Genomic DNA, 209,597 nt, shown 5'->3' with positions numbered 1-209,597 from the left:
GCCAGGCATCCATCCACAAGTGCTTCATCCAACCGCTGAATAGTTGAATCAACCAGGCGGGATAGCAAAAGAGGGTCCTTGTGAATACCCTCACAAAAACAAAGAAAAGGGAGTAAATGGAAAGAACTCGAAAGAAATCATCATCGATAAAATCGGATTTCTATCCGACACCTGGAAGAATCTTAAAGAAGGATCTTGTAAACAAAATTTAAAAAAAGTATTGCTGCTTACCAAGTTTTTTGTAGAATAAATAAATGTATGAAGAACATCTCATAAATTTAAAGATAAATATACAAATCTAAAACAATCTAGAAATAAAAAGTAAAAAGTAAAAAAGAAAGTAGAGAATGATTCTTATGAATTAATGTTGGGTTAAATCTTTGATTTAAAAAGTATTAAAAAAGACCAAATTTAAGAACAACCAATCACAAATATTACAGAAATTTATCAAATTGGAATGATAAATTCACCGATTCGTAGCATTGCAAATTTGCAATGCTTGAATAGAAGTTCGATTATCCTCGATTCAACGGATGAGGGAACAATTAAGCCACAAATATTGCCGCCTTGGAAGGGCACGACCCCAGAATTAATATCACACACGTAGGAAGTGGAATTATAAAAACTGACCAAAACTGAAGAATTACTAAGGAAAAAAACCAGATAAACCTTCAAAAACGATTTCTTTACATTCAATACTGATTCAACTTCTCTCAAAACCGAAATTAAAGGACCTCGCCAAATTGAACATTCTCAGCGTCGCAAACCATGATGATAATCAAGCCGATCGTCATAATTTCCAGAGAAGTAACCAGACCTGGAAATGGAAGAGAAGTTAATTTTCTGTTCAATTTTATTTTTCGGAATTCATCACTTACAGCTGAATGTGTTAGTCTCACATGAAATTTTCTCTGGAGAGGAACTCATTTTTTTCATTGCTGAATCAAAACAACACAAATAAGATTTATCAGGAGAGGTCAAGAAATCACAATACACTGATAAATTGTAATCCAAAGGGACACAAACCCGCTATAACCAGAAGAATATTCGATTATGAGGAACTTAAGCAAAACTTTAAAGTCTTCTTTGTCTTTAGAAAAATTGAGGGAGGTACGAGCCAATTGAGCTGCGGATCGATTGCTCTTTCGGGCCCTTTCCCGGCAGCAAAATATATTCTTGAAACTCTTCATCCATTGCTACGGAATTCTCTATAGTCACCATAAGACCTCTGAACCCGGCAAGAGAGGCCCAGTTTGGTTGGAACCTGATCCTCGAAGCTAAGCTATTCTGGGGAAGACTAAGCATAAGGTCACCGGCTCCCATGTCTTTTTGGGCTACGCCAGCTGTCGTTAAGTCGTGATGGCCTCTTTGCAAGTCTAATCCTATAAGCTGATGAATAGCACTAAGAACCAATCCGTGACCGCAGGCGTCACCTGCCAGCGAATGGACTCGACGGCGCCCCTGACGAATGGCTTTGTACTATGCGAATAATGCAGTGAGCTTGTCGTCCCCTGACTCGAAGCGCCACCTTGGACGACCACGGGGCTTGATTATGACGAAGGACGCAATCTCGCAGCTTTTTTTCGAATCTTGCGTTCACGCAATATACTTACTCCCTGAAAGAAAAATAATTAAAATCATAAAGTAAAGTTTACACATTTCAATTAGTGGTAGCCTACATATTTAGTACACATGCTTCTATCAGAATTCAGAAAACATTTTTTAAACCCATATGCTACGTTGCTATTTGGAGTTCTTGACTAACGGCTAAAACTTCAACAGCTGCATCAAGACCACAAAGTACTTCAAAAACCTCTAAAACCCTTATATTTAACAGATGATGTCTTAACCTAATTACCTCTTGATCGGGATTCTCAAATTCCAAGGATACAAAATCCAAGGATTCTCATCTTCAAGGCTAAAACTAAGGAGTTTACACATTTTTTGTTTACCCAAGCCGTACTTTAGAAAAGGTGAAGAAACTCTCCATAGCAGTGTCGTAATCGTAGTATCCGCTTTCAACAACAACCGCACCAGCTAAAGCCCAAAAAAATTCCCTAGCTCTTTAGGCCGGGATTTCGATCCTAACGGACATTTGTTCATTACGAATTCCCGTTGGTTCAAAAACCTATTGCTTTAAAAAATATATAATTGGCAAATTATTAGTTTTAAGTAGGGTAATATTACAAGTAGCACTTATGTCCTCGATTAACTTGTGCCCGCATAGTTGTTGGCTTTGCACAAAGTTAGTGATGACTTGTTGTTTCCTGATGTTAAAGTTGTGTTTCAAAAACTCGTTTAGCCCGTGTCGACAACTCTGACTCCAAGGCAACATTACAGATATCTTTTGACCTTATTTCGGTCATTTCGCCGGGCGCGTTCTTTGTTGGGTCCCCAAATGAGTAATCCGAAACGACGGACCCTATTCCAAATAGAACAGTCATTTTTTATTACAGTTTTTTATAAGAGGCAGACTTACCTAATTTGACGTGGTATTCGGTAAATAAGGTATTCGAGCATTCGTAGCTGGAACACAAAGGATTATGAAATGTCCGAGATGCGTTGTTGCTTCCAAAAGAATCAATTTGTTGTTAAACTTGTACTTAATTATGCTCTCCAACTGATCAAGCCCTTCAAACAAACTTTGCCCAAATGACTTTAGATTGCGTAATAGAGAAGGTTATAGGTTGTAGAGATCAAATGGAGAGTATTCAATTGGGGTAATGTCTTGCTCGCTTTCGTATTCTGATGTGATTACGTTCGGCCTAAGCCTTTTTCTTTTTGACGGAAATGGAATAGAGGAAGTGACTGACATGTACCTCCCTTTTTCGAATTGACTCTTAGGGATTTCGCCATGTTATCCCCGAATCCGTTTTCCCCCGTGCATTTCTTATGGGAAAAAATGTTGTCTCGCAAAACTATGAGTTGTATATTAACAGTTTGCACTAGGATCTCGGGGATAATTTGAATCGAAAGGTAAGTGAAATAGCTTTATTAAGTACTAATTGCTGTGACGTATTTTTATGAAAATACGTCAAATTTGAATCTTATCCCTAATGTTTACGGTTTTAGAGACCGAATCCAGCACACAGAATCAGTCCGAAAGAAGAAAAGGGAGAAAAGGAAAGTATGAAAATAGGGGGGGGGGGGTACTTTTCTCTTCTCCCTTTTCTTTTCTGACCAATTCTCTGAAGATAACAAATTTTGTGAATTTCTTGAAAATTTTTAAATTTCGTGACCTTTCTTGATCAGCATGGCAGATCAAGAATTTGTTTGTGCATAACAAATTTGCTGGAGAAATCGATTCTGGGTGTTGCTCCCTCAACATCAAGAAATGAATCAATTCACAATGTGAGGCATCACACTTAAAAAAACATGGCAATTAAATGCCATCAATTAGTTTTTCCACGTATTTTGGGACGTATTTTTATGAGAATACGTCTAATTTAAATCTTATCCTTAATCTTTACGGTTATGAGACCGAATCCACATAGAATCGGCCCAAGGGAAGAAAAGGGAGAAAAGGAAAATATGAAAATAAGGGGGGTCCATACTGTCCTTTTCTCCCTTTTCTTTCCTCTGGTCGATTCTCTGAAGATAACTAACTCATGTTTTGAATTTCTTGAAAATTTTAATGTTTCGTCACCTTTCTTGATCAGGGTGGCAGATAAAGAATTTGTTTGTGCATACAAAATTTGCTGGAGGGATCGATTCTGTGTGTTGCTCCCTCAATATCAAGAAAGGAATTACTTACACAATCTGTGGCATCACACTAAAAACATGGCTAAATGTCATCAATTAGTTTTCCTACATTGAAATCTGGATTTCTAATTTGAAACGGTAGTTAAAAGAGTATATTCTAGGTGACAAAGGTTTGAAAGATTCTGACAAGTAGGTGATAGTTAGTACAATTTAGGTATTTAAGTTTACAATACTATTCTATTAGTCCTTTCATTTGTTATTTTGTTCAAATAAGTATGTGAAGATTTTCATTCCACCGTTAGATGCTGCTATTGCTTATAGGCAACATTTTCCATGTTGTAATAAAAAATGTTCTCGTGGCAGTCACAAAACGTATGTCTGATAGTTGTAGGCTATATATTTGGTTATCATTTATGTGTCTAGTGTACCTACATCTACATTCAATTGGTTTGCTTAATTCTATGACAGGACATTATGTCTAAATTCAAGTTTTTTAAGTTCAAAATGTTGTGGAATTTTTTAGATGAAATTAATCATTCGTGCAAGTCAGCCGCTGTCAACTGAATTCGCTGTTTATTTACCCAGTTGTATCAAATAATTTCCCTACTTCAGATTTGTAAAAATTTATTTTGTTAGGTATCAATTTAATAATTTGTTTTCAATATCAGATTGTGTTGTTTGCTAGAAGCAAATATTTTTATATATGCCTGCTGCAGGCCTCACTGCACAGTCCATCACCCACTAAAAATCATTTTAAATATCTACGAATTAGTCTATTTGGAATCACAACCATGTTGGTACTAGGTGAGCCACTAATTCTATAGATGTGCATTGATAATGTTTTATTGTTTTAACATTTATTTTAAAAGGTTGCCAGGCAGAAGGGATAATAATCGAGCTTACTTAAAGGGACAAGCTGTGCGTTGTATTATCGTTTGTAATTCGGATTCTCGTGTTTCCATAATCCAAAATAGTAAGAAAGAGGAAACAGGTTTTCTAATCAGTCTGGAGACATTCTTTTGTTTTCACTTCTTTTACATTAGATAAGGTCCACCAAATTCCAGTTCCAATTCCGAATTTTGTTTCTTGAACTTGGTATGTCCAGGCAGGCTTGGCAAAGGATACTCACCATGAAATAGTTCCACGGAATCAAGAGTCTGACTTGGTTCAGTGTTGGCTCATTGAGTGTTTCAAACGTACCCACTTTTGCGAAGAAAATGTTTTCGTCATTCAAGAAAAAAAAAGAAAAAAATATGGGGATTTGGTCATGGCTGAAAAAAATGTTGTTTAAAAAAATGCAACTCTTGCGATTCCTTCTTTTCTTGGTAAACAAACACAGCTGTCAAACAAAGAAGTTGAGGATTCGAGAGGACTTGCACATAAGAGTATATGTAGTGAGTTATAGGTGCAACCAAACAAAGATTCAGTATTTTTCAAGGTCCTATTCATCGTTCGACTCTTGCAATTTGTAAAGATGATACCTCCGCAATAATTGATAAGATTGTAATGGTATGTTGCGCGCTTTACAATCCATTCTCCTCAGTGGTTCCCTCAATTTAGTAATGTTACCCTAACGAATCAAACAAAAAATAAAAAGTGTTAATTTATACGAATTTATTATCTGTGCTGGTGTAACAATCTTTGTAATCTTGGTTTAATACGTTTCTTATCGTTTTTAACCACGGATTTTTTCATTCCATTTATCACATTTTATAGTTATAAAATATTTGAAACATTTGAAAGAATATTTCTCTGCACCAGATTGGTATCAGAAGTAAGGTATGTATCCTCTTTTTTGCTGCAGCGGTGCGATAAATCTTCCTGCAAGTATCACATTTCCAAAGCTTGGTAATCCTTTTCGGTGCATTCAGTTGCGATTTTATGGAGGATTCGTGAAATCTCTTCCTCTTGCAGTTTTCGTCCGCACAAAACACGGGTTTTTTAACTTTCAGGTAATTCTTTTGGCAGTAACACCTCAGGTATTGATTAACAATGCTGTTGGGAGGTACTTCCGTTCGCATGTTTGATTTTAAGTAGAAGTATCCCCCTAGAACTTCAGGCATGATGACTTCGAAAAATTTCTTTGCTTTAGGGATTGACGCCGACAGTAGATCAGCGTCATAGGGAACGGTTACATAAACTAGATCAACGCAGTATAAACCACAAAAGCAAAGCGATACCCAGCAATGAAAAGTTGGAGCTGAACTAAAGTAGTATGCATGATCGTTGTCCATTGAATACATTTTGCTCTCTTCGCTGTAAATCAAAGGAAAAGTTTTGGATGCTGTGCTTATCAATTCGTTCTGAAATTTGAACGGGCAATTTATTTCTATAACTCCGCTGCCATTACACGAAAAAAAAAATATAGAATCAGGTGATGCAGCAAGGAATGGGAATTCAGTTTAAATGAGTGCACCTGCTCTTGAGATAGTAAATCCTGGATGTTCATTGAGATAATTCAATTTTCCTTCAAATTCCTCCAAGGCTGACTCTTTTTTCAAGCCCCAGCTATAAAAACAAATTTACGATATTAAGTCAGGTCTATAACAAATGAGACTACAATTTACGACACTAACGGACTAACCTTTTCGCTTCAGTTGTAAATTAAAAAAATTCTAGGTATCACTTTTCTTTTATTAAAGCAATTGATAGTTTATCAATACTTGGGTTGAGCACACCTTCTTTTCAAAGCTGTTTTTTTATATGCTCTGTACCGAAACCAAAAAAAATGTTATCAATTTGATGAAGTGTTAATGAGGAAATTGCTTCAAATTTTGATCGAAACAATATTATATCCTCTTTAGATGGAACAATTATTTTTTGCTATTTCTCCAAGCATACCCTGTGCTGCTCCATTAACACATTAACAAAAATAGGTTATGCAATTGTTGAGATCAAACTCAAAAGTAGGGTAAGACAATGTCATCAATAACTTTTTTCCATCTTAGCCATGACCTTGTCACATTCTGGCATTAAAAGTAGATGCTGAGTTTGTAATTGGTATAGTTGAAATTGAAGTTGTAAGTTGAAGTTGATATTGTGTGATGTAGACAGTGAGAGTTCGGGTAAGGCTATCTCTATGGATTTCTATTATGGACTCATGTCATTTTTTATTGTTTGTGGAACACTCCTATTACCCAGACCTGCATTAGATATTTGTCTGACAGTATTATTTGTAGTTTTATTAGGTATTATTATTAGTTGGCTGACATTGGCTGTGATTGTCCATGCACAATATCCAAGACATTCTGGTCTTCTAGACCGGATATAGATAATGTCATTCCACCAGTTGAAAGAGGTGACCTATGGAACTATCTAGTCTATATGGAAAGAGTCTCTACACTGATAGCGAAATGAAGCGGCTGTATAGGAGGGTTAGGGTGTACCTATTTTTTAGTTGATATGTTTATTCGTTATTAACTGTATATTTTGTCTTATATTAGTGAATACTGTAGGCACGTTGGTGCTGTGTTATTTGCAGCTGAATTGATCAATGCACAAAAGAGAGAGTTATCTGTCACGGAAAAGCCAATGCAATGGATGAAGAAGACTTCTAGACCAGTCTTTATTAAAATTAAGAAAGTTAAGAAAGTAAGAGTAGATACATCACCAATCTCAACGGATGCATAAAAAGTGATGATGATGGAAGAATATATGGATTTTGGTATTCAATCTGCACTTCTTACAGTACTTCTGGACTACAGCAAAAACTTCATCCCTTTACGATTGAAAGTTACTCTACCAAATCCGCTGTCCAAAATTTTCACAAGTCACTTACGAGGAAAACCTCTTAGTGTGTATTTAGCTTACCAAATACAAAATGACGATTACACACTAAGTATCTTGTTTTGATGTTACCATTACTGATGTATAACCTAGCTAACCAGAGTTCTATTCTTTGTTTAATAATTATTGGATCCGATGGGTATCTGTTGTCTGGAGAAACAGGAACACCAAAGAACCGTACTACGCCAACTGACTTATCTCCTATTGCATTGTTTGAATGAATGAACACCCTTTGACAACCCTTTGACTACTTATAAAGATTTGAAATTTTTGGGGATGCCATGTACAAAACATTTTATTAATATGATGACTTTCACAACTTCTTTTTCTTTGGTCGAAGTTGTTATCCAGTTAAGAGAAAAAACACTTTGAAAAAATACTTCCATAAGAGCCTGTGTACTAAAAGAGTGTGGTTTTATCAGCTGTCGGATTCTTGTAGTCCGACAATCTTGCTATCCGCACGGTGCAAGAGGTCTATTATAGGCAACACTTTCCTTTTTGTTTACTCAAACTTAAACCTAAACAAACACGGGCGGGCGTAGCTTGATGCCGCTTTCTTTGCAGTTTGGATATTGAATCCCGCTTCTTTGAAGATCATGTTTCCAATTTTGAGACTTGCGGATGCTCTATTTCGAACGACGCCAAGGTCTCTAATAATTGAAATAAAATAAGATAATTTTTTATTTCAAAAATGGGGAATAAGTTTACTTAAATTTCGCGGATGGATAGAGCCCTACCACCTGTTGAATAACCGACTTGGGGTTTTGTTTAGCATTGACTGAAAAATAAAAACGAAATAGCGGTAGAAATATATTTTTTTTTAAAGAACACGTTTTTTGTTTACCCAATTCAAGCTTTAGAAAAAACTCTAAAAAAAACTCTCCATACAGTCTCGTAAGAACATCCGCTGTCAACAAAAACCGCACCAGCTAAAGACTCAAAAAATTCCCCCTAGCTTTTTAGGGATTTCGATCCGAACGGACATTTGTTCGTTACGAATCCCCGTTGGTTCAAAACAAATTTTCCGTAAAAAAAAAAGAATTAGCAAATTATAAGTATTAAGTAGGGTAAGCCAAGTAGCACTTACGTCGTCGATTAATTTGTGCCGGCAAAGTTGTTGATTCTGAACAAAGTTAGTGATGTCGTGTAGTTTGCTCGTATTAAAGTTGTGTTTTAAAAAATCGTTCAGACCGTGTCGCACAACAAGGACTCCTAAGGCATCATAAGGCTACAAAGAGCTTTTGAAATAATTTTGGTCATTTTTTTCGCCAGGAGTGTTTTTTTTTTTGGGTCCCCAAACGAGTAATCCGAAACGATTTACGAAACGACGGACGCTATTTCAAATAGAACAGTCAATTTTTATTACAGTTATTTTATAAGATCCAGACATCCCAATTTGACATCACCAAGGTATTCGAGCTTCTCATAGCTTGAGCATAAAGGATTATGAAATGTTCGATGTGTTGAAGCCTCTAAAAGAATCAATTGGTTGTTGTATTTGTGTTTGATGATGATCTCCAATTGATCGAGCCCTTTAAACAGACTTTGCTCAAATGGTGTCAGATTACGTAATATAGAAGCGTATATTCTGTAGAGATCGATTGGAGGGCATTCAATTAGGGAAAAGTCTTGCTCATTTTCGTTTTCTAATGTGATTATGTTCGGCTTAAGCCTTTTAATTAAGGGAGCGCTTGCATCAAATTCTCCTTCTAACATATTAACAATTTCTTTCTTTTTGACGCCAATTGACCCATCCTTTTTTACGCCCAAGGTTGAGGTCTTGAAATTGAAAACTACAAGTATTTTAAATAACTAACGCTTAAGAGTCGATTCAGCGAACTGTTGCTACTTTTCGAAACTAGAAATATTAGTTAGGAGTCTTTTAATAAAGATATTTTCCTTTGCGAGTTAATTTATCAAAGTAACGGTCTTAACATCGGACGAGTACGAGTAATTAGCTAACACTGCTTTTAGATTATGATCGAATACAGTGGCGGTCCAGTAATCGGGCCACCTGGTGCAGTGGCCTCATGAGCGGGTGGCTCTATAACCGAGCTAATGATAAAGTTCGCAGAAAAAATTATTTGCCGCTATGGTTCATAAAAGAGCCGCCGCATACAGGTGGCGTTTCGTCTCGTTTCACGTTTCGTAAAAACGCCATCTGTATGAGGTGGCATTTTTATGAACCAGAGCGGAAAACAAATTTTTTCTGCGACCTTTAACAAGGAATAACTAAAGAGCTATTAAATATTTTAAAAAACAACTTTTACAGTTAGAAAAATTGACATCTTAACAAATTTTGCACAAAAGATCAAAATTTTAGGACAATTACATGACTAGATATAATGAGTTTACGGAGGGACTATCCGCCATAAGGTCCCTTGTAAACACCTTTTGGTGATTTTATAAAATTTGAGGCATAGTCCCTCACAGTATATTTAATTACAAAAAAATCGTTAAAGCTAGAACATTCAAAATTGGAACCCTGATTAATAAAAAGACGGGGAACATTTATTAGCTGTCAAAAAAAAATTATATCTATTTCTTATAACAATTATAATACATTTTGAAATTTTTACATTTTGTTTTCTATTTTTTTTTACAGTAAAAATAATTATTTCTCAGAAGGGTTTTTACCAAAAATAAAAAATTATAGTAAAAACAAAGCTCATAAAAAAAATTTCGTGTTGCAATTTGTTCCCGGTAACCCCCTCCCCCCTTTTTCATATCTTGACTCCACTATTAGCCTTTGTGGCCTAATGGATAAGGCACCGGCCTCCTAGCATGCCTTATCCAGGTTCACCCCGGTGCTTGGTTGGTCTTGTCAGGACTTGTCTTGTCCAAGACCATCACATATATTAAAGACCTAAAGACCTTTCGTTCTTGTCTCACTCTGTACTCCCCTACTAATTTTAAACTTGCTGTTCTCCCAAAAAAAGAACAGATATCACTTTTGGCGTCACTTTATCAAATGTTGTGTCTTTTCATTCACCAATTAAATGTCACTAAACGCAGAGAGTAGAATTCGAACCTACGCTCCAAGATGGAAACTGATATCGAGTCAGTCGCCTTACCCACTCGGCCATATCTGTAATAACATTCTTTGAAAAACATTTGGAAACCATCAGTACCTTTTTAAAGTGAAAAACATTTAATGAAAGAATGACAGTGGCCCGTAAGAGGATCGAACTTATGACAGCCGCGTTATTAGCACGGCGCTCTATCCAACTTATCTAACAGGCCTCAGATTGTGAAACATTTATGAAAACCAACGAGTAACCTGAGCCCCGGTCAAATTCGGGGAACTTTGGCCTAGCGTAAAGTCGGACTCTTTAGCTATTCGGTTTTCTGTAGCTTAATCATCTGCCCATAACAGAATTTTTTCGTGGGAAATCTGCCCAGTTAGTACCTAACTTGAAGATTGCGTCATCACGGTGATGCTTTAGACATCTGGTGGTGATGCTGGTTGTTGCTTCATGGTTGCGTCATCAAAGATTGCGTCATCACGGCGACGCTATAGACATCTGGTGGTGATTGGTTTGGGCATGTTTGGGCATTGGGCATGTTTTGACATGAATAAGCTCCTCCCTCAAATGTCCGTGACATGAATAAGCTCCTCCCCCCCCAAATGTCCGTGACATGAATAAGCTCCTCCCCCAAAAATGTCCGTGACATGAATAAGCTCCTCCCCCAAAAGCTTGCTCTTTTATTATATATGGATGGATAAATGAGCTTTGTTAATAAACTAATTTCCTACATTATAAAGTTTGTTTTAACTTATAATATCCTGTGGTTTAATTACAATATCATATCTAGTATGTTTGATTGCATCACACCAATAAGTCATCTGAGCTGAGCAACAATTCGATTAAAAGAACTTGGCAACACTTATTCCGCCTTGTAAATGTTATGACGATAGTGTTTTAAACAAATGATATTGTAATTAAACCACAAGCACAAGGTATTATAAGTTAAAACAAACTTTATAATGTAGGAAATTAGTTTATTAACAAAGCTCATTTATTGGTTTTCATAAAAAAACTATAAATATTTACACAATAAATTAAAATAAATTTTTTTTTTCATCCTATCGTTTTTTATTAATTTTAATATCTTCCCCTCCGAATTTCTCGAGAGCTTTTGAGCTGCAGATTCTCCTCAAAAATAAAAATTACCTTTTTTATACATAAGAAAATCGAAATTAACACGTAGTTTCAAATTTGATGCGTTTTTTGACAGATTGTCAGATTGACTGTATAATACGTACCGTTTCCTTTCATGAGATTTTTTTTTCTTAAACAAAGAAAGCTTAAGAACAAATCAGACGAGGGATTCAGTTGGCGGCCGTATAATATAGTACAAAAGCACGAGAAATAGATTATATATATAAAAGGTTCAGTGTGTATGTGTGTGTGTGTCAGTTTCGTGAAGAAAACAACAACAACAAAAAAAGAAAATAGATGAAGACAAAAAAAAAGTGTTTTTCAAATGGGCACATATCATCAAATTATTGAAGGCAAAAGAGAGAATATTAAAGATGGCTAGACAGCCCGAGGGGACTGGAGATTTGAATGTGATGAGACAGGCGGAAGAACATGCAAGAACATTTGCAAGCTGTCCGAGCGGATTTGATGAACATCTTTTCATGGAAATTTTTTTAAAGGGGGAAAAAACACACACAACACAAATGAAAAGGTAGAAAAATAAAATAAAAAATAATAATTTTTTTTATTCGATTGAACTTTGTCAACGCCATTTTTGTTGGTTTTCTTTTCTAGCAGATAAAAATAATGTGGCCGAAGTTTTCCAACACGAAACATCGCTGCCCCATATTGTTGATGAGAAAATTGATGACAAGAGAGAAACAAGACGTTATTGAAGAATGAAGAGTGAAATTGCAAAAATTTGGATAATTCAAAAGAAAAAAAAAGCGTGAGTGTATGGGCCAATCGAATCGTCGGCACGAACCACAGAGGAATTCACAAAAATTTCAGTTGATTTTAATCGAAACAAAATAAAAAAATAAAACAAAAGAAGAAGAAAAAAAAATATCCAACAAATGAGGATGTTAAGAAGAGTTTATACAATCGAAAACTATTGACTTTGGAGGCATATCTCGTGAATAGGTTTGTCTTTAGGGGGATTTAATTAAATGACATTTCTTAATTTTTTTCGTCTGCTTCCATTCTACTTTTTTTTCCCTTCTTCCTCAAGACAAAATGCAAACGAGAGCTGCAATCGGTTCCTTTTTTTTCCTTCTTCTTCTAGCTTCGAGATATTTATATTAAATCTTTATTACTAAATTATTACCGTCGCATATGAAAAAAGTAAAAATTCTTTTTTTCTTTGTTTCTTTTGTAAAAACACAAACACACGAAAGGTGAACGAAAGAAAGCTGCCTTCAGTTTCTTGATGTAGCTGTGTTGAAAAAATCGGGGCGGAGCTTGCGACCTCGTGGTTTGCATTTGAAATCGAATGACTTAGATTGCGTAAAATTGAACCTGCAAGTTTTTTTGTAAAAATGGGGAGGAAAAAAAACGAGAAGAAAAATGCGGCTAATCATTTAAAAAATGAAGTCGAGATAACTACCGGGTTAAAGTAACAGAAAAAAGACAGAGAAGAAGGACTATATATCTTCATGCTACATGTGGGTGGGGGATTTGTTGTTGAGTTTTTGGGTTGTTTCTTCATTTTCTTTTCCCAGCGCGGCACAAAGTTCCAAAGATTCAAACGACGCCCTCCATGAAAGAGGTGTCGAGGTGCTGGATCAACGTCCGGATGAACGCCATCTCTTTGCGGGCGTTGTCAAAGATGACTTTAGGATCGGAGGCGTTGCAGCGGAGGCAGTTGGGTGCCATCACCATGGCCAAGTTGCTGGCGTCCATTTTGGTCACAGAAGACACTTCGGTCTGCGAAAAGATCTGCAGAGATAAAAAAAAGAAAATGAGCAACTGGAATAGAAGAAGAATAGAAAAAAAGAACACGGAAGAACCTGTAGGAAGCGGATGAGATACGATAGAACCAGTCGGTGAAATTCTGGCAGACGGTGAACTATGGCGACGGCTCGCTCGGGATCGGCACAGTATTGAACACAATCCTGATACAGTTCATCAGGGATGAGACTCTCGTAAAGTTCGCGGTACCAAAGTTTCAGCAAAGAGGCCGGGACGTGAGCGTCGCTAACGGGACACAATTCCCATTGGTCCATTCGATTCTTTAAGCTATTGACTTCGTCTACATCTGCAGGAACTCTGCGACGTGAAATAATAACACAAAAAAAAAGAGAAATAGAAATGAGGTTAAAGGCGGGAGGCAATTAGGGGCGGAGTTTGTTTGGCGCACCTAAAAATGCCTTCGGTTTGAGCGCCTTGGAGTCGAAGGATCTCTTCTGATAACGTTGTCTGGATCCAGGGCAGTTTGCGATGAGGGAAGCGATCGCGCTGGACCATCATTATCTCCTCCAGGGTGTTGCCAAACATGCTGGGCCGGAAAATTTGCAACTAAATTGCCGGAAGAGAAGGAAAAAAGTAAATAAACAGGTATTATTCAAATGACGCCCTAGATTATCAATGAAATGATTCAAAACACACCCTGGCTTGCTCGATTTCTTCTAAAGTGGGTTTGCGCTCGTGGCGTCGTCCGGCAGCACCGATCCGCATCAGCCGTCGACAACTAATCGTGGCGTAATGAGACACTTGCACCTAAAAGTTTAAAAAAGAAGAATGAAAATTTGGGCAACAGATGGCGTCCAAGTCTAACAATCGGCGTACGTGAATGGGCCATTTGGCGACTTCGGTGAAATTCAGACCGGGATCGCGATGACGGTTGATGTAGCCATCGAGATAAGGCTCCAGCTTGGGCGAAGGTGGGAAGAAATAGAGGCAGACGGCCATCAGCTCCCAACCGCGTCTGAGACTCTCCCTGGAAACGGGCCAGAATAAACACAAAGACATTCCAGATAAATGTTTAGAATAAAACGGCCATCTCAAAGACGTACTTGCGAGGATTCTCCGTCGTCTGACGACAGACATGCAAATAGAGCTCGTCACGGAGGGCCGGCTTGTTCCAGGCGTGATTGCACAGTTCCAGGGCCACAGAGTTGCACATCATGCCCGGCTTGCACTTGCGATCGCCCATGTAAATCTGCACTAATTTGAAGAGATCGCAGGCCTCCTTCTTCAGGGTCTTGTCTTCCAGCGGGAGCATCGGCTTGCGGATGGGATCCTTGGACCAGCTGAGCATGTCCCGGATCGACAAATTCTTGCGGAACAGGCCCTTCTTGTGGATGTTGAGGTGGCTCTGAGCGTACTTTTCAATGTCGCCCTCGGTCGGAGTGGTGGGACCCTTGCCGTTGGGCCCAAGCTGCAAGGAACATTTAGGATCGATCAAGTTAAAGCTCAGAGTGCAGACGGAAAGTATTCAAGTACTACTACCGTTGACGAAGATCGCTGCAACGGACTAGTCTTGCTGGAAGGTGCCGGAATGGCGGAATCCACTGACTGACGGAATCCTTCCATGGCGAACGGCTGCGGACATAGACAAAACAAAATAAAATAAAAACCAATTAATGGATCGAGTGGAAAATCGATGGAAACCTAACACTCACCCCGGCTCGGTCCATGACTGGCGAGTACAGCGAACTCGACGGATGGATCATCATGGATTCTTTGGGGCGAGGGCGGAGTGAGGACGTGGAACCCGAATGCATCAGGGCTGACGAGTTGGGAGAAACAACCGAGCCGGAAGCCATAGGACCGTCGGGGAGGCTGCGGTAAGTGCCGCCGGAAATGCCCGGATCGGCTTCCGTGTACTCCGGCTCGACAATCACATCCGCACTGACTGTGTAGCCGCTGGGATTGGGCCCCGACCCGGGGCCGAAGTGATGCAGCAAAGTCTTTGACTGCTGGCGGTGCGGCGGAGCCGGTGGCAAGAGGAACTGCGTGTAGTGATCGTCTTCTTCCAGGTATTGGCTTTCGTCCAGGTATTCCAGTGACGACGAATCCTCCACGTTCGACATGCCTGCAATAAGCAAAACGACATTTCATCTCATCATCTCAATTAATAAGAGTCGCAAATCAAATTGTTTACCTTCATCATCGGCAAAGTCATCGCTGTCGTCGTGTTCCGGCGGATGGAGATGAGTGGGAACCCGTAGGCGGTGACGAAGTGAGTCGTTCTCTTCCTCGTCGTCGGATCGAAAGTGATCGGCGCCGGTTCGCCCGCCGCCACCACCGCCGACTCCTCCGCCTCCGTCCTCGGCGATGGGCGACGAGTCTCCGAATCGGTAGCCGGACAATTTGGCCTGTTCCAGGATGTACTGCTGCAGTGGCAAGAGATGGGCCTGGGCTTTCGAGTCCAGGTAATAATTGTAATCTATGTTCGAGTAGAGCGGGACCGGGTCGTAAACGGGACCGCCGGACGCCTCCACGGCGCTGCCGTTGGCATCGGCCGCCATTGCGGACGCGCTCGACGGCTGGGAAGATGAGGAGAGATTGCCCATGGCCGAAGCTCCTAGCTGGGCCGAAGGAGACGAGGAAGAAGGAGATGATTTGGTGCCGGCGCTCGTCTTGGTCCGGCTGTCCTGAGAGGCCCGACTGCCCGTCGTTGCCAATCCGGAATCTCCGGCCGAGTGAGGTGACGAGTCGGTGGATCGGAGGACGCGGCCCAGCGAGTCCCGCTGCTCCTTGCTCTCCCGTTTTGGACTAGGACTGGAATCAGACCCAAAGCTGCCGCCTGGGCCTCCATATTGGCGCGGATGATCCCTTCCGCCGCTTCCGGTCGACGACGACGTCCGGAACGAAGCCGACGAGCCCAGTGGCCTCTGCTGCCTCGGCTGCTGCTGCTGCTGCTGCTGGGACGACGACGACGACAAGTGCTGCAATTTCGGCGAGTCCAGCTGCGAGTGGTGGTAGACCCGGGCCGGTTTGCCCGTGGACCCTCCGCTGCCGCCCGATTCAAACGACCGCTGCTTGCGATTGATCATGGGCGTGCACAGACTATCCACTCCTGGAGCGCTCTCGCTGTTGGCTCCCGACAGGAGCTGGTGCTCCCGCTGGGGCGACCACAAGTCGAACAGCGGACCCTGGCCGCGAGCCTTTGAAAAATCAAAATCAAAAAATGAAATAAAATCAAAAATCAGAAACAAGAGATAAAACACGGACGCTACAATCTGGAACGACGTTTATCCTCACGAATTCCGCATTCGCCCTTTGAGCCGGTTGTTGTTGTTTTTTTTTTACTGTTGAAGATGAGACGTGATTTGTTTTGTTCTTCCTCGTGACCGACAATCAAGCATCCATAAATAATGATCCGCCTCCCAGATATTTCACACACGCCCCGCCATCCATTCAAAATTTGGTTTGATTATTAGTCGGTGTGTCCAGGGCCCTCTTTTGTTTTCTTCTTCTTCTTCTTTTTATATTATATTTCGGGAATGCCAAACTGAGAAAATCTTGTTTGAAAACTTTTTAACGGCAATAGAATAATAATCAGAGCGGCGCCACTCTCATTTTGTCGTGTTAATATTTTACGACGGGACCCAGTTGTTTTCAAATTCTTTTCTCTCTCATCTAAACAACAAAAATGGGGAGAGATTGAAATTTGTGTTTTTCGGTTGTTGGAATGAGGAAAAAAATCGTTAAAAGAAAATGTAATCATCCTCAGACGTAGTAAAACGCGTAAAAATAGAGATTTCAAAACGTCATAGGCGTGACTATTAAGGGCAAATGTCAGAGCACGTCTGATTCCTTCCAAAATGGATTTTCATTTCAAAAATCCTCACGTCCGTTTTTTGTTCCCCCCGCTCTTTGAATCTCACCCAACTTTTTTTAGGGGGAAGGGAAATAACTTTCTGTTATACCCATCCTTTTATATTTCCCATTGAATAGGAAAAAAGAAAAAGAAAAAAATAGGATTTCACACCAAAACAACCGTTACGGGTTGTTGGCACCTCCGGCATTTGATATAACCAGCTAAGACGACCACGCCCCCATTTGACATTTCTTGATCCTGATCCACCTACTCCAGAGAACCGCGGGGTCGCGACAAGATGATGCACAAGACTTGTATGTATATTTCTTCTGTTGTTACGTGTAAAAGTTCTTTTAAAAAAAGTTTCTAGTTGGAGGGCCTCAACACTCGTTTGTCTTATTCCTTACCCATCATGACGTCCAATGATCATGACAGCATCTTGGGCGGGCCCGCCCTCTCGGAGGAATTTTAATGGATCACACCATCTAACCCCCCCCCCCCCCACAACCTCCCATCTTACGATATCCCACCCAAAGGGGAGAAAAAAAACCGACTTAAACTAACAAAAACTAAGACACACACAAAAAAAGTAGTTAGGTGCTAGTCCAAAGTTAAAGTTTTAGACTAGTTGTTGTTGCTGTTGCTGTTGTTGCTGTTTAGATTTCGCCCAATCTGGACCAATACTAAGCGAGAACAAGATATTGTCAGTTAACGAGCGGACGTTATCTCTCTCGCCAGTTAACGAGAAGCCATCAAAAGTCCCTCGGGCGGTTTTGTGCGTTGGCTCTGGACCCCCCTGGATCTCTCAGCGATGGTTGGTGGTCCGTCTCCGCACACACACACAGAGAGACCATCAACCCCCCCTCACCTCATCCCAAAAGGGCAAAAACAACAAGACAAGAAAAGAAATTGATTCGAATCTCTTCTTTTTTCGTTGTTGTTTTTGTTGTTGTTGTTGCATTACCGTTTGAGGTCGTCGTTGTTGCATGAAGCTCAAACTCCTGGAAAGAGATCCGTCGCGATAAAAGAGGTCGTTGGGTTTGTGGCTGCGGACGGGCGTCGGGGTGGTGCTGGTGCTGCTGCTGCCCATCAATAAGCCGGCCGAGCCCATCAATCCCGACACGGGACTCGTTTCAGAGTCCAGGCTGCGCTGGCGAGACAATTCCATTCCGCCGCCGCCGCTTCCGCTTCCTCCGCCACCAACTCCTCCGCCACCGCTGCTGCCGCCACTGCCCTTCTTCCGGCTGGAAAGCGGAGTGCTGGCCGTGCTGCCGATGCCAAACTCCAGGGGCGGCGGGTCCAGGGTCGGCCTCCGCCCACTCGACGGAGTCCCGCGGAGCGGCGAAGACAGCGACGATCCGCCCAGAGGACCCGATCCGGCACTGCTGCCCAGCTTGTCGGAGCGTTTGCTGAGCGAGAGAGTGCTGGAATCGCTGGATCGTCCGGAATCTTGAGACTTGCCGTGCCGGTTGTACCATCCGCCGTGACTGGTGCCTCGACGGACCTTCCTCTGCTGCTGCTGCTGCTGGGCCGAGAGCTGGGCCAGCGGCTCCAGGTGAGCCTCGTCCACATCCTCGTCGCTCTGCGGATGCTGACAGTGGCCGTGCTTGTTGATGCTGCCCGAAGTGCTTCCGCACTGGTGATTGTGGTGGTTGTGATGATGATGGTGATGGTGGTGACGCCGGTGAGGGCGTGGCGAGGCCACAGGTGACGTCGAGCACGTCTGAGTCCCCGTCCCGGTCATAGCGCTGACCGATCCTCCTCCGCCGGACGAAGGCCGAGAAGACTCGTGATGCTTTTCCACACTGCGTCTGGTCCCGCTTCCGCCAGTGCTTCCATTGCGATCGTTCCGGCTCTGAATTTTAAAAAAGAGAAAAACATTTGATGAATGTTCTTCGCAATCCTTCAAAAATGGAAGAAAATGTCAAGAAATACCAAAGCGGAACGTGACGGGGTCTGAGTGGAAACGGATTCCTTTTTGGCTGCCGGCCGGACATTCTCGGTTGATGGGCCGTTTTGAGACGGCGATAGAGATTCATCACCCCCTTTTGACGAGGCCGAATCTTGGCTGGGCGATTTGACTTGAGTATTCTGCTTCAGCGTCTGTATAAGAAAATGAAAATAAAGAAATGAAAATAAATCAAACAAAATCAGCCGGATCCACTCGACAGCAGACGCAAAGTTGCGTAACCAAGTTGACAACAACTTCCACTATTTTACATACGTATATCCCCCCACTCAAAAGTCTAAGAGAAGGGTTTTGTGCCTCCTCCTTGTTCCTTCCAGGACAATTTCAAGATGAACTAAACAGCTTTCTCTCTCTCTCTCTCCTATCCGAAAATAGATTTCTCTCTCTTGTCTTTTTTTCCCCGGATAGAATCAGGCCAACCATCGTCCAAACTGTTATGTGTGTACCTCCCACGCCTCTTCTCTCTTGGGATTCTTTTTGCGTCTCTCCTTCGCAACCCAAAAAACGGGGAGGAAAAATAAACGCAGAAGATCAAAAGTGCCCGGCTCTGTTCTCTCGCACACACAAAATGCGTTTGTTGTCAACATTCCAACATTGCCCGTTCGTCAAAAAAATAGAAATGAAGCCAAAACTTGGGGGGAAAACCATTTTTTCACGACTGTTGCTCAATATTTTTTGGGGGGGCTAGAAAGAAAAACGAAATAATTGTCTGAAAAAAAGGGCGTCAGCTGTGAGGGGGGCGTATCCGTTTGAAGCGCGTGACGTGGAGTTGCACGCAACGCTCGGCGACCTTCCTGTTTTCCATCCCGAGACCATGACACAGTGTGTGTGTGTCGGCTATTTAAACTTTGTCCCCTTTCGGAAGGAGATTGACGGGAACCCGTAACGTCTTCTAACACGCAAACGTCAAATTTTTGTGAAAACAGAAAAAGGAAAAACTAAAGAGCACGGAAATATACTAATTCCTTCCCATCCATCCAGCCAGTACAGTACACACAGAGAGAGAAAGAGAGAAAATGATGGAGGATGTCGGAATTCCGGAACTGATAAAGAATCTCTCTCCCTTCCACCCCACACACCCTTAACTGTTGTTTTGTTGTTCCAAGTAGGAAAACACGGACGCCGGTGTGTGTTGTACGCAGTTTATGGTTGAGCATTTTTCGGCGGGTATTGAGAGATTAGAAACGGGAGAAGAAGAAAACCAAAAAAAAACAACAAACGGAATCGCAGCGGAATTGATCCAGCCTGCTGCATTTTACTTGTCTTGTCAAGTGCAAAAAGAGATTGCAAATTATTCCTTGATATTTTAGTTTCGGACTTTTGTTGTTGTGTCATTCTCTGGTCATTCATTTCTCGGTCAATTTTATTGCGACGAACATCAGCACGGAAATGTCCTCCTATTGTGATTGATGCCTGCGAATTTATTTGTTTCAGTCGCTTTTCTTTCTAAACTCTAAAGTACCGGGTTGAAGTTCGGTTTCTTCTTTATACATTCTAGTCCTTTCCTTTCATACATCTAGTCTTGTATATTATTCTTTTGACTAGTTGCTGATTTGGATCCATCCTATGACGCGCGTGGTGCAAGTGTATTATTGCAATTATATTTCTGACAGGCTTTTTTTTGTTATTTCCTAAAATATATAATTTAGAAATTAAGTTGATGTAGTTGATTGCGTCAATAATTTCACAATTCCGCAATAGCACTGATGTTTCATCATGGGAGATTAGGGCGAAAACGAAATTTAAAAAACAGCAGATAATTCAATTTTTGGTTTTTAATGGAATAAAACCTGCTCTTCTGTAGTAGTTTTCTTTTCTTCAACTTCTGAGTTTCTTTCCAGGGAACTTATCGAGCCTTTTTGGCCTCGCTTGTCCAGAAACTTGAGAAAATTGTCCGTCCTCCCTACCGTGGGCGACCGTGGGTATCCAGTCATCAACCTCAGGGTATGAGGGTACATCCTTTCATCTTCTTCTTTTTTACTTTCATATTGTTATTCCTTTTCGACTAGGGTGAGATGTTATTCCGGACGTGGAACGATCTGTTCCGCGGCGGGAGGGCCAGCGAATTATCCCCTGCCCGTCAGCTGCGACACGACATTTACAGTTTCAACAACCGCAGCATCTTCGACGACATTCTCTGGCACGGCGACGGACCCAGCGGCCAACGCCAACTTGATTCGTACTGCGACGCCTGGACGTCCAGCGACGCCAAGACGCTCGGAGTGGCCGCCTGTCTCATCGCCTCCTCTCCGTTTCACCAACAGCAGCAGCAGACGGTCGGCCGTGGCGGTGGTGTAAGTTAGTTATGTAAGCTTTGACATTTTTCAGTCGTCAGACCAATATTGTAATTACGTAATAGGTAGATGGCGCCACAATCTGAGGAAAGCGTTGGTGATGTAATCATTGACACTGACATCCGCATTAAAATAAAAGTTTACTTATTTATTATTCAACTGTTTAAACTATTTTTTATTGAGTAATATTCGGAAAAATATTTTACATTTGATTAACATGATTACTAATTTGAAATCATTTAAATTTTACTTGTAAAACCGTTTAAACTAGGTAAAATGGAGATGCCACTGCTGCAAGTCAGACCAAAGGTTACTTATGGGGGACCGAAGATTTCTAAAGTAAATCGAATTTCACAGATCAAAACTTGAATTCAACCATGTCTTCCACCAACATGATTATTTCTCTCGTCTCTGTCTCTACTGTTGTCATCTTTGCGGGTCTTTTCGCCAGTTGGTGCGTTCGCACAATACGCACAATTCGCACATCCAAATCGGAGCTGAAACTGCAAGGATTACCAGTACAACCGACCCGCCAAGATGGCCAACCCGAGTCGATGAGATTCCAACGTCGAATCCAATCCACAATGGCGGCGTTCATAGAAAACGGAATGGACGATGAAGTGGCACCTCTTGTCGTCTCTCGTTTGGAATGGTGCAACCAAATCAACCGCTACCTGGACATGTTGAAGAATACGCCAGAGTCAATCGAGAGTGTGGCGAATGGCATCGAGGTCCTGATGAATTACCACCAACTTCATCGATCGGAAGCGGAACAAGACCTCGTCGATGCCATTTTCAGCAGAGCTTTGAAAAATGGAAACATTTCTCATCTTTACGCCAAACTGTTGAAGCGACTGAGGAGCGGCGACCGGAAAGGCTGGACACAAAACATCGTCCGTCTCTTGTTCCAACTCGCCGTCGAGGAATTCAACCGGCCACTTGACAGTGACGACGAAAATGGCAAGTCGAGAGTCGAAAAATTCAACAACGTCAAACTGATGGCCGCCATTTTCAAGAGAGAAATGCCCGGAGTGCCGGACGGTTGGATCACAGACTGTGCCGAGACTTTAATCTACCGTCTCGAGACCGGAGTCACTGAAGAATCGGTTAAGCAACTCTGCCTCTTCCTGACGACGCTGCTCATCGCTGAACCCGGAGAAAATTGTGATTCGATTACCCCGACCCGACAGAGACAATTGCTGACCTGCTTCGAGGCTCTGGAACGAGCGGCAACTCCACCCAAAGTCCCTCAACAACCAGACGTGAAAATACAGAAATCGGATGCAACGACACATACGTTGAAACCTGAGAGCGACGAGAGCAACACGGACACTTCTACGGACGAGTCGGACACGGAAGAATATGAGGCGGGCCCGGATTCAGAGACTAATGGCCTGGAACCTGCTGAAATCCGCACGAACTTGGCTTCTGCCTCTGACAACCGGATGAATTAGAAGAAACCGGATAATGCGTAAACCATAACTGAGAGCAAAGTTCTGATCGTACAATTAATTTCTTTTTGTCTTCAATGTAATACGTTTGAAGCTATCGATGAAATACAAAAAGTCTTTTAAAAATTTGTTTTTTCTTCTTTTTTTTAAACATTTCACCCTAAATACTGAAGGTGCATTACATAATTGTCAGTAACAACACATTTTTACAGTAATAACACATGTCTTTTCCCTTCACGAAACAACAAACATTTGTTGACATTTAGCTAGACCAATATGCACGACTCAAGACCCATCCACAAATGCCATTGACTCTTCTATTTTCGGTTGGGAGTTTGGCTCTCTTCATGTAACAAACGCCATTGGTCCATGTAAAATGGTTGCAATTGGGGTTAGCAATGCAGACGCCTCCGCACTGGTCTGCGGAGCTTGGCTTTTGGGCGATGTCGTTATTTATCCAGTCACAGTTCCACATCCAAATAGTTTGCCCGTTGTCACCATAATTGTACTGACGGACTTGATTTTCATCGGCTGATGACACCCAAGCGACGCCTGCGACCAGCATCCAAAAGAACCAGCGGATTTGAAATGATTTAGGTGCCATGGTTATACTTTCCAGCGAATTTTTCCTTTTCTGTTTAATACCTAATGTAAAATAAAATAGAATTTATAGGGTGTACTGAAAGATGGAGCCAAGAAAATTGTTGTGCATTACTGAGTGAAGTTTGAACTTGTCAGTTGTCACCGAGGAGATGGTAGGAACTGTGCTCTTTTCTAAAAAAATCTGTCTTTTTATATACTAGGGAAAAAGACACCTTAAACTGCAGTAATTGGATTTATCTGTTCAAAAGTGAACACAGACGATGATAGAGAAAGTGGATTGCTAGGGAGGGAGGGAGTGTCATCTGGGATTTTGGAAAAGTCACTGACCGTAAAAACCGTAAAAACGAAAAATAAATTTGCTCTAGTTGACTTTAAAGGTCAGTTTATTTAAAATAGTGCGATGCCGAACGTGTTAAGATAACCTTATCTAAGTATGTTCGTATTTAAAAATTTTTTTTTTTTTTCGACCATTGCTCTTCTCCTCCTCTTTTAGCGCTTATTGATTACTTTATCTTCTAATGTTCGTTCTTTTTCTTTGAGTTCATTTGGATTTGTTAGTTCATTTGACGAATACTAATGACTTTAAATTAGCTAATTTTAATTTGAAGAAAGTAGACTGAATAAAAAATTGAAACTTATTTCGGCGATTGACAACACTGCCTCAGCTGACAGCTGTTACTCTGTTAGTCATGATGAATGAAGTTAATCGAATCACAAACAAAAGAAATTCCAAAATTTCATTTCCAGAAGTTCAAAAATAAAATTTTGTATCAGAAAAATAGCGGAAGAATAAATTTAAAGTAACGTTGAAGCTTATCTTGTTTAACGTGTGGAAGCTTTTTTGGGCTCACAAATCGGAAACCGTCGCCCATGCTTATTATCGTCTGAACGACCATAAGGTAAGTTTACAACAAATTATGCCTTAAGTTAGCACAGTCAGTATTTGGCTAAAAGTAAACCGAATTAACCGGGCCATCAAAATTGAATAGTTAATATGTTTTGTGTAGTTGTGTACTGTAGGCGCTGAAGGGATCCCAAACTTGGAGTTGTGCATGTGGTTTTTTAAGAGACATATTTGCAGAGAGTGCATTTGAATTCCTTGGTATGCATATTTTGGTGATAAAGTAGAGTAGATGGGTATTTAAAGTTTAGATCACACATATCGCTTTGATATTTTAAAACCTGTTTAAAGAGGTGCTTCAAAATGCAAATCAGTTAACTGTTTTCAAAGCAGTTAATAATTTGTTTATTATATTTTGTGACGCTTGCAAGATGACCTCATCAATTAAGATCATGTTCTAACTCTGAGACAAAAAGTATGTAGGCAGGGAGTTTTTCCAGTTTGAAATTGTTTGTGAAAACATAGGAAAGTGAACTTGATTAACTTTGACTAAATCGCTGTTTGGAATTCAGCTATGCAACATTTGAAACTTAGTGTAAGTCTGATCCCTCTAGTTTATATCAATGCTCTTATAACAATTAAATGTGTCACTGAAATTGATATTGACTAAGATTCCAAGTACATATATCTAATTACTTGTTTTACATCCTAGCTCAGCCAACAGATTTAGGTTTTGGTGATATCAAATGGAAAGAATGCCAAAAGTCGGGTACAAGTGGCGTTTAGTCCAAGAAAAAGGCTCTTTCGCCTGCTCACTATGTCCCTACAGCAACGATTTACGGTGCAGGTTAAAAGAACACTATACGAAAGCCCACGATAAGACTATCGGAGATAATGAGTGTTGCGGTATCAGTTTTACCAGCAAAGAGGACCTTAAAAACCACATATCTACAAGTCATCTTCATAAGTAAGTCAAAATTATTTGAATTAAAATTGAATGTGAACTGATTTAGACAAATTATTAACTGTCGTAAATTTCAGATACAAATGTCCTGACTGTGATAAAAATTTTACTTCCCAAATTGTACTAAAAAATCATCAGAACTTTGTCCACGGTGATTCCAAGGAATTCAAGTGTATCCTCTGCAAATACGAAACCAACTACAAAAATGGTCTGACAAACCACATGAAACACAAACACGGGAAAAGTTCCAAGTATATGCAGTATGGCAGCGTTTTTGTCAAAAACAAGTCCCTGAAACAAAACGCCGCAACGCGGCATCACCAAAGGTAATAAACAGACTATTAGTTGCTTTGAAAAAAGTTCACCGATTTGCATTTTTAAGCACCACTTCAAACAGGTATCAATGCGATATGTGTGATCTAAACTTTAAATATCCGTCTATGCTCCTTCGTCACCGAAATATGCATACCAAGGAATTCAAATGCACTCTCTGCAAATATTCTGCAGCACGAATGGCTATTTTAATGAAACACATGAAAATGCATGAATCAGATGACGAACAGTCGTCGTCTTCGACGGTGATTGACAAGTAAGTCGTACTTAAAAAAATCTGCCAAAATTAATTCATCTCAAGATGATGCTCATTCGTCAATTGTGTAGTTCTACTCCTAGCAGCGAAAACCGTGAACAGACGGATGTCGAGGAGGAACCGATAGGGTTCAGTAGAAATGATGAAAATGAAATTAAAGGTGATCTTCATTTTATCAATTTTATTTAATATTTTGGTCAGTCAGTTTGTCTACATGTATTTCACATTCCATAGAGCAAGACCCACCTGATCTTCAAATAGAAGACGTGGCAAGACCGGAACCCCATTCATCATTACATTACAGATCAAGTCAGGAGAACATCACTGATTTAGAAAATGTTGTAGACATGGAAGTGAGAAGCGATGACAGTAGTTCCTCTTCATCTGTCGTGGGAGTTGAGCCTCCAGATTTACACCCACTATCGTCAAGCCAATCGCGGCCAGTTGGGGCGACTCCATCTCATCGGCTAAACTCAATCCAGGAAGAGGCTCGCCAACTAAGGGCGCAAATTTCCCCATCAGCGACCCTTTCTGGGATTCTTTCTCTACTGGAGCGTTTACTAGAACTTTCCGCTTCCACCACGATTGAAATTCGTGATTCTGTGAAGTTTGAAAAGCGTTCTCAAGCCATCGAATGCTTCGAATACTTGTGGAGCGCTTCTAAAATGGCAGTTTGCGTCTGGGAAGACATTGAAGGATCGATGGAAAGCAACCCTTCCCTCAAAGCTATCCAGTATGCATACGAATTACTTCCTACATTTATTAAGTGGCACAAGATAAAACATCTCGAAATGGTGGGACACGTAATTTTGCTCAGTATCAACACTGTTAAGAACTCTCAACATCAGGCATCGTTGATCCGTGAGTTTTTCAATTATAATTTTTATTAGTTTTCTTTAGTTCGAAGCATAGTTTTTATATTTTGCCCTTGTAAGCTCATTGTGTTTATTTATCTGTTGTTTGGCCAACATATCGACGTGGTAGGACAACAAGGAGCGGAACGCAAGCGGTTTTAAGGACGATTGGGGTGCGTACCGCCTCATGTATCGATACGGAATTGGGCAAGTCTTATTTGATGATACTATTATCTTAATCGTAATCGGGTTTCATATGTTTAAACATCACCATTGATCATTTTCAGGAAAATGCAAAGTCTTTATAGCCCTGCCGATGAATCGTATCTCAAGTATTGCGGGAAGGTCTTCGGTCTTTTTGGGTTAAAGGCTCATATATCTCAGTATCACAAGGCTGGCGGCAAAATCTAATGGAACCAACCATTTGACCCTTCTAATTCCGTTTAGTATATTAGTGTTCTCTTGTATTTGTTGCTACCTGGGTACTAAAATTTTATCGCTTGACTTAGTATAGTCGAGGAGAATTCTTCATTTTCAGTGTTTGGTTTACGTTTCTTTTCTCGGCTGTTTATAAGTTTTGCCAAGAAGTATTACTAATAAAGTTCCAGTTACCATTATATCTGCCATTGTCGATTTACTCGGAACTTCGCAGAAAGTGTAGCAGATTGCTCATGCAGTTTGCACATGTATTGGCATTAATATTTTATCGTATTTCGTAACGTTTTTACTGTTTTAGGATAATCGCCTTTCTCTAGGACACAATCAACCGCGAAAATTGATGACAACATTTCGGTGAAACAACTTTTTAAAGTTCCTTTTTTATAATTGTAATTAGCACATGTGATCAAAACTAACTTACGTTTTTTAATCTATTCTCCAGAATTATCTTAACATTCCCTTAAATTTTGTTGGCCTCGATTACAATTGAAAAAGGTCGATATTTGTGGTCACCACGATTTTATTCCCAGTTAAATTAAAATTGAAAAGTGAACATTAAGGAGGTTAGTAGTTGTTGATAGTATAAATTAAATTAACTCAGATTACACCTTAATCGATTTACTGTTTTGGATTTGTCTCGCAGATTACTCCGGCAGTCTTGCTGCAGCGATAGTTGTCCCAGTGCCATTGATAGTAGTCGCCGTAAGAGAAACGTAGACTAACGCAACTTGCGGCCTCGTTGTTGGAAGGCTCACCCATTTTCCAGTTTGTGTACGTCATTGGCTTGTAGGGCCTGAAAAGAGCCCATTCCCATCTCCGGTCTTTTCTAGAAAATTTACCCGAAGTCCAGTAGTCCGAGTAATATAGTCCTAAAAAGTATTCATTCGATTATCGTGCACATATCTAAAAGAGTAGTATGATGTTGCCATTTGATTGATCAGTAATTTCTTACCTGGATTATATTTGCCATATACAAAAATCGAATAATCCTCTTCATAATCTTCAATCCTGAGCAGAGTCATCTCACCCTGTCTGCAAAATTCTTTTGCTCCAGCCCACTTGAAATAAGAAAGAATGTGAAGGAAATCAAAGAGAAAAGGAAAATAGCGGCAACACTTACGTCTAAATTCGCCTTCACAAAGCAGTAGCATTTTCCACCACCCTTGTAAAAACATCTGACGAAATGCGGACTTGCAAGGAAATAAGGACATTCTTCTGTTAAATAAAATCAAAATCAACTGATCCAGGTAAAATTTATGCAAAAGCAAATTTCCGCTCAACTGATAATATCTCAAACTATATTTGAATCTACTTGATACTATTATATTTACTTGGCCTAATCGTTGTTATTATTTTGGTTGTAGTTTTCGGCTTTCCTGTAGTAGTTGGTGGTGGCGGTATGTTGCTGTTCGCTGTTGTTATGGCTGGCATAAAAACTCCTGCTGTCATCAGGAAAAGGAACCAACGACCTCTGGAAGTTTTAATCATCGCCTCCAACGTCGCCTGTCGTCAATGAGGAGAAGAAGATTGGAGTCGTTTCTAACAGAGCTGTCCAGTCAAGACTGCTCGTCTTTTAATCAAGTAAGCGCTCTTTTTATACCAAGGATTACAGTTGCAAGATTGTCCACTTGTTGCGAAACGTTTTGTGCAAGTGGAAATCCAAAATGCTTTCAAGTGATTACGGAATAGTTTATCTGGGTCTCCTTCTGGGGTAAAAAGTCAATCGAATTCAATTTACCGACTTCGATCAATGTACGCAACATCACCCTGTAGTTGTTGCATTTGTTTTAGCGAGACCGTTAGATGCAATTTCTTCATTGGCTGTTGGGTCATTGATCTTGCTGTATCGTCTGTTATCGTCATTTTTCGGTTTGTGTGTTACATGAAGAATTCCGTATTTCGCATATCGTTTCTTTATTCTACTCTTCGTCTACTTTATATCTTTAAAAAAAAATCGCCCCCCGTACTCATCACTCCCATTTCGACTCATCCCATCTTCTCTTTTCACCACGTCTTCTCATCTCGTCTTCTCATCTCATCAAATATTAATGGGTTGTCAGGGAAGGTGCTCCGATCATGCATAAATAGAGAAACAAAGACAGTCAGTTCCTTTTTTCTCCCATAAGTAGTGATATGTTTAATTCTTAATAATGTAATGTACATAAATATTTCCTTGAGCGCAAAGTAAATATTTTCGAATGAAACAATTCCGAACATAAAAGCCGTAACCACCCACACTGTTCAGCCACTTTTAAAGAATTGATACTTGGAACTTGTTTTACCCGTTTTACCGGCTTTTCAATAAGAAGTAATGGCAGTTGTTACCCGATTACAACTTTTTTTTTCATTAATTCGAATTTGGATTACAAAATTCTTGTTGTCATTCTGCTTTCATGGTGTTGCCGATTACGGCGACAAATCAATTATTACCGAAATGTGACGTCTTGTTTAAATTAAGTCGTTTATTTCCGAAATGTTTAATGACTGTTGAACGAGCATGTTAGAGTTCTTAAACCATGAGGTAGGCTACAGGAGAAATTCCAGCTGTTTGTGACTTTGTGTGCATCAGTAGCTGTCTGCGCTAACCTGGCAGTTTTTCACCAGTTAAAAATGATTTTGTGCTAAATTGTTTCATTGTAATTTTCTTTAGATATTCTTAGTATTATTTTGCTGTTTGGCACATAGTTCAAAGAATTCAAGAAAAAAAAATTAGTTGACCACTGAACTGTTCGATTCCCATTGTTTGAAACATATTATAGGCCTACATCCCTGCAGAGATCCCCCTGAGTTTGAACGGACTAAATACGTATTACCATCGAAAGGCAGTTTCTGTCACAGTCTAAAAAACAACGCTTGAGTTCAGTATCGCCATACTCTCATCCTTATATAATGTTGGTACTATTGCATATTTGCCTTAAGTCAGGTAAATCAGGTTAGTTAATTTCATACCCCCTCCTTTTTCTAATCCTCTTCTGTTCCACCCTACGATGTTCGTGTGGGGAATTTGCGCAGGGTCGATTTGTTCTTTTGTGTTATTGAAGTTCGACATCATTAATAACTTGACATCATCATCAATAACCTTTTTTAGTTTGTTAAGAACGAAGCAAAAAATAAAAAAGCGCCACCCGGTGGCCATGCCCTATTTAGTCCGTAAATTGGGGCTGGAAGTTGCTTCCTAGATCCTATTTAAATTATTAGTCCTTAAAACCTTCGAGTTACATACACGCATTTAGCTGCTTCGCTAGTGCGCTATCTTATAACTTTTGCATTTCGTTTAACAACATGCGTAATGGCTTATACGTAATCGGGGCGTTGTCGGAGAATATGGTTAGAGTGGGAAATTTTTGATTTATGAAGGATGCTTAACTTACCGTTACTATACCTACCTATACCCGCTACCTTGTCTTAATTCACAGATTATTCGATCTCCGAATCACATCACAGTGGCGCCGTAGCGGGTGTGTGAGAAACTAACAATGCTCACCAGGAGGTTCGAACACTGGCATTCAAGGTGCACTATATTTATTAGTGATGCTGGTCAACGCCTTATCCGATACACCCACTCTTCCACAATATTAATAATTTCAAAAATGTAATATTTTTAATTTCATTGGACGATCGCCAAAAACGAAATCTGGTTAATCGATGATTTAAAAATACTGGTAAAATTTTAACACACTATATCTCAATCGGTTTGGTTTCGTAGTCTTCGAAGTTCGAATAGGTCTAACAAGTGTGTATGAGTAAGAAACTATTTAACGTATTGAGTTTACTGGTTTTACGAGAATTAAATTTATCGACTAGCATAAGTCTATGCTATACAAATTGTCAATTGCGACGAGCATCAGCAGCAGCATCAGCATCAGCACGGAAATGTCCTCCAATTTTGATTGATGCCTGCGAATTTTAATATTTGTTTCAATCGCTTTTCTTTCTAAAATACCGGGCCAGTGTGTTGTAATTCCACAATTCCGCAATAGCACTGATGTTTCATCATGGGAGATTAGGGCGAAAACGAAATTTAAAAAACCAGCAGATAATTCAATTTTTGGTTTTTAATGGAATAAAACCTGCTCTTCTGTAGTAGTTTTCTTTTCTTCAACTTCTGAGTTTCTTTCCAGGGAACTTATCGAGCCTTTTTGGCCTCGCTTGTCCAGAAACTTGAGAAAATTGTCCGTCCTCCCTACCGTGGGCGACCGTGGGTATCCAGTCATCAACCTCAGGGTATGAGGGTACATCCTTTCATCTTCTTCTTTTTTACTTTCATATTGTTATTCCTTTTCGACTAGGGTGAGATGTTATTCCGGACGTGGAACGATCTGTTCCGCGGCGGGAGGGCCAGCGAATTATCCCCTGCCCGTCAGCTGCGACACGACATTTACAGTTTCAACAACCGCAGCATCTTCGACGACATTCTCTGGCACGGCGACGGACCCAGCTGCCAACGCCAACTTGACTCGTACTGCGACGCCTGGACGTCCAGCGACGCCAAGACGCTCGGAGTGGCCGCCTGTCTCATCGCCTCCTCTCCGTTCCACCAACAGCAGCAGCAGACGGTCGGCCGTGGCGGTGGTGTAAGTTAGTTATGTAAGCTTTGACATTTTTCAGTCGTCAGACCAATATTGAAATTACGTAATAGGTAGATGGCGCCAGAATCTAAGAAAAGTGTTATGTAATCATTGACACTGACATACGCATTAAAGCAAAGTTTACTTATTCAATATTGAACTGTTTAAACTATTTTTTATTGAGTAATATTCGGAAAAATATTTTACATTTGATTAACATGATTACTAATTTGAAATCATTTAAATTTTACTTGTAGGGCCGTTTAAACTAGGAAAAATGAGGATGCCACTGCTGCTAGTCAGACCAAAGGTTACTTATAGGGGACCGAAGATTTCTAAAGTAAATCGAATTTCACAGATCAAAACTTGAATTCAACCATGTCTTCCACCAACATGATTATTTCTCTCGTCTCTGTCTCTACTGTTGTCATCCTTGCGGGTCTCTTCGCCAGTTGGTGCGTTCGCACAATACGCACATTGATAAAATCTCCATCCAAATCGGAGCTGAAACTGCAAGGATTACCAGTACAACAGACCCTCAAAGATGGCCAACCCGAGTCGATGAGATTCCAACGACGAATCCAATCCACAATGGCGGCGTTCATAGAAAACGGAATGGACGATGAAGTGGCACCTCTTGTCGTCTCTCGTTTGGAATGGTGCAACCAAATCAACCGCTACCTGGACATGTTGAAGAATACGCCAGAGTCAATCGAGAGTGTGGCGAATGGCATCGAGGTCCTGATGAATTACCACCAACTTCATCGATCGGAAGCGGAACAAGACCTCGTCGATGCCATTTTCAGCAGAGCTTTGAAAAATGGAAACATTTCTCATCTTTACGCCAAACTGTTGAAGCGACTGAGGAGCGGCGACCGGAAAGGCTGGACACAAAACATCGTCCGTCTCTTGTTCCAACTCGCCGTCGAGGAATTCAACCGGCCACTTGACAGTGACGACGAAAATGGCAAGTCGAGAGTCGAAAAATTCAACAACGTCAAACTGATGGCCGCCATTTTCAAGAGAGAAATGCCCGGAGTGCCGGACGGTTGGATCACAGACTGTGCCGAGACTTTAATCTACCGTCTCGAGACCGGAGTCACTGAAGAATCGGTTAAGCAACTCTGCCTCTTCCTGACGACGCTGCTCATCGCTGAACCCGGAGAAAATTGTGATTCGATTACCCCGACCCGACAGAGACAATTGCTGACCTGCTTCGAGGCTCTGGAACGAGCGGCAACTCCACCCAAAGTCCCTCAACAACCGGATGTGAAAATACAGAAATCGGATGCAACGACACAGACGTTGAAACCTGAGAGCAACACGGACACTTCTACGGACGAGTCGGACACGGAAGAATATGAGCCGGGCCCGGATTCGGAGACTAATGGCCTTCTGGAACCTGCTGAAATCAACACGAACTCGGCTTCTGCCTCGACAACCGGATGAATTAGAAGAAACCGGATAATGCGTAAACCATAACTGAGAGCAAAGTTCTGATCGTACAATTAATTTCTTTTTGTCTTCAATGTAATACGTTTGAAGCTATCCATTAATTACAAAAAGTCTTTTAAAAATTTGTTTTTTCTTCTTTTTTTTAACATTTCACCGTAAATAATAAAGGTGCATAACATAATTATTTGTCAGTAACAACACATTTTTACAGTAACAGCCCATGTATTTTTCCTTCACGAAACAACAAACATTTGTTGACATTTAGCTAGACCAATATGCACGACTCAAGACCCATCCACAAATACCATTGACTCTTCTATTTTCGGTTGGGAGTTTGGCTCTCTTCATGTAACAAACGCCATTGGTCCATGTAAAATGGTTGCAATTGGGGTTAGCAATGCAGACGCCTCCGCACTGGTCTGCGGAGCTTGGCTTTTGGGCGATGTCGTTATTAATCCAGTCACAGTTCCACATCCAAATAGTTTGCCCGTTGTCACCATAATTGTACTGACGGACTTGATTTTCTTCGGCTGATGACACCCAAGCGACGCCTGCGACCAGCATCCAAAAGAACCAGCGGATTTGAAATGATTTAGGTGCCATGGTAATACTTTCTCGAACTTTTCTCTTTTCTGTTTAATACCTATTGTAAAATAAAATAGAATTTAGGGTGTACTGAAAAATGGAGCCAAGAAAATTGTTATGCATTACTGAGTGAAGTTTGAACTTGTCAGTTGTCACCGAGGAGATGGTAGGAACTGTGCTCTTTTCTAAAAAAATCTGTCTTTTTATATACTAGGGAAAAAGACAACTTAAACTGCAGTAATTGGATATATCTGTTCAAAAGTGAACACAGACGATGATAGAGAAAGTGGATTGCTAGGGAGGGAGGGAGTGTCATCTGGGATTTTGGAAAAGTCACTGACCGTAAAAACCGTAAAAACGAAAAATAAATGTACTCTATAGTTGACTTAAAAGGTCAGTTTATTTAAAATAGTGCGATGCCGAACGTGTTAAGATAACCTTATCTAAGTATGTTCGTATTTTAAAAAAAAATTTTTTTTTCGACCATTGCTCTTCTCCTCCTCTTTTAGCGCTTATTGATTACTTTATCTTCTAATGTTCGTTCTTTTTCTTTGAGTTCATTTGGATTTGTTAGTTCATTTGACGAATACTAATGACTTTAAATTAGCTAATTTTAATTTGAAGAAAGTAGACTGAATAAAAAATTGAAACTTATTTCGGCGATTGACAACACTGCCTCAGCTGACAGCTGTTACTCTGTTAGTCATGATGAATGAAGTTAATCGAATCACAAACAAAAGAAATTCCAAAATTTCATTTCCAGAAGTTCAAAAATAAAATTTTGTATCAGAAAAATAGCGGAAGAATAAATTTAAAGTAACGTTGAAGCTTATCTTGTTTAACGTGTGGAAGCTTTTTTGGGCTCACAAATCGGAAACCGTCGCCCATGCTTATTATCGTCTGAACGACCATAAGGTAAGTTTACAACAAATTATGCCTTAAGTTAGCACAGTCAGTATTTGGCTAAAAGTAAACCGAATTAACCGGGCCATCAAAATTGAATAGTTAATATGTTTTGTGTAGTTGTGTACTGTAGGCGCTGAAGGGATCCCAAACTTGGAGTTGTGCATGTGGTTTTTTAAGAGACATATTTGCAGAGAGTGCATTTGAATTCCTTGGTATGCATATTTTGGTGATAAAGTAGAGTAGATGGGTATTTAAAGTTTAGATCACACATATCGCTTTGATATTTTAAAACCTGTTTAAAGAGGTGCTTCAAAATGCAAATCAGTTAACTGTTTTCAATGCAGTTAATAATTTGTTTATTACCTTTTGTAATGCTTGCTAGATGACCCCATCAATTAAGATCATGTTCTAACTCTGAGACAAAAAGTATGTAGGCAGGGAGTTTTTCCAGTTTGAAATTGTTTGTGAAAACATAGGAAAGTGAACTTGATTAACTTTGACTAAATCGCTGTTTGGAATTCAGCTATGCAACATTTGAAACTTAGTGTAAGTCTGATCCCTCTAGTTTATATCAATGCTCTTATAACAATTAAATGTGTCACTGAAATTGATATTGACTAAGATTCCAAGTACATATATCTAATTACTTGTTTTACATCCTAGCTCAGCCAACAGATTTAGGTTTTGGTGATATCAAATGGAAAGAATGCCAAAAGTCGGGTACAAGTGGCGTTTAGTCCAAGAAAAAGGCTCTTTCGCCTGCTCACTATGTCCCTACAGCAACGATTTACGGTGCAGGTTAAAAGAACACTATACGAAAGCCCACGATAAGACTATCGGAGATAATGAGTGTTGCGGTATCAGTTTTACCAGCAAAGAGGACCTTAAAAACCACATATCTACAAGTCATCTTCATAAGTAAGTCAAAATTATTTGAACTAAAATTGAATGTGAACTGATTTTGACAAATTATTAACTGTCGTAATTTCAGATACAAATGTCCTGACTGTGATAAAAATTTTACTTCCCAAATTGTACTAAAAAATCATCAGAACTTTGTCCACGGTGATTCCAAGGAATTCAAGTGTATCCTCTGCAAATACGAAACCAAATACAAAAATGGTCTGACAAACCACATGAAACACAAACACGGGAAAAGTTCCAAGTATATGCAGTATGGCAGCGTTTTTGTCAAAAACAAGTCCCTGAAACAGAACACCGCAACGAGGCTTCACCAAAGGTAATAAACAGACTATTAGCTGCTTTAAAACAGTTTACTGATTTGCATTTTGAAGCACCACTTCAAACAGGTATCAATGCGATATGTGTGATCTAAACTTTAAATATCCGTCTATGCTCCTTCGTCACCGAAATATGCATACCAAGGAATTCAAATGCACTCTCTGCAAATATTCTGCAGCACGAATGGCTATTTTAATGAAACACATGAAAATGCATGAATCAGATGACGAACAGTCGTCGTCTTCGACGGTGATTGACAAGTAAGTCGTACTTTTAAAAAAATCTGCCAAAATTAATTCATCTCAAGATGATGCTCATTCGTCAATTGTATAGTTCTACTCCTAGCAGCGAAAACCGTGAACAGACGGATGTCGAGGAGGAACCGATAGGGTTCAGTAGAAATGATGAAAATGAAATTAAAGGTGATCTTCATTTTATCAATTTTATTTAATATTTTGGTCAGTCAGTTTGTCTACATGTATTTCACATTCCATAGAGCAAGACCCACCTGATCTTCAAATAGAAGACGTGGCAAGACCGGAACCCCATTCATCATTACATTACAGATCAAGTCAGGAGAACATCACTGATTTAGAAAATGTTGTAGACATGGAAGTGAGAAGCGATGACAGTAGTTCCCCTTCATCTGTCGTGGGAGTTGAGCCTCCAGATTTACACCCACTATCGTCAAGCCAATCGCGGCCAGTTTGGGCGACTCCATCTCATCGGCTAAACTCAATCCAGGAAGAGGCTCGCCAACTAAGGGCGCAAATTTCCCCATCAGCGACCCTTTCTGGGATTCTTTCTCTACTGGAGCGTTTACTAGAACTTTCCGCTTCCACCACGATTGAAATTCGTGATTCTGTGAAGTTTGAAAAGCGTTCTCAAGCCATCGAATGCTTCGAATACTTGTGGAGCGCTTCTAAAATGGCAGTTTGCGTCTGGGAAGACATTGAAGGATCGATGGAAAGCAACCCTTCCCTCAAAGCTGTCCAGTATGCATACGAATTACTTCCTACATTTATTAAGTGGCACAAGATAAAACATCTCGAAATGGTGGGACACATAATTTTGCTCAGTATCAACACTGTTAAGAACTCTCAACATCAGGCATCGTTGATCCGTGAGTTTTTCAATTATAATTTTTATTAGTTTTCTTTAGTTCGAAGCATAGTTTTTATATTTTGCCCTTGTAAGCTCATTGTGTTTATTTATCTGTTGTTTGGCCAACATATCGACGTGGTAGGACAACAAGGAGCGGAACGCAAGCGGTTTTAAGGACGATTGGGGTGCGTACCGCCTCATGTATCGATACGGAATTGGGCAAGTCATATTTGATGATACTATTATCTTAATCGTAATCGGGTTTCATATGTTTAATATCACCATTGATCATTTTCAGGAAAATGCAAAGTCTTTATAGCCCTGCCGGTGTATCGTATCTCAAGTATTGCGGGAAGGTCTTCGGTCTTTTTGGGTTAAAGGCTCATATATCTCAGTATCACAAGGCTGGCGGCAAAATCTAATGGAACCAACCATTTGACCATTCTAATTCCGTTTAGTATATTAGTGTTCTCTTGTATTTGTTGCTACCTGGGTACTAAAATTTTATCGCTTGACTTAGTATAGTCGAGGAGAATACTTCATTTTCAGTGTTTGGTTTACGTTTCTTTTCTCGGCTGTTTATAAGTTTTGCCAAGAAGTATTACTAATAAAGTTCCAGTTACCATTATATCTGCCATTGTCGATTTACTCGGAACTTCGCAGAAAGTGTAGCAGATTGCTCATGCAGTTTGCACATGTATCGGCATTAATATTTTATCGTATTTCGTAACGTTTTTACTGTTTTAGGATAATCGCCTTTCTCTAGGACACAATCAACCGCGAAAATTGATGACAACATTTCGGTGAAACAACTTTTTAAAGTTCCTTTTTTATAATTGTAATTAGCACATGTGATCAAAACTAACTTACGTTTTTTAATCTATTCTCCAGAATTATCTTAACATTCCCTTAAATTTTGTTGGCCTCGATTACAATTGAAAAAGGTCGATATTTGTGGTCACCACGATTTTATTCCCAGTTAAATTAAAATTGAAAAGTGAACATTAAGGAGGTTAGTAGTTGTTGATAGTATAAATTAAATTAACTCAGATTACACCTTAATCGATTTACTGTTTTGGATTTGTCTCGCAGATTACTCCGGCAGTCTTGCTGCAGCGATAGTTGTCCCAGTGCCATTGATAGTAGTCGCCGTAAGAGAAACGTAGACTAACGCAACTTGCGGCCTCGTTGTTGGAAGGCTCACCCATTTTCCAGTTTGTGTACGTCATTGGCTTGTAGGGCCTGAAAAGAGCCCATTCCCATCTCCGGTCTTTTCTAGAAAATTTACCCGAAGTCCAGTAGTCCGAGTAATATAGTCCTAAAAAGTATTCATTCGATTATCGTGCACATATCTAAAAGAGTAGTATGATGTTGCCATTTGATTGATCAGTAATTTCTTACCTGGATTATATTTGCCATATACAAAAATCGAATAATCCTCTTCATAATCTTCAATCCTGAGCAGAGTCATCTCACCCTGTCTGCAAAATTCTTTTGCTCCAGCCCACTTGAAATAAGAAAGAATGTGAAGGAAATCAAAGAGAAAAGGAAAATAGCGGCAACACTTACGTCTAAATTCGCCTTCACAAAGCAGTAGCATTTTCCACCACCCTTGTAAAAACATCTGACGAAATGCGGACTTGCAAGGAAATAAGGACATTCTTCTGTTAAATAAAATCAAAATCAACTGATCCAGGTAAAATTTATGCAAAAGCAAATTTCCGCTCAACTGATAATATCTCAAACTATATTTGAATCTACTTGATACTATTATATTTACTTGGCCTAATCGTTGTTATTATTTTGGTTGTAGTTTTCGGCTTTCCTGTAGTAGTTGGTGGTGGCGGTATGTTGCTGTTCGCTGTTGTTATGGCTGGCATAAAAACTCCTGCTGTCATCAGGAAAAGGAACCAACGACCTCTGGAAGTTTTAATCATCGCCTCCAACGTCGCCTGTCGTCAATGAGGAGAAGAAGATTGGAGTCGTTTCTAACAGAGCTGTCCAGTCAAGACTGCTCGTCTTTTAATCAAGTAAGCGCTCTTTTTATACCAAGGATTACAGTTGCAAGATTGTCCACTTGTTGCGAAACGTTTTGTGCAAGTGGAAATCCAAAATGCTTTCAAGTGATTACGCAATAGTTTATCTGGGTCTCCTTCTGGGGTAAAAAGTCAATCGAATTCAATTTACCGACTTCGATCAATGTACGCAACATCACCCTGTAGTTGTTGCATTTGTTTTAGCGAGACCGTTAGATGCAATTTCTTCATTGGCTGTTGGGTCATTGATCTTGTTGTATCGTCTGTTATCGTCATTTTTCGGTTTGCGTGTTACATGAAGAATTCCGTATTTCGCATATCGTTTCTTTATTCTACTCTTCGTCTACTTTATATCTTTAAAAAGAAATCGCCCCCCCCCCCCCCGTCTTCTCGTCTCGTCTTCTCATCTCATCAAATATTAATGGGTTGTCAGGGAAGGTGCTCCGATCATGCATAAATAGAGAAACAAAGACAGTCAATTCCCTTTTTCTCCCATAAGTAGTAATATGTTTAATTCTTAATAATGTAGCCTAATGTACAAAAATATTTCCTTGAGCACAAGTTAAATATTTTCGAATGAAACAATTCCGAACATAAAAGCCGTAACCACCCACACTGTTCAGCAACTTTTAAAGAATTGATACTTGGAACTTGTTGTACCGGGTACCGGCTTTTTAATAAGAAGTAATAGCAGTTGTTAATTCGAATTTGGATTACAAAATTCTTGTTGTCATTCTGCTTTCATGGTGTTGCCGATTACGGCGACAAATCAATTATTACCGAAATGTGACGTCTTGTTTAAATTAAGTCGTTTATTTCCGAAATGTTGAATGACTGTTGAACGAGCATGTTAGAGGTCTTAAACCATGAAGTAGGCTACAGGAGAAATTCCAGCTGTTTGTGACTTTGTGTGCATCAGTAGCTGTCTGCGCTAACCTGGCAGTTTTTCACCAGTTAAAAATGATTTTGTGCTAAATTGTTTCATTGTAATTTTCTTTAGATATTCTTAGTATTATTTTGCTGTTTGGCACATAGTTCAAAGAATTCAAGAAAAAAATTTAGTTGACCAATGACCACTGAACTGTTCGATTCCCATTGTTTGAAACATATTATACATCCCTGCAGAGATCCCCCTGAGTTTGAACGGACTAAATACGTATTACCATCGAAAGGCAGTTTCTGTCACAGTCTAAAAAACAACGCTTGAGTTCAGTATCGCCATACTCTGATCCTTAAATAAAGTTGATAGCTACTATTGCATGTATCCTATACTATAATACAAGTCGTCGCTTGGGCGGGGCTAAAATAGTATGTGCTCACGCGCTGATTGGCTCCCAGAGTTTCTACCTGTTTTGGGTTCTTTACCCTCAAGGGAAAATCCTCGAGTTGCAAGTTGCAAGCTCAATGAAATATGAAATTACCGTTTCTCACAAGAGAAATTGTTGCGATCAGAATTTATTTCAAAGTTTTTTTTGGAACATAGAATTAAAAGGGAGAGTAGGTGAATTTCAAGGAGAAAGAAATTCGCTTAAATATAATAAAGCGGGTCTTCATTGTCGGGGTCTAACCAACAGTACGGCTGCTATATCTACAATTTCTCGAAAAATTTTGTTCCTATAATTAATAATAAAAAACCCTTGAATTAACGGATAATAAAAATTAAAGACAGAAGAAAACAAAAATTTGATTCACGGTCTAACATAATGAAATTGACTCAATTGCTACTAGGAAAAACGTTAGTGACCGGTAACAAATCAAAAGGCAGCAATTTCAGTCTTAAAATTAATAATAAAACCCCGAAAAATAACTTTAAGAAAAAAAATACAGAAGAAAACGAATTTGATGGTCAAACACAATGCAATTGAATCAATTGCAACTCGGAAAAACGTGAGTGACGGGTAACTAATCAAAAGACAATAATATCCCTCTTAAATTAAACTGTTTGATTACGCACGAAAACAGACAAAAATTTCGGGGAAAAGACGAATAGCTTTAACACTAATATTAAGCGAGGAGCAGACAGAATATCAGGCGGAATATCAGGCGACGAATCGACGGGCAGGCAACGAATATTGGGTAATAAATAAACTACGGACAAGAAATGAACAGGCTAATCAAGATATCACGCAATTCAAATAAATTGAAAATAAAAAAGTCTTTACAACTTAAAACGAAAAAACGAAAAAAAGTGATATAAAAAAACGAAAATAGTCTAGCAAGAAGAAAATTAACTGGCAACAAGCGACAATGAGTTTGACTGGCAAGATGTCAACAGAGGGAAAAATTTAAATCACTCTGAATCAAAATAAAACATCAATCAAATCAATTGCAAATAAAAAATCTCCGCCACTTAAAATGAATAAATGAAAAAAAGTGACCAATAAACGAAAAAGGTCTGGCAAGAAGAAAATTAACAAGGCAACAAATGAGATTGACGGGCAAGATGTCAACGGGGGAGCAAAATATAAAAAAAATGGCGAAGCAAGCACGGAAATTTGTAAATTTTTTAAATTTACCACAACTGTGAAGTGAAAACGACATTTGTAAAAAATGAACTTCATGGTTAAAATCAAGAGGAATATGTTCATGAAATAATAAATACGGAATCGGCCAACTAACTTATAATTAACCAAACGGCAATGTGTGAATTTCACTCATGTTGATTTCAGCTGGCAAAGTATATAAAGGGTCACGGTTATATTATTAATAACACTTTTTTTCTAATATAATTGTCTCTCTTGGGCGGAGAAATAGGGCCGCTTTGAATGTTTTAAAAAAATAGTCCTTTTTCGTAGGGTTCTATATGCCTATCCCCCGTTTATAGCAAAAAGAAATATAACTGGCAAAAGGAGAATGACAAGGAGACGATAAGATTCACTGGCGAGATGTAAATTGGGTGGGAAGTAATTCAATCAAAATGAAAATAATTCAGCAACTCCAAAATTGCAACATCGACCACTCTGTAAAAAAAATAACTGCCACTAACTATGCCGATACAAGCGGAACGGATGTAGCGAGGATACCTCCTGAGCGTGACTCGAGCCCGCTGGGGTGCCCCTCTGGAACCCCCAGCCCCGCGGCCGCGAGAGGAGTGCTGGAGATCCTCGCGGCTAAAGAGTGGAGCCCGCGCAAAAAGTTACAACATCGACCACTCCATAAATAAAATCAAATAACTGCCACTAACTTTGGTGTTTACCACCGTGAAAATCGGTAAAAGGTGAGGTTAGGATAAGTTATGGGTTTATTTTCGAAGTAAAGTCGAACGAAGGGAAAAGTAGAAGTCCAAATCGCTTACGAAAAACACGAATCCACCTTGCCTTGGAAAATCATTAACGTACCAAATTCTTATGTTTCCGTTACGTTAGCTTACAACTGGCACAAGATTACTAGTACCTTAGTAACTCAAGTTAGTTTATTTCATACCTCCCCCCTTTTTCTAATCATTTTCTGTTCTAATTCTTTTGTGTTATTGAGCTTACATTCGCTTACATTCGACATCATCAATAACCTTTTTTAGTTTGTTAAGAACGAAAAAAAAGGGGCCACCCGGTGGCCATGCCCTATTTAGTCCGTAAACTGGGGCGGGAAGTTGCTTCCTAGATCCTATTTAAATTATTAGTCCTTAAAACCTTCGAGTTACATACACGCATTTAGCTGCTTCGCTAGTGCGCTATCTTATAACATGTGCATTTCGTTTAGCAACATGCGAAATGGCTTATACGTAATCGGGGCGTTGTCGGAGAATATGGTTAGAGTGGGAAATTTTTGATTTATGAAGGATGCTTAACTTACCGTTACCTACCTATACCCGTTACTTTGTCTTAATTCACAGATTATTCGATCTCCGAATCACGTCATAGTGGCGCCGTAGCGGGTGTGTGAGAAACTAACAATGCTCACCAGTGGGTTCGAACACTGGTATCAAGGCGCATCATATTTATTCGTGATGCGACGCCTTATCCAATACACCCGCTCCTCCACCATAATAATAAATTTAAAAGGGTAATATTTTTTTATTTCATTAGACGATCGCCAAACATGGAATCTGCTGTATCGATGATTACAAACGATACTGGTAAAATTTTAACACAATGAATTTCAATCGGTTTTGTTTCATAATAGGTCCAACAGGTGTGTATGAATAAGAAACTATCTAACGTATTGACTTTACTTACGAGAATTCAATTTACTTTTTCAAAAATAAATTGTGATGAAAGCATAGATGCCATGAAATCAAAAGCAATGAGTTGAAGGAACTTTTTTATTCTTACCTTACATATCATTATCTTCTAATTATTTTATTTTGGTAGAATTTTAACAAAAAACTTTGCAATGTATTGATATCGTTTGATTGCGACTTAATCGACTTAATTGTTCACGTTAAGACGTATGTAATCGACTAATCGTTGACGTAAGCTTATGCCCGAGTTGTTCGGCCCCGCTGTTGGTGGCGCTCGTGTCGTACCCATTTTATGGCACACCCCACAGGGCCATACCGATTTCCTGCCTGCTGCATTAGGCAGTACTTGTCTTGTCCAAATGTCAAGTGCAAATTATTCCTTGATATTTTAGTTTCGATCTTTTGTTGTTGAGTCAATCTCTTCTCTGGTCAATTCATTTCTCGGTCAATTTTATTGCGACGGACATCAGCACGGAAATGTCCTCCAATCGTGATTGATGCCTGCGAATTTATTTGTTTCAGTCGCTTTTCTTTCTAAAGTGCCGGGCCATCAGTGTGTTGAAATTCGGTTTCTTCTTTATACATTCAACTTTCGACAGTTATTAAAGTAATTTTTTTAAAGAAAAATTGGGCTTCTTTGTGGTAGCGTCTTTGTGCGTCTATGTTGATTTTTATTTCAAAACAGTTCCAAGTCAACTTGAATTCCATCCTCGTCAAATTGCAGCAACTCACCCAAGTAAATCAATTTTAATAGACCAACAGAAACTAGTTATGTCTTTCGAGAATGTCCAACAGTAAAAAGTGAAATGTCCGGAATATCATAGAAGAACACCTTTCAAGTTTACCCGATCCAATCGAATCGCGACCACAAATTTGCTTGTCTGCATTTTATGCAACACTATTAGGACGATACCTAAATTGCAAATTACGTACCGTATTTATTTGAGCTTCATTTTTACCCTTCAAAGTGTTTGAAAACAATCATCTGTTGCCGTCTAATACCTGTTTGATTATTTATTGAAAATGAACCATGCTTAGGCTTACTTAAATTATTGCGGAACTTATTGGAAAAGGCTTAGCTTTGATATTCGTCTCCATAGTACATTTCCATAGCCAGCTCATCAGAAGACGTGCGCCGTACACCAAATCGTTTGGCAGGAATGTGATTGGGCTGCACACTTGTAGTTGGGCTGATATCCATTTTTTTCCCTTCTGTTTTTGTCAATTGCTTTCCATTTGACCCTTTGTTATTGGACTTTCCTCCTCATCTAAAGTGAACATGCAAATCCATCTCAAGTCACCTCAATCGGTGCCATTACAGAATTAGATCTTTGAATTGCGTTTAACTTTATTTTGCTGATATCAAAAGTATTGCCGATTACATTTGATTACTATTTATGTAATCAAATGTATTATTGCGATAATATTTCTACCAGGCCACTGGTAACTGGTATATAGCTTATTTCTTTGTAATACCTTTTTTTGTTATTTCCTGAAATGTAAAATTTAGAAATTAGGTTGATGAAGTTGATTGCGTCAATAATTTCCCAATTCCGCAATAGCACTTAAGCATTTGCTGCGTACCCGCACCGTCAGTCGAGATGTTTCATCACGGGGAATCTGGGGTAAAACAGCAGATAATTCAATTTTTGGTGTTTTTAATGGAATAAAACCTGCTCTTGTGTATTGTCATGGGATTTCCCTAGCCGCAACCGTCCCCGTTCTTGCGCTTTTCCACGGCACACAAGGTCAGAAAAAGAAAAATGTTGCGACCAAAAGAAACGACATTGTAGGAAAGTAATTTACTTGAATCGTTATTTACTGGTTTATTTGGGTTTTAATAGATTGTATTGTATTTCTATATACGTGCTTATATTATACATAGGCATTATATACAGTAATTTCTTTAGCATTAGACATTTAGACAGATAAATTTCTTTTCTTAAAATCAACGATCCGCAAAATTCATTTTAGACGAGATTTGTTACCATAACTGTTTTTAATGCAATGCCAAAAGCACAAGAAAGGTTTAGAATAGATTCAAATTTGGGATATGAAAAGCGAGGGATGGCAACCAGGGAAACCCCCCGAGAAGAATTTTCCCGTCGTGTTATGCGTTGTGTTAAATGGGATGGTTAAACAACGCGTTTTTTGGGGATTTCGGGGTTGGAATCTAAATTTTTGAAGGGGGTAAGGTAAGATAAAAAGGGAAAAGCCAGCCCAACCCCATCGGGCACCGCCCATTGATGACCAACCGATTTAACGCAGTTATAAACGGTTATAAAATGGAGTGCTGATGCATCGCGATTAGAGATATATTAAACATATAAAAATTGAACTTAAATGAGAAAAAATCCAGTTGATTATTAATTGGCCAACGAGCGTTCAAAAAAATCTATCCATGCAAATGAAATAATAATTGAACAAACAATTATTTAATTTTCAGACTGAACGGAGAATTGAACCGTAGACTGCGACAATGATTAGCGAATATGCTAACCAGTAACCCAAATAATTATCCTTAATCTTACTGTATGTAAGATTTTGATTAAGAAAAGTAGAAATTGCCAGAAAGCGGAAACTACTAAAAAATAAACAAGAGCTTTGACCTGACACTTAAAATGCCGTCTGCATGTTTATGAACCCGTAATCCCTTTATCCTTTAATTACGTGTCTTTGGAGAGCAAATTAACTGCTGTCAAGACTGTAATAATTGTTTTTATCGGAACTTGCAGATCGAGCGCTAGATGGCGAGGTGGCTTTGCTCCCTCTAGTGTGCGTTTTGAACTTTTGATATCCACAAACTGTTTTCCGCCAGTGGTCCGCCATTGTTGTTTTGGTTTCCAATGCTTGAATTTTGTTATGTGAAACTGTCACTCAGGTATTTATTTTTTATTCTATTTAATAGGTTAATTATGTTATTATTATATTGTTATCATTCCAGACGAAAGTCCGGGCTGGACTTTCGCTACTATTTATGCTACAGCTAGAGAAAAAAGTGTTAGCTCTTTCCCATTTCCTTTACCTGAATCATCAACATCACCTAAGATTCAGATCAAACCCAGACCAAGACAAGGTGGCAACAATTCTCTCTCCTCCTTTCCCCAAAAGGCAGCTGTCACAATCACAAAATTCAATGAATCTGATTAATTTGATGTCAACAATTAGGGCCTGGCCCAGGCCCTAAGCTCTCGAAGACTCTTTCCTTTTTCAAGAATTAGATTTGCAGATAACATGGTAAGAAAATATACATTTCATAATAACTGAACCATCATTATTATTACATTTTCTATTTACATAATCTATTTAACCCCGTTATCATTTTCACATGTGATATTAGCAGTTGAACAGCCTTTGCGACTGTAGTACTTGTACTTGGTGCTGGAAACCATCGTAACGACTCTACTCCAAGATTTGCACCAGAAATTTCAAGCGGCTCAACTTGATTTGGAGGAAATCAATAATAATGAAGCTTTACTCGAATTTCCGGTGACTGTCGTCCCAACACTTCCAGCTCTTATTCAACTCATTGAGCCTTACTACCAGCTGTGTGCACGTTGCCCACAATTTCCACGAAAGTCACGACGTTTGGTTTCTTGGTAAGTAAAGTCAAACTTTGAAATCGTGTTGGCTGATGATTGATTCCAATTCATGTTTTCAGGTCCTTTTCGCAAACTGGATTCCCAAATGATTGCCGATGAAATCACTGCAATGTACAGGCAAATGCAACAGTTGGCCATTGTGTTTGCTGATGTGAGTGCAGCCAAACGAGTAACCGAAACCGTCCGTTAACGCATTGAAAAATTTATGGGCTACTTGCCGTTGTTGGACTCCGTTTGTAATCCTGGACTTCGAGATAGACACTGGATTCTGGTAAGATTATAATATTTGATCATACTTTCAAATTATTGAACGAAGTGTTTCTTGTCTAACACACAGATTAGTAAAAATTTCGAATCGCCCCTGTGTCCGGAACCCGACACTTCACTGTCTGAACTGGTTGGAGCGGGTCTTATGCAGTACATTAGTCGGATCGAAGAGGTCAGCGTAACGGCGACTAAAGAGTTTGCCTTGGAGGAGACTTCTTACTCAGAATTTCTTTCGGGTATCTGTGTCAGTGATGTTGTGTGTGCTGTTTCTCTGAAAATGAATAAAATGATGTTTCTCACTTCAATGCATGTGTCTAAAACTTTACTTTAAAAAAATTTGTAGAGAAGAGATGAGAAAATAGATGAGTAAAAGTTGTTTATATAAGGTAAACTTTGATGCGTGAATAAATTCAAGTCAAATGTAAAATAAATATATAAAAAAACGCATTTTGAAACGAATTTTAGTTGCATTTCCAAAAACGCATCCAGTGATAAAGAAAAAAACGGAAACAAGGCGTTCTAGAATGCAATAATAATGCATTCCATAGTAAGCGTTTTAACCAAGCGGTTCTATTTAAAGCGTATTTCCACCGCGTTTCACTACGGGAAAAATCTCCTCGGGCCGTTACCGTTATTTCTATTTTAATTTTTCTTTGGAACTTGTTTTAAAAATGTTTTTTTTTTTTTTCAGAAAAGAAAGAAGTTTCGCGATCGTTGGAGAGCGACAGGAGGAGGTGTCGAGAACAGCAGCACACGATCGAGTCGTCCACAGTTAGAGATAACAATGAAAGACACGCATGAGCCAATTTAACTGGAAAATTCAAGAAAGGCCCATAAATAGTAATGTTGTTGGGACTGGCTTGAAATTGCGAACTCTTCTTCTGAAGGTGCAACAACCGCCGCCATGGCCAACGCCCTTATAGCCTACAATCCGCGCGCGATTCCTTTTCCAAAATTACTAGCGAAATGTTTTGATATTAATTTCAAGGCCAATGTCCGTAACCGGGGAACTGTTGGAAAACCCAGCCACCACCAATCTTCCTCGATCTTCCTACATGTTGAAAAATCAATTTAATATCGTCCATCGGTCATACACCAAAGTCAGAAAGAAAAAAGATATGCGAGCGAGATGAGAAACCAGTTGCTGGCTCATGTGAATGTACTTGTAGGGATGGGACTTTGGGTGTGGCCCATATCTAGGGAAGGATTGTCATGCGGATTCGGACAGCGATTTTCGGAGGTATAAATTGACCCAGCCGAAACATGAAAAAGACACACTTGATCGCCAAGTATCAGCCCAGCAGCAACTCTCCTCATCCTCAACATGTACAAGTCAATGGTAAATATTCCAATTTAATATTCTCTTCTTACCAAAGATTAAAAAATGTGCAATCGCATTTTATTATTCCAGCCCCTTTGTTGGGTTTTGGCGACTTTGGCCGCTTGTGTCTTCGCATGGAGGCCCAGGATCTGGAAGCTGCTGAGCAATTCTACCACATCCATGGTGTCTATTACCCAGCCTGGTCCGTCGCTGTTCCAGCTGCCGTTCCACCTGCTTATGCTGTGGGTGGTCAATTGGCCTCTTTTTCGCCCGATCCCGATCCCGAGGCCACCACCAATAAAGCCGCTGCTCCCGATTCGTCTGGTAGCGACAAGAAAGACCAGCCTCAGCACGACACCACCAGCAAGAAGGACGTCCGTTTGCCGCGGACCGTCCTGCCTATTCACTATGATGTCCGACTCTTCCCCGTCTTGGAGAAAGGCAACTTTTCCATTCTGGGTCAAGTGTCTATCGACCTGCAATGCCAAATGGAAACGGACTGCATAGTCCTCCACAGTGCTGACATTGTCGTCGATCCGCAATCCGTCAAGGTATTTACGGCCCAGTATATATCCAGCAGGGGATGAAGGTTAATTGGAGCATTTTGTTTTCTTTCCCAGGTGATTGAACAGGGAAAACCAGCTGGAAAAACCCTGACGGTTGCTAGCGACGGGATCCATTATGAAACGGATATGGAGTTTCTCATCATTCGTCTCAAAGATAAGGACAAGCTGACCAAAGGCGCCAACTACACGTTGTCGATGAATTTCGTTGGCAACCTGACCGATCAGCTGCGGGGCTTGTACCGTTCCACTTATAAGGAGGATGGAGTTGAAAAGTAAAAACACGCAAACTATAAGTTACCTGATTAATTGTCTGCAGCCTCTCTCACCCGATCCAATCAAATTCCCACTTGATCAAATTTCCTTGATGAGCGAATTTCCTCGAAAGCGTCGATATAAATTACTCTTCGACATCAGGTCCATGGCCGTGTCTCAAATGGAGCCGACGGATGCCCGCAGAGCTTTCCCGTGCTTCGACGAACCCAACATGAAGGCAACTTTCACCGTCACTTTGGGTCGTCATCGCGATATGACTGCTCTTTCCAACATGCCGCTGATCAAGACAACACAAATGCAAGTCGCGCATCATCTCATAAAATATCTAGACATTATTATCTTATTATTTAACAATTTCATGTTCAATTGGCATCCGTATTGGTGATTGCATCTCAGTTTAACGGCAGTTTCACATGCATTCACGCCTTAAAATGATTCTTAATATCCTTTTTTAATATTTGGCTTGACAGGGAAGGCATGGAAGAATTTTATTGGGACCATTTCGCTCCTTCGGTCCCCATGTCGACTTACCTGGTCGCCTTCATTGTGGCCAATTTTACGCAAGTCGAGGCCGACGTCGGCAACGCAACGTGGAAGTTCAACATTTACGCACGCCCTTCGGCTCGCAACCAAACCCAGTGAGTTTTCTTTCCTCCTTATGTTCACTAATCAAATTTTCGCTCCTGAATTTGAAATAATAATCTCATTTGTGTGATTTCTCAAAGATACGCGAGCGAAATTGGGCCGAAAATTCAAACTTTCTTTGAAGACTATTTCCAGATTCCGTTTCCGTTGCCCAAGCAGGATATGATTGCCATTCCCGACTTTGCTTCAGGTCTTTTTCATTTCATTCAATTTTGTTTTGACTCTGCTTTGGGTTTTATTAACTGAGATTCGCTTGCATTTTTCCGAGTTCAGGTGCCATGGAAAATTGGGGATTGATTACTTACAGGTTTTTAAATTAAGACAATTCTTTGGCATTTTGAAAACATAATAATGTTCATTTCTTTTTTTGGGTTATTCAGAGAAACTGCGCTGCTGTACGATGAAAAGAAATCGTCGGTTACCAACAAAGAAAGAGTGTGCGAGGTAATCGCCCACGAATTGGCTCATCAGTGGTTCGGAAATCTCGTCACAATGGACTGGTAAGGATTGGATATTTGCCATTTTTATTATTACTTTTTTACTTTAATACATTCACCACTGTGTTTTCTTTTTTTACTTAATCATTTAAAAGGTGGACGGACTTGTGGTTGAACGAGGGTTTTGCAAGCTACGCAGGTTTTATTTTAATTTGCTATTCATTTGCTAAATATCTTGGTTCAATAAGTATTGAATGTTTTAATTTATTGATGCAGAGTACCTCGGCGCCCAACATGTCGAACCAGGGCTGAAATGGCTGCAGCAGTTCGTGACTAGCGAACTGCAGAACGTGATGAGCTTGGACGCCCTTGAATCAAGTCACCCCATCAGCGTCGTCGTTCACCATCCGAATGAAATCCACGAAATTTTCGACCGCATTTCTTATGGAAAAGGTGCCACCATCATCCGGATGTTGGCCGCTTTCCTCGGTGAAAAAACCTTCAGACAAGGACTTTCAAACTATTTAAAATCACGGTAAGTGGCCTAATGGCGTAATAATACTCTGCTCGCTGTTTAAGACCTTCTTGAGCTGATTCCGTTTGTCGCCAACAGCCAATACGGTAACGCCGTTCAAGATGATCTTTGGGACGCGCTAACTAAACAAGCGAAAGTCGACAAGGTCCCACTGCCCACCGACGTGAAACAAATCATGGACACCTGGACTTTAAAGATGGGTAATTTGGCGTACTGAAGCTCTCGAATGTGCCTCAATCTAATTTTCTTATTTAAATGGTGTTGTTGCAGGTTTCCCGGTCGTCACGGTGACTCGAGAATACGAAAACAATTCCGTTTTCCTTAGCCAGGTAACACAAATGGAATATCAGATTTCGACAGACAATAAAATGTGTATCCAATGGAGAATATAGGAACGCTTCTTGATGCAACGCTCCAACGCCAGCAGCCAGGACAAAACGGTTTACCTTTGGTGGGTACCACTGACCTACACAACAGACTTCCAGACGTTAGGATCCACCTGGTTAGCTGACGGACAGACTAGCAAGAAACACGAACTGAGCATTCCAGCCGATAAAAATCAATGGGTCATTTTCAACGTTGACCAGACGGGTAAGTTTCTGTGTTTAACATGATTCGGCCAGTTTCACTATTAACGCGCATTATAATTTCAGGTTATTATCGCATCAACTATGATTCGAAAAATTGGCAGATGATTGGCCAGCAGCTGATGACCAACCACTTGGCCATTTCCGCCATCAACCGAGCTCAAATTATGGACGATTCACTTAATTTGGCCGAAGCCGGCCTGCTGGATTACGAAACTGCGCTGAACTTGACGCGTTACCTGGAACACGAAGCTGATTACGTTCCGTGGGATGCCGCCCTAGCGGGCATGAATTACATTTCCTCAATGATGTCTCGCACTTCCGGATACGGGTTGCTGAAGAAACATTTCCGCACAATCATCATGCCGCTGTACAACCTGGTGGGGTTCGACCAAAAGGTCGGCGAGGATCTTCTGTTGACCAAATTGCGTACCAAGGCCGTTTCGTGGGCTTGTTCCATAGGCAACAAGGACTGCATCAGTCGCGCTGTCAATTCCTACGCTCAGTGGATGGCCGATCCTGAGAATCAGTGTTGGAAGCGGTACTTTGAAAAAGTACCGCGGTGGCGGTACTGCGGTAATTTTTTTTTAAAAATGCGGTAGCGGTAATGGTAGCGGTAAAAGTACCGCGGTATTACCGCGGTAGCGGTACAATTTGCGTTACATGAAAAAAAAAAAAATGCCTGAATCCTTTTATTATTACGTTCTACTCTACAATTTGCTAATTACTTTAAGAAACAACATTTTCTCAAAGTTGGCATCATTTTTACTTATCAATCAGTTATTTCTTATTTGTAAAATCAATCTTACCTACTCATTTTCCAAGTGAAGTCAGACACGACACGACAAAGCTAATTTGAAAATTCACAATCAGTCTAACTGACAGCCTGTGAGTGACTGGAGTGACGAAGAAAATTAGATCTTCTGTAAAAAACACCACCTAAAGCTTCGAATCTTGGCCGCTAGATAGCGATTTTTAAGAAAAAACTACCGCTACCGCAAACTGAAAGTTTCTGCCGCGTTACTGCGGTGCGGTACTAAAAAAAAAGTAAGACCGCGGTAGAAGCCGGCGGTAGTACCGCAGTACCGCAGTAATACCGCGGTATTAAGTCACCGCGGTAGTTCCAACACTGCTGAGAATATTGAGTAAATCAGATTTTTTTAGTAATCTAGTCTTAATTTACTTACAGCTTTTTGTTTCCTTTTTTTGAAGTATTATTTCACCTAACCTGAAAGGCACTGTGACGTGCACAGCCATAGCGGAAGGCGACGAAGTTGAATGGGAATTCGCTTTGAACCGCTACATGGCCAGCAACGTGGCCAGCGAACGAGACGTTCTTCTTACTTCCATGTCGTGTTCAGAAAAGCCCTGGATTTTAGCCAAGTAAAATCAGCTTTAAAATAGAATTTTTAATTTGATTTGATTTTTCAATTCTTCGATGACAAATTCTTGTTTTGGTATAGGATGTTGGAGATGAGTCTCAACCCGACCTCAGGAATCCGAAAACAAGACGCTGGTCGCGTAATCAGCCAAGTTTCTTCCAATTCACTGGGTCGCTACATGACTTTCAACTTCATTCGTGAAAAGTGGACGGACTTGCGTAAAGTGTAAGTGCTTGATTACTACTGCCTGTATCCTTCATCCTAAATAATTTGTTTGATTGATACCCTCTCTGATGTAGGGTTCCGACCAATTTCTTTTCTTACATTATCAAAGCAGTGGCGAAGTCGTTCAACACCGAACTTGAACTGAAAGAAGTAAATCAAGTTGCAAAAATGACTGACTGATCAATGCTAAATTTCCTGTTTCATGTACGCAATAGTTTATTCAGTTCCGGGAGGACAGGAGTGAAGAGCTTAGTGGTGCGGAACGAGCTACTCAACAGGCGATCGACCGGGCCAAGAACAATCTCAACTGGATGAGACAAAATTACCAGAAGGTGGTGGACTGGCTTCAACGCGTCTACTAGAGTCGGCAACAGCACACAAATCCTGATATTTATCTGCAGTAGAAATCTCCTCACTCTTTGCTTTTCTTCTTTTGGTTCCCCGCTACATTTCACACCCCAACTAATGATGACAAACCACATTACTGGATGATTTTCAGAGATGATTCCTTTTGGAAACTCTTAAGGAAATCAGGAATTCCCTTTGGTTAATTACACTTCGTCAATTAAACATCAATGAGCTCTACATAAATTTTTGATTATTGATTGATAAAAAAAGGTCACGATCAAAGCCGGGGAGAAATTGAAATTAGGCTCGAGTGCCAAAATATGTATGAATCGATGAACGGCAGTTCTAAACAGTTTTCGTGTTATCAAAGAAGAAAAGAATTAACTTAAGATAGGATTAATTTTGGGTTAATATTTGGAGGATGTGGCAACTACAGGACATTCCAGCCAACAACATAAAATAATAACTAAACATTTCCTTAGTTAATGCGGATGACACCCCTGTTATGGTAAAGGTTTAGGCGAGGGCTTAGGTTATTCTATCTCGACTACCGCGGTAGGCAAACGGCATAATTAGTAATTATTTAAGGTTTTGAAAAAAAAAAATCCGTACCTTGGCTTAGAGGAGCGTGTGTGCGGTTACCTAATACAACTCGGATGCTCAATCAAGCGCGGGAAATTTTAAAAATAAAAAGGTTTTTAAAATGGAGGATAATTGCAATTTGCTTTTATTTCACATCATAATTCTTCGTTGTAGACATGAAAGCAAGATGCTGTGTGTAATTTCACGAACCGATGTTGTTGGAAGAACGAGAAATAGTGGCGAATAACGACGACAATTAATCGACGAGTTCCGAAGCTATTCGTGAGTGGCTTTTAAACCGTACGCTTATAACGGATCAATTGGGCCGTGATCTCGGCCATTTGGCGGAGTTTTTGTAGCGTGGCGATTCTCTGCTGATATCCAGGACGATTTTCTTGTTTCTCGGTGGCTATCATCAAGTCGATATAGTCGGGCGCGGAGAAAGGGTGAGGCCGGAGAGCGATTTCGTCCAGCCGCTGAATGCACGGATAAGTGGATTGCATCAACTCCATCAGCTGTGACTCGTATTTGTCGATTTCTTTCTGGATGTTTTTCAGCAGCTGTTCATTTGTTATCGCCTCATTCTTGGCCCCTTGATACTGTTGCCGGATGGCGTCAGATGAGCGCTTGACTTTCTCCTTCACCATTTCGTACCTGTACTTTTGATTGAAGTGTTCATTCCAAGGGCACTTGCAGATTCTGCAGCTACCGTTCGGATCCATGACGGAGCAACGATGTTTATCTTCGTCATGAGCCTGTTCACAAGGGAAATGACAAGTTGTGCGACAATTTTGGCAGTTGGTGGTGAACTGACCAGTTCCGCTGATGTCCGTCGATTTGGGAACAAGCGTTTCAAATTCAAAAGCTTTGTTGGCATCCATCTGATCTTGATTATCTGTCAAGATCTTCTTGATTTGCTCGAACTCGTCGATACGGGCCAGTTTAATTTGTGTACGAAGTTGAAGACCTTCGACAAGAGCTTCAAGCCGCTTTCGTTCCTCGAGAACTTCCCGGGTCAGCGTCAAAGATTTGGCTTCCATGCGACTCAAATCGTCAAAGAAATTGTCAAAACCATCGACTGCCATGTCAAAGTAGGTCTGGTTGAATTCGTTCGTCTGGCGGTCGCCCTTGTTGGAAGTAAAGAAAATGGAATTATTAAATTTGTGGTGAAGAGGAAGACCGGTGGATGGATCCATGGGCGACGGGATGCCAGCCTCTTTGACTGCACCAAGGACCGGCGGTAAAGCGCCGTCAGCAAATGTCACCATCAGCCGAATATTGTCCTTAATATCTTGTCCGAAAATAGACAAGATGGAGTCGAAAATGTACTGCTGAGTGGCCGTCAATCTGGAGAGAGACGACTGGACGACGAAACAGACGGCCTCCAGTTGCTGAATTCCGTGACGGCATTGGAAATAATCCTGAATTTGCTGCATAATCTTCTTGTCTTTCTCCAGCCCACGAGTGTCACCAAATCCTGGAGTATCGACCACTGTTAGAGAATAATTCAGCCGAGAGCCTTTCATCTCGTACAAGTCGTAGGTGGTCACCAAGTCCGTTTGGCTGTGAGCTTGTGACTTGTCGGCCGGCTCGTCGATTAGTTTGAAGCGAAAGTCGTCATCCCACTCGACACCCAGCATGTAATTCACCATAGCGTCGATCAGAGTACTTTTGCCGGAACCGGTGGCGCCCAGCACCAAGATAGTCCGTTGACGACGCTTGCCGGCCAACGCCAAGTAACTTGGTTCACCAAAAACGTAGTGTCCGACTCCTTGTGTTTGGACTCCGCGTTGTCTCTTTAACGGCAACTGGTAAAGATCGACGCCTTTGGTAACCGAACATTTTTTGCTGACATGACGGACGATATGTGCCGCCCGTTCGGCATCTCGCAGCGTTTTCGCTTCTAGAATCTGTGATGCTGGACTGTAGAAAGTGGATCCCGTAGCATCAGTGCAGATAGCCCGAACTTGGACGTAGTAATCTGTGTCGGGGACGAGTGGTTCGAGTGTAATCGTCTTTTCCGTAGTGGATCTTTGTATGAATGTGGACTGGTGGCGGCTGCCACCCATCCAGCAGTCAATATAGTAAGAAGTAATGGTTACTTCGGCTTCTTGATTTTCTCTGTAGTGTCGATTTTCATCGTTGTCGTAATTGTCGTAGTACTCGTCATCGTATTTATCGCCGTCATCGTAGTTATTATCGTCGTCGTAATTGTCGTAGTAGTCCTCATCGTCATCGTAGTTTTCATGGTCATCGCACAGGTCGTAATAATCGTAGTAGTCCTCATCGTAGTTATCGCCGTCACCATAGTTATTATCGTCGTCGTAATTGGCGTAGTAGTAGTACTCGTCATCGTAGTTTTCATGGTCATCGCGCGGGTCGTAATAATCGTAGTAGTCGTCATCGTACTCATCTTCATCCTTTGCATAATTATCCTCGTCTTCTTCCGCAACGGTCTCTACTCGGCCTGAATTAAATGGATGAGACCAGGAAATGGTGATGCTCGTGTTCGTCACGTACCGACATAAAAGTCCGGATGGTGGCGGACAAACCGGGTCGATTGTCACCTCACAACTGACCGGACTGAACGGACTCCTCCCTCCTGGTGTCACTGTGGCAACGCGGAACACATAAGTCTCCTTCGATTGCAGATGACTGATCGTAATTTCCTTGGAATGATGTTGAATGGAATCCCACCTTTCTCCGGATCTATCAATAATACTCCGATACTGCAAAAGGAAGTTGCTGGGCTCCTCGATTTCTTCCTCAGTTGTCCAGCTCAGCGTGATCACGCCACGATAGTTCTTTTCGACTGTGACTGGACTAGGAACTTTGGGGATGGTAAAGTTCAAAGGTAGAGCGTCTCCCGTTCTACAGTCGTATAATCGCGTCAACGGTGATATTTCCCCTACACCAGCACCAATCTGTTCGTCGTAAAATATGATGTATCGTACGTTGGAGTTGTCACTGTTGTTATTAGTCACCCAGGTTGAAAACTCTTGAGCAGCAACGAGTATTCGACGACAGTTGCTGGTTGAAATGGAATCCCGCTGCTTAATTGCTAGTTGTTCTTTAATACTGTCACTTTTCCAGCCTGTCCAATTCGAACTAGGAGTTTGGTTGAACACTTCAACATAACGCTTCATTTCGTCAACCAGAGAGTCCGACAGCATTCCATCTAAATTTGGCAAGTGAATAACCACAGCGTAAGACGACGCTTTGCTGGTTCCATTTGTCACCTCTTTTTTGAAATTTTCTACTGCAGACACAAGCCGGACATCGGGTAATTGATCCAACATTTTAAAAGTCTTGATTTGCTGTTTCTGACGATCGAGCCAACAGTTCAGCTCGTTGGGAAGGAACGGCGATTGGGTTTCCATGGCTTTTATCATCTTAGCCATTATCTCTTCTCCTTCCATGATCTCTCCCCGTCGGACGTCAATGGTCCACTCAGCCAGCGCCTTGCCTAAAACCCCTACATATTTTGTTATTAATTCCCCAAATTCCTTGATTCTCTTATAGGTTGTTAGCGGAATACAGTGGCAACCACACAAATCGCCAATCAAATCGTCGGTGTCGCAACGAATTCGTTGCAAATGGTTCCATATAATTTGACAGCGAAGCACTATTTTCAACGACACATCTCGAAGATTTCGCGGGATCTTAGTTTTACCTTCTATATTAGGCATCAATTCTTGGAGTGGGTACAATAATACTTTCAGCGGAATTGCCATGTTGGCTGGATGGTTCAGTATCGCCCTGCAGGCTTCGTACTGTTCTGCGACGGGCTTAGAAGTCCAGCTATTATTCCCGTCCCTTTTAACTTGATTGAAATCGCTGTAGAGAATGCACTGCAAGTCTAGCGGGACGAAACATTGTCCGCCGTCCTCTTCGTCACATTCTTGATCCTGATCCGGTTCTAAATTGTTTCTATCGTCCATGAGCCGATCTGCGAATATGCGGGCGTAGTTCCGCATTCTTTCAATGGCTTTGTCATCGTCATCATTTGTCGTGTTTGACTTTTGCTGTTGATGGGGAAAAATGCAAAAGGCTTCCAGGCCATAAGTGACGGCCACGACGACGTGAGTGGCTCCGCTCTTTATTAATTTTTCTGGACGGCAAATGATTTCCAGTTGTGAAATTGAATCGAGCGCCGAGACTTTCTTGCTGGAGCAACAACAATGTACCGCCACTTCGTTTTGACGAACAAACGTTTCCGCCTTCCAGTCCGCCCAGTCGGCCGCGTACTGCCAAGCTCTTCCGGATGGTGGACGCAACATGCCGGTCATCAGACTCATCGCCGTGTGATTATCCATTCCTAAATAAGATAGCCAAGGCCCATCACATTCTGTTACATCGTCTTTATTATCACTGGTTTCCTCAGTCGCCATCGAATGAACCTTGACAGTTCCTTTTTTTTTCGTTTTTACGACGACCAAACTGACCACATCGTCTGGATCCCACAAGCGCATATCTGAATAACATTTCAAAGTACATTAATTACAAATTCTATGTGTTTATACAGTTATTGTAGCTTACTTGGCACGATTGTATCTTCGGCGTAATTGTAAAGTGTTCCGATGGTGAATTGGCGGCCTAAAGTCATCATCTTGACACAATCTGGATCGGGTATTTCGAACGGTGTAGTTATACTTGCATATTTAACGTCCGAGCCGACGAGTGTTATTAAAATCTGCAAACTAAACCACAAATTTTTTGAGTGTGTTGTTAAAACAAACAAATGCAATCGCTACGACTCCAAAATGCCCAATTTTCCTTGGATCTGATCGTGACGAATTCCGTGTCCGATTGCGTAGTGTTGACTGACTGACTTCATTTCACAATCGATGTCCTTGTCCTACGGTGGCGCCACCTATTTAGTCCAGACTATTTCAACATATGCCACGTGATCGGTTCATAAAAACATAAAAATAGCGTTATCTTTATCTAGAAAAAAAACCTGAATGCTTTTGCCGACTAGTGAATAGAATGCACACACTATTTAAATTTGAGTTACAAAGTCTATGTAGATGGGCAGGGTTTTGTACACCTGAAAAACAAACTCTGCTGTTATCTTTTAATGGCCTGACCTTCTGTCCGCAATGATACCAACGTGAAGGGATGTTATCGGGGGTTGGCAACTCACAACTTGGGTGTACGAAGATTCGGGATTTTAGAGAAATTCCGAAAGATTCTATGAGAGGAGAGATAGGGAGATTCTGGCCAGGGCGGACCAGGGTGTACGAAGATTCTGGGGAGTTGCCAACCCCCGGATGTTATATTATCACTTGCATGCGGAGCATCTACTTATAAAACTATCGGGCAGACCGTGCACCTGCGAGTTTCCCTTGCCATATAATTATCCGTGGCAGCACAATCAACTTTGCCGTTTAAAAACTTTGCCAGCTTAAATTGTGGATTGAACTGATTGATTAGTAACGTTTTTGATCAGTGCCCTTGTTCAGTTTCTTCTGGATTCCGCCTGTATGAATTCCTAGCGTCAAAATATAATTCAAGACAACTTATGTTTTTACTCAATTGACTTAACGAATTAAACAATTCCTAAAGGCATAAGTTAAAAAAAAAGATGAGTTCTAGTGCCTAGTCATGTGCAGTTCCATTTTGGATAGTTAGCCCTTTATCTGCCGTAGGGACTTTTTCTCTTTTTCTTTCTATTCTTCTCTTCCTTTACCTACGAAAGAAAAAGAGAAAAAGGCGCAAAATACTGGGGGTACGGTAGGCATCGTAGTATCCCTTCCGTCAAATTAAACTTAAAACATAGAGAGCCATTTGCCTGTTCAAGAAACTTTCACGGATGACTGTATGTAAAGGTTTTGAGGTGATAAAAAAACTGTTACTCAGTATTTTTGTTGAAGAAATTGTTTGAGAAAGTCGTATTTAAGGAGGTATAAAAGAAGTGTATTCCTGGAGTCCATAATTTTGGACATTCCTTTCATTGGAAACAGGCTGGATTACGTAAGGCAAGATGAATTTTTGTTTCGGCTGAGAATATCCTAATATATACATATAATATAACTTACACAGTTATATTACACCGCATTTCACCATTTCTTCCCAAACGGACTCAACTCTCAACAGTAAAGTGGAAACAAGAAAGTCCATAGATAAACGGACATACAATATTTACGCTTATGAACAAACCCGAAACTTATTACTTGTCTCTTCCCCATAAAATTTTCACATTTTTATAGAGCTCAATGTAAAACATGTCATCATATATTTAAATTTTCATCGAAAAGTTAAATGAATAGCTGGCATCTGTTGTCCAGGTAAATGATTAGGTATATTTCATAGTCTTATGCGACTTATTTGATCTCCAATTCAAAATGACAATTTTTGAAAATCAATTTTTTAAATCAAAATGAAATGTTGAGAAAAGGAAACTTATCCTTTGGCTGATCCCTATATCTTTTGACCATTGTAAAGGAAAAGGAAATGTCACTACGAAAGTTGAGTTTATAAGTTACCCAGTATTTATTATTCTTTCTTTTATGGTTGTCATTGGGGTTATGGTAGTCTAAACAAAGAGCTATTTTAACGAATAAAATTTATACAGAAAAGCAGATTGAAGTAATCAGAGTTATACAATATAAATTACTGAAATAAAAACAACGAAATATTCACAGGTGTCCTTAGAAATAAATTTTTTATTGAAAAATTGGAGCTTCAGCCTATACCGCTAGTGTTTACACAAACGTAAACAACCAGCAAAAATGGTGGACCCCAAAACAATTGACACGCGAAACCGTGAAGTGAATTGTCTCTATAGCGACGAACACAAGGGAAGAGAACGACAGAGAAAACGACAGAAGTTGTACTTTTAAATAAAAGGCAACGTCGCATAAACAAAGCTCAAGGCAAATTTAAACGCTCTTCAATTTGATTAAGCATTGTTATAACTTGGCAACTTTGCCGCTTTCCTCTTAGAGAATGAATATTGCAGTTGGTCTTGAATCTTTGGTCCAGCAAGCACGCATTTTATGTCGTTCCTAATAGAGTCCAATCTAACTTCATTCCAAGCATTTTTCAAGCGATGAAATATTTACAGAATTGACCAGTATTTTATGGGATTCCGAACAATTTTATGGAAAGGCTAAACAAATAATTAGATTGAGTTTGGATTTATCCAAAATGAAAATGCCATGAATGAGGGAATTCCTCAATCTGTGAATTTCTATAAAGTCATTGCTCACACTTATCCAGAATTCATAAATTCTCTTCCTGCGATAAACAAATATTTTAGTTTATTAAATCTATGCTTAAACATTTTTAATGTTTCTATAATCAGATAAACATGGACAAATACAGGTTTTTTTATTTGGAACATCATATCAATGGTATTTAGTCTCCTTTCTGGAATTCTTTCAATACCGAAAACAATCTAGATTAATAGGATGCGAATGAGTACGCAGTAGTCGGGATTTGGCTCAATGCTGTCCGTAGGTAAAGAGCGATATCACTACTACTGCCACAGCACTAAAAGTAGATTGATTAAACGAAAAACTTGAGAAAACTACTTTGAATTTGATGTTGAGATGAAAAATGAAAAAGTAGAGCAATTCATACACATACTAAGCATAAGCTTTAAAAATAATGCAAATATTTGGCCTACCTTGCATGGTTTTCGAACACGACCAAAGGTTCCACCAAGGCACCGGTTCAGTGACCATTCATCATCTTCCTAAACAATGTAAAATGAGCCTGTCAAATAAAGCATTTTTTTAAGTGACTGGAAAAGTTGTAAAAAAAAACAAAAAAAAAAAAACAATTATCTTTCCAAATTCCTCTATTTTAAAAGCCAAATACTTTTCCACTTATTTCCCCACCGCATGGCCAACGCGCGGTGCTGATTCGTCTGTCAATGGGAAATGTCACCTTCAGGGGATCATGTACGTTTCACTGATCACAGTAGTTATTGTTAACACGTTGAAACAGTTTTCTTCATCGGCTGATAAGAGGCGAAAATAAGTTTCACCGTGTCATAGTCTTAAATAATAGATGAATATTGACAACAAACATTAAGAGCAGAGCATAATTCTCCACAACTCGTCACTCGTGAATCAGCAATAAAACAAGTGCCGATGTAAACAAGGCCTTGTGGACTGGGCTGGGAAGTGGATAAGTGCCAGCTCCCCCTAGGGCTGAAAACAACAAACAGTTTGTTTTATTTTGGTGGGCTTCATAGAGGATTGCAATTGTCTGGCAAATCTGTTTTCCTTTTTCAACTCTACCCTTCAGGCTTCCGCCAAAATAAAACGCCCATCGTGAAATATTTACTCTCAATTGAATAAAAAGAAAAACAAATTTCGATAAAGGATTTCGAGCAATGAAACTGACCCAGTGGCATTAATTTTTGAGTTTTCCTTCCTTTGCAGCTTCCGCATGTTCCTGAGAGCGAAGCGAATTTTCTAACGGCGTTCTCGACTATATGCGGAGTACGTCCGTCTGCGGGCCACGCTTTCTTCCCTGTAAGTTAATTTAAAAAAATGCCGTTTGTTAGTTGATGAATAGACCTACTTGACGGTGGAACACTAAGATAAAGTTTAAAAAAATTATGTTAAACAAAACTGCAGAATATACACATGGAGGTGGAGGAATGACACATCTTCTCATCCTAGTTCAATGGAAATGGAATGAAGACGTTTATATGTTTGAATTATTTTGTCTACATCTCCAATATCCGGAAAAGGTCAACACACGAAAAATCCTGTTAGACAAGAAAAAATATTTATGCAGAGAAGGAAAGCCTCTGTGGTTGTGTCTCTAGTCTCTGGGCTGTGCATAGCCCCTTGAAAATTCAAACGATTTCTTTTGTTTCCTTTGTCATACTGGTTGTTATTTGTTACTTTCCGTAATTTAATAAATGCGAGGTTAAAAATAAATGAGCTTCATTTAACGGTGGATGGAAAAACCGACGCTTTCTACTGTGGAGCCCTTGTGTGTAGCAACCTATGTTTTAGAACCACTTATGAAATTAACGTTAAGCAGGCTGTCAATAGAAAAGGGAAATGTATAATTATTTAGCTTTATTGTTAGTATTTTCACAGTAAATTCGCTGTCCACGAAAAAACGGAACATTACGGAAATTTCACAAATGCGATTCAGAAAGCAGTGACGTGCTGTACTTCCGGATCCGGAAGATCTGAGGAAGTACCTGATACTTCATCGAGCAGCGAATTTACCTCCCTCTTAAAAACATTAAGAATAAATAGCGACTATAATTTAATCACGAAATAATTTGAAATGGCAAAATCTATAAACAAATACAGTATGGAAATACAACACGCAATTAACCTCCGCAAAAATAATTTTTTTAAATCTGCGCACCGAATACTGCTTGATATTGCTCGTTGTCAGAAAATTAATCGATTATTCACGCTTATTAATTGCTTTGAATAAAAATCTGAAAGTTTTACGCGGCGGACGGGAAGTGAAAACCAGTCAGCAAGATGATTTGCAATGTTAGCAATCGCACTGTTGACTACAATCGCACGGGAATTACATTTTGAGATTGATTTATTACTAATTAAGTTACGACAACAATGTTAAAACAATGAACTATATTATTCTTTAAATAAATGTTGAAGATCTGGCCGCCAGAGTGGCTGGCCTATAAAGAGAGCTGCAGCAGACAATACAAATCAGTTACACAGACACACTTGTCTTCTTAACATGGTGTCAGAAGTGCTTCGTCTGCAAAGTGTGAACCGAGAGTAGCGTGGTTGCTCCATTTTGTCAGGACAGTAACTCTTGTTCATCTGCCTTTATCTTTTGCATCCTGTGGTGTGTGAGAGTGAAGTTACTTTATTTGTGCTTAGACTGACAATGGCGTCGTCATTAAAAGCACCTGAGCCTTTTTCGTTCAGTGCCACTGACTTGGCTGCCCAGTGGAGCGTGTGGGTACGGCAATTTAAGTGGTATGTTGTAGCAACGAACTCGCCTGCTAATCCACCTGATGAAGAAACGTTGGTGGGTGTCCTAATTACTTTACTTGGCAGCGAGGGTCTGAAGATTTACGACACCTTTGCCTTCACACCAGAAACTGATTCTAGAAAAATCGCTCCTGTGCTGGCCAAATTCACAGATCATTTTGAACCATGTCGCAGTGAGGTGTTTGAGAGGTTTAAATTTTTGAGACGCCATCAACTTGCTAGTGAAACGTTTGACACGTGGCTAACTGAATTACGAGGACTGGTTAGGACGTGTGGGTACGGCGATGGTACTGATTCAGTATTACGTGACCAGATTGTGTTGGGGATTGCTGATCCGTTGATTTGTGAAAAATTGCTTTTTGAAAAAGACTTGCTGATCGTCAAAGCGTGTGAAATCGTTCGAGCGTGTGAGTCAGCAAAGTTGCAACAAACACAGATCAACACTCCGGCAGTAGAGTCTGCCCATGCTGTCCAATCTCGACAATCCGGCCGGAAGCCAGATCGAAGACCGGGTTCACAATCATCAGCAGGAGGTACATCCGAACAACGCGTTCCAGCAAATCAAAGACAGTCGGCAGCTAATTATTCGTCAGAAAGTCAGTTTATTTCGTGCAGTGATTGTGGAAGGCGACATAAAAAAGGTCAATGCCGTGTGGACAGCGTTGAGTGTTTTCGTTGCGGTGCAATGGGCCATTACGCAAACCGTTGTCCTTCCAGAAACGCACGTCAGGTGGCACCTCAGAACAACGCGTCTTCACAGCCACCTCCCCCAGGCAGAGTACACACACTTGAAGAACAACAGCAGTGGATTGGTAATGTTGATCAAGGCGGTGCAGCCATGGTATATCCGCCATATCCGCCATATCCGCCATCCCATCCTCCCCTGTTTGGAGAAGATTACTTTGTGAATCATATGCTCAAGTCAAGTTCTAAAGGGAGCGAGTGGTATCAAAAATTGTCGCTGGATGGCGTGGAAGTCAACTTTAAACTAGATTCTGGAGCGACGTGCAACATTCTGCCCTACGAGTTCTACAGTCGTCTACCTAAACAGTGCCAACGTCTACGCCCTGGTCCAACTGTCCGCAGCTACGGAGCAAAAGGTGGATTTCTCAAAGTACTGGGTCTGCACACGGCAAAGGTAGAACATCGAAGCACTGTTTTCGTCACCGACTTTGTTGTTGTCGAAGAGCCGGGCCAGCCAGCAATCTTGGGCTTACGAACGTGTGAAGAACTCAAGCTCATTCAACGGATTGATTCACTGCATTCTGCGGTCTCCACACAACAGCCACCTATAGTGCACGAGTTCTTAGATGTCTTCACTGGCCTAGGTAAATTACCTGTTGAATATGACACTAAGTTATTGTCAGGAGCTAACAAAGTTGACCCAGTTGTCTGTGCAGCAGGGCGGCTTCCGTTTAAATTGGAAGAACGAGTCTACAAGAAGCTGGAAGAAATGGTAACTGAAGGAATAATAACGCCTGTTCAAGAACCCACAGAATGGGTAAGCAGAATGATGGTGGTTGGAAAACAGGATGGAGATGTCCGGATCTGTTTGGACCCGTCGGAGCTTAACAAAGCAATACAACGACAGCATTTTTCGGTCCCCAATGTTGAACAGCTGTTCAGCAAACTAAGTAAAGCTCGCTATTTTTGCAGCCTGGATGCTGCTTCCGGGTTCTACCAAATTCCCTTGACTAATGAAGCGTCTTATCTTTGCACCATGGCAACACCAAAAGGTCGTTACAGGTACCTCAGGCTGCCGTTTGGGCTAAAATCGGCCCCTGAAGTTTATCTACAAACTATGTCCGACTTCTTTGGAGACTTGAATGGCGTGTTTATATACTTTGACGACTTCCTGGTGACGGGGGAGACCAAAGAAGAACTTCAAGTGAATCTACGAGCGGTTCTGGTACGTTGTCGCCTACACAACTTAAAGCTACAACTAAAGAAGTGTCGTTTCTTTCTGCAGGAGTTGCCATGGCTGGGCCATATTATTGGCCAAGGAACGCTGAAACCAGATCCGTGCAAAATAGACGCCATAGTGGACATGCCCGATCCTTCCGGGCCGGCAGATCTCATCAGGCTGTTGGGCATGGTGACTTATCTTGATAAGTTTTGCAAGGACCTGGCCGGCTTAACCAGACCGTTATGAGACCTTCTAAAGGCGGATGCAGCGTGGGTTTGGGAAGAACCACAAAAGAAGTCCCTAGCTGATTTAAAAGTAGCTCTTTCATCGCTTCCTGTTCTACGGTTGTTTAACCATTCGCTGCCCGTTGTTGTGTCAGTCGACGCGTCACCCATCGGTATTGGAGCTGTGCTTCTACAAAGCGGTCAACCGATAGCATACTCGTCCACGTCCCTCACCGTCACTCAAAAGCGGTATTTTCAAATCGAGAAAGAGCTGCTAGCCGTCCAGTTCGGCTTAATGAGATTTCGGCAGTACGTGTATGGCCAGTCGGTGATTGTTGAAACTGACCACAAGCCGTTAGTGGGTCTGTTAGACAAACCAATAGCGTCCTGCTCTCCGAGGATTCAAAGAATGCGGCTCCAACTACAGCGTTTCGATTTTAAGCTTGTGTACAAGCCAGGAAAAGACTTATTTATAGCAGATACGCTGAGCCGGGCTCCGTCACCTCATCTTTTTCAAGACGACACTACGCAGGGCTGTGAAGAGCAAGTGCATGCAGTACTGGATTGTGTCATTCCTCATTCTACAACTCGAGAAAAATTTGCAGCAGCAACAGCGGCTGACCCCACACTGATGTTAGTCAAAGAAGTTCTTGTTCGTGGTTGGCCGGAGCACAAAACACAGTGTCCAGTAGCAGCAAAGCCGTTTTGGACGGTTAGACACAACCTGGCTGAAGTAGACGGCCTGTTACTCAACGGGGAGAGACTAGTAATTCCACTGTCCCTACGGCAGGAAATACTAAAAGGAATCCACGACGGACATTTTGGGGAAGTCAAATGCGTTTTACGAGCCAGGTCTGCTGTGTATTGGCCTGGATGTGACGAGCAGATAAGAAACATGGTGGCAAGCTGCTCAACGTGCCAAGAACACCGTCATAAAAATCCAGCTCAACCACTGCATCCAGTAAAATTGCCGACTCATGCTTTTCAGCTAGTGTCAGCCGATTTATTTTTCTTCAATGGAGTCAACTACATTTTAGTTGTAGACGCCTACAGCAAGTGGCCGGCTGCTGTTCCCCTTCGCTCTCTGTCTTGCGCCGCCAGCATTGCAGAAATGGAAAGAATCTTCAGTGACTTCGGATATCCAGAGGAGGTGATGACAGACAACGGATCACAGTTTAATTGTGCCGAGTTCCGAGCCTACTGTGTCACTCATAACATCCGGTCCGTCTCGTCCAGCCCGTGTTATCCACAATCAAATGGCCTGGTGGAACGCCACATACAAACAGTCAAGCGGACCATTCTTAAAATGTTCAGTGACGGTCGGTCACTATGGGAGTCGTTGGCGGCTATCCGGTCAACACCCGTGTCGTCTGACCTTCCGTCTCGGGCAGTTCTTCTCCAGGGTCGGAATCTGCGCGGTGTTCTTCCGTTTCTGCCTAATCGACTCGTTCCTCAATTTGTACCAGCAGCCCTTGTCCACGAACAACTCCAGAAGCGCCAGGCAAAGGCGGCATTTCATCATGGCAGCCGACCGGACATTCGCGGATCAGCCCTGTTGGTGGGACAGAGGGTTCGAGCACTGGTGTATGGTACCTGGCTACCAGGGTCGATACTGTCAGTATGCAAGGAGCCGGACTCGTACGTGGTCGCCCTGTCTGATGGTCGGGTGTTTCGCAGAACTCGTCGAGACATCAATATTGACAATTCCACAACCGCCGGGTTTGGAATTCGTCTGCCTAGCAACTTCCGTGACACTCTGATCACTGCTCGCCCGCGTGGTGTAGCACCACAAGTTGCAGCTGTTCCGGCCACCCCAAGTTTTGCATCGCGAGGAGGAATGATGGAAGCGCTGCCGTCTACTCATGCTCCCGAGGAGTCTACGCCGTCACGTCGTTCCGTTGAGTCTCCAGCCGTGACCGTGAGCGGTCCAGCTCCTCCGGTAGCCAGCTCAACTAATCAGCCAACTCCTGTCGTGGCTATCACTCCTGTTCGTGGTTTCACTCGTTCTGGCCGTCCCTATCTCAAACCTTAAACTCCTAACGTTAATTTTTAATTTGTTCGTGTTGTCTTGCTGCATACCCGTCAATCTTCTTCTTTTTCCCTATGCCTGTCATTTGCCTATGCCCGTCGTTTTTCCTATGTCCGTCAATGTTTTTTGTCCATGGGCAGAGGGGAGATGTTGAAGATCTGGCCGCCAGAGTGGCTGGCCTATAAAGAGAGCTGCAGCAGACAATACAAATCAGTTACACAGACACACTTGTCTTCTTAACAATAAAAAGTCAAAATATTCTGGTTCTCGTCCAATTGAAAGGTGCGAGTGTCTTCGTTCATGGACTGATAGTGACGCTATTAGTTAGTTGCAGAGAAACACTTTCTTTTTTCATTTTATTTCAATCCAATTCGGATAATGAGTGCTCACAAGACTATAACCTAGCTGAAATTTCAAAACCTTGTTACAGGAGTTAGCGTCTGAAATGGGTTGGCTAATTCCGAGCACCATCACATTGTAAAGAACTGGACTCAAAAATCCAGAAAATAAATACATCTTCGCTTACTAATCACCGATAGCTAAGTAAAATTAAAATATTCTACGAACTATGTGTAAGAAAAGAGACTCCGTCGAAAACAACTTGAGTTTTCGGCACACTATCAATGCAGTAATAAAGTTCACTGTCAACCTTCGATATAAAACTCGTTGATGACTAGAGTTACTTTTGCCAGAGGCGGGACTGGAAGAAATAACTGAGATTGTCGTCCGCTTTTAGAATCGAATCAAGATCATCAAAATAAAAGATAGTCCTGATCGGTATAAATAGTGTCAGCTAAACAAGCAACCGGCAATCAGCCGGTGGTTGATATTCAATAAAGCACGCCCAAACAACCGTCTAGGATGTCAATTCTTGCCTTCTTCTTGTCAAAGCTCGCCCACCACACCCCACACCACGGGTGTTTGTTACTTGAAAGAAAAAAGTGATTCGACCAAAATTCACGAGATGCAGCAATGGTAAATAGCTAACAAATCGGAAAAAATTGAAACCACTTAGAGCATCCCAGGTTCAAGAACAAAAGTAATGTAAGCATAACTAAAAAAAAAAATAACAAATAATTCTATAATTACTAACCACGACCACCACCCGACCAGCTCTTAACAAGCTTTTTGCTGAACTCTAAAAAAATACTGTTTCTAAAAGATAATACGACCAAATAGATAGTGTTTATAAAGTATATGGAATTCTATTGAGATTACTTACTTAAGAGTAATCCATATATAATAAAAGAACAAGCTTTTGGGGGAGGGGCTTATTCATGTGTCAACAATGTGTCAACACAGGCTCCTCCCCCAAAATGGAACATGCCCAAACATGCCCAACACCAGATGTCGTCGCCGTGATGACGCAATCTTTGATGACGCAACAACCAGCATCACCACCAGATGTCTATAGCATCGCCGTGATGACGACATATTCAAGTACTGGGCAGATTTCCCACGATAAATTCTATTACGGGCAGATGATTAAGCTACATAAAAGCGAATAGCAAAAGGGTCTGACTTTACGCTAGACCAAAGTTCCCCGGATTTGAACGGGGCTCAGGTTACTCGTACTACAATAAAAAACAGGCATCTGCAGCTGGTTACGATGCGAAACAATAGAGGAACTGAGAAGGCGGTTCACGGAAGTCATTAGCTCAGTCAATTGCTTCTTCTTGTATTGTTTATCAACAACTCTGCACATTGACTGGATGAATAATGAACCTATGCCAAAAATAAAACCCTAACACAGATTGCAACAATAAACTTAAATTAAAGAAATCGCGGTTTACTGTTCTGCTAAGCTCTTACCAGAGTCCCCATTCCTAATTGCCTGAAGTTCCTTGGGTTGACACGCCCATGCCAGGAAAAATGCTGATGTGGTGGGAAAGGCGCTGCGTACAACCACGTCCTGATTCACCCCGCTTCTACTTGATGGTTCGGAAGCGATAAACGGTGGAGTGGCTGAGCCACAGTATACATAACTGTTTAAAACAGTGAATAAAACGTTCAATATAATTTTCAAATGTCCAATGTTTAAAAAATTACTCTCATTAAGACGCTCTCTTCAACAGACGTCGAGGAAAACAATTTTTGGTTTCCATCACAGCCCAGGGAATTTTTTGCCAGAAAATTCTGAACAAATATCGTTTATGTCTTTTTCGCCGCTATCGGCAGTTAAAAATCTAAAGCGTGTTTAAAGCGTCTATGTGACATTATAGCAATGACCAAGTGATCAAATAGATTCCAGTCAATTTCCCGGAGACTGTCGATCTTTTTGATCTCTTGGTCATAGGCGAGATCTCTTTTTAATACAACTGTGACGCCTAAACTTATGAATGTGAAATCCAGTGCATTGACATCTTTTTCAGATCCTGTTCGAGTTTTGTCTAACTAAAATGTCCTGCAATTAGTTTTACATGTTACACAAAGTAGTATACCTTTCAATTTTGCACGCAGTTTCCGATTTTCCTCTTGAACCATGGCGATGTTTTGCTCTTGTCCTGACCGGGGGATTGGCCCTTGAATTGGTGGAAGCAATTGCCGATTTCCTTTTGAAGAATTGCGATGTTTGCTCTTGTTCTGGGGGTTTAGACTTTGAATTAGTGAAAGCAGTTGCTGATTTTCATTTAAGAGGATGGAGATATTATTTTGCTCTGGTTTTTGCTGGGTCTGCACACATCAATCTTTAAACTTTATTTTTATTGAATTTCAACGAGTTTGTTAAACTAAATAAAAATATTTATTATATTAAAATTGATCCTGCAACAATCCTTGGCTTTTCGAAAACGGAACTGTAATTTTTGGTAAGGGCTTTATTTGCGTAACGTAAATTTCTTTGCAAAATTGTTTCATCAATTGACCCCATCGGTTTAAATGGCATTAAAAAAAGATCTAAAATCACTTCTAGCAGACTTCAAACCAAAAAAGCTATTGCAAGCATATGGTTTTGTTCCAAGATAAGCATGGAGATCACTTCTGCTGATGGAATATTAACAGAATCGAAGCAGAAAATGATGAAATTAAATTTTATATCCGGTTCTTTAAGCTGTTTTGCAGATTCCTCCGTTAATACGGGTCTCTTTATATTTGAAATTCTGTTTTTTAAACCTTCTTACTATCTTTAAGAACAAAAGCAACGTAAACAGTTTTGGAGGTAAAAATTTTTATTTTTAAGATTATGGCGTGTACTACAACCAAGTTACTTTTCAAATTAAGAAACCGTCACAACTTCCCAACACCGCAATGCCGACATAAGTAAAATCTCAATTACCAAAACCACGATTTCGACACAAGTTCAAATTCCGACGTGCCAACTTCCGCCATTCAGCAGTATAAAAACTCCCGTTTTTTCCTCCAGCAGGGCTGGCTCGTTCGAGCAAGACCACACTGGCAATCCCTCTTAAGTATTCAGTAGTAACTTGTGTCTTGATACTTCTTCTCTACTATCCCGTCGTTACTGAAATACATTATAGTCATCCTCAATCCAAATTCGTGCACCAATTTCATACGAGTAAAGTAAGGCACAGAACAAACCTTACAATATTTTAAAATATATTTCTATTTCACTTTCAGAAGAACGGGAAAAATTCACTTGAGTCGTATACCAGGTATATACTAAACGGCCTAAGCTCCTACTAGTTAGTGTCTGCAAGCGGTCAGTTGAAATAAGCATCTATTTTTTAATACGATCAACTCATTATCAAAATTTTCGAATTGTTACTCTTCTTAAATCAAGCTAAAAACAACTTGTTTCTTTTTTTGCTTCTTTTCTTCCCTGGTTTCAAATTGTTTTTCCTACCCCGAAATGAGCAAGACGCGTAATTATAAAAAATACTTTAAATACTTTTACTGTTAAAAAATAAACGAAATACCAATTCTTTAGTAGTAATTATGGCTTCAAAATGCATAGTTAACAGCTGTGACTCGTGAGTCCCAAAAAGGTTATCACAAACAGGCCTATTTTACAGAATGCCTTCGGATAAGAAATAATGCAATTGTGAGTGTCTATTATCGAAAGTTATTCCGGATTATGACCACTTATAGAAAACATTTTCAATTAAATAATGCGGTAGTAGGTGGAAAGCATTTTGGTGCTGAAAGTTTCCGTATAGCCATTCTGTGTATGAAAACCTCAAACTACTATCAATATCAATTGTCTTCGCTAATCAGAAATAGTAATCCTTCCTTCGCCTAAAACACTCCCTAGCTATCTCGGCTCGCCGAAAAGGGATGGTATTACAAATATCGTCAAGGAAGCAATGGGAGCAAAAATTGAAGAGCTGGGAGGAGGACTTAGGTTCCGTGAGTCTTATTTGAAGTTGAAATGAAACCAAATGAGACTTACGTTAGACATGCGACAAGCTGGGGGCGATTGGTTATCAATGGCCAATTATTATCTGCATATCTGTTTCTTCGTATTCGAGGTTTTTTACTGGAAAAAATTACGGAACGACTGCTTGTTATTCTGATTACAACATAAACAATTGAATTGTACATTTGCAGCCAGGGGAAAAAAATTAAATAGATTACATTTTTCAAATCGATAAAATGTGCACAGATATACATAAATGTACCCTTTTTAAGGGTGTGCGACGTTCAGGCCCAGTCATTCAGGCCCACGTCTTTCAGGCCCACTTTTTCTTTGGGGGGGGGGGCCTGAACGTCTCAAAAATTGGGCATGGAATCCGGACTAGAAAGTCATTCAGGCCAAATATTTTCTTTTTTTATATTGGGCCGTTGTAAAAACGTTGTAAAATGTCTGAAAAAAATATTTTCCTAAATGGAGTTACTCGGTAGCCCTTGTTACAGAGATTTATGCAAACAACATTAAATTGGCTGCCTTCATTTATAAAATTGATTCATCAGTAAGAAACATTAATAGTTTTAGATGAGATCAAGTAAAGGAATATTAGTCAAGGAATGCTTATCAAGGCAAAAAATTTAAAAATTGTATTATTAATATTGTAAATTTCAAACTTGGTTGGAAAGTCCATTGAATTATATTGTCAACATAAATTGTATCCTGGCATTGTATAACCAGGTTGTTTTGATTGCTTTCCTATTTGTACTCTTCTTTCTCTTCTTTCTTATGCATTCAGACCAGTAATCACAGCAGAGAACGGGGATTTTCTAAAAGTGGGATGGATGATGGTACGGAACCACTACCGTCGGGCAGTAATGACGTAACGCGAGTCGTAAACTGCAGAATGATAAAGAATTTGGGCTAGTGAATATCAATTAAACATAAGATGTTTTATATTGTTTTAACTTTTGCTTAATAAAGAACATACCGAGGTCTATGTAGATCGTTCGCCGTTAGCTGGCAGTGAAATTTCGATTATTTTCCAATCGCGATAATATCCGGGTTGTTTCAATAACCAGAGTTTACACTGATTTATATTTTTCAGAGAAGGAATTCAAGCTTTATTAATTGTTCAATAATCCTAAAATTATAATGTAATTGTCAGCTAAATGGTTAACAGGGGTCTTATATTTTATACTTTATTTCGTGTTCCTTTTAGAATTTTAATTTACAAGAGATTTCAAGTTTGAGGTATTTCTTCTTGTATTCCTATTAATGGCGCTTGGAACTGCTGCTAACAACAACAAAAATTCATTTGCCACTTGAGTATCAATTGCGGCTATGACACCTTCCAGTATCTCTTTCCTTGGGGTATAGAAATGAGTACAAAATAATTCAATTAAAATTGTCTTTGATTAGATCCTAACAGGACCCTATTAGTCCCACTTGATCCTGGAGCTCTTCCGATGCACATTGAACTTCCGGCAGACGTACTCGTCATCATTTCTCCACCCCGTCTAGGGTACCCGTTTGCCCCATGGATCCATCCTCAGTTTTCAGTAACTGATTGACAAAAGCCTTCAGTCTAGAACTGTTCATTAACCGTACAAAGTCGTCAGGCGAGTTCTACTCTTCATGCCCAAGTGTCGATCCATTACCTCCGCGTCTGCAGAGCGAACCCAACTGCTCCAGACGGTGACCGTCAATAAAAAAAAGCAACAATCGATCCCAGACAGCAGTACAGTAAGTCCAGGGATTTGATTTGATTCAAAACACTGGGCTCCGTGGTTTTAGTTTTGGGCGGCAAAATGGATCACTTGGTGGTTCTATGATGAATCAGAGCCAATTTGGGATTGGATATGCCGCTCATGAATATGCAACCGAACCTGCATCAGATCCCATTTCTGAGTACCATTTTCTTACTTTTTTTCAGGCAATGTTAGATCGCAAGGACCTCATAACCACTAAACACAGCTATCGACCAGTGTGCCTGAATCGATAACGAGTCCAAGGCCTGGTATGATTCTTAACGAACGGCACTGCAGGCGTAGCCATGCCTTCACCTCGGTCCGCTGCAGGTCTTAATTTCTTTGCTGATGGCCAGCTGATGGCTCTCCCCAATCCCAACAACGGTGGCAGAGACCGGTTGATGAACCACCGAATACCAGTACGCCACCAGCTGAACCATGACTGCATGTCTCTCCCAGAATAGTAACCTCATGTATGCAAGGCAACCTCAACCTGGTAATTAATCTAATAGAATCATTTTATGGTGTGCAGTTTTTTCAATAACATTTCGTGTTGTAAATGGCGTGTCTTCTTGGCCGTCAGCGGCAATCATTCAACCAGAAGTAGCACGGTGATAAGTAACCGAACAAGCAGCGGCAGCAGCAGAAAGAACCTTATTTTCTGTCCGTTTTCCGAATATGATTGGCGGGGGGGGATAGCGGAGTTATTATTTCAATCAATATAATAATTGTTTTAGGAATAATAGTTAACGAACTCTAAATTGTACGTGGCTTAACAAACGTAATCGTTGTCAAGCCAACTTGTCGCGTCATCACGCCCATTGAATTGACAGTTGCCACATCGAGATCCACATCCACATCCAATCGAATTTTCAACATTGAAAATGGCGGATTAAACCTCTGATGCATCCACTGGAAACTCTTTGGATGCCATTGAAAACAATAATGTCTTATCCCACTACTCTTTAAACATATGCTTTTCCACAAAAAATTATAAGAATAATTCTGAAATGGAATTGGGCACTCAAATCTTGGCTGATGATGCTAAAGGAATGAGTAATAAAGCAAAAATTATTTGTTTGGTCAAATCTATGCCAACAAGCCCAAAAAATTCAGTTGCTACCAGGGGGTAAAACATCAAAAATCGTCATTAAGGTGATCTAAAGGGTGTCGAAGAAGTGACTGAGCGTAACACTCAGAAAACAAAACAAGTAATCAAACCCAAAATAAAGGCAGTTGATCGAATAACAAAAATTAATTGTGGTGGGCACATGTAAAAAATCAGCATACGTTTACTTCTAATTTATGTTGATGTATGTCTACGTAATCCAGTTGAAAATACTCCAAGTCCAGTAATGTCATTAACTGACTATTATGTGATACTGTGTCTTAGAGAAAACTGAGTCTCAAGTCTCTAGTCCACAAGGATTCATGGAATCTGATTTAGATATTGGAGAAAATTTTATCTTGTGCAAAATGAAACCCCTACTTCACAAATATGCAACAAAAGACTGGCTGTTGGCCTTGATACATAGGGGAAGTGGAAGATCCCAAATTTCACTAGGATGTGTTAGAAAAACACGCGAAGAACTTACGTAATTACATTTTCCAGCAGGAAAGCAAAGTTGGTTTCCAGGTAAATTTCCATTTGGAAATTTCATTATTCAGAATTTCATTAATTTATCTCTTTTTTCGAGAATATCTGTCAAAAGATATCTGCTTATTTGGGAAGTAAACGTCGTGAAAACCGATTTTACAAAAGTGCTACAGAGGGTCGTCCCTCGCAACACCAAGATATTAAGGTTAATGCCGATGGCCATGGAAGAAGAACGACAGTAGCTGATGAACAATGTAATAATATACTGCCATAGGTAGTGCATGTTACTCACTTTTTTCTGGATTTTTTAGTGGATTAAGTTTCTTACGAAGAAAATGTGAACAAAATGATGGAGTTTATCACTTTTTTAAATCGGGAAATCGGAAACTTTTGGTGGCCGTCGTAAACAATTCGCAGAATGTGTTCTTTTTACAGTTGTCCAGGACATTGTTAAAAGTGTGTGTCCCCTGCTTCGGTTTCAGCCATTTGTAAGTAGGCAAACAAATTGGCACTTGATTTATTTTGATTGATTCATTCTCAACATCTGGAAGTATTTTCTTCTTCCACGGAGGTCCGGTATCGTGGTCAAGTAAGAAGCAAACCTGCACGGCTTTGTCCACGACCGAAGCTGAATACATTGCTGCATGCGAGGCTACGAAGACTGCTGTATGGCTTAGCTGCCTCCTCCAAGATTTCTCTGGAACGGAACAACGAAAGGTCCCAATGTTCTGTGATAACGAAAGCGCCGTTCGGCTGGCGTACAATGCTGAATTTCACCAGAGAACAAAGCACGTGCTGGTTCGATACCACTATATTCGACAACAAGTTGCAGAAGGAAAAATTGAAGTCAAGTACATTTCTACTAATGATCAACTGGCAGATATCTTTACTAAAGCACTTCCAAGTCCAAAATTTATAACTATGCGAAAAAGAATTGGTGTTGGAAAAAGATCTGACTAAAAATCTTATGTCCATGTTTATGTTTTGTGTAATGTTATGTTTGTTAATTTTTTTTGATGAATGAGGGTTATTGGTTTGAGGGAGAGTGTTGAGTTTTATTTTCTATAAATCAAACCAAATAAACATTCGCGCCGACGGAGATGCTGTTTAGCATCTCATGTCAAATAAACATGCGCGCTGACGGAGATACTGTTTAGTATCTCATGTCAGTCTTCGTTGACTTTCATTCGTCTGCTGTTCGGGTTCTCTGTGTTCAACTGTCATCTGGTAAAGAGGTAAAGTCTATTGCTAGTAAAATAATTGTAAGAAATTATCTTGTGTGAATTATTGCACTGTATTGCTTGCTATATGTCCCAGCAGTGAAAACCTCCCAGGTTACAATACAGTATTGGATTAATGAGACTAACTCTTTCTGTGTACTTGTTTATTTAATCTCAACAGGTTATGGGCCCAGGATATTCACGTGTTATTTAAGAATATTCATTCATCATGGCCGAAAGTCCCGATAGACGACGTGACTATGTCAAATTCAATGTAATCAACTTTCCCCAATGGAAATTTGCTGTCATGCTTAAGCTGAAGAAGAAAAAGCTTGACGGAATAGTGCTTGGGACTGAAACAAGACCAGTTGAGGTAACAAAATTCATTCCAATAATTAGACAACTTGAAACTTTAGATTGTTCCTGTATTGACTAAGTTGTCTCACACACATGTGTCACACTCGTAGAAATTCTGTATAGCCTGAATGTGTCATCGAACAATGATTCATATTTGTAACAAAGTATTAGTCAAATATTTCAACGAGTGAGACACAAGTGATTGATTCAAAATGAACTGAAAAATGTGAAATTGACTGTTGAGTGCAACAGGTAACTCATTGTTGGCTGTGTCATGAGTGACAGTGACTGTTCGGTAACAGGTAACTTATGCGACATATTGACTGTGATTTGAGTATCACAGGTAACATATTGAATATGTCTGTTGATTGAATATTGAGAATACCGCAAGTAACTTACCGATTGCGATGATTGAGTAGCACAGGTAACTTAATAGCTGACTGTGAAAACGAGTGAATTATTTCAATCTATTCCTGATGATAGAATTTGAAACAGTACTGTGTTGTGGATATCATTTTGACATATATTCAGAGAGTTCTATTTTTGAATCACAACAACAGGTGCCTGAAGAGAGAGATGGAGTAAATGTGGTGACTAATCAGAATGCAATTGACTCATGGAACGAAAGAGACGTGGATGCCTGTTCCATCATATTTTACAACATTGAGCCAACGTATCAAACCTCCATCGAAGGATCTGCTACTGCTCATGAAATGTGGAATAGGTTGATACTGCAATATGCCCAAGTAGCTGTGGCCAACTCTGCCCATCTTCTTGGAAAGTTCCATCAATATCGAATGGATCCTGGTAAATAATTATTGAAGGAACTCGTTTAGACACGAAATGTGAATGATTGAATAATGTTTGAAATTTTCTTTATTCACCAGATCATTCAGTCATGGCTCACATAAACAGACTCAGATTGATGGCTGACGAACTAAAGAGTGTCAATTCCCCAATATCTGAAGAAACTCTAATTGTGAGAATTCTTCAAACACTACCACCCAGTTATCGATCCTTTTTGTCGGCCTGGGATAGTGTTCCACGAGCTGATCAAACTATCGCTAACCTAACGGGGAGACTCGTAACGGAAGAACTCAGAGCCAAAACCCATGGTGTAGCAGATCCTGCTGATGTTGCCTTCTTTGCCTCACATCCATCAAGAATCCAGCAACAACAAATGATACAACAACATCACTCAGAAGCTAATCCTGCTCGGAGCCGAGGTTGTATTCTTTTATCAACAGTACAGTTCGCTAAGTAAGTGGAACTAAAATCATATTTCTGCAACTTATAGGCTCAAAAGGTGACTACTACAACCGGGGAAATAAGCATAATTTCCGTGGCGAACAGTCAGGCTATCGCAACGATCACAATCAACGTAGCTACAGCCATCGCGGTGGACAACGTGGAAGAGGTGGAAGAGGCTGTTGGAGTTGCGGAATGACAAACCACAAATCCTACAACTGCAGAAACAAGAAAGATGAAGAAAGAAAAGATGCAAGAAATGATCAGTTTGACAAAAACCGCGACTACGACTCCAAAAACAACTCCTTTGCCGCTCTCTCTTCTCTCTGTTTTGTTGCACGAAAACCCATCGACTGGTATGCCGACTCTGGCGCGACGCATCATATGACTGATCAACGTTCCTTTTTCAGCTCATTTAAGGAAATCGACTGTGAAACTTGGAAGGTGAACGGCATCGGTGGTGCTCAGCTAAACGCGTTGGGAATCGGCACTATCCCAGTTCATTCCTATGTCCACGGAGAAAGAAAAAATGGCGAATTTCATGATGTCCTTTTTGTTCCTGGACTGGGAACGAATCTTTTCTCGATTGGAATTGCAACCGACTCCGGTATTGACGCGCACTTCATCAAGGACACTGTTGCATTTGTGAAGAATGGCACAGAGATAATGTCTGGCCAGAGAGTCGGCAAGTCACTGTATCATCTTAAAGTAATAGCCAAGAATTCCGACCAAGACAGCACTTATGCAGCCGCTGCCAGCACTACTCGTCCCATTCCAATCTGGCATCAACGTCTAGCCCATCTCAACTGCAAGACTATTTTGAAAATGGCAAGAAGTAATGCTGTCGTTGGACTCGATATCGACTTAAGCAATCTTGACTACCAACTATGTGAAGGATGTATATTCGGAAAGATGAGCAGGTCTCCTTTTCCTACCAGCTCCACTCAAGCAGAACATGTAGGTCACATCATCCACTCGGACATCGGAATCGTTCCTGTTCCGACTCCTAATGGCGAACGCTACTATTCAATTTTTAAAGACGACTATAGCAACTGGACATCGATGGCGCTTATGAAAAAGAAATCCGATGCAGCTGACTTTTTCATTAGATTTGTTGCGTTTGTAAAAACTGCAACGGGAAAAACGGTGAAAATTTTAAGGACGGACGGCGGTAAAGAGTATGACAATGGTTACCTTAACAACTTCCTGGCCACCTCCGGAATCGTTCACCAAACAAGCAACTCCTACACTCCTCAACAGAATGGTGTCTCTGAAAGAATGAACCGGACAGCAATGGAGTCAACCCGAAGCAGCTTACACATGAGAAGCAACAGACTTACAAATCTGTTTAAGAAAGCCGACAACTCAATTCTGGAGCTGTGGGGATAATTTTTGAAAAGCGCTATTTACGTACTGAACCGCACTCTGTCTAGTTCTGCCACGTCTAATTCATCCACCAAGACACCTCATGAATTGTTCTACAAGAAGAAACCAAACATCGAGAATCTTCGCGTAATTGGCTGCAGGGCCTATGTCCATGTTCCCGATTGTAAAAGAAAGAAGCTGGACTCGAAGGCAACTCCATGTTGGCTGGTAGGGTATGGTGAAGAAACGAAGGGATGGAGACTATGGGACCCCGTCTCTAGAAAAATTATCCTAAGCCGGGACGTGACATTTGATGAGAATCTGCTGATTAGTGACTTCAAAGACGACTCCAATCACAACGCATCGAACCAGTCCTACAGTACTATATTTGATCCATTCTTGCTGGCAACTGGAATACTTGGCCTGGTATATCATGTTTTTATTTCTTAGATCGTGCATGTGATAAACAGTATTCGTATTTTTTCCCAATGTGTCAAATTAGGACCCTGATACACCACTTGAGGATGAAACGACGGGTCCCGATATGATTAATCTGGTTGAAGAGCAGCATGACGTCGACATTCAACACGAGGAAGATCAGCCAATGAACGTCTTGGAACCAGCAGATGAACCACCTAACCTTGATATGGAAATCGGTGATGATCATCAAGTGGTAGAGGTTGAAAACCTTCCACTCCCTCAAAATGCTCAACGTGGACTCGAGGATAATGCTCTACTTCCTGAAGTTATTGAACCTCTTGACCAACATGATACTGAACAGGAAAATGCTTTGCGAAGATCAGACCGCACTCCAAAGTACAGTGCGAGATATCAAGAGTTCCGACGATCACTCGGGTTGACAACACTAATCGGTAAATTGAACGTCAAACTAAATATCTGTAGGAAAGTGAACTAATCTGTAATTTATGACATTTTACCTAGATCATTTCAAAATTAAGCATGCCACTGCTTTGTTCACCGAGTCTTTTGAACCACAGAGCTACAAGGAAGCTCTTGAATCTGAACATGTAGACAAATGGATGGCGGCATTTAAAGAAGAATATGATTCGTTGATTGCAAACAAGACTTGGGAAATTGTTCCTCTTCCTCCCGGCAGTACCGCAATCAATTGCAAGTGGATTGGGAAAGTTAAACCAGCTTACGACAGAATTCCTGAACGCTACAAAGGAAGACTTGTGGCTATTGGTTCGAGACAAAAATATGGCGTTGACTACGATGACGTTTTTGCTCCGGTTCCACATCAAGAAGCCGTCAAAGCCGCATTTGCTGAAATAGCATCCCTTGATCTTGAAATCATACAGTTTGACATCAAGACTGCCTTTTTGTATGCAAAACTCGACAAGACTATCTACATGAAACAACCCGAAGGATTTGTTGTTCCGGGAAAAGAGGATCACGTATGTTTACTCGTCAAATCTCTCTACGGACTCAAACAAGCTCCCCGATTGTGGCACCACAGACTCGACGAAGTTTTGATCAAATTTGGACTTAAAAACTGTGCGGCTGATCGATGCATCTATATTCGACGCACCCCAGATGAAACGACTATCGTAATAGCTCACGTGGACGACGGCATTGCAGCAAGCAGCAAGAGGAGCGTCCTCGTTGACATCGGGACACATCTTGGCGCTGAATTTATAATGCACACTGTTCCACCCACTCGCTACATTGGCCTTAATATTTCGCGTGATCGACCAAATAAGAGAATCTTTGTATCCCAGTCTCACATGATTGAAAAACTGTCTAGCCGATTCGGAATGTCTAATCTAGCTCCAAAATCCATTCCGGCAGATCCATCAATCCGTCTTATTGCGAACAAGTCTCCGAAGAGCGAGGGAGAGAAGACCACTTCACCTTACCCGTACAGAGAAGCGGTTGGCGCTCTTCTATACCTTGCTCTAATGACCCGTCCGGACATTTCCTACGCAGTAGGCCAAGTATCCAAATATTGTCAAAACCCCAACGAATCTCATTGGAATGCCGTTACTCAAATATTTGCTTATTTAAACGGAACTATGGATTTTGGCATCTGGCTTGGTGGAGAGCGGACGGGACTAATTGGTTACACCGATGCTGATTACGCCGGCGACAAAAATGATTATCGATCAACATCTGGAAGTATTTTCTTCTTCCACGGAGGTCCGGTATCGTGGTCAAGTAAGAAGCAAACCTGCACGGCTTTGTCCACGACCGAAGCTGAATACATTGCTGCATGCGAGGCTACGAAGACTGCTGTATGGCTTAGCTGCCTCCTCCAAGATTTCTCTGGAACGGAACAACGAAAGGTCCCAATGTTCTGTGATAACGAAAGCGCCGTTCGGCTGGCGTACAATGCTGAATTTCACCAGAGAACAAAGCACGTGCTGGTTCGATACCACTATATTCGACAACAAGTTGCAGAAGGAAAAATTGAAGTCAAGTACATTTCTACTAATGATCAACTGGCAGATATCTTTACTAAAGCACTTCCAAGTCCAAAATTTATAACTATGCGAAAAAGAATTGGTGTTGGAAAAAGATCTGACTAAAAATCTTATGTCCATGTTTATGTTTTGTGTAATGTTATGTTTGTTAATTTCTTTTGATGAATGAGGGTTATTGGTTTGAGGGAGAGTGTTGAGTTTTATTTTCTATAAATCAAACCAAATAAACATTCGCGCCGACGGAGATGCTGTTTAGCATCTCATGTCAAATAAACATGCGCGCTGACGGAGATACTGTTTAGTATCTCATGTCAGTCTTCGTTGACTTTCATTCGTCTGCTGTTCGGGTTCTCTGTGTTCAACTGTCATCTGGTAAAGAGGTAAAGTCTATTGCTAGTAAAATAATTGTAAGAAATTATCTTGTGTGAATTATTGCACTGTATTGCTTGCTATATGTCCCAGCAGTGAAAACCTCCCAGGTTACAATACAGTATTGGATTAATGAGACTAACTCTTTCTGTGTACTTGTTTATTTAATCTCAACAGATAACGGGAAGAAATCTTTAGCTAAAATTGTCTAGAGTTGTTGTCTTTACTAATCATACAGGGTATAAGAAAAAAGAATGCAAATCTTTATTTCCTTGATTGCAGAGTAGTAAGTTGTGGTGTTATCGTTTTCTATAGTGGTTCAAGATTGCCATCTTGGACAGGCGTTTTCCACCTATAGTGCAACCACAACTACAAAGTATTGGCATTTTTGGGTTCTTTCATAAAGAATATTTATAATTTTCAAATCTTTGACTGGGAATATGAAAATGATATAATTTTCATGTCATGTAAATAAGATATTTTCTATACTATACCTACCGAAAGTCTTTGGAAGCGCGAGAGAACCCTATGCAATAACAATGTTTTTGCAGTCCTCTCCGTGCTATATTTTTCAACAAACGATTGGATATCCATTTTGGTCATCCATCTTACGTAAAATCTCCCTCTTGATGTTACTAGTTTCTACGTTAACATGTCACGTCTGTGGGATATTCATTGTGGACGTAATCTGAGGGGTCGAATGCTGCTGAACCTCTGACTTGACTAAGTGTGAAACTTGACTTTCGGTGACTTGAGTCAAGTGCAAGTGAATTCAAGTTTTCTTTCGGAAACCCAAATTTTTCAGCTCAAGTTTAAGTCTCGTTTTGAACCAAAAAATGTAAGATACTTGACTCGACTTTCAATAAGTTTTTTAGCCGACTTGATTTAGGTAAATACTTTATCTAAGTTGTAGGCTCTTAACCGATGCGAAAACGACACCTGCTACTTTCGACACTGGCTACCCCGACACTGGCTACCCCACACTGGGTACCCATACGGCCGACACTGGCTACCCCGACACTGGCTACCCGAGACTGGCTATTTGCTACCCCTGGAACACGGTACTTACAGAATACTCCCCTGGCCTTGTGTGTTGTGCCTGGCTGATTATTGACTGTAACAAACAGTCTAAGACTTTTGGCATATGTCTGCCTTTTGTGATATATGCATCTTTCATACAATAGCCTATGCTTTAAATCTCTTATATAGAATAAATTTTTTGATAGTAGCGTAGAATTTAGTTTAAGAGGGATGCCCACGGTATTAAAAACCAGTGTTCTCGTCGGATTCGAACCTTGACCATTTCAAACTATAAACAAACTTTAATTCAGTTATACAAGGTGCTATCCATTACACCTCAGATATTGTATTGATAGCTGTTTTTATTGTTGCACAACAGTAATTGTAACTGCACAACCAAAGGTAGATGGCGCTGGTGACTGTCCCGCATTCGGATCTTTGTCCCATATTTTTATCGGTGTCCTGACTTAGGAAGGTGTTCGGCCTATACCATAGCATGAGAAACGGCAATAGCCAAAAAAGTTTCCCGAATTAGGAACAATGCCCTACATGTTACATGAAACCTAAAAATACTTTGATAGGTGAAAGGGAAACGATAAAACAAGTTACCAATGTGAGAAGATTATGCAACAGATTGATGTGATCTTTATTGCCAATTTTCGTGGTTTGCCCCTTTTTTTGGGACCTGGTTCTGCTAAATCTTTATTGCAGATAAAGCAAACCCAATATGCTAGGCAGAGGAGAAAGCTGTTGTAAGTTGTCACCTCCTAAAGCAACATGACCAGTCATTTTTTATTTAAGCAAATAAATATGTTTTGTTCACAAACCTGTAAATTGTAAATTTTCCTGTGGGAGATCTTGAAAAGAAACTTGTGTAGGATTGGGTAATATTTCACCATGTCCATCACTTGGGACCTCTGAGGGCTCTGCAAAATTGCAAATCTCGTCTGTTGATTCATAAACATCATTCTTATCTGAAGAATTGATTTTTATCCTTTGCGTGAAGCTTTCACTTTCGGAGTAGATCCAACTATTCAATATTTCATAAGATAAAGTATTATATTTAACTGGTAAATTGGATAAATGAAATAAAATAAGATGAAATAAATAAGAGATGGTGATGAATATTTTTTTCTGGATCAAACCGACATTGACAGCATTTTTGTAGCGAAGGATATGCAGTTGGTCCCTATGCTCAATTATGTCCTGATTCATGAACAGCTATCTGTATAATCCGCGTTGTATAATTGCTGGTGAAACCGGCAAGTCTTTCCATTAAATAAAAAAAAAAAAAATTGCTTTTACTTTTGAAGTTTCATGAAATTCCCTTTTCTTAACACAGGCTTTTATCAAATGGAACACGAAATTTCTTTTATTATGTTCGTAACACACCAAGAAATTTTTTTTGTAGAAAGTCGTACACAAGAAGGTACTGCGTGTTTTCCATTGCCACCACATCGCACTTGTTCGCACTGGGCCAAACGAGGTACAATGAATTTCACCAAGTCATCAACGATTTTGCTTGTGGTCCATGATTGAGGAAATATTCTTCTGAAGAAAAAGAATAAAGTTCACTTTCTAGATTTCAGCCTTCACCAGGATATTTCAAACCACCTCTGTCTGAAGAAAAAGGTCACTTTGCAAAGATCAAGGTTAAATTCATATTGATAACGAATAATTACCAAGATTCTTATAATATTGCAGACTATGCAGAAATGGTGATGTTGACAATTTAAAACTTAAATAGTACATAACCAGTAATGTGAATTGGGATTGCTGGATAGGAAAACCTTAGTAAAAGGGAATATGGTCTAATTTTACAAAATAGTTTGTTAGATTTAACGAAATTCAGATATTTACAAACCTGTGGAAGAATTTAAGCTTCCCAATAAATATAAATTAACTGCATTCTTTTTATTCAAGATTTCTCTATCCCTTAATTTCGTGCATTTAGGTTTTCTTTGTTCATTATTAGGGCATTTCCTTTCTTTAGAACAGTCTCGGTTGCAAAGGCCTATTACAACTAATGGTCAATCGAGTTATATTAATTCTTTCAATCGCACTCATGCAGTGACCGGATAGCGGGATGACCATTGCTACCACAGTAATTCCGTACGGAAACATAAAAACATTCGAAGTTATCCGTGGAGAAACGTCTTGTGAGAACGAACTGAAGTCCACCATGTAGAAGAAACTTTATACCGTTTGCTGCAGAGCGGGAAGTCTTTGCTTCTAGTGTTTCTTTAGTAAAACATTCCATAGCATTTTTCTTTTGTTTATTCCACTTATGCCGGATATCCGGTATTTTCTAAAATGGTTGCTTGGGCTTCCCTCTGCCAAAAATGCTGACTGAGGTTGCAGATGTCGTGGTAGTTGTATCATTTTCAAAATAATTCAAGGAAATTTACGAGTGGTTCTACTTACTCAAAAACTCAATTCCTTGAAAACATGCATACTTCGCAATGCTGGAACAATCTCCGGTCTGAAAATATCCCTCGCATATGCAACTTTCATACTATCAAAATTTGTCGGATCAACATGTCTTCTGGTGAAGTCTACATAAAGAAATCCATCATTCATTGTGTTCGCAAACAGTACCTATATCAAGAAAAATAAATTAACTCCCCATTCCATTTCAGGAGGCGGTATATCATCTGGTTTCTGAAATTTTTAAGAATGCGTCTGTGATCAAATGATACACACTAAAATCTAGTGGGATCCACCGGATTGGTGACTTTATAGTCTCGTCAATCTGTTGCTCTTCTCAAAAGCTTAAACAGTTTTACATTGACTTTTGCGTTATCTCCAACAATTCTGTAAACTTTAAATCCATTTTCTTTCAAGTTTTATAACGTGAATTGACAGGAAAAACTTATGATGTCTTCCGGTTAGTCTCGCCACTTGTCAACAGCCAACCAGAGCGGAAAATATCTTCGTTCAACCGGTTACGAAGAAGTTCAGAAGACTGTTCGCTAGAACGGGTGGTCCACCAGGATTCACTGCAAAGTCGTCGTGGGTGAATGCTGCATTTTTCTTAATGTTTCCTCCATCTTCATCTCTTTCGTGACCTACGATCTTCGTGACCCAGTTTCTTCCGGTTCCTCGTCGTTATCATCTATTTCTTCTTCGCATTCTTTGTTGGTTGAGGTGTTTGTAATCTTCATTCATAGAGACGTCACCAAAGTCGACTTCACCCACAAACTGCTGTCTTGATTGTATCCAGAGAAAAATTGATTTAAAGGCCATTAAATCAACCTCAAAGATAATTCTTTTTTCTTGATCTGTTAGTTCATCCGCAATCAATTTTAGTCATGCCAAGTTGACGTTTGTTATTCTGACTGCGCTCTTGGTTGTTCCGGTCTAGCTTATAATTGTGTTTTTGCAGGGAAAGGAAAGTAGGTTATGCCCTCTGATAAACCTGAGTTGGACTTCTTCCTTGGTCCAGTTGACAGCGTTACGTAAAGTAAATGTCATATTTGAGGGTAACCTATTCGCTTGGTTTTTTTGTTACATTTAATTTTTTTAAATGTAATGTTGTGTTACACAACCAGTGCACCGTCGTTTCTTACATTGAAGTGACATCTAGATAACCTGTCTACTATAGGGTGCGTTTTTCATGAAAGAAATTCCCTAACTTATTTCAGACAAGATGAAACACTGACCACTTAATTTTCTCCAAACTAAAAAACATTTTCAGATAACCAACTTTATCAGAGTCCCCATTTTTTCAGGGTCCAAAACTGTCCTAGAGTTTTTAACAAGTTTTTTTTTTCGTATATAAATAACACGTAAGAAAATCTAGATTTTACATCGTTCTATGTTTATCTAATTGACATAACAACGAATATATTGTAGAAAATATTTCTTACGTAAAAAATGCACTGAAATCTAATTAAAACAGTACCAGCAACTGTAATGTACTATTTCCATTCATAGTACAAAGCGTTTACATCTATAATATGTTAACGAAAAACGCAATGTTTATCGAAGTAACACGAAAAACAGTCAGTGAGATATAAAGGTGCCGACAGGGGAATATATTCATTGACAATATCTTGATGGTTTCGGGGTTTTATTGAAATTTAGAAGCTAAATAAATAATAAATTGCTTTAATTTAATTTAGGAGTCTCAAATTGTCTATTTGGCTCAATAAAAATGTTTTTTTTTTCATGTCCTTCAGAATTTTTTTCGTTTTCTGCTTAAAAACTTCTATTAATGATTATAAAGCTGATTTCGTACGCTTTTCAGAATTATAGACATTGATCGTTTTTAATCCAACAACATGTTTCAATTTGTTATTCAACTCTTTTTAAAAACTCTGCACTCTATGATGAAGTTTTTTCACAACCGTTAGGTTATGGAGTAATGGATCCTTGGGAAGCTTTTTTTTTGGAAAACTTCAATGTATTTTTCTTCGATTGAGGATCGGGGATTTCTTCAGATTGATTGGAAATTTCAACTTTCTTATATCTTTCAATTTGCAACAAATAACAAAAATTCAGTAAGTCATCGTTCGAAAAACCAGCAACTCTGTTTGAAATTTTATAGTTCAAATATCGCATTAGGTATCATATCCAAATCATCTAATTAACGTGAAACACCTTAATGGTGAAATTTAGTATAATCGAGAAAGCACCGAGAACATTGAAAACTGATTAGTTTATTAAGAACTGTAACTGATTGTTCAAAAGAAACAACTTTTTCTTCGAATAACGCATGTAGCAGCAATAGTACTGAAGTTCGCCGTGGGTTGAACAGTGGAATCGGTCCAATCAGAAATCTGTTCAGTTGCAGCATGAAAATGGAATTGCTTAGTTGTAATAGTTGATTGGATATTCACTGTTGAAACTGGTCGCATCTGATAATCAATGTAGATAGATCTTTTGGCTGAAAGAAAAAACAAAAGAGTTAATACTGTGATGCTTTCTTAGGTTCATGTTGTTAAGATTCAATTCAATAGACAAAGCTTAACAGCCACAAAATACCTGAGATGACTGCATTTTTTGAGGACCAGAGAACAAGAACAAGTATACAAGATGAGATAAGACAGAGAGACAGGATAGACGACGTTGAAATGTTATAGAACGACAAAGAGACGATCTTGGTGAGTAGACGAAAGAGAGGTTGGTTTGCATGAATGACGCTAGATGTCATGAAACTTTACACATGTTTCTTGTAGTAACTGCATATGGTGGACAGACGCTGTAATGTCCCCAGCATATTAAAAATAAAGTATATGTAACACTCAAACAATCTTATCTGGTCAGTTAAGTTCTGGCACGAAATATCTGTAAGATTGTTGTGTTATTTTAGTGTAGGGATGAGCTATTGCTTCAAAACGACTATCACTATTTATATTTTGCAATACAGAAAATGCAGTAGTTATAATATGAATGACATGTAATAAAAGTTAAAGGCTTACAGAGCATTTTCGTTGCAGCAAATTTCCACGAAAGGTAAGAGGCTGCTTCTGTTGAGATATTGTTGTCGAGAACCAATTTTTAGTTTATTTTTAGATGTTTTTTTAATATTCATACCACTGGATTCATACCACTGGTGTATTTCTATTGTAAATAAAAAAAAAACTGGTTTCACGCTAAGAAACGAACGCAACGTTCCTTTTAGCCGATTTCTAATTTAGTTAAACTAATCTGTACATACACCATGGAACGTCCGAAATTTGAGAACATAGGAATTTGAACGTTTGGATACGCTACCAATGAAGAATGAGTCCTCACAAGATGCCAAGGTTATGAATTATGTTTAACACTAAATTTATTGGGTATATAAGGCCCAACAGTTAAAGTAGTCCATATACCTGCATAAATATCGGTTGGGACAGCTGAAAGACGAGTTCCAAAACAACGTTAGTTCCATTTGTTTGGCTGGCATTCATTGAATGGAATTCAATTCATCCTTCCATTGTATAACAGTTTTAACCTGCTGGATCAAACGAGAAATCTTGACCAAAAAAAAGAAAGCATTCGAAAGCTGGCTGAAATTAAGGGTCGCCATAAAGAAATGAAACCGAAAATGACAGCAGACGTTGCGACAGCAATGAGGAATTCCATCATCATCTCATCGAACATCCGATCCCTTCAGCAGATACATTACATTTTTTTTAGTAAGGCCAACACTAATAAAATGTTGCAGAAACATTGTGGGGCTTCCATAGGGTAGAGGTTATCACATCGGCTTCACACGCTGAAGGTCCTCAGTTCGATCCTGAGTGGAAGCATCCCTATAACGTTAGGAAAAAGTAATCGTAAGAGAAAATGGAATGGAAATAATAACTTGTAATGTATCTTATCTAGACGACAACTAGACTAGAACAAGAAGACATCTGGAAACTACACACAGACAACCAACCAATCATAGCAAAAGTTATCTCACGGTTCCTGGAAAGGAAAAAATGTCGTCATTAAGACTTGGTTCATTACATTGGAATAGAGCGCAATGTCAAGCCTAGCTAGCTCAGTCGGTAGAGCATGAGACTCTTAATCTCAGGGTCGGGGGTTCGAGCCCCCCGTTGGGTGTCATATATTTGCAAATAATTGCAGATGAAAGTTAGAAGTTGGGAGACGATCGTTAGAATTTTGTAATCATTTCAGAATAATTCTATAGTGGATTGTAGTTTCCATAGTGTAGTGGTTATCACGTCGGCCTAACACGCTGAAGGTCCTCAGTTCGATCCTGGGTGGAAACAGGACAATGTATTTTTTAGAAAGACTATCAAAGAAGCACATTTTGGTTTTTTAAAAAAGCCAAGTATCATGTTTCTTGTGAAAATTAAATCTACATTATGACAATGTGAAGATATTCGCAATGCTGTATCCGGAGGAAGTCAACAGAAAGGGGGAAATCAATGATGACTGTGGTTGTTGAAAAAGGTGCTATAACCCCGAAGAGACTTCTTCTGTAGCCAAACGTCAATGACTGTTGTTTTAGGGAAATGAGAAATGACTTGCGCTGGATGGGGAAGAATTCCATAAACACCGGAGGGGAATCTATATAGATTACACCTGAACCTGGAACAGTAGCTCCGGACAGAGGAAGAACATCATGAGCGTGCACCCTACACTGCAAATATTCAGTAGATTTAACAGTCATCAGTTAAAGAAGCCATATCGCGAGTGTGCGCTCTTCATTGGACGCTTTAGTTGGTTAAAGGAGTCATGAGACGAAGAAATTTATGCGCCTCTCGCACGCCAAAGTTATTTTGGCCGTGCTTGACTGAAATTAAAATTACAGATTGCTGAGGACGTCTCAAACCACTCAATTAAAAAGAAATAAAAAATTCCTTTTTTTACTGTACTTTTTTTGCTTTTTTGTTTTTTGTCCCGTCAGGAAAGTCCCGACCGGCACTTCAGTCACCGAAAAACGGCCAAATTTCCTAGCGACTGCCGTCCGCCGGGACAAAAAAATGTCCCGACAGTTACACACAGCAGCCACTTAGAAAAAATTTGTCCCGTCAGACGGCTCGCACTAAAAGTCTTAGGGGTTTCAGCGAGTAGAACGCGAAAGATGAAAACAGAAATGATCCGACACTTCGGAAATTCTTCGTCTTTTCTCTTTCTCATTTTTCTCGGCCAAAAACGGAATCAAAATGAATCAATTTGAAACGGCGGAAGGAATGGAGCTTGTCCACGAAGGAATAAACTATTGAACCGGACACTTCTGGTTCATTTTCGCTTATTCCAAACAGCTACATCCAACATCCGCTTCGAATCCATTTCTTTCGACCGTTCCTATTTCAGTTGATATCAATCCAGGCTTTCGCCCGTGCCGGTGACCGCTCTTTCAGATCCCCAAACTCATTAAAAAAACAAATTGATACAACATAAAATAGTTTATTTAAGCCATTCGTCTTCATCTAAAAGGACACCATCATTTACATGATTATCAAGCACGTCAAAATCAGAATCATCAGAGGAATCAGATGAAGGATAAATCCCCAAAGGATCCGTTTCGACGGTTTGGACTGTGATCTCTTCTTCAGGATCGACAGCAAGTACCGTTTCAGCAGCAGCCTTTGTTGGATCGAGTATCCGATCATCGTGAAATTCCAAAAAGCAGTTTCTTTTCTTGGACAGACAAAGAAAAATTTTGTACATACTGCACTGAGAGAATGGTCGAGATTCCTTCGTTTGACCATTGGGTCTTCTCTCGGCCGTGGCTTGGCACCATTCGCATCATCCTCTATTATCAACGAAAATAGGATGATGGATTCCGACCTGACTGTAGCGTATTTAATCTGGCACGCTCAGTCTATCTTTCCTTCTTTTGGCATCGGGCTCTGCCGAAAGTGGAATCTCTTTCATTAATCTTGCTTCTGGAGCAACTCCTTTGCGGCCTATCTCATCATTCAGCCCGTAAAGTAAAAGAGAAGTAGTCACGCTTCGCTTGAATTCCAAAAGACTGAGATATCTTTTGTCCTTCAGGAAGGTTTTTCCTTTCTTGTTTTTCATCGTCTGGAAAGAAATTGAACAGAAAATTATTGAAGCTTGGCACTCTGTCAATAAAATTTCTGAACTTACCACCAAATCGCAGTAAGTAATCCAGCTATTCACCATACATGTTTCCATGAGGGAGTAAAAGAGACGGTGCCACCATTTTTTTGATTTGCGGTCTCTCTCGTAGTAGGAACGCAGCTGGTTCGCCGTGTCTACACCGCCCATGTTATCGACGTAATCGCCAATAGCCTTTGGACAAGATTTTGTTCTGAACGAACCATCGCGCTGCTTCCTTTGCACCTTGACAGCCTCTGAGCCGTGGAAGTTGGAAGCGACCCGAAACGGCTTAGTGTCCTTCCAGATGAAAACACCCTTTCTTCCCGTTCCTGGTTCACCGCCAAACTTGGCCACAAATTCGTCCTGCGGAAGCTTCGATTCGTTGACCGTAAAAATGGGTTGCCCCACTCTGGTTTTAAGAATCGTTCCAACCGCATTGATCCCCCTTTTGTCGAGTTCGTCCAGGAGGGCGATGCTCGTGAAGAAGCGATCAAAGGCTACTACATGTCCGTTCTTGCCAAGGGCTTGCAAAGATCAAGAATTACTCCTTCCACCATCGTAAAATTGGAATCCTTGAGCGTTTCACCAATTCGAGCTCCATGATAGATCTCAAAATTATAGGTGTAGCCTCTACTACAGCATCGACTCCAGATTTTGAAGCTGCTTTTGATGGGTTTGCCCTTCATCGTTTGCCGAAACATGGATCGACCTTTAAATTTCACCATGGATTCGTCTATACTTTGCCACCTGGGAGGCCGGCGACACTCATTAAATTGCTTATTGAGTACGTCCACCAACGATCGGATCTTATAAATAGGATCCTTTCGCACCTTCAACTGTTTATCCTTGTCTTATTCACCATGATCAGCGCAAGCCAAGTGTTTTGAAATGAATTAAAAACGCTCACGTGTCATTGCTTGATGAACGATTCCAAGGCCGTAACCAGTATCCGGCTGCCTTTCCCAATACATCGACAGCTCCGGCAAACGATGATAACCCATCAAGAACTGTATTCCGAGGAACGCAACAAGTTCATATCTGTCGACTAAACCTCCATGAAGCATTTCGCTAGACTGCCTCCCTTCTGGTCTGCCTCCAAATCTCCTAGATGGTGGATTGCCCTTTTCAACGTAATTCCAGGAGTCTCGGATCCGTTTATTTGTCTTTTCTAGCAAAAGATCAAAAGTTTGGAATCCGCCAAGCATAGACCAAAAGATGTGGAGAGGAGTATCACCCGGATGGAACTTAGAAAATACGGGGCCCACAGGTTCCTCTGGAGTAAACGCGTTGGAATACTGCCGGAACTGTGTCTCCTGATTCTCATCATCATTCTCTTTGTAATCTTCTTCCACATCAGTCCAATAGCTTACTCCCTTCCAATGCTTGTTAATGGCTTTATGGTGTGCGATTAATTTAGCATCTGCCTTTTGTTGCATTCTAAGCTTCACCGCATCTGAATTGACCTTTTTAGGGGCCATGGATGGATGTCCTTTAGAACTGCGAGGGCCACGATGTCTCAATTTCGCATTGGTCAGTCCGATTTTTTTTCGAGCGAAGTAACAAGTCACTTCGTCGTCGGTAACTTGACCGTCAGAAGAGCACCCTACCTTGGCGGTTGACCGGGTCATTCTTCTCCTCTTTTCAGGTGGCGAGGAACCACCTTCAAGATCAGCATCTTGTGCTTTATTTTTTGTTGCCTTCGACGAACCATCCGGATTAAAAAGCCAGGCGTTCCAACCTGACGGACACTTTCCGCAAATTGACCGCTGACTTAGCTTTAACCGGAGGTTCTTCGTTGGTAGTCTCTTTTTCTTTTTCGGCAATTGGTTCCTCCTCATCAGCCGGCCCCTGATCAAGACCGGCTCCCTTTCAGGCGCCAGCTCCTGACCAGGCTCCTCAACCGGCTCCTCGGAGGCAACCGATTTCTCTAGATTATTTTGAGCCTCATCTCCGGTATCAGTATCGATGGACGGCTCTTTATTCCCGGCTTCTCGTTCCTTTGCCTCTTTTAATTGCTGCCTTTTTAATACAGCGGCGGCGGCGGCTTTCTTGGCTGAATTTTTCACGGCTCTCAACTTTGTATATCTTGGGTCTCTCTTTTTATTTTTCGCCATTTTTAATCAATCTGAAAATACAGAATCGAAAAAAAGGCACGATTAGTCTTTGTGAATTCGCCAAAAGGATAACGAATTGCCTTACGTCCTAAGCCTTATATGACGGTCTTATTTTATCATGCAGGGGGAAAGCATGCACATGCAGGAGTTACCGGGGCTGATTCTTTTCCAGCGCCTTTCACCGCCTTTCGGAGTTTCCTCACGAGACAGCAGTAATCAACGCACGAATAAGAAAGTACAAGAGGCTTTGTGTAAAATTTAATTACACGGGCACTAATAGCGCCTCGAAGACTTCAAAATCAATTCAAAAGAACCGTTGGACGGAAAGGAGCTCAGCTACGATGGAAATGAAACTACAACTAACGCCGAACTGGACAACTTCCCATTCTGCGTCTTCGTTCCATTTCCCAAAGCTCGATACCAAAGTTTTTGCGTCGAAGCTACTAAAGACAGTTTGCGCTATCTCTTCGCCTCTTTCGCCTTCCCTTCGATATCTATCCAACCACCGGTTTCAAATTCACTTGAACCCTTTTTTTTTTGTATTTGAGGCATCGCGGACACTTAAGTCGCGCGGCACCCAGATAGGTATAAAAATAAATAAGGAGCGTCGGGCGGAAAGGAGCTCAGCTACGGTGGAAATGAAAATACAACTAACGCCGAACCGGACAACTTCCCATTCTGCGTCTTCGTTCCATTTTCCAAAGCTCCTCGTCGATACCAAAGTTTTTGCGTCGAAGCTACTAAAGACAGTTTGCGCTATCTCTTCGCCTCTTTTGCCTTCCCTTCGATATCTATCCAACCACCGGCTTCAAATTCACTTGAACCCTTTTTTTTTATTTGTATTTGAGGCATCGCGGACAATTAAGTCGCGCGGCACCCAGATCGCTAATTCCCAGGGGAATTAGGGGCTTGCAGCCACCTGGAGGGACATATCTGGCGGAGACTTAAAAGTCCCGACGGTTCGCGATGAAAGGTTCTCGTGTAGACTTCGATCGGAGCCGTCTGACGTGCCAGAAATGTCCCTACACCAAAACCTCGTAAAACACGAGAATGGCTCGTACGAATCGTTTGAAACTCTTACCCTCGATCTACCGATGAACGATTGACATATGTTGAAAAGGCGATTCAATTTTGTAGGTAGATCATTGAGAAAACAGCTTAAGCGTGAGGCACTTTGTCTGGTTTTAATTTCTCGTGTCTGCCTACTGATAAGCCGTCAATTTTTTTTGTCCCGATGGTAGATAAAGGGTTAACGACGCACTCGTCCAGTTCAACAGGCAAACCAAACATTACATTTTTTTAGTGTGGCCAACGCTAATAAAATGTTGCAGAAACATTGTCGGGCTTCCATAGTGTAGAGGTTATCACGTCGGCTTCACACGCTGAAGGTCCTCAGTTCGATCCTGAGTGGAAGCATCAGTATAACGTTAGGAAAAAATAATCGTAGGAGAAAAGGAAATGAAATGGAATTAATAACTTGTAATGTATCTTATCTTAATGACAACTAGACTAGAACAAGTAGACATCTGGAAACTACACACAGACAACCAACCAATCATAGTAAAAGTTATCTCACGGTTCCTGGAAAGGAAAAAATGTCGTCAATAAGACTTGGTTCATTACATTGGAATAGAGCGCAATGGTAAGCCTGGCTAGCTCAGTTGGTAGAGCATGAGACTCTTAATCTCAGGGTCGTAATTAAATTCGTTTTCCAGAAAACCAGATAAATAAAAAGCTCGAATGGCATTTCATATTCAACCTGAATGATATTTTTTATTTGCCCCCCGTTGGGCGTCATTTATTTGCAAATAATTGCAGATGAAAGTTAGAAGTTGGGAGACGATCGTTAGAATTTTGTAATCATTCCAGAATAATTCTATAGCGGATTGTAGTTTCCATAGTGAGTGGTTATCACGTCGGCCTAACACGCTGAAGGTCCTCAGTTCGATCCTGGGTGGAAACAGGACAATGTATTTTTAGAAAGACTATCAAAAAAGCACATTTTGGTTTTTTGAAAAAGCCAAGCATTCATGTTTCTTGTGAAAATGAAATCTACATTATGACAATGTGAAGATATTCGCAATGCTGTATCCGGAGGAAGTCAACAGAAAGCGGGAAATCAATGATGACTGTGGTTGTTGAAAAAGGTGCTATAACCCCGAAGAGACGTCTTCTGTAGCCAAACGTCAATGACTGTTGTTTTAGGGAAATGAGAAATGACTTGCTCTGGATGGGGAAGAATTCCATAAACACCGGAGGGGAATCTATATAGATTACACCTGAACCTGGAACAGTAGCTCCGAACAGAGGAAGAACATCATGAGCGTGCACCCTACGCTGCAAATGTTCAGTAGATTTAACAGTCATCAGTAAAAGAAGCCATATCGCGAGTGTGCGCTCTTCATTGGACGCTTTAGTTGGTTAAAGGAGTCATGAGGCGAAGAAATTGAATTAAAACAACAGTATTCATTCACCATGCGCCCCTGAGTGGGATCGAACCACCAGCCTTCCGGTTTTTTTTTTTTTTTTATTTAAACGATTTATTGTCACAATTAAAATTTAAATTGCTTTACAGATACTTGGGGCATTTACGTGATTTGTGACATAAGTGACTTGCTGTGGCCAAGGAGAAACATAACAAAGAAAAACAAAAAGAACCAATTTCGAGACGGAATTGAAAGAGGACAAATGATTTTGGTGAAAAATATAAAATTTAACAATACGACATCTGGGGGGGATCCAAGAAATTATAATTGTAATGAGAGAACAATGTTGTATAAAGATAAGACGAAATTTGTGGAGAATTTTGAGAAAGAATATTTAAGGATTAGGAGGTGACATCTGGGGAGAATTTTTTGAAAGAAGGAGGCTTGACCAGAGAGACTGTATTTCGTTCATGGCTGGGGTGAGGTTTTGGCTGCGAGCGGTCCAGACGGTGATGATGTAGGATTGGATGAGGGCCAGTATTTTCTCTTTATTGGGGCCATTTCCAATGTCTCCATTTATTGTTGATTTGAGTGGTTTTTGACATCCAAGTTTCGTTAGTTGAATTCGAAGCCATAAACTGATGTGGACTTTCTCAGAACAGAGTAACATAAGATGGTCGTCAGTTTCTTGGCCACCATTGCATAGAGGACATTGGTCATTTCTAGAAAGTCTGAGGCTTGTGAGGCGCATTTTGGTAGGGAGCTGATTATGGTTGAAATCCCAGACCAGTTCAGCGTTTCTTCCTTTCATTTTGGCCACCCAACGCCAGATGGAAGCCCAGTCGAGGTCTGGTTTCGCAACTTCGGTTCTCCCTGGTTGCCCAAGGTTAGCGATCAGGTGATTGTAGGTGGCGCGGTGATTGGATACGGTTGACGATGTGAAGATGCCAGCTTTAAGTAGATCGGTGATGGTTGAAAGTGCGGTGGTGAAGTATGGATGTGATGAATGGGTTGCATTAAATCTGGGCTGGATGATTTGTTGAAGGAGATTCTTGAGGTGTGGACCCAACCAATAAACGGATGCAGCTCTCTCAATAGCCTCGGGATGGATTAAGGATTTAAAGATTTGACGGGTGAAAAGGGATTGGAAGAATTGAAAAAGTAAGGTGACTCCAAGTCCACCTTTGAGTCGGGGGCGGATCAAAACATTTATGGGTGGGTGCTCTCTTCGTTGTGCCCAAAGAAATTTGTTGCATTTCTGTTGGAGGAGAAGGGCTTGGGTTTTGTTGCAAGGGAGTACATGAGCTATATGGACAAGTTGGGATAAGACATGTTGTTTGATGAATAGGACGCGACCATAAAAAGTGAAATGACGGTGTGTGTTTGTGATAAGAATATTTTGTATGATGTTGAAATGTCTTTGCCAATTGTCTCTTACTGTTGTTTTTATTTCAGAAGAAAAAGTAATTCCGAGAATTTTCAAGTTGTCTACTTGAGTTATCCAATCATGTTGCCAAGTACGTTTAGGATGAATTTGATTAAAATTGCTTCTACGTGGGATCGAACTCCTAACCTCAGGAATCCCAGCCGACGCCGCTACCGTCTGCGCTACTACGGCTAGTGGACATTGATTTAAGGTCCAATTGCCTAGACCAAGTAATTTTGTCTTCCCCTTGTTAATACGTGCATTTGTCCAGGCACAAAATTCTAGAATAATCTCGCATGCACGACGTACATCTTTCATTGATGAGACAAAAACTACTAGATCATCTACATATGCACGAACTTTGATGCGTTTTCCGTAGTGTTCAATTCCGTCAATACCCCTAGACAAGCAAACTAAAAGCGGTTCAATATAGAGGGCAAACAGATGGACTGACAGAGGGCACCCCTGTCGCACGGATTGTGCATTGTCCACAGTACCGACTATGTCATTACCGTTCAATGGGCATAGTTCAGTTATACTGTACAGCGTTTTCAACCAATCAACAAAGAGGGGGGGATAGCCCATGGCTGTCATTACTTCCCACAGAACGTCTCGATTGACAAGGTCATATGCTTTCTCTAAATCGTACGCGAGAATGGCGGCCGGTTTGAGAGAAGATACCTCTTTTGATTTACGACCTGTATTATCAATGACATCTCGGATTAAACACAAGCTGTCAAAGATATAGCGGCCGGGTACACCACCTTTTTGATGTGAGTCTAGAGAGTTTTGAAGAGATTTTCTCAGACGAAAAGCCAATACTGACGCGATTAACTTATAATCGGTTTTTAACAAAGAGATTGGTCGGTAATCGGTGATTTTACTCGGTGATGGGATTTTTGGGACTAATCTTATAGCTGCCCTTCCCTGCGACGGCTGGAGTTTTCTTTTTTCGAGGACGCAATTCATCATTTCCAGAAAATGAACACCAATAACATCCCAAAATTTTATATAAAACTCAAAAGGAATGCCATCTGTACCCGGGGCCTTGTTCTTTTTAGTTGCCTTAAGGGCGATGTTAATTTCATCTACTGTGAACGGATCTACAAGAAAGTTGCCACTCTCCGGGATCGAACCTAGTACTCCTCGATTCAACGCTTGACCGTTTAACGATTGAGCTACCACTGATACACCCGAATCGTTTTTGGTGGGTTTTGTACGGGTAAGTGCACCTCTAATCCCTTCTAGAAATTTTCCAGCTAATTGGGTATTGGGGGAGGGCTGGTTCTGAAAAATTCTACTAAAGTGTTCAATTATTTCTTGATTAATCTGCTCAGGTTGGGTAATTTTACAGTTATCATTAGTTTTGAGCTGAGTGATCAGAGACTTCTGGAAATTGCTCGTTGACTTGTTCATATGAAAGGTAGATGGCTCTTCTTCGGCTATACTTTGAACGCGTGAACGTATTGCAAATCCCCTCAATGCTTCTCGTTCCCAGGCTAGAAACTCACGTTTCAACTCCGTGTAACGCGCATGATTGAAATTTACATTGTTCACGGTTTCTTTTAGTTGATGTTGGAGTAATTTCCTTTTGACTCTCTGATCACAGATTCTCTTTTTACAATAGTTAATTGATAATCGCCTGAGGCTAGGTTTGAAAATAATCTCCCACCAATGGTCTACGTTTTCAATGCGGGATGGGTGTTGGGACATTTCTTCAATAAAGACATGCACCAAGTTTATATATTCTTCTTCCTCAAGAATTGATGAGTTAAGTTTCCATAAATTCCTTGACTTATTTCTCACTACACTAGGAGGGGTGGTGCTGTTTATATACCCTACGATTGGTCTGTGATCCCCGAGTGGTAGGTCGTGCAAATGGATATCAGAAAATTTTACGTGATGGTGGCAATAAATTCGGTCCAATCTAGCCTGGCTAGCCGCACAATTGTACGTCCAACAAGGTTCATTTTTCCGAATTTCTCTCCAGACATCTGTTAATGAAAGGGCTTTTACTAAATCTCGGAGGGGTTCTAGTAATGCTAGTCTAATTTTAGGTGGTGTTGTCTTGCTACTTTTACGGTCATCGATCTCGTCAACGGCATTAAAATCTCCCAATATAATTGCTGGTGCCTTATACTGGGCAACATAAGCCGGAATAGTTTGCCGGAGGAAAGAATCTCTATAACTTTTATTTTGGTCACCAGATGGGGCGTAAATACACACGAAAGCAAGACAATTTACTTCCATGGCTATCAGCCTCCCCTCCGGTTCAAACAAAATGTTTTTGGCGCTCAGCCCGTGTCGTACTAGGATGGCTGTCCCATGTTGTCTAGGACCGAGATTTGTGTGCATCTGGTAATGTTTAGTAAATACGGTGCTAGAGTGAAATACTACTTCTTGCAAACATATAATATCAAGTTTATTATGTAAAAAGAAATTGAGTATTATTTGAAGTTTGTCAGGTGACGATATTCGGTTGATATTATATGTCGCGATGTTAGTCATGATTAATATTTAAATTTGGGTTTAGAGGGTTGGGTCTTGTTATCGTGGGCTTTTTTCCTTCTAACGGCCTCCATTGCTTTGAGAGTTTTATCTTCTATGGGGGTTGATGGAGTGCCGAGGGGGACGCCCAAGGACTCCTGAGTCTCACTCACATGACTAGCCTCCTGGCTATCAAGTGGGCGTTGTCCTGGCTGAATACTCCTACCAGAAAAAGAAATGTCTTCATCAGGATTTGAAATCGAAACCACCTCGGTTGCATCCATCTCTTCAACCTCCTCGTTATCCATCTGATCTATCGTGGATGGAATAGATGGTACTCCAGGTGCATTTGGAGCGGGTGGAACATCGTTCCCCCCAGAAAGGGCGGGAAAAGAATTAATGTCCACACCCGGTATCGAAACTGGAACCTCTCGAGTCGGAGACCCGAGTTCAACCAACTGAGCTACACCAGATACAATTTCCTCAGCTACCTCGCCCGAGCCAGAGGAAGAGGCAGTACGACTCCTCTTTTTTTATTGTTTTTGGTGGTCACGGAATTCTCTCGTATGTTTAATTTTCTTTTTCTTAACCGATTTGGACGCAACAGACGAACCTACACAGTTAGTGTCTTCAGCGTCAGAATCGGTGTCAGAAGAAGATTCAGTTCCATCGGGTTTCGAAATTGGATCTTCTGGAGCTCCATCAAGAACGACCACAGTCGACGTCGTTGGCCTCTGGGCTAACTCAGGGAATAAATCAGCGTCAACAGTTGGAGCAATTGGCATTTGCCCGCCACCAATCGGTTCTGTCTCCTGGGGCTTCCTAGCAGTTGTCCTAACTGGCCCACGATTTGTTAGTACACTACTATAGCTACGTGTTCCAATGGGGCCTTTTGAAATGGTGCTGGGGTTGGTTAAACTACGGGGTTGCTTGGGGCAATTAGCTAAGACATGGGTGGGAGAATCACACATGCGGCATGTGTGCATTTGCCCTGCATAAGACACCATTATTGGTTCCTTGTAGCTTCCAAAGGTGATATAAGACGGAATGCTCTTGTGGATTTCCATATCCACATTGACAATTCCAGTCTTTATCCCGTTCCACCTTGGAAGCGATCTATCCTGATACGTGTCCCAAAAAATCCGAGAAATCACTCCATACTCACGCAATCTCTTGTTTAGCAGGCTTAGGTCATCATCGAATTTGAAATGTTGAATTCTAACGCGTACAAGGTTAACTGACCTATCTCTCACTCTAATTTTGACCTCCTTGCCACTAATGACTACTGATTCTTTAGCACTAAATTTATTCAAAAATTCAATATGGTCATTGACGGTCTTGAACCCAATTCGGAAAACGCAAATAGCTCGTCCTGGTAGGCGAGAAACTGCATCAAAGATGCTATCAGATTCATTACTATCGTGCTCGAAACACTCGTAGAACTCATGCCTGGTCACTTCAGTATTACCAAAAGAGATTTCGGCAGTACGTGGCCAGACGTCTGGGGATTCCGATCCCATTTTACCCACAATAACAGGGGCAAAAGGACGGGGAGAAAAATGCAAAAGAGAGGGAACAAAACCAAAATGGCGCTCAACAAACAACAAGGGAAACAGGACACACAAGCAACAATACAACAAAAGAGAAACAAAAAAGAACAAATAGTTTTTTGACTCACAGCAAGATGTCACACTTGGGAGCTCAGTTAGACACGTCTAGTCACAGCCGAACGCGCTAGCCAATTGCGCCACAGAGGCATGGTGATTGGTTAACGACACACTCGTCAAGTTCAACAGGCAAACCAAACATTACATTTTTTTAGTGTGGCCAACTCTGATAAAATGTTGCAGAAACATTGTGGGGCTTCCATAGTGTAGAGGTTATCACGTCGGCCTAACACGCTGAAGGTCCTCAGTTCGATCCTGGGTGGAAACAGGACAATGTATTTTTAGAAAGACTATCAAAAAAGCACATTTTGGTTTTTTGAAAAAGCCAAGCATTCATGTTTCTTGTGAAAATGAAATCTACATTATGACAATGTGAAGATATTCGCAATGCTGTATCCGGAGGAAGTCAACAGAAAGCGGGAAATCAATGATGACTGTGGTTGTTGAAAAAGGTGCTATAACCCCGAAGAGACGTCTTCTGTAGCCAAACGTCAATGACTGTTGTTTTAGGGAAATGAGAAATGACTTGCTCTGGATGGGGAAGAATTCCATAAACACCGGAGGGGAATCTATATAGATTACACCTGAACCTGGAACAGTAGCTCCGAACAGAGGAAGAACATCATGAGCGTGCACCCTACGCTGCAAATGTTCAGTAGATTTAACAGTCATCAGTAAAAGAAGCCATATCGCGAGTGTGCGCTCTTCATTGGACGCTTTAGTTGGTTAAAGGAGTCATGAGGCGAAGAAATTGAATTAAAAGAACAGTATTCATTCACCATGCGCCCCTGGGTGGGATCGAACCACCAGCTTTCCGGTTAACAGCCGAACGCGCTAGCCAATTGCGCCACAGAGGCATGGTGATTGGTTAACGACACACTCGTCAAGTTCAACAGGCAAACCAAACATTACATTTTTTTAGTGTGGCCAACGCTAATAAAATGTTGCAGAATCATTGTGGGCTTCCATAGTGTAGAGGTTATCACGTCGGCTTCACATGCTGAAGATCCTCAGTTCGATCCTGAGTGGAAGCATCAGTATAACGTTAGGAAAAAATAATCGTAGGAGAAAAGGAAATGAAATGGAATTAATAACTTGTAATGTATCTTATCTTAATGACAACTAGACTAGAACTAGTAGACATCTGGAAACTACACACAGACAACCAACCAATCATAGTAAAAGTTATCTCACGGTTCCTGGAAAGGAAAAAATTGTCGTCAATAAGACTTGGTTCATTACATTGGAATAGAGCGCAATGGTAAGCCTGGCTAGCTCAGTCGGTAGAGCATGAGACTCTTAATCTCAGGGTCGGGGGTTCCAGCCTCCGATGGGCGTCATTTATTTGCAAATAATTGCAGATGAAAGTTAGAAGTTGGGAGACGATCGTTAGAATTTTGTAATCATTCCAGAATAATTCTATAGCGGATTGTAGTTTCCATAGTGTAGTGGTTATCACGTCGGCCTAACACGCTGAAGGTCCTCAGTTCGATCCTGGGTGGAAACAGGACAATGTATTTTTAGAAAGACTATCAAAAAAGCACATTTTGGTTTTTTGAAAAAGCCAAGCATTCATGTTTCTTGTGAAAATGAAATCTACATTATGACAATGTGAAGATATTCGCAATGCTGTATCCGGAGGAAGTCAACAGAAAGCGGGAAATCAATGATGACTGTGGTTGTTGAAAAAGGTGCTATAACCCCGAAGAGACGTCTTCTGTAGCCAAACGTCAATGACTGTTGTTTTAGGGAAATGAGAAATGACTTGCTCTGGATGGGGAAGAATTCCATAAACACCGGAGGGGAATCTATATAGATTACACCTGAACCTGGAACAGTAGCTCCGAACAGAGGAAGAACATCATGAGCGTGCACCCTACGCTGCAAATGTTCAGTAGATTTAACAGTCATCAGTAAAAGAAGCCATATCGCGAGTGTGCGCTCTTCATTGGACGCTTTAGTTGGTTAAAGGAGTCATGAGGCGAAGAAATTGAATTAAAAGAACAGTATTGATTCACCATGCGCCCCTGGGTGGGATCGAACCACCAGCTTTCCGGTTAACAGCCGAACGCGCTAGCCAATTGCGCCACAGAGGCATGGTGATTGGTTAACGACACACTCGTCAAGTTCAACAGGCAAACCAAACATTACATTTTTTTAGTGTGGCCAACGCTAATAAAATGTTGCAGAATCATTGTGGGCTTCCATAGTGTAGAGGTTATCACGTCGGCTTCACATGCTGAAGATCCTCAGTTCGATCCTGAGTGGAAGCATCAGTATAACGTTAGGAAAAAATAATCGTAGGAGAAAAGGAAATGAAATGGAATTAATAACTTGTAATGTATCTTATCTTAATGACAACTAGACTAGAACTAGTAGACATCTGGAAACTACACACAGACAACCAACCAATCATAGTAAAAGTTATCTCACGGTTCCTGGAAAGGAAAAAATTGTCGTCAATAAGACTTGGTTCATTACATTGGAATAGAGCGCAATGGTAAGCCTGGCTAGCTCAGTCGGTAGAGCATGAGACTCTTAATCTCAGGGTCGGGGGTTCCAGCCTCCGATGGGCGTCATTTATTTGCAAATAATTGCAGATGAAAGTTAGAAGTTGGGAGACGATCGTTAGAATTTTGTAATCATTCCAGAATAATTCTATAGCGGATTGTAGTTTCCATAGTGTAGTGGTTATCACGTCGGCCTAACACGCTGAAGGTCCTCAGTTCGATCCTGGGTGGAAACAGGACAATGTATTTTTAGAAAGACTATCAAAAAAGCACATTTTGGTTTTTTGAAAAAGCCAAGCATTCATGTTTCTTGTGAAAATGAAATCTACATTATGACAATGTGAAGATATTCGCAATGCTGTATCCGGAGGAAGTCAACAGAAAGCGGGAAATCAATGATGACTGTGGTTGTTGAAAAAGGTGCTATAACCCCGAAGAGACGTCTTCTGTAGCCAAACGTCAATGACTGTTGTTTTAGGGAAATGAGAAATGACTTGCTCTGGATGGGGAAGAATTCCATAAACACCGGAGGGGAATCTATATAGATTACACCTGAACCTGGAACAGTAGCTCCGAACAGAGAAAGAACATCATGAGCGTGCACCCTACGCTGCAAATGTTCAGTAGATTTAACAGTCATCAGTAAAAGAAGCCATATCGCGAGTGTGCGCTCTTCATTGGACGCTTTAGTTGGTTAAAGGAGTCATGAGGCGAAGAAATTGAATTAAAAGAACAGTATTCATTCACCATGCGCCCCTGGGTGGGATCGAACCACCAGCTTTCCGGTTAACAGCCGAACGCGCTAGCCAATTGCGCCACAGAGGCATGGTGATTGGTTAACGACACACTCGTCAAGTTCAACAGGCAAACCAAACATTACATTTTTTTAGTGTGGCCAACGCTGATAAAATGTTGCAGAAACATTGTGGGGCTTCCATAGTGTAGAGGTTATCACGTCGGCTTCACACGCTGAAGGTCCTCAGTTCGATCCTGAGTGGAAGCATCAGTATAACGTTAGGAAAAAATAATCGTAGGAGAAAAGGAAATGAAATGGAATTAATAACTTGTAATGTATCTTATCTTAATGACAACTAGACTAGAACAAGTAGACATCTGGAAACTACACACAGACAACCAACCAATCATAGTAAAAGTTATCTCACGGTTCCTGGAAAGGAAAAAATGTCGTCAATAAGACTTGGTTCATTACATTGGAATAGAGCGCAATGGTAAGCCTGGCTAGCTCAGTCGGTAGAGCATGAGACTCTTAATCTCAGGGTCGGGGGTTCGAGCCCCCCGTTGGGCGTCATTTATTTGCAAATAATTGCAGATGAAAGTTAGAAGTTGGGAGACGATCGTTAGAATTTTGTAATCATTCCAGAATAATTCTATAGCGGATTGTAGTTTCCATAGTGTAGTGGTTATCACGTCGGCCTAACACGCTGAAGGTCCTCAGTTCGATCCTGGGTGGAAACAGGACAATGTATTTTTAGAAAGACTATCAAAAAAGCACATTTTGGTTTTTTGAAAAAGCCAAGCATTCATGTTTCTTGTGAAAATGAAATCTACATTATGACAATGTGAAGATATTCGCAATGCTGTATCCGGAGGAAGTCAACAGAAAGCGGGAAATCAATGATGACTGTGGTTGTTGAAAAAGGTGCTATAACCCCGAAGAGACGTCTTCTGTAGCCAAACGTCAATGACTGTTGTTTTAGGGAAATGAGAAATGACTTGCTCTGGATGGGGAAGAATTCCATAAACACCGGAGGGGAATCTATATGGATTACACCTGAACCTGGAACAGTAGCTCCGAACAGAGGAAGAACATCATGAGCGTGCACCCTACGCTGCAAATGTTCAGTAGATTTAACAGTCATCAGTAAAAGAAGCCATATCGCGAGTGTGCGCTCTTCATTGGACGCTTTAGTTGGTTAAAGGAGTCATGAGGCGATGAAATTGAATTAAAAGAACAGTATTCATTCACCATGCGTCCCTGGGTGGGATCGAACCACCAGCCTTCCGGAAAACAGCCGAACGCGCTAGCCAATTGCGCCACAGAGGCATGGTGATTGGTTAACGACACACTCGTCAAGTTCAACAGGCAAACCAAACATTACATTTTTTTAGTGTGGCCAACGCTAATAAAATGTTGCAGAAACATTGTGGGGCTTCCATAGTGTAGAGGTTATCACGTCGGCTTCACACGCTGAAGGTCCTCAGTTCGATTCTGAGTGGAAGCATCAGTATAACGTTAGGAAAAAATAATCGTAGGAGAAAAGGAAATGAAATGGAATTAATAACTTGTAATGTATCTTATCTTAATGACAACTAGACTAGAACAAGTAGACATCTGGAAACTACACACAGACAACCAACCAATCATAGTAAAAGTTATCTCACGGTTCCTGGAAAGGAAAAAATGTCGTCAATAAGACTTGGTTCATTACATTGGAATAGAGCGCAATGGTAAGCCTGGCTAGCTCAGTCGGTAGAGCATGAGACTCTTAATCTCAGGGTCGGGGGTTCGAGCCCCCCGATGGGCGTCATTTATTTGCAAATAATTGCAGATGAAAGTTAGAAGTTGGGAGACGATCGTTAGAATTTTGTAATCATTCCAGAATAATTCTATAGCGGATTGTAGTTTCCATAGTGTAGTGGTTATCACGTCGGCCTAACACGCTGAAGGTCCTCAGTTCGATCCTGGGTGGAAACAGGACAATGTATTTTTAGAAAGACTATCAAAAAAGCACATTTTGGTTTTTTGAAAAAGCCAAGCATTCATGTTTCTTGTGAAAATGAAATCTACATTATGACAATGTGAAGATATTCGCAATGCTGTATCCGGAGGAAGTCAACAGAAAGCGGGAAATCAATGATGACTGTGGTTGTTGAAAAAGGTGCTATAACCCCGAAGAGACGTCTTCTGTAGCCAAACGTCAATGACTGTTGTTTTAGGGAAATGAGAAATGACTTGCTCTGGATGGGGAAGAATTCCATAAACACCGGAGGGGAATCTATATAGATTACACCTGAACCTGGAACAGTAGCTCCGAACAGAGGAAGAACATCATGAGCGTGCACCCTACGCTGCAAATGTTCAGTAGATTTAACAGTCATCAGTAAAAGAAGCCATATCGCGAGTGTGCGCTCTTCATTGGACGCTTTAGTTGGTTAAAGGAGTCATGAGGCTAAGAAATTGAATTAAAACAACAGGCACCATGCGCCACTGGGTGGGATCGAACCACCAGCCTTCCGTTTTTTTTTTTTTTAATATTTAAACGATTTATTGTCACAATTAAAATTTAAATTGCTTTACAGATACTTGGGGCATTTACGTGATTTGTGACATAAGTGACTTGCTGTGGCCAAGGAGAAACATAACAAAGAAAAACAAAAAGAACCAATTTCGAGACGGAATTGAAAGAGGACAAATGATTTTGGTGAAAAATATAAAATTTAACAATACGACATTTGGGGGGGGGATCCAAGAAATTATAATTGTAATGAGAGAAAAATGTTGTATAAAGATAAGACGAAATTTGTGGAGAATTTTGAGAAAGAATATTTAAGGATTAGGAGGTGACATCTGGGGAGAATTTTTTGAAAGAAGGAGGCTTGACCAGAGAGACTGTATTTCGTTTATGGCTGGGGTGAGGTTTTGGCTGCGGGCGGTCCAGACGGTGATGATGTAGGATTGGATGAGTGCCAGTATTTTCTCTTTATTGGGGCCATTTCCAATGTCTCCATTTATTGTTGATTTGAGTGGTTTTTGACATCCAAGTTTCGTTAGTTGAATTCGGAGCCATAAACTGATGTGAACTTTCTCAGAACATAGTAACATAAGATGGTCGTCAGTTTCTTGGCCGCCATTGCATAGAGGACATTGGTCATTTCTAGAAAGTCTGAGGCTTGTGAGGCGCATTTTGGTAGGGAGCTGATTATGGTTGAAATCCCAGACCAGTTCAGCGTTTCTTCCTTTCATTTTGGCCACCCAACGCCAGATGGAAGCCCAGTCGAGGTCTGGTTTCGCAACTTCGGTTCTCCCTGGTTGCCCAAGGTTAGCGATCAGGTGATTGTAGGTGGCTCGGTGATTGGATACGGTTGACGATGTGAAGATGCCAGCTCTAAGTAGATCGGTGATGGTTGAAAGTGCGGTGGTGAAGTATGGATGTGATGAATGGGTTGCATTAAATCTGGGCTGGATGATTTGTTGAAGGAGATTCTTGAGGTGTGGACCCAACCAATAAACGGCTGCAGCTCTCTCAATAGCCTCGGGATGGATTAAAGATTTAAAGATTTGACGGGTGAAAAGGGATTGGAAGAATTGAAAAAGTAAGGTGACTCCAAGTCCACCTTGGAGTCGGGGGCGGATCAAAACATTTAGGGGTGGGTGCTCTCTTCGTTGTGCCCAAAGAAATTTGTTGCATTTTTGTTGGAGGAGAAGGGCTTGGGTTTTGTTGCAAGGGAGTACATGAGCTATATGAACAAGTTGTGATAAGACATGTTGTTTGATGAATAGGACGCGACCATAAAAAGTGAAATGACGGTGTGTGTTTGTGATAAGAATATTTTGTATGATGTTGAACTGTCTTTGCCAATTGTCTCTTACTGTTGTTTTTATTTCAGAAGAAAAAAGTAATTCCAAGAATTTTCAAATTGTCTACTTGAGTTATCCAATCATATGGCCAAGTACGTTTAGGATGAGTTTGATTGAAATTGCTTCTACGTGGGATCGAACTCCTAACCTCAGGAATCCCAGCCGACGCCGCTACCGTCTGCGCTTCTATGGCCTGTGGACATTGATTTAAGGTCCAAGTGCCTAGACCAAGTAATTTTGTCTTCCCCTTGTTGATACGTGCATTTGTCCAGGCACAAAATTCTAGAATAATCTCGCATGCACGACGTACATCTTTCATTGATGAGACAAAAACTACTAGATCATCTACATATGCACGAACTTTGATGCGTTTTCCGTAGTGTTCAATTCCGTCAATACCCCTAGACAAGCAAACTAAAAGCGGTTCAATATAGAGGGCAAACAGATGGACTGACAGAGGGCACCCCTGTCGCACGGATTGTGCATTGTCCACAGTGCCGACTATGTCATTACCGTTCAATGGGCATAGTTCAGTTATACTGTATAGCGTTTTCAACCAATCAACAAACAGGGGGGGATAGCCCATGGCTGTCATCACTTCCCACAGAACGTCTCGATTGACAAGGTCATATGCTTTCTCTAAATCGTACGCGATAATGGCGGCCGGTTTGAGAGAAGATACCTCTTTTGATTTACGACCTGTATTATCAATGACATCTCGGATTAAACACAAGCTGTCAAAGATATAGCGGCCGGGTACACCACCTTTTTGATGTGAGTCTAGAGAGTTTTGAAGAGATTTTCTCAGACGAAAAGCCAATACTGACGCGATTAACTTGTAATCGGTATTTAACAAAGAGATTGGTCGGTAATCGGTGATTTTACTCGGTGTTGGGATTTTTGGGACTAATCTTATAGCTGCCCTTCCCTGCGACGGCTGGAGTTTTCTTTTGTCGAGGACGCAATTCATCATTTCCAGAAAATGAACACCAATTACATCCCAAAATTTTATATAAAACTCAAAAGGAATGCCATCTGTACCCGGGGCCTTGTTCTTTTTAGTTGCCTTAAGGGCGTTGTTAATTTCATCTACTGTGAACGGATCTACAAGATAGTTGTCACTCTTCGGGATCGAACCTAGTACTCCTCGATTCAACGCTTGAGCGTTTAACGACTGAGCTACCACTGATACACCCGAATCGTTTTTAGTGGGTTTTGTACGGGTAAGTGCACCTCTAATCCCTTCTAGAAATTTTCCAGCTAATTGGGTATTGGGGGAGGGCTGGTTCTGAAAAATTCTACTAAAGTGTTCAATTATTTCTTGGTTAATCTGCTCAGGTTGGGTAATTTTACAGTTATCATTAGTTTTGAGCTGAGTGATCAGAGACTTCTGGAAATTGCTCGTTGACTCGTTCATATGAAAGGTAGATGGCTCTTCTTCGGCTATACTTTGAACGCGTGAACGTATTGCAAATCCCCTCAATGCTTCTCGCTCCCAGGCTAGAAACTCACGTTTCAACTCCATGTAACGTGCATGATTGAAATTTACATTGTTCACGGTTTCTTTTAGTTGATGTTGGAGCAATTTCCTTTTGACTCTCTGATCACAGATTCTCTTTTTACAATAGTTCATTGATAATCGCCTGAGGCTAGGTTTGAAAATAATCTCCCACCAATGATCTACGTTTTCAATACGGGATGGGAGTTGGGACATTTCTTCAATAAAGACATGCACCAAGTTTATATATTCTTCTTCCTCAAGAATTGATGTGTTAATTTTCCATAAATTACTTGACTTGTTCCTCACTACACTAGGAGGGGTGGTGCTGTTTATATACCCTACGATTGGTCTGTGATCCCCGAGTGGTAAGTCGTGCAAATGGATATCAGAAAATTTTACGTGATGGTGGCAATAAATTCGGTCCAATCTAGCCTGGCTAGCCGCACAATTGTACGTCCAACAAGGTTCATTTTTCCGAATTTCTCTCCAGACATCTGTTAATGAAAGGGCTTTTACTAAATCTCGGAGGGGTTCTAGTAATGCTAGTCTAATTTTAGGTGGTGTTGTCTTGCTACTTTTACGGCCATCGATCTCGTCAACGGCATTAAAATCTCCCAATATAATTGCTGGTGCCTTATACTGGGCAACATAAGCCGGAATAGTTTGCCGGAGGAAAGAATCTCTATAACTTTTATTTTGGTCACCAGATGGGGCGTAAATACACACGAAAGCAAGACCCTTTACTTCCATGGCTATCAGCCTCCCCTCCGGTTCAAACAAAATGTTTTTGGCGCTCAGCCCGTGTCGTACTAGGATGGCTGTCCCATGTTGTCTAGGACCGAGATTTGTGTGCATCTGGTAATGTTTAGTAAATACGGTGCTAGAGTGAAATACTACTTCTTGCAAACATATAATATCAAGTTTATGATGTAAAAAGAAATTGAGTATTATTTGAAGTTTGTCAGGTGACGATATTCGGTTGATATTATATGTCGCGATGTTAGTCATGATTAATATTTAAATTTGGGTTTAGAGGGTTGGGTCTTGTTATCGTGGGCTTTTTTCCTTCTAACGGCCTCCATTGCTTTGAGAGTTTTATCTTCTATGGGGGTTGATGGAGTGCCGAGGGGGACGCCCAAGGACTCCTGAGTCTCACTCACATGACTAGCCTCCTGGCTATCAAGTGGGCGTTGTCCTGGCTGAATACTCCCACCAGAAAAAGAAATGTCTTCATCAGGATTTGAAATCGAAACCACCTCGGTTGCATCCCTCTCTTCAACCTCCTCGTTAGCCATCTGACCTATCGTGGATGGAATAGATGGTACTCCAGGTGCGTTTGGAGCGGGTGGAACATCGTTCCCCCCAGAAAGGGCGGGAAAATAATTACTGTCCACACCCGGTATCGAAACTGGAACCTCTCGAGTCGGAGACCCGAGTTCAACCAACTGAGCTACACCAGATTCAATTTCCTCAGCTACCTCGCCCGATCCAGAGGAAGAGGCAGTACGACTCCTCTTTTTTGATTGTTTTTGTTGGTCACGGAATTCTCTCGTATGTTTAATTTTCTTTTTCTTTACCGATTTGGACGCAACAGACGAACCTACACAGTTAGTGTCTTCAGCGTCAGAATCGGTGTCAGAAGAAGATTCAGTTCCATCGGGTTTTGAAATTGGATCTTCTGGAGCTCCATCAAGAACGACCACAGTCGACGTCGTTGGCCTCTGGGCTAACTCAGGGAATGAATCAGCGTCAACAGTTAGAGCAATTGGCATTTGCCCGCCAACAATCGGTTCTGTCTCCTGGGGCTTCCTAGCAGTTGTCCTAACTGGCCCACGATTTGTTAGTACACTACTATAGCTACGTGTTCCAATGGGGCCTTTTGAAATGGTGCTGGGAGTGGTTAAACTACGGGGTTGCTTGGGGCAATTAGCTAAAACATGGGTGGGAGAATCACACATGCGGCATGTATTAGAGACCGTCGTCTGGTCGCGCCGTACTGGCTGCACCTGTTTAGGCATTGTGTCGAATTACAAGTGTTTTTTTCGGAGTATTTTGTGTTTATTTGGTTCTGTCTTTGTCTTGGCTTGGGTCTAAATGTGGTGTGACAACATTGATGGATTTCTGTTCTGACTGGTTGCGTATTTGCCGACTTTTTCTACAATCTTTGTGTCGTGTGTATTTGCAATCTGTCACACGACGTGCAGCCATTGATGCCCGCGGCGCTATTGCGTAGCGAGCTTGTTGATCTGTGCTCATCCCCCCTTTCCAGCCTGCGGCTGCCCGCGGATGCCTATTATGTCATCAGTAGTCTCGGCATTGCCTCTAGGCGAACTCACAGAGGCTGTAGGAGTGGAAAGTCTGCACGGAGAGCGAGAGCAGCCAAGAGATTTCTTCCCGTTGGGTTAATCAATGCAAACTCGGCTAATAACAAAGTGCCTCTCATCGCTCACTTCATCCAATCTAATAATCTCGATATCCTTGTCATCACGGAAACGAAGTTTTCGGTGGCGGACGGTCCTGACGATGCTCGTGCTTTATGCCCAGAGGGTTTCTCAATAGTTCAAGTGTCTCGTGATAGTGTTAATCGTGGCGGTGGCGTTGCGGTGCTCTATCGTGATTCTATTGTGGCTACCGACAAACACCAATGCGTACCACAAAGTCACCCTACTACGTTTGAGTATATGTCGCTGGCACTGACAGTCAACTCTGTTGTTGTTCGTCTAGTGGTTGTTTATCGCCCACCAAAGTCGAGTTTGCCATGTTTCATACAAGAATTTGCCGAGTACCTTGAACTTTTGTCTGCGTCGACGGGGAAACTACTGATAATGGGCAATTTTAACATTCATGTCGATCGGCCTGATTCGCCGGCGGTAGCTAAGTTTTTATCAACGCTGGTGAGTTTTGGTCTGACTCAGCATATTGTTGATGCCACACACATTGATGGTCATACTTTGGATCTAGTGATCACTCGGTCGTCCGATGATTTTATCTATGATTCTTTTGTGTCTGACTTAATCAGTGATCATTTCGCCGTCATTTCTGTGGTGAGAGCTCATAAACCGCTCTTATTGAAGAAAAAAATCTCGTATCGGTGTTTTTCTGTGGTTGACGCTGATGAACTGGCGAGTGATATTTCTCGGTCTCCTCTTGTTTGCAATCCTGCATCGACAATCGACGGGCTTCTTCTGCAGTATAATGCTGCAGTGACTGCTGGTCTCGATAGGCTTGCCCCTATGAAGACTAAGATGTGCATTGTACGACCATCCAGTCCGTGGTTTAGTGGTGAAATCTCTGCCGCAAGGCGTCGGTGTCGGAAGCTGGAACGGGTTTGGCGAAGACGGCGATTGACGATCGATAAAGACATCCTCCTCCACCATATTCGTCAATTGAGAAAATTGATGAACGACACGAAGGCCTCGTTCTTCAAATCGAAGATTGATGAAATGGGTAACGACAGGCGTGGCTTATTCCAGCTGCTGGACCGGTGTCTATCGAGAGACAAAGTGTCGAAGCTTCCCGTGCATGCTGATCCGGCCACCCTGGCTGACCGGTTTGGACGATACTTCGATGAGAAAATTGTCAACATTCGTGCAAACTTGGATGCCAAGAATGCCCCTTCAGCCGACTCGTCTTCATCCGCCCCGAATTCTTTCTTATCCGTGTTTGAGCTGGTTTTACCCGCCGAGATTTGTGAAATTGTTGACAAATGTCCGGCCAAGTCTTCCTTTGTCGATCCCGTTCCCACCAATATTCTGAAGAAGATTATTCATGTTCTTGCTAAACCTTTTGCTAGCCTTATCAATCTCTCATTGTCTAGTGGTGTCTTCCCTGACTCTATGAAACTTGCCTCGATTACTCCACTGCTGAAGAAAGCTTCTTTGAACCCGGAGGAGCTTTCTAACTTTCGTCCTGTTTCTGGTCTCTCATTTTTGTCTAAACTTCTTGAGCGAGTTGTGCTCAGAAGGTTAACATCTCATATGTTATCGCTCGACTTGATGGTGCCAGTTCAATCGGCATATCGGGCTAACCACTCAACTGAGACAGCTCTACTGCGAGTTATGAACGATCTTCTGCTGGCGGTCGACGAAGGGGATGGTGCAGCATTGGTGCTTTTGGATTTAAGTGCGGCGTTCGACACCATCGATCATTCTGTGCTACTGAGCTGCTTAGAGTGCCGTTTTGGGCTCAATGGTGTGGTTCTTGACTGGTTTCGCTCTTACCTCTCTAATCGGAAGCAGTCAGTCCGCATCAGTGGGAAGTCTTCAACACCATCGCCTTTACTATTCGGCGTCCCACAAGGATCAGTTCTTGGCCCAGTTTTATTCACTATGTATCTCAGCCCACTTGATGACATTGTCTCCCTGTTTGAGGTGCTGCGCCATTACTTTGCGGATGACACCCAACTTTACAAAAGATTTCGGATCTTGGCCGACGGTTCTGCTCAGCGTGCCGCTTTTTCCTGCCTGTCTGACTGTGTTAAGTCCACAAATTCATGGATGGTTAAGAACAAACTCCAGCTGAACGCCGGTAAGACGGACGTACTGATTGCTTCCTCTGCCCGCTCCAGAAAATTCAAACCGGTATCGTCGCCCCTGGACATCTGTGATGAGCCGATCACTCCCTCTCCGTTTGTGAAAAACTTGGGCGTGATTGTCGACTCCCATTTAAACATGGAGAGCCAGGTAAACACTGCTTGCCGAAATGCGTACTATTATCTTCGTCGCATTTCGCGCATTCGAAAATTTCTGGATGCAGCCGCCTGTAACCAGCTTGTTTGTGCCCTCGTCATCCCGCATCTTGACTACGGAAACTCCCTCTTCTATGGCCTTCCGGATTACCTTCTTGACAAACTACAACTAGTGCAGAATGCTGCTGTCCGTCTGGTAACTCAGACTAAGAAGCGTGAGCACATTACGTGCAAGCGGAAAAGTCTTCATTGGCTCCCTATTCGTCAGCGTGTGATGTACAAAATTGCTGTCTTGGCCTATCAATGTGTTAATGGTATTGCCCCATCGTATCTATGTAAACTTGTATCCCCAAGGTCTGTTAATCGTCACCTCAGGAATTATAGTGAGATCTCACGTGATTTGGGGGTTCCGGTGAAGCTACCGGGGGCGTACGGGTCTCGTAGTTTCACTTATGCAGCGCCCCAGATTTGGAACAGCCTCCCCATCGACCTAAAAATGTCTCCCTCCATTGAGAACTTCCGAGCCGGCCTGAAGACCCATCTATTTAAACTCGCTTACCCCGACTGATGATTGTAATCCCTGCCCTTGATCAGCGCTTTTGAGCATAATTGATTGGAAAAAGCGCTTTATAAATACAAACTATTATTATTATAATTATTATTATTATGTCTGCATTTGCCCTGCATAAGACACCATTATTGGTTCCTTGTAGCTTCCAAAGGTGATATAAGACGGGATGCTCTTGTGGATTTCCATATCCACATTGACAACTCCAGTCTTTATCCCGTTCCACCTTGGAAGCGACCTATCCTGGTACGTGTCCCAAAAAATCCGAGAAATCACTCCATACTCACGCAATCTCTTGTTGAGCAGGCTAAGGTCATCATCGAATTTGAAATGTTGAATTCTAACGCGTACAAGGTTAACTGACCTATCTCTAACTCTAATTCGGACCTCTTTGCCACTAATAACAACAGACTCTTTAGCACTAAATTTATCCAAGAATTCAATGTGGTCTTTGACGGTCTTGAACCCAATTCGGAAAACACAAAAAGCTCGTCCTGGTAGGCGACAAACTGCATCAAAGATGCAATCAGATTCGTTACTACCCTGCCCGAAACATTCGTAGAATTCATGCCTGGTCACTTCAGTATTACCAAAAGAGATTTCGGCAGTACGTGGCCAGACGTCTGGGGATTCCGTTCCCATTTTACCCACAATAAAGGGGCAAGGAGACGGAAAAAGAAACAATACAAAAAAAATGGAACAAAAAGCAAAATGGCGCTTAACAAACAATAAGAGAAACACGAAAGACAAGCAACAATACAATAAAGAGAACAAAAACAAGAACAAATAGTTTTTTTACTCACAGCAAGATGTCACACTTGGGAGATCAGTTAGACACGTCTAGTCACAGCCGAACGCGCTAGCCAATTGCGCCACAGAGGCATGGTGATTGGTTAACGACACACTCGTCAAGTTCAACAGGCAAACCAAACATTACATTTTTTTAGTGTGGCCAACGCTAATAAAATGTTGCAGAAACATTGTGGGGCTTCCATAGTTAGAGGTTATCACGTCGGCTTCACACGCTGAAGGTCCTCAGTTCGATCCTGAGTGGAAGCATCAGTATAACGTTGGGAAAAAATAATCGTAGGAGAAAAGGAAATGAAATGGAATTAATAACTTGTAATGTATCTTATCTTAATGACAACTAGACTAGAACTAGTAGACATCTGGAAACTACACACAGACAACCAACCAATCATAGTAAAAGTTATCTCACGGTTCCTGGAAAGGAAAAAATTGTCGTCAATAAGACTTGGTTCATTACATTGGAATAGAGCGCAATGGTAAGCCTGGCTAGCTCAGTCGGTAGAGCATGAGACTCTTAATCTCAGGGTCGGGGGTTCCAGCCTCCGATGGGCGTCATTTATTTGCAAATAATTGCAGATGAAAGTTAGAAGTTGGGAGACGATCGTTAGAATTTTGTAATCATTCCAGAATAATTCTATAGCGGATTGTAGTTTCCATAGTGTAGTGGTTATCACGTCGGCCTAACACGCTGAAGGTCCTCAGTTCGATCCTGGGTGGAAACAGGACAATGTATTTTTAGAAAGACTATCAAAAAACCACATTTTGGTTTTTTGAAAAAGCCAAGCATTCATGTTTCTTGTGAAAATGAAATCTACATTATGACAATGTGAAGATATTCGCAATGCTGTATCCGGAGGAAGTCAACAGAAAGCGGGAAATCAATGATGACTGTGGTTGTTGAAAAAGGTGCTATAACCCCGAAGAGACGTCTTCTGTAGCCAAACGTCAATGACTGTTGTTTTAGGGAAATGAGAAATGACTTGCTCTGGATGGGGAAGAATTCCATAAACACCGGAGGGGAATCTATATAGATTACACCTGAACCTGGAACAGTAGCTCCGAACAGAGGAAGAACATCATGAGCGTGCACCCTACGCTGCAAATGTTCAGTAGATTTAACAGTCATCAGTAAAAGAAGCCATATCGCGAGTGTGCGCTCTTCATTGGACGCTTTAGTTGGTTAAAGGAGTCATGAGGCGAAGAAATTGAATTAAAAGAACAGTATTCATTCACCATGCGCCCCTGGGTGGGATCGAACCACCAGCTTTCCGGTTAACAGCCGAACGCGCTAGCCAATTGCGCCACAGAGGCATGGTGATTGGTTAACGACACACTCGTCAAGTTCAACAGGCAAACCAAACATTACATTTTTTTAGTGTGGCCAACTCTGATAAAATGTTGCAGAAACATAGTGGGGCTTCCATAGTGTAGAGGTTATCACGTCGGCTTCACACGCTGAAGGTCCTCAGTTCGATCCTGAGTGGAAGCATCAGTATAACGTTAGGAAAAAATAATCGTAGGAGAAAAGGAAATGAAATGGAATTAATAACTTGTAATGTATCTTATCTTAATGACAAATAGACTAGAACAAGTAGACATCTGGAAACTACACACAGACAACCAACCAATCATAGTAAAAGTTATCTCACGGTTCCTGGAAAGGAAAAAATGTCGTCGATAAGACTTGGTTCATTACATTGGAATAGAGCGCAATGGTAAGCCTGGCTAGCTCAGTCGGTAGAGCATGAGACTCTTAATCTCAGGGTCGGGGGTTCGAGCCCCCCGTTGGGTGTCATTTATTTGCAAATAATTGCAGATGAAAGTTAGAAGTTGGGAGACGATCGTTAGAATTTTGTAATCATTCCAGAATAATTCTATTGCGGATTGTAGTTTCCATAGTGTAGTGGTTATCACGTCGGCCTAACACGCTGAAGGTCCTCAGTTCGATCCTGGGTGGAAACAGGACAATGTATTTTTAGAAAGACTATCAAAAAAGCACATTTTGGTTTTTTGAAAAAGCCAAGCATTCATGTTTCTTGTGAAAATGAAATCTACATTATGACAATGTGAAGATATTCGCAATGCTGTATCCGGAGGAAGTCAACAGAAAGCGGGAAATCAATGATGACTGTGGTTGTTGAAAAAGGTGCTATAACCCCGAAGAGACGTCTTCTGTAGCCAAACGTCAATGACTGTTGTTTTAGGGAAATGAGAAATGACTTGCTCTGGATGGGGAAGAATTCCATAAACACCGGAGGGGAATCTATATAGATTACACCTGAACCTGGAACAGTAGCTCCGAACAGAGGAAGAACATCATGAGCGTGCACCCTACGCTGCAAATGTTCAGTAGATTTAACAGTCATCAGTAAAAGAAGCCATATCGCGAGTGTGCGCTCTTCATTGGACGCTTTAGTTGGTTAAAGGAGTCATGAGGCGAAGAAATTGAATTACAACAACAGTATTCATTCACCATGCGCCCCTGGGTGGGATCGAACCACCAGCTTTCCGGTTAACAGCCGAACGCGCTAGCCAATTGCGCCACAGAGGCATGGTGATTGGTTAACGACACACTCGTCAAGTTCAACAGGCAAACCAAACATTACATTTTTTTAGTGTGGCCAACGCTGATAAAATGTTGCAGAAACATTGTGGGGCTTCCATAGTGTAGAGGTTATCACGTCGGCTTCACACGCTGAAGGTCCTCAGTTCGATCCTGAGTGGAAGCATCAGTATAACGTTAGGAAAAAATAATCGTAGGAGAAAAGGAAATGAAATGGAATTAATAACTTGTAATGTATCTTATCTTAATGACAAATAGACTAGAACAAGTAGACATCTGGAAACTACACACAGACAACCAACCAATCATAGTAAAAGTTATCTCACGGTTCCTGGAAAGGAAAAAATGTCGTCAATAAGACTTGGTTCATTACATTGGAATAGAGCGCAATGGTAAGCCTGGCTAGCTCAGTCGGTAGAGCATGAGACTCTTAATCTCAGGGTCGGGGGTTCGAGCCCCTCGTTGGGCGTCATTTATTTGCAAATAATTGCAGATGAAAGTTAGAAGTTGGGAGACGATCGTTAGAATTTTGTAATCATTCCAGAATAATTCTATAGCGGATTGTAGTTTCCATAGTGTAGTGGTTATCACGTCGGCCTAACACGCTGAAGGTCCTCAGTTCGATCCTGGGTGGAAACAGGACAATGTATTTTTAGAAAGACTATCAAAAAAGCACATTTTGGTTTTTTGAAAAAGCCAAGCATTCATGTTTCTTGTGAAAATGAAATCTACATTATGACAATGTGAAGATATTCGCAATGCTGTATCCGGAGGAAGTCAACAGAAAGCGGGAAATCAATGATGACTGTGGTTGTTGAAAAAGGTGCTATAACCCCGAAGAGACGTCTTCTGTAGCCAAACGTCAATGACTGTTGTTTTAGGGAAATGAGAAATGACTTGCTCTGGATGGGGAAGAATTCCATAAACACCGGAGGGGAATCTATATGGATTACACCTGAACCTGGAACAGTAGCTCCGAACAGAGGAAGAACATCATGAGCGTGCACCCTACGCTGCAAATGTTCAGTAGATTTAACAGTCATCAGTAAAAGAAGCCATATCGCGAGTGTGAGCTCTTCATTGGACGCTTTAGTTGGTTAAAGGAGTCATGAGGCGAAGAAATTGAATTAAAACAACAGTATTCATTCACCATGCGCCCCTGGGTGGGATCGAACCACCAGCCTTCCGGTTAACAGCCGAACGCGCTAGCCAATTGCGCCACAGAGGCATGGTGATTGGTTAACGACACACTCGTCAAGTTCAACAGGCAAACCAAACATTACATTTTTTTAGTGTGGCCAACGCTAATAAAATGTTGCAGAATCATTGTGGGCTTCCATAGTGTAGAGGTTATCACGTCGGCTTCACATGCTGAAGATCCTCAGTTCGATCCTGATTGGAAGCATCAGTATAACGTTAGGAAAAAATAATCGTAGGAGAAAAGGAAATGAAATGGAATTAATAACTTGTAATGTATCTTATCTTAATGACAACTAGACTAGAACTAGTAGACATCTGGAAACTACACACAGACAACCAACCAATCATAGTAAAAGTTATCTCACGGTTCCTGGAAAGGAAAAAATTGTCGTCAATAAGACTTGGTTCATTACATTGGAATAGAGCGCAATGGTAAGCCTGGCTAGCTCAGTCGGTAGAGCATGAGACTCTTAATCTCAGGGTCGGGGGTTCCAGCCTCCGATGGGCGTCATTTATTTGCAAATAATTGCAGATGAAAGTTAGAAGTTGGGAGACGATCGTTAGAATTTTGTAATCATTCCAGAATAATTCTATAGCGGATTGTAGTTTCCATAGTGTAGTGGTTATCACGTCGGCCTAACACGCTGAAGGTCCTCAGTTCGATCCTGGGTGGAAACAGGACAATGTATTTTTAGAAAGACTATCAAAAAAGCACATTTTGGTTTTTTGAAAAAGCCAAGCATTCATGTTTCTTGTGAAAATGAAATCTACATTATGACAATGTGAAGATATTCGCAATGCTGTATCCGGAGGAAGTCAACAGAAAGCGGGAAATCAATGATGACTGTGGTTGTTGAAAAAGGTGCTATAACCCCGAAGAGACGTCTTCTGTAGCCAAACGTCAATGACTGTTGTTTTAGGGAAATGAGAAATGACTTGCTCTGGATGGGGAAGAATTCCATAAACACCGGAGGGGAATCTATATGGATTACACCTGAACCTGGAACAGTAGCTCCGAACAGAGGAAGAACATCATGAGCGTGCACCCTACGCTGCAAATGTTCAGTAGATTTAACAGTCATCAGTAAAAGAAGCCATATCGCGAGTGTGCGCTCTTCATTGGACGCTTTAGTTGGTTAAAGGAGTCATGAGGCGAAGAAATTGAATTAAAAAAACAGTGTTCATTCACCATGCGCCCCTGGGTGGGATCGAACCACCAGCCTTCCGGTTAACAGCCGAACGCGCTAGCCAATTGCGCCACAGAGGCATGGTGATTGGTTAACGACACACTCGTCAACTTCAACAGGCAAACCAAACATTACATTTTTTTAGTGTGGCCAACGCTAATAAAATGTTGCAGAAACATTGTGGGGCTTCCATAGTGTAGAGGTTATCACGTCGGCTTCACACGCTGAAGGTCCTCAGTTCGATCCTGAGTGGAAGCATCAGTATATCGTTAGGAAAAAATAATCGTAGGAGAAAAGGAAATGAAATGGAATTAATAACTTGTAATGTATCTTATCTTAATGACAACTAGACTAGAACAAGTAGACATCTGGAAACTACACACAGACAACCAACCAATCATAGTAAAAGTTATCTCACGGTTCCTGGAAAGGAAAAAATGTCGTCAATAAGACTTGGTTCATTACATTGGAATAGAGCGCAATGGTAAGCCTGGCTAGCTCAGTCGGTAGAGCATGAGACTCTTAATCTCAGGGTCGGGGGTTCGAGCCCCCCGATGGGCGTCATTTATTTGCAAATAATTGCAGATGAAAGTTAGAAGTTGGGAGACGATCGTTAGAATTTTGTAATCATTCCAGAATAATTCTATAGCGGATTGTAGTTTCCATAGTGTAGTGGTTATCACGTCGGCCTAACACGCTGAAGGTCCTCAGTTCGATCCTGGGTGGAAACAGGACAATGTATTTTTAGAAAGACTATCAAAAAAGCACATTTTGGTTTTTTGAAAAAGCCAAGCATTCATGTTTCTTGTGAAAGTGAAATCTACATTATGACAATGTGAAGATATTCGCAATGCTGTATCCGGAGGAAGTCAACAGAAAGCGGGAAATCAATGATGACTGTGGTTGTTGAAAAAGGTGCTATAACCCCGAAGAGACGTCTTCTGTAGCCAAACGTCAATGACTGTTGTTTTAGGGAAATGAGAAATGACTTGCTCTGGATGGGGAAGAATTCCATAAACACCGGAGGGGAATCTATATAGATTACACCTGAACCTGGAACAGTAGCTCCGAACAGAGGAAGAACATCATGAGCGTGCACCCTACGCTGCAAATGTTCAGTAGATTTAACAGTCATCAGTAAAAGAAGCCATATCGCGAGTGTGCGCTCTTCATTGGACGCTTTAGTTGGTTAAAGGAGTCATGAGGCTAAGAAATTGAATTAAAACAACAGGCACCATGCGCCACTGGGTGGGATCGAACCACCAGCCTTCCGGTTTTTTTTTTTAAATATTTAAACGATTTATTGTCACAATTAAAATTTCAATTGCTTTACAGATACTTGGGGCATTTACGTGATTTGTGACATAAGTGACTTGCTGTGGCCAAGGAGAAACATAACAAAGAAAAACAAAAAGAACCAATTTCGAGACGGAATTGAAAGAGGACAAATGATTTTGGTGAAAAATATAAAATTTAACAATACGACATCTGGGGGGGGGATCCAAGAAATTATAATTGTAATGAGAGAAAAATGTTGTATAAAGATAAGACGAAATTTGTGGAGAATTTTGAGAAAGAATATTTAAGGATTAGGAGGTGACATCTGGGGAGAATTTTTTGAAAGAAGGAGGCTTGACCAGAGAGACTGTATTTCGTTTATGGCTGGGGTGAGGTTTTGGCTGCGGGCGGTCCAGACGGTGATGATGTAGGATTGGATGAGTGCCAGTATTTTCTCTTTATTGGGGCCATTTCCAATGTCTCCATTTATTGTTGATTTGAGTGGTTTTTGACATCCAAGTTTCGTTAGTTGAATTCGGAGCCATAAACTGATGTGAACTTTCTCAGAACATAGTAACATAAGATGGTCGTCAGTTTCTTGGCCGCCATTGCATAGAGGACATTGGTCATTTCTAGAAAGTCTGAGGCTTGTGAGGCGCATTTTGGTAGGGAGCTGATTATGGTTGAAATCCCAGACCAGTTCAGCGTTTCTTCCTTTCATTTTGGCCACCCAACGCCAGATGGAAGCCCAGTCGAGGTCTGGTTTCGCAACTTCGGTTCTCCCTGGTTGCCCAAGGTTAGCGATCAGGTGATTGTAGGTGGCTCGGTGATTGGATACGGTTGACGATGTGAAGATGCCAGCTCTAAGTAGATCGGTGATGGTTGAAAGTGCGGTGGTGAAGTATGGATGTGATGAATGGGTTGCATTAAATCTGGGCTGGATGATTTGTTGAAGGAGATTCTTGAGGTGTGGACCCAACCAATAAACGGCTGCAGCTCTCTCAATAGCCTCGGGATGGATTAAAGATTTAAAGATTTGACGGGTGAAAAGGGATTGGAAGAATTGAAAAAGTAAGGTGACTCCAAGTCCACCTTGGAGTCGGGGGCGGATCAAAACATTTAGGGGTGGGTGCTCTCTTCGTTGTGCCCAAAGAAATTTGTTGCATTTTTGTTGGAGGAGAAGGGCTTGGGTTTTGTTGCAAGGGAGTACATGAGCTATATGAACAAGTTGTGATAAGACATGTTGTTTGATGAATAGGACGCGACCATAAAAAGTGAAATGACGGTGTGTGTTTGTGATAAGAATATTTTGTATGATGTTGAACTGTCTTTGCCAATTGTCTCTTACTGTTGTTTTTATTTCAGAAGAAAAAGTAATTCCAAGAATTTTCAAATTGTCTACTTGAGTTATCCAATCATATGGCCAAGTACGTTTAGGATGAGTTTGATTGAAATTGCTTCTACGTGGGATCGAACTCCTAACCTCAGGAATCCCAGCCGACGCCGCTACCGTCTGCGCTTCTATGGCCTGTGGACATTGATTTAAGGTCCAAGTGCCTAGACCAAGTAATTTTGTCTTCCCCTTGTTGATACGTGCATTTGTCCAGGCACAAAATTCTAGAATAATCTCGCATGCACGACGTACATCTTTCATTGATGAGACAAAAACTACTAGATCATCTACATATGCACGAACTTTGATGCGTTTTCCGTAGTGTTCAATTCCGTCAATACCCCTAGACAAGCAAACTAAAAGCGGTTCAATATAGAGGGCAAACAGATGGACTGACAGAGGGCACCCCTGTCGCACGGATTGTGCATTGTCCACAGTGCCGACTATGTCATTACCGTTCAATGGGCATAGTTCAGTTATACTGTATAGCGTTTTCAACCAATCAACAAACAGGGGGGGATAGCCCATGGCTGTCATCACTTCCCACAGAACGTCTCGATTGACAAGGTCATATGCTTTCTCTAAATCGTACGCGATAATGGCGGCCGGTTTGAGAGAAGATACCTCTTTTGATTTACGACCTGTATTATCAATGACATCTCGGATTAAACACAAGCTGTCAAAGATATAGCGGCCGGGTACACCACCTTTTTGATGTGAGTCTAGAGAGTTTTGAAGAGATTTTCTCAGACGAAAAGCCAATACTGACGCGATTAACTTGTAATCGGTATTTAACAAAGAGATTGGTCGGTAATCGGTGATTTTACTCGGTGTTGGGATTTTTGGGACTAATCTTATAGCTGCCCTTCCCTGCGACGGCTGGAGTTTTCTTTTGTCGAGGACGCAATTCATCATTTCCAGAAAATGAACACCAATTACATCCCAAAATTTTATATAAAACTCAAAAGGAATGCCATCTGTACCCGGGGCCTTGTTCTTTTTAGTTGCCTTAAGGGCGTTGTTAATTTCATCTACTGTGAACGGATCTACAAGATAGTTGTCACTCTTCGGGATCGAACCTAGTACTCCTCGATTCAACGCTTGAGCGTTTAACGACTGAGCTACCACTGATACACCCGAATCGTTTTTAGTGGGTTTTGTACGGGTAAGTGCACCTCTAATCCCTTCTAGAAATTTTCCAGCTAATTGGGTATTGGGGGAGGGCTGGTTCTGAAAAATTCTACTAAAGTGTTCAATTATTTCTTGGTTAATCTGCTCAGGTTGGGTAATTTTACAGTTATCATTAGTTTTGAGCTGAGTGATCAGAGACTTCTGGAAATTGCTCGTTGACTCGTTCATATGAAAGGTAGATGGCTCTTCTTCGGCTATACTTTGAACGCGTGAACGTATTGCAAATCCCCTCAATGCTTCTCGCTCCCAGGCTAGAAACTCACGTTTCAACTCCATGTAACGTGCATGATTGAAATTTACATTGTTCACGGTTTCTTTTAGTTGATGTTGGAGCAATTTCCTTTTGACTCTCTGATCACAGATTCTCTTTTTACAATAGTTCATTGATAATCGCCTGAGGCTAGGTTTGAAAATAATCTCCCACCAATGATCTACGTTTTCAATACGGGATGGGAGTTGGGACATTTCTTCAATAAAGACATGCACCAAGTTTATATATTCTTCTTCCTCAAGAATTGATGTGTTAATTTTCCATAAATTACTTGACTTGTTCCTCACTACACTAGGAGGGGTGGTGCTGTTTATATACCCTACGATTGGTCTGTGATCCCCGAGTGGTAAGTCGTGCAAATGGATATCAGAAAATTTTACGTGATGGTGGCAATAAATTCGGTCCAATCTAGCCTGGCTAGCCGCACAATTGTACGTTCAACAAGGTTCATTTTTCCGAATTTCTCTCCAGACATCTGTTAATGAAAGGGCTTTTACTAAATCTCGGAGGGGTTCTAGTAATGCTAGTCTAATTTTAGGTGGTGTTGTCTTGCTACTTTTACGGTCATCGATCTCGTCAACGGCATTAAAATCTCCCAATATAATTGCTGGTGCCTTATACTGGGCAACATAAGCCGGAATAGTTTGCCGGAGGAAAGAATCTCTATAACTTTTATTTTGGTCACCAGATGGGGCGTAAATACACACGAAAGCAAGACCCTTTACTTCCATGGCTATCAGCCTCCCCTCCGGTTCAAACAAAATGTTTTTGGCGCTCAGCCCGTGTCGTACTAGGATGGCTGTCCCATGTTGTCTAGGACCGAGATTTGTGTGCATCTGGTAATGTTTAGTAAATACGGTGCTAGAGTGAAATACTACTTCTTGCAAACATATAATATCAAGTTTATGATGTAAAAAGAAATTGAGTATTATTTGAAGTTTGTCAGGTGACGATATTCGGTTGATATTATATGTCGCGATGTTAGTCATGATTAATATTTAAATTTGGGTTTAGAGGGTTGGGTCTTGTTATCGTGGGCTTTTTTCCTTCTAACGGCCTCCATTGCTTTGAGAGTTTTATCTTCTATGGGGGTTGATGGAGTGCCGAGGGGGACGCCCGAGTCTCACTCACATGACTAGCCTCCTGGCTATCAAGTGGGCGTTGTCCTGGCTGAATACTCCCACCAGAAAAAGAAATGTCTTCATCAGGATTTGAAATCGAAACCACCTCGGTTGCATCCCTCTCTTCAACCTCCTCGTTAGCCATCTGACCTATCGTGGATGGAATAGATGGTACTCCAGGTGCGTTTGGAGCGGGTGGAACATCGTTCCCCCCAGAAAGGGCGGGAAAATAATTACTGTCCACACCCGGTATCGAAACTGGAACCTCTCGAGTCGGAGACCCGAGTTCAACCAACTGAGCTACACCAGATACAATTTCCTCAGCTACCTCGCCCGAGCCAGAGGAAGAGGCAGTACGACTCCTCTTTTTTGATTGTTTTTGTTGGTCACGGAATTCTCTCGTATGTTTAATTTTCTTTTTCTTTACCGATTTGGACGCAACAGACGAACCTACACAGTTAGTGTCTTCAGCGTCAGAATCGGTGTCAGAAGAAGATTCAGTTCCATCGGGTTTTGAAATTGGATCTTCTGGAGCTCCATCAAGAACGACCACAGTCGACGTCGTTGGCCTCTGGGCTAACTCAGGGAATGAATCAGCGTCAACAGTTAGAGCAATTGGCATTTGCCCGCCAACAATCGGTTCTGTCTCCTGGGGCTTCCTAGCAGTTGTCCTAACTGGCCCACGATTTGTTAGTACACTACTATAGCTACGTGTTCCAATGGGGCCTTTTGAAATGGTGCTGGGAGTGGTTAAACTACGGGGTTGCTTGGGGCAATTAGCTAAAACATGGGTGGGAGAATCACACATGCGGCATGTATTAGAGACCGTCGTCTGGTCGCGCCGTACTGGCTGCACCTGTTTAGGCATTGTGTCGAATTACAAGTGTTTTTTTCGGAGTATTTTGTGTTTATTTGGTTCTGTCTTTGTCTTGGCTTGGGTCTAAATGTGGTGTGACAACATTGATGGATTTCTGTTCTGACTGGTTGCGTATTTGCCGACTTTTTCTACAATCTTTGTGTCGTGTGTATTTGCAATCTGTCACACGACGTGCAGCCATTGATGCCCGCGGCGCTATTGCGTAGCGAGCTTGTTGATCTGTGCTCATCCCCCCTTTCCAGCCTGCGGCTGCCCGCGGATGCCTATTATGTCATCAGTAGTCTCGGCATTGCCTCTAGGCGAACTCACAGAGGCTGTAGGAGTGGAAAGTCTGCACGGAGAGCGAGAGCAGCCAAGAGATTTCTTCCCGTTGGGTTAATCAATGCAAACTCGGCTAATAACAAAGTGCCTCTCATCGCTCACTTCATCCAATCTAATAATCTCGATATCCTTGTCATCACGGAAACGAAGTTTTCGGTGGCGGACGGTCCTGACGATGCTCGTGCTTTATGCCCAGAGGGTTTCTCAATAGTTCAAGTGTCTCGTGATAGTGTTAATCGTGGCGGTGGCGTTGCGGTGCTCTATCGTGATTCTATTGTGGCTACCGACAAACACCAATGCGTACCACAAAGTCACCCTACTACGTTTGAGTATATGTCGCTGGCACTGACAGTCAACTCTGTTGTTGTTCGTCTAGTGGTTGTTTATCGCCCACCAAAGTCGAGTTTGCCATGTTTCATACAAGAATTTGCCGAGTACCTTGAACTTTTGTCTGCTTCGACGGGGAAACTACTGATAATGGGCGATTTTAACATTCATGTCGATCGGCCTGATTCGCCGGCGGTAGCTAAGTTTTTATCAACGCTGGTGAGTTTTGGTCTGACTCAGCATATTGTTGATGCCACACACATTGATGGTCATACTTTGGATCTAGTGATCACTCGGTCGTCCGATGATTTTATCTATGATTCTTTTGTGTCTGACTTAATCAGTGATCATTTCGCCGTCATTTCTGTGGTGAGAGCTCATAAACCGCTCTTATTGAAGAAAAAAATCTCGTATCGGTGTTTTTCTGTGGTTGACGCTGATGAACTGGCGAGTGATATTTCTCGGTCTCCTCTTGTTTGCAATCCTGCATCGACAATCGACGGGCTTCTTCTGCAGTATAATGCTGCAGTGACTGCTGGTCTCGATAGGCTTGCCCCTATGAAGACTAAGATGTGCATTGTACGACCATCCAGTCCGTGGTTTAGTGGTGAAATCTCTGCCGCAAGGCGTCGGTGTCGGAAGCTGGAACGGGTTTGGCGAAGACGGCGATTGACGATCGATAAAGACATCCTCCTCCACCATATTCGTCAATTGAGAAAATTGATGAACGACACGAAGGCCTCGTTCTTCAAATCGAAGATTGATGAAATGGGTAACGACAGGCGTGGCTTATTCCAGCTGCTGGACCGGTGTCTATCGAGAGACAAAGTGTCGAAGCTTCCCATGCATGCTGATCCGGCCACCCTGGCTGACCGGTTTGGACGATACTTCGATGAGAAAATTGTCAACATTCGTGCAAACTTGGATGCCAAGAATGCCCCTTCAGCCGACTCGTCTTCATCCGCCCCGAATTCTTTCTTATCCGTGTTTGAGCTGGTTTTACCCGCCGAGATTTGTGAAATTGTTGACAAATGTCCGGCCAAGTCTTCCTTTGTCGATCCCGTTCCCACCAATATTCTGAAGAAGATTATTCATGTTCTTGCTAAACCTTTTGCTAGCCTTATCAATCTCTCATTGTCTAGTGGTGTCTTCCCTGACTCTATGAAACTTGCCTCGATTACTCCACTGCTGAAGAAAGCTTCTTTGAACCCGGAGGAGCTTTCTAACTTTCGTCCTGTTTCTGGTCTCTCATTTTTGTCTAAACTTCTTGAGCGAGTTGTGCTCAGAAGGTTAACATCTCATATGTTATCGCTCGACTTGATGGTGCCAGTTCAATCGGCATATCGGGCTAACCACTCAACTGAGACAGCTCTACTGCGAGTTATGAACGATCTTCTGCTGGCGGTCGACGAAGGGGATGGTGCAGCATTGGTGCTTTTGGATTTAAGTGCGGCGTTCGACACCATCGATCATTCTGTGCTACTGAGCTGCTTAGAGTGCCGTTTTGGGCTCAATGGTGTGGTTCTTGACTGGTTTCGCTCTTACCTCTCTAATCGGAAGCAGTCAGTCCGCATCAGTGGGAAGTCTTCAACACCATCGCCTTTACTATTCGGCGTCCCACAAGGATCAGTTCTTGGCCCAGTTTTATTCACTATGTATCTCAGCCCACTTGATGACATTGTCTCCCTGTTTGAGGTGCTGCGCCATTACTTTGCGGATGACACCCAACTTTACAAAAGATTTCGGATCTTGGCCGACGGTTCTGCTCAGCGTGCCGCTTTTTCCTGCCTGTCTGACTGTGTTAAGTCCACAAATTCATGGATGGTTAAGAACAAACTCCAGCTGAACGCCGGTAAGACGGACGTACTGATTGCTTCCTCTGCCCGCTCCAGAAAATTCAAACCGGTATCGTCGCCCCTGGACATCTGTGATGAGCCGATCACTCCCTCTCCGTTTGTGAAAAACTTGGGCGTGATTGTCGACTCCCATTTAAACATGGAGAGCCAGGTAAACACTGCTTGCCGAAATGCGTACTATTATCTTCGTCGCATTTCGCGCATTCGAAAATTTCTGGATGCAGCCGCCTGTAACCAGCTTGTTTGTGCCCTCGTCATCCCGCATCTTGACTACGGAAACTCCCTCTTCTATGGCCTTCCGGATTACCTTCTTGACAAACTACAACTAGTGCAGAATGCTGCTGTCCGTCTGGTAACTCAGACTAAGAAGCGTGAGCACATTACGTGCAAGCGGAAAAGTCTTCATTGGCTCCCTATTCGTCAGCGTGTGATGTACAAAATTGCTGTCTTGGCCTATCAATGTGTTAATGGTATTGCCCCATCGTATCTATGTAAACTTGTATCCCCAAGGTCTGTTAATCGTCACCTCAGGAATTATAGTGAGATCTCACGTGATTTGGGGGTTCCGGTGAAGCTACCGGGGGCGTACGGGTCTCGTAGTTTCACTTATGCAGCGCCCCAGATTTGGAACAGCCTCCCCATCGACCTAAAAATGTCTCCCTCCATTGAGAACTTCCGAGCCGGCCTGAAGACCCATCTATTTAAACTCGCTTACCCCGACTGATGATTGTAATCCCTGCCCTTGATCAGCGCTTTTGAGCATAATTGATTGGAAAAAGCGCTTTATAAATACAAACTATTATTATTATTATTATTATTATTATGTCTGCATTTGCCCTGCATAAGACACCATTATTGGTTCCTTGTAGCTTCCAAAGGTGATATAAGACGGGATGCTCTTGTGGATTTCCATATCCACATTGACAACTCCAGTCTTTATCCCGTTCCACCTTGGAAGCGACCTATCCTGGTACGTGTCCCAAAAAATCCGAGAAATCACTCCATACTCACGCAATCTCTTGTTGAGCAGGCTAAGGTCATCATCGAATTTGAAATGTTGAATTCTAACGCGTACAAGGTTAACTGACCTATCTCTAACTCTAATTCGGACCTCTTTGCCACTAATAACAACAGACTCTTTAGCACTAAATTTATCCAAGAATTCAATGTGGTCTTTGACGGTCTTGAACCCAATTCGGAAAACACAAAAAGCTCGTCCTGGTAGGCGACAAACTGCATCAAAGATGCAATCAGATTCGTTACTACCCTGCCCGAAACATTCGTAGAATTCATGCCTGGTCACTTCAGTATTACCAAAAGAGATTTCGGCAGTACGTGGCCAGACGTCTGGGGATTCCGTTCCCATTTTACCCACAATAAAGGGGCAAGGAGACGGAAAAAGAAACAATACAAAAAAAATGGAACAAAAAGCAAAATGGCGCTTAACAAACAATAAGAGAAACACGAAAGACAAGCAACAATACAATAAAGAGAACAAAAACAAGAACAAATAGTTTTTTTACTCACAGCAAGATGTCACACTTGGGAGATCAGTTAGACACGTCTAGTCACAGCCGAACGCGCTAGCCAATTGCGCCACAGAGGCATGGTGATTGGTTAACGACACACTCGTCAAGTTCAACAGGCAAACCAAACATTACATTTTTTTAGTGTGGCCAACGCTAATAAAATGTTGCAGAAACATTGTGGGGCTTCCATAGTGTAGAGGTTATCACGTCGGCTTCACACGCTGAAGGTCCTCAGTTCGATCCTGAGTGGAAGCATTAGTATAACGTTAGGAAAAAATAATCGTAGGAGAAAAGGAAATGAAATGGAATTAAAAACTTGTGATGTATCTTATCTTAATGACAACTAGACTAGAACAAGTAGACATCTGGAAACTACACACAGACAACCAACCAATCATAGTAAAAGTTATCTCACGGTTCCTGGAAAGGAAAAAATTGTTGTCAATAAGACTTGGTTCATTACATTGGAATAGAGCGCAATGGTAAGCCTGGCTAGCTCAGTCGGTAGAGCATGAGACTCTTAATCTCAGGGTCGGGGGTTCGAGCCCCCCGTTGGGCGTCATCTATTTGCAAATAATTGCAGATGAAAGTTAGAAGTTGGGAGACGATCGTTAGAATTTTGTAATCATTCCAGAATAATTCTATAGCGGATTGTAGTTTCCATAGTGTAGTGGTTATCACGTCGGCCTAACACGCTGAAGGTCCTCAGTTCGATCCTGGGTGGAAACAGGACAATGTATTTTTAGAAAGACTATCAAAAAAGCACATTTTGGTTTTTTGAAAAAGCCAAGCATTCATGTTTCTTGTGAAAATGAAATCTACATTATGACAATGTGAAGATATTCGCAATGCTGTATCCGGAGGAAGTCAACAGAAAGCGGGAAATCAATGATGACTGTGGTTGTTGAAAAAGGTGCTATAACCCCGAAGAGACGTCTTCTGTAGCCAAACGTCAATGACTGTTATTTTAGGGAAATGAGAAATGACTTGCTCTGGATGGGGAAGAATTCCATAAACACCGGAGGGGAATCTATATAGATTACACCTGAACCTGGAACAGTAGCTCCGAACAGAGGAAGAACATCATGAGCGTGCACCCTACGCTGCAAATGTTCAGTAGATTTAACAGTCATCAGTAAAAGAAGCCATATCGCGAGTGTGTGCTCTTCATTGGACGCTTTAGTTGGTTAAAGGAGTCATGAGGCGAAGAAATTGAATTAAAACAACAGTATTCATTCACCATGCGCCCCTGGGTGGGATCGAACCACCAGCCTTCCGTTTTTTTTTTTATATGTTTAAACGATTTATTGTCACAATTAAAATTAAAATTTCTTTACAGATACTTGGGGCATTTACGAGATTTGTGACATAAGTGACTTGCTGTGGCCAAGGAGAAACATTACAAAGAGAAAAAGAAAACATTTCGAGACGAGACGAAATGAAAGAGGACAAATGATTTTAGTAAAAAAAAATGTGGAATTTAACAATACGACATCTGGGGGGGGATACAAGAAATATTAATTGTAATGAGAGAACAATGTTGTATAAAGGTAAGAAGAAATCTGTTGAGAATTTTGAGAGGGAATATTTAAGGATTAGGAGGTGACATCTGGGGAGAATTTTTTGAAAGAAGGAGGCTTGACCAGAGAGACTGTATTTCATTGATGGCTGGGGTGAGGTTTTGGCTGCGGGCGGTCCAGACGGTGATGATGTAGGATTGGATGAGTGCCAGTATTTTCTCTTTATTGGGGCCATTTCCAATGTCTCCATTTATTGTTGATTTGAGTGGTTTTTGACATCCAAGTTTCGTTAGTTGAATTCGGAGCCATAAACTGATGTGAACTTTCTCAGAACATAGTAACATAAGATGGTCGTCAGTTTCTTGGCCGCCATTGCATAGAGGACATTGGTCATTTCTAGAAAGTCTGAGGCTTGTGAGGCGCATTTTGGTAGGGAGCTGATTATGGTTGAAATCCCAGACCAGTTCAGCGTTTCTTCCTTTCATTTTGGCCACCCAACGCCAGATGGAAGCCCAGTCGAGGTCTGGTTTCGCAACTTCGGTTCTCCCTGGTTGCCCAAGGTTAGCGATCAGGTGATTGTAGGTGGCTCGGTGATTGGATACGGTTGACGATGTGAAGATGCCAGCTCTAAGTAGATCGGTGATGGTTGAAAGTGCGGTGGTGAAGTATGGATGTGATGAATGGGTTGCATTAAATCTGGGCTGGATGATTTGTTGAAGGAGATTCTTGAGGTGTGGACCCAACCAATAAACGGCTGCAGCTCTCTCAATAGCCTCGGGATGGATTAAAGATTTAAAGATTTGACGGGTGAAAAGGGATTGGAAGAATTGAAAAAGTAAGGTGACTCCAAGTCCACCTTGGAGTCGGGGGCGGATCAAAACATTTAGGGGTGGGTGCTCTCTTCGTTGTGCCCAAAGAAATTTGTTGCATTTTTGTTGGAGGAGAAGGGCTTGGGTTTTGTTGCAAGGGAGTACATGAGCTATATGAACAAGTTGTGATAAGACATGTTGTTTGATGAATAGGACGCGACCATAAAAAGTGAAATGACGGTGTGTGTTTGTGATAAGAATATTTTGTATGATGTTGAACTGTCTTTGCCAATTGTCTCTTACTGTTGTTTTTATTTCAGAAGAAAAAGTAATTCCAAGAATTTTCAAATTGTCTACTTGAGTTATCCAATCATATGGCCAAGTACGTTTAGGATGAGTTTGATTGAAATTGCTTCTACGTGGGATCGAACTCCTAACCTCAGGAATCCCAGCCGACGCCGCTACCGTCTGCGCTTCTATGGCCTGTGGACATTGATTTAAGGTCCAAGTGCCTAGACCAAGTAATTTTGTCTTCCCCTTGTTGATACGTGCATTTGTCCAGGCACAAAATTCTAGAATAATCTCGCATGCACGACGTACATCTTTCATTGATGAGACAAAAACTACTAGATCATCTACATATGCACGAACTTTGATGCGTTTTCCGTAGTGTTCAATTCCGTCAATACCCCTAGACAAGCAAACTAAAAGCGGTTCAATATAGAGGGCAAACAGATGGACTGACAGAGGGCACCCCTGTCGCACGGATTGTGCATTGTCCACAGTGCCGACTATGTCATTACCGTTCAATGGGCATAGTTCAGTTATACTGTATAGCGTTTTCAACCAATCAACAAACAGGGGGGGATAGCCCATGGCTGTCATCACTTCCCACAGAACGTCTCGATTGACAAGGTCATATGCTTTCTCTAAATCGTACGCGATAATGGCGGCCGGTTTGAGAGAAGATACCTCTTTTGATTTACGACCTGTATTATCAATGACATCTCGGATTAAACACAAGCTGTCAAAGATATAGCGGCCGGGTACACCACCTTTTTGATGTGAGTCTAGAGAGTTTTGAAGAGATTTTCTCAGACGAAAAGCCAATACTGACGCGATTAACTTGTAATCGGTATTTAACAAAGAGATTGGTCGGTAATCGGTGATTTTACTCGGTGTTGGGATTTTTGGGACTAATCTTATAGCTGCCCTTCCCTGCGACGGCTGGAGTTTTCTTTTGTCGAGGACGCAATTCATCATTTCCAGAAAATGAACACCAATTACATCCCAAAATTTTATATAAAACTCAAAAGGAATGCCATCTGTACCCGGGGCCTTGTTCTTTTTAGTTGCCTTAAGGGCGTTGTTAATTTCATCTACTGTGAACGGATCTACAAGAAAGTTGTCACTCTCCGGGATCAAACCTAGTACTCCTCGATTCAACGCTTGAGCGTTTAACGACTGAGCTACCACTGATACACCCGAATCGTTTTTAGTGGGTTTTGTACGGGTAAGTGCACCTCTAATCCCTTCTAGAAATTTTCCAGCTAATTGGGTATTGGGGGAGGGCTGGTTCTGAAAAATTCTACTAAAGTGTTCAATTATTTCTTGGTTAATCTGCTCAGGTTGGGTAATTTTACAGTTATCATTAGTTTTGAGCTGAGTGATCAGAGACTTCTGGAAATTGCTCGTTGACTCGTTCATATGAAAGGTAGATGGCTCTTCTTCGGCTATACTTTGAACGCGTGAACGTGTAGCAAATCCCCTCAATGCTTCTCGCTCCCAGGCTAGAAACTCACGTTTCAACTCCATGTAACGCGCATGATTGAAATTTACATTGTTCACGGTTTCTTTTAGTTGATGTTGGAGCAATTTCCTTTTGACTCTCTGATCACAGATTCTCTTTTTACAATAGTTCATTGATAATCGCCTGAGGCTAGGTTTGAAGATAATCTCCCACCAATGGTCTACGTTTTCAATACGGGATGGGTGTTGAGACATTTCTTCAATAAGGACATGCACCAAGTTTATATATTCTTCTTCCTCAAGAATTGATGAGTTAAGTTTCCATAAATTCCTTGACTTGTTTCTCACTACACTAGGAGGGGTGGTGCTGTTTATATACCCTACGATTGGTCTGTGATCCCCGAGTGGTAAGTCGTGCAAATGGATATCAGAAAATTTTACGTGATGGTGGCAATAAATTCGGTCTAATCTAGCCTGGCTAGCCGCACAATTGTACGTCCAACAAGGTTCATTTTTCCGAATTTCTCTCCAGACATCTGTTAATGAAAGGGCTTTTACTAAATCTCGGAGGGGTTCTAGTAAAGCTAGTCTAATTTTAGGTGGTGTTGTCTTGCTACTTTTACGGTCATCGATCTCGTCAACGGCATTAAAATCTCCCAATATAATTGCTGGTGCCTTATACTGGGCAACATAAGCCGGAATAGTTTGCCGGAGGAAAGAATCTCTATAACTTTTATTTTGGTCACCAGATGGAGCGTAAATACACACGAAAGCAAGACCCTTTACTTCCATGGCTATCAGCCTCCCCTCCGGTTCAAACAAAATGTTTTTGGCGCTCAGCCCGTGTCGTACTAGGATGGCTGTCCCATGTTGTCTAGGACCGAGATTTGTGTGCATCTGGTAATGTTTAGTAAATACGGTGCTAGAGTGAAATACTACTTCTTGCAAACATATAATATCAAGTTTATTATGTAAAAAGAAATTGAGTATTATTTGAAGTTTGTCAGGTGACGATATTCGGTTGATATTATATGTCGCGATGTTAGTCATGATTAATATTTAAATTTGGGTTTAGAGGGTTGGGTTTTGTTATCGTGGGCTTTTTTCCTTCTAACGGCCTCCATTGCTTTGAGAGTTTTATCTTCTATGGGGGTTGATGGAGTGCCGAGGGGGACGCCCAAGGACTCCTGAGTCTCACTCACATGACTAGCCTCCTGGCTATCACGTGGGCGTTGTCCTGGCTGAATACTCCCACCAGAAAAAGAAATGTCTTCCTCTGGATTTGAAACCGAAACCACCTCGGTTGCATCCATCTCTTCAACCGCCTCGTTATCCATCTGATCTATCGTGGATGAAATAGATGGTACTCCAGGTGAGATTGGAGCGGGTGGAACATCGTTCCCCCCAGAAAGGGCGGGAAAAGAATTAATGTCCACACCCAGTATCGAAACTGGAACTTCTCGAGTCGGAGACCCGAGTTCAACCAACTGAGCTACACCAGTTGTTATTTCTTCAGCTACCTCGCCCGAGCCAGAGGAAGAGGCAGTACGACTCCTCTTTTTTGATTGTTTTTGTTGGTCACGGAAATCTCTCGTATGTTTAATTTTCTTTTTCTTTACCGATTTGGACGCAACAGACGGACCTAAACAGTTAGTGTCTTCAGCGTCAGAATCGGTGTCAGAAGAAGATTCAGTTCCATCGGGTTTTGAAATTGGATCTTCTGGAGCTCCATCAAGAACGACCACAGTCGACGTCGTTGGCCTCTGGGCTAATTCAGGGAATGAATCAGCGTCAACAGTTGGAGCAATTGGCATTTGCCCGCCAACAATCGGTTCTGTCTCCTGGGGCTTCCTAGCAGTTGTCCTAACTGGCCCACGATTTGTTAGTACACTACTATAGCTACGTGTTCCAATGGGGCCTTTTGAAATGGTGCTGGGAGTGGTTAAACTACGGGGTTGCTTGGGGCAATTAGCTAAAACATGGGTGGGAGAATCACACATGCGGCATGTCTGCATTTGCCCTGCATAAGACACCATTATTGGTTCCTTGTAGCTTCCAAAGGTGATATAAGACGGGATGCTCTTGTGGATTTCCATATCCACATTGACAACTCCAGTCTTTATCCCGTTCCACCTTGGAAGCGATCTATCTTGGTACGTGTCCCAAAAAATCCGAGAAATCACTCCATACTCACGCAATCTCTTGTTGAGCAGGCTAAGGTCATCATCGAATTTGAAATGTTGGATTCTAACGCGTACAAGGTTAACTGACCTATCTCTAACTCTAATTCGGACCTCTTTGCCACTAATAACAACAGACTCTTTAGCACTAAATTTATCCAAGAATTCAATGTGGTCTTTGACGGTCTTGAACCCAATTCGGAAAACACAAAAAGCTCGTCCTGGTAGGCGACAAACTGCATCAAAGATGCAATCAGATTCGTTACTACCCTGCTCGAAACATTCGTAGAATTCATGCCTGGTCACTTCAGTATTACCAAAAGAGATTTCGGCAGTACGTGGCCAGACGTCTGGGGATTCCGTTCCCATTTTACCCACAATAAAGGGGCAAGGAGACGGAAAAAGAAACAATACAAAAAAATGGAACAAAAAGCAAAATGGCGCTTAACAAACAATAAATGAAACACGAAAGACAAGCAACAATACAATAAAGAGAACAAAAACAAGAACAAATAGTTTTTTGACTCACAGCAAGATGTCACACTTGGGAGATCAGTTAGACACGTCTAGTCACAGCCGAACGCGCTAGCCAATTGCGCCACAGAGGCATGGTGATTGGTTAACGACACACTCGTCAAGTTCAACAGGCAAACCAAACATTACATTTTTTTAGTGTGGCCAACGCTAATAAAATGTTGCAGAAACATTGTGGGGCTTCCATAGTGTAGAGGTTATCACGTCGGCTTCACACGCTGAAGGTCCTCAGTTCGATCCTGAGTGGAAGCATCAGTATAACGTTAGGAAAAAATAATCGTAGGAGAAAAGGAAATGAAATGGAATTAATAACTTGTAATGTATCTTATCTTAATGACAACTAGACTAGAACAAGTAGACATCTGGAAACTACACACAGACAACCAACCAATCATAGTAAAAGTTATCTCACGGTTCCTGGAAAGGAAAAAATGTCGTCAATAAGACTTGGTTCATTACATTGGAATAGAGCGCAATGGTAAGCCTGGCTAGCTCAGTCGGTAGAGCATGAGACTCTTAATCTCAGGGTCGGGGGTTCGAGCCCCCCGATGGGCGTCATTTATTTGCAAATAATTGCAGATGAAAGTTAGAAGTTGGGAGACGATCGTTAGAATTTTGTAATCATTCCAGAATAATTCTATAGCGGATTGTAGTTTCCATAGTGTAGTGGTTATCACGTCGGCCTAACACGCTGAAGGTCCTCAGTTCGATCCTGGGTGGAAACAGGACAATGTATTTTTAGAAAGACTATCAAAAAAGCACATTTTGGTTTTTTGAAAAAGCCAAGCATTCATGTTTCTTGTGAAAATGAAATCTACATTATGACAATGTGAAGATATTCGCAATGCTGTATCCGGAGGAAGTCAACAGAAAGCGGGAAATCAATGATGACTGTGGTTGTTGAAAAAGGTGCTATAACCCCGAAGAGACGTCTTCTGTAGCCAAACGTCAATGACTGTTGTTTTAGGGAAATGAGAAATGACTTGCTCTGGATGGGGAAGAATTCCATAAACACCGGAGGGGAATCTATATAGATTACACCTGAACCTGGAACAGTAGCTCCGAACAGAGGAAGAACATCATGAGCGTGCACCCTACGCTGCAAATGTTCAGTAGATTTAACAGTCATCAGTAAAAGAAGCCATATCGCGAGTGTGCGCTCTTCATTGGACGCTTTAGTTGGTTAAAGGAGTCATGAGGCTAAGAAATTGAATTAAAACAACAGGCACCATGCGCCACTGGGTGGGATCGAACCACCAGCCTTCCGGTTTTTTTTTTAAATATTTAAACGATTTATTGTCACAATTAAAATTTCAATTGCTTTACAGATACTTGGGGCATTTACGTGATTTGTGACATAAGTGACTTGCTGTGGCCAAGGAGAAACATAACAAAGAAAAACAAAAAGAACCAATTTCGAGACGGAATTGAAAGAGGACAAATGATTTTGGTGAAAAATATAAAATTTAACAATACGACATCTGGGGGGGGGATCCAAGAAATTATAATTGTAATGAGAGAAAAATGTTGTATAAAGATAAGACGAAATTTGTGGAGAATTTTGAGAAAGAATATTTAAGGATTAGGAGGTGACATCTGGGGAGAATTTTTTGAAAGAAGGAGGCTTGACCAGAGAGACTGTATTTCGTTTATGGCTGGGGTGAGGTTTTGGCTGCGGGCGGTCCAGACGGTGATGATGTAGGATTGGATGAGTGCCAGTATTTTCTCTTTATTGGGGCCATTTCCAATGTCTCCATTTATTGTTGATTTGAGTGGTTTTTGACATCCAAGTTTCGTTAGTTGAATTCGGAGCCATAAACTGATGTGAACTTTCTCAGAACATAGTAACATAAGATGGTCGTCAGTTTCTTGGCCGCCATTGCATAGAGGACATTGGTCATTTCTAGAAAGTCTGAGGCTTGTGAGGCGCATTTTGGTAGGGAGCTGATTATGGTTGAAATCCCAGACCAGTTCAGCGTTTCTTCCTTTCATTTTGGCCACCCAACGCCAGATGGAAGCCCAGTCGAGGTCTGGTTTCGCAACTTCGGTTCTCCCTGGTTGCCCAAGGTTAGCGATCAGGTGATTGTAGGTGGCTCGGTGATTGGATACGGTTGACGATGTGAAGATGCCAGCTCTAAGTAGATCGGTGATGGTTGAAAGTGCGGTGGTGAAGTATGGATGTGATGAATGGGTTGCATTAAATCTGGGCTGGATGATTTGTTGAAGGAGATTCTTGAGGTGTGGACCCAACCAATAAACGGCTGCAGCTCTCTCAATAGCCTCGGGATGGATTAAAGATTTAAAGATTTGACGGGTGAAAAGGGATTGGAAGAATTGAAAAAGTAAGGTGACTCCAAGTCCACCTTGGAGTCGGGGGCGGATCAAAACATTTAGGGGTGGGTGCTCTCTTCGTTGTGCCCAAAGAAATTTGTTGCATTTTTGTTGGAGGAGAAGGGCTTGGGTTTTGTTGCAAGGGAGTACATGAGCTATATGAACAAGTTGTGATAAGACATGTTGTTTGATGAATAGGACGCGACCATAAAAAGTGAAATGACGGTGTGTGTTTGTGATAAGAATATTTTGTATGATGTTGAACTGTCTTTGCCAATTGTCTCTTACTGTTGTTTTTATTTCAGAAGAAAAAGTAATTCCAAGAATTTTCAAATTGTCTACTTGAGTTATCCAATCATATGGCCAAGTACGTTTAGGATGAGTTTGATTGAAATTGCTTCTACGTGGGATCGAACTCCTAACCTCAGGAATCCCAGCCGACGCCGCTACCGTCTGCGCTTCTATGGCCTGTGGACATTGATTTAAGGTCCAAGTGCCTAGACCAAGTAATTTTGTCTTCCCCTTGTTGATACGTGCATTTGTCCAGGCACAAAATTCTAGAATAATCTCGCATGCACGACGTACATCTTTCATTGATGAGACAAAAACTACTAGATCATCTACATATGCACGAACTTTGATGCGTTTTCCGTAGTGTTCAATTCCGTCAATACCCCTAGACAAGCAAACTAAAAGCGGTTCAATATAGAGGGCAAACAGATGGACTGACAGAGGGCACCCCTGTCGCACGGATTGTGCATTGTCCACAGTGCCGACTATGTCATTACCGTTCAATGGGCATAGTTCAGTTATACTGTATAGCGTTTTCAACCAATCAACAAACAGGGGGGGATAGCCCATGGCTGTCATCACTTCCCACAGAACGTCTCGATTGACAAGGTCATATGCTTTCTCTAAATCGTACGCGATAATGGCGGCCGGTTTGAGAGAAGATACCTCTTTTGATTTACGACCTGTATTATCAATGACATCTCGGATTAAACACAAGCTGTCAAAGATATAGCGGCCGGGTACACCACCTTTTTGATGTGAGTCTAGAGAGTTTTGAAGAGATTTTCTCAGACGAAAAGCCAATACTGACGCGATTAACTTGTAATCGGTATTTAACAAAGAGATTGGTCGGTAATCGGTGATTTTACTCGGTGTTGGGATTTTTGGGACTAATCTTATAGCTGCCCTTCCCTGCGACGGCTGGAGTTTTCTTTTGTCGAGGACGCAATTCATCATTTCCAGAAAATGAACACCAATTACATCCCAAAATTTTATATAAAACTCAAAAGGAATGCCATCTGTACCCGGGGCCTTGTTCTTTTTAGTTGCCTTAAGGGCGTTGTTAATTTCATCTACTGTGAACGGATCTACAAGATAGTTGTCACTCTTCGGGATCGAACCTAGTACTCCTCGATTCAACGCTTGAGCGTTTAACGACTGAGCTACCACTGATACACCCGAATCGTTTTTAGTGGGTTTTGTACGGGTAAGTGCACCTCTAATCCCTTCTAGAAATTTTCCAGCTAATTGGGTATTGGGGGAGGGCTGGTTCTGAAAAATTCTACTAAAGTGTTCAATTATTTCTTGGTTAATCTGCTCAGGTTGGGTAATTTTACAGTTATCATTAGTTTTGAGCTGAGTGATCAGAGACTTCTGGAAATTGCTCGTTGACTCGTTCATATGAAAGGTAGATGGCTCTTCTTCGGCTATACTTTGAACGCGTGAACGTATTGCAAATCCCCTCAATGCTTCTCGCTCCCAGGCTAGAAACTCACGTTTCAACTCCATGTAACGTGCATGATTGAAATTTACATTGTTCATGGTTTCTTTTAGTTGATGTTGGAGCAATTTCCTTTTGACTCTCTGATCACAGATTCTCTTTTTACAATAGTTCATTGATAATCGCCTGAGGCTAGGTTTGAAAATAATCTCCCACCAATGATCTACGTTTTCAATACGGGATGGGAGTTGGGACATTTCTTCAATAAAGACATGCACCAAGTTTATATATTCTTCTTCCTCAAGAATTGATGTGTTAATTTTCCATAAATTACTTGACTTGTTCCTCACTACACTAGGAGGGGTGGTGCTGTTTATATACCCTACGATTGGTCTGTGATCCCCGAGTGGTAAGTCGTGCAAATGGATATCAGAAAATTTTACGTGATGGTGGCAATAAATTCGGTCCAATCTAGCCTGGCTAGCCGCACAATTGTACGTTCAACAAGGTTCATTTTTCCGAATTTCTCTCCAGACATCTGTTAATGAAAGGGCTTTTACTAAATCTCGGAGGGGTTCTAGTAATGCTAGTCTAATTTTAGGTGGTGTTGTCTTGCTACTTTTACGGTCATCGATCTCGTCAACGGCATTAAAATCTCCCAATATAATTGCTGGTGCCTTATACTGGGCAACATAAGCCGGAATAGTTTGCCGGAGGAAAGAATCTCTATAACTTTTATTTTGGTCACCAGATGGGGCGTAAATACACACGAAAGCAAGACCCTTTACTTCCATGGCTATCAGCCTCCCCTCCGGTTCAAACAAAATGTTTTTGGCACTCAGCCCGTGTCGTACTAGGATGGCTGTCCCATGTTGTCTAGGACCGAGATTTGTGTGCATCTGGTAATGTTTAGTAAATACGGTGCTAGAGTGAAATACTACTTCTTGCAAACATATAATATCAAGTTTATGATGTAAAAAGAAATTGAGTATTATTTGAAGTTTGTCAGGTGACGATATTCGGTTGATATTATATGTCGCGATGTTAGTCATGATTAATATTTAAATTTGGGTTTAGAGGGTTGGGTCTTGTTATCGTGGGCTTTTTTCCTTCTAACGGCCTCCATTGCTTTGAGAGTTTTATCTTCTATGGGGGTTGATGGAGTGCCGAGGGGGACGCCCGAGTCTCACTCACATGACTAGCCTCCTGGCTATCAAGTGGGCGTTGTCCTGGCTGAATACTCCCACCAGAAAAAGAAATGTCTTCATCAGGATTTGAAATCGAAACCACCTCGGTTGCATCCCTCTCTTCAACCTCCTCGTTAGCCATCTGACCTATCGTGGATGGAATAGATGGTACTCCAGGTGCGTTTGGAGCGGGTGGAACATCGTTCCCCCCAGAAAGGGCGGGAAAATAATTACTGTCCACACCCGGTATCGAAACTGGAACCTCTCGAGTCGGAGACCCGAGTTCAACCAACTGAGCTACACCAGATACAATTTCCTCAGCTACCTCGCCCGAGCCAGAGGAAGAGGCAGTACGACTCCTCTTTTTTGATTGTTTTTGTTGGTCACGGAATTCTCTCGTATGTTTAATTTTCTTTTTCTTTACCGATTTGGACGCAACAGACGAACCTACACAGTTAGTGTCTTCAGCGTCAGAATCGGTGTCAGAAGAAGATTCAGTTCCATCGGGTTTTGAAATTGGATCTTCTGGAGCTCCATCAAGAACGACCACAGTCGACGTCGTTGGCCTCTGGGCTAACTCAGGGAATGAATCAGCGTCAACAGTTAGAGCAATTGGCATTTGCCCGCCAACAATCGGTTCTGTCTCCTGGGGCTTCCTAGCAGTTGTCCTAACTGGCCCACGATTTGTTAGTACACTACTATAGCTACGTGTTCCAATGGGGCCTTTTGAAATGGTGCTGGGAGTGGTTAAACTACGGGGTTGCTTGGGGCAATTAGCTAAAACATGGGTGGGAGAATCACACATGCGGCATGTATTAGAGACCGTCGTCTGGTCGCGCCGTACTGGCTGCACCTGTTTAGGCATTGTGTCGAATTACAAGTGTTTTTTTCGGAGTATTTTGTGTTTATTTGGTTCTGTCTTTGTCTTGGCTTGGGTCTAAATGTGGTGTGACAACATTGATGGATTTCTGTTCTGACTGGTTGCGTATTTGCCGACTTTTTCTACAATCTTTGTGTCGTGTGTATTTGCAATCTGTCACACGACGTGCAGCCATTGATGCCCGCGGCGCTATTGCGTAGCGAGCTTGTTGATCTGTGCTCATCCCCCCTTTCCAGCCTGCGGCTGCCCGCGGATGCCTATTATGTCATCAGTAGTCTCGGCATTGCCTCTAGGCGAACTCACAGAGGCTGTAGGAGTGGAAAGTCTGCACGGAGAGCGAGAGCAGCCAAGAGATTTCTTCCCGTTGGGTTAATCAATGCAAACTCGGCTAATAACAAAGTGCCTCTCATCGCTCACTTCATCCAATCTAATAATCTCGATATCCTTGTCATCACGGAAACGAAGTTTTCGGTGGCGGACGGTCCTGACGATGCTCGTGCTTTATGCCCAGAGGGTTTCTCAATAGTTCAAGTGTCTCGTGATAGTGTTAATCGTGGCGGTGGCGTTGCGGTGCTCTATCGTGATTCTATTGTGGCTACCGACAAACACCAATGCGTACCACAAAGTCACCCTACTACGTTTGAGTATATGTCGCTGGCACTGACAGTCAACTCTGTTGTTGTTCGTCTAGTGGTTGTTTATCGCCCACCAAAGTCGAGTTTGCCATGTTTCATACAAGAATTTGCCGAGTACCTTGAACTTTTGTCTGCTTCGACGGGGAAACTACTGATAATGGGCGATTTTAACATTCATGTCGATCGGCCTGATTCGCCGGCGGTAGCTAAGTTTTTATCAACGCTGGTGAGTTTTGGTCTGACTCAGCATATTGTTGATGCCACACACATTGATGGTCATACTTTGGATCTAGTGATCACTCGGTCGTCCGATGATTTTATCTATGATTCTTTTGTGTCTGACTTAATCAGTGATCATTTCGCCGTCATTTCTGTGGTGAGAGCTCATAAACCGCTCTTATTGAAGAAAAAAATCTCGTATCGGTGTTTTTCTGTGGTTGACGCTGATGAACTGGCGAGTGATATTTCTCGGTCTCCTCTTGTTTGCAATCCTGCATCGACAATCGACGGGCTTCTTCTGCAGTATAATGCTGCAGTGACTGCTGGTCTCGATAGGCTTGCCCCTATGAAGACTAAGATGTGCATTGTACGACCATCCAGTCCGTGGTTTAGTGGTGAAATCTCTGCCGCAAGGCGTCGGTGTCGGAAGCTGGAACGGGTTTGGCGAAGACGGCGATTGACGATCGATAAAGACATCCTCCTCCACCATATTCGTCAATTGAGAAAATTGATGAACGACACGAAGGCCTCGTTCTTCAAATCGAAGATTGATGAAATGGGTAACGACAGGCGTGGCTTATTCCAGCTGCTGGACCGGTGTCTATCGAGAGACAAAGTGTCGAAGCTTCCCGTGCATGCTGATCCGGCCACCCTGGCTGACCGGTTTGGACGATACTTCGATGAGAAAATTGTCAACATTCGTGCAAACTTGGATGCCAAGAATGCCCCTTCAGCCGACTCGTCTTCATCCGCCCCGAATTCTTTCTTATCCGTGTTTGAGCTGGTTTTACCCGCCGAGATTTGTGAAATTGTTGACAAATGTCCGGCCAAGTCTTCCTTTGTCGATCCCGTTCCCACCAATATTCTGAAGAAGATTATTCATGTTCTTGCTAAACCTTTTGCTAGCCTTATCAATCTCTCATTGTCTAGTGGTGTCTTCCCTGACTCTATGAAACTTGCCTCGATTACTCCACTGCTGAAGAAAGCTTCTTTGAACCCGGAGGAGCTTTCTAACTTTCGTCCTGTTTCTGGTCTCTCATTTTTGTCTAAACTTCTTGAGCGAGTTGTGCTCAGAAGGTTAACATCTCATATGTTATCGCTCGACTTGATGGTGCCAGTTCAATCGGCATATCGGGCTAACCACTCAACTGAGACAGCTCTACTGCGAGTTATGAACGATCTTCTGCTGGCGGTCGACGAAGGGGATGGTGCAGCATTGGTGCTTTTGGATTTAAGTGCGGCGTTCGACACCATCGATCATTCTGTGCTACTGAGCTGCTTAGAGTGCCGTTTTGGGCTCAATGGTGTGGTTCTTGACTGGTTTCGCTCTTACCTCTCTAATCGGAAGCAGTCAGTCCGCATCAGTGGGAAGTCTTCAACACCATCGCCTTTACTATTCGGCGTCCCACAAGGATCAGTTCTTGGCCCAGTTTTATTCACTATGTATCTCAGCCCACTTGATGACATTGTCTCCCTGTTTGAGGTGCTGCGCCATTACTTTGCGGATGACACCCAACTTTACAAAAGATTTCGGATCTTGGCCGACGGTTCTGCTCAGCGTGCCGCTTTTTCCTGCCTGTCTGACTGTGTTAAGTCCACAAATTCATGGATGGTTAAGAACAAACTCCAGCTGAACGCCGGTAAGACGGACGTACTGATTGCTTCCTCTGCCCGCTCCAGAAAATTCAAACCGGTATCGTCGCCCCTGGACATCTGTGATGAGCCGATCACTCCCTCTCCGTTTGTGAAAAACTTGGGCGTGATTGTCGACTCCCATTTAAACATGGAGAGCCAGGTAAACACTGCTTGCCGAAATGCGTACTATTATCTTCGTCGCATTTCGCGCATTCGAAAATTTCTGGATGCAGCCGCCTGTAACCAGCTTGTTTGTGCCCTCGTCATCCCGCATCTTGACTACGGAAACTCCCTCTTCTATGGCCTTCCGGATTACCTTCTTGACAAACTACAACTAGTGCAGAATGCTGCTGTCCGTCTGGTAACTCAGACTAAGAAGCGTGAGCACATTACGTGCAAGCGGAAAAGTCTTCATTGGCTCCCTATTCGTCAGCGTGTGATGTACAAAATTGCTGTCTTGGCCTATCAATGTGTTAATGGTATTGCCCCATCGTATCTATGTAAACTTGTATCCCCAAGGTCTGTTAATCGTCACCTCAGGAATTATAGTGAGATCTCACGTGATTTGGGGGTTCCGGTGAAGCTACCGGGGGCGTACGGGTCTCGTAGTTTCACTTATGCAGCGCCCCAGATTTGGAACAGCCTCCTCATCGACCTAAAAATGTCTCCCTCCATTGAGAACTTCCGAGCCGGCCTGAAGACCCATCTATTTAAACTCGCTTACCCCGACTGATGATTGTAATCCCTGCCCTTGATCAGCGCTTTTGAGCATAATTGATTGGAAAAAGCGCTTTATAAATACAAACTATTATTATTATTATTATTATTATTATGTCTGCATTTGCCCTGCATAAGACACCATTATTGGTTCCTTGTAGCTTCCAAAGGTGATATAAGACGGGATGCTCTTGTGGATTTCCATATCCACATTGACAACTCCAGTCTTTATCCCGTTCCACCTTGGAAGCGACCTATCCTGGTACGTGTCCCAAAAAATCCGAGAAATCACTCCATACTCACGCAATCTCTTGTTGAGCAGGCTAAGGTCATCATCGAATTTGAAATGTTGAATTCTAACGCGTACAAGGTTAACTGACCTATCTCTAACTCTAATTCGGACCTCTTTGCCACTAATAACAACAGACTCTTTAGCACTAAATTTATCCAAGAATTCAATGTGGTCTTTGACGGTCTTGAACCCAATTCGGAAAACACAAAAAGCTCGTCCTGGTAGGCGACAAACTGCATCAAAGATGCAATCAGATTCGTTACTACCCTGCCCGAAACATTCGTAGAATTCATGCCTGGTCACTTCAGTATTACCAAAAGAGATTTCGGCAGTACGTGGCCAGACGTCTGGGGATTCCGTTCCCATTTTACCCACAATAAAGGGGCAAGGAGACGGAAAAAGAAACAATACAAAAAAAATGGAACAAAAAGCAAAATGGCGCTTAACAAACAATAAGAGAAACACGAAAGACAAGCAACAATACAATAAAGAGAACAAAAACAAGAACAAATAGTTTTTTTACTCACAGCAAGATGTCACACTTGGGAGATCAGTTAGACACGTCTAGTCACAGCCGAACGCGCTAGCCAATTGCGCCACAGAGGCATGGTGATTGGTTAACGACACACTCGTCAAGTTCAACAGGCAAACCAAACATTACATTTTTTTAGTGTGGCCAACGCTAATAAAATGTTGCAGAAACATTGTGGGGCTTCCATAGTGTAGAGGTTATCACGTCGGCTTCACACGCTGAAGGTCCTCAGTTCGATCCTGAGTGGAAGCATTAGTATAACGTTAGGAAAAAATAATCGTAGGAGAAAAGGAAATGAAATGGAATTAATAACTTGTGATGTATCTTATCTTAATGACAACTAGACTAGAACAAGTAGACATCTGGAAACTACACACAGACAACCAACCAATCATAGTAAAAGTTATCTCACGGTTCCTGGAAAGGAAAAAATTGTTGTCAATAAGACTTGGTTCATTACATTGGAATAGAGCGCAATGGTAAGCCTGGCTAGCTCAGTCGGTAGAGCATGAGACTCTTAATCTCAGGGTCGGGGGTTCGAGCCCCCCGTTGGGCGTCATCTATTTGCAAATAATTGCAGATGAAAGTTAGAAGTTGGGAGACGATCGTTAGAATTTTGTAATCATTCCAGAATAATTCTATAGCGGATTGTAGTTTCCATAGTGTAGTGGTTATCACGTCGGCCTAACACGCTGAAGGTCCTCAGTTCGATCCTGGGTGGAAACAGGACAATGTATTTTTAGAAAGACTATCAAAAAAGCACATTTTGGTTTTTTGAAAAAGCCAAGCATTCATGTTTCTTGTGAAAATGAAATCTACATTATGACAATGTGAAGATATTCGCAATGCTGTATCCGGAGGAAGTCAACAGAAAGCGGGAAATCAATGATGACTGTGGTTGTTGAAAAAGGTGCTATAACCCCGAAGAGACGTCTTCTGTAGCCAAACGTCAATGACTGTTATTTTAGGGAAATGAGAAATGACTTGCTCTGGATGGGGAAGAATTCCATAAACACCGGAGGGGAATCTATATAGATTACACCTGAACCTGGAACAGTAGCTCCGAACAGAGGAAGAACATCATGAGCGTGCACCCTACGCTGCAAATGTTCAGTAGATTTAACAGTTATCAGTAAAAGAAGCCATATCGCGAGTGTGCGCTCTTCATTGGACGCTTTAGTTGGTTAAAGGAGTCATGAGGCGAAGAAATTGAATTAAAACAACAGTATTCATTCACCATGCGCCCCTGGGTGGGATCGAACCACCAGCCTTCCGTTTTTTTTTTTATATGTTTAAACGATTTATTGTCACAATTAAAATTAAAATTTCTTTACAGATACTTGGGGCATTTACGAGATTTGTGACATAAGTGACTTGCTGTGGCCAAGGAGAAACATTACAAAGAGAAAAAGAAAACATTTCGAGACGAGACGAAATGAAAGAGGACAAATGATTTTAGTAAAAAAAAATGTGGAATTTAACAATACGACATCTGGGGGGGGGGATACAAGAAATATTAATTGTAATGAGAGAACAATGTTGTATAAAGGTAAGAAGAAATCTGTTGAGAATTTTGAGAGGGAATATTTAAGGATTAGGAGGTGACATCTGGGGAGAATTTTTTGAAAGAAGGAGGCTTGACCAGAGAGACTGTATTTCATTGATGGCTGGGGTGAGGTTTTGGCTGCGGGCGGTCCAGACGGTGATGATGTAGGATTGGATGAGTGCCAGTATTTTCTCTTTATTGGGGCCATTTCCAATGTCTCCATTTATTGTTGATTTGAGTGGTTTTTGACATCCAAGTTTCGTTAGTTGAATTCGGAGCCATAAACTGATGTGAACTTTCTCAGAACATAGTAACATAAGATGGTCGTCAGTTTCTTGGCCGCCATTGCATAGAGGACATTGGTCATTATATAGAGGGCAAACAGATGGACTGACAGAGGGCACCCCTGTCGCACGGATTGTGCATTGTCCACAGTGCCGACTATGTCATTACCGTTCAATGGGCATAGTTCAGTTATACTGTATAGCGTTTTCAACCAATCAACAAACAGGGGGGGATAGCCCATGGCTGTCATCACTTCCCACAGAACGTCTCGATTGACAAGGTCATATGCTTTCTCTAAATCGTACGCGATAATGGCGGCCGGTTTGAGAGAAGATACCTCTTTTGATTTACGACCTGTATTATCAATGACATCTCGGATTAAACACAAGCTGTCAAAGATATAGCGGCCGGGTACACCACCTTTTTGATGTGAGTCTAGAGAGTTTTGAAGAGATTTTCTCAGACGAAAAGCCAATACTGACGCGATTAACTTGTAATCGGTATTTAACAAAGAGATTGGTCGGTAATCGGTGATTTTACTCGGTGTTGGGATTTTTGGGACTAATCTTATAGCTGCCCTTCCCTGCGACGGCTGGAGTTTTCTTTTGTCGAGGACGCAATTCATCATTTCCAGAAAATGAACACCAATTACATCCCAAAATTTTATATAAAACTCAAAAGGAATGCCATCTGTACCCGGGGCCTTGTTCTTTTTAGTTGCCTTAAGGGCGTTGTTAATTTCATCTACTGTGAACGGATCTACAAGATAGTTGTCACTCTTCGGGATCGAACCTAGTACTCCTCGATTCAACGCTTGAGCGTTTAACGACTGAGCTACCACTGATACACCCGAATCGTTTTTAGTGGGTTTTGTACGGGTAAGTGCACCTCTAATCCCTTCTAGAAATTTTCCAGCTAATTGGGTATTGGGGGAGGGCTGGTTCTGAAAAATTCTACTAAAGTGTTCAATTATTTCTTGGTTAATCTGCTCAGGTTGGGTAATTTTACAGTTATCATTAGTTTTGAGCTGAGTGATCAGAGACTTCTGGAAATTGCTCGTTGACTCGTTCATATGAAAGGTAGATGGCTCTTCTTCGGCTATACTTTGAACGCGTGAACGTATTGCAAATCCCCTCAATGCTTCTCGCTCCCAGGCTAGAAACTCACGTTTCAACTCCATGTAACGTGCATGATTGAAATTTACATTGTTCATGGTTTCTTTTAGTTGATGTTGGAGCAATTTCCTTTTGACTCTCTGATCACAGATTCTCTTTTTACAATAGTTCATTGATAATCGCCTGAGGCTAGGTTTGAAAATAATCTCCCACCAATGATCTACGTTTTCAATACGGGATGGGAGTTGGGACATTTCTTCAATAAAGACATGCACCAAGTTTATATATTCTTCTTCCTCAAGAATTGATGTGTTAATTTTCCATAAATTACTTGACTTGTTCCTCACTACACTAGGAGGGGTGGTGCTGTTTATATACCCTACGATTGGTCTGTGATCCCCGAGTGGTAAGTCGTGCAAATGGATATCAGAAAATTTTACGTGATGGTGGCAATAAATTCGGTCCAATCTAGCCTGGCTAGCCGCACAATTGTACGTTCAACAAGGTTCATTTTTCCGAATTTCTCTCCAGACATCTGTTAATGAAAGGGCTTTTACTAAATCGGAGGGGTTCTAGTAATGCTAGTCTAATTTTAGGTGGTGTTGTCTTGCTACTTTTACGGTCATCGATCTCGTCAACGGCATTAAAATCTCCCAATATAATTGCTGGTGCCTTATACTGGGCAACATAAGCCGGAATAGTTTGCCGGAGGAAAGAATCTCTATAACTTTTATTTTGGTCACCAGATGGGGCGTAAATACACACGAAAGCAAGACCCTTTACTTCCATGGCTATCAGCCTCCCCTCCGGTTCAAACAAAATGTTTTTGGCGCTCAGCCCGTGTCGTACTAGGATGGCTGTCCCATGTTGTCTAGGACCGAGATTTGTGTGCATCTGGTAATGTTTAGTAAATACGGTGCTAGAGTGAAATACTACTTCTTGCAAACATATAATATCAAGTTTATGATGTAAAAAGAAATTGAGTATTATTTGAAGTTTGTCAGGTGACGATATTCGGTTGATATTATATGTCGCGATGTTAGTCATGATTAATATTTAAATTTGGGTTTAGAGGGTTGGGTCTTGTTATCGTGGGCTTTTTTCCTTCTAACGGCCTCCATTGCTTTGAGAGTTTTATCTTCTATGGGGGTTGATGGAGTGCCGAGGGGGACGCCCGAGTCTCACTCACATGACTAGCCTCCTGGCTATCAAGTGGGCGTTGTCCTGGCTGAATACTCCCACCAGAAAAAGAAATGTCTTCATCAGGATTTGAAATCGAAACCACCTCGGTTGCATCCCTCTCTTCAACCTCCTCGTTAGCCATCTGACCTATCGTGGATGGAATAGATGGTACTCCAGGTGCGTTTGGAGCGGGTGGAACATCGTTCCCCCCAGAAAGGGCGGGAAAATAATTACTGTCCACACCCGGTATCGAAACTGGAACCTCTCGAGTCGGAGACCCGAGTTCAACCAACTGAGCTACACCAGATACAATTTCCTCAGCTACCTCGCCCGAGCCAGAGGAAGAGGCAGTACGACTCCTCTTTTTTGATTGTTTTTGTTGGTCACGGAATTCTCTCGTATGTTTAATTTTCTTTTTCTTTACCGATTTGGACGCAACAGACGAACCTACACAGTTAGTGTCTTCAGCGTCAGAATCGGTGTCAGAAGAAGATTCAGTTCCATCGGGTTTTGAAATTGGATCTTCTGGAGCTCCATCAAGAACGACCACAGTCGACGTCGTTGGCCTCTGGGCTAACTCAGGGAATGAATCAGCGTCAACAGTTAGAGCAATTGGCATTTGCCCGCCAACAATCGGTTCTGTCTCCTGGGGCTTCCTAGCAGTTGTCCTAACTGGCCCACGATTTGTTAGTACACTACTATAGCTACGTGTTCCAATGGGGCCTTTTGAAATGGTGCTGGGAGTGGTTAAACTACGGGGTTGCTTGGGGCAATTAGCTAAAACATGGGTGGGAGAATCACACATGCGGCATGTATTAGAGACCGTCGTCTGGTCGCGCCGTACTGGCTGCACCTGTTTAGGCATTGTGTCGAATTACAAGTGTTTTTTTCGGAGTATTTTGTGTTTATTTGGTTCTGTCTTTGTCTTGGCTTGGGTCTAAATGTGGTGTGACAACATTGATGGATTTCTGTTCTGACTGGTTGCGTATTTGCCGACTTTTTCTACAATCTTTGTGTCGTGTGTATTTGCAATCTGTCACACGACGTGCAGCCATTGATGCCCGCGGCGCTATTGCGTAGCGAGCTTGTTGATCTGTGCTCATCCCCCCTTTCCAGCCTGCGGCTGCCCGCGGATGCCTATTATGTCATCAGTAGTCTCGGCATTGCCTCTAGGCGAACTCACAGAGGCTGTAGGAGTGGAAAGTCTGCACGGAGAGCGAGAGCAGCCAAGAGATTTCTTCCCGTTGGGTTAATCAATGCAAACTCGGCTAATAACAAAGTGCCTCTCATCGCTCACTTCATCCAATCTAATAATCTCGATATCCTTGTCATCACGGAAACGAAGTTTTCGGTGGCGGACGGTCCTGACGATGCTCGTGCTTTATGCCCAGAGGGTTTCTCAATAGTTCAAGTGTCTCGTGATAGTGTTAATCGTGGCGGTGGCGTTGCGGTGCTCTATCGTGATTCTATTGTGGCTACCGACAAACACCAATGCGTACCACAAAGTCACCCTACTACGTTTGAGTATATGTCGCTGGCACTGACAGTCAACTCTGTTGTTGTTCGTCTAGTGGTTGTTTATCGCCCACCAAAGTCGAGTTTGCCATGTTTCATACAAGAATTTGCCGAGTACCTTGAACTTTTGTCTGCTTCGACGGGGAAACTACTGATAATGGGCGATTTTAACATTCATGTCGATCGGCCTGATTCGCCGGCGGTAGCTAAGTTTTTATCAACGCTGGTGAGTTTTGGTCTGACTCAGCATATTGTTGATGCCACACACATTGATGGTCATACTTTGGATCTAGTGATCACTCGGTCGTCCGATGATTTTATCTATGATTCTTTTGTGTCTGACTTAATCAGTGATCATTTCGCCGTCATTTCTGTGGTGAGAGCTCATAAACCGCTCTTATTGAAGAAAAAAATCTCGTATCGGTGTTTTTCTGTGGTTGACGCTGATGAACTGGCGAGTGATATTTCTCGGTCTCCTCTTGTTTGCAATCCTGCATCGACAATCGACGGGCTTCTTCTGCAGTATAATGCTGCAGTGACTGCTGGTCTCGATAGGCTTGCCCCTATGAAGACTAAGATGTGCATTGTACGACCATCCAGTCCGTGGTTTAGTGGTGAAATCTCTGCCGCAAGGCGTCGGTGTCGGAAGCTGGAACGGGTTTGGCGAAGACGGCGATTGACGATCGATAAAGACATCCTCCTCCACCATATTCGTCAATTGAGAAAATTGATGAACGACACGAAGGCCTCGTTCTTCAAATCGAAGATTGATGAAATGGGTAACGACAGGCGTGGCTTATTCCAGCTGCTGGACCGGTGTCTATCGAGAGACAAAGTGTCGAAGCTTCCCGTGCATGCTGATCCGGCCACCCTGGCTGACCGGTTTGGACGATACTTCGATGAGAAAATTGTCAACATTCGTGCAAACTTGGATGCCAAGAATGCCCCTTCAGCCGACTCGTCTTCATCCGCCCCGAATTCTTTCTTATCCGTGTTTGAGCTGGTTTTACCCGCCGAGATTTGTGAAATTGTTGACAAATGTCCGGCCAAGTCTTCCTTTGTCGATCCCGTTCCCACCAATATTCTGAAGAAGATTATTCATGTTCTTGCTAAACCTTTTGCTAGCCTTATCAATCTCTCATTGTCTAGTGGTGTCTTCCCTGACTCTATGAAACTTGCCTCGATTACTCCACTGCTGAAGAAAGCTTCTTTGAACCCGGAGGAGCTTTCTAACTTTCGTCCTGTTTCTGGTCTCTCATTTTTGTCTAAACTTCTTGAGCGAGTTGTGCTCAGAAGGTTAACATCTCATATGTTATCGCTCGACTTGATGGTGCCAGTTCAATCGGCATATCGGGCTAACCACTCAACTGAGACAGCTCTACTGCGAGTTATGAACGATCTTCTGCTGGCGGTCGACGAAGGGGATGGTGCAGCATTGGTGCTTTTGGATTTAAGTGCGGCGTTCGACACCATCGATCATTCTGTGCTACTGAGCTGCTTAGAGTGCCGTTTTGGGCTCAATGGTGTGGTTCTTGACTGGTTTCGCTCTTACCTCTCTAATCGGAAGCAGTCAGTCCGCATCAGTGGGAAGTCTTCAACACCATCGCCTTTACTATTCGGCGTCCCACAAGGATCAGTTCTTGGCCCAGTTTTATTCACTATGTATCTCAGCCCACTTGATGACATTGTCTCCCTGTTTGAGGTGCTGCGCCATTACTTTGCGGATGACACCCAACTTTACAAAAGATTTCGGATCTTGGCCGACGGTTCTGCTCAGCGTGCCGCTTTTTCCTGCCTGTCTGACTGTGTTAAGTCCACAAATTCATGGATGGTTAAGAACAAACTCCAGCTGAACGCCGGTAAGACGGACGTACTGATTGCTTCCTCTGCCCGCTCCAGAAAATTCAAACCGGTATCGTCGCCCCTGGACATCTGTGATGAGCCGATCACTCCCTCTCCGTTTGTGAAAAACTTGGGCGTGATTGTCGACTCCCATTTAAACATGGAGAGCCAGGTAAACACTGCTTGCCGAAATGCGTACTATTATCTTCGTCGCATTTCGCGCATTCGAAAATTTCTGGATGCAGCCGCCTGTAACCAGCTTGTTTGTGCCCTCGTCATCCCGCATCTTGACTACGGAAACTCCCTCTTCTATGGCCTTCCGGATTACCTTCTTGACAAACTACAACTAGTGCAGAATGCTGCTGTCCGTCTGGTAACTCAGACTAAGAAGCGTGAGCACATTACGTGCAAGCGGAAAAGTCTTCATTGGCTCCCTATTCGTCAGCGTGTGATGTACAAAATTGCTGTCTTGGCCTATCAATGTGTTAATGGTATTGCCCCATCGTATCTATGTAAACTTGTATCCCCAAGGTCTGTTAATCGTCACCTCAGGAATTATAGTGAGATCTCACGTGATTTGGGGGTTCCGGTGAAGCTACCGGGGGCGTACGGGTCTCGTAGTTTCACTTATGCAGCGCCCCAGATTTGGAACAGCCTCCTCATCGACCTAAAAATGTCTCCCTCCATTGAGAACTTCCGAGCCGGCCTGAAGACCCATCTATTTAAACTCGCTTACCCCGACTGATGATTGTAATCCCTGCCCTTGATCAGCGCTTTTGAGCATAATTGATTGGAAAAAGCGCTTTATAAATACAAACTATTATTATTATTATTATTATTATTATGTCTGCATTTGCCCTGCATAAGACACCATTATTGGTTCCTTGTAGCTTCCAAAGGTGATATAAGACGGGATGCTCTTGTGGATTTCCATATCCACATTGACAACTCCAGTCTTTATCCCGTTCCACCTTGGAAGCGACCTATCCTGGTACGTGTCCCAAAAAATCCGAGAAATCACTCCATACTCACGCAATCTCTTGTTGAGCAGGCTAAGGTCATCATCGAATTTGAAATGTTGAATTCTAACGCGTACAAGGTTAACTGACCTATCTCTAACTCTAATTCGGACCTCTTTGCCACTAATAACAACAGACTCTTTAGCACTAAATTTATCCAAGAATTCAATGTGGTCTTTGACGGTCTTGAACCCAATTCGGAAAACACAAAAAGCTCGTCCTGGTAGGCGACAAACTGCATCAAAGATGCAATCAGATTCGTTACTACCCTGCCCGAAACATTCGTAGAATTCATGCCTGGTCACTTCAGTATTACCAAAAGAGATTTCGGCAGTACGTGGCCAGACGTCTGGGGATTCCGTTCCCATTTTACCCACAATAAAGGGGCAAGGAGACGGAAAAAGAAACAATACAAAAAAAATGGAACAAAAAGCAAAATGGCGCTTAACAAACAATAAGAGAAACACGAAAGACAAGCAACAATACAATAAAGAGAACAAAAACAAGAACAAATAGTTTTTTTACTCACAGCAAGATGTCACACTTGGGAGATCAGTTAGACACGTCTAGTCACAGCCGAACGCGCTAGCCAATTGCGCCACAGAGGCATGGTGATTGGTTAACGACACACTCGTCAAGTTCAACAGGCAAACCAAACATTACATTTTTTTAGTGTGGCCAACGCTAATAAAATGTTGCAGAAACATTGTGGGGCTTCCATAGTGTAGAGGTTATCACGTCGGCTTCACACGCTGAAGGTCCTCAGTTCGATCCTGAGTGGAAGCATTAGTATAACGTTAGGAAAAAATAATCGTAGGAGAAAAGGAAATGAAATGGAATTAAAAACTTGTGATGTATCTTATCTTAATGACAACTAGACTAGAACAAGTAGACATCTGGAAACTACACACAGACAACCAACCAATCATAGTAAAAGTTATCTCACGGTTCCTGGAAAGGAAAAAATTGTTGTCAATAAGACTTGGTTCATTACATTGGAATAGAGCGCAATGGTAAGCCTGGCTAGCTCAGTCGGTAGAGCATGAGACTCTTAATCTCAGGGTCGGGGGTTCGAGCCCCCCGTTGGGCGTCATCTATTTGCAAATAATTGCAGATGAAAGTTAGAAGTTGGGAGACGATCGTTAGAATTTTGTAATCATTCCAGAATAATTCTATAGCGGATTGTAGTTTCCATAGTGTAGTGGTTATCACGTCGGCCTAACACGCTGAAGGTCCTCAGTTCGATCCTGGGTGGAAACAGGACAATGTATTTTTAGAAAGACTATCAAAAAAGCACATTTTGGTTTTTTGAAAAAGCCAAGCATTCATGTTTCTTGTGAAAATGAAATCTACATTATGACAATGTGAAGATATTCGCAATGCTGTATCCGGAGGAAGTCAACAGAAAGCGGGAAATCAATGATGACTGTGGTTGTTGAAAAAGGTGCTATAACCCCGAAGAGACGTCTTCTGTAGCCAAACGTCAATGACTGTTATTTTAGGGAAATGAGAAATGACTTGCTCTGGATGGGGAAGAATTCCATAAACACCGGAGGGGAATCTATATAGATTACACCTGAACCTGGAACAGTAGCTCCGAACAGAGGAAGAACATCATGAGCGTGCACCCTACGCTGCAAATGTTCAGTAGATTTAACAGTCATCAGTAAAAGAAGCCATATCGCGAGTGTGCGCTCTTCATTGGACGCTTTAGTTGGTTAAAGGAGTCATGAGGCGAAGAAATTGAATTAAAACAACAGTATTCATTCACCATGCGCCCCTGGGTGGGATCGAACCACCAGCCTTCCGTTTTTTTTTTTATATGTTTAAACGATTTATTGTCACAATTAAAATTAAAATTTCTTTACAGATACTTGGGGCATTTACGAGATTTGTGACATAAGTGACTTGCTGTGGCCAAGGAGAAACATTACAAAGAGAAAAAGAAAACATTTCGAGACGAGACGAAATGAAAGAGGACAAATGATTTTAGTAAAAAAAAATGTGGAATTTAACAATACGACATCTGGGGGGGGATACAAGAAATATTAATTGTAATGAGAGAACAATGTTGTATAAAGGTAAGAAGAAATCTGTTGAGAATTTTGAGAGGGAATATTTAAGGATTAGGAGGTGACATCTGGGGAGAATTTTTTGAAAGAAGGAGGCTTGACCAGAGAGACTGTATTTCATTGATGGCTGGGGTGAGGTTTTGGCTGCGGGCGGTCCAGACGGTGATGATGTAGGATTGGATGAGTGCCAGTATTTTCTCTTTATTGGGGCCATTTCCAATGTCTCCATTTATTGTTGATTTGAGTGGTTTTTGACATCCAAGTTTCGTTAGTTGAATTCGGAGCCATAAACTGATGTGAACTTTCTCAGAACATAGTAACATAAGATGGTCGTCAGTTTCTTGGCCGCCATTGCATAGAGGACATTGGTCATTTCTAGAAAGTCTGAGGCTTGTGAGGCGCATTTTGGTAGGGAGCTGATTATGGTTGAAATCCCAGACCAGTTCAGCGTTTCTTCCTTTCATTTTGGCCACCCAACGCCAGATGGAAGCCCAGTCGAGGTCTGGTTTCGCAACTTCGGTTCTCCCTGGTTGCCCAAGGTTAGCGATCAGGTGATTGTAGGTGGCTCGGTGATTGGATACGGTTGACGATGTGAAGATGCCAGCTCTAAGTAGATCGGTGATGGTTGAAAGTGCGGTGGTGAAGTATGGATGTGATGAATGGGTTGCATTAAATCTGGGCTGGATGATTTGTTGAAGGAGATTCTTGAGGTGTGGACCCAACCAATAAACGGCTGCAGCTCTCTCAATAGCCTCGGGATGGATTAAAGATTTAAAGATTTGACGGGTGAAAAGGGATTGGAAGAATTGAAAAAGTAAGGTGACTCCAAGTCCACCTTGGAGTCGGGGGCGGATCAAAACATTTAGGGGTGGGTGCTCTCTTCGTTGTGCCCAAAGAAATTTGTTGCATTTTTGTTGGAGGAGAAGGGCTTGGGTTTTGTTGCAAGGGAGTACATGAGCTATATGAACAAGTTGTGATAAGACATGTTGTTTGATGAATAGGACGCGACCATAAAAAGTGAAATGACGGTGTGTGTTTGTGATAAGAATATTTTGTATGATGTTGAACTGTCTTTGCCAATTGTCTCTTACTGTTGTTTTTATTTCAGAAGAAAAAGTAATTCCAAGAATTTTCAAATTGTCTACTTGAGTTATCCAATCATATGGCCAAGTACGTTTAGGATGAGTTTGATTGAAATTGCTTCTACGTGGGATCGAACTCCTAACCTCAGGAATCCCAGCCGACGCCGCTACCGTCTGCGCTTCTATGGCCTGTGGACATTGATTTAAGGTCCAAGTGCCTAGACCAAGTAATTTTGTCTTCCCCTTGTTGATACGTGCATTTGTCCAGGCACAAAATTCTAGAATAATCTCGCATGCACGACGTACATCTTTCATTGATGAGACAAAAACTACTAGATCATCTACATATGCACGAACTTTGATGCGTTTTCCGTAGTGTTCAATTCCGTCAATACCCCTAGACAAGCAAACTAAAAGCGGTTCAATATAGAGGGCAAACAGATGGACTGACAGAGGGCACCCCTGTCGCACGGATTGTGCATTGTCCACAGTGCCGACTATGTCATTACCGTTCAATGGGCATAGTTCAGTTATACTGTATAGCGTTTTCAACCAATCAACAAACAGGGGGGGATAGCCCATGGCTGTCATCACTTCCCACAGAACGTCTCGATTGACAAGGTCATATGCTTTCTCTAAATCGTACGCGATAATGGCGGCCGGTTTGAGAGAAGATACCTCTTTTGATTTACGACCTGTATTATCAATGACATCTCGGATTAAACACAAGCTGTCAAAGATATAGCGGCCGGGTACACCACCTTTTTGATGTGAGTCTAGAGAGTTTTGAAGAGATTTTCTCAGACGAAAAGCCAATACTGACGCGATTAACTTGTAATCGGTATTTAACAAAGAGATTGGTCGGTAATCGGTGATTTTACTCGGTGTTGGGATTTTTGGGACTAATCTTATAGCTGCCCTTCCCTGCGACGGCTGGAGTTTTCTTTTGTCGAGGACGCAATTCATCATTTCCAGAAAATGAACACCAATTACATCCCAAAATTTTATATAAAACTCAAAAGGAATGCCATCTGTACCCGGGGCCTTGTTCTTTTTAGTTGCCTTAAGGGCGTTGTTAATTTCATCTACTGTGAACGGATCTACAAGAAAGTTGTCACTCTCCGGGATCAAACCTAGTACTCCTCGATTCAACGCTTGAGCGTTTAACGACTGAGCTACCACTGATACACCCGAATCGTTTTTAGTGGGTTTTGTACGGGTAAGTGCACCTCTAATCCCTTCTAGAAATTTTCCAGCTAATTGGGTATTGGGGGAGGGCTGGTTCTGAAAAATTCTACTAAAGTGTTCAATTATTTCTTGGTTAATCTGCTCAGGTTGGGTAATTTTACAGTTATCATTAGTTTTGAGCTGAGTGATCAGAGACTTCTGGAAATTGCTCGTTGACTCGTTCATATGAAAGGTAGATGGCTCTTCTTCGGCTATACTTTGAACGCGTGAACGTGTAGCAAATCCCCTCAATGCTTCTCGCTCCCAGGCTAGAAACTCACGTTTCAACTCCATGTAACGCGCATGATTGAAATTTACATTGTTCACGGTTTCTTTTAGTTGATGTTGGAGCAATTTCCTTTTGACTCTCTGATCACAGATTCTCTTTTTACAATAGTTCATTGATAATCGCCTGAGGCTAGGTTTGAAGATAATCTCCCACCAATGGTCTACGTTTTCAATACGGGATGGGTGTTGAGACATTTCTTCAATAAGGACATGCACCAAGTTTATATATTCTTCTTCCTCAAGAATTGATGAGTTAAGTTTCCATAAATTCCTTGACTTGTTTCTCACTACACTAGGAGGGGTGGTGCTGTTTATATACCCTACGATTGGTCTGTGATCCCCGAGTGGTAAGTCGTGCAAATGGATATCAGAAAATTTTACGTGATGGTGGCAATAAATTCGGTCTAATCTAGCCTGGCTAGCCGCACAATTGTACGTCCAACAAGGTTCATTTTTCCGAATTTCTCTCCAGACATCTGTTAATGAAAGGGCTTTTACTAAATCTCGGAGGGGTTCTAGTAAAGCTAGTCTAATTTTAGGTGGTGTTGTCTTGCTACTTTTACGGTCATCGATCTCGTCAACGGCATTAAAATCTCCCAATATAATTGCTGGTGCCTTATACTGGGCAACATAAGCCGGAATAGTTTGCCGGAGGAAAGAATCTCTATAACTTTTATTTTGGTCACCAGATGGAGCGTAAATACACACGAAAGCAAGACCCTTTACTTCCATGGCTATGTGGGCGATGTTAGTCATGATTAATATTTAAATTTGGGTTTAGAGGGTTGGGTTTTGTTATCGTGGGCTTTTTTCCTTCTAACGGCCTCCATTGCTTTGAGAGTTTTATCTTCTATGGGGGTTGATGGAGTGCCGAGGGGGACGCCCAAGGACTCCTGAGTCTCACTCACATGACTAGCCTCCTGGCTATCACGTGGGCGTTGTCCTGGCTGAATACTCCCACCAGAAAAAGAAATGTCTTCCTCTGGATTTGAAACCGAAACCACCTCGGTTGCATCCATCTCTTCAACCGCCTCGTTATCCATCTGATCTATCGTGGATGAAATAGATGGTACTCCAGGTGAGATTGGAGCGGGTGGAACATCGTTCCCCCCAGAAAGGGCGGGAAAAGAATTAATGTCCACACCCAGTATCGAAACTGGAACTTCTCGAGTCGGAGACCCGAGTTCAACCAACTGAGCTACACCAGTTGTTATTTCTTCAGCTACCTCGCCCGAGCCAGAGGAAGAGGCAGTACGACTCCTCTTTTTTGATTGTTTTTGTTGGTCACGGAAATCTCTCGTATGTTTAATTTTCTTTTTCTTTACCGATTTGGACGCAACAGACGGACCTAAACAGTTAGTGTCTTCAGCGTCAGAATCGGTGTCAGAAGAAGATTCAGTTCCATCGGGTTTTGAAATTGGATCTTCTGGAGCTCCATCAAGAACGACCACAGTCGACGTCGTTGGCCTCTGGGCTAATTCAGGGAATGAATCAGCGTCAACAGTTGGAGCAATTGGCATTTGCCCGCCAACAATCGGTTCTGTCTCCTGGGGCTTCCTAGCAGTTGTCCTAACTGGCCCACGATTTGTTAGTACACTACTATAGCTACGTGTTCCAATGGGGCCTTTTGAAATGGTGCTGGGAGTGGTTAAACTACGGGGTTGCTTGGGGCAATTAGCTAAAACATGGGTGGGAGAATCACACATGCGGCATGTCTGCATTTGCCCTGCATAAGACACCATTATTGGTTCCTTGTAGCTTCCAAAGGTGATATAAGACGGGATGCTCTTGTGGATTTCCATATCCACATTGACAACTCCAGTCTTTATCCCGTTCCACCTTGGAAGCGATCTATCTTGGTACGTGTCCCAAAAAATCCGAGAAATCACTCCATACTCACGCAATCTCTTGTTGAGCAGGCTAAGGTCATCATCGAATTTGAAATGTTGGATTCTAACGCGTACAAGGTTAACTGACCTATCTCTAACTCTAATTCGGACCTCTTTGCCACTAATAACAACAGACTCTTTAGCACTAAATTTATCCAAGAATTCAATGTGGTCTTTGACGGTCTTGAACCCAATTCGGAAAACACAAAAAGCTCGTCCTGGTAGGCGACAAACTGCATCAAAGATGCAATCAGATTCGTTACTACCCTGCTCGAAACATTCGTAGAATTCATGCCTGGTCACTTCAGTATTACCAAAAGAGATTTCGGCAGTACGTGGCCAGACGTCTGGGGATTCCGTTCCCATTTTACCCACAATAAAGGGGCAAGGAGACGGAAAAAGAAACAATACAAAAAAAATGGAACAAAAAGCAAAATGGCGCTTAACAAACAATAAATGAAACACGAAAGACAAGCAACAATACAATAAAGAGAACAAAAACAAGAACAAATAGTTTTTTGACTCACAGCAAGATGTCACACTTGGGAGATCAGTTAGACACGTCTAGTCACAGCCGAACGCGCTAGCCAATTGCGCCACAGAGGCATGGTGATTGGTTAACGACACACTCGTCAAGTTCAACAGGCAAACCAAACATTACATTTTTTTAGTGTGGCCAACGCTAATAAAATGTTGCAGAAACATTGTGGGGCTTCCATAGTGTAGAGGTTATCACGTCGGCTTCACACGCTGAAGGTCCTCAGTTCGATCCTGAGTGGAAGCATCAGTATAACGTTAGGAAAAAATAATCGTAGGAGAAAAGGAAATGAAATGGAATTAATAACTTGTAATGTATCTTATCTTAATGACAACTAGACTAGAACAAGTAGACATCTGGAAACTACACACAGACAACCAACCAATCATAGTAAAAGTTATCTCACGGTTCCTGGAAAGGAAAAAATGTCGTCAATAAGACTTGGTTCATTACATTGGAATAGAGCGCAATGGTAAGCCTGACTAGCTCAGTCGGTAGAGCATGAGACTCTTAATCTCAGGGTCGGGGGTTCGAGCCCCCCGTTGGGCGTCATTTATTTGCAAATAATTGCAGATGAAAGTTAGAAGTTGGGAGACGATCGTTAGAATTTTGTAATCATTCCAGAATAATTCTATAGCGGATTGTAGTTTCCATAGTGTAGTGGTTATCACGTCGGCCTAACACGCTGAAGGTCCTCAGTTCGATCCTGGGTGGAAACAGGACAATGTATTTTTAGAAAGACTATCAAAAAAGCACATTTTGGTTTTTTTGAAAAAGCCAAGCATTCATGTTTCTTGTGAAAATGAAATCTACATTATGACAATGTGAAGATATTCGCAATGCTGTATCCGGAGGAAGTCAACAGAAAGCGGGAAATCAATGATGACTGTGGTTGTTGAAAAAGGTGCTATAACCCCGAAGAGACGTCTTCTGTAGCCAAACGTCAATGACTGTTGTTTTAGGGAAATGAGAAATGACTTGCTCTGGATGGGGAAGAATTCCATAAACACCGGAGGGGAATCTATATGGATTACACCTGAACCTGGAACAGTAGCTCCGAACAGAGGAAGAACATCATGAGCGTGCACCCTACGCTGCAAATGTTCAGTAGATTTAACAGTCATCAGTAAAAGAAGCCATATCGCGAGTGTGCGCTCTTCATTGGACGCTTTAGTTGGTTAAATGAGTCATGAGGCTAAGAAATTGAATTAAAACAACAGTACTCATTCACCATGCGCCCCTGGGTATTCGAACCACCAGACTTCCGATTAACAGCCGAACGCGCTAGCCAATTGCGCCACAGAGGCATGGTGGTTGGTTAACGACACACTCGTCAAGTTCAACAGGCAAACCAAACATTACATTTTTTTTTAGTGTGGCCAACGCTAATAAAATGTTGCAGAATCATTGTGGGGCTTCCATAGTGTAGAGGTTATCACGTCGGCTTCACATGCTGAAGGTCCTCAGTTCGATCCTGAGTGGAAGCATCAGTATAACGTTAGGAAAAAATAATCGTAGGAGAAAAGGAAATGAAATGGAATTAATAACTTGTAATGTATCTTATCTTAATGACAACTAGACTAGAACAAGTAGACATCTGGAAACTACACACAGACAACCAACCAATCATAGTAAAAGTTATCTCACGGTTCCTGGAAAGGAAAAAATTGTCGTCAATAAGACTTGGTTCATTACATTGGAATAGAGCGCAATGGTAAGCCTGGCTAGCTCAGTCGGTAGAGCATGAGACTCTTAATCTCAGGGTCGGGGGTTCGAGCCTCCGATGGGCGTCATTTATTTGCAAATAATTGCAGATGAAAGTTAGAAGTTGGGAGACGATCGTTAGAATTTTGTAATCATTCCAGAATAATTCTATAGCGGATTGTAGTTTCCATAGTGTAGTGGTTATCACGTCGGCCTAACACGCTGAAGGTCCTCAGTTCGATCCTGGGTGGAAACAGGACAATGTATTTTTAGAAAGACTATCAAAAAAGCACATTTTGGTTTTTTGAAAAAGCCAAGCATTCATGTTTCTTGTGAAAATGAAATCTACATTATGACAATGTGAAGATATTCGCAATGCTGTATCCGGAGGAAGTCAACAGAAAGCGGGAAATCAATGATGACTGTGGTTGTTGAAAAAGGTGCTATAACCCCGAAGAGACGTCTTCTGTAGCCAAACGTCAATGACTGTTGTTTTAGGGAAATGAGAAATGACTTGCTCTGGATGGGGAAGAATTCCATAAACACCGGAGGGGAATCTATATGGATTACACCTGAACCTGGAACAGTAGCTCCGAACAGAGGAAGAACATCATGAGCGTGCACCCTACGCTGCAAATGTTCAGTAGATTTAACAGTCATCAGTAAAAGAAGCCATATCGCGAGTGTGCGCTCTTCATTGGACGCTTTAGTTGGTTAAAGGAGTCATGAGGCGAAGAAATTGAATTAAAAGAACAGTATTCATTCACCATGCGCCCCTGGGTGGGATCGAACCACCAGCCTTCCGGTTAACAGCCGAACGCGCTAGCCAATTGCGCCACAGAGGCATGGTGGTTGTTTAACGACACACTCGTCAAGTTCAACAGGCAAACCAAACATTACATTTTTTTAGTGTGGCCAACGCTAATAAAATGTTGCAGAAACATTGTGGGGCTTCCATAGTGTAGAGGTTATCACGTCGGCTTCACACGCTGAAGGTCCTCAGTTCGATCCTGAGTGGAAGCATCAGTATAACGTTAGGAAAAAATAATCGTAGGAGAAAAGGAAATGAAATGGAATTAATAACTTGTAATGTATCTTATCTTAATGACAACTAGACTAGAACAAGTAGACATCTGGAAACTACACACAGACAACCAACCAATCATAGTAAAAGTTATCTCACGGTTCCTGGAAAGGAAAAAATGTCGTCAATAAGACTTGGTTCATTACATTGGAATAGAGCGCAATGGTAAGCCTGGCTAGCTCAGTCGGTAGAGCATGAGACTCTTAATCTCAGGGTCGGGGGTTCGAGCCCCCCGATGGGCGTCATTTATTTGCAAATAATTGCAGATGAAAGTTAGAAGTTGGGAGACGATCGTTAGAATTTTGTAATCATTCCAGAATAATTCTATAGCGGATTGTAGTTTCCATAGTGTAGTGGTTATCACGTCGGCCTAACACGCTGAAGGTCCTCAGTTCGATCCTGGGTGGAAACAGGACAATGTATTTTTAGAAAGACTATCAAAAAAGCACATTTTGGTTTTTTGAAAAAGCCAAGCATTCATGTTTCTTGTGAAAATGAAATCTACATTATGACAATGTGAAGATATTCGCAATGCTGTATCCGGAGGAAGTCAACAGAAAGCGGGAAATCAATGATGACTGTGGTTGTTGAAAAAGGTGCTATAACCCCGAAGAGACGTCTTCTGTAGCCAAACGTCAATGACTGTTGTTTTAGGGAAATGAGAAATGACTTGCTCTGGATGGGGAAGAATTCCATAAACACCGGAGGGGAATCTATATAGATTACACCTGAACCTAGAACAGTAGCTCCGAACAGAGGAAGAACATCATGAGCGTGCACCCTACGCTGCAAATGTTCAGTAGATTTAACAGTCATCAGTAAAAGAAGCCATATCGCGAGTGTGCGCTCTTCATTGGACGCTTTAGTTGGTTAAAGGAGTCATGAGGCGAAGAAATTGAATTAAAACAACAGTATTCATTCACCATGCGCCCCTGGGTGGGATCGAACCACCAGCCTTCCGGTTAACAGCCGAACGCGCTAGCCAATTGCGCCACAGAGGCATGGTGATTGGTTAACGACACACTCGTCAAGTTCAACAGGCAAACCAAACATTACATTTTTTTAGTGTGGCCAACGCTAATAAAATGTTGCAGAAACATTGTGGGGCTTCCATAGTGTAGAGGTTATCACGTCGGCTTCACATGCTGAAGGTCCTCAGTTCGATCCTGAGTGGAAGCATCAGTATAACGTTAGGAAAAAATAATCGTAGGAGAAAAGGAAATGAAATGGAATTAATAACTTGTAATGTATCTTATCTTAATGACAACTAGACTAGAACAAGTAGACATCTGGAAACTACACACAGACAACCAACCAATCATAGTAAAAGTTACCTCACGGTTCCTGGAAAGGAAAAAATGTCGTCAATAAGACTTGGTTCATTACATTGGAATAGAGCGCAATGGTAAGCCTGGCTAGCTCAGTCGGTAGAGCATGAGACTCTTAATCTCAGGGTCGGGGGTTCGAGCCCCCCTTTGGGCGTCAACTATTTGCAAATAATTGCAGATGAAAGTTAGAAGTTGGGAGACGATCGTTAGAATTTTGTAATCATTCCAGAATAATTCTATAGCGGATTGTAGTTTCCATAGTGTAGTGGTTATCACGTCGGCCTAACACGCTGAAGGTCCTCAGTTCGATCCTGGGTGGCAACAGGACAATGTATTTTTAGAAAGACTATCAAAAAAGCACATTTTGGTTTTTTGAAAAAGCCAAGCATTCATGTTTCTTGTGAAAATGAAATCTACATTATGACAATGTGAAGATATTCGCAATGCTGTATCCGGAGGAAGTCAACAGAAAGCGGGAAATCAATGATGACTGTGGTTGTTGAAAAAGGTGCTATAACCCCGAAGAGACGTCTTCTGTAGCCAAACGTCAATGACTGTTGTTTTAGGGAAATGAGAAATGACTTGCTCTGGATGGGGAAGAATTCCATAAACACCGGAGGGGAATCTATATAGATTACACCTGAACCTGGAACAGTAGCTCCGAACAGAGGAAGAACATCATGAGCGTGCACCCTACGCTGCAAATGTTCAGTAGATTTAACAGTCATCAGTAAAAGAAGCCATATCGCGAGTGTGCGCTCTTCATTGGACGCTTTAGTTGGTTAAAGGAGTCATGAGGCTAAGAAATTGAATTAAAACAACAGTATTCATTCACCATGCGCCCCTGGGTGGGATCGAACCACCAGCCTTCCGGTTAACAGCCGAACGCGCTAGCCAATTGCGCCACAGAGGCATGGTGATTGGTTAACGACACACTCGTCAAGTTCAACAGGCAAACCAAACATTACATTTTTTTAGTGTGGCCAACGCTAATAAAATGTTGCAGAAACATTGTGGGGCTTCCATAGTGTAGAGGTTATCACGTCGGCTTCACATGCTGAAGGTCCTCAGTTCGATCCTGAGTGGAAGCATCAGTATAACGTTAGGAAAAAATAATCGTAGGAGAAAAGGAAATGAAATGGAATTAATAACTTGTAATGTATCTTATCTTAATGACAACTAGACTAGAACAAGTAGACATCTGGAAACTACACACAGACAACCAACCAATCATAGTAAAAGTTATCTCACGGTTCCTGGAAAGGAAAAAATGTCGTCAATAAGACTTGGTTCATTACATTGGAATAGAGCGCAATGGTAAGCCTGGCTAGCTCAGTCGGTAGAGCATGAGACTCTTAATCTCAGGGTCGGGGGTTCGAGCCCCCCGTTGGGCGTCATTTATTTGCAAATAATTGCAGATGAAAGTTAGAAGTTGGGAGACGATCGTTAGAATTTTGTAATCATTCCAGAATAATTCTATAGCGGATTGTAGTTTCCATAGTGTAGTGGTTATCACGTCGGCCTAACACGCTGAAGGTCCTCAGTTCGATCCTGGGTGGAAACAGGACAATGTATTTTTAGAAAGACTATCAAAAAAGCACATTTTGGTTTTTTGAAAAAGCCAAGCATTCATGTTTCTTGTGAAAATGAAATCTACATTATGACAATGTGAAGATATTCGCAATGCTGTATCCGGAGGAGGTCAACAGAAAGCGGGAAATCAATGATGACTGTGGTTGTTGAAAAAGGTGCTATAACCCCGAAGAGACGTCTTCTGTAGCCAAACGTCAATGACTGTTGTTTTAGGGAAATGAGAAATGACTTGCTCTGGATGGGGAAGAATTCCATAAACACCGGAGGGGAATCTATATAGATTACACCTGAACCTGGAACAGTAGCTCCGAACAGAGGAAGAACATCATGAGCGTGCACCCTACGCTGCAAATGTTCAGTAGATTTAACCGTCATCAGTAAAAGAAGCCATATCGCGAGTGTGCGCTCTTCATTGGACGCTTTAGTTGGTTAAAGGAGTCATGAGGCTAAGAAATTGAATTAAAACAACAGTATTCATTTACCATGCGCCCCTGGGTGGGATCGAACCACCAGCCTTCCGGTTAACAGCCGAACGCGCTAGCCAATTGCGCCACAGAGGCATGGTGATTGGTTAACGACACACTCGTCAAGTTCAACAGGCAAACCAAACATTACATTTTTTTAGTGTGGCCAACGCTAATAAAATGTTGCAGAAACATTGTGGGGCTTCCATAGTGTAGAGGTTATCACGTCGGCTTCACACGCTGAAGGTCCTCAGTTCGATCCTGAGTGGAAGCATCAGTATAACGTTAGGAAAAAATAATCGTAGGAGAAAAGGAAATGAAATGGAATTAATAACTTGTAATGTATCTTATCTTAATGACAACTAGACTAGAACAAGTAGACATCTGGAAACTACACACAGACAACCAACCAATCATAGTAAAAGTTATCTCACGGTTCCTGGAAAGGAAAAAATGTCGTCAATAAGACTTGGTTCATTACATTGGAATAGAGCGCAATGGTAAGCCTGGCTAGCTCAGTCGGTAGAGCATGAGACTCTTAATCTCAGGGTCGGGGGTTCGAGCCCCCCTTTGGGCGTCATCTATTTGCAAATAATTGCAGATGAAAGTTAGAAGTTGGGAGACGATCGTTAGAATTTTGTAATCATTCCAGAATAATTCTATAGCGGATTGTAGTTTCCATAGTGTAGTGGTTATCACGTCGGCCTAACACGCTGAAGGTCCTCAGTTCGATCCTGGGTGGAAACAGGACAATGTATTATTAGAAAGACTATCAAAAAAGCACATTTTGGTTTTTTGAAAAAGCCAAGCATTCATGTTTCTTGTGAAAATGAAATCTACATTATGACAATGTGAAGATATTCGCAATGCTGTATCCGGAGGAAGTCAACAGAAAGCGGGAAATCAATGATGACTGTGGTTGTTGAAAAAGGTGCTATAACCCCGAAGAGACGTCTTCTGTAGCCAAACGTCAATGACTGTTGTTTTAGGGAAATGAGAAATGACTTGCTCTGGATGGGGAAGAATTCCATAAACACCGGAGGGGAATCTATATAGATTACACCTGAACCTGGAACAGTAGCTCCGAACAGAGGAAGAACATCATGAGCGTGCACCCTACGCTGCAAATGTTCAGTAGATTTAACAGTCATCAGTAAAAGAAGCCATATCGCGAGTGTGCGCTCTTCATTGGACGCTTTAGTTGGTTAAAGGAGTCATGAGGCGAAGAAATTGAATTAAAACAACAGTATTCATTCACCATGCGCCCCTGGGTGTGATCGAACCACCAGCCTTCTGGTTTTTTTTTTTAATATTTAAACGATTTATTGTCACAATTAAAATTTAAATTGCTTTACAGATACTTGGGGCATTTACGTGATTTGTGACATAAGTGACTTGCTCTGGCCAAGGAGAAACATAACAAAGAAAAACAAAAAGAACCAATTTCGAGACGGAATTGAAAGAGGACAAATGATTTTGGTGAAAAATATAAAATTTAACAATACGACATCTGGGGGGGGGGATCCAAGAAATTATAATTGTAATGAGAGAACAATGTTGTATAAAGATAAGACGAAATTTGTTGAGAATTTTGAGAAAGAATATTTAAGGATTAGGAGGTGACATCTGGGGAGAATTTTTTGAAAGAAGGAGGCTTGACCAGAGAGACTGTATTTCATTGATGGCTGGGGTGAGGTTTTGGCTGCGGGCGGTCCAGACGGTGATGATGTAGGATTGGATGAGTGCCAATATTTTCTCTTTATTGGGGCCATTTCCAATGTCTCCATTTATTGTTGATTTGAGTGGTTTTTGACATCCAAGTTTCGTTAGTTGAATTCGGAGCCATAAACTGATGTGAACTTTCTCAGAACATAGTAACATAAGATGGTCGTCAGTTTCTTGGCCGCCATTGCATAGAGGACATTGGTCATTTCTAGAAAGTCTGAGGCTTGTGAGGCGCATTTTGGTAGGGAGCTGATTATGGTTGAGATCCCAGACCAGTTCAACGTTTCTCCCTTTCATTTTGGCCACCCAACGCCAGATGGAAGCCCAGTCGAGGTCTGGTTTCGCAACTTCGGTTCTCCCTGGTTGCCCAAGGTTAGCGATCAGGTGATTGTAGGTGGCTCGGTGATTGGATACGGTTGACGATGTGAAAATGCCAGCTTTAAGTAGATCGGTGATGGTTGAAAGTGCGGTGGTGAAGTATGGATGTGATGAATGGGTTGCATTAAATCTGGGCTGGATGATTTGTTGAAGGAGATTCTTGAGGTGTGGACCCAACCAATAAACGGCTGCAGCTCTCTCAATAGCCTCGGGATGGATTAAAGATTTAAAGATTTGACGGGTGAAAAGGGATTGGAAGAATTGAAAAAGTAAGGTGACTCCAAGTCCACCTTGGAGTCGGGGGCGGATCAAAACATTTAGGGGTGGGTGCTCTCTTCGTTGTGCCCAAAGAAATTTGTTGCATTTTTGTTGGAGGAGAAGGGCTTGGGTTTTGTTGCAAGGGAGTACATGAGCTATATGAACAAGTTGTGATAAGACATGTTGTTTGATGAATAGGACGCGACCATAAAAAGTGAAATGACGGTGTGTGTTTGTGATAAGAATATTTTGTATGATGTTGAACTGTCTTTGCCAATTGTCTCTTACTGTTGTTTTTATTTCAGAAGAAAAAGTAATTCCAAGAATTTTCAAATTGTCTACTTGAGTTATCCAATCATATGGCCAAGTACGTTTAGGATGAATTTGATTGAAATTGCTTCTACGTGGGATCGAACTCCTAACCAGAGGAATTCCAGCCGACGCCGCTACCGTCTGCGCTACTATGGCCTGTGGACATTGATTTAAGGTCCAAGTGCCTAGACCAAGTAATTTTGTCTTCCCCTTGTTGATACGTGCATTTGTCCAGGCACAAAATTCTAGAATAATCTCGCATGCACGACGTACATCTTTCATTGATGAGACAAAAACTACCAGATCATCTACATATGCACGAACTTTGATGCGTTTTCCGTAGTGTTCAATTCCGTCAATACCCCTAGACAAGCAAACTAAAAGCGGTTCAATATAGAGGGCAAACAGATGGACTGACAGAGGGCACCCCTGTCGCACGGATTGTGCATTGTCCACAGTACCGACTATGTCATTACCGTTCAATGGGCATAGTTCAGTTATACTGTACAGCGTTTTCAACCAATCAACAAAGAGGGGGGGATAGCCCATGGCTGTCATAACTTCCCACAGAACGTCTCGATTGACAAGGTCATATGCTTTCTCTAAATCGTACGCGAGAATGGCGGCCGGTTTGAGAGAAGATACCTCTTTTGATTTACGACCTGTATTATCAATGACATCTCGGATTAAACACAAGCTGTCAAAGATATAGCGGCCGGGTACACCACCTTTTTGATGTGAGTCTAGAGAGTTTTGAAGAGATTTTCTCAGACGAAAAGCCAATACTGACGCGATTAACTTATAATCGGTATTTAACAAAGAGATTGGTCGGTAATCGGTGATTTTACTCGGTGATGGGATTTTTGGGACTAATCTTATAGCTGCCCTTCCCTGCGACGGCTGGAGTTTTCTTTTTTCGAGGACGCAATTCATCATTTCCAGAAAATGAACACCAATAACATCCCAAAATTTTATATAAAACTCAAAAGGAATGCCATCTGTACCCGGGGCCTTTTTCTTTTTAGTTGCCTTAAGGGCGTTGTTAATTTCATCTACTGTGAACTGATCTACAAGAAAGTTGCCACTCTCCGGGATCGAACCTAGTACTCCTCGATTCAACGCTTGAGCGTTTAACGACTGAGCTACCACTGATACACCCGAATCGTTTTTAGTGGGTTTTGTACGGGTAAGTGCACCTCTAATCCCTTCTAGAAATTTTCCAGCTAATTGGGTATTGGGGGAGGGCTGGTTCTGAAAAATTCTACTAAAGTGTTCAATTATTTCTTGATTAATCTGCTCAGGTTGGGTAATTTTACAGTTATCATTAGTTTTGAGCTGAGTGATCAGAGACTTCTGGAAATTGCTCGTTGACTTGTTCATATGAAAGGTAGATGGCTCTTCTTCGGCTATACTTTGAACGCGTGAACGTATTGCAAATCCCCTCAATGCTTCTCGTTCCCAGGCTAGAAACTCACGTTTCAACTCCATGTAACGCTTATGATTGAAATTTACATTGTTCACGGTTTCTTTTAGTTGATGTTGGAGTAATTTCCTTTTGACTCTCTGATCACAGATTCTCTTTTTACAATAGTTAATTGATAATCGCCTGAGGCTAGGTTTGAAAATAATCTCCCACCAATGGTCTACGTTTTCAATACGGGATGGGTGTTGGGACATTTCTTCAATAAAGACATGCACCAAGTTTATATATTCTTCTTCCTCAAGAATTGATGAGTTAAGTTTCCATAAATTCCTTGACTTATTTCTCACTACACTAGGAGGGGTGGTGCTGTTTATATACCCTACGATTGGTCTGTGATCCCCGAGTGGTAAGTCGTGCAAATGGATATCAGAAAATTTTACGTGATGGTGGCAATAAATTCGGTCCAATCTAGCCTGGCTAGCCGCACAATTGTACGTCCAACAAGGTTCATTTTTCCGAATTTCTCTCCAGACATCTGTTAATGAAAGGGCTTTTACTAAATCTCGGAGGGGTTCTAGTAATGCTAGTCTAATTTTAGGTGGTGTTGTCTTGCTACTTTTACGGTCATCGATCTCGTCAACGGCATTAAAATCTCCCAATATAATTGCTGGTGCCTTATACTGGGCAACATAAGCCGGAATAGTTTACCGGAGGAAAGAATCTCTATAACTTTTATTTTGGTCACCAGATGGGGCGTAAATACACACGAAAGCAAGACAATTTACTTCCATGGCTATCAGCCTCCCCTCCGGTTCAAACAAAATGTTTTTGGCGCTCAGCCCGTGTCGTACTAGGATGGCTGTCCCATGTTGTCTAGGACCGAGATTTGTGTGCATCTGGTAATGTTTAGTAAATACGGTGCTAGAGTGAAATACTACTTCTTGCAAACATATAATATCAAGTTTATGATGTAAAAAGAAATTGAGTATTATTTGAAGTTTTTCAGGTGACGATATTCGGTTGATATTATATGTCGCGATGTTAGTCATGATTAATATTTAAATTTGGGTTTAGAGGGTTGGGTCTTGTTATCGTGGGCTTTTTTCCTTCTAACGGCCTCCATTGCTTTGAGAGTTTTATCTTCTATGGGGGTTGATGGAGTGCCGAGGGGGACGCCCAAGGACTCCTGAGTCTCACTCACATGACTAGCCTCCTGGCTATCAAGTGGGCGTTGTCCTGGCTGAATACTCCCACCAGAAAAAGAAATGTCTTCATCAGGATTTGAAAACGAAACCACCTCGGTTGCATCCATCTCTTCAACCACCTCGTTATCCATCTGATCTATCGTGGATGGAATAGATGGTACTCCAGGTGAAATTGGAGCGGGTGGAACATCGTTCCCCCCAGAGAGGGCGGGAAAAGAATTAATGTCCACACCCGGTATCGAAACTGGAACCTCTCGAGTCGGAGACCCGAGTTCAACCAACTGAGCTACACCAGATACAATTTCCTCAGCTACCTCGCCCGGGCCAGAGGAAGAGGCAGTACGACTCCTCTTTTTTGATTGTTTTTGTTGGTCACGGAATTCCCTCGTCTGTTTCATTTTCTTTTTCTTGACCAATTTGGACGCAACAGACGAACCTACACAGTTGGTGTCTTCAGCGTCAGCATCGGTGTCAGAAGAAGATTCAGCTCCATCGGGTTTCGAAATCGGATCCTCTGGAGCTCCATCAAGAACGACAACAGTCGACGTCGTTGGCCTCTGGGCTAACTCGGGGAATGTATCAGCGTCAACAGTTGGAGCAATTGGCATTTGCCCGCCACCAATCGGGCCTGTCTCCTGGGGCTTCCTAACAGTTGTCCTAACTGGGCCACGATTTGTTAGTAATACACTACTATAGCTACGTGTTCCAATGGGGCCTTTTGAAATGGTGCTGGGGTTGGTTAAACTACGGGGTTGCTTGGGGCAATTAGCTAAGACATGGGTGGGAGAATCACACATGCGGCATGTGTGCATTTGCCCTGCATAAGACACCATTATTGGTTCCTTGTAGCTTCCAAAGGTGATATAAGACGGAATGCTCTTGTGGATTTCCATATCCACGTTGACAATTCCAGTCTTTATCCCGTTCCACCTTGGAAGCGATCTATCCTGATACGTGTCCCAAAAAATCCGAGAAATCACTCCATACTCACGCAATCTCTTGTTTAGCAGGCTTAGGTCATCATCGAATTTGAAATGTTGAATTCTAACGCGTACAAGGTTAACTGACCTATCTCTCACTCTAATTTTGACCTCCTTGCCACTAATGACTACTGATTCTTTAGCACTAAATTTATTCAAAAATTCAATATGGTCATTGACGGTCTTGAACCCAATTCGGAAAACGCAAATAGCTCGTCCTGGTAGGCGAGAAACTGCATCAAAGATGCTATCAGATTCATTACTATCGTGCTCGAAACACTCGTAGAACTCATGCCTGGTCACTTCAGTATAACCAAAAGAGATTTCGGCAGTACGTGGCCAGACGTCTGGGGATTCCGATCCCATTTTACCCACAATAACAGGGGCAAAAGGACGGGGAGAAAAATGCAAAAAGAGGGAACAAAACCAAAATGGCGCTCAACAAACAACAAGGGAAACAGGACACACAAGCAACAATACAACAAAAGAGAAACAAAAAAAGAACAAATAGTTTTTTGACTCACAGCAAGATGTCACACTTGGGAGCTCAGTTAGACACGTCTAGTCACAGCCGAACGCGCTAGCCAATTGCGCCACAGAGGCATGGTGATTGGTTAACGACACACTCGTCAAGTTCAACAGGCAAACCAAACATTACATTTTTTTAGTGTGGCCAACTCTGATAAAATGTTGCAGAAACATTGTGGGGCTTCCATAGTGTAGAGGTTATCACGTCGGCTTCACACGCTGAAGGTCCTCAGTTCGATCCTGAGTGGAAGCATCAGTATAACGTTAGGAAAAAATAATCGTAGGAGAAAAGGAAATGAAATGGAATTAATAACTTGTAATGTATCTTATCTTAATGACAACTAGACTAGAACAAGTAGACATCTGGAAACTACACACAGACAACCAACCAATCATAGTAAAAGTTATCTCACGGTTCCTGGAAAGGAAAAAATGTCGTCAATAAGACTTGGTTCATTACATTGGAATAAAGCGCAATGGTAAGCCTGGCTAGCTCAGTCGGTAGAGCATGAGACTCTTAATCTCAGGGTCGGGGGTTCGAGCCCCCCGTTGGGCGTCATCTATTTGCAAATAATTGCAGATGAAAGTTAGAAGTTGGGAGACGATCGTTAGAATTTTGTAAACATTCCAGAATAATTCTATAGTGGATTGTAGTTTCCATAGTGTAGTGGTTATCACGTCGGTCTAACACGCTGAAGGTCCTCAGTTCGATCCTGGGTGGAAACAGGACAATGTATTTTTAGAAAGACTATCAAAAAAGCACATTTTGGTTTTTTGAAAAAGCCAAGCATTCATGTTTCTTGTGAAAATGAAATCTACATTATGACAATGTGAAGATATTCGCAATGCTGTATCCGGAGGAAGTCAACAGAAAGCGGGAAATCAATGATGACTGTGGTTGTTGAAAAAGGTGCTATAACCCCGAAGAGACGTCTTCTGTAGCCAAACGTCAATGACTGTTGTTTTAGGGAAATGAGAAATGACTTGCTCTGGATGGGGAAGAATTCCATAAACACCGGAGGGGAATCTATATAGATTACACCTGAACCTGGAACAGTAGCTCCGAACAGAGGAAGAACATCATGAGCGTGCACCCTACGCTGCAAATGTTCAGTAGATTTAACAGTTATCAGTAAAAGAAGCCATATCGCGAGTGTGCGCTCTTCATTGGACGCTTTAGTTGGTTAAAGGAGTCATGAGGCGAAGAAATTGAATTAAAACAACAGTATTCATTCACCATGCGCCCCTGGGTGGGATCGAACCACCAGCCTTCCGGTTTTTTTTAAATATTTAAACGATTTATTGTCACAATTAAAATTAAAATTTCTTTACAGATACTTGGGGCATTTACGAGATTTGTGACATAAGTGACTTGCTGTGGCCAAGGAGAAACATTACAAAGAGAAAAAGAAAACATTTCGAGACGAGACGAAATGATTGAGGACAAATGATTTTAGTTAAAAAAAATGTGGAATTTAACAATACGACATCTGGGGGGGGATCCAAGAAATTATAATTGTAATGAGAGAAAAATGTTGTATAAAGATAAGACGAAATTTGTGGAGAATTTTGAGAAAGAATAGTTAAGGATTAGGAGGTGACATCTGGGGAGAATTTTTTGAAAGAAGGAGGCTTGACCAGAGAGACTGTATTTCGTTTATGGCTGGGGTGAGGTTTTGGCTGCGGGCGGTCCAGACGGTGATGATGTAGGATTGGATGAGTGGCAGTATTTTCTCTTTATTGGGGCCATTTCCAATGTCTCCATTTATTGTTGATTTGAGTGGTTTTTGACATCCAAGTTTCGTTAGTTGAATTCGGAGCCATAAACTGATGTGAACTTTCTCAGAACATAGTAACATAAGATGGTCGTCAGTTTCTTGGCCGCCATTGCATAGAGGACATTGGTCATTTCTAGAAAGTCTGAGGCTTGTGAGGCGCATTTTGGTAGGGAGCTGATTATGGTTGAAATCCCAGACCAGTTCAGCGTTTCTTCCTTTCATTTTGGCCACCCAACGCCAGATGGAAGCCCAGTCGAGGTCTGGTTTCGCAACTTCGGTTCTCCCTGGTTGCCCAAGGTTAGCGATCAGGTGATTGTAGGTGGCTCGGTGATTGGATACGGTTGACGATGTGAAAATGCCAGCTTTAAGTAGATCGGTGATGGTTGAAAGTGCGGTGGTGAAGTATGGATGTGATGAATGGGTTGCATTAAATCTGGGCTGGATGATTTGTTGAAGGAGATTCTTGAGGTGTGGACCCAACCAATAAACGGCTGCAGCTCTCTCAATAGCCTCGGGATGGATTAAAGATTTAAAGATTTGACGGGTGAAAAGGGATTGGAAGAATTGAAAAAGTAAGGTGACTCCAAGTCCACCTTGGAGTCGGGGGCGGATCAAAACATTTAGGGGTGGGTGCTCTCTTCGTTGTGCCCAAAGAAATTTGTTGCATTTTTGTTGGAGGAGAAGGGCTTGGGTTTTGTTGCAAGGGAGTACATGAGCTATATGAACAAGTTGTGATAAGACATGTTGTTTGATGAATAGGACGCGACCATAAAAAGTGAAATGACGGTGTGTGTTTGTGATAAGAATATTTTGTATGATGTTGAACTGTCTTTGCCAATTGTCTCTTACTGTTGTTTTTATTTCAGAAGAAAAAGTAATTCCAAGAATTTTCAAATTGTCTACTTGAGTTATCCAATCATATGGCCAAGTACGTTTAGGATGAATTTGATTGAAATTGCTTCTACGTGGGATCGAACTCCTAACCAGAGGAATTCCAGCCGACGCCGCTACCGTCTGCGCTACTATGGCCTGTGGACATTGATTTAAGGTCCAAGTGCCTAGACCAAGTAATTTTGTCTTCCCCTTGTTGATACGTGCATTTGTCCAGGCACAAAATTCTAGAATAATCTCGCATGCACGACGTACATCTTTCATTGATGAGACAAAAACTACCAGATCATCTACATATGCACGAACTTTGATGCGTTTTCCGTAGTGTTCAATTCCGTCAATACCCCTAGACAAGCAAACTAAAAGCGGTTCAATATAGAGGGCAAACAGATGGACTGACAGAGGGCACCCCTGTCGCACGGATTGTGCATTGTCCACAGTACCGACTATGTCATTACCGTTCAATGGGCATAGTTCAGTTATACTGTACAGCGTTTTCAACCAATCAACAAAGAGGGGGGGATAGCCCATGGCTGTCATAACTTCCCACAGAACGTCTCGATTGACAAGGTCATATGCTTTCTCTAAATCGTACGCGAGAATGGCGGCCGGTTTGAGAGAAGATACCTCTTTTGATTTACGACCTGTATTATCAATGACATCTCGGATTAAACACAAGCTGTCAAAGATATAGCGGCCGGGTACACCACCTTTTTGATGTGAGTCTAGAGAGTTTTGAAGAGATTTTCTCAGACGAAAAGCCAATACTGACGCGATTAACTTATAATCGGTATTTAACAAAGAGATTGGTCGGTAATCGGTGATTTTACTCGGTGATGGGATTTTTGGGACTAATCTTATAGCTGCCCTTCCCTGCGACGGCTGGAGTTTTCTTTTTTCGAGGACGCAATTCATCATTTCCAGAAAATGAACACCAATAACATCCCAAAATTTTATATAAAACTCAAAAGGAATGCCATCTGTACCCGGGGCCTTTTTCTTTTTAGTTGCCTTAAGGGCGTTGTTAATTTCATCTACTGTGAACTGATCTACAAGAAAGTTGCCACTCTCCGGGATCGAACCTAGTACTCCTCGATTCAACGCTTGAGCGTTTAACGACTGAGCTACCACTGATACACCCGAATCGTTTTTAGTGGGTTTTGTACGGGTAAGTGCACCTCTAATCCCTTCTAGAAATTTTCCAGCTAATTGGGTATTGGGGGAGGGCTGGTTCTGAAAAATTCTACTAAAGTGTTCAATTATTTCTTGATTAATCTGCTCAGGTTGGGTAATTTTACAGTTATCATTAGTTTTGAGCTGAGTGATCAGAGACTTCTGGAAATTGCTCGTTGACTTGTTCATATGAAAGGTAGATGGCTCTTCTTCGGCTATACTTTGAACGCGTGAACGTATTGCAAATCCCCTCAATGCTTCTCGTTCCCAGGCTAGAAACTCACGTTTCAACTCCATGTAACGCTTATGATTGAAATTTACATTGTTCACGGTTTCTTTTAGTTGATGTTGGAGTAATTTCCTTTTGACTCTCTGATCACAGATTCTCTTTTTACAATAGTTAATTGATAATCGCCTGAGGCTAGGTTTGAAAATAATCTCCCACCAATGGTCTACGTTTTCAATACGGGATGGGTGTTGGGACATTTCTTCAATAAAGACATGCACCAAGTTTATATATTCTTCTTCCTCAAGAATTGATGAGTTAAGTTTCCATAAATTCCTTGACTTATTTCTCACTACACTAGGAGGGGTGGTGCTGTTTATATACCCTACGATTGGTCTGTGATCCCCGAGTGGTAAGTCGTGCAAATGGATATCAGAAAATTTTACGTGATGGTGGCAATAAATTCGGTCCAATCTAGCCTGGCTAGCCGCACAATTGTACGTCCAACAAGGTTCATTTTTCCGAATTTCTCTCCAGACATCTGTTAATGAAAGGGCTTTTACTAAATCTCGGAGGGGTTCTAGTAATGCTAGTCTAATTTTAGGTGGTGTTGTCTTGCTACTTTTACGGTCATCGATCTCGTCAACGGCATTAAAATCTCCCAATATAATTGCTGGTGCCTTATACTGGGCAACATAAGCCGGAATAGTTTACCGGAGGAAAGAATCTCTATAACTTTTATTTTGGTCACCAGATGGGGCGTAAATACACACGAAAGCAAGACAATTTACTTCCATGGCTATCAGCCTCCCCTCCGGTTCAAACAAAATGTTTTTGGCGCTCAGCCCGTGTCGTACTAGGATGGCTGTCCCATGTTGTCTAGGACCGAGATTTGTGTGCATCTGGTAATGTTTAGTAAATACGGTGCTAGAGTGAAATACTACTTCTTGCAAACATATAATATCAAGTTTATGATGTAAAAAGAAATTGAGTATTATTTGAAGTTTTTCAGGTGACGATATTCGGTTGATATTATATGTCGCGATGTTAGTCATGATTAATATTTAAATTTGGGTTTAGAGGGTTGGGTCTTGTTATCGTGGGCTTTTTTCCTTCTAACGGCCTCCATTGCTTTGAGAGTTTTATCTTCTATGGGGGTTGATGGAGTGCCGAGGGGGACGCCCAAGGACTCCTGAGTCTCACTCACATGACTAGCCTCCTGGCTATCAAGTGGGCGTTGTCCTGGCTGAATACTCCCACCAGAAAAAGAAATGTCTTCATCAGGATTTGAAAACGAAACCACCTCGGTTGCATCCATCTCTTCAACCACCTCGTTATCCATCTGATCTATCGTGGATGGAATAGATGGTACTCCAGGTGAAATTGGAGCGGGTGGAACATCGTTCCCCCCAGAGAGGGCGGGAAAAGAATTAATGTCCACACCCGGTATCGAAACTGGAACCTCTCGAGTCGGAGACCCGAGTTCAACCAACTGAGCTACACCAGATACAATTTCCTCAGCTACCTCGCCCGGGCCAGAGGAAGAGGCAGTACGACTCCTCTTTTTTGATTGTTTTTGTTGGTCACGGAATTCCCTCGTCTGTTTCATTTTCTTTTTCTTGACCAATTTGGACGCAACAGACGAACCTACACAGTTGGTGTCTTCAGCGTCAGCATCGGTGTCAGAAGAAGATTCAGCTCCATCGGGTTTCGAAATCGGATCCTCTGGAGCTCCATCAAGAACGACAACAGTCGACGTCGTTGGCCTCTGGGCTAACTCGGGGAATGTATCAGCGTCAACAGTTGGAGCAATTGGCATTTGCCCGCCACCAATCGGGCCTGTCTCCTGGGGCTTCCTAACAGTTGTCCTAACTGGGCCACGATTTGTTAGTAATACACTACTATAGCTACGTGTTCCAATGGGGCCTTTTGAAATGGTGCTGGGGTTGGTTAAACTACGGGGTTGCTTGGGGCAATTAGCTAAGACATGGGTGGGAGAATCACACATGCGGCATGTGTGCATTTGCCCTGCATAAGACACCATTATTGGTTCCTTGTAGCTTCCAAAGGTGATATAAGACGGAATGCTCTTGTGGATTTCCATATCCACGTTGACAATTCCAGTCTTTATCCCGTTCCACCTTGGAAGCGATCTATCCTGATACGTGTCCCAAAAAATCCGAGAAATCACTCCATACTCACGCAATCTCTTGTTTAGCAGGCTTAGGTCATCATCGAATTTGAAATGTTGAATTCTAACGCGTACAAGGTTAACTGACCTATCTCTCACTCTAATTTTGACCTCCTTGCCACTAATGACTACTGATTCTTTAGCACTAAATTTATTCAAAAATTCAATATGGTCATTGACGGTCTTGAACCCAATTCGGAAAACGCAAATAGCTCGTCCTGGTAGGCGAGAAACTGCATCAAAGATGCTATCAGATTCATTACTATCGTGCTCGAAACACTCGTAGAACTCATGCCTGGTCACTTCAGTATAACCAAAAGAGATTTCGGCAGTACGTGGCCAGACGTCTGGGGATTCCGATCCCATTTTACCCACAATAACAGGGGCAAAAGGACGGGGAGAAAAATGCAAAAAGAGGGAACAAAACCAAAATGGCGCTCAACAAACAACAAGGGAAACAGGACACACAAGCAACAATACAACAAAAGAGAAACAAAAAAAGAACAAATAGTTTTTTGACTCACAGCAAGATGTCACACTTGGGAGCTCAGTTAGACACGTCTAGTCACAGCCGAACGCGCTAGCCAATTGCGCCACAGAGGCATGGTGATTGGTTAACGACACACTCGTCAAGTTCAACAGGCAAACCAAACATTACATTTTTTTAGTGTGGCCAACTCTGATAAAATGTTGCAGAAACATTGTGGGGCTTCCATAGTGTAGAGGTTATCACGTCGGCTTCACACGCTGAAGGTCCTCAGTTCGATCCTGAGTGGAAGCATCAGTATAACGTTAGGAAAAAATAATCGTAGGAGAAAAGGAAATGAAATGGAATTAATAACTTGTAATGTATCTTATCTTAATGACAACTAGACTAGAACAAGTAGACATCTGGAAACTACACACAGACAACCAACCAATCATAGTAAAAGTTATCTCACGGTTCCTGGAAAGGAAAAAATGTCGTCAATAAGACTTGGTTCATTACATTGGAATAGAGCGCAATGGTAAGCCTGGCTAGCTCAGTCGGTAGAGCATGAGACTCTTAATCTCAGGGTCGGGGGTTCGAGCCCCCCGTTGGGCGTCATCTATTTGCAAATAATTGCAGATGAAAGTTAGAAGTTGGGAGACGATCGTTAGAATTTTGTAAACATTCCAGAATAATTCTATAGTGGATTGTAGTTTCCATAGTGTAGTGGTTATCACGTCGGTCTAACACGCTGAAGGTCCTCAGTTCGATCCTGGGTGGAAACAGGACAATGTATTTTTAGAAAGACTATCAAAAAAGCACATTTTGGTTTTTTGAAAAAGCCAAGCATTCATGTTTCTTGTGAAAATGAAATCTACATTATGACAATGTGAAGATATTCGCAATGCTGTATCCGGAGGAAGTCAACAGAAAGCGGGAAATCAATGATGACTGTGGTTGTTGAAAAAGGTGCTATAACCCCGAAGAGACGTCTTCTGTAGCCAAACGTCAATGACTGTTGTTTTAGGGAAATGAGAAATGACTTGCTCTGGATGGGGAAGAATTCCATAAACACCGGAGGGGAATCTATATAGATTACACCTGAACCTGGAACAGTAGCTCCGAACAGAGGAAGAACATCATGAGCGTGCACCCTACGCTGCAAATGTTCAGTAGATTTAACAGTTATCAGTAAAAGAAGCCATATCGCGAGTGTGCGCTCTTCATTGGACGCTTTAGTTGGTTAAAGGAGTCATGAGGCGAAGAAATTGAATTAAAACAACAGTATTCATTCACCATGCGCCCCTGGGTGGGATCGAACCACCAGCCTTCCGGTTTTTTTTTAATATTTAAACGATTTATTGTCACAATTAAAATTAAAATTTCTTTACAGATACTTGGGGCATTTACGAGATTTGTGACATAAGTGACTTGCTGTGGCCAAGGAGAAACATTACAAAGAGAAAAAGAAAACATTTCGAGACGAGACGAAATGATTGAGGACAAATGATTTTAGTTAAAAAAAATGTGGAATTTAACAATACGACATCTGGGGGGGGATCCAAGAAATTATAATTGTAATGAGAGAAAAATGTTGTATAAAGATAAGACGAAATTTGTGGAGAATTTTGAGAAAGAATAGTTAAGGATTAGGAGGTGACATCTGGGGAGAATTTTTTGAAAGAAGGAGGCTTGACCAGAGAGACTGTATTTCGTTTATGGCTGGGGTGAGGTTTTGGCTGCGGGCGGTCCAGACGGTGATGATGTAGGATTGGATGAGTGGCAGTATTTTCTCTTTATTGGGGCCATTTCCAATGTCTCCATTTATTGTTGATTTGAGTGGTTTTTGACATCCAAGTTTCGTTAGTTGAATTCGGAGCCATAAACTGATGTGAACTTTCTCAGAACATAGTAACATAAGATGGTCGTCAGTTTCTTGGCCGCCATTGCATAGAGGACATTGGTCATTTCTAGAAAGTCTGAGGCTTGTGAGGCGCATTTTGGTAGGGAGCTGATTATGGTTGAAATCCCAGACCAGTTCAGCGTTTCTTCCTTTCATTTTGGCCACCCAACGCCAGATGGAAGCCCAGTCGAGGTCTGGTTTCGCAACTTCGGTTCTCCCTGGTTGCCCAAGGTTAGCGATCAGGTGATTGTAGGTGGCTCGGTGATTGGATACGGTTGACGATGTGAAAATGCCAGCTTTAAGTAGATCGGTGATGGTTGAAAGTGCGGTGGTGAAGTATGGATGTGATGAATGGGTTGCATTAAATCTGGGCTGGATGATTTGTTGAAGGAGATTCTTGAGGTGTGGACCCAACCAATAAACGGCTGCAGCTCTCTCAATAGCCTCGGGATGGATTAAAGATTTAAAGATTTGACGGGTGAAAAGGGATTGGAAGAATTGAAAAAGTAAGGTGACTCCAAGTCCACCTTGGAGTCGGGGGCGGATCAAAACATTTAGGGGTGGGTGCTCTCTTCGTTGTGCCCAAAGAAATTTGTTGCATTTTTGTTGGAGGAGAAGGGCTTGGGTTTTGTTGCAAGGGAGTACATGAGCTATATGAACAAGTTGTGAAAGTAAGAACCACCAGCCTTCCGGTTAACAGCCGAACGCGCTAGCCAATTGCGCCACAGAGGCATGGTGATTGTTTAACGACACACTCGTCAAGTTCAACAGGCAAACCAAACATTACATTTTTTTAGTGTGGCCAACGCTAATAAAATGTTGCAGAAACATTGTGGGGCTTCCATAGTGTAGAGGTTATCACGTCGGCTTCACACGCTGAAGGTCCTCAGTTCGATCCTGAGTGGAAGCATCAGTATAACGTTAGGAAAAAATAATCGTAGGAGAAAAGGAAATGAAATGGAATTAATAACTTGTAATGTATCTTATCTTAATGACTAGTAAACCTAGGCCCGTCCAAGGACGGCGAACCAGGCGGCTAGACATAATCACCTAAGCGCACAGTATACATGGACCAAAACGCCACTCGTATAATCCCACTGGCCAATTCCTTGCTGTCCGGGACTTTTTTTTTCATCCATTTATGGACTTGTACATCTTCCACCGTGAGCCATTCGGTCTTTTGGGTTTTTTTTGTGGACTTGTTTTTTTTTCGTTGAAACCAAGTGTCGGTTGAGTTTTGGTTTTATTTTGGGACTTTTATTTTACAGAGTTTGGTTGTATTGTATTTGACACATTTCCCACGGGCTCGAGTTTCGGTGAAGTTTTCCACGGTTTTTTGAATCTTGAACACGTTTGGAACGTCAAATACCCCATTCTGATCCTCAACTCCTTCTTCCTCTCCTTCCTCATCTACCCGTTTCACTTTCTTCCCTTCCAATTTATTTCTTCCCACTTTTTCCCATCTTCCTCCCCTCTCTCATCCTTCCCCCTCTCTATCTTCCCTCCCTCACCATCCTCTCCCTCACCATCCCCTCCCTCACCATCCCCTCCCTCACCAGCCCCTCCCTCACTATCCCCTCCCTCACCATACCCTCCCTCACCATCCCCACCCTCACCATTTCTTCTCTGCACATTCCTCCCTCATGTAATCCTTCCCCTTAGACTCACATGTATCTCGTACTTATCTCGATGTGGGCTTGAACAACGGGCCGTTGTATCCTGGATCCAATGCTCTAACTACTGAGCTGTTGAGTTGTATTATCAGTTAAACAGGAAGGAAAGTCATCAGCCACTTAAGTAAATTCGGATTTTCCTTAAATACCAATAAATATTAATCGCACGACGTAATTCTTTGGCCAGTAAGTATTTGCTCCTGTATTTTAATGAAACTTACAAAACTCAGCTTCGCATATAAAATTCGAATAACCACTTGAGAGGTAATAGTCAAATATATGATTGGTGGTGTATTGGTTAGAGTGTTCGCATAGCATATTCATGTCTTTAAGTTCAATACTCATAAATTGTTAAAATATAAATTGACAAAGAGTTTGAAATAATTTACTTGGCTTTCAATCTGAATACCTCATAATTTCCTGTTTTCGTCTAAACATTCCTCATTGCTGGTTTGAACAGCCCATCGTTTCTTGAGTCCTGTTCTCTAACCACATAGCTATTGAGAATTATTGAAGTATTTTCTTGGGAGGAAGTCATCGACATATATGAGGCAACATCGATAGTGAACAGTTGCGTTTGCAATAAATTGGTAGAATAATTCATCACCCGTCGTTAGCGAATTAGTTGCAATTACTCATGGCCCAACGTAAACAAATTTGTAGATATTATGTTTCACCCAACGTGTTCTGTAGGACATTTAAAATTTCCCGCCCGTTTTTTAACAGTTTAAAAGATTTAATATCCTGCCCGTGGACAAATCATTTGCCAGTTTAACCAATGTCATTGAATCTCCGATACCTTGTGTTTGACCCGAAAAATTCCCTCGAATTCCTTCACCACGAGCTCTCGCGGCCGCGGGGGTGCCCCTTCGGGGGCCCCACCCCCGCGGGCTCGAGTCGCGGTGAAGGTATCCTCGGTTTTTGGTACCTTGAAAACGTTTCGCCCGTCGAACTCAGTTACGCATTTACCAGTTAAACCACTGCCATTAGATTTCTCATATATCAACTCATGGCACAGCGTATTTTGAAGGAATTTTAAAATTTCCTGCCCGTTAAGCGTGAGCTTGCGCTTAAATTTCCTGCCCGTGGACAAATCATTTGCCAGTTAAACCATTGTCATTGAATGTCTGATACCTTATGTTTGACCCGAAAAATTCCCTCGAATTCCTTCACCACGAGCTCTCGCGGCCGCGGGGGTGCCCCTTCGGGGGCCCCACCCCCGCGGGCTCGAGTCGCGGTGAAGGTATCCTCGGTTTTTTGTACCTTGAACACGTTTCGCCCGTCGAACGCATTCTCACTTTTTTACAACTATTCTTTGTAGCTACTTGTTAAGCGTGAGCCAAATCAGGAAAGTTAATCATCCCACTTGACTTTTAGCCCGTCGTGATTGACTTTTGTTGAATTATTTTCATCCCTTCGTGAGAAAATAAGGGGTGAATTCTTTTCAGCCCGTCGTGAGCGGAATAGGGTGAAAAATTTTAAGTTCGGCGTGAGCAACGTAGGGTGAATTATTTTCAGCCCGTCGTGAGCGAAATAGATTGAATTATTTTCAGCCCGTCGTGAGCGAAATAGAGTGAATTCTTTTCAGCCCGTCGTGAGCAACTTAGGGTGAATTCTTTTCAGCCCGACGTGAGCGAAAAATAGTGAATAATTTTCAACTCGGCATGAGCAACCACTATACGGTGACCACTCTTCAATGAGATCAACAATAAATTTAAATTAGTGGCGAAGTGGTTAGTGAGTTCGCTTACCATGCGTGAGTACTCGGGTTCAAATCCCGATCGACCCTCCTATTTCTAAATTAAAAATTGAACATTGCAAATTAATAATTAATAACAAAGAATTTGCCCGGGATCAAACCTTGGACCTCTCACATATTAGCTGAGCACGCTATCCAATACACTATTAGAGAGATAAATCTGTTAGAGGAAATTGGATTTAAAAATATTTTGTACAGATACGGTGCGTCACGTCGCGCTCACCTGTGTGAGGCAAGAGCTACGCGACGTGTGTAACGCGAGACGCCAAAATAATTGAAACTACCTCTAAATGAGCTCAGTGATGAATATCAATTGGTGGTCAAGTGGTTAGCAAGTTTGCTTACCATGCGTGAGTATACGGGTTCAAATCCAGATAGACCCTAATTTCTAAATTGAAAATTGAACTTTACAAATAAACAATTCATAATAATGCCTTGACCCGGGATCGAACCTCGGACCTGTCGCTTCGTATCCGTGAACGCTATCCAATATACCATGAGAGAGATGGAATTCAATAGAGAGAATTGGATCTATAAATATGTCGTAGAGACACGGTGCATCGCTTCGCGCTCACCTATGCGTCCTGAGCGACGTGACGCGAGACGCAGATATGTTTGAAACAACTTGTCAGTAAGATCAAAGAAAAAACATCAATTGGTGATCAAGTGGTTAGCATGTTCGCTTACCATGTGTGAGTTTTCAGGTTCAAATCCCAATAGACACCAATTTCCAAATTGAAAATTGAACTTGACAAATTAACAATTCATAACAGTGCTTTGACCCGGGATCGAACCTCGGGTTGTCGCTTCGTAGACGTGAACGCTTACCAATATACCATGAGAGAGATGGAATTCAATAGAGGAAATTGGATGTAAAAATATGTCGTAGAGACACGGTGCATTGCTTCGCGCTCACCTGTGCGTCATGAGCGACGTGAAGCGAGACGCAGATATGTTTGAAACAACTTGTCAATAAGATCAAAGAAAATACATCAATTGGTGGTCAAGTGGTTAGCAAGTTCGCTTACCATGCGTGAGTATTCGGGTTCAAATCCCGATAAACACTCCAATTTCTCCAAATAAAACGTTGCAAATTAATAAATATTAACAGCGCCTTGATCCGGCATCGAACCTCAGACCTTTCGCATGTTAGCCGAGCACGCTAACCAATACACTAATACACCAAGAGAGATATGGATTCTAAAGCAAGTAACGGGATCTATAAATATGTCGTAGAGATATGGTGCGTCGCGTCGCGCTCACCTGTGTGTCATTCGCAACGCGAGATGCAGAGATGTTTGAAACCACACTTCAATGAAATCATCCTTGAATATCAATTGGTGGGCAAGTGGTTAACGAGTTCGCTTACCATTCGTGAGTTTTCAGGTTCAAATCCCGATAGACACCAATTTCTAAATTGAAAATTGAAGTTGACAAATTAACAATTCATAACAATGTCTTGTACCGGGATCGAACCTCGGATCTCTCGCATGGTAGCAGTGTACGCTAACCAATACACCATTAGAAAGATAGAATTCTATAGAGGAAATTGGATGTAAAAATACATGTCCAAGACAAACGGCGCGCGCCGCGCACGAAACACTGGAAGCGCAACAACAACCATCTGTCCAAATTCCAACTCGATATGAATATCAGTTCTGATAGTGTAGTGGTTAGAGTGTGTGCGACAATGTCATCCCTATCGGATGTGCGGCGGAAACACCTCTCCGACCATGGTTCAAACCCCAAGTAGTACACTCGAATATTATAGAGGACATCGATATATAACCGATGGAAAAAAAACCCTACCCGACTACTAACAAATTCAACCCCTCTCTCTCCCCCCCTGTCCAAAAAAAAAAACGCACACGGTTCGAGCCCGTGTGTGTGTGTGTGGCGGGAAGGGCGCTCGCAAACGGACAAACGATAGCTGACGTGTGTGTGTGTATCGCCTCGCTTACTCAATTCGAAACTTTCGCCACTGGTTGCGTTTCGCCGCTACAGACAAACAACAAACGGACAAACAAACAAACACACCGAATCACAGACAGGCCAAGGTCACTTAGCCACGCCCGCGGTTTATAGAGCAGTAGACTAGTATACCTAGGCCCGTCCAAGGACGGCGAACCACCTTGCTAGACGCAATCACCCAAGCGCACAGCACAGCACACATGGAGCAAAACGCCACTCGTATAATCCCACTGCCCAATTTCTTACTGTCCGGGACTTGTTTTTTCATCCATTTATGGACTTTTACATCTTTCACCGTGAGCCAGCCGGTCTTTTGGGTTTTGTTTGTGGACTTGTTTTTTTCGTTGCAACCAAGTATCGGTGGCATTTGGATTTATTTTGGGACTTGTATTTTTCAGAGTTTAGTTAAATTGGCTTTGACACATTTCCTCGGATTTTTTCACCGCGAGCTTACGCGGCTGCGGGGGTGGCACTTCGGGGGCCCACCTTCAAGGGCTTGAGTCGCGGTCAAGGTATCTACGGTGTTTTGTAACTTGTTCACGTTTGACTCGTCGACCTCCCCACTCTTATCCTCCCCTCCTTCTCCCTATCTTTCCTCATCCTCATCCCTCCCACTTTCTCCCCTTCCAGTTTCTCCCCTCCTACTCCCCACTCCCATCCTCCCCCTCTCTATCTCCCCACCCCTCACCATCCCCTCCTTGCACACTCCTCCCTCATGTAACCCTTCTCCTTAGACTCACATGTATCTCGTACTTATCTCGATGAGGGCTTGAACAACGGGCCGTTGTATCCTGGATCCAATGCTCTAACCACTGAGCTGTTGAGTTGTATTATCAGTTAAACAGGGGGAAAAGTCATCAGCCACTTAAGTCAATTCGGATTTGCTCTAAATACCAATAAATATTAATCGCACGACGTAATTCTTTGGCCCGTAATGTATTTGCTCCTGTCTTTTAATGTAAGTTACAAAACTTGCTTTGCGTATAAAATTCGAATAACCACTTGAGAGGTAATAGTGAAATATATGATTGGTGGTGTATTGGTTACAGTGTTCGCATAGCACATTTGTGTCTTTAGGTTCAATACCCATAAATTATTAAAATAAAAATTGATAATAATTGACAAATTGTTTGAAATAATTTACTTGGCTTTCAATCTGAATACCTCATAATTTCCTGTTTTCGTCTATACATTCCTCATTGCCGGTTTGAACAACAGCCCATCGTTTCTTGAGTCCTGTTCTCTAACCACATAGCTATTGAGAATTATTGAAGTAATTTCTTGGGAGGAAGTCATCGACATATATGAGGCAACATCGATAGTGAACAGTTGCGTTTGCAATAAATTCGTAGAATAATTCATCACCCCTCGTTAGCGAATTAGTTGCAATTACTCATGGCCCAACGTAAACAAATTTGTAGATATTATGTTTCACCCAACGTGTTCTGTAGAACACTTAAAATTTCCTGCCCGTTTTTTAACAGTTTAAAAGATTTAATTTCCTGCCCGTGGACAAATCATTTGCCAGTTTAACCAATGTCATTGAATCTCCGATACCTTGTGTTTGACCCGAAAAATTCACTCGAATTCCTTCACCACGAGCTCTCGCGGCCGCGGGGGTGCCCCTTCGGGGGCCCACCCCCGCGGGCTCGAGTCGCGGTGAAGGTATCCTCGGTTTTTGGTACCTTGAAAACGTTTCGCCCGTCGAACTCAGTTACGCATTTACCAGTTAAACCACTGCCATTAGATTTCTCATATATCAACTCATGGCACAGCGTATTTTGAAGGAATTTCAAAATTTCCTACCCGTTAAGCGTGAGCTTGCGCTTAAATTTCCTGCCCGTGGACAAATCATTTGCCAGTTAAACCATTGTCATTGAATGTCTGATACCTTATGTTTCACCCGAAAAATTCCCTCGAATTCGTTCAACACGAGCTCTCGCGGCCGCGGGGGTGCCCCTTCGGGGGCCCCACCCCCGCGGGCTCGAGTCGCGGTGAAGGTGTCCTCGGTTTTTTGTACCTTGAACACGTTTCGCCCGTCGAACGTATTCTCACTTTTTTACAACTATTCTTTGTAGCTGCTTGTTAAGCGTGAGCCAAATCAAGAAAGTTAATCTTCCCACGTAACTTTTAGCCCGTCATGATTGACTTTTGTTGAATTATTTTCAGCCCGTCGTGAAAAAATAAGGGTGAATTCTTTTCAGCCCGTCGTGAGCGGAATAGGGTGAATAATTTTAAGTTCGGCGTGAGCAACGTAGGGTGAATTATTTTCAGCCCGTCGTGAGCGAAATAGAATGAATTATTTTCAGCCCGTCGTGAGCGAAATAGATTGAATAATTTTCAGCCCGTCGTGAGCGAAATAGAGTGAATTATTTGCAGCCCGTCATGAGCAAATAGGGTGAATTATTTGCAGCCCGTCGTGACAGAAATAGGGCGAATTATTTTCAGCCCGTCGTGAGCAAAGAATGGTGAATAATTTTCAGCTCGGCGTGAGCAACATAGATTGACCACTATTCAATGAGATCAATATTCAATATCAATTGGTGGCCATGCGGTTAGAGAGTTCGCTTATTATGTGTAAGTACTCGGGTTCAATTCCCGTTAGAAGTCAATTTCTAAATTGATAATTGAATTTCTGTTTCTTAATTCGTAATTCGTAATAATACAACATATTGCCCGTGATCGAACCTCGAACCTCGAACCTCACGCACGGTAGGCGAGCATGCTAACCAATAAACCATGAGAGATATGGAATTTGATAGAGTGAATTGGATGGAAAAATATGTCGTAGAGCTACGGTGCATCGTGTCGCGCTCACCTGGGTGTGGCAAGAGCAACGCGACGTGTCTGACGAACGCCGAAATGTTAGAAACTACTCTTAATTGAGCTCAGTGATGAATATCAATTGGTGGTGAAGTGGTTAGCGAGTTCGCTTACTATGCGTGAGTTTTCAGGTTCAAATCCCGATAGACACCAATTTCCAAATTGAAAATTGAACATTACAAATTAACAATTCATAACAGTGCTTTGACCGGGATCGAACCTCGGACCTCTCGCATGTTAGCCAATCACGCTAATCAATACACTATTAGGAGATGATATAAATAGAGGAAATGTGATGTAAAAATATGTCGTAGAGACACGGTGCGTCGCGTCGCGCTCACCTGTGCGTCATCAGCGACTTGACGCAAGACGCAGATATGTTTGAAATAACTTGTCAATAAGATCAAAGGAAAAATATCAACTGGTGGTCAAGTGGTTAGCGAGTTCGCTTACCATGCGTGAGTATTCGGGTTCAAATCCCGATAGACACACCAATTTCTGCAAATTGAACATTGCAAATTAATAAATAATAACAGCGCCTGGATCAGGGATCGAACCTCAGACCTCTCGCATGGTAGTCGAGCACGCTATCCAATACACGATTAAAACGATGAAATTTATAAAGGGAATTGGATGTAAAAATATGTCTTAGAGACACGGTGCGTCGCGTAGCGCTCACCTGTGCGTCATGAGCGACGTGACGCGAGACGCAGAAATGTTTGAAATAACTTGTCATTAATATCAAATTTAAACATCAATTGGTGGTCAAGTGGTTAGCGAGTTCGCTTACCATGCGTGAGTTTTCAGGTTCAAATCCCGATAAACACCAATTTCTAAATTGAAAAAATTGTACATTGTAAATTAACAATTCGTAACAGCGCCCTGACCCGGGATCGAACCACACACCTCTCGCATGATAGCCGCGCACGCTAACCAATACACCATGAGAGAGTTGGAATGCAATAGAGGAAATTGGATTTAAAAATGTATGTCCAAGACAAACGACGCGCGCCGCGCACGAAACACGGGAAGCGCAACAACAACAACAACCATCTGTCCAAATTCCAACTCGATCTAAATATCAGTTCTGATAGTGTAGTGGTTAGAGTGTGTGCGACAATGCCATCCTTATCGGATGTGCGGCGGAAGCACCTCTCGGACCATGGTTCAAACCCCAAGTAGTACACTCGAATCTAATAGAGGACATCGACATATAACCGATGGAAAAAAAACCTACCCGACTACTAACAAATCCCCCCCCTGTCCCAAAAAAAAAAAAAAAAAAAAAAAAAAAAACGCACACGGTTCGAGCCCGTGTGTGTTGTGTGGCGGGAAGGGCGCGCGCAAACGGACAAACGATAGCTAACGTGTGTGTGTGTATCGACTCAATTCGAAACTTTCGCCACTGGTTGCGTCTCGCCGCTACAGACAAACAACAAACGGACAAACAAACAAACACACCGAATCACAGACATGCCAAGGTCACCTACCCACGCCCGCGGTTTATAGAGTAGTAGACTAGTATACCAGATGCCCGTCCAAGGACGGCGAACCACCTTGCTAGACGCAATCACCCAAGCGCACAGCACAGCACACATGCAGCAAAACGCCACTCGTATAATCCCACTGCCCGATTCCTTACTGCCCGGGACTTGTTTTTTCATCCATTTATGGACTTTTACATCTTCCACCGTGAGCCAGTCGGTCGTTTGGTTTTTTTTTGTGGATTTAGTTTTTTTCGTTGCAACCAAGTATCGGTTGAGTTTCGGATTTATTTTGGGACTTATATTTTTCAGAGTTTGGTTGTGTTGGATTTGACACATCTCGGGTATTTGGGTGTTTTGGGTGTGATTTTGGACTTGTACTTTTTTACGTGATAGTTTGGTTTCATTTTAGGACTCTGTCGTTTTTCTCTGTAAGCCCGTTGGGGTTATTAGGGTTTTTTGGACTTGTAATTTTTCTAGGGATTTTGTACCGGGGTTTTGTGTTTTATTCAGAATTTAGATGTGTTCCACTTGACATTTATTGATATTTACTGTATTTGTTCCCACTTTATTTTACCCATCTATTTATCCCTTACCTATTGATTACCTGCCCGTGTATTCTTCATTTTACTTGTTACTATTTTGAGTGTCATTTGAACATTGGTCCGCTGAATCCTGAATCCGTCACTCTAACCACTGAGCCATGGAGTTGTGAATGAATGTTGCAAGAGTTGCTATAAATCGTCGTTTAATGTGCGGACAAAACTGTAACAGTGTCAAATCTTTATTCATACCCAACTTGCGATTTATTTATGACATATTTTGGCAATTTATTGTTTTTGCCGAGAGCGGGTTTGATCCGACAACCTTTGGATTACCTATCCATTGCTATAACCACTACACCATCAGCGGTGTATGTAACCGAGTTCCGACGTGACCATGTGGATAGCGCATACTTACACATGGTCATAGTTATCACCCAGCGTGAGCAAAAGCTTTTATGTCACATCGGAGTTGGACTTTATCGATATTGAGACAATTTACTTGATTACACAGTTTTTTGCCGAGAGTGGGTTTGAACCATCATTCTTTGAGTTGCCAATCCAATGCTATAACCACTACACCAACAGCGGTATTTCGTTTCACGTCTCGATGTGAACAAATGGATAGTTCATACATCTATATTGTCATATTCAACGAAAATAAGCGAAGAAGGGTGCATTATTTTAAGCCCGGCGCGAGCAACGTACGGTAAATTATTTTAAGCCCGTCGTGGGTGAAATAGGGATAATTATTTTCAGCCCGCTGTGAGTGAAATAGGTTGAATTATTTCCAGCGCGTCGTGAGCGAAATATATTGAATTAGTTTAAGCCCGGCGTTAGCGAAATAGAGTGAATTATTTTCAGCCCGCTGTGAGTGAAATAGGGTTAATTCTTTTCAGCCCGTCGTGGGCGAAATGGAGCAAACTATTTTCAGCCCGTCGTGAGAAACTTGGTGTACATTCTTTTCAGACCGTCGAAAGTGAAATAGGGTGAATATTTTTCAGCCCGGTGTGAGCAGCAAAGGGTTTAATATTTTCAGCCCGTCATGATCAATGTAAGGGGAATTTTTTTCAGCCCGTCAAGAGCAACACACGGCGAAATATTTCCAGCCCGGCGTGATCAACCTGGGTTGACTAATTTTAAGCCAGTAAAAGGGAAATAGAGTGAAATATTTTCATCCTGCCGCGAGTGAAATAGAGTGAATTATTTTCAGCCCGCCATGATTAATGTGAGATGAATTATTTTAATCCCAGAGTAAGCAATATAGAGTGAATTATTTTCAGCCCGCTCTGAGCGAAATAGGGTGAATTATTTTGAGCCCGGTGTGAGTGAAATAGAGTGTATTATTTTAATCCCGTAGTAAGCAACGTGGGATGAATTATTTTTGCCCGTCGTTAGCATCGTAGAATGAATAATGGTCAGCCCGCCGTGGACGAAATAGGGTGAATAAATTTCAGCCCGCCGATAGCGAAATACAATGAATGTTTTTATGTCCGGCGTGAACAATGTAGGGTGAATTATTGTCAGCCCGTCGTGAGCATCGTAGGATGAATTATGTCGTGTCCGGCGTGAGCAGCATAGAATTGATTATTTTCAGCCCGGCGTGAGCAATGTAGCTTTGAGCCCGTCAGGCGCTAGCAAAACTGGGTGAATAATTTATCGCACGGTAGTAGCAATATATCGGGTGAATTACTTTCAGCCCGTCGTGAGACAAATAGGGTACATTATTATTATATGCCCGGCGTGAGCCAAATCAAAGTAATGAGTCGACGACGGAATGCGTCTCGTCTCTAACGGCGAGCCACATAGCTGATGTATTTGTGTGTTCAAAACTTCTTGAAGTTTAAGTATCACTTAAATATTAATTGGTAGTCCTGTGGTTAAAGTGTTCGCTAACCTTGTCACAGGATTCGGGTTCAGTTCCCGGTATGAGTGAACAATATATTCAAAAAATTACTTTCATTTCACTAAAATTGATTGTGCCTTGAGCCAGGTTCGAACATCGGACGTCTCCAATGCTGAGCGAAGACGCTAACCACTATACCAGGAGCTGATGAAATGTAGCAGCATAGCATGGGTTATATGCTGAATCATGGGTCGACGATGGCATGCGTCTAGTCTCTCAACGCGAGCCGCATAGCTGTGTGTGACATGTGTGTGTCGAACCACTTGAAGTGCAAGTTACTATCTGATATCATTGGTGGTCCAGTGGTTAGAGCCTTCGTCAACCATACCAGAGAACTCGGGTTCAATCCCCGAGATAAGCGACCACTAATTTCAAATAATTACTTTCAGTTCATTAAAATTGAATGTGACTTGATCCGGGATCGAACCTCGAACCACTCGCATTCCAAGCAAGCACGCTAACCACTATACCATGAGCTGATGGAATGTAGCAGCATGGCAGGGTTTATATGCAGAATCATGAGTCGACGATGGCATGGGTCTCGTCTCTCATAGTGAGCCATATAGTTGACATTGTGTGTGTGCCGAGTTACTTGAAGTTGAAGTAACCATCAGATATAAATTGGTGCTCCAGTGGTTAGAGTGTTCGTTAACCATGCTAGAGGACTCGGGTTCAATCCCAGTGATAAGTGACCATTAATTTCAAATAATTACTTTCAGTTCATTAAAATTGAATGTGGCTTGATCCGGGATCGAACCTCGGACCTCTCGCATTCCAAGCAAGCACACTAACCTCTATACCATGAGCTGATGGAATGTAGCAGCATGGCAGGGTTTATATGCAGAATCATGAGTCGACGATGGCATGCGTCTCGTCTCTCACGGCGAGCCGCATAGATGACATGTGTGTGTGCGCCGAGTCACTTGATGTTGAAGTAACAAACAGATATCAAATGGTGGTCCAGTGGTTAGAGTGTTTGCTAATCATGACAGAGTACTCGATTTCAAACCCCGAGAAATGGACCATTGATTTCCAACAAATACAAATTTCAAAATTCGTCAAAAATTGTCACTTGAACCGGGATCGAACCTCGGACTTCTAGCATTATAAGCGAGTACGCTAATCACTATATCATGAGGTGATGATATGTAGCAGCATAGCAGGGTTTATTCGCAGAATCGTGAGTCGACTTTGGCATGCGTCTCGTCTTTCACGGCGAGCCGCATAGATGACATGTGTGTGTGTGCCGAGTCACTTGAAGTTGAAGTAACAGTCATATATCAATTGGTGGTCCAGTGGTTAGAGTGTACGCTAACCATGCCAGAGGACTCGGGTTTAATCCCCGGGATAAGCGACCATTAATTACCAATAATTACTTTAAGTTCATTAAAATTGATTTGATTTGAGCCGAGTTCGATCCTCGGACCTCTCGCACTCTAAGCGAGCACGCTAACCACTATACCATGAGCTGATGGGATGTAGCAGCATAGCCAGGCTTATATGCAGAAACAAAGGTCGACGACGACTTCCGTCTCGTCTCTCACGGCGAGCCGCATAGTTGACATGTGTGTGTGTTCCAAATTACTTGAAGTTGAAGTTGATTTCCGATATCAATTGGTGGTCCAGTGGTTAGAGCGTTCGCTAACCATGCCAGAGTACTCGGGTTCAATCCCCAAAATAAGTGACCATTAATTTCCAATAATTACTTTCAGTTCATTAAAATTGAACGTGACTTGATCCGGGTTCGAACCTCGGACCTTTCGCATGCTAAGCGAGCACGCTAACCACTATACCATGAGCTGATGGAAAATACTAACATAGCAATGGTTATATGCAGAATCCTAAGTCGACGATGCCTTGCCTCTCGTCTCTCACGGCGAGCCGCATAGCTGTGTGTGACATGTGTGTGTCGAGCCACTTGAAGTTGAAGTAAACATGTGATATCAATTGGTGGTCTATTGGTTAGAGCGTTCACTGATCATAACTCTGCTATGCTGCTGTATTCCATCAGCTCATGTTATAGTGGTTAGCGTGCTCGCTTGGAATGCGAGAGTACTCGGGTTCAATCCCCGAGAAATGGACCATTGATTTCCAACAATTACAAATTTCAAAATTCGTCAAAAATTGTCACTTGAACCGGGATCGAACCTCGGACCTCTCGCATTCTAAGCGAGCATGCTAACCACTACACCATAAGATGATGGAATGTAGTAGCAAAGCAGGGTTTATATGCAGAATCGTGAGTCGACGTTGGCATGCGCCTCGTCTTTCACGGCGAGCCGCATAGATGACATGTGTGTGTTTGTGTGTGCCGAGCCACTTGAAGTTGAAGTAACTCTCAGATATCAATTGGTGGTCCAGTGGTTAGAGTGTTCGCTAACCATGCCAGAGGACTCGGGTTCAATCCCCGGGATAAGCGACCATTAATTTCCAATAATTACTTTCAGTTCATTAAAATCGAATGTGATGACTTGAGCCGGGATCGAACCTCGGACCTCTCGCATGCAAAGCGAGCACGCTAACCACTATACCATGAGCCGATGAGATTCGGTAGCAAGCCATGGGATGGATGGATGTAGTGTGTGGATGCGCACTATAAAAGCACAAAAAGTCGCAACGACAGTAGCTGTGTAGAGTTTCAACTTGGAATGAATATCAGTTCTGATAGTGTAGTGGTTAGAGTATGAGGTGAGGACCGTGTTGCAATGCTATCGGACCCACCAAGTATTCGAAGCCATGGTTCAAACCCAACACTCGATATAAATTAATAGAGGACATTGTGTGATAATTACCAATGGAAAAAAAAAATATCTCCAACTCCCGACCCCCCACTTGGTTCGAACCCTCGTGGCGCTACATGTGGTATGTATAGCGGCAGCTGCGAGATGCAGTTGAGAGAAGCGAGCAGAGCAGAGAGATGGATGAGTGTGTGAGAGGTGTGAGTAGCGCCTTTAACGATGTATGCGCCTCATGTCCAAACTTTCGCATCGGATGCGTCTCGCCGCTACAGACAAACACCAAAGTTGAATGCAAAATCAAACAAACAAACAAACTGACAAACAAACAGTTTCACAGACAAAGTCAAGGTTGAATTGGACGGACCACGGGCGATACACGAGAGACTAGTATACCTAGGCCCGTCCAAGGACGGCGAACCAGGCGGCTAGACATAATCACCTAAGCGCACAGTATACATGGACCAAAACGCCACTCGTATAATCCCACTGGCCAATTCCTTGCTGTCCGGGACTTTTTTTTTCATCCATTTATGGACTTGTACATCTTCCACCGTGAGCCAGTCGGTCTTTTGGGGTTTTTTTGTGGACTTGTTTTTTTTTCGTTGAAACCAAGTATCGGTTGAGTTTGGGTTTTATTTTGGGACTTTTATTTTTCATAGTTTGGTTGTATTGTATTTGACACATTTCCCACGGTCTCGAGTTTCGGTGAAGTTTTCGATTTTGAATCTTGAACACGTGTGGACCGACAAACAGCCCATTCTGATCCTCAACTCCTTCTTCCTCTCCTTCCTCATCTTCCCGTTTCACTTTTTTCCCTTCCAATTTATTTCTTCCCACTTTTTCCCATCTTCCTCCCCTCTCTCATCCTTCCCCCTCTCTATCGTCCCTCCCTCACCATCCTCTCCCTCACCATCCCGTCCCTCACCATCACCTCCCTCACTATCCCCTCCCTCACCATCCCCTCCCTCACCATCCCCACCCTCACCATCCCTTCTCTGCACACTCCTCCCTCATGTAATGTATCTCTTACTTATCTCGATGTGGGCTTGAACAACGGGCCGTTGTATCCTGGATCCAATGCTCTAACCACTGATCTGTTGAGTTGTATTATCAGTTAAACAGGAAGGAAAGTCATCAGCCACTTAAGTAAATTCGGATTTTCCTTAAATACCAATAAATATTAATCGCACGACGTAATTCTTTGGCCAGTAAGTATTTGCTCCTGTATTTTAATGAAACTTACAAAACTCAGCTTCGCATATAAAATTCGAATAACCACTTGAGAGGTAATAGTCAAATATATGATTGGTGGTGTATTGGTTAGAGTGTTCGCATAGCATATTCATGTCTTTAAGTTCAATACTCATAAATTGTTAAAATATAAATTGACAAAGAGTTTGAAATAATTTACTTGGCTTTCAATCTGAATACCTCATAATTTCCTGTTTTCGTCTAAACATTCCTCATTGCTGGTTTGAACAGCCCATCGTTTCTTGAGTCCTGTTCTCTAACCACATAGCTATTGAGAATTATTGAAGTATTTTCTTGGGAGGAAGTCATCGACATATATGAGGCAACATCGATAGTGAACAGTTGCGTTTGCAATAAATTGGTAGAATAATTCATCACCCGTCGTTAGCGAATTAGTTGCAATTACTCATGGCCCAACGTAAACAAATTTGTAGATATTATGTTTCACCCAACGTGTTCTGTAGGACATTTAAAATTTCCCGCCCGTTTTTTAACAGTTTAAAAGATTTAATATCCTGCCCGTGGACAAATCATTTGCCAGTTTAACCAATGTCATTGAATCTCCGATACCTTGTGTTTGACCCGAAAAATTCCCTCGAATTCCTTCACCACGAGCTCTCGCGGCCGCGGGGGTGCCCCTTCGGGGGCCCCACCCCCGCGGGCTCGAGTCGCGGTGAAGGTATCCTCGGTTTTTGGTACCTTGAAAACGTTTCGCCCGTCGAACTCAGTTACGCATTTACCAGTTAAACCACTGCCATTAGATTTCTCATATATCAACTCATGGCACAGCGTATTTTGAAGGAATTTTAAAATTTCCTGCCCGTTAAGCGTGAGCTTGCGCTTAAATTTCCTGCCCGTGGACAAATCATTTGCCAGTTAAACCATTGTCATTGAATGTCTGATACCTTATGTTTGACCCGAAAAATTCCCTCGAATTCCTTCACCACGAGCTCTCGCGGCCGCGGGGGTGCCCCTTCGGGGGCCCCACCCCCGCGGGCTCGAGTCGCGGTGAAGGTATCCTCGGTTTTTTGTACCTTGAACACGTTTCGCCCGTCGAACGCATTCTCACTTTTTTACAACTATTCTTTGTAGCTACTTGTTAAGCGTGAGCCAAATCAGGAAAGTTAATCATCCCACTTGACTTTTAGCCCGTCGTGATTGACTTTTGTTGAATTATTTTCATCCCTTCGTGAGAAAATAAGGGGTGAATTCTTTTCAGCCCGTCGTGAGCGGAATAGGGTGAAAAATTTTAAGTTCGGCGTGAGCAACGTAGGGTGAATTATTTTCAGCCCGTCGTGAGCGAAATAGATTGAATTATTTTCAGCCCGTCGTGAGCGAAATAGAGTGAATTCTTTTCAGCCCGTCGTGAGCAACTTAGGGTGAATTCTTTTCAGCCCGACGTGAGCGAAAAATAGTGAATAATTTTCAACTCGGCATGAGCAACCACTATACGGTGACCACTCTTCAATGAGATCAACAATAAATTTAAATTAGTGGCGAAGTGGTTAGTGAGTTCGCTTACCATGCGTGAGTACTCGGGTTCAAATCCCGATCGACCCTCCTATTTCTAAATTAAAAATTGAACATTGCAAATTAATAATTAATAACAAAGAATTTGCCCGGGATCAAACCTTGGACCTCTCACATATTAGCTGAGCACGCTATCCAATACACTATTAGAGAGATAAATCTGTTAGAGGAAATTGGATTTAAAAATATTTTGTACAGATACGGTGCGTCACGTCGCGCTCACCTGTGTGAGGCAAGAGCTACGCGACGTGTGTAACGCGAGACGCCAAAATAATTGAAACTACCTCTAAATGAGCTCAGTGATGAATATCAATTGGTGGTCAAGTGGTTAGCAAGTTTGCTTACCATGCGTGAGTATACGGGTTCAAATCCAGATAGACCCTAATTTCTAAATTGAAAATTGAACTTTACAAATAAACAATTCATAATAATGCCTTGACCCGGGATCGAACCTCGGACCTGTCGCTTCGTATCCGTGAACGCTATCCAATATACCATGAGAGAGATGGAATTCAATAGAGAGAATTGGATCTATAAATATGTCGTAGAGACACGGTGCATCGCTTCGCGCTCACCTATGCGTCCTGAGCGACGTGACGCGAGACGCAGATATGTTTGAAACAACTTGTCAGTAAGATCAAAGAAAAAACATCAATTGGTGATCAAGTGGTTAGCATGTTCGCTTACCATGTGTGAGTTTTCAGGTTCAAATCCCAATAGACACCAATTTCCAAATTGAAAATTGAACTTGACAAATTAACAATTCATAACAGTGCTTTGACCCGGGATCGAACCTCGGGTTGTCGCTTCGTAGACGTGAACGCTTACCAATACCATGAGAGAGATGGAATTCAATAGAGGAAATTGGATGTAAAAATATGTCGTAGAGACACGGTGCATTGCTTCGCGCTCACCTGTGCGTCATGAGCGACGTGAAGCGAGACGCAGATATGTTTGAAACAACTTGTCAATAAGATCAAAGAAAATACATCAATTGGTGGTCAAGTGGTTAGCAAGTTCGCTTACCATGCGTGAGTATTCGGGTTCAAATCCCGATAAACACTCCAATTTCTCCAAATAAAACGTTGCAAATTAATAAATATTAACAGCGCCTTGATCCGGCATCGAACCTCAGACCTTTCGCATGTTAGCCGAGCACGCTAACCAATACACTAATACACCAAGAGAGATATGGATTCTAAAGCAAGTAACGGGATCTATAAATATGTCGTAGAGATATGGTGCGTCGCGTCGCGCTCACCTGTGTGTCATTCGCAACGCGAGATGCAGAGATGTTTGAAACCACACTTCAATGAAATCAACCTTGAATATCAATTGGTGGGCAAGTGGTTAGCGAGTTCGCTTACCATGTATGAGTTTTCAGGTTCAAATCCCGATAGACACCAATTTCTAAATTGAAAATTGAAGTTTACAAATTAACAATTCATAACAATGCCTTGTACCGGGATCGAACCTCGGACCTCTCGCATGGTGGCAGGTCGCGCTAACCAATACACCATGAGAGAGTTGGAATGAAACAGAGGAAATTGGATGTAAAAATTCATGTCCAAGACAAACGGCGCGCGCCGCGCACGAAACACTGGAAGGGCAACAACAAACAACCATCAGTCCAAATTCCAACTCGATATGAATATCAGTTCTGATAGTGTAGTGGTTAGAGTGTGTGCGACAATGCCATCCTTATCGGATGTGCGGCGGAAGCACCTCTCCGACCATGGTTCAAACCCCAAGTAGTACACTCGAATCTAATAGAGGACATCGACATATCACCGATGGAAAAAAAACCCTACCCGACTACTAACAAATTCTACCCCCCTCTCCCCCCCCCTGTCCCAATAAAAAAAAAAAAAAAAAAAAAAAAACGCACACGGTTCGAGCCCGTGTGTGTGTGTGTGGCGAGAAGGGCGCGCGCAAACGGACAAACGGTGAGGAATGCTGACGTGTGTATCGCCTCGCTTACTCAATTCGAAACTTTCGCCACTGGTTGCGTCTCGCCGATACAGACAAACGACTCTGGACCTCGGTTGGGACAAACAAACAAACAAACAAACAAACAGACAGATCCACAGACACGCCAAGGTCACCTACCCACGCCCGCGGTTTATAGAGCAGTAGATAGAAGAAGTAGAAGAAGATAGATAGTATACCTAGGCCCGTCCAAGGACGGCGAACCACCTTGCTAGACGCAATCACCCAAGCGCACAGCACAGCACACATGGAGCAAAACGCCGCTCGTATAATCCCACTGCCCAATTCCTTACTCGCTGGGACTTGTTTTTTCATCCATTTATGGACTTGTACATCTTCCACCGTGAGCCAGTCGGTCTTTTGGGTGTTTTTTTTTTGGACTTAGTTTTTTTCGTTGCAACCAAGTATCGGTTGAGTTTTGGATTTATTTTGGGACTTATATTTTTCAGAGTTTGGTTGTGTTGGATTTGACACAACTCGGGTATTTGAGTATTTTGGGTGTGATTTTGGACTTGTACTTTTTTTCGTGGTACTTAGGTTCCATTTGGGGACTTTGTCGTTGCCCACTGTAAGGCAGTTAGTGTTGTAAGGTGTTTTGGGACTTGGAATTTTTCGAAGTATTTTGTGTCGGGGACTTGTGTTTTATTCAGAATTTGGATATGTTCTACTTGACATTTATTGTTTTTTACTGTATTTATTCCCACTTGACTTTATAGCAACCCATTTATTTATCCCTTACCCATTGAGTACCTGCCCGTGTATTCTACAATTTACTGGTAACTGTCTTGAGTGTTGTTTGAACTCTGGTCCGCTGAATCTTGAATCCGTCGCTCTAACCACTGAGCCTTGGAGTTGTGAAAGAATGTGGTCAGAATTGCTATAAATCGTCATTTAATCTGCGGACAAAATTGTAACAGTGTCAAATCTTTTTTATTATTACCTACTTGCGATTCATTTGCTTGTTAGATTTTAGCTTATATTTTTTTGCCGATAGTGGGTTAGAACCAAGAACCTTTCGATTACTAATCCAATGCTATAACCCCTACACCATCAGCGGTGTAGATTATCAAGTTCTGACGTGACCAATTGGATAACGCATACTTACACAATGTCATAGTTATCACTCAGCGTGAGCAAAAGCGTTTAAATTGCATCGGAAGTTGACTTTATCGATATTAAGAGTATTTGATTCAGTAGATAGTTGTTTGCCGAGAGTGGGTTTGAACCAACATCCCTTGAATTACCAATCCAATGCTATAACCACTACACCAACAGTGGTGTTTCGTGGCAAGTCTCAACGTGATCAAATGGTAGTGCATACATCTATATTGTCATGGTCAGCGAAAATAAACGAAAAAGGGTGCATTATTTTAAGCCCGGCGTGAGCAACGTACGGTCGATTATTTTAAGCCCGTCGTGGGCGAAATAGGATGAATTATTTTAAGCCCGCTGTGAGGGAAATAGGGTGAATAATTTCCAGCCCGTTGTGAGCGAAATTGAGTGAATTAGTTTAAGCCCGGCGTGAGCGATATAGGATGAATTCTTTTCAGCACGGCGTGAGCACTTTATGGTGAATTATTTTCAGCCCGTCGTGAGAAAAGTAGGGTGAATTATTTCAAGCCCGGCGTGAGCAACTTAGTGAGAATGTTTTTCAGCCCTTTCAAAGCGAAATAGAGTGAATTATTTTGAGCCCGGCGTGATTAACGTTGGATGCATTTTTTGAAGCCTTGACTTAGCAATGTAGGGTGATTTATTTTCAACCCGTCATTAACGGAATGAATGAATTATTTGCAGCCCGTCGTGAGCGAAATAGAGTCAATTATTTTCAGCCCGCCATGATTAATGTGAGATGAATTATTGTAATCCCAGAGTTTGCAACGTAAGGTGAATTATTTTAAGTCCGGCGTAAGCAGCATAGAGCGAATTATTTTCAGCCCGCCCTGAGCGAAATGGTGTGAATTATTTTCAGCCCGGTGTAAGTGAAATAGAGTGTATTATTTTAAGCACGTAGTAAGCAACGTGAAATGATTTTTTTTTGCCCGTCGTTAGCGACGTATTAAGAATAATGGTCAGCCCGCCGTGGACAAAATAGGGTGAATTAGTTTCAGCCCGCCGTGAGCGTAATACAGTGAATGTTTTTATGCCCGGCGTGAGCAATGTAGGGTGAATTATTTTCAGCCCGCCGTGAGAGAAGTAGGATGAATTTTTTCAAGCCCGGTATGAGCAATGTAGACTGAATTATTTGAAACCCGTCGTGAGCATCGTAGGGTGAATTATGTCGAGTCCGGCGTGAGAAGCATAGAGCGAATTGTTTTCAGCCCAGCCTGAGCGAAATAAGGTGAATTATTTTCAGCCCGGTGTGAGTGAAATAGAGTTTATTATTTTTTAGCCCGTAGTAAGCAACGTGAAATGAATTTTTTTTGCCCGTCGTTAGCATCGTATTGTGAATAATGGTCAGCCCGCCGTGGACGAAATAGGGTGAATTAATTTCAGCCCGCCGTGAGCGGAATACAGTGAATGTTTTTATGACCGGCGTGAGCAATGTAGGGTGAATTATTTTCAGCCCGCCGTGAGAGAAGTAGGATGAATTTTTTCAAGCCCGGTATGAGCAATGTAGGCTGAATTATTTTCAGCCCGCCGTGAGAGAAGTAGGATGCATTTTTTCAAGCCCGGTATGAGCAATGTAGGCTGAATTATTTGAAACCCGTCGTAAGCATTGTAGGGTGAATTATGTCGAGTCCAGCGTGAGCAGCATAGAGTTGATTATTTTCAGCCCGGCGAGAGCAATGAAGGTTTAAGCATTATCCGTCCAACAATAGTAAAACACGGGTGAATTATTTATGGCCCAGTGGAAGCAATATATAGAGTGAATAACTTTTAGCCCGTCGTGCGACAAATAGGCATTATTATTATCTGCCCGGCGTGAGCCAAATCAAAAAAATTAGTCGACAACGGAATGCGTCTCGTCTTTCACGGCGAGCCGCATAGATGACATGTGTGTGTGTGCCGAGTCACTTGAAGTTGAAGTATTTATTAGACATCAATTGGTGGTCCAGTGGTTAGAGTGTTAGCTAACCATGTCAGAGGACTCGGGTTCAATCCCCGGGATAAGCGACCATTAATTTCCAATAATTACTTTCAGTTCATTAAAATCGAATGTGACTTGGGGGATTTTAGGGATCGAACCTCGGACCTCTCGCATTCTAAGCGAGCACGCTAACCACTATACCATGAGATGATGGAATATAGCAGCATAGCAGGGTTTATATGCAGTATCATGCGTCGACGATGGCATGCGTCACGTCTTTCACGGCGAGCCGCATAGATGACATGTGTGTGTGCGCCGAGTCACTTGAAGTTGAAGTAACAACCACGTATCAATTGGTGGTCCAGTGGTTAGAGTGTTTGCTAACCATGTCAGATGACTCGGGTTCAATCCCCGGGGTAAGCGACCATTAATTTCAAATAATTA

General features: G+C 41.9%; 7 protein-coding genes, 1 long non-coding RNA gene and 75 other non-coding genes across 89 annotated transcripts; 67 read left to right on the top strand and 16 right to left on the bottom strand.

Moving 5' to 3' along the window:
- Nucleotides 1-11,820: 11,820 nt before the first annotated feature.
- Nucleotides 11,821-20,723, bottom strand: LOC124313556 (AT-rich interactive domain-containing protein 1B-like). Its single transcript, XM_046778514.1, has 12 exons — nucleotides 20,670-20,723; nucleotides 19,174-19,341; nucleotides 18,203-19,093; nucleotides 15,577-16,582; nucleotides 15,095-15,507; nucleotides 14,922-15,014; nucleotides 14,486-14,850; nucleotides 14,259-14,409; nucleotides 14,079-14,189; nucleotides 13,831-13,988; nucleotides 13,481-13,739; nucleotides 11,821-13,409 (listed from the first exon to the last, which is right to left on the bottom strand). Exons 1-12 carry the CDS (start codon nucleotides 20,721-20,723, stop codon nucleotides 13,215-13,217), a joined length of 3,864 nt encoding a protein of 1,287 aa, XP_046634470.1. The 3' UTR covers nucleotides 11,821-13,214.
- Nucleotides 20,724-24,226: 3,503 nt separating this feature from the next.
- LOC124327008 (zinc finger protein 626-like) lies at nucleotides 24,227-27,420 on the top strand. 4 transcript variants are annotated; one of them, XM_046785810.1, is made up of 10 exons: nucleotides 24,227-24,454; nucleotides 24,563-24,657; nucleotides 24,873-24,991; nucleotides 25,109-25,363; nucleotides 25,438-25,686; nucleotides 25,743-25,949; nucleotides 26,021-26,109; nucleotides 26,184-26,810; nucleotides 26,934-27,010; nucleotides 27,091-27,420. In XM_046785810.1, exons 4-9 carry the CDS (start codon nucleotides 25,143-25,145, stop codon nucleotides 26,963-26,965), a joined length of 1,425 nt encoding a protein of 474 aa, XP_046641766.1. In that variant the 5' UTR covers nucleotides 24,227-24,454; nucleotides 24,563-24,657; nucleotides 24,873-24,991; nucleotides 25,109-25,142; the 3' UTR covers nucleotides 26,966-27,010; nucleotides 27,091-27,420. The 4 variants fall into 4 exon arrangements, with proteins under 4 accessions (XP_046641766.1, XP_046641776.1, XP_046641748.1 ...); XM_046785820.1 differs by lacking the exon at nucleotides 24,873-24,991 and having other exon boundaries at nucleotides 25,758-25,949; XM_046785792.1 differs by lacking the exon at nucleotides 24,873-24,991.
- Nucleotides 27,421-27,595: 175 nt separating this feature from the next.
- On the bottom strand, nucleotides 27,596-28,729 carry LOC124327079 (perlucin-like). The gene is made up of 4 exons (XM_046785949.1): nucleotides 28,573-28,729; nucleotides 28,362-28,456; nucleotides 28,194-28,299; nucleotides 27,596-28,110 (listed from the first exon to the last, which is right to left on the bottom strand). Exons 1-4 carry the CDS (start codon nucleotides 28,727-28,729, stop codon nucleotides 27,860-27,862), a joined length of 609 nt encoding a protein of 202 aa, XP_046641905.1. The 3' UTR covers nucleotides 27,596-27,859.
- Nucleotides 28,730-33,525: 4,796 nt separating this feature from the next.
- LOC124313495 lies at nucleotides 33,526-33,867 on the bottom strand. Its single transcript, XM_046778486.1, has one exon. It carries the CDS (start codon nucleotides 33,865-33,867, stop codon nucleotides 33,526-33,528), a length of 342 nt encoding a protein of 113 aa, XP_046634442.1.
- A 670-nt stretch (nucleotides 33,868-34,537) lies between these two features.
- Nucleotides 34,538-37,984, top strand: LOC124327025 (histone-lysine N-methyltransferase PRDM16-like). Of its 4 annotated transcripts, XM_046785851.1 has the most exons (10): nucleotides 34,538-34,764; nucleotides 34,873-34,967; nucleotides 35,183-35,301; nucleotides 35,419-35,673; nucleotides 35,747-35,995; nucleotides 36,051-36,257; nucleotides 36,331-36,419; nucleotides 36,494-37,120; nucleotides 37,244-37,320; nucleotides 37,400-37,984. In XM_046785851.1, exons 4-9 carry the CDS (start codon nucleotides 35,453-35,455, stop codon nucleotides 37,273-37,275), a joined length of 1,425 nt encoding a protein of 474 aa, XP_046641807.1. In that variant the 5' UTR covers nucleotides 34,538-34,764; nucleotides 34,873-34,967; nucleotides 35,183-35,301; nucleotides 35,419-35,452; the 3' UTR covers nucleotides 37,276-37,320; nucleotides 37,400-37,984. The 4 variants fall into 4 exon arrangements, with proteins under 4 accessions (XP_046641807.1, XP_046641817.1, XP_046641790.1 ...); XM_046785861.1 differs by lacking the exon at nucleotides 35,183-35,301 and having other exon boundaries at nucleotides 36,066-36,257; XM_046785834.1 differs by lacking the exon at nucleotides 35,183-35,301.
- LOC124327072 (perlucin-like) lies at nucleotides 37,905-39,038 on the bottom strand. The gene is made up of 4 exons (XM_046785935.1): nucleotides 38,882-39,038; nucleotides 38,671-38,765; nucleotides 38,503-38,608; nucleotides 37,905-38,419 (listed from the first exon to the last, which is right to left on the bottom strand). Exons 1-4 carry the CDS (start codon nucleotides 39,036-39,038, stop codon nucleotides 38,169-38,171), a joined length of 609 nt encoding a protein of 202 aa, XP_046641891.1. The 3' UTR covers nucleotides 37,905-38,168.
- Nucleotides 39,039-46,173: 7,135 nt separating this feature from the next.
- LOC124327085 lies at nucleotides 46,174-46,885 on the top strand. Its single transcript, XR_006915948.1, has 3 exons — nucleotides 46,174-46,198; nucleotides 46,262-46,554; nucleotides 46,658-46,885. It is a non-coding gene; the product is annotated as an uncharacterized LOC124327085 (long non-coding RNA).
- Nucleotides 46,886-48,368: 1,483 nt separating this feature from the next.
- Nucleotides 48,369-53,733, top strand: LOC124313416 (aminopeptidase N-like). Its single transcript, XM_046778377.1, has 19 exons — nucleotides 48,369-48,525; nucleotides 48,598-49,058; nucleotides 49,128-49,345; nucleotides 49,488-49,643; nucleotides 49,817-49,984; nucleotides 50,072-50,181; nucleotides 50,265-50,298; nucleotides 50,372-50,491; nucleotides 50,584-50,627; nucleotides 50,705-50,963; nucleotides 51,042-51,163; nucleotides 51,234-51,292; nucleotides 51,356-51,554; nucleotides 51,617-52,091; nucleotides 52,672-52,695; nucleotides 52,763-52,933; nucleotides 53,014-53,157; nucleotides 53,232-53,307; nucleotides 53,373-53,733. Exons 1-19 carry the CDS (start codon nucleotides 48,450-48,452, stop codon nucleotides 53,517-53,519), a joined length of 3,063 nt encoding a protein of 1,020 aa, XP_046634333.1. The 5' UTR covers nucleotides 48,369-48,449; the 3' UTR covers nucleotides 53,520-53,733.
- Nucleotides 53,734-90,039: 36,306 nt separating this feature from the next.
- Nucleotides 90,040-90,112, top strand: Trnav-cac. Its single transcript has one exon. It is a non-coding gene; the product is annotated as a tRNA-Val (tRNA).
- Nucleotides 90,113-90,337: 225 nt separating this feature from the next.
- Nucleotides 90,338-90,410, top strand: Trnak-cuu. Its single transcript has one exon. It is a non-coding gene; the product is annotated as a tRNA-Lys (tRNA).
- Nucleotides 90,411-90,507: 97 nt separating this feature from the next.
- On the top strand, nucleotides 90,508-90,580 carry Trnav-aac. The gene has a single exon. It is a non-coding gene; the product is annotated as a tRNA-Val (tRNA).
- A 5,261-nt stretch (nucleotides 90,581-95,841) lies between these two features.
- Trnav-cac lies at nucleotides 95,842-95,914 on the top strand. Its single transcript has one exon. It is a non-coding gene; the product is annotated as a tRNA-Val (tRNA).
- A 6,785-nt stretch (nucleotides 95,915-102,699) lies between these two features.
- On the top strand, nucleotides 102,700-102,772 carry Trnav-aac. The gene has a single exon. It is a non-coding gene; the product is annotated as a tRNA-Val (tRNA).
- Nucleotides 102,773-103,287: 515 nt separating this feature from the next.
- Trnan-guu lies at nucleotides 103,288-103,361 on the bottom strand. Its single transcript has one exon. It is a non-coding gene; the product is annotated as a tRNA-Asn (tRNA).
- A 104-nt stretch (nucleotides 103,362-103,465) lies between these two features.
- On the top strand, nucleotides 103,466-103,538 carry Trnav-cac. The gene has a single exon. It is a non-coding gene; the product is annotated as a tRNA-Val (tRNA).
- A 400-nt stretch (nucleotides 103,539-103,938) lies between these two features.
- Trnav-aac lies at nucleotides 103,939-104,011 on the top strand. Its single transcript has one exon. It is a non-coding gene; the product is annotated as a tRNA-Val (tRNA).
- A 515-nt stretch (nucleotides 104,012-104,526) lies between these two features.
- Trnan-guu lies at nucleotides 104,527-104,600 on the bottom strand. Its single transcript has one exon. It is a non-coding gene; the product is annotated as a tRNA-Asn (tRNA).
- Nucleotides 104,601-104,704: 104 nt separating this feature from the next.
- Trnav-cac lies at nucleotides 104,705-104,777 on the top strand. Its single transcript has one exon. It is a non-coding gene; the product is annotated as a tRNA-Val (tRNA).
- A 400-nt stretch (nucleotides 104,778-105,177) lies between these two features.
- Nucleotides 105,178-105,250, top strand: Trnav-aac. Its single transcript has one exon. It is a non-coding gene; the product is annotated as a tRNA-Val (tRNA).
- A 515-nt stretch (nucleotides 105,251-105,765) lies between these two features.
- Trnan-guu lies at nucleotides 105,766-105,839 on the bottom strand. The gene has a single exon. It is a non-coding gene; the product is annotated as a tRNA-Asn (tRNA).
- Nucleotides 105,840-105,944: 105 nt separating this feature from the next.
- Nucleotides 105,945-106,017, top strand: Trnav-cac. The gene has a single exon. It is a non-coding gene; the product is annotated as a tRNA-Val (tRNA).
- A 230-nt stretch (nucleotides 106,018-106,247) lies between these two features.
- Nucleotides 106,248-106,320, top strand: Trnak-cuu. The gene has a single exon. It is a non-coding gene; the product is annotated as a tRNA-Lys (tRNA).
- Nucleotides 106,321-106,417: 97 nt separating this feature from the next.
- Nucleotides 106,418-106,490, top strand: Trnav-aac. Its single transcript has one exon. It is a non-coding gene; the product is annotated as a tRNA-Val (tRNA).
- A 515-nt stretch (nucleotides 106,491-107,005) lies between these two features.
- Trnan-guu lies at nucleotides 107,006-107,079 on the bottom strand. The gene has a single exon. It is a non-coding gene; the product is annotated as a tRNA-Asn (tRNA).
- A 105-nt stretch (nucleotides 107,080-107,184) lies between these two features.
- Trnav-cac lies at nucleotides 107,185-107,257 on the top strand. The gene has a single exon. It is a non-coding gene; the product is annotated as a tRNA-Val (tRNA).
- A 230-nt stretch (nucleotides 107,258-107,487) lies between these two features.
- On the top strand, nucleotides 107,488-107,560 carry Trnak-cuu. The gene has a single exon. It is a non-coding gene; the product is annotated as a tRNA-Lys (tRNA).
- A 97-nt stretch (nucleotides 107,561-107,657) lies between these two features.
- Trnav-aac lies at nucleotides 107,658-107,730 on the top strand. Its single transcript has one exon. It is a non-coding gene; the product is annotated as a tRNA-Val (tRNA).
- A 10,099-nt stretch (nucleotides 107,731-117,829) lies between these two features.
- On the top strand, nucleotides 117,830-117,902 carry Trnav-aac. The gene has a single exon. It is a non-coding gene; the product is annotated as a tRNA-Val (tRNA).
- Nucleotides 117,903-118,417: 515 nt separating this feature from the next.
- Trnan-guu lies at nucleotides 118,418-118,491 on the bottom strand. Its single transcript has one exon. It is a non-coding gene; the product is annotated as a tRNA-Asn (tRNA).
- Nucleotides 118,492-118,596: 105 nt separating this feature from the next.
- Nucleotides 118,597-118,669, top strand: Trnav-cac. Its single transcript has one exon. It is a non-coding gene; the product is annotated as a tRNA-Val (tRNA).
- A 230-nt stretch (nucleotides 118,670-118,899) lies between these two features.
- Trnak-cuu lies at nucleotides 118,900-118,972 on the top strand. Its single transcript has one exon. It is a non-coding gene; the product is annotated as a tRNA-Lys (tRNA).
- Nucleotides 118,973-119,069: 97 nt separating this feature from the next.
- Trnav-aac lies at nucleotides 119,070-119,142 on the top strand. The gene has a single exon. It is a non-coding gene; the product is annotated as a tRNA-Val (tRNA).
- A 515-nt stretch (nucleotides 119,143-119,657) lies between these two features.
- Nucleotides 119,658-119,731, bottom strand: Trnan-guu. The gene has a single exon. It is a non-coding gene; the product is annotated as a tRNA-Asn (tRNA).
- A 105-nt stretch (nucleotides 119,732-119,836) lies between these two features.
- Trnav-cac lies at nucleotides 119,837-119,909 on the top strand. The gene has a single exon. It is a non-coding gene; the product is annotated as a tRNA-Val (tRNA).
- Nucleotides 119,910-120,139: 230 nt separating this feature from the next.
- On the top strand, nucleotides 120,140-120,212 carry Trnak-cuu. Its single transcript has one exon. It is a non-coding gene; the product is annotated as a tRNA-Lys (tRNA).
- A 97-nt stretch (nucleotides 120,213-120,309) lies between these two features.
- On the top strand, nucleotides 120,310-120,382 carry Trnav-aac. Its single transcript has one exon. It is a non-coding gene; the product is annotated as a tRNA-Val (tRNA).
- A 515-nt stretch (nucleotides 120,383-120,897) lies between these two features.
- Nucleotides 120,898-120,971, bottom strand: Trnan-guu. The gene has a single exon. It is a non-coding gene; the product is annotated as a tRNA-Asn (tRNA).
- Nucleotides 120,972-121,075: 104 nt separating this feature from the next.
- On the top strand, nucleotides 121,076-121,148 carry Trnav-cac. The gene has a single exon. It is a non-coding gene; the product is annotated as a tRNA-Val (tRNA).
- A 400-nt stretch (nucleotides 121,149-121,548) lies between these two features.
- On the top strand, nucleotides 121,549-121,621 carry Trnav-aac. The gene has a single exon. It is a non-coding gene; the product is annotated as a tRNA-Val (tRNA).
- Nucleotides 121,622-122,136: 515 nt separating this feature from the next.
- Nucleotides 122,137-122,210, bottom strand: Trnan-guu. Its single transcript has one exon. It is a non-coding gene; the product is annotated as a tRNA-Asn (tRNA).
- Nucleotides 122,211-122,315: 105 nt separating this feature from the next.
- On the top strand, nucleotides 122,316-122,388 carry Trnav-cac. Its single transcript has one exon. It is a non-coding gene; the product is annotated as a tRNA-Val (tRNA).
- A 230-nt stretch (nucleotides 122,389-122,618) lies between these two features.
- Nucleotides 122,619-122,691, top strand: Trnak-cuu. The gene has a single exon. It is a non-coding gene; the product is annotated as a tRNA-Lys (tRNA).
- Nucleotides 122,692-122,788: 97 nt separating this feature from the next.
- On the top strand, nucleotides 122,789-122,861 carry Trnav-aac. The gene has a single exon. It is a non-coding gene; the product is annotated as a tRNA-Val (tRNA).
- A 9,615-nt stretch (nucleotides 122,862-132,476) lies between these two features.
- Nucleotides 132,477-132,549, top strand: Trnav-cac. The gene has a single exon. It is a non-coding gene; the product is annotated as a tRNA-Val (tRNA).
- Nucleotides 132,550-132,780: 231 nt separating this feature from the next.
- Nucleotides 132,781-132,853, top strand: Trnak-cuu. Its single transcript has one exon. It is a non-coding gene; the product is annotated as a tRNA-Lys (tRNA).
- A 97-nt stretch (nucleotides 132,854-132,950) lies between these two features.
- Trnav-aac lies at nucleotides 132,951-133,023 on the top strand. Its single transcript has one exon. It is a non-coding gene; the product is annotated as a tRNA-Val (tRNA).
- Nucleotides 133,024-139,265: 6,242 nt separating this feature from the next.
- Nucleotides 139,266-139,338, top strand: Trnav-cac. Its single transcript has one exon. It is a non-coding gene; the product is annotated as a tRNA-Val (tRNA).
- A 230-nt stretch (nucleotides 139,339-139,568) lies between these two features.
- On the top strand, nucleotides 139,569-139,641 carry Trnak-cuu. Its single transcript has one exon. It is a non-coding gene; the product is annotated as a tRNA-Lys (tRNA).
- A 97-nt stretch (nucleotides 139,642-139,738) lies between these two features.
- Trnav-aac lies at nucleotides 139,739-139,811 on the top strand. Its single transcript has one exon. It is a non-coding gene; the product is annotated as a tRNA-Val (tRNA).
- Nucleotides 139,812-149,425: 9,614 nt separating this feature from the next.
- Trnav-cac lies at nucleotides 149,426-149,498 on the top strand. Its single transcript has one exon. It is a non-coding gene; the product is annotated as a tRNA-Val (tRNA).
- Nucleotides 149,499-149,729: 231 nt separating this feature from the next.
- Nucleotides 149,730-149,802, top strand: Trnak-cuu. The gene has a single exon. It is a non-coding gene; the product is annotated as a tRNA-Lys (tRNA).
- A 97-nt stretch (nucleotides 149,803-149,899) lies between these two features.
- On the top strand, nucleotides 149,900-149,972 carry Trnav-aac. Its single transcript has one exon. It is a non-coding gene; the product is annotated as a tRNA-Val (tRNA).
- An 8,491-nt stretch (nucleotides 149,973-158,463) lies between these two features.
- Trnav-cac lies at nucleotides 158,464-158,536 on the top strand. Its single transcript has one exon. It is a non-coding gene; the product is annotated as a tRNA-Val (tRNA).
- Nucleotides 158,537-158,767: 231 nt separating this feature from the next.
- On the top strand, nucleotides 158,768-158,840 carry Trnak-cuu. The gene has a single exon. It is a non-coding gene; the product is annotated as a tRNA-Lys (tRNA).
- A 97-nt stretch (nucleotides 158,841-158,937) lies between these two features.
- Nucleotides 158,938-159,010, top strand: Trnav-aac. Its single transcript has one exon. It is a non-coding gene; the product is annotated as a tRNA-Val (tRNA).
- A 6,009-nt stretch (nucleotides 159,011-165,019) lies between these two features.
- Nucleotides 165,020-165,092, top strand: Trnav-cac. Its single transcript has one exon. It is a non-coding gene; the product is annotated as a tRNA-Val (tRNA).
- A 230-nt stretch (nucleotides 165,093-165,322) lies between these two features.
- Trnak-cuu lies at nucleotides 165,323-165,395 on the top strand. The gene has a single exon. It is a non-coding gene; the product is annotated as a tRNA-Lys (tRNA).
- Nucleotides 165,396-165,492: 97 nt separating this feature from the next.
- Trnav-aac lies at nucleotides 165,493-165,565 on the top strand. The gene has a single exon. It is a non-coding gene; the product is annotated as a tRNA-Val (tRNA).
- Nucleotides 165,566-166,260: 695 nt separating this feature from the next.
- Nucleotides 166,261-166,333, top strand: Trnav-cac. Its single transcript has one exon. It is a non-coding gene; the product is annotated as a tRNA-Val (tRNA).
- Nucleotides 166,334-166,733: 400 nt separating this feature from the next.
- Trnav-aac lies at nucleotides 166,734-166,806 on the top strand. Its single transcript has one exon. It is a non-coding gene; the product is annotated as a tRNA-Val (tRNA).
- Nucleotides 166,807-167,321: 515 nt separating this feature from the next.
- On the bottom strand, nucleotides 167,322-167,395 carry Trnan-guu. Its single transcript has one exon. It is a non-coding gene; the product is annotated as a tRNA-Asn (tRNA).
- Nucleotides 167,396-167,500: 105 nt separating this feature from the next.
- Trnav-cac lies at nucleotides 167,501-167,573 on the top strand. Its single transcript has one exon. It is a non-coding gene; the product is annotated as a tRNA-Val (tRNA).
- A 230-nt stretch (nucleotides 167,574-167,803) lies between these two features.
- Trnak-cuu lies at nucleotides 167,804-167,876 on the top strand. Its single transcript has one exon. It is a non-coding gene; the product is annotated as a tRNA-Lys (tRNA).
- A 97-nt stretch (nucleotides 167,877-167,973) lies between these two features.
- Trnav-aac lies at nucleotides 167,974-168,046 on the top strand. Its single transcript has one exon. It is a non-coding gene; the product is annotated as a tRNA-Val (tRNA).
- Nucleotides 168,047-168,561: 515 nt separating this feature from the next.
- Trnan-guu lies at nucleotides 168,562-168,635 on the bottom strand. Its single transcript has one exon. It is a non-coding gene; the product is annotated as a tRNA-Asn (tRNA).
- Nucleotides 168,636-168,740: 105 nt separating this feature from the next.
- On the top strand, nucleotides 168,741-168,813 carry Trnav-cac. Its single transcript has one exon. It is a non-coding gene; the product is annotated as a tRNA-Val (tRNA).
- Nucleotides 168,814-169,043: 230 nt separating this feature from the next.
- Nucleotides 169,044-169,116, top strand: Trnak-cuu. Its single transcript has one exon. It is a non-coding gene; the product is annotated as a tRNA-Lys (tRNA).
- Nucleotides 169,117-169,213: 97 nt separating this feature from the next.
- Trnav-aac lies at nucleotides 169,214-169,286 on the top strand. The gene has a single exon. It is a non-coding gene; the product is annotated as a tRNA-Val (tRNA).
- A 515-nt stretch (nucleotides 169,287-169,801) lies between these two features.
- On the bottom strand, nucleotides 169,802-169,875 carry Trnan-guu. The gene has a single exon. It is a non-coding gene; the product is annotated as a tRNA-Asn (tRNA).
- Nucleotides 169,876-169,980: 105 nt separating this feature from the next.
- Trnav-cac lies at nucleotides 169,981-170,053 on the top strand. The gene has a single exon. It is a non-coding gene; the product is annotated as a tRNA-Val (tRNA).
- Nucleotides 170,054-170,283: 230 nt separating this feature from the next.
- Trnak-cuu lies at nucleotides 170,284-170,356 on the top strand. The gene has a single exon. It is a non-coding gene; the product is annotated as a tRNA-Lys (tRNA).
- Nucleotides 170,357-170,453: 97 nt separating this feature from the next.
- Nucleotides 170,454-170,526, top strand: Trnav-aac. The gene has a single exon. It is a non-coding gene; the product is annotated as a tRNA-Val (tRNA).
- A 515-nt stretch (nucleotides 170,527-171,041) lies between these two features.
- Trnan-guu lies at nucleotides 171,042-171,115 on the bottom strand. Its single transcript has one exon. It is a non-coding gene; the product is annotated as a tRNA-Asn (tRNA).
- Nucleotides 171,116-171,220: 105 nt separating this feature from the next.
- Nucleotides 171,221-171,293, top strand: Trnav-cac. Its single transcript has one exon. It is a non-coding gene; the product is annotated as a tRNA-Val (tRNA).
- A 230-nt stretch (nucleotides 171,294-171,523) lies between these two features.
- Trnak-cuu lies at nucleotides 171,524-171,596 on the top strand. Its single transcript has one exon. It is a non-coding gene; the product is annotated as a tRNA-Lys (tRNA).
- Nucleotides 171,597-171,693: 97 nt separating this feature from the next.
- On the top strand, nucleotides 171,694-171,766 carry Trnav-aac. Its single transcript has one exon. It is a non-coding gene; the product is annotated as a tRNA-Val (tRNA).
- Nucleotides 171,767-178,008: 6,242 nt separating this feature from the next.
- On the top strand, nucleotides 178,009-178,081 carry Trnav-cac. Its single transcript has one exon. It is a non-coding gene; the product is annotated as a tRNA-Val (tRNA).
- Nucleotides 178,082-178,311: 230 nt separating this feature from the next.
- Trnak-cuu lies at nucleotides 178,312-178,384 on the top strand. Its single transcript has one exon. It is a non-coding gene; the product is annotated as a tRNA-Lys (tRNA).
- Nucleotides 178,385-178,481: 97 nt separating this feature from the next.
- Trnav-aac lies at nucleotides 178,482-178,554 on the top strand. The gene has a single exon. It is a non-coding gene; the product is annotated as a tRNA-Val (tRNA).
- A 6,241-nt stretch (nucleotides 178,555-184,795) lies between these two features.
- Nucleotides 184,796-184,868, top strand: Trnav-cac. Its single transcript has one exon. It is a non-coding gene; the product is annotated as a tRNA-Val (tRNA).
- A 230-nt stretch (nucleotides 184,869-185,098) lies between these two features.
- Nucleotides 185,099-185,171, top strand: Trnak-cuu. The gene has a single exon. It is a non-coding gene; the product is annotated as a tRNA-Lys (tRNA).
- A 97-nt stretch (nucleotides 185,172-185,268) lies between these two features.
- Trnav-aac lies at nucleotides 185,269-185,341 on the top strand. Its single transcript has one exon. It is a non-coding gene; the product is annotated as a tRNA-Val (tRNA).
- A 1,955-nt stretch (nucleotides 185,342-187,296) lies between these two features.
- Trnav-cac lies at nucleotides 187,297-187,369 on the top strand. Its single transcript has one exon. It is a non-coding gene; the product is annotated as a tRNA-Val (tRNA).
- The last annotated feature ends 22,228 nt before the right edge of the window (nucleotides 187,370-209,597 follow it).

Source organism: Daphnia pulicaria, chromosome 1 (genome assembly GCF_021234035.1).
Source record: "Daphnia pulicaria isolate SC F1-1A chromosome 1, SC_F0-13Bv2, whole genome shotgun sequence".
NCBI lineage: Eukaryota > Metazoa > Arthropoda > Branchiopoda > Diplostraca > Daphniidae > Daphnia > Daphnia pulicaria.
The sequence above is the reverse complement of the archived record's forward strand: the minus strand, read 5'-3'. Positions and strand labels throughout refer to the sequence as shown.

Coding starts and splice junctions, on each gene's coding strand:
- LOC124327008 (XM_046785801.1), top strand. CDS start 25,143: ATGGAAAGAATGCCAAAAGTCGGGTACAAGTGGCGTTTAGTCCAAGAA. Junction 25,364..25,437: donor TCTACAAGTCATCTTCATAA/GTAAGTCAAAAT, acceptor CGTAAATTTCAG/ATACAAATGTCCTGACTGTG. Junction 26,110..26,183: donor TGATGAAAATGAAATTAAAG/GTGATCTTCATT, acceptor CACATTCCATAG/AGCAAGACCCACCTGATCTT.
- LOC124313495 (XM_046778486.1), bottom strand. CDS start 33,867: ATGGCACCTAAATCATTTCAAATCCGCTGGTTCTTTTGGATGCTGGTC.
- LOC124327079 (XM_046785949.1), bottom strand. CDS start 28,729: ATGATTAAAACTTCCAGAGGTCGTTGGTTCCTTTTCCTGATGACAGCA. Junction 28,457..28,572: donor AATAACAACGATTAGGCCAA/GTAAATATAATA, acceptor TTTATTTAACAG/AAGAATGTCCTTATTTCCTT. Junction 28,111..28,193: donor ATATGGCAAATATAATCCAG/GTAAGAAATTAC, acceptor AATACTTTTTAG/GACTATATTACTCGGACTAC.
- LOC124313556 (XM_046778514.1), bottom strand. CDS start 20,723: ATGTATGAAAGGAAAGGACTAGAATGTATAAAGAAGAAACCGAACTTC. Junction 19,094..19,173: donor CCCCGTCACGTTCCGCTTTG/GTATTTCTTGAC, acceptor TTTAAAATTCAG/AGCCGGAACGATCGCAATGG. Junction 15,015..15,094: donor CAGTCATGGACCGAGCCGGG/GTGAGTGTTAGG, acceptor CTATGTCCGCAG/CCGTTCGCCATGGAAGGATT.
- LOC124327072 (XM_046785935.1), bottom strand. CDS start 39,038: ATGATTAAAACTTCCAGAGGTCGTTGGTTCCTTTTCCTGATGACAGCA. Junction 38,766..38,881: donor AATAACAACGATTAGGCCAA/GTAAATATAATA, acceptor TTTATTTAACAG/AAGAATGTCCTTATTTCCTT. Junction 38,609..38,670: donor TTGTGAAGGCGAATTTAGAC/GTAAGTGTTGCC, acceptor TCTTATTTCAAG/TGGGCTGGAGCAAAAGAATT.
- LOC124327025 (XM_046785842.1), top strand. CDS start 35,453: ATGGAAAGAATGCCAAAAGTCGGGTACAAGTGGCGTTTAGTCCAAGAA. Junction 35,996..36,050: donor GCAACGAGGCTTCACCAAAG/GTAATAAACAGA, acceptor TGCATTTTGAAG/CACCACTTCAAACAGGTATC. Junction 37,121..37,243: donor ACATCAGGCATCGTTGATCC/GTGAGTTTTTCA, acceptor TCGACGTGGTAG/GACAACAAGGAGCGGAACGC.
- LOC124313416 (XM_046778377.1), top strand. CDS start 48,450: ATGAAAAAGACACACTTGATCGCCAAGTATCAGCCCAGCAGCAACTCT. Junction 50,182..50,264: donor CATTCCCGACTTTGCTTCAG/GTCTTTTTCATT, acceptor TTCCGAGTTCAG/GTGCCATGGAAAATTGGGGA. Junction 50,964..51,041: donor TCAAACTATTTAAAATCACG/GTAAGTGGCCTA, acceptor TGTCGCCAACAG/CCAATACGGTAACGCCGTTC.